This window comes from Ranitomeya variabilis, chromosome 2, assembly GCF_051348905.1.
Source record: "Ranitomeya variabilis isolate aRanVar5 chromosome 2, aRanVar5.hap1, whole genome shotgun sequence".
NCBI lineage: Eukaryota > Metazoa > Chordata > Amphibia > Anura > Dendrobatidae > Ranitomeya > Ranitomeya variabilis.
The window spans coordinates 578770202-579028189 of record NC_135233.1 but is presented as its reverse complement, the minus strand read 5'-3'; the positions used below and the strand labels follow the sequence as shown (position 1 = coordinate 579028189).

At 43.6% G+C, this 257988-nt stretch overlaps 1 protein-coding gene across 4 annotated transcripts; it reads right to left on the bottom strand.

Annotated features, from left to right (window-relative positions):
- Positions 1-91771: 91771 nt before the first annotated feature.
- On the bottom strand, positions 91772-245198 carry CMIP (c-Maf inducing protein). Of its 4 annotated transcripts, none has more exons than XM_077288350.1 (22): positions 244634-245198; positions 180139-180264; positions 169209-169259; positions 152456-152617; positions 149645-149686; positions 142433-142495; positions 142229-142309; positions 139429-139506; positions 136195-136298; positions 135354-135458; positions 133312-133665; positions 124051-124116; positions 119229-119255; positions 118913-118961; positions 113633-113758; positions 109792-109908; positions 106656-106796; positions 105588-105635; positions 103981-104127; positions 95590-95695; positions 95036-95106; positions 91772-92590 (listed from the first exon to the last, which is right to left on the bottom strand). In XM_077288350.1, the coding sequence occupies exons 1-22, from the start codon at positions 244928-244930 to the stop codon at positions 92537-92539; spliced, it is 2415 nt and encodes an 804-aa protein (XP_077144465.1). In that variant the 5' UTR covers positions 244931-245198; the 3' UTR covers positions 91772-92536. The 4 variants fall into 4 exon arrangements, with proteins under 4 accessions (XP_077144465.1, XP_077144466.1, XP_077144467.1 ...); XM_077288351.1 differs by having other exon boundaries at positions 113651-113758; XM_077288352.1 differs by lacking the exon at positions 139429-139506.
- Between the last annotated feature and the right edge of the window lie 12790 nt (positions 245199-257988).

Below are 257988 nucleotides of genomic sequence, written 5' to 3'. Positions count from 1 at the left end.
ATGCGACCGGTGAACACAATCTTTGAGCCCTATTCATCATTTGCCTTTTTTTCTGTCTTGTAATATTCATTAATGAGTTTTTCTTTTTGCCAAATTCTTCAAAAAATGGCTCACATGTTCCTAAATTTTGCTAAAAATCCAAAATTTGTTTTTTTTTTTTGTTTTGTTTTTTTGACCCCCCAAAAAAATCACATGTTCTACTAAGATGTTATTAAATTTGCACAAAAATAAAAGACAAAATTACTCCCCGGGGGGAGAGGGGATTCTGTATGTTTTGTGAAAAACTTTTTCAACTTTTTAAAAAAGCAGCAATTGATGAATCAACCAAAATCATCTGGGAATCCAAAATCTGGCCCACTGTGACGAATATAACAAAAATACTTTAGAACAGACTTCAAATTAGGAGTAAGTTAAAAGGAGAATAAGGTGCAAATGAAAAGGCCAAAAACTAGACAAAAAAAACCCTTCAAAAGTAATATTCAATTGTACAAAGTCAAATGCAATGACCTAAAATTACCACTAGATGTCGCAGTCTGACCACATGATCTGATCTGTGCGGTGCTGCACCGTGATTACGCACCCAACAAGGGCGGATCAATCCTCTCCTTGGCCAAACAGGTTTTGTTGCTTCCTCTGTTCACCTGTGTTTGCAGTACATGATTTATTCATATTGAGTCTCACCCTTGTAGCTCAGATTAACCACATTCTGTAAAAAACAAAAAAACTTCATCTAAGTTATAGGAAATCTCCCCAAAATGTGTTTTATTTTTTAACTTTTATAGCATTGTACAGTTTTTTTGTATTCTCAACTGTACCATTTAACGTATTGAACATTTTTTAGGTTTATTCTTTAGAGGATCGTCTCTGCCTCAAACCCTATCACTCAAATCCTTCCACTTTTTCCTGCTTTAAACCTCAGTTAGAACTCCATCTGGCCTTAAGAAGTTTGTTGTTTTTTTTTTGCTGTATGAGTTTTTAATGCCATTTTACCATATAGAAAGAGGAAAAAAATCCAGGTAAAAAAAAACTGATTTTTACTGTACTTAAAGTGCAATAAAAATGACCTGGTAAAATACTTTTTCAGGTCAGTATAATTAAAATTTTCCCACCTTCAAAGAATGGAGAGGTCTGTAATTTTTATTGTAGGTACAATTCACCTGTGAGAGACGGAATCTAAGAATAAAGAACAGAAAATCACATTGTATGATTTTTACATAATTTGCATTTTATTGCATGAAATAAGTATTTGATACAATAGAAAAACAGACCTTAATATTTGGTGCAGAAACCTTTGTTTGCAGTTACAGAGGTCAGACGTTTCCTGTAGTTCTTGACCAGGTTTGCACACACTGCAGCGGGGATTTTCCCCCCTCCTCCATACAGATCTTCTCCAGATCTTTCAGGTTTCGAGTCTGCCTCTGGGTAACATTGATTTTCAGCTCCCTCCAAAAATTTTCTATTGGGTTCAGGTCTGGAGACTGGCTAGGCCTCTCCAGGACCTTGTAATGCTTCTTATGGAGCCACTCCTTAGTTGCCCTGGCTGTGTTTTTTGGGTAGTTGTCATGCTGGAAGACACCCATCCACGAACTGTCTTCAATGCTCTTACTGAGGGAAGGAGGTTGTTGGCCAAAATCTCGCGATACATGAACCCATCCTCCTTTCAATACGGTGCAGTCGTCCTGTCCCCTTTGCAGAAAAGCACCCGCAAAGTATGATGTTTTCCCCCACCATGCTTCACGTATATAAAAATTGTGTGTGTGTGTGTGTGTTCCAGGAAATAAAGTAGTTCTCCCAGAAAATGTATTGCAATTGCACATGTTTTGTTATACACAGGTTTATTTCCTTTGTGTGTATTGGAACAACACAAAAACGGAGGAAAACATGCAAATTGGACATAATTTCACAAAAAAAAACAAAATTGGCCTGATGGAATTGATAGCACCTTTCCAAAATTGTGGGTAAGCAACTTTGTTTCAAGCATGTGATGCTCGATCAAACTCACCTGTGGCAAGTAACAGATGTGGGAAATATGAAAATCACAACTAAAACCAGATAAAAAGGGAGAAGTTGACTTGATCTTTGCATTGTGTTTCTGTGTCTGTGCCACACTAAGCACGGAGAACAGAAAGAGAAGAGAACCAAAATTTTTGAAAAACATCAACAATCTCAAGGTTAGAAGTCCATCTCCAGAGATCTTTTTGTTCCTTTGCACACGGTGCTCAACATAATCAAGAAGTTTACAACCCCTGGCACTGTTGCTATTCTCCCTGGACATGGACGGTAGAGGAAAATTTAGGGAAGGCTGCAACGCAGGATAGTCTGGATGGTAGATAAGTAACACCAATCAAAGTGCAAAGAAATTCAAGCTGTCCTGCAGGTTCAGGGTGACATAAAAAAGCTAGACTGCAGTTTGCCAAAATGTAGACGAGTTAGCCAAAATCCTTCTGGGAAAGTATCTCTTGGATAGATAAGACCAAGATAGATCTTTTTGGTAAAGCAAATCATTCTACAGTTTACTGAAAAAGGAATGCGCCCTACAAGGAAAAGAACACAGTATCTTTTATATTAGACGAAAATAAACACAAATTTTCTAAAAGTCTGTTGCCGCATAGCGAAAAAAACCCTTACTCATAGTTTTCAGTGTACTGTCGTGCAAACAAAGCCTTAATGTATGTGATGAGGACAGGAAGTGGTAGACCCTACACCACAAGCGCTGTTTTTAGCACCTGATCCGTCATTTCAGGTTTGCTCATTGACGTTTTTTACCGTTAAGCATCACCTACATTGATTCCGGTTTTTAAAAAGTGGCTGCAAAATTTTAGTTTTTACTAATAAATGATAGCATAAAGTGATTGCTTTTGAGCTTCTTATCTCCTTCCATGCTGTTATTATGTCATGCCTTAAAATATCTTTATGGTGGTTCAAAGCCCCGTCACAGACAAGGCGTAAATGTGCAGCATGTTATTACCCCTTTAAACTCTATGTGATGACTGTATGCATTGAGCCCCCTCTAGTGGTAGCTGTAGGCAGCCTGATATGTGTCCTCCTTAGAAATTGCTTCTTTCTACACTTAGGAGCCACTTTTCCCCCTGCCTTGTGAATGTACCATTCACTCTGAAAGAAAAACAGCTGAACTCTGTCTTCCTCATACAAAATGGATTGCCAGGACAGTGAGATGTCAAGCAATACCTCTCATTATACTCCATGGAGAAAGGAGGTAGAATGACAGGCGGTGGGACATACAGAAAGATTGAGTTGAGCTTTTGAACAAGTGTTTTACCTCTCCCCCAGAGGTGGATTCACATCTACAATGATCAGTACTCTTGTATAATGTCCTCAGTGCTGATACTTCTTCTATTTGTATGTGAAAAAGAAAAAAGCTACCTCCTATTGTAATTTACGGAGATGTGGAGTGAGATGTCAGGCAGCAGGAGGCACCGAAAGATCATGTTGAGCTTTCTAACAAGTCTTTGGCCTCAACTCCAGAACTGGATTCACATCTAAACTGATCAGTACTGATGTCTAATGTCCTCCATGTTGTTATTTATTCTGCTTGTATGTGAAAAAGAGAAAGGTTACCTCCTATTATACTTTAAGTAGAGTGAAGGTAAGATAACAGGTAGCAAAAGACGCAGAAAGATCCTGCTGAGCTTTTTAATATGTGTATTGCCTCATCTCAGAGCTGGATTCACATCCACACTCCTGTATAATGTCCTCCATGCTGCTGTTACTTCTGTCTATATGCAAAAAATGGAAAATATACCCCACATCATACTTTATGGAGAAGGGAAGTGAGAGACTGCGAAAGATAACAGGTGGCTGAAGACCCAAAGATAATAAGTCTTTACCTCACACCAGAGCTGGATTCACATTTACACTGATCAATACTGCTGTATAATATTCTCCATAATGCTGTTTTTGTCTGTATGTAGGGAAGGAATCTCTGTGCGCTGTGATGTGTATAGCAGACATTAGTGATGAGCGAGTATACTCGTTACTCGGGTTTCCAAGAGCATACTCGGGTGGTCTCCGAGTATTTTGTAGTGCTTGGAGATTTAGTTTTCATTGCTGCAGCTGCATGATTTGCTGCTGCTAGACAGGCTGAATACATGAGGGGATTTCCTAACAAACCGGCAACCCCCACATGTATTCAGGCTGTCCAGCAGCTGCAAATCATGCAGTTGAGGCGACGAAAACTAAATGTGCGAGCACTACAACATACTCAGACCACCTGTGCACTGGGAAACCTGAGTAACGTATACTCGCTCATCACTAGCAAACATCCTTAGCAGCTAGTCTCTTCCCACCAGCTCAGAGTCCATCGCAAATTAAGAAAGCGGAAAACACAGGATATAAGTCATCTAATGGGCCGATGTGTTATTCCTCAAGTATAGTTCTCCTCTAAGTTACTTTATCTCTGATATCAATATGGCAGTTATTAATGATGGCCATTAGTACATGACTACCCCTGTCTCCTTACCCCCACTAGTAATGGAAGAGATATGAGTTATATACAGTTGTGGCCAAAAGTATTGACACCCCTGCAATTCTGTCAGATAATACTCCGTTTCTTCCTGAAAATGATTGCAAACACAAATTCTTTGGTATTATTATCTTCATTTAATTTGTCTTAAATGAATAAACAAAAATAATTGTCCTAAAGCCAAATTGGATATAATTCCACGCCAACATAAAAAAGGGGGTGGACAAAAGTATTGGCACTGTTCGAAAAATCATGTGATGCTTCTCTAATTTGTGTAATTCACAGCACCTGTAACTTACCTGTGGCACCTAACAGGTGTTGGCAATAACTAAATCACACTTGCAGCCAGTTGACATGGATTAAAGTTGACTCAGCCTCTGTCCTGTGTCCTTGTGTGTACCACATTGAGCATGGAGAAAAGAAAGAAGACCAAAGAACTGTCTGAGGACTTGAGAAACCAAATTGTGAGGAAGCATGAGCAATCTCAAGGCTACAAGTACATCTCCAAAGACCTGAATGTTCCTGTGTCTACCGTGCGCAGTGTCATCAAGAAGTTTAAAGCCCAGGGCACTGTGGCTAACCTCCCTAGATGTGGACGGAAAATAAAAATTGACAAGAGATTTCAACGCAAGCTTGTGCGGATGTTGGATAAAGAACCTCGACTAACATCCAAACATGTTCAAGCTGCCCTGCAGTCCAAGGGTACAACAGTGTCAACCCGTACTATCCATCGACGTCTGAATGAAAATGGACTGTATGGTAGGAGACCCAGGAAGTCCCCATTTCTTACCCCGAGACATAAAAAAGCCAGGCTGGAGTTTGCCAAAACTTACCTGAAAAAGCCTAAAACAATTTGGAAGAATGTTCTCTGGTCAGATGAGACAAAAGTAGAGCTTTTTGGGCAAAGGCATCAACATAGAGTTTACAGGAGAAGAAAAGAGGCATTCAAATAAAAGAACACGGTCCCTACAGTCAAACATGGCGGAGGTTCCCTGTTTTGGGGTTGCTTTGCTGCCTCTGGTACTGGACTGCTTGACCGTGTGCATGGCATTATGAATTCTGAAGGCTACCAACAAATTTTGCAGCATAATGTAGGGCCCAGTGTGAGAAAGCTGGGTCTCCCTCAGAGGTCATGGATCTTCCAGCAGGACAATAACCCAAAACACACTTCAAAAAGCACTAGAAAATGGTTTGAGAGAAAGCACTGGAGACTTCTAAGGTGGCCAGCAATTATTCCAGACCTGAATCCCATAGAACACCTGTGGAGAGATCTAAAAATGGCAGTTTGGAGAAGGCACCCTTCAAATATCAGGGACCTGGAGCAGTTTGCCAAAGAAGAATGGTCTAAAATTCCAGCAGAGCATTGTAAGAAACTCATTGATGGTTACCGGAAGCGGTTGGTCGCAATTATTTTGGCTAAAGGTTGTGCAACCAAGTATTAGGCTGAGGGTGCCAATACTTTTGTCTGGCCCATTTTTGGAGTTTTGTGTGAAATGATCAATGTTTTGCTTCATTCTCTTTTGTGTTTTTTCATTTAAGACAAATTAGACAAAGACAGAATTTGTGTTTGCAATCATTTTCAGGAAGAAACTGAGTATTATCTGACAGAATTGCAGGGGTGTCAATACTTTTGGCCACAACTGTGTGTGTGTATATGTATCAGCAAGCTGTTGGTGATGAATGCTCTGAGGGTGGCTTATAAAACTTTCTGTAGTAGTCTGTTATGGAGCAGGGGCAATAGTCTGTATACAAACCTTCCCATTGCATAAACAATAGTACATACTCCTGATAATACCTGGATACCGTCACACTAATTAGATTGCTGATAGTTATATATAACTATATATCTCTAAATTACCAACGACCAATATTTGCCAACACATTAATCTCCGTGGCTTATCAAAACCTGTAATCAAGAGTCAAAACAAGTAAATGGACCCTAGGTGACTCGGGATCAGTGCAAGATATGAAATGTATTTAACCCCTTAACGACCACCGATACGCCTTTTAACGGCGGTAGTAAAGGGTACTTAAATCACAGTGCCGTTACCGTATATACTCGAGTATAAGCCGACCCCCCCTAATTTTGCCACAAAAAACTGGCAAAGCTTAATGACTCGAGTATAAGCCTAGGGTGGGAAATGCAGCAGCTACCGGTAAATGTCAAAAGTAAAAATAGATACCAATAAAAGTAAAATTAATTCAGACATAAGTAGGTTAAGTGTTTTTGAATATCCATATTGAATCAGGAGCCCCATATAATGCTCCATAAAGTATATGATGGCTCCATATGATGCTCCATATTAAAATACTAGACTGTGGCCCGATTCTAATGCATCGGGTATTCTAGAATATGCATGTCCCCGTAGTATATGGACAATGATGATTCCAGAATTTGCGGCAGACTGTGCCCGTCGCTGATTGGTCGAGGCAACCTTTATGACATCATCGTCGCCATGGCAACCATTATGACATCTGCGTCGATACTGTGCCCGTCGCTGATTGGTCGAGGCGAACTCGCGGCAGACTGTGCCCGTCGCTGATTGGTCGAGGCAACCTTTATGACATCATCGTCGCCATGCTGTGCCCATCGCTGATTGGTCGAGGCCTGGCGGCCTCGACCAATCAGAGACGCGGGATTTCCAGGACAGACAGACAGAAAGACAGACAGACAGACGGAAAAACCCTTAGACAATTATATATATAGATGCCCCATGTAATCCTGCATAAAGGTTAATAATGGCCCCATAAAATACTCCATAGACACATTTGCCCAATATAATTCTGCACAAATGTTGATTATGGCCCCATAAGATGCTCCATAAAGATATTTGCCCCATATAGTGCTGCACAAACGTTATGGCCCCATAAGATACTCCATACAGACATTTGCCCCATACAATACTGCACAAACGTTAATTATGGCCCCATAAGATGTTCCATACAGACACTTGCCCCATATAGTGCTGCACAAACGTTGATTATGGCCCCATACAGACACTTGCCCCATATAGTGCTGCACAAACGTTGATTATGGCCCCATACAGACACTTGCCCCATATAGTGCTGCACAAACCTTGATTATGGCCCCATACAGACACTTGCCCCATATAGTGCTGCACAAACATTGATTATGGCCCCATACAGACACTTGCCCCATATAATGCTGCACAAGCGTTATGGCCCCATAAGATGCTCCATACAGACACTTGCCCCATTTGCTGTTGCTGCAATAAAAAAATCACATACCTCTCCGTCGCTAAGTCCCCCAGCGCTTTCAATATTCACCTGACTTCGTTCCGGCGCCGCTCCATCTTCAGCGTCTTCTGCACTGACGTTCAGGCAGAGGGCGCGCACTAACCACGTCATCACGCCCTCTGACCTGAGCGTCACGGCTGAAGACGGAGCGCTGCCAGAACGGGGAGCAGGTGAATATCGCGCAGAGCTGCACTCCCCTCCCCGTTATACTCACCTGCTGCTGGCGCTGTGCAGTCCCCGGTTCCCGGCGCCGCAGCTTCTTCCTGTACTGAGCGGTCACATGGTACCGCTCATTACAGTAATGAATATGCGGCTCCACCCCTATGGGAGGTGGAGCCGCATATTCACTTCTGTAATGAGCAGTACCATGTGACCGCTCAGTACAGTAAAAAGCTGGGGTGCGGGGAGCCAGGGATGTGCAGGGACTGCGCCAGGAGCAGGTGCCTATAATCAGATGGCCCCCTCTCCCCCTCCCCTGCCGACCCCTGGGTATGACTCGAGTATAAGCCGAGAGGGGGACTTTCGGCCCAAAAAAATGGGCTGAAAATCTTGGCTTATACTCGAGTATATACAGTAATTAACGGCGCTGTGAAAACAGTGTATAGTGCCCCCCAGAGTTGGATTTTCTCCAGGGTCTCGGCTGCCGGGGTTGGCCGAGACCCCAGAGAACATGATTTGGGTTGCGATTGCCGGTATTAACCGTACACTGGCAACCACAATAAAAAGCGCAATTTGCCATTTAATTTCTCTGTCCTCCAATGTCATCGCACATCAGAGGAGAGATAAATGGGGTCCCCGATCCCTCCTCGGTACCGCCTGTGCTCCTCGGCCCTCTTACTTCCCCCCCCATGGGCGCCGCCATCTTCTCCCAGGATGAAAATGGTGGGCGCCGTCTGGCACCCGGCAGATCTCGGGGTCTCAGCTGCCGGGGTAGGAGAGACTCCAAAGAACATGATTCAGGATGGTTTTTATCGACCCCTGTTTTGCGATCTGCCAGCCGGCACCCGGCAACAATAGGAAGACTTTACCTATTGGTTCATTTTGGTCACCGTGATAGACCCTATCACAGTGATCAAAATAAAAAAAATAGCAAATAAACCCCTTTTTATCACCTCCTTAGTTAGGAAAAAATAATAAAATAAAGAAAATGTATTTATTTCCATTTTCCAATTAGAGTTACAGTTGGGCTAAAGTTAGGGTTGGGGCTAAAGTTAGGGTTAGGGTTGAGGCTAAAGTTAGAGTTGGGGCTAAAGTTAGGGTTAGAGTTGGGATTAGGGTTTGGATTAGGTTTAGGGTTGAGATTAGAGTTAGGTTTGGGATTAGGGTTGGGATTAGGGTTAGGTTTCTGGTTGGGATTAGGGTTGGGTGTGTTGAGGTTAGGGTTTTGATTAGGGTTATGATTAGGGTTAGGGGTATGTTGGGGTTTGGGTTGTGATTAGGGTTATGGTTATGGGTGTGTTGGGGTTAGGGTTGTGATTAGGATTATGGATAGGGTTGGGATTAGGGTTAGGGGAGTGTTGGGGTTAGGGGTGTGGTTAGGGTTGGGATTAGGGTTAGGAGTGTGTTAGGGTTGGAGTTAGAATTGGGGGATTTCCACTGTTTAGGTACATCAGGGGGTCTCCAAACGCGACATGGCTCCACCATTGATTCCAGACAATTTTGCGTTCAAAAAGTCAAATAGTGCTCCCTCCTTTCTGAGCTCTGCCGTGCACCCAAACAGTGGTTTACCCTCACATGTGGGGCATCAGTGTACTCAGGACAAATTTTACAATACATTTTGGGGTCCAGTTTCACCTGTTACTCTTCGGGAAAAAAATTGGGGGCTAAAAAATCAATTTTGTGAAAAAAAAAAGATTTTTTATTTTCACAGCTCTGCGTCATAAACTTCCGTGAAGCACTTGGGCTTTCAAAGTGCTCAGCATACATCTAGATAAGTTCCTTGAGGGGTCTAGTTTCCAAAATGGGGTCAATTGTGGGGGGTTTCTACTGTTTAGGGACATCAGGGGCTCTGCAAACGCAACATGACGCCCGCAGACCATTCCATCAAAGTCTGCATTCCAAAACAACACTACTTCTCTTCCGAGCCCCGACACGTGCCCAAACAGTAGTTTTCTCCTACATATGGGGCATCAGCATACTCAGGACAAATTCAACAACAAATTTTGGGGTCCTATTTCTCCTGTTACCCTTGGGAAAATAAATTTGGGGCTAAAAAATCATTTTTGTGGAAAAAAAAATATTTTTTATTTTCAAGGCTCTACATTATAATCTTCTGTAAAGCAATTAGGCATTCAAAGTGCTCACCACACATCTAGATAAGTTCCTTGAGGGGTCTAGTTTCCAAAATGGGGTCATTTGTGGGGGATTTCTACTGTTTAGGCACATCAGGGGCTCTGCAAACGCAACATGATGCCCGCAGACCATTCTATCAAAGTCTGCATTCCACAACGGCACTCCTTCCCTTCTTAGCTCTGCCATGCTCCCAAACAGTGGTCCCCCTACATAGGGGGTATCAGCGTACTGAGGACAAATTGCACAATAACTTTTTGGGTCCAATTTCTCCTGTTACCCTTGTGAAACTAAAAAATTGGGGGTGAAAAGATCATTTTTGTGGAAAAAATAAGATTTTTTTATTTTCACGTCTCTACGTTATAAACTTCTGTGAAGTACTTTGGTGTTCATAGTGCTCACCACACATGCAGATAAGCTCCTTGGGGGGTCTAGCTTCCAAAATGGGGTCACTTGTGGGGGTTTTCTACTGTTTAGGTACATTAGGGGCTCTGTAAATGCAGCATGACGCGGCAGACCATTCCATCAAAGTCTGCATTTTAAAACGTCACTACTTCCCTTCTGAGCCCCAATGTGTGCCCAAACAGTGGTCCCCCCCACATATGGGGTATTGGCATACTCAGGACATACTGGACAACAACTTTTGAGGTCCAATTTCTCCTGTTACCCTTGTGAAAATAAAAAATTGCAGGCTAAAAAATCATTTTTGAGGAAAAAAAATAATTTTTTATTTTCACGGCTCTGTGTTATAAACTTCTGTGAAGCACTTGGGGGTTCAAAGTGCTCACCTTACATCTAGAAAAGTTCATTAAGGGGTCTAGTTTCCAAAATGGTGTCATTTGTGGGGGTTTTCAACTGTTTAGGCACATCAGGGGCTCTCCAAACTCGACATGGCGTCCCATCTCAATTCCAGCCAATTCTGCATTGAAAAAGTCAAACGGTGCTGCTTCCCTTCCGAGCTCTGTTGTGCATCCAAACAGTGGTTTACCCCCACATATGGGGTATCAGCGTACTCAGGACAAATTGCACAACAACTTTCGTGGTCTAATTTCTCTTATTACCCTTGTGAAAATAAAAATTTGGGGGTAAAAATATATTTTTTGTGGAAAAAATATGATTTTTTATTTTCACGGCTCTACTTTATAAACTTCTATGAAGCACTTGGGGGTTCAAAGTGCTTACTACACATCTAGGTAAGTTTCTTAAGGGGTCTAGTTTCCGAAATGGTGTCATTTGTGGGGGGTTTCTACTGTTTAGGCACATCAGGGGCTCTCCAAATGCGACATGGTGTCCGATCTCAATTCCAGCCAATTCTGCATTGAAGCAGTCAACCGGCGCTCCTTCTCTTCCAAGCTCTGCCGTGCGACCAAACAGTGGTTTACCCCCACATATGGGATATCAGCGTATTCAGGAGAAATTGCACAACAAATTTTGTGATTCAGTTTCTCTTTTTACCCTTGTGAAAATAAAAAAATTGGTTCAGAAGTAAAATGTTTGTAAAATAGTTAAATGTAAATTTTTTCCTTCCACATTTCTTCAGTTCCTGTGAAGCACGTAAAGGGTTAATAAACTTATTGAATGTGGTTTTGAGCACCTTGAGGGGTGTAGTTTTTAGAATGGTGTCACTTTTGGGTATTTTCTGGCATGTACACCCCTCAAAGTGACTTTAAATGTGAGATGGTCCCAAAAATGGTTTTGTAAATTTTGTTGTAAAAATGAGAAATTGCTGGTCAACTTTTAACCCTTATAACTTCCTAACAAAAAAAAAATTGTTTCCAAAATTGTGCTGATGTAAAGTAGACATGTGGGAAATGTTATGTATTAACTATTTTGTGACATACAGTACAGACCAAAAGTTTGGACACAACTTTGAATTGAGCATGTTGTATTTCAACATGTTCGAACCTACAGTACAGAGCAAAAGTTTGGACACACCTTCTCATTTAAAGATGTTTCTGCATTTTCATGACTATAAAAATTGTACATTCACACTGATGGCATCAAAACTATGAATTAACACATGTGGAATTATATACTTAACAAAAAAGTGTGAAACAACTGAAAATATGTCTGATATTCTAGGTTCTTCAAAGTAGCCACCTTTTGCTTTGATGACTGCTTTGCACCCTCTTGGCATTCTCTTGATGAGCTTCAAGAGGTAGTCACCGGAAATGGTCTTCCAACAATCTTGAAGGAGTTCCCAGAGATGCTTAGCACTTGTTGGCCCTTTTGCCTTCACTCTGCGGTCCAGCTCACCCCAACCATCTCGATTGGGTTCCGGTCTGGTGACTGTGGAGGCCAGGTCATCTGGCATAGCACCCCATCACTCTCCTCCTTGGTCAAATAGCCCTTACACAGCCTGGAGGTGTGTTTGGGGTCATTGTCCTGTTGAAAAACAAAATGATGGTCCAACTAAACACAAACCAGATGGAATAGCATGCCGCTGCAAGATGCTGTGGTAGCCATGCTGGTTCAGTATGCCTTCAATTTTAAATAAATCCCCAACAGTGTCACCAGCAAAGCCCCCCCACACCATCACACCTCCTCCTCCATGTTTCACGGTGGGAACCAGGCATGTAGAGTCCATCCGTTCACCTTTTCTGCGTTGCACAAAGACACGGTGGTTGGAACCAAAGATATCAAATTTAGACTCATCAGACCAAAGCACAGATTTCCACTGGTCTAATGTCCATTTCTTGTGTTCTTTAGCCCAAACAAGTCTCTTCCGCTTGTTGACTGTCCTTAGCAGTGGTTTCCTAGCAGCTATTTTACCATGAAGGCCTGCTGCACAAAGTCTCCTCTTAACAGTTGTTGTAGAGATGTGTCTGCTGCTAAACTCTGTGTGGCATTGACCTGGTCTCTAATCTGAGCTGCTGTTAACCTGCGATTTCTGAGGCTGGTGACTCCGATAAACTTATCCTCAGAAGCAGAGGTGACTCTTGGTCTTCCTTTCCTTGGGCGGTCCTCATGTGAGACAGTTTCTTTATAGCGCTTGATGGTTTTTGCCACTGCACTTGGGGACACTTTCAAAGTTTTCCCAATTTTTCTGACTGACTGACCTTCATTTCTTAAAGTAATGATGGCCACTCGTTTTTCTTTACTTAGCTGCTTTTTTCTTGCCATAATACAAATTCTAACAGTCTATTCAGTAGGACTATCAGCTGTGTATCCACCAGACTTCTGCACAACACAACTGATGGTCCCAACTCCATTTATAAGGCAAGAAATCCCACTTATTAAACCTGACAGGGCACACCTGTGAAGTGAAAACCATTCCCGGTGACTACCTCTTGAAGCTCATCAAGAGAATGCCAAGAGTGTGCAAAGCAGTCATCAAAGCAAAAGGTGGCTACTTTGAAGAACCTAGAATATAAGACATATTTTCAGTTGTTTCACACTTTTTTGTTAAGTATATAATTCCACATGTGTTAATTCATAGTTTTGATGCCTTCAGTGTGAATGTACAATTTTCATAGTCTTGTAATAAAAAAAAAAATCTTTAAATGGGAAGGTGTGTCCAAACTTTTGCTCTGTACTGTATCTCTCTGATTAAAGGGCATAAAAATTCAAAGTTTGCAAATTGCAAAATTTTAAACTTTTTGGCCATACAGTGGTGTTCAAAAGTCCTGCATAGGATATATTGATTTTTCAAGTTTTAAACGTTTTCTGTCTAATATCTTCGATGCTAATACGACATGTTATATATGGTTTTGTTCAGAATACAATTTTGCATTCTCTCCCTGTAATATTTTTAGCTTTTGAAGCAGTTTTGCCTGAAATTATTGCAACAATATAGGAATTGAAAGCACAACTAAATATTGTACAGCTTCAGATCCAAAATTGGCCAATCACAGATGAGGTTCTTGTGACCAATCATAACCTGGATATGGCAGCCAATCACATTGCATCACATCTGCTGCTTTGTTTGTTTGTTTTATCTGTTGGTCTATCTAGTGAATCATACTGTAGAGTTTTATGATGGGAGCCTTCAGATTTTTGTCAACGGAGGATCGTGTGCGAGTTGTGGTGCTACATGAAAAGGGTTATACTGGCCCCCAGATCGCAAGGAAGGTCGGCTGTAATCAGAGTACAGTCGTAAGAATTTTGCAGAAACATAAGCAGCTTGGAATTACCCAGGACAGGCCCAGATCTGGTCGGCCCAGAAAGTCAACTAAAAGGGAGGATAGAGTACTGATAAGAACATCCCTTGCCAATCGAAAGCTCACCTCTCCTCAGCTTCTGCGAGAATGGCAAGAAAAGTGCAATATTGAGGTAGCAACATCAACTGTTAGGAAGAGATGTTTGGAAGCAGGATTGAGTGGGTGCAAAGCCCGAAAGAAGCCATTGATGACAGCCATACAAAGACAAAGGCGAAAACTGTGGGAATTGAAATATTTAAAATGGAGGAAGGAGGAGTGAGAAAAAGTGCTATTTAGTGATGAAAGCACTTTTTGCATTTTAGGAAATGATGGCAAGTGTTATGTGAGAAGGTTCCCACATGAAGAGTACAAGCCAGAGTGTTTGAGCTTCTCTGTGAAACATCCGATGAAAGTAATGGTCTGGGGCTGTATGGCAGCCAACGGTGTTGGAAGAACAAGGTGGCTACTATTGACTGGCCAGCTCAGTCCCCGGACCTCAATCCAATTGAAAATTTGTGGCACAAGGTATCATTAGAAATATCTAGAAAACAGCCGAGGACCAAGAGTGAGTTGATTGAGGCTCTGATACAGGCCTGGAACCACATCATCACTCGTGAACATCTGCAGAAGCTTGTTCACTCAATGCCACAGAGATGCAAGCTGGTGCTCAAGAGCAAAGGCTGGCCAATAAAGTATTAGAAGCTTAAGATGCACTCTAAAGGCCCTTTTCAGCACTCTGAATTAAATAAAAAATAATAAATCTTAAAAAGTAAAATTTAAGTCTGTGTGAACTTGCATTGGAAGTTAATGAACTTAGAAACCTGTTCACCATTCTACACACTGTACTGGTGTAGGTATGGTTATGCTGTAAAAAAAAATATCAAAAATGCGCATGCCATAACAATTTATACACTTGGGACATTGAAAAATGAGTATGGCATACAATGAGGAATTACAAAAACATATATGTGCCACCAGTTTCACTGTAGAGATTCAGAAGTATGAAACATAGTTTTCTTCACGCCTATGCAGGACTTTTGAACACCATTGTATTTCCATTTTTCTCATAAATAATTGCAAGTAATATCGAAGAAATGTTACCACTAACATGAAGTACAATATGTCACCAAAAAACAGTCTCAGAATCAGCGGGATCCATCAAAGCATTCTAGAGTTATAACCTCATAAAGTGACAGTGGTCAGAAATTTAAAAATTGGCCTGGTCATTAAGCTGCAAATTGGCTCCATCACTAAGGGGTTAAAGAGGACTTTTCACATGCCAATAACATGTTATTGTTTTGTACCTGGTGTAAATGCTACTTTTCTCCTAAATCCGACGTTGATTTTCTTTTTTTTCTGCACCTCTCCAGTCCTGAGAAATGTCCCCTGTTTCCCTATATGTAAATGTACTCTTGTTAACTAAAGGGGTGTGGTCCTCATAAAAGCGAGAATTATGGACCACGCCCACTTTGAAAAATGATTAGATTTACATACAAAGAAAATGGGGCCATGTCTCAGGAATGGAGAGGCGCAGGAGCAAGAGAGAAACATCGCTGGATTCAGGAGAACAGCGGAATTTAAACACAGTAAAAATATATATTTATGGAAAGTGATAGGTCTCTTTTAAGGCCAGTTTTCACAGGATGATGGTTGGGATGACGAAAGTTAGTATAATCATTCATTTTTTGGGAGCATGTAGCTTGTATAATCATGTATGTGCAGCTGATACTCATTTCTAGGACTCACACCAATAAAGGAATTCTAAAAAATACATGTGACACAAAAGCCTCATCTAAACAATAGGTAATTTTCTGATGATGGCTTCCCTTTAAGCTCACATTCACACATTCAGTATTTGGTCAGTATTTTACCCCAGTGTTTGTAAGCTAAAACCAGGAGTGGGTGATAAATATAGAAGTGGTGACGTCTTTTTATTATACTTTTCCTTTGATTGATCCACTCCTGATTTTGGCTTACAAATACTGATGTGAAATACTGACCAAATACTCATAGAGTGAACGTGGCCTAAAGCAACAGAGACTATACTCTTTCTATACTTTCTATAAAAAGCGAATCCCTCTGATATTATGTCCGCAGCACAAACAATAGTATTTAGTGCTTGTGCTCATGAGAATTCCTTGAGACGTTTCTATGTCACCAAATTTAGCTGTGTAATCTGAGAGCAGCATGATGTAGGGGCTGAGACCCTGATTCCAGTGATGTCACTGGGCTGCTTGCTGTCATTTTGATACAATCCCTGTTTTCTCTGCAGAGCTTGAATGCTGAGCTGTGTATAACTCCGCCCCCACCGCTGATTGGGCAGCTTTCTGTGTACACTGTAAAGCTACCAATCAGTGTTGGGGGGCATGGCTGGACCAGGAGGCACGAAACTCTTAGTCCTGTAGTGATATGCTGATAAAACACTGATTTTATTGAAACTACAGCACACAGCATAGTAACTGATGCATTGCTGGAATAAGGTTCTCTGCAACTACATAATGCTGCTCTCAGACTACATAACAAAGCCTGCTGATGGATTCCTGTTAAAGGAAATGCATAATAATAACCTCATTTTTAAATTAGCGTTTTATGTTAAATTTTTATTTTACATATCAATTTTTTTTGTGTGTGAGCAATTTTCACACTGGTCGCTAGGCATTATGCTATCACCTGAAAAATCTCCTTGTGTTGTATCAGACACGGCGCCACGTCTGTACATACAGAAGATGGGAATAGCCCTTTAACTGAGAATTCCCTTAAAGGGTATATAAAAACTGTTTTTCTAAAGTTGTACAAGGACGTCTGGCTCCGGCATATTGCTTTGCAGAAGGATAAACCAGCCACGTTCAGAATGCCGACGTAAAGACACTGTTGTCATGGCAACCATGAAGTCACCCGCTCTTTAGCTAAGTGTGACTTTTTTTTTTTTTTTTAATGAACGAGAATAGACATTTGAAGTGACAAGCTAATGGAGTCGTAGTGTTTGCTTCTTTCTCATACTCACGACTCCGTACTTAAAGGTGCTTCGATTAGCTGAAGGAGAATCTGGCAGCAGAATGCTCCGACATTAGTAAAAGGTTCTTTCTGCCTCCTATTTGTTGGAAGGCTGCAGCCGATCCTACTGTGATTGGAGGTCAAACAAGGACATTTTTGGCACTGAGGTCTCTGCATATTAGGAAGTATTGGGCTCTACGCATTACTTCAAACCAACGGCAGGGCAGTTAATTTTAGGTTGGCTGCCTCACCTAAATCACCTAATGAAGACAACGGAGGCAATTGTGGGAGAGGGGCGTCTCTAGGGTCCCTATAAAATAACTCCAGGCCTACCCCGTCATACGGGTGCGTCCTATCCATATCATCTGGGGGACGGAGAGAGAGAACAGAAACATACACGACAGTTGTGAGGACTATCCCGTGGTGCTCAGCAGGGAAGTACTACAACACCCAGGCGCTAGTAGGTAGGCTACTGATTTCCACCTGCAAAGGGAACTCTGGATGCGCCTTCGGACCGGCCGGTCTCAGCCAGCCCAGTTAGCAGTGCTCTGGATTGCGGATGCTGAAGACTTCAGTAAAGAGGTAAAGAGACTGCAACCCTGTGTCCTCGTCATTTGCTGCAACCTACACCACCACCTACACCTTTTATTGGGCGCCCCTTAGAAGGACCACGGACCTGGTCGGGCCACCGTGACAACCTCAGAACCGAGAGACCCGGATTCGAGTACCCCGTTGTCCTGCATCTGGGGGCCGCTCCAACTGCACGTCAGCAGAGTAACCCGCCTGTGAAACAAACTATACCGCCTGTGTATCTCTATTTTCACTGCATCTAATCCAGTTGATAGTTTTGGGCCTAGGAGCAGTGTCTGCACGTCAGCAGAGTAACCCGCCTGTGAAACAAACTATTCCGCCTGTGTATCTCTATTTTCACTGCATCTAATCCAGTTGATGGTTTTGGGCCTAGGAGCAGTGTCTGCACGCCAGCAGAGCAGCCCGCCTGTGAAACAAACTATACCGCCTGTGTATCTCTATTTTCACAGCATCTAATCCAGTTGATAGTTTTGGGCCTAGTAGCATTGTCTGCACGTCAGCAGAGTAGCCCGCCTGTGAAACAAACTATACCGCCTGTGTATCTCTATTTTCACTGCATCTAATCCAGTTGATAGTTTTGGGCCTAGTAGCTTTGTCTGCACGTCAGCAGAGTAGCCCACCTGTGAAGCTTCCCCTGATGAAGACGCTCGTGTAGCGTCGATACGCGTGGGGCTTCTTCTCCCCCCAGCACAAGCACCTTATCTTCTACTGCTGCACTTATGCTTAGTCCTCCCCTGATTTTGGGATTTTGGACTGCGGTACTTGCTAGGTTCCCTGGTCTTTGATGATACGTTTCACCATCTTGCAACCTTCATCCCTGTATGGTAATGCCTGGCAGACATGCCAGGGGTGAGGGTTTGATATTTGATCTGTGCTATTTGATATAATCTGCACGATACTTGTGGAAACATTGCCGATGGTGAACGGGTATTTATTATACATCTTCTCGAGGGTATACTTTTCCTCTTGTTGATATATTGGGTATTAAGGGATGTTTAGCAGGTGTCAAAACCGTTATTGGTGTCTATATACTCATACAGTATAATTGGTAGCAGATATATGTGTATTATTCTGTGCATATACAGTATATATTTTTGTACTTTTTCTATGGTTAACACACGTTATATATGTAAGATAAACTTGTTGTAAGGTGCTTGTGGGCATTTGGTTCCATTTTGTATGGGGGGTTGCACATAGCCTACTAGCTCTGTGTTTGCCTTTTGGTTTTTAAATGTTTTTAATGTATGTCTTACCTTGCTGTGTGTCTTAATAAAGTAAATATTTTTTCATGGTGATCCCATTGATATGCATATCTTTTTTCTTGTTCAGATTCAATTGCTTTTTATATGCATGTGGCTGATCCCTGACTAAAATTGTTTCTGTGGTGCCCGCCATTTTCTTTGTACATGTATCTCAATTTTTACGGCATCTAACCCAGTAAATCATTTTGGGGTTTGGGGCTTAGAAGCAGTGTTTGCACGTCAGCAGAGTAGCCCGCCTGTGAAACAAATTATACCACCTGTGTATCTCTATTTTCACTGCATCTAATCCAGTTGATAGTTTTGGGCCTAGTAGCATTGTCTGCACGTCAGCAGAGTAGCCCACCTGTAAAACAAACTATACCATCTGTGTATCTCTATTTTCACTGCATCTAATCCAGTTGATAGTTTTGGGCCTAGTAGCATTGTCTGCACGTCAGTAGAGTAGCCCGCCTGTGAAACAAACTATACCGCCTGTGTATCTCTATTTTCACTGCATCTAATCCAGTTGATAGTTTAGGGCCTAGTAGCATTGTCTGCACGTCAGCAGAGTAGCCCGCCTGTGAAACAAACTAAACCGCCTGTGTATCTCTTTTTTCACTGCATCTAATCCAGTTGATAGTTTTGGGCCTAGTAGCATTGTCTGCACGTCAGCAGAGTAGCCCGCCTGTGAAGCAAACTATACCGCCTGTGTATCTCTATTTTCACTGCATCTAATCCAGTTGATAGTTTAGGGCCTAGTAGCATTGTCTGCACGTCAGCAGAGTAGCCCGCCTGTGAAACAAACTAAACCGCCTGTGTATCTCTTTTTTCACTGCATCTAATCCAGTTGATAGTTTTGGGCCTGGTAGCATTGTCTGCACGTCAGCAGAGTAGCCCACCTGTAAAACAAACTATACCATCTGTGTATCTCTATTTTCACTGCATCTAATCCAGTTGATAGTTTTGGGCCTAGTAGCATTGTCTGCACGTCAGTAGAGTAGCCCGCCTGTGAAACAAACTATACCGCCTGTGTATCTCTATTTTCACTGCATCTAATCCAGTTGATAGTTTAGGGCCTAGTAGCATTGTCTGCACGTCAGCAGAGTAGCCCGCCTGTGAAGCAAACTACACCGCCTGTGTATCTCAATTTTTACGGCATCTAACCCAGTAAATCGTTTTGGGCTTAGTAGCAGTGTTTGCACGTCAGCAGAGTAGCCCGCCTATGAAACAAACTATACCGCCTGTGTATCTCTATTTTCACTGCATCTAATCCAGTTGATAGTTTTGGACCTAGTAGCATTGTCTGCACGTCAGCAGAGTAGCCCGCCTGTGAAACAAACTATACCGCCTGTGTATCTCTATTTTCACTGCATCTAATCCAGTTGATAGTTTTGGGCCTAGTAGCATTGTCTGCACGTCAGCAGAGTAGCCCGCCTGTGAAACAAACTAAACCGCCTGTGTATCTCTTTTTTCACTGCATCTAATCCAGTTGATAGTTTTGGGCCTAGTAGCATTGTCTGCACGTCAGCAGAGTAGCCCGCCTGTGAAGCAAACTATACCGCCTGTGTATCTCTATTTTCACTGCATCTAATCCAGTTGATAGTTTAGGGCCTAGTAGCATTGTCTGCACGTCAGCAGAGTAGCCCGCCTGTGAAACAAACTAAACCGCCTGTGTATCTCTTTTTTCACTGCATCTAATCCAGTTGATAGTTTTGGGCCTAGTAGCATTGTCTGCACGTCAGCAGAGTAGCCCACCTGTAAAACAAACTATACCATCTGTGTATCTCTATTTTCACTGCATCTAATCCAGTTGATAGTTTTGGGCCTAGTAGCATTGTCTGCACGTCAGTAGAGTAGCCCACCTGTGAAACAAACTATACCGCCTGTGTATCTCTATTTTCACTGCATCTAATCCAGTTGATAGTTTAGGGCCTAGTAGCATTGTCTGCACGTCAGCAGAGTAGCCCACCTGTAAAACAAACTATACCATCTGTGTATCTCTATTTTCACTGCATCTAATCCAGTTGATAGTTTTGGGCCTAGTAGCATTGTCTGCACGTCAGCAGAGTAGCCCGCCTGTGAAGCAAACTACACCGCCTGTGTATCTCAATTTTTACGGCATCTAACCCAGTAAATCGTTTTGGGCTTAGTAGCAGTGTTTGCACGTCAGCAGAGTAGCCCGCCTGTGAAACAAACTATACCGCCTGTGTATCTCTATTTTCACTGCATCTAATCCAGTTGATAGTTTTGGGCCTAGTAGCATTGTCTGCACGTCAGCAGAGTAGCCCGCCTGTGAAACAAACTATACCGCCTGTGTATCTCTATTTTCACTGCATCTAATCCAGTTGATAGTTTTGGGCCTAGTGGCATTGTCTGCACGTCAGCAGAGTAGCCCGCCTGTGAAACAAACCATACCGGCTGTGTATCTCTATTTTCACTGCATCTAATCCAGTTTATAGTTTTGGGCCTAGTAGCATTGTCTGCACGTCAGCAGAGTAGCCAGCCTGTGAAACAAACTATACCGCCTGTGCATCTCTATTTTCACTGCATCTAATCCAGTTGATAGTTTTGGGCCTAGTAGCATTGTCTGCACGTCAGCAGAGTAGCCCGCCTGTGAAACAAACTATACCGCCTGTGTATCTCTATTTTCACTGCATCTAATCCAGTTGATAGTTTTGGGCCTAGTAGCTTTGTCTGCACGCCAGCAGAGTAGCCCGCCTGTGAAACAAACTACACCGCCTGTGTATCTCTATTTTCACTGCATCTAATCCAGTTGATAGTTTTGGCCCTAGTAGCTTTGTCTGCACGTCAGCAGAGTAGCCCGCCTGTGAAACAAACTATACCGCCTGTGTATCTCTATTTTCTCTGCATCTAATCCAGTTGATAGTTTGGGGCCTATTAGCATTGTCTGCACGTTAGCAGAGTAGCCCGCCTGTGAAACAAACTATACTGCCTGTGTATCTCTATTTTCACAGCATCTAATTAAGTTGATAGTTTTGGGCCTAGTAGCATTGTCTGCACGTCAGCAGAGTAGCCTGCCTGTGAAGCTAGTGGAGCGCCCCCTACCACAGGGCCACCGAGTCCTAAGTACCGGGTCTCCCTTCTGGCTCTGGCGATGTCACGGTGGCTAGACCCCAGGCTGTGACCCTGTTAAGGGGGATCCAATAAAGGAATAACAGTTCGATGTGTGGGTGGTGGTGATGATGTGGTGCAGTGCCGGTCACAGTAATTAACGAGGACACCAGGTTGCAGTCTCTTTACCTCTTTACTGAAGGCTCAGGATCCTCAGTCTGGAATACGGTTAACCGGGCGGTGAGAGTCCGGCGGGTCCGATGGCACATCCAGGGTTCTCCTTGCAGGTGGAAATCAGTGCCTACCTCCTAGCGCCTATATGTTGTAGTCCTTCCCTGCTGAGCACCACGGGATAGTCCTCACAACCGCTGTGTCTGCGTTCGATGTTCTTCCTCTCTGTCCCCCAGATGATCTGGCTAGGACGCACCCGTATGACGGGGACGCCTGGAGCTATTCTGGGACCCTAGAGTCGCCCCTCTCCCACGATTGCCTCCTTGGTCTGCTTAGGCGATTTGGGTGAGACAACCAACCTATGATTAGCTGTCCTGCCGTGTTCAAAGTTGTACATAAAGTCTCTTACTTTCTCGGTGCCCCGGCCACCGGCTATGCGCCTCAGAAGGATGTTGCCTCGGTCCCACGGCACAACTCCTTCTGGTGCCTTCTCCTAAATGCTGTGATCACTCTTCTCACTTTTCCACAGTATCCTTCGCCTCGTGTCCTTTCTTAAGATGCCGCTGCAAGATAGTGCAGGCGCGACTCCGTAACAATCTCTCTCTTTTCAGGCCCGCTATCAGGATCCCCTCCTTGACAGATCCTCTCTCCTACTCTCCCAGGCTCTCTTCTCCCTGACTTCCTGTCCAACCCCCAGTTTTACCAGACTGTGAGGAGTGGCCTACTAGATAGAACCACTCCTCCTGGTGGCCGGAGTGTGAAGTGTACTGTGTGTGTGTGATACCTGGTCAGGTGAACTCCTTCAGTGCCATCAGACGTACCATCACTCCCCTTAGTGGCGGAGCATCAGTACTGCAACGACCAGGACTCTGGGGCGCTGCACGCCCCCCCGGTTAAATCCAGTACTCCCGGACTGGGAAAATAAGAACAACAATACATGTTAATAGAAAACACACGCAAAAATTTTGAAATGACATAAACAATTAAACATAACAGTGCTTCCCGTTACGGGAGGTGAGGATTCTTGAACGTTGCGAAAGTTAGGTCATGCACAGTTTATGACTCTCAGTTCTGTGTTTGAAACAGCGGGGACCCCGGGTAAACAAAGGGGTCCCTTTAGAAGTTTTTGGAGCAATTCACTGTCCATTACTCCGTTGTCCATTTTTAAAATCTATAACAAAAGATATGCACACAAACATTTTCAACCAAGTAGCAGCCCTCATTAATACCTCCACGTTTTGTAGCGGAGGGGAGTTTGATTCTGGGTGCTGCGTGTAGACCTTCGCAGCGCAGGGGCGGCTATCAGCCTAACAGGGCCCGCTATGCTTGCTACCACTGGTGTAGTGCACTGTCTTCTAGCTACGCTTCTAGTGAGTCTGGGTATCACTGGCATGTTGGGGCTCTCTGGGCTGCTGCCACCAGCAGTGGGTACGGCGGATTCGCCGATAGCGGAGGGAGGACTTGCCGGATCAACGGTGGGCATGGCATCTTCAGGCGGGAGTTGCGGAGATTGCAAACCTGGATGATCTGGCCCCACAATTAGTTCTGGCAGGTTCGGTTGACGGAACGTTAGGACGGGCACCACAATCGCCTGATCGATCTGAGTCCAAGACTGGGGAAAATCACCAAGAACAGTGTGCATCACCTTCTCCTCTTCCACAGGTGGGGAGGTCCCTGGAGCTGTTTCCCTCTCTCTCAACTTGTCAGGGCACACTTTAAGGTGGTCTCTTGATATTGCCGTCGAGGTTTCCCCTCCATCCTTGCTGATGAGGCAGACCTTCGTGTTGTCGAAATCGGATGGCAGGATGGTATATGGGTCCGTTTCCCACTGGTCATCAAGCTTGTGTAGCCTTCTCTTCCGTTTGAGTACTTGCTCCCCAGGCGACAAAGAAGTTGCAGGAGCATGCTGGTTGTAATCCCTCTCCTGTTTCTGTCTGGCTTGAGCGAGACTTCTTTCCACGCATTCCTGCACTCGGCGGTACTTTTGCTGCCTCTCTGTATCCCAATCCGCATCTGGCGAGATATCCTCAGGGGTCAGGACCCCCATGTCCAGGTCCACAGGTAACTTGCTGGACCTTCCTCGCATCAGGTATGCCGGCGTGCAGTTGGTGGAATTCACTGGGATGTGATTGTACATATCCACCAGGTCCGGCAACTTTGAGGGCCACAAGTTCCGTTCCTCTACCGGCAAGGTCTTCAGTAAGTCGATCACCACCTGGTTCATCTTCTCACACATCCCGTTGGTTTGTGGATGGTAGGGCGTGGTTCTGATCTTCTTACACCCATACAGGTTGCAGAATTCCTGAAACACTTCCGCTTCGAATGCTGGCCCCTGGTCAGTCAATACCCTCTCTGGGTACCCATGAGGTCTACAGAAGTACTGTTGGAAGGTTTTGGCAGCCGTCCTAGACGTTAGATCTTTGACCGGCACGACTACCAGGAATCTCGAGTAGTGGTCCACTATGGTGAGAGCATAGATATAGCCTGACCGGCTTGGGGTCAACTTCACGTGATCTAGCGCGACCAACTCGAGCGGTCGTTTGGTGATGATAGGCTGCAAGGGGGCCCGTTGGCTATCACGATCCTTCCTGCGCAGGCTACAGGGGCCACACTCTCGACACCACTTCTCGATGGCTCTCTTCATACCAATCCAGTAGAACCTCCCACGGAGTAGCCTCTCTAGCTTCTTCTATCCGAAGTGTCCGGACCCATCATGGTACGCCCCCAGGACCATTGGCACATCTTGTCTTGGGACCACGATCTGCCACACCAATTCATGAGTGCGGGGGTCGATGCTCCTCCGGCACAGCTTACCATCGTGAATAAACAGCTTGCCCCTCTCCTTCCACAACTGCAAAGCCTCTGGCGGATCATCCGGGCTAGGATGCAAACCTGCCTGCGTCAGGAGCTCTTTCACTCGACGGGCTGTAGGATCACCATCCTGATTCTCTGCCCACCCGTGATGGGGCAGGGGATTCAACGGGGTGCCTTGTCTATTCTTGCGCCGGTTCTCTACCTGATGGGAGCACTGGGTTGCCTTGGGGCAATGGAAAGCGGGCATCTCCACCTCCTCGAACGCTTCCAGATCTTCCTCCGTTTCTGACAAGTGAGGCATCCGGGACAATGCATTGGCATTCACATTCTTATGCCCTGCCCGGTACTTGAGGGTGAAATCGTAGTTAGACAATCGAGCCATCCACTGCTGCTCCAGGGCACCGAGTTTCGCTGTGTCCAAGTGCGTTAACGGATTATTGTCCGTGAAGACGGTGAATTTGGCCGAGGCCAGGTAGTGTTTGAACCTCTCCGTCACAGCCCAAACAACGGCAAGGAACTCCAGCTTGAAGGAACTGTAGTTGTCAGGGTTCCTCTCAGTGGGGCGAAGTTTCCTGCTGGCGTAAGCGATTACTCTTTCCTTGCCCTTCTGGAAGTGGGACAGCACGGCCCCCAGCCCCACGTTGCTGGCATCCGTATACAACACAAACGGTTGGTCATATTCAGGGTAAGCCAGTACCTCTTCTCCAGTCAGCGCCGACTTCAGGCATGTGAACGATTCTTCCAGTCCATCGTTCCAATCAAATGAGGCACTCTTACCCTTGGGCTTCTTGGATTGACCCACCAACAGGTCTTGCAGCGGTGCGGCCTTTTTGGTGAAGTCTTTGATAAACCTTCGGTAGTAGCCGACCAACCCGAGGAACTGCCGGACCTCATGGAGGTTATCGGGCTTTGGCCAGTCCTTGATCACCGTGACCTTATCGGGGTCTGGAGCTACTCCTTCAGCACTCACCACATGGCCCAGGTACTGCACTTTGGGCTTTAGCAGATGGCATTTGGACGGTTTCACCTTTAAGCCAAAGTTGGACAGAGCTTCAAACACCTCGGCCAGGTGCTTTAGGTGGTCTTCATAGGTTTTAGAGAAGACAATGACATCGTCCAGATAGAGCAGCACAGTTTCAAAGTTCTTGTGTCCCAGACAGCACTCCATCATCCTCTGGAACGTCCCCGGGGCATTACACAACCCGAAGGGCATATAGTTGAACTCGCAGAGACCCATTGGCATCGTGAAGGCCGTCTTTTCTTTGTCCGCCTCCGCCACGGGAACCTGCCAGTACCCACTGGTGAGATCTAAGGTAGAGAAGTAGTTAGCGGACTTCAGGGCAGCCAAGGACTCCTCTATCCTGGGCAGGGGATATGCATCCTTATGTGTAATGCGGTTTAATTGCCTGTAATCCACACACATCCTCATGGTGCCATCTTTCTTTCTAGCGAGAACTAATGGAGCTGCCCAGGGGCTACAACTGTCTCTTACTACCCCAGCCTCCTTCATCTCTCGCAACATGTCCTTGGCACACTGATACTGAGCTGGGGGTACAGGACGGTACCTCTCTTTTATGGGCGGGTGATCTCCCGTGGGGATGCTTACTAAATACCCACTCATACTCACAAACTACCCTGTAGGCCCCCTGTTTCTGGTGAGATGGGGTAGAGTCAATGCCCACATGTAATTCCTGACACCATTCTTTCAACTGCTCTGCAGCGCCATTGTCTCCCGCTGGACTGGGCGGAACCAAGGGCCCGGGTGTCTGTATCGCGTTGTTATTAACAGTTAACAGTTTAGCAAGTGTGACGTATTTGGTTAGGTGGACCTCTTCCTCCCCACAGTTGAGAATACGGACTGGCACCCTCCCCTTGCGGACGTCAACCACCCCTCTGGCTGTCAGGAGGGTAGGCCTGTTATCTGAATACACAGGTTCGACCAAGGCCTGATAGTCTTTACCTCTGAGGCCTTTAGCTGCCCGACACCATATTAACATTTCACTCCTGGGGGGTATCGCAATGGGGTTTGAATCACTCACCGTGACCCGGCCAATTTCACCACCAGTCAACTCCACCTGCTGTCTCTGCATCAGAGCTCTGATTTCTTTCTGTAAGGCACGTTGTTCACTGTAACCAGCTGTTTCGGCTACCTGCTGCAACAAGACAATAACTTCTGCAAGACAATTTTCTATGACATTAGTACCAATAGTCATCATGGGATTACATTCACGTCGATCGATATCAACAATGACCATCCCCTGGGCCTCCAACTCCACCCGCTCCACTTTAATGGTGACCTCTTTATACCCCACTTGTGGCAGTGGTTGACCATTACTAGCTATTATGGTGAAATCATCATCAGGGCCGCGGGTGATGTCAGTGTCCTCCCAATAGCGCTTATAAAGGACGTAGGGCATAGTCGTCACCTGGGAACCGGTGTCCAACAAAGCGTTCATGGGGATGCCGTCGACCACGATGGGGAGAACTGGTCGCCCCCCAATGTATTTGGCTCTCCAGTTCTGCGGGCCCGATCATCCTACTCCTGGGGGTTGGCCCTTGGCCCCAGGGGTTGCTCGTTTAAATGACAGTACCTTGCAAGGTGGCCCACTTGGTGGCAGCGGCAGGAAATGGGTCGTCCATCCCGATGAAAGCGGTCGTTGTCTCGGCCTCTGGCCGACGAAACCCTCCTCTGTCGCTGCCAGGGGACATCCTCCGGTATGGAAGCCAGCTGGATCTCTTCCTTGGGATCCTCCTGTAGGGACTGGACGGTCCGGGCTAGGGCAGCAACGCTCTTGGTCAGCTCCTGCATCTGGAGACGTAGTCCTGCGGGGGAATCGTTGTCCAGAATTTGGGCATCGGCCTCAGCGGAGACAGGTGCTTCCGGCGCCGCCTCCTGATGGTATGTAAGAGCTTGACGCCTGGGAAGGACAGCGCGGCTGGACTGTCGCTCCTGTAGCGCCTTGATGGCTTTATCTTTGAACTGCGCGAAGGTCAGGTCCGGATTCTGCATGGCTAGGAAGTGTAGCTGGGCTCTTTGGTGATTGCACAGGAGCCCCTCGACAAACCGTTCTTTCAGGAGTTTATCTTCATCCTGCATACTACCGGGGTCACTCTGCTTGATGGCCCGCAGTGCCTCCTGAAGATTAAGGGCATAGTCCCGTAAGCTATCCTGCGGCCTCTGTTTGCACCCATAGAACGTCAATTTAATTTCCGTAGCGGTGCGGGTGTCAAAGGTGGTTTTTAGCTTTGCAAAGACCTGCTGTGCAGTTTTCTTATCCGCGGCGGGCCAGGACTTCACTTCTCTTAAAGCTGCGCCGAAGAGTTGTCCGGTTATCATATGGACCTTCTGAGGCTCTGTCAGGGGATAGAACTCAAGCAGGCTGCAGATCCCTTCTTTAAAGTCAGTGAACGTATGGGATTCTCCAGAGTATCGCTGGAGCCAGGCGGCTCCTGGTAGGTACGGCATGGAGAAGGGCATTATGGCTGTTGTAGCTGTAGCAGTGTCCGGCTGGCCGATGGGAGCGGCAAGCCCCGCGGCTTCTGGCGGTGATACCGGACCTGCGGCTGCGGCTACTGCGGGGTCCGGAAGTGCCTCCGTGGCTGCGGCTGCGGCCGCCGCCTCCGCTTCTCCGGGGTCCGACATAGCTGTTCTTCTCCCTTGCTAGCCTTCCGGGGTCAGAGTTCCTTTTTCCGGAGTCAGCTCTTCACCGTGCCTTCTCGTTCCGCGCTCTTTTCGGCCGGCTCCGCCCATGAAGCTATGGCCCCTCCCCTCGGCGCGGCAATGGCGAATTTTTGGCGGCAATACACAGTCTTCTCAATAAAGCACAATTCAGTCACAGTTCCAAGGCACACATGACCCGAGCCTCGGGCTTAAGTAGAATCCTGTTCGTGACGCCAAATTGGAGCGCCCCCTACCACAGGGCCACCGAGTCCTAAGTACCGGGTCTCCCTTCTGGCTCTGGCGATGTCACGGTGGCTAGACCCCGGGCTGTGACCCTGTTAAGGGGGATCCAATAAAGGAATAACAGTTCGATGTGTGGGTGGTGGTGATGATGTGGTGCAGTGCCGGTCACAGTAATTAACGAGGACACCAGGTTGCAGTCTCTTTACCTCTTTACTGAAGGCTCAGGATCCTCAGTCTGGAATACGGTTAACCGGGCGGTGAGAGTCCGGCTGGTCCGATGGCACATCCAGGGTTCTCCTTGCAGGTGGAAATCAGTGCCTACCTCCTAGCGCCTATATGTTGTAGTCCTTCCCTGCTGAGCACCACGGGATAGTCCTCACAACCGCTGTGTCTGCGTTCGATGTTCTTCCTCTCTGTCCCCCAGATGATCTGGCTAGGACGCACCCGTATGACGGGGAGGCCTGGAGCTATTCTGGGACCCTAGAGTCGCCCCTCTCCCACGATTGCCTCCTTGTTCTGCTTAGGCGATTTGGGTGAGACAACCAACCTATGATTAGCTGTCCTGCCGTGTTCAAAGTTGTACATAAAGTCTCTTACTTTCTCGGTGCCCCGGCCACCGGCTATGCGCCTCAGAAGGATGTTGCCTCGGTCCCACGGCACGACTCCTTCTGGTGCCTTCTCCTAAATGCTGTGATCACTCTTCTCACTTTTCCACAGTATTCTTCGCCTCGTGTCCTTTCTTAAGATGCCTGTTGTGGATTCTGTTTTTGGGCTCCCTCTGGTGGTTACAACTGGTACTGGGTGACTTTGGTGGGTTGCGGTCTCTGGTTTCCACCTGTCCATCAGTGGCTGGGTGTTTCCTATTTAACCTGGCTTTCCTGTCATTCCCTTGCCGGCTATCAATGTATCAGTGTGTGTCTCTGTTACCTGCTCCTAGGCCTTCAAGACAAGCTAAGTCTGTATTTCCCTGTTTCATGATTGCTTTCATGTTTTTTAGTCCAGCTTGCAGATATGTAATTCTTTGCTGCTGGTTGCTCTAGTGGGCTGGAATTACCACTCATGTACCATGAGTTGGCACATGAGTTCAAGTAATTTCAGGATGGTATTTTGAAGGGTTTTTCAGCTGACCGCGCAGTTCACCTTTTGTATCCTCTGCTATCTAGCTTAAGCGGGCCTCATTTTGCTGAATCTGTTTTCATAACTACGTTTGTGCCTTCCTCTCATTTCACCGTCATTATATGTGGGAGGCTGCTATCTCTGTGGGAATATTTATCTGGAGGCAAATGAGGTCTGTTATTCTTCTGATAGGGGAAGCTAGATCTCCGGCTGGCGCGAGACGTCTAGGGGCGCCCCAGGAACGTCCCCCGGCTACTGTTAGTTGAGTGTTGAGGTTCAGGATCGCGGTCAGCTCAGGTTCCATCACCCTAGAGCTCGTCCTGTTTTTGCCCGTGTTATGTTGACCAATTCCCTGCCATTGGGAAACATGACAGTATAGCCGGCCCACAAAGTGTTAATTGTTTGGGCTGAAGCAGGAGAAAAAGAAGTGTTGAAGGGAAATTTTTTTTTTTTTCCCTCAGAGTTTTGCTGCCTAGCCCTTAATTGCTGTCTAGCTGCTTCTTACCTCCTCTTAACCCTTGAATGGCTCTGACCTTAGCTGATTAACATGGATGTCCAGAGTTTGGCTTCCAGCCTGAATAATCTTGCTGTAAAAGTTCAGAATATACAGGATTTTGTTGTTCACACTCCTATGTCTGAACCTAGAATTCCTATTCCAGAGTTTTTTTCTGGAGATAGATCTACCTTCCTGAATTTCAGGAACAATTGCAAATTGTTTCTTTCTTTGAAATCTCGCTCCTCTGGAGACCCTGCTCAGCAGGTCAAGATCGTAATATCTTTCCTGCGGGGCGACCCTCAGAATTGGGCATTTGCATTGGCACCAGGGGATCCTGCATTGCTCAGTGTGGATGCGTTTTTTCTGGCACTGGGATTGCTCTATGAGGAACCTAACCTGGAGATTCAGGCTGAAAAGGCTTTATTGGCCCTCTCTCAGGGGCATGATGAAGCGGAAGTATATTGTCAAAAATTTCGGAAATGGTCGGTGCTTACTCAGTGGAATGAGTGCGCCCTGGCTGCAAACTTCAGAGATGGTCTTTCTGAGGCCATTAAGGATATTATGGTGGGGTTCCCTGCGCCTACAGGTCTGAATGAGTCTATGACTATGGCCATTCAGATTGATCGGCGTTTACGGGAACGCAAACCTGTGCACCAGTTGGCGGTGTCTTCTGAACAGGCACCTGAGACTATGCAATGTGATAGAATTCAGTCCAGAAGTGAACGGCAAAATTATAGGCGGAAAAATGGATTGTGTTTTTATTGTGGTGATTCAGCTCATGTTATATCAGCATGCTCTAAACGCACAAAAAAGGTTGATAAATCTTTTGCCATTAGTACTCTGCAGTCTAAGTTCATTTTGTCTGTAACTCTGATTTGTTCACTGTCATCCATTTCCGTCGATGCCTATGTGGATTCGGGCGCTGCCCTGAGTCTTATGGATTGGTCTTTTGCCAAACGCTGCGGTTTTAGTCTGGAGCCTCTGGAAGTTCCTATTCCTTTGAAGGGAATTGACTCTACACCATTGGCTATGAATAAACCGCAGTACTGGACACAAGTGACCATGCGCATGACTCCCGTTCATCAGGAGGTGATTCGCTTCCTTGTACTGTATAATTTACATGATGTACTAGTGCTTGGTCTGCCATGGTTACAAACTCATAATCCAGTCCTGGATTGGAAAACAATGTCTGTGTTAAGCTGGGGATGTCAGGGGGGGTTCATGATGATGCACCTCTGATTTCAATTGCTTCATCTACTCCTTCTGAGGTCCCTGCGTTTTTGTCTGACTATTGGGATGTTTTTGAGGAGCCTAAGCTCAATTCGCTCCCTCCTCATAGGGATTGTGACTGTGCTATAGAATTAATTCCTGGCAGTAAGTTCCCTAAGGGTCGTTTATTTAATCTGTCAGTGCCAGAGCATACTGCTATACGGAATTATATTAAGGAGTCCTTGGAAAAGGGACATATTCGTCCATCTTCGTCCCCTCTGGGAGCAGGGTTTTTTTTCGTGGCTAAAAAAGATGGTTCCCTGAGGCCTTGTATAGATTATCGCCTTCTGAATAAGATTACAGTCAAATATCAGTATCCATTGCCATTATTGACTGATTTGTTTGCTCGCATTAAGGGGGCTAGGTGGTTCACTAAGATAGATCTTCGCGGTGCGTATAATCTTGTGCGGATAAAGCAGGGTGATGAGTGGAAAACCGCATTTAATACGCCTGAGGGCCATTTTGAGTATTTGGTAATGCCTTTTGGACTTTCTAATGCTCCTTCAGTCTTTCAGTCCTTTATGCACAATATTTTCCGTGAATATCTGGATAAGTTTATGATTGTGTATTTGGATGATATTTTGGTGTTTTCTGATGACTGGGAGTCTCATGTTCTACAGGTCAGGAAGGTGTTTCAAGTCCTGCGGGCCAATTCTCTGTTTGTGAAAGGCTCAAAGTGTCTCTTCGGAGTCCAGAAGATTTCTTTTTTGGGGTACATTTTTTCTCCTTCTACTATTGAGATGGATCCCGTCAAGGTTCAGGCGATTTGTGACTGGACACAACCTACATCTGTTAAGAGTCTTCAGAAGTTCTTGGGTTTTGCTAATTTTTATCGTCGGTTCATTTCTAATTTTTCCAGTGTTGTTAAACCTTTGACTGATTTGACTAAAAAGGGTGCTGATGTTGCTAATTGGTCTCCTGCGGCTGTGGAGGCCTTTCAGGAACTTAAGCGCCGGTTTTCTTCTGCTCCTGTGTTATGTCAACCAGATGTTTCACTTCCTTTTCAGGTTGAGGTTGATGCTTCCGAGATTGGAGCGGGGGCGGTTTTGTCACAGAGAAGTTCCGATGGCTCGGTGATGAAGCCATGTGCGTTCTTTTCTAGAAAATTCTCGCCCGCCGAGCGCAATTATGATGTGGGTAATCGGGAGCTTTTGGCCATGAAGTGGGCATTTGAGGAGTGGCGTCATTGGCTTGAGGGTGCTAGACATCGTGTGGTGGTCTTGACTGATCACAAAAATCTGATTTACCTTGAGTCTGCCAGGCGTTTGAATCCTAGACAGGCTCGTTGGTCGTTGTTTTTTTCTCGTTTCAATTTTGTGGTTTCATACCTGCCAGGTTCAAAGAATGTGAAGGCAGATGCTCTTTCCAGGAGTTTTGTGCCTGACTCTCCTGGAGACTCTGGGCCTACTGGCATCCTTAGGGATGGGGTAATATTGTCCGCCGTCTCCCCAGACTTGCGACGTGCATTGCAGGAGTTTCAGGCGGATAAACCTGATCGGTGTCCACCAGAAAGACTGTTTGTTCCGGATGATTGGACCAGTAGAGTCATCTCCGAGGTCCATTCTTCTGTGTTGGCTGGTCATCCTGGAATATTTGGTACTAGAGACTTGGTGGCCAGGTCTTTTTGGTGGCCTTCCTTGTCAAGGGATGTGCGCACCTTTGTGCAGTCTTGTGAAGTGTGTGCTCGGGCTAAGCCTTGCTGTTCTCGGGCCAGTGGGTTGTTGTTATCCTTGCCTATCCCGAAGAGGCCTTGGACGCACATTTCCATGGATTTTATTTCAGATCTCCCTGTCTCACAGAAAATGTCCGTTATCTGGGTTGTGTGTGACCGCTTTTCTAAGATGGTTCATTTGGTACCCTTGCCTAAGTTGCCTTCCTCCTCTGAGTTGGTCCCTTTGTTTTTTCAGAACGTGGTTCGTTTGCATGGGATTCCGGAGAATATCGTTTCGGACAGGGGATCCCAGTTTGTGTCTAGATTTTGGCGGACCTTTTGTGCTAAGATGGGCATTAATTTGTCTTTCTCGTCTGCATTCCATCCTCAGACGAATGGCCAGACGGAGCGAACTAATCAGACCTTGGAAACTTATTTAAGGTGTTTTGTTTCTGCTGATCAAGATGACTGGGTTGCCTTTTTGCCACTGGCCGAATTTGCCCTTAATAATCGGGCTAGTTCTGCTACTTTGGTTTCTCCTTTCTTTTGTAATTCGGGGTTTCATCCTCGTTTTTCCTCTGGTCAGGTGGAGCCTTCGGATTGTCCTGGAGTGGACGTGGTGGTGGATAGGCTACATCAGATTTGGAATCAGGTGGTGGACAATTTGAAGTTGTCTCAGGAGAAGGCTCAGCAGTTTGCTAATCGTCGTCGCCGCATGGGTCCCCGACTTCGTGTTGGGGACTTGGTGTGGTTGTTTTCTCGTTTTGTCCCTATGAAGGTCTCTTCTCCCAAGTTTAAGCCTCGGTTCATCGGTCCTTATAAGATCTTGGAGATTCTTAACCCTGTATCTTTTCGTTTGGATCTCCCAGCATCGTTTGCTATTCATAATGTGTTCCATCGGTCGTTATTGCGGAGGTATGAGGTGCCCGTTGTTCCTTCGGTTGAGCCTCCTGCTCCGGTGCTGGTGGAGGGAGACTTGGAGTATGTTGTTGAGAAGATCTTGGATTCTCGTGTTTCCAGACATAAACTCCAGTATTTGGTTAAGTGGAAGGGTTATGGTCAGGAGGATAATTCCTGGGTGGTCGCCTCTGATGTTCATGCGACTGATTTGGTCCGCGCCTTCCATAGAGCTCATCCTGATCGCCCTGGGGGTTCTCGTGAGGGTTCGGTGACCCCTCCTCAAGGGGGGGGGTACTGTTGTGGATTCTGTTTTTGGGCTCCCTCTGGTGGTTACAACTGGTACTGGGTGACTTTGGTGGGTTGCGGTCTCTGGTTTCCACCTGTCCATCAGTGGCTGGGTGTTTCCTATTTAACCTGGCTTTCCTGTCATTCCCTTGCCGGCTATCAATGTATCAGTGTGTGTCTCTGTTACCTGCTCCTAGGCCTTCAAGACAAGCTAAGTCTGTATTTCCCTGTTTCATGATTGCTTTCATGTTTTTTAGTCCAGCTTGCAGATATGTAATTCTTTGCTGCTGGTTGCTCTAGTGGGCTGGAATTACCACTCATGTACCATGAGTTGGCACATGAGTTCAAGTAATTTCAGGATGGTATTTTGAAGGGTTTTTCAGCTGACCGCGCAGTTCACCTTTTGTATCCTCTGCTATCTAGCTTAAGCGGGCCTCATTTTGCTGAATCTGTTTTCATAACTACGTTTGTGCCTTCCTCTCATTTCACCGTCATTATATGTGGGAGGCTGCTATCTCTGTGGGAATATTTCTCTGGAGGCAAGTGAGGTCTGTTATTCTTCTGATAGGGGAAGCTAGATCTCCGGCTGGCGCGAGATGTCTAGGGGCCCCCCAGGGACATCCCCCGGCTACTGTTAGTTGAGTGTTGAGGTTCAGGATCGCGGTCAGCTCAGGTTCCATCACCCTAGAGCTTGTCCTGTTTTTGCCCGTGTTATGTTGACAAATTCCCTGCCATTGGGAAACATGACAGATGCCGCCGCAAGATAGTGCAGGCGCGACTCCGTAACAATCTCTCTCTTTTCAGGCCCGCTATCAGGATCCCCTCCTTGACAGATCCTCTCTCCTACTCTCCCGGGCTCTCTTCTCCCTGACTTCCTGTCCAACCCCCAGTTTTACCAGACTGTGAGGAGTGGCCTACTAGATAGAACCACTCCTCCTGGTGGCCGGAGTGTGAAGTGTACTGTGTGTGTGTGATACCTGGTCAGGTGAACTCCTTCAGTGCCATCAGACGTACCATCACTCCCCTTAGTGGCGGAGCATCAGTACTGCAACGACCAGGACTCTGGGGCGCTGCACTAGCTACACCGCCTGTGTATCTCAATTTTTACGGCATCTAACCCAGTAAATCGTTTTGGGGTTTTGGGCTTAGTACCAGTGTCTGCACGTCAGCAAAGTAGCCCGCCTGTGAAACAAACTATACCGGCTGGGTATCTCTATTTTCACTGCATCTAATCCAGTTGATAGTTTTGGGCCTAGTAGCATTGTCTGCACGTCAGCAGAGTAGCCCGCCTGTGAAGCTAGCTACACCGCCTGTGTATCTCTATTTTCACTGCATCTAATCCAGGTGATAGTTTTGGGCCTAGTACCACAATTTGGCCACTCAGTTCTGCTCGGTTTTCATCCATCGGTTTTTGTGCCAACAACTTCAGATACAGAGTTGCCAATTAAGCACTAAAATGAGTGGCAAAAGGCCTGCTGCTGGTGGAAAGGGGAATAGGCATGTTGGAAAGGGCATAAAAGGTTGTGTCCGTTGGGTAAGTGGTAAAGCAACAGTAACATCTGCAGAAGAAAGACCATCTTCCAGCCAAAGTAAGATGTCTACTTCTTTTCGTGGACAATCTGATATGATCCCTTTCTTACGACCATCGCTACAAGCATTGCCAAAAATTCCAGATGAGGCACAAAATCAGCAGGTGCTTGAACGGATATCAAGTGCTCGTTCAAGTGGGCTCTCCTCCATGTCAACTTCAACATCACAACTACTCCAGTCCTCAGAGTTGTCACCCCAATCGCACTTGCTTCCTCACAGCTCCCAAGTCTCCAGCTGCTCGTCTGAGCATGGGGTAGCACACATGATTGAGTCTGTAGAGCTGTTTACGCATACTATAGCCTGGGAATCAGAGGTCTGCTCCAGAGCTTCTGTGAATCCAGACGAGGAAATGATCTGCACTGATGCCCAGAATCTTAGTGAGTCGGATCCAGGCCCAGATGAAGAAGGTTCTGAGTATAATGTAGACCCTCGTTCCCAAACTGTAACTCCTGTTGGTGGAGACAATGAGGAAGATGATGATGTGACTGAGATACCTGATTGGAACGAAAACTTGACTTTTCGGTCGGGGCAGGAAGAGGTTGGCTCTGAGGACGACGGGTGTGAGAACACACAGAATGATGATGACGAGGTTGTAGACCCCACTTACTGTCAACCCCCAGTCCGCCAGTCCATGAGGTCAGCAGAGGAGGTGAAGGAGGATGCTAGTGACGAGTCTGAAGACGAGGTAACGGTGCGCCTTCCTGGACAGAGACGGAGTACTGGCAGCACGTCAACAACTGCATCCTCAACCCCAATTGTGCCTCAGACCAGAAGTCGTGGTGGCTCTTCAGGTCGCACGGGCTCTAAGCCTTGCATAGCCTGGGCATTTTTTGACATCGCAAAGGATGACCCAACTCATGTTGTCTGTAAGATTTGTCAACAAAATCTCAGTAGAGGCCAAAAAATCACTAGCTTGAGTACTTCATGCATGAACAGTCACATGGATATGAGGCATAAGTTGCAGTGGGAAGCTCACTGTGCTACAATGCGGCCTAGTGGGCCGGGTCAACCACCGTCTGCCCTGTTATGACCCCAATGGCAGAGGGTCTCTGCAATAAATACCAAGTCTGCAAACACAAAAAACCAGCTCATAGGGCAGTGGTAACTGGGCTGACCGTATAGCTAATCCTAGCACCACAAATAGCAGCAGCCGGGGAACGTGCCTACGTTGGTTCTAGACGTCTCGCGCCAGCCGGAGAACTAACTAACCCTAGAAGGGAAAAGATAGACCTTTCTTGCCTCCAGAGAAAAGACCCCAAAAGTTGGATACAAGCCCCCAACAAATAATAACGGTGAGGTAAGAAGAAAAGACAAACGTAAGACTGAACTAGGTATTTAGCAAAGAGAGGCCCACTGACTAATAGCAGAATGTAGTAAGATGACTTATACGGTCAGCAAAAACCCTATCAAAAATATCCACGCTGGATATTCAAGAACCCCCGAACCGTCTAACGGCCCGGGGGGAGAATACCAGCCCCCTAGAGCTTCCAGCAAAATCAGGAATCACATTTAGTACAAGCTGGACAAAAAATAAGAGCAATACAAATAACCAAAAAACAAGGAAGCAGGACTTAGCTTAATTTTGCATGAACCAGGACCAGAAGACAGGAGCAAACAGAAAGGACTGATTACAACGATGCCAGGCACCAGACTAAGAATTCAGGAAGTTAATATAGCAACACCCCTGGACTAACGACCCAGGTGGGTGCCAAACTAGGGAAAGACAATCTCAGAGTCATACCACTAGTGACCACAAGAGGGAGCCAAAAAAGTCTAATTCACAACAGTACCCCCCCTTTAAGGAGGGGTCACCGAACCCTCACCAAGACCACCAGGGCGATCAGGATGTGCAGCGTGAAAGGCACGAACTAAATCGGCCGCATGCACATCAGAGGCAACCACCCAGGAATTATCCTCCTGACCATAGCCCTTCCACTTGACCAGATACTGAAGCCTCCGTCTGGAGAGACGAGAATCCAAGATTTTCTCCACCACGTACTCCAACTCGCCCTCAACCAACACCGGAGCAGGAGGCTCAACAGAAGGAACCACAGGTACAACGTACCGCCGCAACAAAGACCTATGGAACACGTTGTGAATGGCAAACGACACCGGAAGATCCAAGCGAAAGGACACAGGATTAAGGATTTCCAATATCTTGTAAGGACCGATGAAGCGAGGCTTGAATTTAGGAGAGGAGACCTTCATAGGAACAAATCGAGAAGACAGCCATACCAAATCCCCAACACGGAGTCGGGGACCCACACCGCGGCGGCGGTTGGCAAAACGCTGAGCCTTCTCCTGTGACAACTTCAAGTTGTCCACCACATGATTCCAAATCTGCTGCAACCTATCCACCACAGAATCTACCCCAGGACAGTCAGAAGGCTCCACATGTCCCGAGGAAAAACGAGGATGGAAACCAGAGTTGCAGAAAAATGGCGAGACCAAAGTAGCGGAACTAGCCCGATTATTAAGGGCAAACTCAGCCAATGGCAAGAAGGTCACCCAATCATCCTGATCCGCAGAAACAAAACACCTCAAATAAGCCTCCAAAGTTTGATTAGTTCGCTCCGTTTGTCCATTAGTCTGAGGATGAAAGGCAGACGAAAACGACAAATCAATGCCCATCTTAGCACAAAAGGATCGCCAGAACCTGGAAACAAACTGGGATCCTCTGTCAGACACGATATTCTCAGGAATGCCGTGTAAACGAACCACATTCTGAAAGAACAAAGGAACCAGATCGGAAGAGGAAGGCAGCTTAGGCAAAGATACCAAATGGACCATCTTGGAAAAGCGATCACATACCACCCAGATGACAGACATGCCCTGAGACACCGGAAGATCTGAAATGAAATCCATGGAAATGTGTGTCCAAGGCCTCTGCAGGACAGGCAAGGGCAAGAGCAACCCGCTGGCACGAGAACAGCAAGGCTTAGCTCGAGCACAAGTCCCACAGGACTGCACAAATGACCGCACATCCCGCAACAAGGAAGGCCACCAAAAGGACCTAGCCACCAAATCTCTGGTGCCAAAAATTCCCGGATGCCCTGCCAACACCGAGGAATGAACCTCGGAAATGACTCTGCTGGTCCATTTAACAGGAACAAACAGTCTGTCAGGTGGACAAGAGTCAGGTCTACCAGCCTGAAATCTCTGCAACATACGTCGCAAATCCGGAGAAATGGCTGACAAGATTACTCCCTCTTTAAGAATACCAACTGGTTCTGCGACTCCAGGAGAGTCAGGCACAAAGCTCCTTGAAAGAGCATCAGCCTTCACATTCTTTGAACCTGGTAAATACGAGACCACAAAGTCAAAACGGGAGAAAAACAATGACCAACGGGCCTGTCTAGGATTCAGGCGTTTAGCAGACTCGAGATACATCAAATTTTTGTGATCAGTCAAGACCACCACACGATGCTTAGCACCCTCGAGCCAATGACGCCACTCCTCAAATGCCCACTTCATGGCCAGCAACTCCCAATTGCCAACATCATAATTCCGCTCAGCAGGCGAAAACTTCCTAGAGAAAAAAGCACATGGTCTCATTACAGAGCAACCAGGGCCTCTCTGCGACAAAACGGCCCCTGCTCCAATCTCAGAAGCATCCACTTCAACCTGAAAGGGAAGTGAGACATCAGGCTGGCACAAAACAGGTGCTGAAGTAAACCGGCGCTTCAACTCTTGGAAAGCCTCCACGGCTCCAGTAGCCCAGTTAGCAACATCAGAACCTTTCTTGGTCATATCCGTCAAAGGTTTAACAACGCCAGAAAAATTAGCGATAAAACGACGGTAGACGTTAGCAAAGCCCAAGAACTTCTGAAGACTCTTAACTGACGTGGGTTGAGTCCAATCATGAATAGCTCGGACCTTGACTGGGTCCATCTCCACCGCAGAAGGGGAGAAAATAAAACCCAAAAAGGGAACCTTCTGTACTCCAAAGAGACACTTTGAGCCCTTAACAAACAAAGCATTCTCACGCAAAACCTGAAACACCATCCTGACCTGCTCTACATGCGAGTCCCAATCATCAGAAAAAAACAGAATATCATCCAGATAAACAATCATAAATTTATCCAGATACTTCCGGAAAATATCATGCATAAAGGACTGAAAAACTGAAGGAGCATTAGAGAGCCCAAAAGGCATCACCAAGTACTCAAAATGACCTTCGGGCGTATTAAATGCAGTTTTCCATTCATCTCCTTGCTTAATGCGCACAAGGTTGTACGCACCACGAAGATCTATCTTTGTGAACCACTTGGCACCTTTAATCCGGGCAAACAAGTCCGACAACAGAGGCAAAGGATACTGAAATTTAACAGTGATTTTATTCAGAAGCCGATAGTCAATACAAGGTCTCAAAGATCCGTCCTTCTTGGCCACAAAAAAGAATCCCGCACCAAGAGGGGAAGAGGATGGACGGATATGCCCCTTCTCCAGAGATTCCTTGATATACGAACGCATTGCGGTATGCTCAGGTACAGACAGATTAAATAATCTTCCCTTAGGAAATTTACTACCCGGAATCAAATCTATAGCGCAGTCACAGTCCCTATGAGGAGGCAGAGCACTGGACCTGGACTCGCTGAATACATCCTGATAATCAGACAAATACTCAGGAACTTCCGAAGGAGTAGAGGAAGCAATAGACACCGGTGGGGAATCACCATGAATTCCCTGACAGCCCCAACTTGACACAGACATTGCCTTCCAATCCAAGACTGGATTATGGGTCTGTAACCATGGCAGACCCAAAACGACCAAATCATGCATTTTATGCAGAACAAGAAAACGAATCACCTCCCGATGTTCAGGAGTCATGCACATGGTTACCTGTGTCCAAAACTGCGGTTTATTTTCCGCCAATGGCGTAGCATCAATACCTCTAAGAGGGATAGGATTTACCAATGGCTCAAGAACAAAACCACAGCGCTTGGCAAACGACAGATCCATAAGACTCAGGGCAGCACCTGAATCCACAAATGCCATAACAGGGTAGGAAGACAATGAGCAAATTAAAGTCACAGACAAAATAAATTTAGGTTGCAAATTACCAATGGCGACAGGGCTAACAACCCTTGTAAGGCGTTTAGAGCATGCTGATATAACATGTGTAGAATCACCACAGTAAAAACACAACCCATTCTGCCGTCTATGATTTTTCCGTTCATTTCTAGTCTGAATTCTATCACATTGCATTAAATCAGGTGTCTGTTCAGACAACACCACCAGAGGATTATGTTATGGTTCTCAATGGCAAGAGAACATAGCCCAGCAAACATACGAACTAGCTCTTGGAAGGATGGAAACTAAACTGACCATGAACTAAACCTGCCGCACAACTAACAGTAGCCGGGTAGCGTAGCCTGCGTTTTATCCCTAGACGCCCAGCGCCGGCCGGAGGACTAACTAATCCTGGCAGAGGAAAATATAGTCCTGGCTCACCTCTAGAGAAATTTCCCCGAAAGGCAGACAGAGGCCCCCACAAATATTGGCGGTGATTTTAGATGAAATGACAAACGTAGTATGAAAATAGGTTTAGCAAAATTGAGGTCCGCTTACTAGATAGCAGGAAGACAGAAAGGGCACTTTCATGGTCAGCTGAAAACCCTATCAAAATACCATCCTGAAATTACTTTAAGACTCTAGTATTAACTCATAACATCAGAGTGGCAATTTCAGATCACAAGAGCTTTCCAGACACAGAAACGAAACTACAGCTGTGAACTGGAACAAAATGCAAAAACAAACAAGGACTAAGTCCAACTTAGCTGGGAGTTGTCTAGCAGCAGGAACATGCACAGAAAGGCTTCTGATTACAATGTTGACCGGCATGGAAGTGACAGAGGAGCAAGGCTAAATAGCGACTCCCACATCCTGATGGAAACAGGTGAACAGAGAGGATGATGCACACCAGTTCAATTCCACCAGTGGCCACCGGGGGAACCCAAAATCCAATTTCACAACAGTACCCCCCCCTCAAGGAGGGGGCACCGAACCCTCACCAGAACCACCAGGGCGATCAGGATGAGCCCTATGAAAGGCACGGACCAAATCGGAGGCATGAACATCAGAGGCAGTCACCCAAGAATTATCCTCCTGACCGTATCCCTTCCATTTGACCAGATACTGGAGTTTCCGTCTGGAAACACGGGAGTCCAAGATTTTTTCCACAACGTACTCCAACTCGCCCTCAACCAACACCGGAGCAGGAGGCTCAACGGAAGGCACAACCGGTACCTCATACCTGCGCAATAATGACCGATGAAAAACATTATGAATAGAAAAAGATGCAGGGAGGTCCAAACGGAAGGACACAGGGTTAAGAATCTCCAATATCTTGTACGGGCCGATGAACCGAGGCTTAAACTTGGGAGAAGAAACCCTCATAGGGACAAAACGAGAAGACAACCACACCAAGTCCCCAACACAAAGCCGAGGACCAACCCGACGCCGGCGGTTGGCAAAAAGCTGAGTCTTCTCCTGGGACAACTTCAAATTGTCCACTACCTGCCCCCAAATCTGATGCAACCTCTCCACCACAGCATCCACTCCAGGACAATCCGAAGATTCCACCTGACCAGAAGAAAATCGAGGATGAAACCCCGAATTACAGAAAAAGGGAGACACCAAGGTGGCAGAACTGGCCCGATTATTGAGGGCAAACTCCGCTAAAGGCAAAAAAGCAACCCAATCATCCTGATCTGCAGACACAAAACACCTCAAATATGTCTCCAAGGTCTGATTCGTCCGCTCGGTCTGGCCATTAGTCTGAGGATGGAAAGCAGACGAGAAAGACAAATCTATGCCCATCCTAGCACAGAATGCTCGCCAAAATCTAGACAAGAATTGGGTACCTCTGTCAGAAACGATATTCTCCGGAATACCATGCAAACGGACCACATTTTGAAAAAACAGAGGAACCAACTCGGAAGAAGAAGGCAACTTAGGCAGGGGAACCAAATGGACCATCTTAGAGAAACGATCACACACCACCCAGATGACAGACATCTTCTGAGAAACAGGAAGATCCGAAATAAAATCCATCGAGATGTGCGTCCAGGGCCTCTTCGAGATAGGCAAGGGCAACAACAATCCACTAGCCCGAGAACAACAAGGCTTGGCCCGAGCACAAACGTCACAAGACTGCACGAAGCCTCGCACATCTCGAGACAGGGAAGGCCACCAGAAGGACCTTGCCACCAAATCCCTGGTACCAAAGATTCCAGGATGACCTGCCAACGCAGAAGAATGAACCTCAGAAATGACTTTACTGGTCCAATCATCAGGAACAAACAGTCTACCAGGTGGGCAACGATCAGGTCTATCCGCCTGAAACTCCTGCAAGGCCCGCCGCAGGTCTGGAGAAACGGCAGACAATATCACTCCATCCTTAAGGATACCTGTAGGTTCAGAATTACCAGGGGAGTCAGGCTCAAAACTCCTAGAAAGGGCATCCGCCTTAACATTCTTAGAACCCGGCAGGTAGGACACCACAAAATTAAACCGAGAGAAAAACAACGACCAGCGCGCCTGTCTAGGATTCAGGCGTCTGGCGGACTCAAGATAAATTAGATTTTTGTGGTCAGTCAATACCACCACCTGATGTCTAGCCCCCTCAAGCCAATGACGCCACTCCTCAAAAGCCCACTTCATGGCCAAAAGCTCCCGATTCCCAACATCATAATTCCGCTCGGCGGGCGAAAATTTACGCGAGAATAAAGCACAAGGTCTCATCACGGAGCAATCGGAACTTCTCTGCAACAAAACCGCCCCAGCTCCGATTTCAGAAGCGTCGACCTCAACCTGAAAAGGAAGAGCAACATCAGGCTGACGCAACACAGGGGCGGAAGAAAAGCGGCGCTTAAGCTCCCGAAAGGCCTCCACAGCAGCAGGGGACCAATCAGCAACATCAGCACCCTTCTTAGTCAAATCAGTCAATGGTTTAACAACATCAGAAAAACCAGCAATAAATCGACGATAAAAGTTAGCAAAGCCCAAAAATTTCTGAAGACTCTTAAGAGAAGAGGGTTGCGTCCAATCACAAATAGCCTGAACCTTGACAGGATCCATCTCGATGGAAGAGGGGGAAAAAATATATCCCAAAAATGAAATCTTTTGAACCCCAAAAACGCACTTAGAACCCTTCACACACAAGGAATTAGACCGCAAAACCTGAAAAACCCTCCTGACCTGCTGGACATGAGAGTCCCAGTCATCCGAAAAAATCAAAATATCATCCAGATACACAATCATAAATTTATCCAAATAATCACGGAAAATGTCATGCATAAAGGACTGAAAGACTGAAGGGGCATTTGAAAGACCAAAAGGCATCACCAAATACTCAAAGTGGCCCTCGGGCGTATTAAATGCGGTTTTCCACTCATCCCCCTGCTTAATTCGCACCAAATTATACGCCCCACGAAGATCTATCTTAGAGAACCACTTGGCCCCCTTTATGCGAGCAAACAAATCAGTCAGCAGTGGCAACGGATATTGATATTTAACCGTGATTTTATTCAAAAGCCGATAATCAATGCACGGCCTCAAAGAGCCATCTTTCTTAGCCACAAAGAAAAAACCGGCTCCTAAAGGAGATGACGAAGGACGAATATGTCCCTTTTCCAAGGACTCCTTTATATATTCTCGCATAGCAGCATGTTCAGGCACAGACAGATTAAATAAACGACCCTTAGGGTATTTACTACCCGGAATCAAATCTATGGCACAATTGCACTCCCGGTGCGGAGGTAATGAACCAAGCTTAGGTTCTTCAAAAACGTCACGATATTCAGTCAAGAATTCAGGAATCTCAGAGGGAATAGATGATGAAATGGAAACCACAGGTACGTCCCCATGCATCCCCTTACATCCCCAGCTTAACACAGACATAGCTTTCCAGTCAAGGACTGGGTTATGAGATTGCAGCCATGGCAATCCAAGCACCAACACATCATGTAGGTTATACAGCACAAGAAAGCGAATAATCTCCTGGTGATCCGGATTAATCCGCATAGTTACTTGTGTCCAGTATTGTGGTTTATTGCTAGCCAATGGGGTGGAGTCAATCCCCTTCAGGGGTATAGGAGTTTCAAGAGGCTCCAAATCATACCCACAGCGTTTGGCAAAGGACCAATCCATAAGACTCAAAGCGGCGCCAGAGTCGACATAGGCATCCGCGGTAATAGATGATAAAGAACAAATCAGGGTCACAGATAGAATAAACTTAGACTGTAAAGTGCCAATTGAAACAGACTTATCAAGCTTCTTAGTACGCTTAGAGCATGCTGATATAACATGAGTTGAATCACCGCAATAGAAGCACAACCCATTTTTTCGTCTAAAATTCTGCCGTTCACTTCTGGACAGAATTCTATCACATTGCATATTCTCTGGCGTCTTCTCAGTAGACACCGCCAAATGGTGCACAGGTTTGCGCTCCCGCAGACGCCTATCGATCTGGATAGCCATTGTCATGGACTCATTCAGACCCGCAGGCACAGGGAACCCCACCATAACATCCTTAATGGCATCAGAGAGACCCTCTCTGAAATTCGCCGCCAGGGCGCACTCATTCCACTGAGTAAGCACAGCCCATTTACGGAATTTCTGGCAGTATATTTCAGCTTCGTCTTGCCCCTGAGATAGGGACATCAAGGCCTTTTCCGCCTGAAGTTCTAACTGAGGTTCCTCATAAAGCAACCCCAAGGCCAGAAAAAACGCATCCACATTGAGCAACGCAGGATCCCCTGGAGCCAATGCAAAAGCCCAATCCTGAGGGTCGCCCCGGAGCAAAGAAATCACAATCCTGACCTGCTGAGCAGGATCTCCAGCAGAGCGAGATTTCAGGGACAAAAACAACTTGCAATTATTTTTGAAATTTTGAAAGCAAGATCTATTCCCCGAGAAAAATTCAGGCAAAGGAATTCTAGGTTCAGATATAGGAACATGAACAACAAAATCTTGTAAGTTTTGAACTTTCGTGGTGAGATTATTCAAACCTGCAGCTAAACTCTGAATATCCATTTTAAACAGGTGAACACAGAGCCATTCCAGGATTAGAAGGAGAGAGAGAGAGAAAGGCTGCAATATAGGCAGACTTGCAAGAGATTCAATTACAAGCACACTCAGAACTGAGAAAAAAAAAAAAAAAAAATCTTCAGCAGACTTCTCTTTTCTCTCCTTTCTCTGTCAATTAATTTAACCCTTTTGGGCCGGTCAAACTGTTATGGTTCTCAATGGCAAGAGAACATAGCCCAGCAAACATACGAACTAGCTCTTGGAAGGATGGAAACTAAACTGACCATGAACTAAACCTGCCGCACAACTAACAGTAGCCGGGTAGCGTAGCCTGCGTTTTATCCCTAGACGCCCAGCGCCGGCCGGAGGACTAACTAATCCTGGCAGAGGAAAATATAGTCCTGGCTCACCTCTAGAGAAATTTCCCCGAAAGGCAGACAGAGGCCCCCACAAATATTGGCGGTGATTTTAGATGAAATGACAAACGTAGTATGAAAATAGGTTTAGCAAAATTGAGGTCCGCTTACTAGATAGCAGGAAGACAGAAAGGGCACTTTCATGGTCAGCTGAAAACCCTATCAAAATACCATCCTGAAATTACTTTAAGACTCTAGTATTAACTCATAACATCAGAGTGGCAATTTCAGATCACAAGAGCTTTCCAGACACAGAAACGAAACTACAGCTGTGAACTGGAACAAAATGCAAAAACAAACAAGGACTAAGTCCAACTTAGCTGGGAGTTGTCTAGCAGCAGGAACATGCACAGAAAGGCTTCTGATTACAATGTTGACCGGCATGGAAGTGACAGAGGAGCAAGGCTAAATAGCGACTCCCACATCCTGATGGAAACAGGTGAACAGAGAGGATGATGCACACCAGTTCAATTCCACCAGTGGCCACCGGGGGAGCCCAAAATCCAATTTCACAACAGGATTAGCAGTTTTGCGCTCCCGCAAACGCCGGTCAATTTGAATAGCCAGCGCCATGGAATCATTCAGACTTGTAGGAATGGAGAAACCCACCATCACATTCTTAATGGCTTCAGAAAGGCCATTTCTGAAATTTGCGGCCAGAGCACACTCATTCCACTGAGTAAGCACGGACCATTTCCGAAATTTTTGGCAATACACTTCAGCTTCATCCTGGCCCTGAGAAATAGCCAGCAAGGCTTTTTCTGCCTGAATTTCAAGATTGGGTTCCTCGTAAAGCAATCCGAGCGCCAGAAAAAACGCATCAATATTCGCCAATGCCGGATCTCCTGGCGCTAGCGAGAAAGCCCAATCCTGAGGGTCGCCCCGCAAGAAAGAGATAACAATTTTAACTTGCTGAGCTGAGTCTCCAGACGAACGGGGTCTCAGAGAAAGAAACAATTTACAATTATTCCTGAAATTCCTAAACTTAAATCGATCTCCAGAGAACAGTTCAGGAATAGGTATTTTAGGTTCAGACATAGGACTACTGGTAACAAAATCTTGTATGCTCTGCACACGAGCAGCAAGCTGATCCACACTTGTAATCAGAGTCTGGACATTCATGTCTGCAGCAAGCTTAAGCCACTCAGAGGTAAAGGGGAGGAAGAAAGAGAGGAAAAAAAACTCAGAATTTCCTTTCTTTCCCACTTCTGCAATGCATTAAACATTCAACTTGGGCCTGGCATACTGTTATAACCCCAATGGCAGAGGGTCTCTGCAATAAATACCAAGTCTGCAAACACAAAAAACCAGCTCATAGGGCAGTGGTAGCTGGGCTGACCGTATAGCTAATCCTAGCACCACAAATAGCAGCAGCCGGGGAACGTGCCTACGTTGGTTCTAGACGTCTCGCGCCAGCCGGAGAACTAACTAACCCTAGAAGGGAAAAGATAGACCTTTCTTGCCTCCAGAGAAAAGACCCCAAAAGTTGGATACAAGCCCCCAACAAATAATAACGGTGAGGTAAGAAGAAAAGACAAACGTAAGAATGAACTAGGTATTTAGCAAAGAGAGGCCCACTGACTAATAGCAGAATATAGTAAGATGACTTATACGGTCAGCAAAAACCCTATCAAAAATATCCACGCTGGATATTCAAGAACCCCCGAACCGTCTAACGGCCCGGGGGGAGAATACCAGCCCCCTAGAGCTTCCAGCAAAATCAGGAATCACATTTAGTACAAGCTGGACAAAAAATAAGAGCAATACAAATAACCAAAAAACAAGGAAGCAGGACTTAGCTTAATTTTGCATGAACCAGGACCAGCAGACAGGAGCAAACAGAAAGGACTGATTACAACGATGCCAGGCACCAGACTAAGAATTCAGGAAGTTAATATAGCAACACCCCTGGACTAACGACCCAGGTGGGTGCCAAACTAGGGAAAGACAATCTCAGAGTCATACCACTAGTGACCACAAGAGGGAGCCAAAAAAGTCTAATTTACAACACTGCCCCATCAAGTGCATCCACGTCCTCTTCATCCTGTGACTGTGGGGACAGCAGTCGCACATGGTTTTGGAAGCAGACCTTCCACCTCTTTACCCGCAACAGCCAGTGTGATTGGCAGGTCGTCAGGACCCTGCTGGTGTTGAGCGCTCTCTGACATCGACACCACATTTTGATCAAGGCAACATAACATCTCCGCCTGCACCTTCCTCACAGACCAGCAGTTTGCCGGGGACACCCTACTCAACTCCGTCTAAGCACGGCAGCCAGCCCTCAGTCCCTCAGATGTGGACAAGTAAAAGACCATTTCCTCCTAGCCATGACAAAGCTAAGAGGTTGAATTTCTCCATCTGCAAGCTGTTGGTTACAGAAATGCAGCCTTTCCGCCTGGTGGACACAGAGGATTTTCGAGACCTTATGTCCATCGCAGTGCCCCAGTACCAGATGCCCAGTCGCCACTACTTCTCAAAAAAAGCTGTGCCTGCGCTACACCAGCATGTCGCACACAACATCACCGCTTCCTTGAGAAACCCTGTGTGTGACAGGGTGCATTTCACCACAGACACTTGGACGAGTAGACATGGACAGGGGCGTTACATGTCGGTGACTGGGCACTGGGTAACTACGGCGACATCAGGAGAAGGGGCTGCTGTCCAAGTCTTGCCGTCCACATAAGTTGCTCGTCGATCCTCTGTATCTAGATGTACCTCCACTGCTTCTGCCTCCTCAACCTCCTCTCAGTCCTCCACCTGCACCCAAAGCCTGTCTGGTAATGCCACCCGCGTTGTAACTGCGCAGAAGGAATCCTGCACACCTCCTCACCATGCTGTTACCAGGGCTCAAGGGCATCAGGCAGTGTTTACATTGAAATGTCTGGGAAATGTGAGTCACACAGCTGAGGAGTTGTGGTCAGCTCTGGAGACCGAGTTCCATCAATGGTTGTCTCCACTCAACCTGCAGCCAGGTAAGGCCGTGTGCGACAATGCTGCAAACCTGGGTGCGGCCCTTCGCCGGGGCAATGTCACACACGTGCCTTGTATGGCTCACGTTTTGAACCTGGTTGTCCAGCAATTTTTATCCCACTATCCCGGACTAGATGGGCTTCTGCAGAGGACACGTTCACTGTGTGCTCACTTTCGCCATTCGCATCCCGCAGCTCGACGACTTGCATCTCTACAGAATTCGTTGGGCCTGCCAGTTCACCGGCTGAAATGCGATGTGCCCACACGGTGGAATTCAACTCTGCACATGCTGCAGCGACTGTGGCAGCACCGATGAGCCCTGGTGCAATACGTTATGACGTATAGCCTGGGCCAGCGAGATCAAGAGGTGGGGCAAATCACGCTGCAGAAGTGGTCTCAGATCAGGGATCTATGCACCCTTCTGTACAGTTTTGAAATAGCAACGAAGATGTTTAGTGCTGGCGATGCCATTAACAGCATGACCATTCTGGTGATTTACATGCTGGAGCACACCTTACACAGTGTTCGGAGTCAGGTGGTGGAACAAGAGGAAGAGGAGGAACAAGAGGAGTCGTATGCGGAAGGGATCATATCTCCAAGGTCAAGAAGGTTGGCAGCACCAAGGCGGCTGGCATTGGAGGCTGGGGGAGAGGGATTACCGAGGGGGCATGGTAGCAGCCAAACTGTTGAGGAAGGTGCAGGAGGAGAGGAAGAAGTGGAGGACGAACTGGCGCTGGGCATGGAAGACTCATCAGATGAGGGAGACCTTGATCAAATTTCTGTTGTGCGAAGTTGGGGGGGGAGAGGGCAGACGATGGAAGCATGATTCTCACCTCGCCACCACCAAGACGAGGACTTGGTCCTCCTGGATCCGCAAGACACATGAGTGCCTTCTTGCTGCACTACCTGCAACATGACCCTCGGATTGTCAGAGTAATGCCGACTACTGAGTTGCCACACTCTTAGATCCCCGGTACAAAAGCAAATTTGGCGAAATAATTCCTGCCACAGAAAGGGATTCACGCATGCAGGAGTATCAGCAGAGACTGTTACAGAATCTAACATCTGCTTTTCCACAAAACACCAGTGGTGCATGTAGTGAATCTCTGAGTTCTAACTTGCCAACCGTGGGACTATCAAGTCATCACTCAAACCGTAACAGTAACATCGTATCTGGTGGTAACAGCAATTTTTTCCAATCGTTTCAAGATTTTTTTAGACCATCCTTTGCAAGGCCACAGGAGACAAGAAGTCTGACGCACAGCCAACGCCTAGAGAGGATCGTACAAGAGTATCTCCAAGTTAACATTGATGCCATGACTGTGGAACTGGACCCTTGCTCATTTTGGGCTTCCAATCTTGAAAAATGGCCTGAGTTTGCCACTCACGCCTTGGAGATCTTGTCGTGCCCCGCAGCCAGCGTTCTCTCTGAACGTGTGTTCAGCGCTGCTGGTGGTGTGCTGACAGATAAGCGCACGCGGCTGTCCAGTGACAATGTAGACAGACTAACATTCATCAAGATGAACAAATCCTGGATCCGCAAGGACTTTTCTACCCCTGTGTCATGTTGGTGAGACTAAAAGCTTGATGATTTTTGAAAATCACCTCACCAACCGTTTTAAAAACCTCTGGCGAAATTGATGCCAATTAAGTGGTGTCTGTGGCCGAATTTTTGGAAAAAATGGAGACTCTTTGATTTAGTCTCCTTGCTGAGTTTTACATGACGTTGCCATCGTCAATTCCAGGTGGGTGGGGTCGTCTGCAGAGTTATTTACTCATACTATGGCCTGGGATTCAGAGGTCTGCTCCAAAGCTTCAGTGTCTGCTAGTCAGCAGAGTAGCCCAGCCACCCACCACCTGTTTACCAAAGTACTATTTTTAACGGCATCTGGCCCAGGAAATCCTTTGGGTCCTAGTAGAATTTGGTGCTACTCAGCAGCGTACTTCACCCATGAAGCAAGCTACACCACCTGTTTACCTAACTACTATTTTGTAACAGCATCTAGCCCTGGAAATCCTTTTGGGCCTAGTAGAATTTAGTGCTACTCAGCAGCGTACCCCACCCATGAAGCAAGCTACACCGCCTGTTTACCTAACTACTATTTTGTAATGGCATCTAGCCCAGGAAATCCTTTTGGGTCTAGTAGAATTTGGTGCAACTCAGCAGCGTACCCCACCCATGAAGCAAGCTACACCGCCTGTTTACCTAACTACTATTTTGTAACGGCATCTAGCCCAGGAAATTCTTTTGGGCCTAGTAGAATTTGGTGCTACTCAGCAGCGTACCCCACCCATGAAGCAAGCTACACCACCTGTTTACCTAACTTCTATTTTGTAACGGCATCAAGCCCAGGAAATCCTTTTGGACCTAGTAGAATTTAGTGCTACTCAGCAGCGTACCCCACCCATGAAGCAAGCTACACCGCCTGTTTACCTAACTACTATTTTGTAACGGCATCTAGCCCAGGAAATCCTTTTGGGCCTAGTAGAATTTAGTGCTACTCAGCAGCGTACCCCACCCATGAAGCAAGCTACACCACCTGTTTACCTAACTACTATTTTGTAACGGCATCTAGCCCAGGAAATCCTTTTGGCCTAGTAGAATTTGGTGCAACTGAGCAGCGTACCCCACCCATGAAGAAAGCTACACCACCTGTTTACCTAACTACTATTTTGTAACGGCATCTAGCCCAGGAAATCCTTTTGGGCCTAGTAGAATTTGGTGCAACTCAGCAGCATACCCCACCCATGAAGCAAGCTACACCGCCTGTTTACCTAACTACTATTTTGTAACGGCATCTAGCCCAGGAAATCCTTTTGGGCCTAGTAGAATTTAGTGCTACTCAGCAGCGTACCCCACCCATGAAGCAAGCTACATCGCTTGTTGATCTAATTACTAATTTTTGACTGATCTAGCCCAGGAAATCGTTTTGTACCTAATAGCATTTTGTGCTACTCAGCAGAGTACCCCACCCATGAAGCAAGCTACACCACCTGTTTACATAACTTCTATTTTGTAACGGCATCTAGCCCAGGAAATCCTTTTGGGCCTAGTAGAATTTAGTGCTACTCAGCAGCGTACCCCACCCATGAAGCAAGCTACATCGCTTGTTGATCTAATTACTAATTTTTGACTGATCTAGCCCAGGAAATCGTTTTGTACCTAATAGCATTTTGTGCTACTCAGCAGCGTACCCCACCCATGAAGCAAGCTACACCACCTGTTTACCTAACTTCTATTTTGTAACGGCATCTAGCCCAGGAAATCCTTTTGGGCCTAGTAGAATTTAGGGACTAAAGCAGGTCCATTTGCAATTTCTAAAGTACAACTGAGGGGTAGAATTTCTCCAACCTTAGCCAGAATTAAACTAAAGACGCAAGCGTTGAAAGGTAATTGAGCTAACCACTGAGCCACCATAGAATTACCTTATGGCTAGGTCATCAATATGCCTATCAGTACCGACCGAAAGGTCATGAAAAGGAAGAGCAGGTTCCCTTGTGGTCACTGATTTCATTTTCTGAGATGTGTCTGAGAGGAGGAATCCCTTGTTGTTCTTGGTCAGAGCTGAACCAATGAAAACAGCAACAATAAAAATAATTCAGCAGTGTTACCATGCTGCCCTATGGGTGCTTAACCACCAGCAACAACAGGCTGTGCATTGATCTATGAGATGGGAACAAAAGGCTTTTAGTCTCTGTGTTCTCAGACAAGAGATCGGCAAGGGCGGCCGTTCACTGTGGGACATTTCTGACACGTCCACATACTAGAAAACATCACGTAATAATTTCCATGATACAGTCTCCAGAGCTCGGTGCACAAGTGTCCTAGATCCATCCCATTCTTGAATGGAGCAGAGATGTGCAGGCTTATCCTCCACTGCATTCATTGTGTACGAGTCTATCTGGAAATAATGGAGCTCTGCTTTCTCAGGTGGTCCCATAAACAATGAATGGAGCAGAGTATGAGCAGCTCCACTTCCAAAGACATACTGATAGGATGTGAGTCCTGATGGCGCAATAATGTCTGCAAAGTGAGACCGTTGTTGTGAAGCATAATAAATAAGCATATTGATTGTACAGTGTAATAGAATGCAGGTACTGAGTATGTCACCACGGAACAGACAGACCAACAGTTGAGGGGTTTAATAACAGGGATATGGTTCTCCTCGCAGGGAGGAAGCAATGCAAAATAACTAACAATAAAACAATGCAAAAATACGGGAGTTAAACAATATAACAGAATTAAGCAGGATTCCTTGAGAAAAGAACACTTATCAGTCTGAAGATGACTTGCTTGGAGGGTCGTCTTCTCCAACGTAGGCGCCGAGAAACAGTGGCACTTGACGTCCCTCTGTTGTCCGTGGGCAGAGTAGTCTCTGAGAGCCTGCTGCCTGGGGTTTCGGGAGTTAATGTGGTATGCACAGGCTCTGAGTCTTTAACTTTTACAGCACAACCTGGAAATCGGGGCTCCGCACTGTAGTCTCTATACCAGGAAAACAGGGGCTCCGCAATGTTAAGTCTCTGTACCAGGAAAACAGGGGCTCCGCAATGTTAAGTCTCTGTACCAGGAGTCAGGGGCTCTGTACTGTTACCACGGGGACCAGGGTGTCATAGTCTCTAAAACGGGTCTCAAAGTGCCCCTCTCCAGTCACAGCAGAGTCCGCTTTATCTACTCACGAGATACAGTCTTTCTGGGCAGTCTCTCTCTATTTGTCCTCAGACCGGGAGCTCTCTCTCTCTCTTCTGAAGCGCAGCTGCACCCTGCTCTGCACGCTGCTCTGTCTCCTTTCCCGCCCTGTGGCTGCTTCCTTTCTGTCCCAGTCTATCAGTCTCTCCCTAGGGAACCCGCAGCACAGCTCAATGGTTCCGGGCACAGAGCCAAGAAGGTAACCGCCCCCAGACTCTTCTTGTGCTTTTAACTCCTTACAACAGCACTTTACAGACATCACTGCACCCATCAGGGGTCATATCTCCTACAGGTCTGTCTTCAGAACATGGGAGGAAACCCACACAGTCACACAAAATCAGGGCTGTGGAGTCGGTAAGCCAAACCTCCTACTCCAACTCACGCTCCTCAATTTCCATGACACCGACTCCAACTCCCTCATACATGGCTCATGTTTGAGTTTATGTGATAAATTTACAGTAGTAAAATGGTAACATCAGGCTTTTAATCATTATTTGATACAATAATCAAGCCATTTATTTAGAACATAAAATATATTTATTGGAAAACAACTTTAGAACAAAAAAACTTTTGCGTATTTACAATTTATTATACAATATGCAGTATGTGGGAAAAAAAACAGTTTTCAACAAAAACGCACTGAATAACATTTGTGCAGTCTATGAATTTGTTTTGAGAAATAGTATCGCCTCCATCAGATCCTCCTTCATAGATGACCTCAAATCTGATCTAATTATTTTAAGGCTAGAGAACAACCTCTCTACACTAACTTGGGTTGATGGCAAAGCAGTAACCACATGGGCAACATCTCTAAGGCTGGGTGCACACGTTGCAGATTTTGATGCATTTCCGCAGCGTTTTTGGACACGTGGAATTGCATCAAACTCACAGTGTAGTACAGTAACAATGATAGTCAAAGGGAATTTGAGAATTGCTGTGCACATGCTGCGGAAAGATCCGCGCGGATTCCCTGCGGTTTTTTTTCCACAGCATGTCAATTCTTTGTGCGGAAACGCAGCGTTTCTGCACCCATTGACTATACATTGAGTAAGGCAAATCTGCACATCAAAAAACGCATGACAATCCGCAACAAATCCGCAAGTAATCCGCATCAATTACGCATTAAATCCACAAGCATTTTGGCCTGCGTTTTCTGCCAAGAGATGCAGATTCTGTGCGGAAAATTCCACAGGCCAATCCGTAACGTGTGCACATACCCTAATATTTCCAGGATATAAAGGAATTGCCTCGTGCACAGTCAGTTTTGATAAACGATTGAACTCTTCTACTTCTTTGAGAGCAAGTGAAAAATTTTGCTGAAATATGGTCAATCTGTTTTCTATGGGAGTGGAATCTTTTTCCCTGCGGCAAAACTTTGCCTGCTCCATGTCATCCAAATATTTTTAGAAATCAAACTCCTCATCTGATGAGGATGAAGAAACGGCAGAAGCAGCACTGGCAGGACCCGAGCCCTCTTGCTCTTGGCCGTCCTGTAGCCCACTCATCCTAACTGCTACCTCAATCAGAGTTTCTTTTCCTTTAGTAAGCTGTTGATCATCCACTAATATACAATGACTCGGGTCCACATAAACAGCTGCCAGAAGAATTAAATTTTCTAATGGCAATGTATCTCTCCATTTCATTGAAGCAGCAATGCCATCTGCAATTAAACCTCCTCTTTGGGACAGGCAAAACAAAAAGTTCTTCCACTCATTTATAAAAATGCCAAGAGTTAAAACGGCTTGTAACTTTTAGGTCACTGTAAATGGGTGATGAAGCAATTCCTTCAATTCAGCCACCTGTGTCCATTGACCTTCATGTAGTGTTACCTGAGGGTCGGCCATATCTACAAGGAAGGTTTCAGCTCAAGTAATCGCTCAATAATTAAATAGGTGCTGTCCCAACGAGTGGCTTGATCCACAATTGCCCCTTTTCCAGCACATCTCTTCAATTTTAGGGGCTCTGGCAGCAATAGCCAATTTCCTCATTTTACTAATCAGAGTTCCAGCATGTCCCTCTTGCAGACTATCTCTTATTGCCAGCTGCAGCGTGTGCACAACACAGCGCATGTGATGAATAGGAAAGAGGTGTGAAGCAGCTTCAATAAGATCATCTCCATCAGTCGTGTTCATGCCCAGTGGTGCCAAGAGAAGCAGGGAGAAACTGGTATAAATGTATGTGGGAGAAAGAGGGATGAAACAGGCCCCGAGAGACGACAGTCAGGTCCTCTACAGCCGCACTGTGCTCTGTAAGATTGATGGATGATAGATGATGTAGATGGGTGATGGAAGCATTATGGATAGATAGGATTGAAGCAGAGATTATATAAGAAAACTACAGAACTTTTGATATCACAATAATTTAATGATTAAATGGGTATTCCTTCCCAGTTTACAATTTTTGTCAATCCCGTCCTGCAAATGCATATGTATGATGCCATATACAAAGCGCTGTGCCCGGCGGCCTCCTGTCTCGATATGTAGTGACCCCACAGGGGATAGCTCAGCGGACTGCACGACACACACACACAACGGGATGTAAATGGGGAGAGGAAGGCCCTACTGATAGGGAAATGAGGGATGGTCACCTCCTGCTCAAACCTGAGACTGACCCTGCACTACCCTAACCCCTAAGTGGGTCCTTCCCTCCACCATCATCAGGAACCTCGTCCCTCGCTGTCACCTAGCACTGCCCTGGCTAGTGCACTGGCCGGCAAGGGCGCTAGCCTCACCACTGCAAATGGAACAACACAGGAGACAGTGACAAACAGGAGTAATAAGGTGACGTGTACACAACTATATAGAGGGTGCCAGAGTAGGTTCTGACACCATAAATATGCATCAAAAAACTCAGCACTCAACTTGATATGATTGATGGCAAAATTTAATGTAATTCACGAGGTAGTAAACAGAAAACGTTTCGGACAAAATTAGACCGTCATCAGTTACTACAAAATAAAAATAAAAATCAAACAGAAATTTACATCAAAATACAAAGTAAAGTATATACAATGAAAATGGTCAATCAGATTTTGAGAAATCATGAAAAAGCAGACAAAAGCAATTTAGTCCAGTGTTACACGTTGCAGTGCAAGGGATAAATATCCCTAGAGAAGGAAGGAGAGTGGACCAAGATAGTTTTGTTGTGAAACAGTGAGAAAGGAAATTCATACCCATTCACTTTACTTCAAAATGTCCAAATGACAACAGTTCTAACTCAGTAGCCAACTAAATCTAGAAGGAAAAAAAAGAAAGTGGTGCATATTCCTACATAAGAGTAAGACATGAGGCCACAAGTAAGTGTAATAGGTAACATACCAAAAATATGCCAGTGGGTAATATCCCTTTAATTGGGGGTGGTAGTGCCTGCGTCAAATGCGGCTGATCTGGAAGCAGATTCCGGAACATACTCTAGTTAAAATGACACTATGTAGAGAAAGGAGGGGTAATAGCCCAATACAGATCTTAAGTTGTGGTGCACAGCGTGTGGTGCCAGACGCGGTATCCACCACTCATCCTGCATGTGGGGTTAAAGGGATAAGGGGTGGGATCCAGTGGTGGCATAGAGCCACTCAGCTTCTGGTATAGACCTGACGTCACCGGAAGAAAATGGCCGTGTGTGCCGGAAATAGATTGTGCACTCAACAAGGTAAATATGCGTTCCAAGAGCCAGAAGTAAATGGTAAAGCGTGTTTCTACGATGCAGGAGAGCAATGACATGTGAGATAGCAGCAGAATAGTAATCAGGGTGAAGTCCAGGGTGAGGATGAATCACTGGCTGTTAATACAAGCATCATTACTCCCTATTCAAGGTATCAGTGTCATTACCCTGTACCCAAAGTGTTAATGTCACTATGCTGTAACCTAAGTGTCAGTGTCATTATATCCTGATTGGAGAAGGGAAAATGAAGCATACACTGAACGGAACACCCTGCCTACAGTGAAGCATGGCGGAGGGGCTTGGAGATGTCTACAGTGAAGCATAGTGGGAGCTGATGTGTATCCGCTTTTTGGGCTCCCCTGGTGGTTGCTGGTGGTACTGGTGACTTGTTTGCACTTTGCTTCTTCTGTTCACCTGCTTCCATCAGTGTTTGGGAGTTTCCTATTTAGCCTTGCTCTCCAGTCATTTCCTTGCCGGTCATCATTGTAACCAGAGCCTTCGGTTGCATGTTCCTGCTACTAGTCTGCTGATCAGCTAAGTGGACTTTGTCCTTTTGTTTTGTACCTTTTGTCCAGTTTGCAGTTTTTGTAATTCTCTGTAGCTGGAAGCTCTTGCGGGCTGAAATTGCCACTCCTGTGTCATGAGTTGACACAGGAGTCTTAAAGTAATTTCAGGATGGTTTTTGAAAGGGTTTTCAGTTGACCGTGAAGTCCTCTTTTGTATCCTTCTCCTATCTAGTAAGTGGACCTCTCTTTGCTAAATCTACTTTCATACTGTGTATGTCTTTTCCTCTTAATTCACCGTTATTACATGTGGGGGGCTGCTATCATCTTTTGGGGTATTTCCCTAGAGGTAAGCCAGGTCTGTTTCTTCCTCTACCAGGCGTAGTTAGTCCTCCGGCTGGCGCGTGGCATATAGGAAGCCGTAGGTATGCTCCCTGGCTACTGTTAGTTGTGTGGTAGATTTAGCTCACGGTCAACTCGAGTTTCCATCACCCGAGAGCTCGTTCGTTACTTATGTGTTTTTTATGTTCCCTTGCCATTGGGAACCATGACAGTATGACCGGCCCACAAAGTGTTAATTGTTTGGGCTGAAGCAGGAGAAAAAGAAGTGTTGAAGGGAAATTTTTTTTTTTTTTCTTTCCCTCAGAGTTTTGCTGCCTAGCCCTTAATTGCTGTCTAGCTACTTCTTACCTCCTCTTAACCCTTGAATGGCTCTGACCTTAGCTGTTTAACATGGATGTCCAGAGTTTGGCTGCAGGTTTAAATAATCTTGCTACGAACGTTCAAAATTTACAAGATTTTGTTATACAGTACATGCTCCTATTTCTGAACCTAAAATCCCTACACCAGAGGTGTTTTCCGGAGATAGATCTCGGTTTTTGAATTTCAAATATAATTGTAAATTATTCCTTTCTCTCAGACCTCACTCCTCAGGAGATCCTGTCCAGCAGGTTAAGATTGTAATCTCTTTGCTGCGAGGTGACCCTCAAAATTGGGCATTTTCATTGGCACCAGGGGATCCTGCGTTGCTCAATGTGGATGCGTTTTTCCTGGCTTTAGGGTTGCTTTATGAGGAACCTAATTTGGAGATTCAAGCTGAAAAAGCTTTGATAGCCCTATCTCAAGGGCAAGATGAAGCGGAGATATACTGCCAAAAATTTCGTAGGTGGTCTGTGCTTACTCAGTGGAATGAGTGCGCCTTAGCGGCAAATTTCAGAGAGGGCCTTTCTGATGCCGTTAAAGATGTTATGGTCGGGTTCCCTGCGCCTACAGGTCTGAATGAGTCCATGACAATGGCAATTCAGATTGATCGGCGTTTGCGGGAGCGCAAACCCGTGCACCATTTGGCGGTATCTTCTGAAGAGACGCCAGAGAAAATGCAATGTGACAGAGTTATGTCCAGAAGCGAGCGGCAGAATTGTAGGCGTAAAAATGGGTTATGCTTCTATTGTGGTGATTCTGCTCATGTTATATCGGCATGCTCTAAGCGTACTAGGAAGGTTGACAAGTCCATTTCAATTGGCACTTTACGGTCCAAATTTATTTTGTCTGTAACCTTGATTTGTTCATTATCAGTTATTACCGTGGATGCCTATGTGGACTCGGGCGCCGCTCTGAGTCTTATGGACTGGTCCTTTGCCAGGCGCTGTGGGTTTGATTTAGAGCCTCTGGAAGTCCCTATACCTCTGAAGGGTATTGATTCTACACCTTTGGCTTGTAATAAACCACAGTTCTGGACGCAAGTGACTATGCGTATGACTCCAGACCATCAGGAGGTGATTCGCTTCCTTGTGTTGTACAATTTACATGATGTTTTGGTGCTTGGATTACCATGGTTACAGTCTCATAACCCAGTCCTTGACTGGAAGGCTATGTCTGTGTTAAGCTGGGGATGTCGGGGGGCTCATGGGGACACTCCTATGGTGTCCATTTCGTCATCTATTCCATCTGAGATTCCGGCATTTTTGTCTGATTATCGTGATATTTTTGAAGAGCCTAAGATTGGTTCACTCCCTCCTCACAGGGATTGTGATTGCGCCATAGATCTGATTCCTGGCAGTAAATTTCCAAAGGGTCGTTTGTTTAACCTATCTGTACCTGAACATGCTGCTATGCGCGAGTATATTAAGGAGTCCCTGGAAAAGGGACATATTCGTCCTTCTTCATCACCTTTAGGAGCCGGTTTTTTCTTTGTCTCTAAAAAGGATGGCTCTCTGAGGCCTTGTATTGATTATCGTCTCCTGAATAAAATTACAGTCAAATATCAGTATCCGTTGCCTTTGCTGACTGATTTGTTTGCTCGCATAAGGGGGGCTAAGTGGTTCTCTAAGATTGATCTTCGTGGGGCGTATAATTTGGTGCGAATTAAGCAGGGGGATGAGTGGAAGACCGCATTTAATACGCCTGAGGGCCATTTTGAGTATTTGGTAATGCCTTTCGGCCTTTCTAATGCACCTTCTGTCTTTCAGTCCTTAATGCATGATATTTTCCGGGAATATTTGGATAAATTTATGATTGTGTACTTGGATGATATTTTGATTTTTTCTGATGACTGGGAGTCTCATGTTCAGCAGGTCAGGAGGGTTTTTCAGGTTTTGCGGGAGAATTCTTTGTGTGTAAAGGGTTCAAAGTGTGTTTTTGGGGTTCCAAAAATTTCATTTTTGGGGTATATTTTTTCCCCTTCTTCTATTGAGATGGACCCTGTCAAGGTTCGGGCTATTTACGACTGGACGCAGCCTACTTCTCTGAAGAGTCTCCAGAAATTCTTGGGCTTTGCTAATTTTTATCGTCGATTTATAGCTGGTTTTTCTGGCGTTGCTAAACCTCTTACGGATTTGACTAAAAAGGGTGCTGATGTTGCCAATTGGTCCCCTGCTGCCGTGGGGGCCTTTCGGGAGCTTAAGCGCCGCTTTTTGTCTGCCCCTGTGTTGCGCCAGCCTGATGTCTCTCTTCCCTTTCAGGTTGAGGTCGATGCTTCCGAGATCGGAGCGGGGGCGGTTTTGTCGCAGAAAAGTTCCGACTGCTCAGTGATGAGACCTTGTGCGTTCTTTTCGCGAAAATTTTCGGCCGCCGAGCGAAACTATGATGTTGGTAATCGGGAGCTTTTGGCCATGAAGTGGGCATTTGAGGAGTGGCGTCATTGGCTTGAGGGTGCCAGACATCAGGTGGTAGTTTTGACTGATCACAAGAATTTAATTTATTTGGAGTCTGCCAGGCGCCTGAATCCTAGACAGGCACGTTGGTCGTTGTTCTTTTCCCGGTTTAATTTTGTGGTCTCGTACTTACCGGGTTCTAGGAATGTGAAAGCAGATGCTCTTTCTAGGAGTTTTGAGCCTGACTCTCCTGGGAATTCTGAACCTGCTGGTGTCCTTAAGGATGGAGTGGTTTTGTCTGCTGTCTCTCCAGATTTGCGACGTGCTTTGCAAGAATTTCAGGCGGATAGACCTGATCGTTGTCCGTCTGGTAGACTGTTTGTTCCTGACGAGTGGACCACTAGAGTCATCTCGGAAGTTCATTCTTCTACTCTGGCAGGTCATCCGGGAATTTTTGGCACCAGAGATTTGGTGGCTAGATCCTTCTGGTGGCCTTCCCTGTCTCGAGATGTGCGTGTTTTTGTGCAGTCTTGCGATGTGTGTGCTCGGGCCAAGCCTTGTTGTTCTAGGGCTAGTGGGTTGTTGTTGCCCTTGCCTATTCCGAAGAGGCCTTGGATGCACATCTCTATGGACTTTATCTCGGATCTCCCTGTTTCTCAGAAGATGTCTGTCATCTGGGTGGTGTGTGACCGTTTTTCTAAAATGGTTCATTTGGTGCCATTGCCTAAGTTGCCTTCCTCATCTGAGTTGGTCCCTCTGTTTTTTCAAAATGTGGTTCGCTTGCATGGTATTCCGGAAAACATCGTTTCTGACAGGGGTACCCAGTTCGTGTCTAGATTTTGGCGGGCAGTCTGTGCCAGGTTGGGCATTGATTTGTCCTTTTCGTCTGCATTCCATCCTCAGACCAATGGCCAGACGGAGCGAACTAATCAAACTTTGGAGACTTATTTGAGGTGTTTTGTGTCTGCGGATCAGGATGATTGGGTTGCCTTTCTGCCGTTGGCGGAGTTTGCTCTTAATAATCGGGCTAGTTCTGCCACTTTGGTTTCTCCTTTCTTTTGCAATTCAGGGTTTCATCCGCGTTTTTCATCTGGTCAGGTTGAATCTTCGGATTGTCCTGGAGTGGATGCGGTGGTGGATCGGTTGCATCGGATTTGGGGACAAGTGGTGGATAATTTGGAATTGTCCCAGGAGAGGACTCAGCAGTTTGCTAACCGTCGTCGTCGTGTTGGTCCCCACCTTCGCGTTGGGGACTTGGTGTGGTCGTCTTCCCGTTTTGTCCCTATGAGAGTTTCTTCTCCCAAATTTAAGCCTCGGTTCATCGGTCCTTATAGGATTTTGGAGATTCTTAACCCTGTTTCCTTTCGTTTGGACCTCCCGGCATCTTTCGCTATCCATAATGTGTTCCATCGGTCGTTGTTGCGGAGATATGAGGTACCGGTGGTTCCTTCTACTGAACCTCCTGCTCCTGTGCTGGTGGAGGGTGAATTGGAGTACGTCGTGGAGAAGATCTTGGACTCCCGTATTTCCAGACGGAGACTTCAATATCTGGTTAAATGGAAGGGCTATGGTCAGGAAGATAATTCTTGGGTAACTGCCTCTGATGTTCATGCCTCGGATTTGGTTCGTGCCTTTCATAGGGCTCATCCAGATCGCCCTGGCGGTTCTTGTGAGGGTTTGGTGCCCCCTCCTTAAGGGGAGGGTACTGTTGTGTATCCGCTTTTTGGGCTCCCCTGGTGGTTGCTGGTGGTACTGGTGACTTGTTTGCACTTTGCTTCTTCTGTTCACCTGCTTCCATCAGTGTTTGGGAGTTTCCTATTTAGCCTTGCTCTCCAGTCATTTCCTTGCCGGTCATCATTGTAACCAGAGCCTTCGGTTGCATGTTCCTGCTACTAGTCTGCTGATCAGCTAAGTGGACTTTGTCCTTTTGTTTTGTACCTTTTGTCCAGTTTGCAGTTTTTGTAATTCTCTGTAGCTGGAAGCTCTTGCGGGCTGAAATTGCCACTCCTGTGTCATGAGTTGACACAGGAGTCTTAAAGTAATTTCAGGATGGTTTTTGAAAGGGTTTTCAGTTGACAGTGAAGTCCTCTTTTGTATCCTTCTCCTATCTAGTAAGTGGACCTCTCTTTGCTAAATCTACTTTCATACTGTGTATGTCTTTTCCTCTTAATTCACCGTTATTACATGTGGGGGGCTGCTATCATCTTTTGGGGTATTTCCCTAGAGGTAAGCCAGGTCTGTTTCTTCCTCTACCAGGCGTAGTTAGTCCTCCGGCTGGCGCGTGGCATACAGGAAGCCGTAGGTATGCTCCCTGGCTACTGTTAGTTGTGTGGTAGATTTAGCTCACGGTCAACTCGGGTTTCCATCACCCGAGAACTCGTTCGTTACTTATGTGTTTTTTACGTTCCCTTGCCATTGGGAACCATGACAGGGAGCTTATTGATTCCTACACTTATAGTGTAGCACAGTGGCAGCTGCTGGGTAATGCAGTGGATGTTGCCAGTTAGTACAGTGGCTCATTGGTTAGCACTGGGGTGATTGGTTCAACCCTGACCAACAATAATGAGATTCCACCTCTCAGGTACACTTCAGAAATTAAAATCAATTAACTGATTTGATGTCTTGGGCATCTAGCTTTCTCTTTCATGATCTTGCCATTGCTGCTGGTAGTCATATTGATAACCTACCAATAAATAATCTCCTGGGCAGCACGGTGGCTCAATGGTTAGTAATGTTGTTGAAGTCATGGGTTCAACTCGGACAGAGCACGCTGAGATCCCACCTCTCAGGTACACTTTAGAAACTGAAGTGAGTGGCTGCAATGGGAACTGGTTTCTATTTTCACAACCTTCTCATACGTGTTGGAAGTCATTTTCATGACTTAGCCAGTAAACAGCTCTTGGACAGCACGGTGGCTGGGTGGTTATGTTGGCAGTGGATTAATCTGTGCACAGTCCAGCTGTTCAACAGTGAAAATATATTTATTCATGAACAAAGATAACGCAGCTTACAACCGGTATTTCTTACAGCTTGGGATCTTAGCATCTCATCTGCCAGCTTGTAAAGTGAAAGCAGAATGTGCTCCAGCTACACACAGTGTGAACAGTGAGCGGGAACGTCCTGGCACTCTTTTTTTTTTAGACAATGTAGTTTTGACAATATAACACTATTGTTGGAGACAGACTCATGCACCAATAAACAGTAGAACATAGTAGTTGTAATATATGCAATAATAAACATTATTCTGACAGGTTAGCATTGTAGGTTTCCATTGCTCGGGTTATTGGTTCAAACCAAGGATAATCATTTTCTACAAGGTACAAACAGGGGCTGAAATTCAGTTCTGGCATTTGAAATCACACAGGCCCATATTGTCCCCGTCCCCATGAACCAGACAGGATATATTACTAATATTACCCTGGATGGAGGAAATGAAGATTTTCTACAAGACCAAGTTTTCTAATGATACCCGTGGCCTGCTGGGGTATGTGACGGAGTCAGCAACTTTGTGCTCCATCCCAACTCTTAACAGTATGAGAGTTTGAGAACACGGATTCTGTTAACAACGTAGCAGACAAGGCAGCCCATAACCAGACAGGCCCTTCTGGTAGGTAGCATTGAATTTGCTTGGTTTCTATTGGCACAAACCAAGTCCAGTGGTCCTACGTACCAAGCGTCATATCAGGCTGTAGATCTTGTGAGTACCACAAATGACCTGGTCAAATAGGCTTCATAAACCAGTTAGACCGAAAGAAAATTGTTAATTTAAATTGTTTTCCTTTCTGTGTAATTGTTCATTTGTGGGTTACTCGTGCTAATCGTTATGTAGGAGTTAATTCCGTGTATGTGGCCATGTATTTCTTGTCGTCCATAATTTAAAAAAAAAAAAGGCATTCCCATTATGCTTTTTTTTGTTAGTGCTACATTCCGACAATGAGTTTTTGGTGTGTTTTTGGCGCTGTCTGGCATCAAAGCAGGGGTACTGACATCGGACGTACTATTCCATCCGATGGCAGTAAGGGGTTAAAGAAGAAGTTACATGTGTGTGAAAGCCAGAAATCTTGCATGTTTTTACGTGACCAAATACTTATTTTACACCATAATTTGAAAAATTATGGATTTGTTTTCTCATTTTCACTCTCATAATTGTGGTCTACCTATGATGTCAATTACCGGCCTCTCTCATCTTTTTAAGTGGGAGAACTTGCACAATTGGTGGCTGACTAAATACTTTTTTTCCCTACTGCACGTCTAAATTGGCTGGAAGGAATGTTACATTTCCATTTGGGCTAAGGCGTGCTGTAAAAATCTAGATATCCATTTGTATCCACTGGTTTAAACTGGGTTTCACTAGTAACGGTCTGTTGATTACTTGTAATTTCTAGGTCTAAAAACACTATCTTCTCCTTCGATATGTTTGAGGTGAAGGAGAGTCACCATAAATTCTGGTTTAATTCGTGAACAAATAAAACCACCTCTTCTGTGCTGCCCCTTCATATGATGAACAGGTCATCTATATAGCGGCAGTAATAATAAATGTGCTTGACATATTTAGGAGACGTTAAGGGTGACAGGGACTCAAATCGCCCCATGAAAAGATTTGCAAAACTTGGGGCTACCCGAGTCCACATAGTAGTGCCGAAGAAAGGAGAATAAATTCTGCTCAAATATGAATTTTAAACCTTTCAAAACAAAGTTTTTTTGTTACAATTTCATATCTGGATTTTCGGTCAGAAAATTATCTACCGCCTCCAACCCTAGATTGTGTTCAATATTGCAATATAGTGCAGCTAAGTCGAGAGTTAGAAATAAGAAGTCTTCCTTCCAAACTATATTCCTTATGTCAAGAAGTGGAGATGAATCAGATAAGGTGGTAATTCGAGGATGTATTTCTGTAAAGAAAATGATCTATATAATGAGATAGAGAACTGGAGAGGGACCCAATCTCAGATATGATGGGTCTACCTGAGGGAGTACTACTATCCATGTGCATTTTTAGTAGGTGGTATTTATTATTATTATTTATACAGAGTTATAGATATCATTTACGGTAAACGAATTTACAATGACAGACTGGTACAGAGGGGAGAGGACACTGTCCTTGCGGACTTACATTCTACGGGATAATGGGAAAGAGACAGAAGGTCGGGGGTGCAGCAGCTCCGGTGTTGGTGAGGCGGCTGCTCTGGCGATGGCGAGGCAGCAGGATGAATATTGCAGGCTGTAGGCTTTCCTGAAGAGATGGGTTTTCAGGCTCCGTCTAAAGGTTCCAGGGGGTGGATAATTGGACGTGTTGAGGCGTGGAATTCCTGGAAATCTTGGAGGCAGTTGTGTGAGGAACAAATAAGTGTGGTGGAGAGTGGGAGGTCTTGGGAGGATCGAAGATTGCGTGAGGGAAGATATTGGGAGATTAGTTCAGAGATATAGGGAGGGTACAGGTTGTGGATGGCTTTGTAGATCAGTTTTAGTAGTTTGAACTGGATTTGTTGGGGAATTGGGAGCCAGTGGAGGGATTTGCAGAGGGGGGAAGCAGAGGAGTAGCGAGGAGAGAGGTGGATTAGGAAGGCAGCAGAGTTGAGGACAGACAGGAGTGGTGCAAGAGTTAGCGGGGAGGCCACAGAGGAAGGTGTTGCAGTAGTCAAGGCGGGAGATGATGAGGGTATGCACAAGAGTTTTAGTAGATTGAGGGCTAAGGAAGGGATGGATTCTGGCAATATTTTTGAGTTGGAGGCGACAGGAGGTGGCAAGAGTTTGCGGTTTAAAGGACAGGGCAGAGTCGAGAGCTACTCAGAGGCAGCGGATTATAGGTGCGGGAGAGAGCGTGATGCCATTTACCATAATAGATAGCTCGGGTAGGGGAGATACGCGAGATGGAGGAAAGATGATGAGTTCGGTTTTGTCTACATTGAGTTTTAGGAAGCGAGAGGTGAAGAAGGATGATATGGCTGATAGACACTCCAGAATTCTGGACAGCAGGGAGCTGACATCTGGACCAGAGAGGTAGATCTGAGTGTCGTCCGCATACAGTTGGTACTGGAAGCCAAAGGACTGATATGAGTTGTTCTAGGCCAAGGGTATAGATGGAAAAAAAGTAGGCGCCCCAGGACAGAGCCTTGAGGGACACCAACAGAGAGAGGGCAGGATGAGGAGGTAGTGTGGAGTGGGAAACGCTATTTGTGTGGTCGGAAAGGTATGAGGCAATCCAGGACAGGGCAAGGTCTTTGATGCCAAGGGAAGAAAGAATCTGTAGCAGTAGACAGTGGTCGACTGTGTCGAAGGTAGAGGACAGGTCGAGAAGGAGGATGGAGAACTGTCTGTTGGCTTTGGCTGTGAGTAAGTCATTAGTAATTTTGGTCAGGGCAGTTTCCATGAAGTGGTGGGGGCAGAAACCAGATTTGAGATTGTCAAGGAGAGAGTTAGATGAGAGGTGGGAGGAAAGTTGAGCATGGACATGCTACTCAAGGAGTTTTGCCTTGTTTGGTCAGTCTTATTTTTGAAGTAGGTGGCGAAGTACTCGGAAGAGATCAGGGGAGTTGGAGGTGGCAGTGGTGGGCGGAGGAGAGAGTTGAATGTGCTGAACAGTTGTTTTGGGTTGTAGGATAATGAAGATACAAGGTTTGTGAAATAGGTCTGTTTAGCAGAGGTGAGGGCTAATTTGAAGGCAAGTGTAGCTTGTTTGAAAGCAGTGAAGTCGTCTGGCAGGCGTGTTTTCTTCCAACGCCGCTCGACACCCCTAGATGCTTGTCGAAGTTTTTTGGTGAGATTGTTGTGCTTGGGTTGCCTATTGATTCGTCGCACTTTGCCATGCATGAGAGGGGCGACTGAGTCTATGGCTGATGTGAGTGTGGCGTTATAGAAAGCGTTGGCGCTGTCTATGTTGTGGAGTGAAGATATGGAGGACCTTTGCCATTCGATTGTTTTGGTCATACCTGGGTCTGAGGGCCTTCCGTAAGTTGAGTGCAGAGCAGTAAGGGGAATGTGGTTTTAAGGCTGAACTTAGATGAGTATTATAAAAATCAGGACGTCACTAACTCTGGTTAGCGTCCTTTCTATGCGTATCCGTTGCCCCTGAGGAACCTGGTTGGTATTAGCGATACGCGTGAGGATTCTCTATCCCTCTTGGGCTTTATTCTCTTTATTTTGAAGCCTTGAATATGGCATTATTAATCTTAATACCACATCTGCTTGCAATATCAATTGGTCTATGTAGATTTTATTTATGTTCTATGTTCTTTTATGCAATGTTTCCATAGGATTATGTTTTATTGTTGGTGATTTCTATAGAACATTGATAGATTGCCTTATCAGTATTCATTATTGCTCCAATACATCATACTAATCCATGTGGTGAATTGTTAGTCTTTTTTCAGGTTTGGCTATGTTCTTCCATATGTAAATTTTTGTACTTTTTAGAGGTTTTTAAAAAAATTTCATTTTTACTTTGTATTTACACTAAAGATTTTTTTTATAATTGTTGATATTCTATTCATAATCATTTTTAGGATAGGATTTATTTTACTGGTGCACCTATTTTTTTTGTAATGGGTACTCCGACAACCCGCTGACCAAAAATACCTCCACCTCAGCGCTATGCAGGAGTGATTACATCTTATGGGACAACCCGTCCCATTATTGAAATAACCAATTTGGAAAACGAACATAATGGGGCATCTAGGTGACAAATGTATGTAGAGAGGCACCATTCAAAATAAAGACAAATATTGCATTTTATTTTACAGAAATATTTTTTATTTCATTGTTTTTATATCACAGTATTAACGTTACAATAAGGTAATGAAGATTCTAATACTGTAGCATGGAAAAAATGCAACAATTTTATCAATGCCTTGCACCATGTTTCTAACCAAGCTTGGTGTTTTGAGAGCTGTGACATGTCAATGGCAAAGTAGCAATTGATTACACCTATGTAAAGCTATAGCCTTTACTATATTAAGAGGAGCATTTTATAATTGAAGAAGTGTTACGATTCCTCTGCTCAGTGTGTCTTGGATGCAGTGAGTGACAGCTACGTCATCCAATAGTGTCAGGGTGTCCTGAGCTGTCAGTATTTTGATTGACAAGTCAGCTGTCCAATATGAGAATGGGAGGTGCTGGGCTGCCTTCAGGTGTTCCCTGTTGTTAGTGATTACCCAGCTACTTAGCTAAGCTGTCAGTCCCAGATGTCTGCCAGACATAGCATCTGCTCGGTGGTTTGCATTGTTTTCCTATGCTCTATTTGTTGATCTATTGCTGCCTGACCTTGGACCTCATTCTGACCATCCGTTTGCCTAACCCCTTTCCACTGATTCGCTATCTTCCTGGTATTCTGACCTCGGACTATGATCTAACTAATCCTTTGTCTTTCTCCTTTAGTTTACAATGTGCTCTCTTGGTATGTTACCCAGGAACTTGTGACTACTCTGCCTCACGGCTTGTCAGTGAGTAGTGACTAGAGTCACAAAGAGCTCATGAGTCCAAGTTTATCCACCCAGCCTTACCGAAAGCTGCAGTGTGTACTGAGTGGTGTGAGATCTCATCAGCAGGGGGGAGGGACACTGAAGAGCTGTCAATCAAGTTAAAGGGGAGGAGATTAAGTTAAACTTTCATAACAAATTATACAGCCTCTCTTGCACAGATTTTCAAAGTAAATATGCCAGCCTCATCAGGTCTAAGAGATCTATTTGGTAATTTATGCAGTTTGTATTGTGAAATCTGGTAACATATCCACTCTAAAGTTAAAATGTGTAAAGTTCACAATTTACCCCCTCCCCCTTGCTCAAATGTCAACTCTATTAGCATTTACCTTTAACTATCTGAGGTGTGTAAACTATATTTCAGTCACTGGAATTTGAAGTTGCTTTCAAGGTTATATATTAATAAAAGACTTTTATAACAGTGATCAAGTTATAAATAGTTTTATGAGTTTTTTCCGCAGATAATTATCTATTTTAGGACTTGTTCTTTTAAAACTTAGTTTTGTGCTTATACCTCTGTAGTTTATATGGTTGCATATTATTGCGTACGGCACATTGGAGATTTTCGTGTTGTTCTTTCATAGTTGTAGTTTTAAAGAGTTGCAAGCTTTTTGTTTTGCTACTTTTATCCAACAGCTCGTTTTATGTATTTTATACTTTTTTATGTTTCTCAACCACACCATTCCTTAATGGGAACCTCCACAAGTTTTACTCAAGACATAAATGTTATTTTATTAATTGAAATGATCACAGAACTTTCACACAACTTGATCTCGTTTGATAGATTATGGGATAACTCGGGAATCTGCAAATCATTTTATTTGAAAAATTGCTTTCTTACCCCAGAAAAATTGCTCCAAAGAACCCACCTAGTCCAGACTATGTGCCCAATTCATCATTGAAGTCACTTTTCCTTTTTTCGTCTTGACGTCTTTTGCATCAAATTCTTCAAAATGGTGCACGCGGTTCATGAATATTTTACAAAATTAAAAAATACCCTTCTTTTAACTAGTTTTTATGACTTTTTAGCACCAAAGGTCACACATTCTTTAAATAGTTACTAAATTGAAGACTACTTCAGAAACCTTACTCCCAGGGGGAAACGGAGTGAGATGCCTCCCAAAAATGTGCCATTTCGGAAGAAAAAAAAAATCTTTCACACCGGTCACTGGGGTTTTTTTAGGTTCTAATTTCCTATTGTTTCAGGAATCAGTACATGTACATTAACAGCAAAGAACAGACCAACCCAATCATTTGTATTGAAGTGTCTAATGTGCGTGTGCAATGGTCACTGTAAAGTGACACTGGGGCCTAAGGTGTTGTGGATTCTGTTTTTGGGCTCCCTCTGGTGGTTACAACTGGTACTGGGTGACTTTGGTGGGTTGCGGTCTCTGGTTTCCACCTGTCCATCTGAGGCTGGGTGTTTCCTATTTAACCTGGCTTTCCTGTCATTCCCTTGCCGGCTATCAATGTATTCAGATGTGCTCAGTTTGGTTCTGACTACCTGCTTCCAGATCTCTCAGGATAAGCTAAGTTATGCTTTTCAGTTGTTTTGTTTTTTGTCCAGCTTGCTAAATATTACTCTATGCTAGTTGGAAGCTCTAGTGGGCTGAGGTGCTCCCCATGTGCCATGAGTTGGCACATGGGTGCTTGTAATCTCAGGATGATTTTTGATTAGGGTTTTTTGCTGACCGCTCAGACCCCTTTTGTATCCTTCTGCTTTCTAGTTATAGCGGGCCTCGTTTTGCTAACTCTATTTTCATATCTATGTGCGTGCCTTCCTCTCATTTTCACCGTCAATACATGTGGGGGGCAACTATACCTTTGGGGTTTATTTCTCTGGAGGCAAGTTAGGTCTTTATTTTCTCTGCAGTGCTAGTTAGCTCTTAGGCTGGCGCGAGGCGTCTAGAATCAACGTAGGCACGCTCCCTGGCTATTTCTAGTTGTGTTTGTCAGGAGTAGGGCAGCGGTCAGCCCAGGTTCCATCACCCTAGAGCTCGTCCGTTATTTGAGTTATTTTTTGCTTGTCCAGTGCGCTCCCCTAGCCATTGGGATCCATAACAGTATAGCCGGCCTGAAAAGTGTTAATTGTTTGGGCTGAAGCAGGAGAAAAAGAAGTGTTGAAGGGAAATTTTTATTTTATTTTTTTTTTTTTTTCCCTCAGAGTTTTGCTGCCTAGCCTTTAATTGCTGTCTAGCTGCTTCTTACCTCCTCTTAACCCTTGAATGGCTCTGACCTTAGCTGTTTAATATGGATGTCCAGAGTTTGGCTTCCAGCCTGAATAATCTCGCTGCAAAAGTTCAAAACATATAGGATTTTGTTGTTCACACTCCTATGTCTGAACCTAGAATTCCTATTCCAGAGTTTTTTTCTGGAGATAGATCTACCTTCCTGAATTTCAGGAACAATTGCAAATTGTTTCTTTCTTTGAAATCTCGCTCCTCTGGAGACCCTGCTCAGCAGGTCAAGATTGTAATATCTTTCCTGCGGGGCGACCCTCAGAATTGGGCATTTGCATTGGCACCAGGGGATCCTGCATTGCTCAGTGTGGATACGTTTTTTCTGGCACTGGGATTGCTCTATGAGGAACCTAACCTGGAGATTCAGGCTGAAAAGGCTTTATTAGCCCTCTCTCAGGGGCATGATGAAGCGGAAGTATATTGTCAAAAATTTCGGAAATGGTCGGTACTTACTCAGTGGAATGAGTGCGCCCTGGCTGCAAACTTCAGAGATGGTCTTTCTGAGGCCATTAAGGATATTATGGTGGGGTTCCCTGCGCCTACAGGTCTGAATGAGTCTATGACTATGGCCATTCAGATTGATCGGCGTTTGCCGGAGCGCAAACCTGTGCACCAGTTGGCGGTGTCTTCTGAACAGGCACCTGAGACTATGCAATGTGATAGAATTCAGTCCAGAAGTGAACGGCAAAATTATAGGCGGAAAAACGGATTGTGTTTTTATTGTGGTGATTCAGCTCATGTTATATCAGCATGCTCTAAACGCACAAAAAAGGTTGATAAATCTTTTGCCATTAGTACTCTGCAGTCTAAGTTCATTTTGTCTGTAACTCTGATTTGTTCACTGTCATCCATTTCCGTCGATGCTTATGTGGATTCGGGCGCTGCCCTGAGTCTTATGGATTGGTCATTTGCCAAAAGCTGCGGTTTTAGTCTGGAGCCTCTGGAAGTTCCTATTCCTTTGAAGGGAATTGACTCTACACCACTGGCTATGAATAAACCGCAGTACTGGACACAAGTGACCATGCGCATGACTCCCGTTCATCAGGAGGTGATTCGCTTCCTTGTACTGTATAATTTACATGATGTACTAGTGCTTGGTCTGCCATGGTTACAAACTCATAATCTAGTCCTGGATTGGAAAACAATGTCTGTGTTAAGCTGGGGATGTCAGGGGGTTCATGATTATGCACCTCTGATTTCAATCGCTTCATCTACTCCTTCTGAGGTCCCTGCGTTTTTGTCTGACTATCGGGATGTTTTTGAGGAGCCTAAGCTCAATTCGCTCCCTCCTCATAGGGATTGTGACTGTGCTATAGAATTAATTTCTGGCAGTAAGTTCCCTAAGGGTAGTTTATTTAATCTGTCAGTGCCAGAGCATACTGCTATGCGGAATTATATTAAGGAGTCCTTGGAAAAGGGACATATTCGTCCATCTTTGTCCCCTCTGGGAGCAGGTTTTTTTTTCGTGGCTAAAAAAGATGGTTCCCTGAGGCCTTGTATAGATTATCGCCTTCTGAATAAGATTACAGTCAAATATCAGTATCCATTGCCATTATTGACTGATTTGTTTGCTCGCATTAAGGGGGCTAGGTGGTTCACTAAGATAGATCTTCGCGGTGCGTATAATCTTGTGCGGATAAAGCAGGGTGATGAGTGGAAAACCGCATTTAATACGCCTGAGGGCCATTTTGAGTATTTGGTAATGCCTTTTGGACTTTCTAATGCTCCTTCAGTCTTTCAGTCCTTTATGCACAATATTTTCCGTGAATATCTGGATAAGTTTATGATTGTGTATTTGGATGATATTTTGGTGTTTTCTGATGACTGGGAGTCTCATGTTCTACAGGTCAGGAAGGTGTTTCAAGTCCTGCGGGCCAATTCTCTGTTTGTGAAGGGCTCGAAATGTCTCTTCGGAGTCCAGAAGATTTCTTTTTTGGGGTACATTTTTTCTCCTTCTACTATTGAGATGGATCCCGTCAAGGTTCAGGCGATTTGTGACTGGACACAACCTACATCTGTTAAGAGTCTTCAGAGGTTCTTGGGTTTTGCTAATTTTTATCGTCGGTTCATTGCTAATTTTTCCAGTGTTGTTAAACCTTTGACTGATTTGACTAAAAAGGGTGCTGATGTTGCTAATTGGTCTCCTACGGCTGTGGAGGCCTTTCAGGAACTTAAGCGCCGGTTTTCTTCTGCTCCTGTGTTATGTCAACCAGATGTTTCACTTCCTTTTCAGGTTGAGGTTGATGCTTCCGAGATTGGAGCGGGGGCGGTTTTGTCACAGAGAAGTTCCGATGGCTCGGTGATGAAGCCATGTGCGTTCTTTTCTAGAAAATTCTCGCCCGCCGAGCGCAATTATGATGTGGGTAATCGGGAGCTTTTGGCCATGAAGTGGGCATTTGAGGAGTGGCGTCATTGGCTTGAGGGTGCTAGACATCGTGTGGTGGTCTTGACTGATCACAAAAATCTGATTTACCTTGAGTCTGCCAGGCGTCTGAATCCTAGACAGGCTCGTTGGTCGTTGTTTTTTTCTCGTTTCAATTTTGTGGTTTCATACCTGCCAGGTTCAAAGAATGTGAAGGCAGATGCTCTTTCCAGGAGTTTTGTGCCTGACTCTCCTGGAGACTCTGGGCCTACTGGTATCCTTAGGGATGGGGTAATATTGTCCGCCGTCTCCCCAGACTTGCGTCGTGCATTGCAGGAGTTTCAGGCGGATAAACCTGATCGTTGTCCACCAGAAAGACTGTTTGTTCCGGATGATTGGACCAGTAGAGTCATCTCCGAGGTCCATTCTTCTGTGTTGGCTGGTCATCCGGGAATATTTGGTACTAGAGACTTGGTGGCCAGGTCTTTTTGGTGGCCTTCCTTGTCAAGGGATGTGCGCACCTTCGTGCAGTCTTGTGAAGTGTGTGCTCGGGCTAAGCCTTGCTGTTCTCGGGCCAGTGGGTTGTTGTTATCCTTGCCTATCCCGAAGAGGCCTTGGACGCACATTTCCATGGATTTTATTTCAGATCTCCCTGTCTCACAGAAAATGTCCGTTATCTGGGTTGTGTGTGACCGCTTTTCTAAGATGGTTCATTTGGTGCCCTTGCCTAAGTTGCCCTCCTCCTCTGAGTTGGTCCCTTTATTTTTTCAGAACGTGGTTCGTTTGCATGGGATTCCGGAGAATATCGTTTCTGACAGGGGATCCCAGTTTGTGTCTAGATTTTGGCGGACGTTTTGTGCTAAGATGGGCATTAATTTGTCTTTCTCGTCTGCATTCCATCCTCAGACGAATGGCCAGACGGAGCGAACTAATCAGACCTTGGAAACTTATTTAAGGTGTTTTGTTTCTGCTGATCAAGATGACTGGGTTGCCTTTTTGCCACTGGCCGAATTTGCCCTTAATAATCGGGCTAGTTCTGCTACTTTGGTTTCTCCTTTCTTTTGTAATTCGGGGTTTCATCCTCGTTTTTCCTCTGGTCAGGTGGAGCCTTCGGATTGTCCTGGAGTGGACGTGGTGGTGGACAGGCTACATCAGATTTGGAATCAGGTGGTGGACAATTTGAAGTTGTCTCAGGAGAAGGCTCAGCAGTTTGCTAATCGCCGTCGCCGCGTGGGTCCCCGACTTCGTGTTGGGGACTTGGTGTGGTTGTCTTCTCGTTTTGTTCCTATGAAGGTCTCTTCTCCCAAGTTCAAGCCTCGGTTCATCGGTCCTTATAAGATCTTGGAGATTCTTAACCCTGTATCTTTTCGTTTGGATCTCCCAGCATCGTTTGCTATTCATAACGTGTTCCATCGGTCGTTATTGCGGAGGTATGAGGTGCCCGTTGTTCCTTCGGTTGAGCCTCCTGCTCCGGTGCTGGTGGAGGGAGAATTGGAGTATGTTGTTGAGAAGATCTTGGATTCTCGTGTTTCCAGACGTAAACTCCAGTATTTGGTTAAGTGGAAGGGTTATGGTCAGGAGGATAATTCCTGGGTGGTCGCCTCTGATGTTCATGCGACTGATTTGGTCCGCGCCTTCCATAGAGCTCATCCTGATCGCCCTGGGGGTTCTCGTGAGGGTTCGGTGACCCCTCCTCAAGGGGGGGGTACTGTTGTGGATTCTGTTTTTGGGCTCCCTCTGGTGGTTACAACTGGTACTGGGTGACTTTGGTGGGTTGCGGTCTCTGGTTTCCACCTGTCCATCTGAGGCTGGGTGTTTCCTATTTAACCTGGCTTTCCTGTCATTCCCTTGCCGGCTATCAATGTATTCAGATGTGCTCAGTTTGGTTCTGACTACCTGCTTCCAGATCTCTCAGGATAAGCTAAGTTATGCTTTTCAGTTGTTTTGTTTTTTGTCCAGCTTGCTAAATATTACTCTATGCTAGTTGGAAGCTCTAGTGGGCTGAGGTGCTCCCCATGTGCCATGAGTTGGCACATGGGTGCTTGTAATCTCAGGATGGTTTTTGATTAGGGTTTTTTGCTGACCGCTCAGACCCCTTTTGTATCCTTCTGCTTTCTAGTTATAGCGGGCCTCGTTTTGCTAACTCTATTTTCATATCTATGTGCGTGCCTTCCTCTCATTTTCACCGTCAATACATGTGGGGGGCAACTATACCTTTGGGGTTTATTTCTCTGGAGGCAAGTTAGGTCTTTATTTTCTCTGCAGTGCTAGTTAGCTCTTAGGCTGGCGCGAGGCGTCTAGAATCAACGTAGGCACGCTCCCTGGCTATTTCTAGTTCTGTTTGTCAGGAGTAGGGCAGCGGTCAGCCCAGGTTCCATCACCCTAGAGCTCGTCCGTTATTTGAGTTATTTTTTGCTTGTCCAGTGCGATCCCCTAGCCATTGGGATCCATAACACTAAGGGTTCTTTTAATCGAATGTGTACTTCCAACTTTGTATTAAAAAGGTTAGCAGAGACTAATTTATTCTTTGGCATGACAATATCCCTATATATACACCATGGAAAGACACGTAGATCTTTATGTACACTGCTTTTTACAGGAAGAGACACACTAATTTTTTAGGATAAATTGGTTAATATCTTATCTTCTTTAATGCTAAAGTTTAGGAATATAAAATCCCTTGCTCTTAAATGACAGTTTTTAGTTAGCTTTACCGCAGCTTCCTGGCATTGGGTGCAGCACCATTACTAATAGACTTCTTCTTTCTTTTGATTCATCTATATCTCCGATTCCCAGTCATGGATATAGGATGTCTATATATTTTTTCTTAGGCTGTACTTGTTTTTCTGAGAAAAATCTATTTACCAGAATGGCAGGTGGTGACACCAAATTTAAAGGGAACCCGTCACGAGTTTTTTCTGATAGAACATACGGCCACCACCTTTCATCCCTATGTGACAGAATTCTATAAGGCTGTACATATTACTCCAATTCGCCCTGCAAGGCAAAAAAAAAGATCTCTTATTACACTTGCCTACGGGGCGGTCCGGTCTGAGGGAAATCGCTGGTCGCTGGTACCTCTTCTTTTCTGGTAATGCTGCCTTTTTCTGTGCTTTGTGTGGCTCTGCCCTCAGCAGGTTAGAGAGAGGTAGAAGTGCGAAGGGAGACACTGTATGGATGATGTAGGACCCATCATCCACATGAAGCACAGAAGGATGGCATCACAAGAAGAGAGGAGGCGCCGGTCCAAGACCAGCAACGTCCATCGGAACGGACCGCCCGGTAGGGGAGTATAATAAAAGGTCTTCTTTTTTGCCTTGCGGGGCGAATTGGAGTCATATGCGCAGCATTATAGAACGCTGTTGGAATGTGGTGGAATGTGGTGGCCATAGGTTATATCGACAAAAATTGGTGACAGGTTCCCTTTCAGCATCATCAGATGTTTTTTAAATGAGGTTAAAGTTATCAATCCCCACCTCTTCCTACCAGAATTATTGTTTTCAATGTTCAGTACATGACTCAAACCACCAGCCGAGCTCTGAGGCTGTTTCACTATTGGATGCCAAGATACTCATGTCAAGCGGAAAACTCGGCGGTTAGAGGAAAGTCCAACCACAACCTTGATTAGCAGTTATCTGATTACAATGTGCTTCTCCTCTACAGCCGACTAGGTGGTCTGCAAAAGCCACGCTGAATGCAGACCACACTTTTCCCTTCTACTTTTGCCAAAGTTAGCAGAATGGATCCAAAATAAAGAGGATACGAATGAATATAATGCTCAAAAACCAACATAAACGCCTGCTGATTTATGATTGTGTGCTCCTCTAAGTTAATAATAAACCCGTGTTCCTGTTTTGCAATGCTCCTTCTTAGGAGATCTCGTTCATGATACGTCTTCGTGGTGACATGGTGCACACCTTTTTTGATGGTCTGCCTAGACATGTGTATAAATTCTTGTGGTGACCAGTGAAAAACGCGAAGAGTAGAGATGAGTAAGTAGAAGGTATTCTTGCTATGTATTAGGCCAGCAAATTTCCATAAAGAGAATTTCTACTTTCAGAAGATTTGATAGTTGAATGACTGGTTACTAAGTCTCCACCAATTGCTGAAATGAAGATCCAGAATCACTGAAGGCCTTCAGATGTGGGCAGCTCTATTTGCCAGATCCTCCAAGACGTGAATGAAAGCTGAAGTTTGATTCAAGCTGGCCGTACACATTATTTCTTGGCTATCATTTGGTTTACGACTTTCTCTCCCGATTTCCTCCATGCAGAGGAACGCTCGTTGCTATGTTCTTCATGATAAAGCCACTTGCAAATTGCCTCCCGACGAATAAATGGGACAATCGAGTGGCCCTCAAACACGTGAGATTACCTGCCAATCAGGTCGAAATTGGTGGATTTGGACGACTTTCTTCTAATCTGTATGGAGTCCTTTAGTATAACTCAACTTAGAAGATTGATCAGGAGAGCAGAGATAAGAGTTGTAGCCAAGCTTATTGATGTGTATAACTTGTAAATGATTCTGAAGTCTGCAATGTACTCTAATAAACAGAGGCTGTAGAATCGAGACGGGCCAACATTTCCAATAAAACCCTGTAGCAAAAATGCTTTAAAACAAAAAATACATGCATTTAAGAATAAAGTTGTCCTTATCCTTTAAAGAGAATTTGTCACCAGGTTTTTGCTACCCCATCTGAGAACGGCATAATGTACGGGCAGAAGTAGTGGTGGCGGAATTATACAGAGCTCATGAATATGGAGGACTACATGACAGCAGATTTACTAGTCCTCTAATAATAATCTCCTGCTGATAAAACACTAATTTTATCAAAACTACAGTAAGCGACACATGAATCCAGGACGTTAGGTACCTGAAAGTGGGAATATCCCACCAATAACTTCTTGACCTGAAACGCTGCCCAGTAATGTACTAATGCTGTTTGCGTGAAGTCAACAAAATGGCAAATTCTTGAAGGTTATAAAAGAAAAATTTTTCGTCTTAGGTGTTGATTATGATCATCTAGAAGAAAGACAACCAGAAAATGAGCTGTTTACATTGGTGGTTCATCTGTGCTAAAGTTGAAGGCTATGTTCACAGCACGTTTACCCCAACGTTCTGTCGGGGTTTATGTTCAAATCCTTGCAAACTTGGATTCGGCATACGGGATTCAGGGCCACTGTAGGCAAAGGCCCGGTCAGCACATACACTCAAATCCTGTTTTGTTGGGTTCGGATGTAAACCCTGATGGAGCCACTAAACGTTGGGGCAAACGTGACCTTATACTATCAAAACCCTCAGTATATAAGGAGATCTTAGCCTGCTTTTGGGTGAAGTAACACAGTAAAACTCCAAAAAGTTGAAGATCTCATTACTCTTCCCATGGCCAACGTCACAATGGGACACCATTGATCCAAATTCTTAGAAATGTAATGTTACTGATGGTGATGAAGCTCGTCTTATGGGTCAACCGCAGGATATCCATGACTAAATGTAAAAGATGAATTCGTTCATGTTTTTTTTTTTCATGTATTGGGACAGTGTGACCTACTAGAATTGTGACCGAGGTTCTCATAGAATTTTCTCTAAGGAATTATAAGAATTTGTAAGCTCTTCTAGGAAATAAAATCCAAACCAATAAAAACATGAAAAATAAAGTAATTTGCAATGTTTGTGAAGTTTGTGAAGTTGTGAGATTATTAAGAAAGAAAACGCTGTAATCTGCGGACAACTTTTTGGCCTCTGTAGTTTCTCAAAAATGTTGTTTTTCGTCATCACTAACATGTCAACTAAATTATGTCTATTGAGAAAAAAAAAAATCAGCTTGTTTCCCAGCTTTCCAAAAACGAAAACACCAAAATAAATTATTCCTTAAGTTTTAGATTTGGCATACGTACATGGTAGAAAAGCATTTTTACTAGTCAATGGACAATAAGCAAACCAAGATAACATAAAACCTTATACTGTTGTTGGGAAACTATAAATTACCATCAAATTAGGGAAAAAAATTATTGGAAAGAGAAATGTCATTGAATTATTCAACATTGATCTACTGCAGCTAAGCAAAACTTACAAAAATGATCATCACATTAGGATCTTATTTAACGTTTTGATCAAAATGTATAAAGCCCACTGCCATGTATCTATGAACTTTTTAAGTGGGTCCCTAAAACTGCCAGGCTTAAGCTCTGTGTGGCGACCACCAACACACCAGGATGATTAGAGACCCAGGTCCCCCACTACACGCATGCTGATAGGCTACACCCTCACTGCTCCGGGCCACACCACAACACAGACACAGCAAATATGACCACCACACAGCACCAGGGGAAGCAGTCCTAAAAAACTCACCCTCCATGTGGTCTGATGAGAAAAATAGGCTGAACCATTTTTCCAGTCTCCTGCTAATTTAAAAACACCAGGGCCCATGGGATCTGCAATAGATCAATATATATATAGTTTGGATTTTTAGTCTGCTTTTGCCTACATTTATTTATTATTTGATTAGGCTTGGTTTTTAATGGGATGTGTATTACATGCTCACATGATTGTGATCTGAAAAAAAAAAGAGCTGAACACTGTTCCAGTCTACTTTTCTTGACCACAAAGAACTTGATATTCATCAAACTTTTCCATAGATACTAATGAATCACTACAAATAGAAGCTGAGTACCTGAGGAAGGCTAGTTGTAGTCGAAACGCGTTATTTTATTCTTGGTTTTAGTAAACTAAATGTTGCTTGAGCACACTCGCTCTGCACTTCTATTTTTTAGTCTTAATCAATAGTTGGTACCTCCAGAACAAAAATATTCTTCTCGTTAATCTATTGCTGATTTTTTTTTTCATTGTGGTGGGAGCGCTATCATCTGGCATTCACATTTGACAAACAGAAGATGTATTCTGAGAAAAAGATTGGGCCACATATCAGAGCATTCTGCTATGTATCATGTTTACAATAAGCTCTGGAGGCAGATTCTCTGGGAGATCTATGTCCGGCCTATAGATCTTAACAGATCATTTACATATTAAGAAAAATATGTATTTCTCTGGAATAAAACATCAGATCGCAGATATCATGGTATCATTTTATTCAGCTTCCTATGTTCTGCATGCTCATATAGATGGCTTAGAAGGGTTGATCCTACTGACAGATTCTATTTAAATAAATCTACAGGTCTTTAATATCCCATCTGTGATGATAATGTGACTGCTGAAATGATCTGAACAGGAACTATGAGCCTCGTATTAGGCTTGGTGGCAAGTGTATCCTATGTGGTGTATATACAGCAGTTGGCGTGTATCCTATGTGATGTATTCAGCAGTCCAGTGTGTCCTATATATTGTATACAACTAAGACTTTGTGTATCCTATGTGATATATACAGCAGTCTCATTGTATCCTATGTGATGCATTCAGCAAAATCTCACTGTATCCTATATAATGTATATACAGCAGTTTTAGTGTATTCTTCGTTATGTTTACAGAACATTAATTCTATTCTTGTGTGATGTATACAGCAGTCTGTGTATTTTATGTGATGTATACAGCAGTATGTGTATCCTTTGTGATGCATATACAGCAGTCTGTGTATCATAAGTAATGTATATATGGAAGGCTGTGTATCCTGTGTGTATACAGCAGTCTGTGTATTTTATGTGATGTATACTGCAGTATGTGTATCCTTTGTGATGCATATACAACAGTCTGTGTATCATATAAGTAATGTATATATGGCAGTCTTAGTGTATCCTATGTTAAAACTCATAAACCACAACAGATAAAAAAAAGTCTAACTTTAGTTTTATCGGTTTTTACATCCACTTTTCCCATTATTACTTTATTTCATGACCTTTTTATTAACTTGTAGAAAGATTCTTCTCTGTTTTTATTTTTTATTTGTCTTTTCACATTCCAACCTAATGGAAAAAGCTGTCTATTGTGCATGGCACAATCACAGTGGTGATTACGTAGGATCTATTTTTAACAGGCAAAATAACTATTACAATCCAAGATATATAGTGATGGAGCGGCAAAGAGCGTTCCAGGCATCTCTTGTGTACATCTGGAGGTCTTCAGAAGTCCTGAAAGAGGCCAAGACTCCTCCGTCCTAAGAGGAGAAGAACGTCAGTCTGGATTATGTGCTGACTTATAAATCACACTCGGCTGTGTGAACCCATATTTGTTTAATCATAAAGCATTAATTTCAGCTCCAGATCAATGTACATCTAATTCTAGAAGACGGGAAAGTGTTGCAGCGTCTTTGAAAGCAGAATTCAGCATTTTAGGAAAACTGTCCAAGTATCTACAAACCAACCTCCTCACGGGATAGTGGAAACCCGTTGTCCGCACGCAATTAAAATGTCAACACTCACGGGTAAAAGGCAGGTCACAATTTTATAAGAACAATATGCTTGCCAACTATAAAATAGCCTTAAAACACTATTAATTGACTACAGAGCTCAGTCCCAGGTTAATCCCTGAGGATTATGTATTCTTCCATTATGTTCTGTGAAGCAAGACAAACAGATAACGCTCCACCGCAATGTCTTGTAAAGCTCGCCATACACCTATAGTACATTTAGCCAGTAGTTATCTCTCCTGACTCCCCCCAATACACATGTATGCTCATTTAGTTAAGTGTGCATGTGTTCTAAACACCTCGGACAGCGGCTTTTTCTTCCCTTAGAACCAAGAGATTCAACATACTGCAAACACCAGCAGAGCCCTATACACATTATATAAAATCACTTGACTATTAATTTCCCCTCCAAATTAATAACTAATCACTGGCTACAAGTGCTGATGGTCGGCGATTTTTTTTGCAGGAACATATCTTAGTCTATCCTATGTGATGTATACATCAGTCTATGTATCCTACCTATGTGATGTATATAGCAGTCACAGTGTATCCTATGTGTTGTATACAGCACTTTCCGTGTATCCCATGTGATTTATACTGCAGTTTGTGCATCCTATGTGATGTATACTGCAGTTTTGGTGTATCTCAAGTGATACAGTGGGGCAAAAAAGTATTTAGTCAGTCAGCAATAGTGCAAGTTCCACCACTTAAAAAGATGAGAGGCGTCTGTAATTTACATCATAGGTAGACCTCAACTATGGGAGACAAACTGAGAAAAAAAAATCCAGAAAATCACATTGTCTGTTTTTTTAACATTTAATTTGCATATTATGGTGGAAAATAAGTATTTGGTCAGAAACAAACAATCAAGATTTCTGGCTCTCACAGACCTGTAACTTCTTCTTATGAGTCTCCTCTTTCCTCCCCTCATTACCTGTAGTAATGGCAACTGTTTAAACTTGTTATCAGTATAAAAAGACACCTGTGCACACCCTCAAACAGTCTGACTCCAAACTCCACTATGGTGAAGACCAAAGAGCTGTCAAAGGACACCAGAAACAAAATTGTAGCCCTGCACCAGGCTGGGAAGACTGAATCTGCAATAGCCAACCAGCTTGGAGTGAAGAAATCAACAGTGGGAGCAATAATTAGAAAATGGAAGACATACAAGACCACTGATAATCTCCCTCGATCTGGGGCTCCACACAAAATCCCACCCCGTGGGGTCAGAATGATCACAAGAACGGTGAGCAAAAATCCCAGAACCACGCGGGGGACCTAGTGAATGAACTGCAGAGAGCTGGGACCAATGTAACAAGGCCTACCATAAGCAACACACTACGCCACCATGGACTCAGATCCTGCAGTGCCAGACGTGTCCCACTGCTTAAGCCAGTACATGTCCGGGCCCGTCTGAAGTTTGCTAGAGAGCATTTGGATGATCCAGAGGAGTTTTGGGAGAATGTCCTATGGTCTGATGAAACCAAACTGGAACTGTTTGGTAGAAACACAACTTGTCGTGTTTGGAGGAAAAAGAATACTGAGTTGCATCCATCAAACACCATACCTACTGTAAAGCATGGTGGTGGAAACATCATGCTTTGGGGCTGTTTCTCTGCAAAGGGGCCAGGACGACTGATCCGGGTACATGAAAGAATGAATGGGGCCATGTATCGTGAGATTTTGAGTGCAAACCTCCTTCCATCAGCAAGGGCATTGAAGATGAAACGTGGCTGGGTCTTTCAACATGACAATGATCCAAAACACACCGCCAGGGCAACGAAGGAGTGGCTTCGTAAGAAGCATTTCAAGGTCCTGGAGTGGCCTAGCCAGTCTCCAGATCTCAACCCTATAGAAAACCTTTGGAGGGAGTTGAAAGTCCGTGTTGCCAAGCGAAAAGCCAAAAACATCACTGCTCTAGAGGAGATCTGCATGGAGGAATGGGCCAACATACCAACAACAGTGTGTGGCAACCTTGTGAAGACTTACAGAAAACGTTTGACCCCTGTCATTGCCAACAAAAGATATTTTACAAAGTATTGAGATGAAATTTTGTTTCTGACCAAATACTTATTTTCCACCATAATATGCAAATTAAATGTTAAAAAAACAGACAATGTGATTTTCTGGATTTTTTTTTCTCAGTTTGTCTCCCATAGTTGAGGTCTACCTATGATGTAAATTACAGACGCCTCTCATCTTTTTAAGTGGTGGAACTTGCACTATTGCTGACTGACTAAATACTTTTTTGCCCCACTGTATATACTGCAGTTTGTGCATACCATGTGATGTATACAGCAGTTTGTGTATCCCAAGTGATGTATACTGCAGTTTGTGTATCCCATGTTATATTGCAGTTTTGGTGTATCCCTAGTGATGTATATTGCAGTTTGTCTATCCCATGTGATGGATACAGCAGTTTCGGTGTATCCCATATTTTGTATACAGCAGTTTCGGTGTATTCCATGTGATAGGATACACTGAGGCTCTAATGTATATATGTTCCTCACCCCAAGTTTAGAAGAACAAATGGAATGCATATGTAAAAGTATCCATTTGCATAACTGACGTAAATGAAAGCAGCCCCATTAATTGTTTTGGGGTTCATTTGTTTCATTTTGTGCTGGTTTTTAGTCACTTCCGGTACGTCACTTCTGTCATTAGCCGCACACTCCAGAGGCTGCTTGGGATATAAAAGGTCTGTCGACATGCAGGTTAAGCTATAGCTCTTCCTGCTACCTCCATTTTGTGTGGGAATAGTGAGTGTAAAAGACTCACTCATCATTCCTGAAAAACGGCCCCTATTACGACACAAGAGATGGGTGGAGTTCACCATCCCTTATGCTCTAGGTCTCTACTAATACACCACCCACAGGGAGGTCCAGGTTAACATTGGGGTATAAATGACTGGGTCTTTATCAGCACCATGCAACATCAATTTATCCTACCTCGTGATGAGCCATATGTGGTGAAACGCACGGAGGCTTAAAGCAACTAACATGATACCTTTTTATGCGGTTTGCTCAATATCAGTTATCCAATAGACTGTTTCCAGATCTTTTGGCCCTGTTTGTGAGAGCTTTTTGAGGATGGCTGTGATCAAAGCATGTTTGAAGCATGAGGGGAAAACACCAGTTGTGATAGGTTGAGGAGATGGGTTAAGGTTGAGATGAAGACTGTGGTAAGGTTTTAGATGAGGTGGGAAGGGATCTCGTCAAGTTCACAGGGGGTGAGAAGTCATTTGGGGAGCAAAGGGGAAAGTTGATCTTCTGTAATGGCGGAGAAGCTGGTTTTGGAGGAGGGTTGAGTAGTTATGAGGAAGGACTGTGGGGGCTTTAGGCAAAAGCTTAACCTGATGTCAATCTTCTGTTTGAAGAATGAGGCAAAGTCTTCAGCTAAGATGAAAGTAGAGGAAGGAGGTGCTAGGGGACAGAGGAGAGAATTGAAAGTGTTGAATTGCTGTTTAGGGTTGTGAGACGGAGGATATGAGAGATACGTATGTTTGTTTTACTGCGATGAAGTGCTCATTGGAATGGGACCTTTTCCATCTCCACTCAGCAACTTGAAGCACGCCTCAGTTCTTTTGTCAGGCTGGTGTGCCAGGGTTGCCTGTTGATTGTGCAAACTTTGGTATGTGTGTGGGAGGGTGACAGGTTCAAGAGCTGCTGCTGTTGTGGTGTTATATAAAGCGGCAACAGAAGCATCTGCTTCGTGTAAGGAACTTATGTCTGCAAGAGGGAATCAGAGAGTGAGTGTAAGTCGAGGTGTTTGGGATTTCTGCAAGGGTGTGCAAGTTTTTGGAGTGGGGATTGTGCACCTGAAGAGGAGAGGGAAGAGAAATTTAAGTAGGTTGTAATCAGAGAGAGGGAGCAGCGATATGAGAGGTTAAATAAGGAACAGAGGCAGGTGAAGATGAGGTCCAGTGTGTGCCCATCTTTGTGAGTGCATGCAGAAGACCAATGATCAAGGCCGAAGGAGGAAGTGAGAGATAGAAACTTAGAGACATCTGAGTGGGAAGTGTCAACAATGGTGATGTTGAAGTCACCCATGATGATAGTGGGGATGTCTGTGGAAAGGAAATGAAGTAGCCATGTGGCGAAGTGGTCAAAGAGTGTAGTGGCTGGCCCTGGGGGGCTATAAATGAGAACCAGATGGAGGTTTGAGGGGAGTAGATGTGCACACAGTGAACCTCAAAAGAGGGGAGTGTGATGGAGGATGGAAGTGGGATTTGGGTGAAGGAACAGCTGACAGGAGAAAACCAACTCATCTACCATGCTTGCTGCTGGGACAGGAGGTGTGAGAAAGGTGGAATCCACCACACGAAAGCGCAGCTGGTTGTGTCTGAGGGGGTGAGCCAGGTTTCAGAGATAACGAGGAAGGAAAGTTTGTTAGTGATGAAAAGATCATGGATGAAGGAAAGTTTGCTGCAGGCAGAGCGAGCGTTCCATAGAGCTCCTGTTAGATGGACTGGGGAAGTGGGGACTGAGGACACGGGTATACGGTCAGAAAGGTTGCAAAAATTTGTGATGGATCGTGGATGGGAGGTAGGAGTGACTGTGAGGATGTGGTGTGGAGGGCCAGGATTTGGAAAGATATTGCCTGCAGTGAGGAGGAACAGAGAAAGTGTTAGTAGGTGGAAGCAGGAGAGGGCGTGAGGTGGCTGACTGTTTTTGGAAACAGAGAATTGTATGTTGAGGAACAGATGATCTTTTATAGATGTTGTCAGGATCTAGAAGTTTGTAGCTGATGATGAAGACGATGATGATGATGTTTATGGTTGGCTTTTCTGATTGCTTTTTTTTCATATATTTGTGAAGGAGATGTCTACAGGTTGTGGACTTGCCAGGATCTAGGAATCTGCAGATAATGAAAATGCTCATGGCTTTTTTTTTTTATTTTGTGGGGGTGATAACTGAAGAATGAACAACTTTTCACTAGATGTCTTTATGACTCTGGTCAACTGTCTTTAATTTGAAGTTTTAATTTTACAAATTTTTTTGCAATGTAACATTGCCTATTTTACATCAGTATAGTAAAACCCTGCCCCTGCTTAGAAGAATTCTATAGCTTCCAGATATGTCCTTGGTAGAGTTTCTAAAAGCTGTTGGTGGTAGGTATGTCTTGTGTCACCATGCGACAAGACTAACAACCATATTTAGTTACTCTTTTTATCTAAACCAATAATTAGTATATTGACTTGGTTGATGTCACAAGACTCACAACCAAAAAGGACAAAACCTGACGAGAGACAAAAAAGGACAAAACCTGACGAGAGGCAAAAAGGACAAAACCTGATGAGAGGCAAAAAGGACAAAACCTGATGAGAGGCACTGCTGACATGGTGTCGACGACTGAAGTCTTGCCAAGCGGCCGTTCAGCGTAAGATCGGCAGCACCTCTCACTTCCTGACTCGGAAGTCCAAAACACTGGATAACCCTTTGAATTGGCTTCCTATGAGACTGGTATAGTGTGTGGTACAAAGCCTCAAAATAAATTGGTGCTTTACACAATCAGGGAGGGTTGCCATCAGAAATTTATGGACTCTATGCAATCAAGTTTCTAGGGCCTGGTGGGACCCTACACCATTTTCAGTAAATAAAATCTAAAAATTGTATTTCTGAAGCTTAACATGGACAATCCCTATGTGTGTGTAAATATATATATCAGCAGAAAATAAACTTCATACATAAATATATACCAACAGTGGGGGCTAGTCAAAAATCTCACCTAAATTGTGACAGATGTGGGGTCCCTTAATTTTTGGCAGCATAATGAAGTACCAACTGTACAGCCCTTATGCCATAGTTCATAAATTGTTAAAGAGAACATGTCACATAGTAAAAAGTGGTCAGTTTTTGCTCTTACTTTTTTCCTTCTGCTCCCCAGAGTATTCCGGTTTTTATATTTTTTTATTCCATCATATGGTTCCAGAGATATGGGTCTTTTTAGTAAGTGTTGATTTTTTTATGGTCTTTACAAGAGGGTGTGGCTCACATTAGTTAGGGGTGTGTCTTTAGGCTGCTCTGCATAATTACCCTGTGGACTACGCCCTCTTACTAAAGACCATAAAAATTTGTACTAAATTAAAAGCCCCATATCTTTGGAATCATATGACGGAATTAAAAAAAACAAAAACCGGATTACTCCTGGGAGAAGCAGGAATAAAATAAGATAAAAAACTGGCTACTTTTTACCAGATGTCAAATCTCCTTTAAGTCTATATTTTTTTTTATAATGAATGCTGCGATTCAGCAGTAAACTACAGACAGCTATAATGCAATTTATCTAAGCTCAGTCGCCACAATTGCACTCCAGCACCATACGAAATTAGACATAACATACAAATGATACTCCCGGTGTGAAAACAAAGGCAACAGTTTCATTTTATTTAAAAAGAAAGCACACTTTGGCGATATTCTTTAGCCAGGGAGAAGGCAGCACTCATATCTATCACTGATATATTCCATGTCTTTTTTTTTTTTTTTTTTTGAAACCTTGATAAGAGACTTGCAATTGTACATGCATGATTAAGATCCTCACATTTGTATAGGACTAAAACATCAGTAGCCATTGATAGCTCGTATTTTTGTTACTTTTTTTTTCTCCAAAAACTTCCAAAAAAAATTCTTCTCAAGAACAAAATTATGCAAAATAATGAATAGATAATTAAGAACAATTCTGTAAGCCCGATAGGAGGTTGAAATATACATGCCGTAGTAGCCTCAGCCAATTAATTGTAAATCCAGGTTTCTAGAAGTCAGTGTTGGAAAATATAAAAACGCCTTCTATATATTCCTTTACAAGCGGAGATAATTACAATGGATTACATAAACTCTACTGAATATTATAAGGATATTACAAGTCAACCCGGGAGTTCTGTTAACATAAATATACCTTTTTTGAGGCTCCTTTAAGACAGGTCACTACACAATGACGTGACTTGCCGTGACCGTATCTACAGTAAGAGGCAAAAAAAAAAAGTGATGTCACGTGTGATGACACCATAAATTCCAATAGAACAACATAATTTACAAGAATTATCACAGTATAAACATTACCCATGAATTTGATAGATAGAAAATCAGACAGTGGATAGATATTCTGTATGCAAGATGTGCCCTGTTACCACAACATATGTGTACGGATATATGCATTTTTATTACACACATGGAGCAACCGGTATGGAAACTTGCAGCATGTTTAAAGGGAGGTGATAAAAAAGGTCCTTTTTTCTTTTTAATGAGGATATAAATAAATAAATATATATATATATTATATATATATATATATATATATATATATATATATATATATATATATATATATATATATATATATATATATATATATATATACACACATACATACACAGGGTGCGTTTTAAGTCCGAAACCACTCGTTTATAGACATTTTATATAGCAAGTCCTTAATCTCTGATAACTAGCTGATTATTAAAAAAAGTATGGTATTAGACCAGTTCCTTACTCAACACCAAGCCATGTTGAAAACCAACAAACAAACTGATCGATAGTATTATGCCTAGCGGAGAACCTAAGCGGGTGGTGCATGACACAAAGATAGAAGTAAGGACTATTGCACAAAAGTATAGAACGGCCCTATTTTTTCTTTTGTATTAAAGGGCATGAGCATCGGATTCCAGTGCTGTATCACTTACTGGACACACTTTTAATAGAATCCCTGTAGATGGAGCAGTGACCAAATCCTGAGCTGTGTATAACGCCGCCCACACCTCTGATTGGAAGCTACCTGTGTACGCTATCAGCAAGCTGCCAATCAGAGGTGAGGGCGGGGTTACACAGATTAGCTGGACTGCCTAGCACATGAGACCTAGTTGCAGTGAATCTCCTGCCGATAAAACGCTGATTGTATTGAAACTACAACACACAGCGTAGTCAAGTGATGCCTCCTCGGAATCGGGCTCACTTGCTCTGTATTATGCTGTGCTCAGATTAACTAACAAAAACCTACTGGCAGATTTCTTTTAAAGGGAATGTGGCGGCACAAAATGACTGTTAAAACTAAACATGGGTACTCCATACAGTTCAGTTCACCTGCTCACTTACTTGTTTCACAGGCTCTTATAAAGCCAGAGCTATCAATAGACAAGTAGGTGGTAAGGTGCACTGATCTGGTTGAGCCTGAGCTTGTTTTGAACAGTCATTTCTACTGACAGACTCTCTTTAAAGGCTACTAGTCCCAACCTGACTGCAGGTCTTGTGAACTGAACGACTGACTCATATATATGTCTCTGATCATATTCATCAGGTCATCAGATCAGCATTTGTGATGGGATTTGGGCTTTAATAATGGGCTTCTCCATGTTACTCTGCACTTAGATACAACACAGGGGATCACTTTGTTCTGGCAATGTCTCTTTCTAAATTTTGCAGAATTTTGAGTGGTCCTGGACCCTTATCCCACCTTGCATATATATATGCATTTGTATATAGTTATATGTGTGCGTATATATATATATATCTCCTCATTAAAAGTAATTAAAAATTGAAGTAAAAAGATAGCAAAAATAAAGATGATGTAGCAGGGCACAGATGCATGAACACGGGCCACAATGTTAAATGATTATAGCCAATGACCAAGAAGTGCAATGATTTTTTTTTTCCTGTATCCCAAGCTATCGTCACAGCATATAGCTTAAAGGGATAATATATATATATTTATATCAAATACACAGTACATTAACCATGGTATTTATTCAAGAAAGCTTCCTCTTCTGAAATCAAAAGCAAAAAAAAAAACAATACACATACGTTAATAACACAGTCAACAAGACAGCGACAAAGTACTTTGTACAGTTCTATCTGCAAAAAAAAAAATTAACATTTTTTATAAATAAAAAGCAGGTCCCAGACCTGCTGAGTGTCAACCATTTTCTTTTTAAATAGGTGAATGACGTAAATCCTATTTACAACAATATGAATTAGCAGGGCAAAAAAAGAAAAAGGTGCAAAGATAATGACAATCATTCTTGTTGCGCTTCGGAACTTGCTCGTTCTTGTTACGCAGCGCAAAAATAAAAAAAAAAAGCAAGATTTTTTTTAAATGAGTCCATCAGATCAAACTGAATAATAATAATAAAAAAAATACATAAAACGTTCTTAATGCTTCCCCCAAACAGCATGAACACGTATGCAAATAAAATTAAAAAAAGAAAAATCCACAAAGATTTTCTTTTAGTTTCCTCTGTATAATCTTCTCGCAACTACAAAGTCTCGTTATCCCTTAAATTAAGGTTACTCTTGAAATTCTTTTTTTTCTTAAGCTGTAAGTATCTGTATGAGTCCATCCTCCCCTACATTAAAAATGACCTCTAAACTTAAAAAGACACAATTGTAGTCCAAGACGTCTCTTGCTCTACAGTTAAGTTTTTCATTCCCCCCCCCCCCACCCCGACTGGTAGCCAAAAATGAAAACATCCTTCTTCAAGGCTAGCAGGGAATCACCAGGCTTCTGTATAGCGGACGTCCACTTCTTTAAGGTTTGGCAATTTTGCCTGTAGAGAGGAAAAATAAAAGGGCATTCGATATGGTGCCACATAAAAGGTTGGTATGCAAAATGATAACAATGGGACTAGAGGAAATAGGGTTAACTGGGTTAACAACAGGCTCAGTGGTAGGAAACAGAGATGGATCATTAATTGGACACACTCTGATTGGGTCACAGTTAACATAAGGAACCACAGGGGTTAGTATTGGGCCCTCTTCTTTTTAATATAGTTATTAATGACCTTATGAAGGACATACAGAGTAGAATTTCAATATTGGCAGATGATACTAAACCTATGCAAGGTAATCAATATAGAGGAAGATAATTTAATATTAGGGACTTGTATAAAGGGAACCGGTCACATAAAAAAACACTATTAAATAACAGATATGGGGTTAATCTGCAGATTAATAGCATTCTGAAGCTGCCTGATGCCGACACTTAGACCCAGGTTTAAATGACCTTCATGGGGGAAGGGGGGAGCCGATGCGAGTTCAGAACTAGGTCCCTCGTCCTGACTGACAGCCAGCTCTAATGTGAGCTGCTGTTAGTCAGCGCCATAGGCGTGGTTACAGCCACCACTCTCTATACAAAGAAATGGTAATTGAAGTTCATTCACTTGGGCAGAGGAAATAAAATGTATAATTATGTACTAAATGGTAAAGCACTGGGTAAAACGGTCACGGAAAAAAAATTAGGTGTATAGGCGAGATTATGGATTCTTTACTGTAAGAGCTGTGAGATTATGGATTCTTTAAAGTAAGAGCAGTGAGATTATGGATTCTTTACTGTAAGAGCAGTGAGATTATTGATTCTTTACTGTAAGAGCAGTGAGACTATGGATTATTTACTGTAAGAGCAGTGAGACTATGGATTCTTTACTGTAAGAGCAGTGAGACTATGGATTCTTTGCTGTAAGAGCAGTGAGAATATTATGGATTCTTTACTGTACGAGCAGTGAGATTATGGATTCCTTACTGTAAGAGCAGTGAGACTATGAATTCTTTACTGTAATAGCAGTGAGACTATGGATTATTTACTGTGAGAGCAGTGAGAATATGGATTCTTTACTGTACGAGCAGTGAGACTATGTATTCTTTACTGAAAGAGCAGTGAGACTATGGATTCTTTACTGTTAGAACAGTGAGACTATGGATTCTTTGCTGTAAGAGCAGTGAGATTATGGATTCTTTACTGTAAGAGCAGTGAGACTATGGATTATTTACTGTAAGAGCAGTGAGACTATGGATTCTTTACTGTAAGAGCAGTGGGGCTATGGAACTCTTTCCCACATGATATAGCAATGGTGTATTCACTAAATAACCTCAAGAAGGGCCTAACCCCCGCCAATCGGTTCCTCAGCAGCCCGTTTACAGTGTCCGATTATCGGAACAATGCAAACCTTGAGGCAGGAAATTCTGGGCGATTTTAACTGTGAAGCCTGCAAAAATGTGTATGCAGTTCTGGAGTATAATGCATACAGTAGATCAGAATTTCACCTATTTACTAAAATGGCAACCTTATTTCACCAGGTAAGTTACATTTTACTCGTCCTTTAAAACAAGGAAAGTGAAAAGCAGGGACCAGTAAAAATACCGTCCACAAGGCAGTAAAGTCACCGCTATGCTGCATGTTATACTGGGGTGTGGGGATTTTGATTCTATTCTTAATGATACATGACGAGCCTAAAGATACTTAACTCCCGGGAAATGTTAAATATAGAACAGGATCCCGAACGAAAATAAAATGTGGGTCACATCTCTGGGTGTGCTGACGACCGGAGAAGAACAGTGGGTGTGCTTGGATAATTAGCGTCTGGAGAAGATTAAGGTCACACCAGACCTCCGCTCATTAATGGAAGTCTTGACAATTAAAGGTCTCCATGTTTTCATTAGCTAGATGATAAATTGGCCAACATCGCCTGCCTTGTACGTAACGCTGGTCAGACCGGTTTGGGATCATAATACCCAGTAGATGGACCACTCCTCTGTAGACTTTGGATCTGCAAGGAATGCTGGGAGATTTCTGCTCTGAAGCCTGTACTTTGTAATTGTAGCTCTGGGCCATATAATCTAGACTGTAGTATGTATGCAAAATGACAACTTTTTTTTTATAACTTTTGATATTCACACTGTAAAATGGTTTTCAAAAGGTGAAACTACTTTCAAATAACTAAACTTGGACCGACCACTCAGTTAAAGGGGTTGACCCATCATAAGAACATATCACCTATCCACAGGATAGGCAACAGAGGGCTGATCCCAACAACAGAGTGTTGAACAAGCATGAGCAAGATCAAGCACGAGCACGATCAAGCATAAGCATGCACATGACCGCTCCATTCATGGTCTATGGGACTGACATAGATAGCTGAGCGCTGTAGTATGTTTTCTTTTAAAAATGAACACTGGGTGAAAGTAACGTGATGTGACGTTACGTCTTGAGTGTTTACCTTCAGATCCTCGTAAGTGTCCGCTGACAGTTTGGTGCTGTTCATATTTAAGCTGCAGAGACTCTTCATAGCTGTGATACAAAACAAAAACAGATGTTTTATTCATTTTCTTTCCTGCTGAAGAGGAGTATCAGAGAGTAATGGGTCTGGATTAAGATGGCTTCACAGTCCGAGTATGGGCGGCAATGTCCGGATCGGCCACAAGTCTCCTGACCCAAACTCGACAGCTTCATGTATGCCGATGAGGCTGTTGAGTTCCGGTCAGGAGACCCATGGCCGATCTTGACGTCCGTGGATGGCTAATCCCACCACTGGAAATTAGGACTTGACCACCTATTACAGAGATATGGCCCTCTCCACTGAAGAATTGGGAGTTATTAACATCCCAAGCAAGCAACTTCATCCGACTCCCAAAAATGAGAGTGTCATTTGAGGCCACCTCTTCTGGGTTGGATAGGATTACCTAGTGGTGGAGGCCATATAATCTGGCTCTACAGTCGAGAAAGAACACAAAGGCCCCTTAGAAGAGAATAAGGGATAGATAAGATCCTTACAGCTCAGTGCCAGCAGCCCAGCATCCGTAACAGGGGTTTCACACAGGTTGAGAACTTGCAGCGCAGTGAGATGCTCGGACAAAACCCGCAGCCCGGCATCTCCGAACTGTAGAAGAAGAAGAGAAGGTGTTAGTTGATGCAGTTTTCCTTGGTTATCTTAATTATAAGTCTGGGTAAAGAGGAACTAGATGTAAAGTACAGACAAAAAGTTTGGACACACCTTCTCATTAAAATATTTTTCTGTATTTTCATGACTATGAAAATTGTACATTCACACTGAAGGCATCAAAACTATGAATTAACACATGTGGAATTATATACTTAACAAAAAAGTGTGAAAAAAATGAAATTATGTCTGATATTCTAGATTCTTCAAAGTAGCCACCTTTTGCTTTGATGACTGCTTTGCACACTCTTGGCGTTCTCTTGATGAGCTTCAAGAGGTAGTCACCGGGAATGGTTTTCACTTCACAGGTGTGCCCTCTCAGGTTTAATAAGTGGGATTTCTTGCCTTATAAATGGGGTTGGGACCATCAGTAGTGTTGTGTAGAAGTCTGGTGGATACACAGCTGAGAGTCCTACTGAATAGACTGTTAGAATTTGTATTATGGCAAGAAAAAAGCAGCTAAGTAAAGAAAAACGAGTGGCCATCATTACTTTAAGAAATGAAGGTCAGTCAGTCCGAAAAATTGGGAAAACTTTGAAAGTGTCCCCAAGTGCAGTGGCAAAAACCATCAAGCCCTACAAAGAAACTGGCTCACATGAGGACTGCCCCAGGAAAGGAAGACCAAGAGTCACCTCTGCTTCTGAGGATAAGTTTATCCGAGTCACCAGCCTCAGAAATCGCAGGTTAACAGCAGCTCACATTAGAGACCAGGTCAATGCCACACAGAGTTCTAGCAGCAGACACATCTCTACAAACAACTGTTAAGAGGAGACTTTGTGCAGCAGGCCTTCATGGCAAAATAGCTGCTAGGAAACCACTGCTAAGGACAGACAACAAGCAGAAGAGACTTGTTTGGGCTAAAGAACACAAGGAATGGACATTAGACCAGGGGAAATCTGTGCTTTGGTCTGATGAGTCCAAATTTGAGATCTTTGGTTCCAACCACCGTGTCTTTGTGTGACGCAGAAAAGGTGAACAGGTGGACTCTACATGCCTGGTTCCCACCGTGAAGCATGGAGGAGGAGGTGTGATGGTGTAGGGGTGCTTTGCTGGTGACACTGTGGGGGATTTATTCAAAATTTAAGGCATACTGAACCAGCATGGCTACCACAGCATCTTGCAGCGGCATGTTATTCCATCTGGTTTGCGTTTAGTTGGACCATCATTTATTTTTCAACAGGACAATGACTCCAAACACACCTCCAGGCCGTGTAAGGGCTATTTGACCAAGAAGGAGAGTGATGGGGTGCTATGCCAGATGACCTGGCCTCCAGAGTAACCAGACCAGAACCCAATCGAGATGGTTTGGGGTGAGCTGGACCGCAAAGTGAAGGCAAAAGGGTCAAAAAGTGCTAAGCATCTCTGGGAACTCCTCCAAGATTGCTGGAAGACCATTCCCGGTGACTACCTCTTGAAGCTCATCAAGAGAATGCCAAGAGTGTGCAAAGCAGTCATCAAAGCAAAAGGTGGCTACTTTGAAGAACCTAGAATATAAGACATGATTTCAGCTGTTTCACACTTGTTTGTTAAGTATATAATTGCACATGTGTCAATTCATATTCATAGTTTTGATGCATTCAGTGTGAATGTACAATTTTCATAGTCATTAAAATACAGAAAAATCTTTAAATGAGAAGGTGTGTCCAAACTTTTGGTCTGTACTGTACATATATATATATATATATATATATAGCAATTCCAGGCGCTATAGGTATCAGCTCTAAAGGTGAGCTTAACTGTTGTTTTACATTTTTTCAAGAAACGTTGTAATATCTTAAATGAGAAATCTGTGTCTTTCTCAGATCCGGGGTAAGTTGGGATTTTTGTGTACTCACCGTAAAATCCTTTTCTCCGAGCCACTCACTGGGGGACACAGGACCATGGGTGTTATGCTGCTGTCACTAGGAGGCTGACACTAAGTTGAGACAAAAAGAGTTAGCTCCTCCCCTGCAGTATACACCCTCATGCTGGCTTCCAGAGACCCAGTTCATTGCAAAAGCAGTAGGAGATTAATAACAGTACATTACATAACATTAGAGTATAACATGTCAGAGAAAGTCAAGAACCAATAGGGTAACGAGCAGTAAGGCTAACAGGGTGGGTGCTGTGTCCCCCAATGAGTGGCCCGGAGAAAAGGATTTTACGGTGAGTACACAAAAATCCCTATTTCTCCTTCGCCACATTGGGGGACACAGGACCATGGGACGTCCCAAAGCAGTCCCTGGGTGGGAAACAATATAACCAAATAAACTCCGTGTACCAACTGACTATAAATGCGCGACGGCCGCTTGCAGAATATGTCTGCCGAGGGCCGCATCCGCAGAAGATTGAATGTGGACATTGTAGTGTCTTGTGAAAGTATGCAGGCTCGACCACGTTGCGGCTTTGCAAACCTGCTCCGCCGTTGCCTGGTGCCGGATGGCCCAGGAAGCACCCATCGACCGAGTGGAGTGTGCTCTATTCCTTGCCGGGATAGGAATGCCCCTGACCCGATAGGATTCTTGAATCGCAGAACGGATCCATCTGGCTATCGTGGCCTTAGACGCGGCTAAACCCTTTCTGTGACCCTCCGGGAGCACAAAGAGGGAGTCCGATTTGCGGAAATGAGCAGTTCTGGAAATGTAACTCCTAAGGGCCTGTACCACGTCCAGGGTGTGAAGGCCCTTTTCGACTCTGTGTTTTGGCTGTGGGCAGAAGGAGGGAAGAATTATATCTTCGTTAAGGTGAAAAGATGAAACTACCTTAGGGAGAAAATCCGGAGATGGGCATAGGACTACCTTGTCCTGGTGAAAGGCGAGGAAAGGGGCCCGGCAAGATAGAGCGGCCAGCTCTGAGACCCATCTGATAGATGTAACTGCCACAAGGACGGCAACCTTCCAGGAAAGGAGAGTTAGCGGGATGTCCTGCAGAGGTTCAAACGGAGATTCCTGAAGAACACTCAGAACCAAATTAAGATCCCAGGTCTCTAACGGCATTCGGTAGGGGGGTACCACATGGGAGACCCCTTGAATGAAGGTCCTGACTTGCAAGTTGGCAGCGATCTTACGTTGAAACAACACAGATAACACTGAGATCTGACCTTTGATGGAACTGAGCGCCAGGCCGGAATCCAGGCCGGATTGTAGAAAATCCAAAATGGTAGGGATTGAGAAAACAAGCGGAGGGCGACCTCGGAGCCTGCACCATGAGAAGGTTTTCCAGGTGCGGTGATAGATGCAAGAGGAAGACGCTTTGCAAGCGCTTATCATGGTGGGAATGACCTGCTGGGAGAAACCAGCTTGAGTTAGAATCCAGGTTTCAACAGCCACGCCGTTAAACGTAGGGCCCCTGAGCTCTGGTGGTAAATCGGCCCTTGGTGAAGCAGATCTGGACGGTCTGGTAACCGCCAGGGGACGTCGGATACGAGATGAATGAGCTCCGCGTACCATGCGCGACGTGGCCAGTCCGGGGCGACAAGGATCACCAGAACCCCCTCCGTCTTGATTTTTCGGATCACCTTCGGTAGTAAGGGAAGCGGAGGAAACACATACGGGAGTTGGAACCGATGCCACGGGGACACCAGTGCATCCACTCCGATGGCCTGGGGATCCGGGGACGTGCTATGAAGTTGGGAACTTTAGCGTTCAATCTGGACGCCATCAGATCCACGTCCGGAGTCCCCCAGCGAAGACAAATCTGTTGGAAAACTTCCGGATGGAGTTCCCACTCCCCTGAGGCGAGACCCTGACGGCTGAGAAAATCCGCCACCCAGTTCTCGACTCCTGGAATGTGTACTGCGGAAATGGTGGAGTGGTTGGCCTCGGCCCAACGGAGAATGTGGGAGACCTCCTGCAAGGCCGCCCTGCTGCGGGTACCCCCCTGATGGTTTATGTACGCCACCGCTGTGATGTTGTCCAATTGGATTCGAACTGGGTGACCCGCGAGCAGGAAGTGAAAGCGTCTCCGAGCAAGTCTGATCGCTCGAATCTCCAAAATGTTTATGGGAAGTCTCGACTCCCAAATTGACCAAATCCCCTGGGCAGTGTGGTGGCGAAACACCGCTCCCCAACCAAGGAGACTGGCGTCGGTGGAGACCTCCAGCCTGCGGATTGGGAGAAAAGACCTCCCGTGGAGGAGAGATGATCTTAGAGTCCACCATGTGAGGGCTTGCCTGATCCATGGGGACAGAGGACATGGCCGATCGAGGGATAAGGGACTCCTGTCCCGATTGCCCAGCAGCGCCTGTTGTAAAGGGCAGAGATGGAGCTGAGCGAAAGGAACCGCTTCTATTGCGGCCACCATTTTCCCCAGGATCCTCATGGCAAACCGAATGGACCGCGGGTGCGGATGACAGAGCATCCGAACTCCCTGCTGAAGCTCTTGGGCCTTGGACCGAGGTAGCAAGACCAGTCCCTTTGACGTGTCCAGGATCATGCCTAGGAAGGAGGTCCATTGGGCAGGAATGAGGGAGGACTTGTCCAAGTTGATTAACCAGCCCAGGCGCGAAAGAGAATCCAGGGTAATGCGTATGCTTGCTTCGCAGGCCTGATAAGACGAAGCCTTTATCAGGAGATTGTCCAAGTATGGCAAAACGACCACTCCTCGGGAGTGAAGAATGGCCATGACCGCCGCCATGACCTTTGTGAATACCATGGGCGCCGTGGCAAGGCCTAAGGGTAAGGCCGTGAATTGAAAGTGGTCCTCTTGGATGGCGAAGCGGAGGAACTTTTGATGTGGTGGGAAAATTGGGATATGGAGATAAGCATCTTTGATGTCTACTGATGCTAGGAATTCGCCTGTCTCCAATGAAGAGATGACTGACCGGAGTGGCTCCATCCTGAAGTGCCGAACCCTTACGTACTTGTTTAGGAGCTTTAGATCCAAAATAGGGCGCACTGTTCCGTCCTTTTTAGGAACGATGAAGAGGTTTGAGTAAAAACCTCTGAATCTCTGGTGTTCTGGGACCGGAACAATGACCCCGTTTTGGCGGAGGGATTTGATGGCGCGATGAAGTGCGCGAGATTGAGCCCCCGAACTTGGAAAAAACCTTGCTGGAGGAGAGGCGGAGAATTCTATTTTGTAACCAGAAGACACCAAATCTCTGACCCATTTGTCGTGGACGACGGAAAGCCAGACTTGTTGAAAGAGAAGCAGACATCCGCCTACTTTGGAAGTGTCGACTGGAAGAGTCCCCGAGTCATTTTGAAGGGAATCTGGCAGGCCTGGACCCTCTGGTTCTGGGTTGTCTAGGTTTTCCTCGCCAGGACTGATTCGGCCGGTATGAAGGCCGGGAGTCTCGGTCTGTGCGTGTAGATCGTTCTGATCTGTACGAGGCTGCGGAGTTGGACCAGAATGGGCTGCTGCGAAAGGGCCGAAAGCTAAAATATTGTTGGCGCTGAAAAGCAATTTTTGGCCTGTGTTGTGGGAGGAACTTGCTCTTCCCACCTGTAGCGTCGGAAATAAGCTGGTCTAATTTTTCTCCAAAGAGGCGTCCGCTCTGAAAAGGAAGGGAAATCAGAGACTTCTTTGAGGAAGAATCTGGGCGCCACTCTCTAAGCCAAATAGCTCTCCTTATGGTGATGGCATTTGAAGCCGCAGTTGCTGCACAGTCCGCTGCATCTAGAGACGCGTACATTACATAATCTCCAGCCATGGCAATTTGTTTGGCAAGATCCGCCGCCTCAGACATTCCTGAATGGATTTTGCCCGGGCATCTGCCCAGAAAACCATTGCTTTGGCGACCCAAGCCGCCGCGAAGGAAGGAGATAGAGAGGAACCTGAGGCCTCGTACACTGAGCGAGCTAGGGAATCTAGCTGGCGTTCTGTGGGATTTTTAATAGAAGCACCGTCAGGTACGGATAAGAGCGTCTTGGTGGCCAAGCGCGATACCGGAGAATCTACTAGTGGAGATTCCGTCCAATCTTTAACAAGATCTGCGGAAAAGGGATACTTCGATTCCATGGCCTTTTTGCCCGTAAAACGCTTATCCGGATGGTCCCTGTGTCGCCGGACTATATCCAGGAAATCTGGGTGAGAGGCGAACACCTTATGGGGACGCTTGGTTCTAGTAAAGGAGACTGAATGGTCCGGTGCAGAATTAGGGTCATCGTCCACTTTTAGCGCATGATTGACTGCCTCGATGAGGGAGTCAACAGTAGATCTAAATTCCAGAGCATCCGGATCTAGGGATGCGTCGGACTCATACTCAAGAGTCGTGATCACTACGAGCCCCTGGAGAGGGTGAGCGAGAAGTGGAGCTACCAGAGGCTGAATGGCGTGGTGAATGCTCAGGAGAGATAGTGCGGATCCGTTTTTTGGATGACCGTGCCTCCTTGCGGTGAGAGCGGCCCCTGCTGGCCGACGCTTCCCCTGATATAGAGGGATCTCTTAACCCATGAAAAGGAGTGCCCCGCTCCCCAGAGGGGTCATGGAGGGATTCAATCACTTTGGCCAATGAAGCCATGGATTGAGACAGTGACTCGGCCCACTCAGGGGGGCTAGATACATTGGGGTCGGTAGTGGCGGAGGGCTCCTGGGCACATTGGGTATCACAGGCAGGGCAGAGAGGGGAACTCTGAGGCCGAGGGTGAGGAGCCTGGCAGGTGGTACACACAGTAAAAAAGGTGGTATGCACCTTAGAGGACTTTTTACCCCTTGACTGGGACATGTTGTACCCCAAAGTGATAAAGGAAGCTGCTAGTGGAAGCTGAGGGGTAACTGCTGCAGGGAAGCGCTAAGCATCGTCTCCTTACCCAGGTCCTGTGCCCCGCAAGTCAGATGGGTGGTGTGGAAAAGAGCCTCCAGAGCTGCAGGCGTGTGGAAGAAGCCGGCCAGCGCTGCTGTGCAGAGGTGAAAGATGGCTGCCGAGAGTTCGTGGGTAGTCTCGCAGGGAGCGAGAAGTGCCAGAACCGGGGGCGGAGCCACAAGTATGACGCGAGCATGGGCGGGGCTTATCGGGATGGGGCTTATCGGGATGCGGCCTGTACTAGGCCGAAGCCGGGGACTAAATTTTCGGCTTCGGCCGGCGCGGACCGCCGGAAAAAAGCCGCGGAGCCCTTACCGCCATGGAGCCCTCCCAAAGCGCCAGAAAACGCGACCCCTTATCACCACTTACCCCTGTTTGAGGGGGGGAAGCCTGAAAACGTCGGATCTCCTGCCAGCCTGATCCTCCAGGTAGAAAAGATAGACGGTGCAGGGTTAGGGGAGCCTCTATCCACCATCCCCTTAAAGGGGGGTGGAGAGGAACCGTCTGCCTCCTTCCATCATCCGCTCTTTCAGTGGTGATGCAGTGGGGGGCTGCACGGACGCCACAGTGGGAAGGGTGCCTCTGAACAGCCGAGGGTGAGACCTGGTGGGCAGGGCAGATGTCCGGCAATAAGGCCTGGCTGCAGAAGAGGATACTGGAGGTGACACTCCAGTGCTCGTCTGTAAAGCAGGGGGGAGATCGGTGCCCTTGAAGGGGCCCGTCGCCCCAAAAATCAGCTCAGGCAGTGGCATCCCAAGTCGCAGGAGAGGATACGGAGAGGTAAAACTCCCGTGCTCACCTGTTGTTGGTTCGGGGAGATCGGAACATGAAATAATCCGTCGCCCCTTCTCCAGAAAAGAAGTTTAAATCCAGTGTGCCTCCTACGGACACTAAGCTTGAACTGGGTCTCTGGAAGCCAGCATGAGGGTGTATACTGCAGGGGAGGAGCTAACTCTTGTTGTCTCAACTTAGTGTCAGCCTCCTAGTGACAGCAGCATAACACCCATGGTCCTGTGTCCCCCAATGTGGCGAAGGAGAAAAGCTGTGTTCAATGAATACAGACTTTCCCATTACAGAGATAGAAAAGGACAGATGGTGCTCGTAAAGTTTTATGGAGGGGGGAGGAGTTAGAGGCAGAGACGTATGTTCTGCTGCAAGGTCTCCTAAAACGGCAGTTACATTTTAACCCTGAAAATCCAGTGCACCCGACTAAACTGGAGATGTTCGCTAAGACAAGACTGCAAATGATCGAACATGACAGAATACAACTTTCCGAAAGCTGAGGAATCATTTTCCCAATTTTTCTATAAATTACAAAGTGAGTAATTACTTATTCCACCTATGAGATGATTGCTGTGCAAATGTCAGGTGGCGACACAATACATTTCTCGGGTTGAGCTTAGTAATAAGTATGTGACACAAGATATGACTCGTTTCTAGAACTTGGTTGGGTTCCCACAACCTTAAGTGCAACCTGAGCCTCGTCATGAGAGTCACCCACCTGAGTTGACCACAGGTTGAGCTGTTTGAGAGAAGGCAGCTTGATAAGTTGTTCAGCGCAGGCACTCGTTACATTGGTGAAGGCCAGACTGAGGTTTTCTAGGTTTCCAAAAGAGCCAGAGCTGAGTAGTCTGGCCAGGTCGGCATCCTGCAGATAAGATATATATATTTCATGTTTGGACAGATTGGTTGCCTAAATAGTAAAATAACTTATAAAACACTATTTTACCATTAAATCTGTTCCATAACTTTATTAGATATTCCAATAGAGCAGAAATATAGGTCAGGTCCAACCTTAAGCAACAAGATTTGCAGGACCCTGGTGCAGAAGACACGTTGGTAGTCCATGGTTGATGGACCAGAGCCTTGCAAAACTCCTCTTAATGACGGCATCCCTGGTGCCTTCTGATTAGTAAGGTCAGTGGGATGTCATCAGTCATGATGTCGCTCCAGACCTATGGGAATGCCAGCAGGTAGGAGGAGATTGGCAGAGTTCTGGTCCAGCAGTCAAGGACTACCCAAGAGGACTGAGCTTATCCAGGAGGACACATGGCCTAGCGCAGCCAACAAATTATCCTTATTTATGTCACAAAAGTGGTGTAAAGTATGAGGAAAACGTTCCATAATGGTGGAAAAAAAGGACACGGACCACACATCCAGATATTACACATTAATTTACTGAGGCTAAGCAAATTTTTCAAAACGTAACCAAAGGTTCTTAGATAATATTTGATCGGAATGTATAAGTACACTGCCATAGCACCGCGAACCTCTTAGTGGGTCCCAAACCTGGGGCTTGTCGCACAGCGCTACATCTACCACTGCCACGACACCACATCAGCAGGTGGACAGATCCAGGTGCTCCATAACACCCATTCACAGCCCCCGCGGCATCAGGACACAACACCCCTCATGTGTAGAGCGACTCTCTCCTAACAGATGATGTTGAGGATGGATGAATTGGAAAATTTCAATTTAAAAGGGGTTGTCCACTACATGACACATCAGGACCCCATCTCCCAGTGATGTCGACTCTACTACTCCCAGTAGACCCTACTATTCCCAGTGGAGCCCATAACATTGTTGGGTCATGTGACTGCTGCAGCCAATCAGTAGCTGCTAATCAGCTGAAGCTCATCATTATACACTCTGGTGAAAGAGTAATCAAGAGCCACCGATTGGCTAAACCGATCAAATAACCCAACAATGTCATGGAATCCCATTGGATTGTTGGAACGCTGCAGGAGGGGAGTACAGATTGTTTTTTATTTACTACGGGGTCCTTAAATGATTGAGCAGAGGTTCTCTAGCATTGGACAACCCTTTTAAATGTCCGATTCTTGTCTGAGAGTCTGAAAAAAGATAAGGGGTGTCTGGCAGCGGCTTTCATCCCTCTTCCTATTGAAAACGCAACACACTCAGCCACTAATGTGTATGGAGGAGTTGAGAGAAACAGCATTCTTAGGTAATGACCCGATCTCCGAAACCTTCTTGTTGGCCAGAGGAGAGGATATTTGTCTTTTGGATTTATTAGGTTATTACAGGGTAAGGCGTGCTTTGTGATAAGAGATGAACTATGGACCCAACAACGTCTTGGCAGGCACTCACCGTAGACTTGGACGGCAGTGTTAGGCGGGTGGGTCCTCCTTTTCTTTGCTGAAATCAAAGCAAACACAAGACTTAATACAACAGAGTTTACACTATAATCATGTAGCTATGTACTGCAAGAAAATGTATCCAGAGCCGCCATAACTATTCCAATCGACCCTTCATAGAGCCGATAATACTGTGCGGTTCTCCGGGAATTAATTGAATACCACAAATATATAATCCAGATGTAGTGATCAAATATATTTGGAGATTTTAGGTCCAGTTCAGTAACCTATAAAAGGCATAAAAATTCTGTACATTCAAACCCTGGGTCCCTTTTCCGTAAAGTGAGTCTGGGTCAGTGTCTCGGTGCACCGTTACGCCTTCTAATCTAGAACTGTCCCTGATCTTGATTGACAGTGAGCTCTAAACTCAATCCCTATTCTTGTGCTTGCGCACTGAAACTGGTGGAGCCCAGCAGCACGCTCGCAGAGTCAGGTGAATGTGCGCACTCAGTGTGGATGCGGGCACACTTTGATCTCTCATGTATCCTTTGCAATGGGTGGATGGAAGGTCCTAGTTCTCCATATTCATCAATGTCATTGCAATAAAGGATTGATGTGTATAGTACAGTCTTGAGTCGTGAACAATTAAGGGCATGTTCACACTTTGCAGATTTTGCTGCGGATTTTTCCGCAGCGGATTTGGAAAAACTGCATTGAAAAACCGATGCGGTTTTCGCTGCGGATTTACCTGCGGGTTTCCAACTGCACTTTCCTATTGGTGCATGTTGAAAACCGCTGCGGAATCCGCAGAAAGAAGTGACATGCTCCTTCTTTTTTTCCGCAGCAATTCCGCGCGGTTTTTAAAGGGATTTTCCGCAAAGTGGGAACAGCGGTTTTTGTTTTCCATAGGGTAACATTGTACTGTACCCTGCATGGAAAACTGCTGCGGATCCGCAGCGGATCCGCAGCAAAAACCGCAAAGTGTGAACATAGCCTAAACTTTCTGTTTTTGCAATAACATTCTAGGCCTGACGATTTTGCTTATTCCATACTCCTCCATTACGTAGAGAATGAAACTTACCAACTCCTTTAGTTCCCGCTGTCGGTCACACAGCTGCTCGTACATCTTCTTCCCTACGTCTGTGCTCTCCAGGGTAGAGATGATCTGCAGCTGGGTGTCATTGTTTTCTATGATGTTGTATTCCAACATCAGACAAAGAATCTATGAAAATTACAAAAAGAGAATTTCAGAAAAGTAATTCCTTCCCCCCCCAAAAAAAGGGTCATCCAACAGTACCAAATGAAAATTAGTTTAAATTAAAAATATACTTTGACTATAAAAGTTCCACCAATGTCACACTTTCTATAAAACTCCCAGGGTCCAAGAATCTCCAGGTCCAATCTTCGTTTCGACACAGCAGGCAGCCTCAACTTTCTTTTCAGCACATTATGAGGATGACTGTTTATCAAGTTGAGTTTGTAGGCTAAGCCAGCCCCTTTGTCTGTCATCACTGATACAGAATTAGGAAAGGGGGCTGGCTTAGTGCATCACAACAACATTTTATGTTTTTAAATCCTATAGATAATTAAAAAGATTCACAGGACCCTGGTCCAGCAGCCACAACAGTAGTCCATGACCAGCATCCAAAACCATGTGAACCTCCTCCTACCTGCAGGCGTCATTGATGCCTCTTCTGATTAGTAGGCACTGCAATGTCATGCATGTGTTGTGCTGCAACAATGACATTGTGCCAGGCCTAATAATCAGAAGAGGCGCCAAGCATTCTGAGAGCAAGGAGAAGGTTAGTAGGCCTCTGGTTGAAGGCCATGGTATGAGCAGGTTGGCAGGCTTTTGGTTGGAAGCCAAGGTATGAGCAGGCTGGCAAGCTTCGGGTTGGATGCAAAGGTATGAACAGGTTGGAAGTCAAGGTATGAGCATCTTGGAAGCCAAGGCATGAGCAGTTGGTAGGCCTCTGGTTGGAAGCCAAGGAATGAGCAGGTTGGAAGCCAAGGTATGAGTATGTTGGCAAACTTCTGGTTGGAAGCCAAGGTATGAGCAGGTTGGAAGTCAAGGAACAAGCATGTTGGTAGGCCTCTGATTGGAAGCCAATGTATAAGCATGTTGGAAGCCATGGTATGAGCAGGTTGGAAGCCAAGGTGTGACAAGGTTGTCAGGCATCTGGTTGGAAGCTGATGTGGCTGCTAGGATCAGGGTCCTTCAAATCTTTTTGATCATCTCTACTTAATAAATTTATATGAACATCTCCATGTCCATTTCTTTTGAAGTACTCAAAAAAAACCACTTGTGCGTTTTAACTGGTTTTGGGGAAGCTGGAGGGAGAACCACCAAGAATGCCTCCATTAGAGGGAATGTCTCGACTAGTGTAACTTGAAGCTTGTAGACCTCAATGCAAATTTTCCAACAAAACCCCAACTATCATGGATCTTTTATAGTACTGGTCTTCTCATACTGGTGCAGGGGACCATATTGGACCCATCTTGGCTCTAGTACCCAGGTTCAACTACAACCCCTGTACCCACTATAGTTACCCAACTAGATGTCACACAGTTTTTGAAACCGTGAAATAGAATTGGCTCTATAATGAGGTAAATTAGCCAGTGTGCACTGTAGAAGAAGCAGAGTCGCAACCTCTATGGGATCTGTCATGGCAGCCATATTAAAAGAGTTGTACCTAAGTTGTGGCAAAAAGCATTTTTAGTAATTAGACAGAGGAGGGCTGAAACATAAAACTATGGTCTCATCATTTACATGTAGATGAATCTATTGCTCTCGGTTCTCACCCATTGCACACTAGGGAGAGGCTGACAGCGTTGTAGGCCGGAATAATCCCAGGCTCCATGATGGCAACTTAATTTCACATACCGTATCTCCAGTTCTGACAAATTTCAGGTACATATACATTATTACGCGAAAGTTTTAGGCATGTGTTGAAAAATTGCCGCAAAGAAAGAATGGTTTAAAAAATAGAAGTGTTAAAAATTGCTAAAAATATACAAAATGCAAAAAAAATGAACAAAAGAAAAATCAAATCATTATTTGCTGTGATCACGCCTTGCCTTCAAAACAGCATCACTTCTTCTTGGTCCCTTCATCACAGTTTTTGAAGGAACTTGGCAGGGAGGATGTTCCAAACATCTTGGAGACCTGACCACAGATCTTCTGTGGATGTCACTTGTGGAAATCCTTCTGTCTCTTCCTGTAATCCCAGACAGACTGGATGATGTGAGATCAGAACTCAGTATCATCACTTCCAGGACTCCTTGTTCTTCTTACACTGAAGATAATTTTTAATGACACTGACTGGATGTTTGGGGTCGTTGTCCAGAAGCGGAATAAAGTTGAAGCCAATCAGATGCCTCCCTGATTATATTGCAGGACGGTCAAGTATCTTCCGGTTTTTCTCACAATGAAATAGGCAACATTGAGGACTGTAGACACAGTGGTCATCAAAAGAAACTTAGTGCAGCAGATGAAAGGCACATTATGCTTAATGTCTTTCAAAATCAGAAGATGTCCAGCAGTGCCATCAGCTCAGAACTGGCAAGAGGGGCTTGGGCAAGCCGACATCCACAGAAGATCTGTGGTTAGATCTCCAAGATGTTTGGAACAACCTCCCTGCTGAGGTCCTTCAAACCTAGAAGAATTGGTGCTGCTTTGAAGTTAGAGAAAGGTTACCAAATATTGATCCGATTTACATTTTTCTTTTTGCATTTTGTTAACTGAAAAAAATAAAACTATTGACACGTCTATAGTTGAAAACATTCTTACGTTGCAGCATTTTTTCAAATTTTGGTAAAACCTTTTGCACGGTTCTGTATGTGATTGATAACACCAATGCTCCATATAGGCTGCACTTTACAGGCCGTGGACATTAAGACTTAGTGCAGCAGATAATCTGAGCCTGTAAATTACAGTATCTCGATGTGTTTGCCTTGTGAAGTATAACGCCTATTGTACGTCACCCTTCTGCCATTATGTCTCTGCTTCCCGAGTCCGCTCTTTGTAATCGTGTCCACCCTTTCTCCGTATCCTTTATCTGTCCCCCCTCCTTCCTATTCTACAGCACAGCCGAGATATAATGGGGGGATACAGGAAACGTTGCCAGATATGCAACGAACGTGGCCATCTGTGCTCTGTTTGCTGCAAATCATTAACGTGGCGTGTGCTGAGATACACAGTCCTCGGGTTCTCCTACCTCCACCATGGTCTGGTTTCCACGCAGGGCGAGTAACATGCACGGCCCCAGCTTGTTTTCAGCCAGCGACAGAAGGAATTTCTTAGTCTTATAGCATGAGCCCATTAAAATGTGAACCTAAAAATAAAATAAAATTAATTAATTAAAACACCTACAAACAAGACTAGATTTAAAAAATATTGTTATTAATTTTTCTAAGGCAAGTTACATTATTTTTTTAACCAGATAGAGCCTTAGAGGGGAGTCCAGTTGGGTAACTTTTATCCTTGTCATAATGGCGTGGCAGTGGGTATGCTCGACTGCCGGTCTAGTCATTCCTTAAGGGGCTGATCTTGACTTTTTCTGGCAGTCCTATAGACAAGGAATAGAGTGGTCTGACCTGCTGCTCCATTTTGTAACAGGGATAAAAGTTCCCCGTTGTATGGCTCCCCGCGGTTGGACCTCCACCGATCAGCAAGTTATCACCGGACTGGTCAGTAGTAAGACTATGGAGTCCGTCCTTTACTTGAGTGGAAGTGAATGTACAGCTCATACAATGCTGGGGGCAAACGGCTCATGAATGCTGCAGCCATTCAGTTGCTGCTGACTGGAAGCAGCGCTCACGAGCCACTCCTATCGGATGTTGGCTGATGCCAAGAAGCCGGCCGTCAAGCAACGTCAGTTGATTTTTCGATTTTATTTTCGTCACCTCCCTGGAACCATTGATTAGGGATGTCCAGTGGTAGATAACCCCTTTATCTTCTGAGATATCAGTGCAGAATAGTTCTTTTTTGTTTTGTCATTTTGCTACAGATACTAAATACATTTACACAACCATTTGTGAACATTTTTCGAATTGTTCTATCTTTAAAAATGCGCAACCTAGAAAATAAAAACCATTGTTATCTAAAAGTATCACACTGAGGCTGCGTTCAGAAGACTGTATATTTGGTTGGTTTTAATGCTGTTGAAAACTCGAATCAATGTTATGCAATTGGGCTCTTGGTTTTTTTGGATTTTTTTCATAGACCGTGTGAACAAAAAAAATGCAGCATACACTAGTGTCTTCCTCATTTCGGATGAGACTTGCCTATTCAATCGCTCCCCAGGTTCCTGTTTCTCAACTTCACAGAAATGAGATCTCGGGGCTTTGGACACTGAACTCGGAAGTCTCGATAAAGACCACCTCTAAATGACCCTCATAGTGGGCAGGACCATGTGAGAGGTTTGATCTTGTGTGCCGAGCCTGGACCTCACCCCGATCGGCTGAATATAAGTAATAGAGCACAAGGATCACTCTCATATCCTTCCTGGCAGCACGATTATGTACATTCTGCCAGTCCTTATAGATAAGATGCATGGGAAACAATCATGGTGTTATGGTTACTGTGGATGTGCTGCCAGCACAGGTGAGAGGTTATTGTAAAAATTGGTTAATCAGGATACTGGTTAATCAGGATATTGGTTAATCACCATATTGGCTAAAATGCTGAACAAATACAGGCAATTTTATTTTTCTTTTTAGAACTTTTGTTAGATATGTGCTGAAATCGACACCAATTTTTATTAATACTAACATGAAGGATACAGTCATGGCCAAAAGAGTTGGCATCCTTGAAATTGGACAAAGGAACACCAAAATCTCTGGAGATGGACTTTTAACCATAAGATTGTTGATATTGTTCAACAATTTTGGTTTTCAAGTCCTCAGACTGTTCTCGTCTCCTCTTTCTGTTCTCCATGCTTAGTGTGGCACACACAGACACACAATGCAAAGAGTGAGTCAACTTATCCCCTTTTTATCTGGTTTCAGGTGTTATTTTCATATTGCCCACACATGTTACTTGCCATAGGTGAGTTTGGTATAAGGTTATGTTCACATCTGTTTTATTCAATTTGGCTGGTAGCAGAACAACAAAACTAACGGCAGTGCCAGATATATCACATGACAACACTGGCAGCATCTGATAGACCCCACTGACAAGAGTTGTGTCAGTTGGATTTTTAATAATGATGCTATAATTTTACTGTCAAAAAATTCTGCATGTTGCGCTATTTTTTTCCACTAAACACGAGTAAATTGGCGTTGCAGGCTCCAAAGCAAAACTTACAAGATTGGGGGTTTTATTATTATCAATGTCTAACGTTCTTTGATCTTGACACTTAGATGCACATCACAGAGGTAGCCAAGCTGTGGACTAAGCCCACTTACACCTTGGATAGGTGTCGCCTGACCACCTTTTGGCCAAGAGCCATCTCACCCACCTCTCAATTCGGCCAAGCGCTCCTGTGTTTTCAATGGGGAGGAAGGAGAATGCCATTTACAGACACTTCTGTCCAGTGGAAACAAAAGGATTGGGTGGGGAACTCCCGATGTGCATGAGGGTCACCCAACTCTCCTCCGACTAATATTAGAAGGTCGGTTAATCCCATGGATTTGGACGACAAATCAAATTTTCGGTATCTGTTCACACAGTGAATATGCTCTGATGACAACTATAAAATCCAGATTGGAAATTTCATCCCAATGACCAATATTTCCCTTTTGGTTGCTAAACATTTTACTTTTTATTCTCCACGACATATATTGTCTACAAAGGGAAAGCAGATTTCTGCTACTCAGTATGACTAGCTGTGACCGGGATTTACACCTGTGTCATCCACAGGATATAAATTGAGATGGAAACTCTGGTGGGTGTTGCATTTCAGGTTGTAGTCCGACAAGCTAACATCCATGGTATACGGTAACCAGCCATGAATTCTAATTGCAAACATTTACCAACATTCCTTCCAAATCCTGGGCTGCTGGAGATGATGTACAGAGGCTGTTTTGGCTAAGGGGACTATGGACAAATTTTATAAATGTCTGGAAACATTGAGGCCTCCATACATTTTTCACTTTTACCAAGAATTTTTCAAATTTTTGTTTTAGTTTTGCAACCGAGAAATTGCTTGTTTTTCATATATGTACTGAGGTCATGTTCTGTACATCCTGGATGACCCAACATGGACCTGAATTTCACGAACGGCACACTAATTTCTAGAAGACTTAACGTCTTCCATGCCGATCATTAAAGTTGTCTATAAAGCTGCCGGTTGAACATTCATTTGGCAGACCAGTAACTCTCCAGACTTCCCGATACGTAGGAGATTTTGGGGAGAGAGGAGTTAAAATTTCAACTTCCCCAACATCATCATGTCAGGGGAGAGTTGAGAAGCCCCTCGTACAGATCAAATGGAAGGGTGGTCTCACCAAAATAGATGGCTTTCATCAAATCTGTATGGCGGCTCTAAGGGTCACCACTTCTCAACAAGTCAACTTTTTAACAAACAGGACCCTTGATGCCAATTATTGTGGTAGAACGTGTCAAGATCTTCCTAAATTTTTTGCAATTTGGTGGTTGCCATTTCCTGTGTTCCAGAAGCCCTAATAAATATTACACCCCATAACAGCAGGATTGACCAACAGTCTAATGTGCACCAACTCTCCTCCCAAAGATGATGTCGTGGGAATGAAGGACCCAACGTTCTGGACTGCCGATCCTTTTGTTCTTCCTAGATAAGCCACCGCTACAAGAGTCTGGCAGAGTCACCTATTTACACTGGACGATGTGCTGCCGAGTAGGATGATTTTAATGTCGGCATAAACTATCCAATCACCCAACAAACAAGCGTTTGTTTGTTTTTTTAGTTGGGCGATTGACAGCAAATTTTCATAAGGTGGTAATGGGCATACGGGAAGCGATTGTGGGCTAATCTAAATAAGCCTCCCACAAATTCCAAAATGTGAGATCCATGTGTCATGACCAATGAATGGATACTTCCCCAACATCTCATCAAATCCTTAAAAGATCAAACTCACATTATTGCAGACACGTACCATACTGGCAAAAAGTTCACCATCGTCATCGCAGGCAACCCCTCCGGGGCTGTACAGCTGGAACCAGCCATCTTTCCCAGCTCTGACGCTTAAGAGACATGAATGGACCTGCGGGAGGAGGAAAGTGATATTTTTCAGACATTGGATATTACTTTAGACAATGAAGAGATTTAGAATGAGAATGTATTTTGGTGGCAGACTTCCAGAATTATTTTCTCTAGCACCTTTTCTTCGGAGAAAAATCTCCTGCTGGCATCTAAATGCTATTTTGCATACACAAGCCCCAATGTGAACAATAACTTCAATATTCTTGCAGATATCTCCCCCAAACGTCAGGATGAGTAAGTCTTAAATGGAATCTGTCAGCAGGTTTTTGCCATGCAATCAGAGAGCAGCATGATGTAGTGGCAGAAATCCTGATTCCAGTGATGTATCACTTCCTAAGCCATGTTTTTCAGTTTCAATAAATCAGTGTTTTATCAGCAGGAGATTATCACTACACAACTAAGTGTTTAGTGCCTCCTGGTCCAACCATGCCCCCGCCAACAATTATCAACTTTCTGACTATGCACAGTGTACACAGAAAACTGCCAATCAGGGAAGTGGGCGGAGTTATACAGAGCTCAGCATTCAGAGCTCTGCTAGAGCTGCAGCAGAGAAAACTGTGATTGTGTCACAACTGCTGCACTAAGCAAACTAAGTGACACATCGCTGGATTCAGGGTCTCTGAATCTACATAGCACAAACTTGCTGACAGATTCCCTTTAAGGTCCATTTACACTGCAATCATTCTTAGGAACACTCAATCCTGATAATATTGCAGTCTAAACAGGTTTCTAATCACATGACAAAAAAGCAAAACACTCGTTCGAAGGGTGAAACGATCTTTAGGTTTAGATAAAAGCTCATCGTTCTCGGCAGCACATGTATGAAGAGGACTCGCGCTGCACAGAATAATGGCAGTCTATGCGCACAGAACGATCTATTGAAGATCATTCAGTACGCATCTGTAGACGGGCATCTTGTGTAAACATGCTATTAAACGACCGCTGCACAACGTGCAGTGTAAATGGACCTTTACATGTGCCACATTATTTGCTTTGAATGTATATAAAATGAGAACGCTGGTAGGAAATCCTAATTTTTGTTTCTATCTCTAAAAAAGCCCCAGGATAACACAAATGACAAAAACGTGTAAAGCTTCCAAAAAAAGAACATCACTCCAAACATGTTTTCCATTACATTTGGAGAAGAATCCCCAGTATAGTCATTAAAATAATACCCCACCGAGTCATTCTGTAATGGTAATTATAGTTTCAAAAAATGCACTTATTAAAAGTCATCCAACTACAACACAACAATATTTTTTTCAAAAACAGATGTAAAAAATAACATTTCTGCTGTGGGAAAAAAATAATATTGTTTATAAAGAAAACAGAAAATGCAAAACCTCAACGTATTTAGGTTCTGCCTATAAGAAAAAAATCCAAAGAGGCAAAATTATGACGCCAATCGTGGCTTATGTGTGAGATTTTAGAGAGGAAATTATTATTATTATTTATCATTGCACCATTTATTCCATGGTGCTTTACATGTGAGATAAACACATACGGATAGCACTTCGTAGTGGCGTCTGTCGAGAACTACAGCTCAGATCCTAATCAATTGTATACAAAAGCTGCAATATCCGGGAGTTGCCAGTACAGTTTATGGGGCTGTGCTGTTCCAGCCGATACACTGGTTACGGACCTGTGCTGTTCCAGTCCATGCACAGGTTACGAAGCTGTGCTTTTCCAGCCCATACACTTGTTACTGAGCTGTGCTGTTCCAGCCCATACGCTGGTTACCGATGTGCTGTACCAGCCCATACACTGGTTACAGAGCTAATAACAGCTGATCAGTGGGGGCGTCGGGTGTATTAATAGTGATCACCTCATTTAAAGTGATGGATTTTTATTTTTACATCACCCTGGAGCTGTTTTTATCATACAAATTAATAGTGGTCAACCCATTTAAAGTGATGTATATAAAAAGCTCACACTTGAAGGACAACTGGAGTCAAATATATGGATAGTAGTAAGAATACACAAGCTGAAGCACAAATAAATCGATTGTAGATATATGGGGGCCAACTGGACCCCTGTCACTTGTAGACCACAAATGTTAAAGGAGGAAAAACACTTTTAGGATAGACTAAAAAATAAAAAATACATACATGTACTTAATATATGGCATTCAAAAAGGTAACATTTTAAGCATTTTTCTCCTTGGCCCCTCTTTAACAAAAAAAGTGTAAATGTTCCCGTAATTGCTGGGGATGGGGGCTGACAATTCAGACTTTCTTTTAACAAATATGTTCTTTGTGCATAAACATCTGACCCAGTTTACAGGAAACGAGAAGTATTTCTTAATGACGGTGGTAAGGCTATGAGATCATCCGCTAACCTCAGACTACCATTGCACATCGTCTCACATGCTGTAAGAGAACGGTCACAAGTCACACAGAGCTTGCTGGAAGTTTCTTAATGTAAAGGTGAAATATACCCGAAATTGCTGACACCAGACATATCATTGGTTCCTGAAGCTCAATGCAGACTTTGCACAGGAAATTTAAAGGGGCCTTTCCTACGTCATAGAATGTCACTGGGACTCCAAAGACATAGTGATAGAGAACTTAGATTGTGAGTCCAGATGGGGACAGTGATGATACCATCTGTAAAGCGCTGCGGAATATGATGGCACTATGTAAAATAATTAAATATGCAACCACTTTTTGATCAATAAGGATCTGACTGGTACGACCCCCACCAATCCTAAAAATGAAGGGCAGTGGTGCCCCCAGCCACCCACTCACTTCATCAGAGCCATGTTACAGTCCACGCATAGCAAGTGGAGGAACAGTGACATTCATGTCATCTCCTCCTCCTGCAGAGCTCCTGTGACCCCAGAAGGAGAAAGTGATAAAGGAACGTCTATCCAGGTTTTCACCCCTTATCTTTTTAGAAAGGATATGTGTCCTCTAATTGTGCCAATTGGGCAGACCTCCCTAAGCCATGTCTTGACTACTGGACCTTCGCCTTGTGGATATTGCAGAAGTAAGAAGAGGCTGCTTACATTGTTGTCCACCCTGTCTATCTGATCTAATACTGGAGATGCCAGGAGGGCTGAGGTAAGAAGAGGCTGCTCACACTGCAGTCCACCATGTCTATCTGATCTAATACTAGAGATACCAGTGGTGCTAATGTAAGAGGTCACTCACACTGCTGACCATCCTGTTTGTCTCATCTAATACTGGCGATATCAGGGGTGCTGAAGTAAGAAGAGGCAGCTCACACTGCTGTTCTCCCTGTCTATCTGATCTACTACTGGAGATATCAGAGATGCTGAAGTAAAAGAAGCACACACTGCTGTCCTCCCTGTCTAGCTAATCTAATATTAGAGATACCAGTGGTGCTGAGGTAAGAAGAGGCTGCTGACATTGCTATCCATCCTGTCTATCTGATCTAATACTGGAGATACAAGGGATGCTGAGATAAGAAGAGTCTGCTCACACTGCTATCCACCCTGTCTGTCGGATCTTACCTTAGCAACTCTAGTATTTCCAGTATTAGAAAAGATAAATAGGGTGGACAGCAGTGTGAGCAGCCTCTTTTTACCTCAACATCCCTTATTAGAAAAGGCTGCTCACCCTGCTGTCAATCCTGTGTTATCGTATCTAATACTGGAAATACCAGGAGTGTTGAGGTAAAAAGAGGAGGCAGGTCGCACTGCTGTCTATCTGATTTAAGATCTAATACTGGAGGTACCAGGTTCTGAGGTAAGAAGAGGCTACTAACACTGCTGTCCTCCCTATCTATCTATTACTGGAGATACAAGTGGTGCCAAAATAATGCAGAGGCTGCTCACAAGGCTGTCCACCCTGTCTATCTGATCTAATACTGGAGATACAAGTGGTGCTGAGATAAGTAGAGGCTGCTCACACTGCTGTCCATCCTGTGTTATCTGATCTAATACTGGAGATAGCAAGGATGCCGAGGTAAGAAGAGGCTGCTTACACTGCTGTCCTCCCTGTCTATCTGATCTAATACTGGAGATACCAGTGATGCTGAGGTAAGATAAGACTGCTCACACTGCTGTCCACCCTGTCTATCTGATCTAATACTGGAGATACAAGTGGTGCTGAGATAAGTAGAGGCTGCTCACACTGCTGTCAATCCTGTGTTATCTGATCTAATACTGGAGATAGCAAGGATGCTGAGGTAAGAAGAGGCAGCTCACACCGCTGTCCTCCCTGTCTATCTGATCTAATACTGGAGATACCAGTGGTGCTGAGGTAAGAAGAGGCAGCTCACACTGCTGTCCTCCCTGTCTATCTGATCTAATACTGGAGATACCAGTGGTGCTGAGGTAAGAAGAGGCTGCTCACACTGCTGTCCACCCGGTCTATCTGATCTAATACTGGAGATACCAGTGGTGCTGAAGTAAGAAGAGGCTGCTCACACTGCTGTCCTCCCTGTCTATCTGATCTAATACTGGAGATACCAGGGGTGCTGAGGTAAGAAGATGCTGCTCACACTGCTGTCCACCCTGTCTATCTGATCTAATACTGGAGATACCAAGGGTGCTGAGGTAAGAAGAGACTGCTCACACTGCTGTCCACCCTGTCTATCTGATCTAATACTGGAGATACCAGTGGTGCTGAGGTAAGAAGAGGCTGCTCACACTGCTGTCCACCCTGTCTATCTGATCTAATACTGGAGATACCAGGGGTGCTGAATTAAGAAGAGGCTGCTCACACTGCTGTCCACCCCGTCTTTCTAAATGCTGAGTGTCTGCCGTGACCTGGAGATAAGATACTACAATAATATGTCAGGCTATCTCCAGGTCACAGTATCGGAGCTTCCCACTACATATACTGATAGGCAACTATTTATAATGGTTTTTTTTTCCATTTCAGAAAATCCCCTTTATTGAAATGAATGGCAACCTGGTTTTCCCATTGAAAACAATAGACTATAGGCACATAAAAAAAACTTCTGCGTGAACATGCTCTTAGCCTACCAGAATATCTTTATGCAAATTAGAAAGGTTAGTGGCAAATGTTCTTTAACAGCCATTATGGCAGATTTAGACAATGAGGTTACCTCCATAATTTAATATAAGGCGAGAACATGCTTTTATCATAGCTGCCCTGCAATAACCCACAATAATACAAAGGATCCATCTCTTCTCACCATTATTGGCCCCACGGGAAACTCTTACCTCTTGCCTGGGGTCCTCTGCAAATCTCTGAATGACGTATTTCAGTTCTCTACATGGGCAGGACAAGAAAACACGGGTTACTTGGCTCAGCTGGGAAGTTCTACCTTCATTAGATATACATAATAACAGGTAATTTACCAAGAGCGTGTTTTCCTATAGACTCATTTCTACTGATAAAACACAATGGTTGCATTGTACGAGAGGAAAAGAATGTCACATCCAAAGTAACAGAGGAAATATTTCAGATTTTTTTTTACTAAATTGAAGTATTACGCAGCTCTTGGCGTTTTTAAAACCGGCAGTAATTAATACTTACTTTGTAAAGGTTTCATGGGCAAGAGCTCTGTAACAAAAAGAAATGTATATTACTTATAAAGGTGATTTTATCCATATTAAACCCATATTATAACTCGGGGAACAAGTTTTTTCAGATATTGATGAACTTGGATGGACCCCCACTTTCAAATATTTCTTAAAACTCAGCAAGCATTTTATACAGAAGTATTATTCATAAAAATTGGTTCCCAATGTCAGGCAGAAGCAGCAAAAGCTACTAGAAAAAAATGATATAAATTTATTGAGCTATTATCCAGGCATAATTATGCCCCAGTAAAGGAAACTATTCAAGAAGAAATCCACCAGCATCCGAATTATTGAGTTAATATATTTTTAAAGGGAATCTGTTGACGACTGGAAGTAGTGATCCGGATATGTGGGCCTTAATGTGATAATAAAAATGATACCTGTTTTGTAGTAGTTCAGTGTGTTAGTGCTTCAAAATTAAGCTTTGAAGCCACATGCAAATTAGCCAGGAAGTGCTTTGGGGTGTGTCAATACACTCTGAGAAGACTGACACGCCCCCAATGTACTTCCTGGTTAATTTGCAAATGGCTTCAAAGCTTAGTTTCACAGGGCAGGCATATCGGATTACTACAAGAGTGGTGTTGTTTTTATTGTTATACTATGCCCTGTCTAATAATTTCAGTAGTAAAATAGTCCTGACAGGTCCCCTTAAAAAAAAAGTATGGTGGGCAAGGCTTACTCATTTCAGACTATTATAGCCCTTAGCATTAACAAGGTTTGTAGAAACCCAACAAAAAGGTATGCAAATTGCCTCTTCTGAGAAAAAGAGGACTTAACCCTATAGCGCCACCTGTTGGAAGTAGCGATCCTACAAGTCACAATCAACCCTCTAACGAGTCGTGCAATATGACTTAGGATAAAAGCCAAATCAGTATCTCAATTCGCAGACATGGTGTTTCGGGCTGTTGGCCCTCGTCAGTGCGAAGCATGAGAACTGATTTGGCTAGGTGAGAGGCTCTGGACTGGGGTCTAAGGGGTAACGTTTCTCCTTATGGAGAATTTTTGTTACAAAAAGGTAAAAATCCAGACAGGTGTCTACCCTAAACAGTTCAGGACATCTGGTTATTGCTTCCTAATTGGTGCCAGTATGGTAAATACACTTTTGTGAAGTTCTATATACAATCACACATAATTAACCAATGCCATAGCTCTCCAGCATTTGCAAACTGATAAATAACTTTTTTTTTTTTTTATGTATGGGGACTTAATTTTACCCAGCTAATGTTCTTAAAAGGGAATGTATCATCATACTTTACAAAATTTTTGATTAAAAAAATAATTGCAGACTGAATCAAGAAGAAATGAACATGCACATTAGCAGCAATACCCTGAAGCATCTAATGAGCGTGTGAAAGGTGACTTTAGATGTGCCATCGCCTATTGTAAACTCTGCCGTTGGGTTATCGACTGTGTAGAGAAGTGTTATCAGTCATTGTAGTCCTGACTGTGAAGATAATGAGACTTCTGAAAAATCTTTTATAAAGAACAAGAGGCCTTGATTCATCAGAGCAATTTCACCAGAATTCTGGTGTAAATTGCTTTGAAAAGTTTCAAAATTTCAGCCCAACTCAAAGTCTTATGACTTTTTGACATCTTCACATCAGTTTCGCCCACGAGTTTAAAATGGCCAGTGTGAAAATTACAAGATTTATCTATTTTTTTAAATACAAATTGTGATATAAAAAAAATAAATTTCCAAACATTAAAAAAATATATATATTGGACGACTCGTGTGACTCAATCCTTATGTTAATGATGTTGGAACATTATAGGAAGGGCTCGTATTGTAACAAGACCGTCACGAGAGTGGAAACTTTTTTTTCCGGGTTCGACTGTTTCCATTTCAGCATCTTTCTTTCCCTTGCCACGAGCTCATAAACTTTATTCTGTGACTACTTTTATTTTGTCGGAGAGCCCAAGTGACTTCATTAAACCTCGGTCACATCTCCATTAATGAGAATGACAAAGCAATTATAGGTGACATTGCGGAGCGCGTTGCATCACTTACAGTGGAATAATGCAGTCCCCTGTGCATCGCGGGAAGACAAATTCGGCCAAATGACGCCAGTGTGTTTTTTTGCTGCCTATCACTTTAATACCTGCAGTCACTTTGCTGTGCCCGATCCACATGCAAAGTAACTGTGACCCTTGGGTGCAGTTGGTTGGTAAATGGGACAATTACCGCCGTTAATAGCCGTTCTCCATGGAGAAGATTTTTTCTTTCAAACACAAATGCTCATTAGTCCAATCCTGGAGGAGTCCTGTTGTTTCAGAGGCAAATCTACCACTTCAATTCCATCAAAACAAGAATTGACTCTACTCTTCCGATGCCTATACCAAAGGACCCGAACGGAGACTCTCAGGCCTGCACCTCTTAATCAGTAGGGCCAAGCAGAGTCTACAATCCATGTCCTCTACTCTTCCCAAATTTAAGAAGGTCTAAGTTATTGACACCTCCTCAGTAACTGATCACATTGTAAGCCAAGGAACCAAGTTTTGCAAGAGTAGAAAACAAACTGTGCTCAACCTACATGGGTCCAGTGTTGAGTCTCCACCACTACTCCTGTAAAGCCGGCCATAGATTGCTGTCGGCCGAACAATGCTTTGGCCAACAGCCATCTCAGCCGACTCTCCCATACACAGGAGTGTTCTATGACAAAGCCACCAAATGATACTTCCGATGGCGGCTTATCTCAAGGAGAACAATGCAACAGGAAATCGCACATGTCTGATAGACATCTCTCTCGACCAACATACACATCAGACCATCTGCGAAACCCATAAGTAAAGAACAGTCTGACATGTAAAATCCCCGCATGTCAGTGTTACCTCTCTGGAGACTCCTGCCCGGTTTTGTTTTCTTTGCTGCAGTTAACTCTTGTCGTACATCTACATGACCACTACAGTCAATCATTGATTTCAACAGTCATGTGCCGGGGAGGTCACTGATTGGGTGCAGCCATCACATGGATTTCTGGCACATGATTGCCGCACCGAAAAATCAGGACAGATCTGGCAGGTTTCCACCTCTGATTTCTACATTGAGGCATGAAGAAACTACAACTAAAGAACCAATTACAAAGCAGTTTCCTGGATTGTCCTGTCCACACTTCTGGCCTTTAACAAGACGGAAACAGAATACATTACTGCTTTTGCTTGACGCCCGCTGCTCCTGCTCCGCTTTACTTCTGCATTATTGTAGGTCACTTTCCGACGAGATCATTTTACAATTATAATTGGTTCCTTACTTGTCTACATTTCATGAAAAGTAACGAGTAATTAAACCTACATGTACATTGGTGTACGGTCCTTCACAATGACAAAGGATATTTTATGGCTCGACATCCCGATCTGTATCACAGAGTATACTTTTTTATGCATTTGCGATGGCCATGCTCTTTTGTGACTCCATCCGATAAACATTGGGAACGATGAGAGAATATATTGTATCACAGGGAATGGTTGAAATGACAGTTGTCCAGTTCAGAAACACATTTTCATGTAGATTATTCTGAGCTAACAGAATAAATGCAGCTTAAAAAAGGAACTCTTCATCTAACTATACCGACCCCAAATTCTTTATAAGGAAGAGTAATGGCCTTAACAGGGGTTTTCTGGGCAAAAGCGAGAGAGAAGGACAAAAATCTGGTTGGCACGTGGCTGCACACTCACACAGAGAATATGGGGGAATCATGACAGTGTACGAATTGCACACTGTCATGATTCAGCAGTCTGTAGTCACATAGTACATGTCATGTGTCTGAGTTCGAAACCTTGAGCCTGTGATTTGTGGTCGGCTTCTCTGTACGACCGAGCCACAGCAGTTACACCTTTTCTCTGGGTCTTTAGTTTCTGCTATCCTTGCTTTAGTGTTTTTAGGGTAACAGGTGTTTTAATTTACTCATTGTTCTGCCCTATCGCCTTTTGGGTGCGGCTTTACACACTTTCCCCCTGCTGGTATTTCCTGCTGGTGATAGTCACATTTGGATGTACAGCCATTCTGCTGTAGTTTCAGTCAGTCAGTGAAAGACCAGCAAGGGTTTATCTCTTTTCTGTTTTTGGTCTTTACCCTGCACCTATCTGTTGTTTCTTTTTAGGAAGTAGGTGGCACAGTCTCTAACAGTAGATACTTAATCCTTTATTTTAAAATTCATGGTTTGTTTTACTCACTGTGAGATTTCTTTCTATTTCAGCACACTTTCCCTTCTGAAGGTAATTTGCACTCAACTTAACAAAAATGTTCCTGACCCTGGAAAACCCCTTTACAATTTTTTTTAATGAATTTCACCTGTAAAGGGTCAAAGGAGCAGTCTTTGCCTCCTCCGGAGTCACACAGTCCTTAATTTACAAGCCGGCATCCTTCACACTTCGCTTGCAGCTTGATTATAATGCCAGGACTCCATCACCTGGAGGAGGCTGGAATCGCCAGATGTTGATGCCAGAGGAGTGGTGGGGGAGGCTGCAATGATTACGGGGGAGTGGTGCCAGTTTGGGAGAGTTCGGGTTTTTTTTGTTAGCTCTCTGTGCCCATTAATAAGAGATTGTCCTATTGTAACTGTCTTGTAGAACTTGGAAGCTAGCTTTTATCTGATAGGGCATCTGCTACATGTGCATGAGACTTTTTGGATACTCTAACTTCAGACTAAAAAAAAAAACAGTAAAAAAAACAAAACAAAATAAAGCTAAACGAAGCATGAAATAATGATCACAGGTTTCTCTCTATATACTGTTCTCGCATTAAGGCAGATAATGGGAAGTCACAAGGCTTTACTCACTCCTTTGGAAATGGGATGGGTTGCAGCAAACTCGCCAGGGCTGGCCGCCAATCGTCATAGTCTGACCTGCAAGACAAATATTATTTCATTGCGAACCCTTCTACCAAGCAATATTTAAACACTAAGAAAACACCATAAAATACATATGTGCAATTCAAGACCAATCATGAAGCAAATAAAATGGATTAGCCTTTTTATTATTGAACCAACATGGGTTATTCATGGAAACATTGGGACCGGTGCTACGGAGTGAGCCCGGATGGAATTATCGATGATTATCTGTAGGTTGGGGTAGTGTCACGGACCCTTCGGGCACTTTAAGAAAGACATTGGCGTTCCTGTCCTTGGGCCACAGCACATGAAGGCTAGAGAAAAATCTCAGGAAACCCCTTTAAATTGCATCTGTCACAAGATTTCATAATACAAACTGCATACACTCGGAACTTGGTCTCTTGAAACCAATGAAGCTCATGTACTTACTTTGAAAATCCCTGCCAGAATGGCTGTATTAGTTTCAACGTCAGTAAATCTTCCATGTCAGTACACAATGGCAGTCGGACCAGGACCGTGTGAACTTCCTAGTCCAGCACTCGAATACTGGCAACTTGGCTACCATGATGTAGCGTCAAGGATGCCGGCATTTTAGGTCTAACTGAGGAAGGTTACACTGCCCTGGTCTCACTGCCATGGAGTAACGACGCGGATGCAGGAGCAGGGTTCCTGCAAACCTTTGTGTGATTGTTAAATATTTCTACCAAACAGCAATGGGTTACCTATATGGGAATGCTAGGATTTCCCCTGAAGTCCCCCACCAGTCAATGGGAGAGACTGTGGCCACCATTATGGCACCATGCCTTCATGTCTCATACTGGCCTCTCTCCACTTCATATAAGACAGTTGTCATGGACAGTAATGCAAGGTTATGTCCCTTCTTCATCACAATAAGGCCAAGGGCACATGGCACTTGAATGAGTAGCTGCAGGCTCTCCTTGGGGACACAGCAGACTGACCCAGAGGGATCAGCGGGGTCACACAAGTCTGACCCAGGGGGATCAGTGAGGTCACAGAAGACAGACCCAGGGGGATCAGTGGGGTCACAGAAGACAGACCCAGGGGGGATCAGTGGGGTCACAGAAAACTGACCCAGGGGATAAGTGTGGTGACAGAAAACTGACCCAGGGAGGTCACTGAGGTCACAGCAGATTGTCCCGGGAAATCAGCGGGGTCACAGCAGACTGACCCAGGGGGATCAGTGGGGTCACAACAGACTGACCCAGAGGGATAAGTGGGGTCACAGAGAACTTACCCAAGGGGATCGTGGTCTCACAGCAGACCGACTCTGCTGGTGTCAGTGGGGTCATACACTGACCCACGGGCATCAGTGGGAAGAAAGCAGACTGACCCAGGGGGATAAGTGGGGTCACAGCAGACTGACCCAGGGGGATCAGTGGGGTCACAGAAGACTGACCCAGGGGGGGATCAGTGGGGTCACAGAAAACAGACCCAGGGGTGATTAGTGGGGTCACAGAAAACTGACCCAGGGGATAAGTGTGGTGACAGAAAACTGACCCAGGAAGGTCAGTGAGGTCACAGCAGATTGTCCCGGGGGGTCAGTGAGGTCACAGCAGATTGTCCCGGGGGGTCAGCGGGGTCACAGCAGACTGACCCAGAGGGATCAGCGGGGTCACACAAGTCTGACCCAGGGGGATCAGTGAGGTCACAGAAGACAGACCCAGGGGGATCAGTGGGGTCACAGAAGACAGACCCAGGGGGGGATCAGTGGGGTCACAGAAAACTGACCCAGGGGATAAGTGTGGTGACAGAAAACTGACCCAGGGAGGTCACTGAGGTCACAGCAGATTGTCCCGGGAAATCAGCGGGGTCACAGCAGACTGACCCAGGGGGATCAGTGGGGTCACAGAAGACTTACCCAAGGGGATCGTGGTCTCACAGCAGACCGACTCTGCTGGTGTCAGTGGGGTCATACACGGGTGATACCCATACGTGGGTGATACCCATACGTGGGTGATACCCACGGGCATCAGTGGGAAGAAAGCAGACTGACCCAGGGGAATAAGTGGGGTCACAGCAGACTGACACTAGGGGATCAGGGGGTTCACAGCAGACTGACCCACATGAACTGGAGCATTTGATGCATCTCTATGACGGAGATTCCCCACCAGTGATCCAGGAAGCTCTGATGTCCCTTGGAAGACACCAGAAGCAAATGCTGGGAAATGTTCCTGTTCATTTACTTTTACACTTTTACACAAGGACTGACGGAAAGCAGAGCCTGGAATAATGTCACCGGAGAGTGCGAGATACCATAACTGCGCCTTGATTCTTGTAAATGACTGCCACAGCAGGTGACCACTGTGCAGATAAAGGAATCGCCTGATACTGTATCTCATGGAGAACTTTTCACTACTACTGTGCCCAACACATGAGATTTGTGTTTACGATGGGCATTAGGGAATGTAAAGCAGCTGTTCCCTCCGAGAATAGATTTACTGTAGCCTTATTCTGTGAGGCCGGGCTCACATGTGGCAGAGCCGCACCACCAACCTGATGGGTCCGATGGCCCTGTATCATATGAGAGGAGAGCAGAGGTATACTAGCAATGTCATGGGGGGCGTCCTGGAAATAAAATAAGGATTTATTTCCCTCTACTCGTCTTGATGATACGGTACACCCTGTTCTCAGTCCATGCGCTTCTTTATATGAAATTGTGACCCCTCTGCAATGCTGACCCCATTTCCTCTGCTGCTGAAAGATCTGACAGCTTCAAACCAAAATCCCATAGACTTGCGCAATTTCCTTTTTAAGAACTGGTTTCCCAGAAAGTGCATAGTGCGTATGTATTTCCCTATCTCAAAAATGGGCACAACCAAGCTACTGATGGAGAACAAAAATCCTTAAAGGGAATCTATCAGCAAGATTTTGCTATGTAATCTGAGAGCAGCATGATGTAGGGGCCGAGATCCTGATTCCAGCGATATATCACTTACTGGGCTGTGTGTTGTTGTTTTAATAAAATCAATCTTTCATCAGCAGGAGATTATCACTATAGGACTAGGTGTCTCCTGCCTCCTGGTCCAACCACGCCACCAGCACTGATTGGCAGCTTTCTGTCACTGTTCAGTAAACAAAGAAAGCGACCAGTCAGTGGTGTGGGCAGGGTTATATGCAGCTCAGCATTCAAGCTCTGCTAGATCTGCAGCAGAGACAACACTGATTTTATCAGCAGCCCAGTAAGTGATACATTGCTGGAATCAGGGTCTCAGTCTCTACATCATGCTGCTCTAAGATAACACATTAAAAATCTACTGAAATATTCCCTTTAAAGCCACGGAGACCAACCTGGAAGAGCAAATGGCCGAATATACACTCACCGGCCACTTTATTAGGTACACCTGTCCAACTTCTTGTTAACACTTAATTTCTAATCAGCCAATCACATGGCGGCAACTCAGTGCATTTAGGCATGTAGACATGGTCAAGACAATCTCCTGCAGTTCAAACCGAGCATCAGTATGTGGAAGAAAGGTGATTTGAGTGCCTTTGAACGTGGCATGGTTGTTGGTGCCAGAAGGGCTGGTCTGAGTATTTCAGAAACTGCTGATCTACTGGGATTTTCACGCACAACCATCTCTAGGGTTTACAGAGAATGGTCCGAAAAAGAAAAAAAATCCAGTGAGCGGCAGTTCTGTGGGCGGAAATGCCTTGTTGATGCCAGAGGTCAGAGGAGAATGGGCAGACTGGTTCGAGCTGATAGAAAGGCAACAGTGACTCAAATCGCCACCCGTTACAACCAAGGTAGGCCTAAGAGCATCTCTGAACGCACAGTGCGTCGAACTTTGAGGCAGATGGGCTACAGCAGCAGAAGACCACACCGGGTACCACTCCTTTCAGCTAAGAACAGGAAACTGAGGCTACAATTTGTACAAGCTCATCGAAATTGGACAGTAGAAGATTGGAAAAACGTTGCTTGGTCTGATGAGTCTCGATTTCTGCTGCGACATTCGGATGGTAGGGTCAGAATTTGGCGTAAACAACATGAAAGCATGGATCCATCCTGCCTTGTATGGAGCATCTTTGGGATGTGCAGCCGACAAATCTGCGGCAACTGTGTGATGCCATCATGTCAATATGGACCAAAATCTCTGAGGAATGCTTCCAGCACCTTGTTGAATCTATGCCACGAAGAATTGAGGCAGTTCTGAAGGCAAAAGGGGGTCCAACCCGTTACTAGCATGGTGTACCTAATAAAGTGGCCGGTGAGTGTACACATAGGAGTCTATGAGTATGTGGTTAGTATTAGTCTGCGCGATTGGGGAATAGATTAGGAAATTATACTGTTGCAACTAAGAAACCTTATGCTCCGACAGAGCTCTGCCTGTTAAAATATTCCCCTCTATGACCATTAATTTATCTCTTGGGATCTATGCAGTAGAGCCATCTTGTTGGAAATGACTGATGTTAAGAGGTTGTTCAGGATTAGAAAATACATGGATGCTTTTCTTAAAAAAAAAATAAAAAAGTCTCAAACCCAAACTGTGTGCAGCTTTGCATGAGCGTAGGTGCGATGAAGCTGGACAGATCCATCAATCCGTCCTGCTTTACTTGCAAGTTCTCTATCAAGGAGCTTGTTAGCACTGCTCTTCTCGGAGATTGGTCACCGCTGATAATATTGCAGAGGTGGCTGGTAACCTAGGCAATGAGCAGTAAACTATGCAATTTCTTGATAATGGTGGGAATTTTGAATAAACCGTAAATTGTTCTTACAAGCATTTTTCCATTTTAACCCTTTCTAGTGATGATGAAAATCCTTTGATGCTGGGGGGCTTCACCAGACAAGTGGGCGGATCCCAGTTCTCCACATATGTCCCACCCCCGAGGGCTGCAGCTACCAGACATTTACAGAATATGGAATACCCCTTTATTAAGAATGTGACTCGAGCAGGAAATGGTTGGACAACTCATCCTGCACAACTTAAGTCGCGCCGCTTGCTGCAATAATTCAACTTCATTTGACCATAGAGATCAGCGCTCACAACGTCTGGTATACACAGGGTCAAAATGTCACTGCCGTCATTGACCCTTAGGAACTGTCAGCTGGAAAGCATTCAGAAACAGCGCCGATTCTTTTTCATGGTTGAGTCAGGTACTGCAGCTTTGTTCTAGTCAAATGACGGTAGCTAAACAGCAATACCAGACACAACCAATAGACAAGGGTGGCGCTATTTCTTGTCGGAAAACTGACCTTTTTCCCCCATGAAGATATTGATATAACATTTATATTGTTCTATAAGAGCAAGGCGTGTAACACCGGTTATAACTGGAACACTCCCAGACATAACACCTGATAGGGGTTACAGCTAGGGAGATGGTGATTCACTGTGACTGTTTCTGCCAACCAAAGCAAGGCTGAATATTCAACCAGCGCTCGTCTCTATCACGCAGGGTCACGGTCAGCTAGACCTTCTTTTTGGGACGCACATTTCCTGGCAATATAACGAAACGCAGCATTTTCCCAACAATGAGACGCACATCAACAAAAAAAAAAAAATCTGATTTCCTAAAATAAGTGAGATGTTACCAGACAGGAAAAAAGCAGAACTGTCCTTAAAGGGCCACTGTCACCCCCTCCAGCCGTTATAAACTAAAAGAGCCACCTTGTGCAGCAGTAATGCTACATTCTAACAAGGTGGCTCTTTTAGTTTTTGGTGCATGTATTCCCAAAATAAAGCGTTTTATAACTTCTCCAAAATACCTGTCTTTCGCCAGGGAGGCAGGTCCTCACCCCCCTGCTTGAAACGCCACACTGCCGTCACTCACATCTTCAGGGGCGCCGAGCGCCGCCCCCTCCGCGCTGTTTTCGCATGAAATCCGGCGCCTGCGCTGTGTAGTACTGTCTGGTGCAGGCGCAGTGAGCTCTGGCCGTCTGACCCCCGATGCAGTCTTGCAGACTGCGCCTGTGCGGCCGCCCTGCTTGTGAATCCCAGTCCCACACTCTGCATAATGCATAACACACTGCGGGGCTGGGATTCACAAGGTGGGTGGCCGCACTGCCCACACAGGCGCAGTCTGCAAGTCTGGCTGTGACGTCAGAGGGCCAGAGCTTACTGCGCCTGCACCAGACAGTACTACACAGCGCAGGCGCCGGATTTCATGCGAAAACAGCGCGATGGGGGCGGCGCCCGGCGGCCCCTGAAGATTTGAGTGACGGCAGTGTGGCGTTTCAAGCAGGGGGGTGAGGACCTGCCTCCCTGGCGAAAGACAGGTATTTTGGAGAAGTTATAAAAAGCTTTATTTTGGGAATACATGCACCAAAAACTATTACAGAGCCACCTTGTTAGAATGTAGCATTACTGCTGCAGAAGGTGGCTCTTTTAGTTTATAACGGCTGGAGGGGGTGACAGTGGCCCTTTAAAGCGGCCACCCAAAATTAAGAAAAAAACACCAGTAAGTCTAGGTTGTTTCCATTCAGAAGTTTATGACAAAAGTTGGGTGGCATCTAATGGTCACAATTATGACTCCTTCAAACTTTCTTGGCAAATCCTCCTGGTTTTGAGCAGTACAGAAATATGACCAGGTATGTTTTGCAGAAAACCTGCAGCAAAATGTGTAGATTAGATATTTGGCTTCAGAATGAATGCAGATTTTATCCTTCAACCCCCTACTTTTTGCGACAAAAGGGGGTCATGCCCATAGTCGTTAAGTTACCTCTACGGTTAACTATGACATGGAAAAAATGAAAGTCATTGTTACATAAGTTAGTGGTTACTTTCGGTTAATAAAATTGCACTAAGTTTCAGACCCCCTGATATGCAGTTCACAGTCTGATTCAAATTTCATTTTTCTGGTGGGAGCGTCCTTTTCAGTAATACATGCTGGATGCGGATAGTTGCTGTTTTCACTTGCTTTCAGGTATCAGCACAGCTCCAGAACTGCACTTTATTCCTATCTTTGCTTATAGACTGTACTTTCTGCTCTCCATAAAACTTTACATCCTTTCTCCCCTCTCTCCATAACATTTTTTACATCCTTTCTCCCCCCTCTCCATAACATTTTTTTTACATCCTTTCTCCCCTCTCTCTATAAAACTTTACACCCTTTCTCCCCTCTCTCCATAAAACTTTACACACTTTGTTCCTCTCTTCATAAAACTTTGCATACTTTATTCCCCTCTCTCCATAAAAGTTTATATACTTTCTTCCCCTCTTGTCATAAAACTTTGCATACTTTATTCCCCTCTCTCCATAAAAGTTTACATCCTTTTTCCCCTCTCTCCATAAAACTTTACGTAGTTTCTCTCCACTCTCCAGCGAAGAACTGTGTATAATCCCATCCCTCTGCTATCTCTAACATTGAGAAAAGGATAAAACCAGAGAGCCATTATTAACAGGAGCTGATGGATTTGCATTTTTTTTGCAGATCCCTCAGCTTGGATAAAGAACATACAGACACTTTGCAGCATCAAAATGGTATAAAAAATATTGAATTGAAGACTATTTAGAAATGTGCTTAACTTTCCATTTTAGAAGCAAATGAACAAAAAAAATAATTTGATGAACATATCTTTTAAAGTTCTACGACCCATTCAAAAAAGGAAGTAAAAACAAAACAAAACAGGGACTCAATTACCTATGGAACTGGAGTCAAAGGGGCAAAGGGCTTTGTGGGCAATAACAGTGCTTAGGTACGAATGCAATCTCTGCACCCACTATAGTGGTCGTCCATGGATGATGACGTTCAGCCTGCACTCCCGTATCTGCTATATCTATATATAACCTATGTATTTTATTTATAAGTGTCAATCTGTAGGCGTACAAAACGGATTAATGGCCGGGTGTTGTCATCCCTATAAAATGAAGGAAAGACGTCAGCGAGGTAATGAAACTAACACTTCCTTCATAGTGAGAGATGACCGGTGGCACTGGATTAACCAGTGCAGAGAGTGCAAGGGCTCCATCCCAACCACTCCCTCCATCCTCTCTTATCACGAGGACACATTCCTTTTCATTAAACCGAGTTTACAACCTTGGTCCAAAAATATTTACGCCCTCGCAAAGCACAAAAACTAGGGCAATGTGGCAACATAGTAACGATGCCACCATATTGAGGCAATGGTTCAGGATACAAATTATCTTTACTTTCAGCAGCAAATGGTATAAATCAAAAAATAAAAATAGACAATACTCATCTGTTAAAGAGAAAAAAATAAATTTCCTAACCATAGTATAGGGGATAACTTGCAGATTGCTGGGGGTCTTACCACTGGGAGCCCTGTCTTGAATGGTACGGAGGTGCGTATTGCTTGATCTCCGCTCCAACAATTGCCAGTAGTACTGTAGAAGAAAGCTGGGTGGTGCACTCGGCTATTTCCAGCAATCCCATAGACAATGAATGGAGGTCGAGCATACGCACTTTCACTCCATTCAAGACGAGGGTTTTCCAACACCGATTTGAGGATCGGTAGGGGTTCCAGTGGTCGAAACCCCAGCGATCAGCACGATATCCCCTAACCTATGGATAAGGGATAATATGCTTTATGAGAATAACCATTTAGTTAAATTAAGCCACTCTAACTATATTTTTGGGGGGCATAAATTGGGAATTTGGTGGTTTTTGGAAGGGGGGGAGATTTGTGGTGCATAACATATCACAAGTAAAAAGGGAGCTACACAGGTCACCAGCTTGGGAGCTACACTGGTGGTTATAACAGTGGTCAACCACATTTGGAGTTAAACTGGTGGTCACCTAGTTTGGGAGTTATACGGGTCACTCAGATTGGCAGCTAGCTACACTGGTGGTAATACTGGTGGTAACCCACTTGGTGGTCACCAAGCTTGTAAGCTACACTGGGGGTCATACCAGTGGTTACCCAGCTTGGGAGATATGCTAGTGGTCATACCGATTACCACCCACTCTGGCGGGAACACTGGGGGTCATATCAGTGGTCACCCACTTGGGAGCTACACTGGTGGTCACCAAGCTTGGGAGTTCTACTGGTTGTCATACCGGGTCACTCAGACTGGTGGAAATACTGGTTGTAACTCACCTGGGAGCTACACTGGTGGTTACCCAGCTTGGGGGCTATACTAGTGGTCATACCGATTATCACCCACTTTGGGGTGTACACTGGGAGTCATACTGATGGTCATCCAGCTTGAGAGCTACATTGGTGGTCACCCAGTTTTTTTTTTTTACAAATAGATGAGCATTAAACAATAACATAATATACAGATGTCTACTTACAGCATTTTCAGGATTTCCACGTAGCACCCCAGCACACGTTCAGCCTGTGGGCTCAGTTCTATACTCATGGTGCTACAAGCTGGACTGATGAGTAGACAGTCAATCAAGTTGGGCTCGCTGTCATTGCCGGTATTGGCCTTTAGCTTCTGATTAACAGTGTTGTTGCGCTCAACCTCCACGTGGATCTCGTTTGATGTTACGATGACAGACTTGTGTCGAGATTCTGCTGTCGTCACCTCTTGAGAGACAAGGTCCGGGTTGGTATGAAGAAGCCGTAGGGGAATATTGGGTTTACGATCACACTGCTGCTGGCACCCGTTCCGGATTTCTTTCAGACTCGGAGAATTGTCCCGGCTTTAAAATAAATATGGATATATTTTATTTGATGGGTTTCTATAGAATTTCAATATTGTGGGTTTGCAGTATTAATTTATATAGCCAACTCATCTTTTAAATATTTACCTAGGTCTTCCCAAAATTATCTTCTCTAGATCAACGTAGATCTATTGCTGGTAGAACCACCAGAAACATTAATTTGCTGTTAGGTGGAGACATTCAACAGTCATTTTGGCTTTTCCAACCTTTAACCTAAGGTGCATGAGATGGCCTTCAACACATGTCTGTAGGGTGTCTCCATGCTCTGGCTATAGGAAGCAGGAACCATGTTTGACATGGATGTCACTGGCTATAGAGGTCAACGCCAGATCTCCAAGCACCTGGATCTCAATTTTCTGGCTATGGTCCACAAAAATTGCATGTTTTTTGAGAGCCTGGCCAGTGATAGTATAAAGCCAACCAAAACAGATATTTTTCGCAATGTTACTGTAAGAGGATTTTACTGTATGCACAGGCATGTACTGAACAGCACTACTTACTAGTAAGACATTCAAAGGTATCATAACTACAAGATTATCTTGTGTTTCCCACTGAGAGCATTCTATTAAAGGCCCCATGCACACTAGACTAATTACAAGTTGGGCAAACCCGCCGATATCAAAGTTTAGTCTATTGTGTATGGGGGCCTGACTCTCTCTCTCTCTCTCTCTCTCTCTCTCTCTCTCTCTCTCTCTCTCTCTCTCTCTCTCTCTCTCTCTCGACAGATGAGAGATAAGGATAAGGATCCCTCATGTCCAATTTTGGACTGATGAACCTTCTATTCTTTAAGATACAACCTGCTGCCCAAGGAGTCTGGCAGCGGCTATCTCCTAGAGAACACAGGAGCACTCCTGTGTATGGAAGATTCAGGCGAGATAGTATATGACGGCTGAACCATGTTAGTGTACTGGGTTCAGTGTACAGGGGTGGCTTTTATACTTTTCCTCAATTATCAATTTTAAGACACTTGACCTTTCATAAAGGCCTATATGCATTAGATGAAAGTTGGCCAAACCTGCCAGTTTTGGTGGGACTCTCCAAGCATCAGATTTTATGGGAACTCCCAACTTTATCGGTGGAACAGAAGGAATTTCAATGCTTAATCATTTTGTCTTCAAGGTTGACAAGCCTTCACCCGAGGTGTCAAACAATGGCTTTCTCCACTCTTCACATTGAAAACCACAAGAACACTTGGCTGAGCCAAGCAAACGTGTAAATGGGGAGTCAGGAGAGATAGCTGTCTGCGAAAGTGGGCCAAAGCCAGTTTTGGTGGGACTCTACAACCATGTGACTTTATGGGAACCCCAACTTTCCCCAGACAGAGGTTAATTTCTAATCCTTGAATTTCAATGTTCAATCAGGGAAATAAGTCCCCATCAGAGGTGTCCAACAACAGCTTCCTCCTCTCTTCACATTGAAAAAAAAAGAATGCTTGGCTGAGCCAAACAAACCTTTATAAGTGGAGTGAGGAGATATAACGGTCTGCGAAACAAACAAATTTGTGGCCGACAGCCATTTCATGTGTATGGGCAACTTAAGGGCTTTGTCCTACCACACTTAGGAAAGATGACCCAAAACTTGCCCAATTTTAGGAGGTCTAAGAATCCAAGCCCGTAATGATCAGAATTTTATCATAGTTTTAACAGAAGAGCATAATAAATACTAACCTGTTAATAAATTCTTCATAGCAAGAGTAAATGGCAGCCAGGCAAACGGCGACCAGATTTGGTAGGACTCTAGGGTGTGGACAGTTTGCGGTGGGTCCGTGCATGCTATGGAAAGAAACAACAGAGATTGGAATTCACCACCCGTAAACATCCCTGATGATATTCGTTTGTCACCATTTTAAAAAATTTGAATGTGAACAAAGTGACTGAATCCATTGTGTCTATAATTACATTCCGACATCGCGATGGTCGGATTAAGGCCAAAATCTATACATGTTGTCCCCTAATCCTAGCAGGCAGAGCAAACAGCCACACAAGGCCATTGTGCAGTATTGATTGGTAAGGGTGCACTTTTTATATTTAATGAGCAGTGTCAGGCCAAAAAAAGCAGAGTTCAAACCTTCCAGGAATTTAAAGCATTTCATGAAAACAATAAGAAGACATTTTCGCTTTACTCGTATTGTTCTTAAGTGAATTAGGGCAGTAGGGTTATAGAACTGGATAATGACGAGTTTGGGGGTAAATGTGAGGGAAATGTGAACAGCGGAAAAAATGACGGATGACAGAATAAGCACCCAGATAACTGTATAAATAGCTATTCCCCGACATATTCCATTTAGAAATGGAAGCAAAGTATGAAAACCTTTAGGATGTCAACTTTGTCCAGGTGGAGATCCAAAAATGGCAGCCTATAATCTGTCATGGCGCTACAGGCCGATAGAATCTGTTGTCAGAATACAGGCTGCCCTATACTTTCCAATATGGAGGTTGAGGAATTTCTATCTATTAGATACTCTGAATTAAGTCATGATAAACCGAATCGTGCCGAGCTGCCACTGACCTGTGTATAAATTTCTTCACCACCTCCATTCCCGCATTCAGCTCGTTCAGTGCCAGAATATACTCCTGAGTGAACAGCCGTAACCGAGGACACTTCCCAAAGTCCTGCACAAGAACAAGGAGAAGAAAACAAAAAAGTCTGTTTGAAAGATTGGTGGCACCAGAGTCCCAGAGAAGCGTCCACTCTTCTGTGTCCGGCCAACGTCTCCACACAATGTGTCGTACCTATGTCCAGTTATCCCGTTAGCGCTATTTTGGATGAGTACAGCAAAAAAAATGAATCATGTGAACCCACCCTTAAAGCTTTTCTTTCCCTATTAATGACATGTATCACATATCTACATAATGGATGATAAATTTCTGATCACTGGGGGGTCCCCCTCGTTGACACCACCCTGATCGGTAGAACCTTTCTTCCTCACTGTATTTGGAGATTGGATGGAGTGCAATGGTGGCGCATACATACAGTACAGACCAAAAGTTTGGACACACCTTCTCATTTAAAGATTTTTCTGTATTATCATGACTATGAAAATTGTACATTCACACTGAAGGCATCAAAACTATTAACACATGTGGAATTACATACTTAACAAAAAAAGTGTGAAACAACTGAAATTATGTCTTATATTTTAGGTTCTTCAGAGTAGCCAACTTTTGCTTTGATGACTGCTTTGCACACTCTTGGCATTCTCTTGATGAGCTTCTAGAGGTAGTCACCGGAAATGGTTTTCACTTCACAGGTGTGCCCTGTCAGGTTTAATAAGTGGGATTTCTTGCCTTATAAATGGGGTTGGAACCATCAGTTGTGTTGTGCAGAAGTCTGGTGGATACACAGCTGATAGTCCTACTGAATAGACTGTTGGAATTTGTATTATGGTAAGAAAAAAGCAGCTAAGTAAAGAAAAACAAGTGGCCATCATTACTTTAAGAAATGAAGGTCAGTCATGATCTGATGAGTCCAAATTTGAGATCTTTGGTTTCAACCACCGTGTCTTTGTGCGACACAGAAAAGGTGAACGGATGAACTCTACATGCCTGGTTCCCACCGTGAAGCATGGAGGAGGTGTGATGGTGTGGGGGTGCTTTGCTGGTGACACTGTTGGGGATTTATCCAAAACTGAAGGCATACTGAACCAGCATGGCTACCACAGCATCTTGCAGCGGCATGCTATTCCATCCGGTTTGCGTTTAGTTGGACCATCCTTTATTTTTCAACAGGACAATGACCCCAAACACACCTCCAGGCCATGTAAGGGCTATTTGACCAAGAAGGAGAGTGATGGGGTGCTACGCCAGATGACCTGGCCTCCACAGTCACCAGACCTAAACCCAATCGAGATAATTTGGGGTGAGCTGGACCGCAGAGTGAAGGCAAAAGGGCCAACAAGTGCTAAGCATCTCTGGGAACTCCTTCAAGATTGTTGGAAGACCATTCCCGGTGACTACCTCTTGAAGCTCATCAAGAGAATGCCAAGAGTGTGCAAAGCAGTCATTAAAGCAAAAGGTGGCTACTTTGAAGAACCTAGAATATAAGACATAATTTCAGTTGTTTCACACTTTTTTGTTAAGTATATAATTCCACATGTGTCAATTCATAGTTTTGATGCCTTCAGTGTGAATGTACAATTTTCATAGTCATGAAAATACAGAAAAATCTTTAAATGAGAAGGTGTGTCCAAACTTTTGGTCTGTACTGTACATGTTTCCTTGTATATGGGACTGATGGGAACTGTTGAGCACTGTATTTAGCCGTTTCCCTTAAAAGGGTTTTCCTGTTTCGCAAAATCCTTATCCACAAAAAAAATAAAAAACGAGCCTTACTCACCCTTCCCCAGTCCAGTACGGAGTCTCCACTGCCGCTCCCGATGTCACATTGAACAGTGAGCTCATCGTCTATGAGCGGCTTGTGCAGTGTACTTGCGCACAGCCACTGAAGCTCACTGATGAGCTGCAGTGCTATTGACGTGATATCAGACACTGGGAGCAGCGGTGGGGTCTCAATGCTGGACCTATGGAGGGTGAATGAAGCACAGAACTGCATGTAAGAGCTCCTATGTTCTCTGTGAGAAAGTCGCTGACTGACACGTCGGCCTATGGCTTCTCTCTGGGAGAACAATGCAATTGACAGTCCAAAATCTCAACATCTCTCCCAACCATCGGTTGGCTGGCGCCCCCCTACACATATGACTGATGGCCCAACTCATTGATATTCAGATGACATCAGTCTAGTTTGTAAAGGGGACTTTAGTTTTTACCCAACGAAAAAAACGTTTTGGTTAAAACAGTTTTACTTGGCTTATTGCTGTAGTTTTTCTGAAATCACTGTGTATTACGTGCTGCAGCTCTGCTAGTCTTCTCACTGCTGAGCTCTGTATAACCCCGCCCAGACCACTGATTGACAGCTTTCTGTCTACACTGACTGTGCATAGGCAGAAAGCTGCAAAACGCTGGATAGCCTGAGCTCATGAATATCATAGATTAGATTGCAAGAGTTAATAATTGAGAAGGATAGCAAAGCTCCAGCAGATAAAGTTATAAACCACTCGAATCAAGGTCCCTTTCAAAACTTCATGCAACTCTTTAGATGCCAAAAATCTGATTACAGATTATTTTTAATGCTGTTCCACAGAATTTCTGAATGTAGAGAGGAAGAATGGGGGTTTTGTCCCAGCAATCAAACACCTATCCAATGGATTTAGAAAAAAAAACTTAGGAAATTGGAGAAGAGAAGAAAATTGGATGAAAAGTTAAATTTCACAAGATCAGGAAATTCTCTGCAGCCCTAAGGGGTAAAAAATGGAAGGCAAACTTTTGGGAAGGTGTGAAATAAATTCCAAAATTCAGATCAACAAATAGCCTTAAGACACTTCAAGATATGTGATAAGTTTCTACACCAAGGTTTAGATTTTTGGGAAAATTTTTATCAGTCCGCTGGGGCCGCCATTTTTGAAGCCTGTAAGTGCACAAAAAGGCCAAAAAAGTTGAACTTTACTATAAAATCAAAAGTAAAGTAAAATTCTCCAACAATCTAAACAGACTATTATGTTTGGTAACATTTTGCAGTTAGGTTTAGATTTCACAATAGTAAAGGACGATGTAACCGAAAATACATTTTCAAAAAAATTTCACAAGAGCCTGATTTTCTCACATGTACATATAATAAATATCCACCTGACACATAACTAAATATCTATTACATGTGACATAACAGATATTTGACACACAATATTACCTGCAAATGCAGGTGTTTTCCAACCTCCACCAGCAGATAGAGAGAGGTATCCAAGCCGGTAAAACAGATCCAGTACATCTGCAATTCATTTGATACCCTTCAATTATTGGAATTGGGCAAATAGATATTCATTTTAAAACAGCAGTTCGTATCATTTGGAGAGTGGCTCTCCTTTCATTTTTGCATATGAGTCCGCTGTTCTTTGCATACAGGTTATGTCATAGCCGTGCACCAGCAAAGCTTTTATCGCCAGCTAGTGCTACACTACAACCGTTACCATTTTCGAGCTTGGGCAGAAAATGTTGCAAGTTGTAGACTGAGCCCAGTTGGAGATCCCTCTATAAAGAAATGATGGTTTGTCCAGCTCCTCCATACATCCTGCGTTCTCTAAGAGAGAGACGATGCCATACATCTCTGGCAGCAGCTTAGTGCTTTGAGAAGAAAAGTCCTGGCAGCCAGATCCTTCTGACCCCGACATCATTTATCAGGGGAGACAGTTGGGAGGTCCTTATTCACAATAGTTGGCCACACTCTGCATATTGGGCCAACACTGGTGTCACGTGTATGAGGGCTTTTAAAGTTATGTAGAAATAAGAGTCTGTGTAGACCTACATATAGGTAGCGACGAGAAGATGATGTCCATTGTCCAAAAACTTGACCATGAAGAACAAATCAATTAGCAGAACCATTGTTCAGCAGAAAATGTCAGTATTCCATGGCTGCTGGACAGGAGAGCCCTACAAATGCCCTACTACCAGGGTCCACTTTTGATTAGCCGGCATAGTGTAACATGATCATTGAAGCGTGAAGAACATACAATGTTGTGCCAGGCCGGCTACTCAAAACAAGAGCCCAGGATGCCAGTAGTTAGCTCACAGGATCCTATTCAGCTCCCATGGATTACTGACCTCACCGCTAGACCAGGGTCCGGTGAATTTATTAACTCATCTCTACTGTACAGACATAGTCATCTATATATGTAAAAACATTCACTCGCCTCACCCAATAGCTTTCTCTAAATCAGGGATTTTTTACCTTTTTCCTCTGGGGCCTTGACAAATAGACCTGGGCCTCATTTACCTGTCCAATAACCAGTAGCTCATACGAGATCAAAGATCAACCCTGTTCAATAAAAGCTAAGTATGTTTTAACTTTACATAAGTTGTGATTAAGAAAGACCTCTACACTACTGAAATGTTAGCGGGACTGGCTGACCATCTAAAGCCCATTAGATGCTTCCACCTTGAACATCTTCCCAAGCTGCATTGATTTTTCAAGGTTGTATCAATAAGAAAAAATATTTGCGGAGAAGCTGAGCTGGTGCCATTCAGGGCATAAGTTCTTTAACCATCCATGGAAGTCATCTAGTACGTTGCGTCCACATTTCTTACATTCCAAGCGGTTTTGCAATATGTTATAGAGATTCCTCTTGAATACCATTCACTTGAGCGCAAGTGGATTAATCAGTAAGGATGCAGCCATCTACTTTGTACAGATCTTAGACTTTTAGATGGTACTCGAGAGCAGAAATAAGTAGACCCGTACCATAGAAGTAGCCTGGCACTTGTTCCAGGATGAATCACGAATACTACTTTAGATTGAGGTGGACAACCCAAAGGCCAGGATGGGTCATGTGGACGTGTCCAACAGTCCAGGTGTTGGATGTTCTTTTAAAGAGAGGAACACCTTGGCTCTATCACAGTTATAACGTTGGGGTGTGAAGAGGTCACGGAAACATATACAAGCATGATCTGCGTTCCTTAGATGGCCTCCTTGGTATAGAACACCCCCCGTTCTACAACGTTAAATTAAAAAAAATATAAATGCAATGGGCACCTTTCTGCATCCCTAGACTCCTTAAAATTTACGAATAAAAAGTAAAAATAAAAAAATAAAAATTTACAAGTTTTATTTAGTTGAAGCCAAAATGAGGCTCATTCATCCCGGTTAGAAGAAAACTTGAGTTTATACACCAGAAGTAGCAGATAAACCTAAATAACTTAGAAAGCCTTTGTTGGCTCTAGAGTTTAAGGGAAAAACAGAGTTGGCAGACTCAAGATTCTGCAGCTGTTCTGTGTTGTTTTTTTTTTTTTTTAGAAAGCCAACAAGCGATTTATGCCAAGATCTTACAAACTACATTGGAGAATCAAGTATCACACCAGTTCCATGGATGACCAATAGAGTTTGACTCTGTGTGGCCAATTTCATCAGAGCTGGGCACAAGTCATCTGTGTGGGGAACCAGTGGCTTTTTTGGAACAAAATATTCTAAATCAGATGTGGAACTTCGGACTGTATCTCATGTCTATGGCTTAAAGCCTTAGATTTATTCCTGCCAACCCAACATAAACATGCTGGTTCGGCTTGGCCAAGGACATCTGTTCTCGAAAGAGAGCAAAGTGAGCTGATGTCAAACATCTCTGGTGGCAGCTTATCATGTAAAGAAGAAAAGGATGGGGTGAGTAGAAACTCAAGATGTGCAATCCTTCTTTTCCCTGCCATCAGGGGAGAGTTAAGACATCATAACACACCTTCCTCAGCAGCTAAAATCGAAGAATTGGCCTGACATTCATCTATTGTGTTTGGATACCTTAGGTCAAACTTAGCTTATCAAAACGATGGTGATCTAAGAAATGCCGATTTTCCAGATAGCAATCTCTGCCTGTACGAGAAATATTATTGGGGGGGGGGGGGGATCACCTGGGACCTTGGAAGAAACAAGAATTAAGCCATGGTGAAAGTTTGGGGGTCAACGGTCATGTATAAATCAATATAAACATGTATTAAAAGGAAATACTGACCATGTTGTGTTTGAGGATTCTTTGAACAACTGGAGTAAAGACCTCAATGACCACCATGGAACGGGGGCGCTCTCTACAGTGCTGCAAGGAGAGAATATTCACAATTATTAGCGTAGGTGGTGACCATCAATCAACAATCAATCATATTGCATATTTCAGTTTTACGTACACCCGTTGTCCACCATGGTCATGTAAATGTCATACCTTGCAAAAGAATTCACAGAGATCAGGAGGAGGGTGGTTGTTTTCCAAGAGAGGAGCAATAGCCTAAAAGAAATAAAAACAGAAACATATTATACAACAAAGCAACAAACTGTGGATTACATAAAAATGTTGATATTATACTCCTACGTCATCTGACCTGACACCTACTTAAGGTGGAGGCAGCCATCTACTTGTTTGATTTAATTAAAAGTTGTCTCTGGAAGTAGAAGAGCTGTTTTCTTACCCATGTCATTTACCCATTACTGACATGTAGATAAAAGATGAAGGAGACAGCAAGTATATGTACAGTTTCTCTATCACTGCAGCAGCAGCAGCTCCACTTTTGCAGCTGCACATCCACCTCTACCAGAATTCAAAAATACAATTTTAGAAAAAATCCATAAGTAGCGTTGGAATTGTTGATCTCTAAAAAAAAATGAAAAAAAAATCTCAAACTTTTCTTAGTAATCCTAAGTACCGTTAGGACTCCCATTCACCTGATGGCCTTGAAGTCCACCACAAGGTCTGTAATTCGGGCTAAATTGATATATCCCGGTGAACTTCTTTAAGGCAACAAGATGCTGGTAAATATTCCTATACATCCTGGAAAGCGGCCTTTATATGAGCACTGAAGACATCGACATTATCGATGTTACATAGGACTCTTGACGCAGAGCAAATCATGAGATTTTATAGACAGAATAATCACGTTGATGGTTGGAGCAATGTTTAACGTTGTCACTTCAGTCTTCGCACCAGACTAACAGAGCTCTCTAAAAATTATGGTGTTTTTCCATTTTCCATTACTAGTCCAACAACAGACGATACTTTACAAGCGCAGAGGGTTTGTTTATTTCTTGTTTCTTTTAAACAACTGTCAAACTTTCAGAAAGCTCAGGTCACCTAATTATCCCATAACCAAGCAACCAAATGTGGTTTTGTAAATATAAGGCAAGGTCTCGGCTACTCTTCTCGCCTCCATTGTAATGCTATCATATTACTAGATGCAACAATTCATTCTCGCTGGAGGAAGGTGCTGCACGGAAGCCTATTCTGGAATCTAGTTGTCCATGATGCAAAACTAAAAAATTATTTGATAACAAATCAAAAGTTTAGCTGGCATTTTTTTTGACCAGGATATTGAAGAAGTTCTCTGAGACATTAATGGCTCATCCTTAGGAGAAGCCATCAATCTTTGATCGGTAGGGATTTGACATCTGTAATCCCAGCTGATCAGGGATCGAAACGCAACTTCTTTCACAATAGTTAGGCCCATCATCATACCGATCGGCAGAGGTTGAAGATTGAGGACATGACTAGAGATAGGTTATCAATTCACTCAATATCTAAGCAACATGACCAAAAAAGAATATGGCTGCCTGTTTCTACTATTTTTTATTAAAACACAGCTTTGAAGCACATAGCCACACCAGGTAATAATAAAATAAATATCTTTATTTGTAATTCTTATAAAAATACACAGGCACAGTGCCAAGTCACATATTGACTAACAGTAATTTGTAGCATAACCAGAGTATAAGAAATGAGAAGAAATGGATGCACCCACTAAATGTGCTGCACCATGGAGGCAGTATGGGTCTCTAATTAGGGGATATCATGGAGACACAGGTACTAAGTAGTTGCTAAAGTGCTTAGTGCATAAAGTGCCCATAAATCAGGCTATCACATAGCAGAGTCAATATACCAATGTCCCATCACAAACGGTAAAATACCCATCAGAGTTCCTTACCCATACTGAGGTCCACGAGCACGCACCCGCGCCCCTACGCGCGTTTCGCCCACGGCTTCCTCGGGGGGCGACGCGATAAAACTGTCCCATTACCCGGCTTTTGTAGATCCTCATTACCGCCATTAACAAATGCGGCGCATGCGCACAACGCTACAGGCGCCGTTACTAACATCACATCCGGCGTCGGCATAGGACCAGGGTGAGGGGAAATCCCCATTGACGTCATTTACCCATGATCCTTGCCTGAAGACGCCGAATGCGATGCGCGGTGATGCCTGGGTCATGATCATGCGCACTCAGCGGTACCATGCACAGCGGCCTCCATCTTTGATTCGGGAGTTGCCACTGTATTGTGAGATATATCACTACACAGTATATCTATAGCCTATTATTCAGGCAAAAGAGGAACCACATATACATGAACCGGTGCGCAGAAAAGTCCTATATATGTTAGAAAAAAAACACCCCATAAATAATACATCCCTTAATGAAATGACTGTGGAACACTTCCCCTGGAGCCTCATATCAATCACAATGTGCACTAATACAGAAATCTAAAATAATGTGATTAAGTGAAAAAATAGTAGAAAATATATATACATGAATATATAGTTATATAAAAATATACATAAACTCTAAGTGTATGGCAATATGTACAGTATCACTTTGTTACAATATATTAAAATCACATAAATACATATAAGTTCAATTGCATAAATGTGCAATAAATAAATAATTAAATGCGTGGAATGTGATACCAAAAATATAAATAGTGAAACAGTAATGCATGTGAATATAAGAAATATGGTGAGTAACCAAACAACAAAATCAGAATTGGTATTCCAGGGTTTCATGTCCATGGTAGCTCATATGTCATTACATAAAGTCCTCAGATGTATCAGCAATATACTTTCTGGATGAGAGTGTCAATCACAAATACTTGAAAGTCATAGCACTGAATAAAAAAGAGACAAAGACAATTAAAATCACGTTAAAAAATGATCCCGAAGTCCAGAGACAATGAAGGTCTAAAGGAAAGAAGCGAAACTCAGCTGTTCGTTTAAGCCACGGGGGGACATTGTGTCCACATTAATTATCCATCTGCACTCTTTCTGCGTAAGAATGCGCAGATAGTCTCCACCACGAGTGCCCATGTGAACACAGTCAATTCCCCAAACCCGCAATTCTTTGGAGTTGCAGTCATGTTTTAGACGGAAGTGTCTGGGTAACGTTTTTAAATTAGCCACTTCCTCAACATCACGTGCTGCCTCGATTTCTCGGACATGCTCACGAGTTCTCACTCGTAATTCACGAGATGTAAGGCCAATGTATATTAAATCACAACCACACACCGCGTAGTACACACAATGTGTGGTCGTACATGTAATGTATTGCCTGATGTCAAATATTTTCCTGCCGTCCGATGATTTGAAGGTTTTAGATCTTATATGATTTTTACAGGCAAGACATTTACCACAGGGAAAGAACCCTCTGTTATCCCTACGACTATTAAAAAGGGCGGGTACTCTCGGAACATAGTGACTAGATACCAAATTATCACGCAAATTGCGTCCTCGCCGTGCTGTCATTTGTGGGTCAGGGGATAGATGTTTACTCAATGTAGAGTCCGTCAACAAAATGGGCCAATGCTTTTTAAGTATCGTTCTCATTGTATTCCACTGTTGGTTATATGTAGATATAAAGCGTGTCCCTATATCTTTTTTCTTATTTTTATTCACTAGATTTTGAGGGGCCAATAAATCACTTCTCCTTGCGTTTTTAGCTCGCCAGTAACCTTGCTTTATATTTCTGTTACTGTATCCCCGATCTCTAAATCTCTGCCCAAGGTCCCTTGCCTGTCCCTCAAAAAGTTCATCTGAAGTACAAATTCTCCGTGCCCGAAGGAACTGGCCTATAGGGATGGCCCTGATAGTGGAGTCCAGATGTGCGGAGGATGCATGCAGTAAGGAATTCACAGATGTTTCTTTACGGAACATGTCCGTATGTATGGACCCATCCTCCTGCACTCTCAACTCCACATCAAGGAATGATACCACCCTAGAGCTGTAATTATAAGTGAGTCTGATGTTGGAGTCGTTGCGATTCAGACCCACCATAAACGTATCCAGATCCTCAGATGTACCCTGCCACACAAACAATATGTCGTCAATGAAACGATACCATCCAAGGATCTGGGGAGCGGCCTGTGCGCCATCCGAAAACAAACCCCTCTCCCAGAAACCGAGAAAGAGGTTCGCATAGGAGGGCGCACAAGCCGCTCCCATCGCGGTACCCCGCTTCTGTAAGAAGAAGCGGTCCTTAAAGGTAAAGAAGTTATGGGTGAGAATGAATCGCAACAAATCCAACACCAATTCCCTCACATCCGCATCCAGATTACTAGCCTCCAGAAAGAACTGTACTGCCTGCATACCATCCTCATGTCGTATGCTCGTGTAGAGTGCTTCTACATCTGCAACAACGATGAGGGTATCTGGATCAAGGGACAAGCCATCAAGTCTCCGCAGGACGTCCGTAGTGTCCCTGACATAGGAGGGCAGCGTCTCCACATGAGGGTGAAGATAATGTTCAATAAATTTACAGACTGGATCGCAGAGCCCTCCTATGCCAGAGACAATCGGACGCCCCGGGGGGTTGATGGAATCCTTGTGGACCTTGGGCAGAAGGTAAAAAGTTGGTATAATGGGACATTTCACTATCAACCCATCCATTGCTTTTTTAGATATTATACCTCTCTCATATGCTATCTCAAGGATACAGAGGAGTTCATCTCTAAATTTAGGGAGAGGATAATTACAGCTCTAGGGTGGTATCATTCCTTGATGTGGAGTTGAGAGTGCAGGAGGATGGGTCCATACATACGGACATGTTCCGTAAAGAAACATCTGTGAATTCCTTACTGCATGCATCCTCCGCACATCTGGACTCCACTATCAGGGCCATCCCTATAGGCCAGTTCCTTCGGGCACGGAGAATTTGTACTTCAGATGAACTTTTTGAGGGACAGGCAAGGGACCTTGGGCAGAGATTTAGAGATCGGGGATACAGTAACAGAAATATAAAGCAAGGTTACTGGCGAGCTAAAAACGCAAGGAGAAGTGATTTATTGGCCCCTCAAAATCTAGTGAATAAAAATAAGAAAAAAGATATAGGGACACGCTTTATATCTACATATAACCAACAGTGGAATACAATGAGAACGATACTTAAAAAGCATTGGCCCATTTTGTTGACGGACTCTACATTGAGTAAACATCTATCCCCTGACCCACAAATGACAGCACGGCGAGGACGCAATTTGCGTGATAATTTGGTATCTAGTCACTATGTTCCGAGAGTACCCGCCCTTTTTAATAGTCGTAGGGATAACAGAGGGTTCTTTCCCTGTGGTAAATGTCTTGCCTGTAAAAATCATATAAGATCTAAAACCTTCAAATCATCGGACGGCAGGAAAATATTTGACATCAGGCAATACATTACATGTACGACCACACATTGTGTGTACTACGCGGTGTGTGGTTGTGATTTAATATACATTGGCCTTACATCTCGTGAATTACGAGTGAGAACTCGTGAGCATGTCCGAGAAATCGAGGCAGCACGTGATGTTGAGGAAGTGGCTAATTTAAAAACGTTACCCAGACACTTCCGTCTAAAACATGACTGCAACTCCAAAGAATTGCGGGTTTGGGGAATTGACTGTGTTCACATGGGCACTCGTGGTGGAGACTATCTGCGCATTCTTACGCAGAAAGAGTGCAGATGGATAATTAATGTGGACACAATGTCCCCCCGTGGCTTAAACGAACAGCTGAGTTTCGCTTCTTTCCTTTAGACCTTCATTGTCTCTGGACTTCGGGATCATTTTTTAACGTGATTTTAATTGTCTTTGTCTCTTTTTTATTCAGTGCTATGACTTTCAAGTATTTGTGATTGACACTCTCATCCAGAAAGTATATTGCTGATACATCTGAGGACTTTATGTAATGACATATGAGCTACCATGGACATGAAACCCTGGAATACCAATTCTGATTTTGTTGTTTGGTTACTCACCATATTTCTTATATTCACATGCATTACTGTTTCACTATTTATATTTTTGGTATCACATTCCACGCATTTAATTATTTATTTATTGCACATTTATGCAATTGAACTTATATGTATTTATGTGATTTTAATATATTGTAACAAAGTGATACTGTACATATTGCCATACACTTAGAGTTTATGTATATTTTTATATAACTATATATTCATGTATATATATTTTCTACTATTTTTTCACTTAATCACATTATTTTAGATTTCTGTATTAGTGCACATTGTGATTGATATGAGGCTCCAGGGGAAGTGTTCCACAGTCATTTCATTAAGGGATGTATTATTTATGGGGTGTTTTTTTTCTAACATATATAGGACTTTTCTGCGCACCGGTTCATGTATATGTGGTTCCTCTTTTGCCTGAATAATAGGCTATAGATATACTGTGTAGTGATATATCTCACAATACAGTGGCAACTCCCGAATCAAAGATGGAGGCCGCTGTGCATGGTACCGCTGAGTGCGCATGATCATGACCCAGGCATCACCGCGCATCGCATTCGGCGTCTTCAGGCAAGGATCATGGGTAAATGACGTCAATGGGGATTTCCCCTCACCCTGGTCCTATGCCGACGCCGGATGTGATGTTAGTAACGGCGCCTGTAGCGTTGTGCGCATGCGCCGCATTTGTTAATGGCGGTAATGAGGATCTACAAAAGCCGGGTAATGGGACAGTTTTATCGCGTCGCCCCCCGAGGAAGCCGTGGGCGAAACGCGCGTAGGGGCGCGGGTGCGTGCTCGTGGACCTCAGTATGGGTAAGGAACTCTGATGGGTATTTTACCGTTTGTGATGGGACATTGGTATATTGACTCTGCTATGTGATAGCCTGATTTATGGGCACTTTATGCACTAAGCACTTTAGCAACTACTTAGTACCTGTGTCTCCATGATATCCCCTAATTAGAGACCCATACTGCCTCCATGGTGCAGCACATTTAGTGGGTGCATCCATTTCTTCTCATTTCTTATACTCTGGTTATGCTACAAATTACTGTTAGTCAATATGTGACTTGGCACTGTGCCTGTGTATTTTTATAAGAATTACAAATAAAGATATTTATTTTATTATTACCTGGTGTGGCTATGTGCTTCAAAGCTGTGTTTTAATGAGTTATTCGGAAGCATCACCCTTATAGTCTGTGTAGTAGCTTGAAGGGGTGATCCCAAAAGTTTACTATGGTACTAGTGGTTTTTGAGATCGTGTATCTATCTGTTTCTACTATTGGAGTAAAGTGTCAAAACAGATCTACCCATCAACCAATCGTATGTAAAGTGGAACCCTACAAACCCCAACCCATGAAAGTACTAATATTAATACTGAAATATCTTGACTCACCACAATGATGCTCTCGTGCTCCTGAGTGGTTAGGTTAATGTTCTGTAGGAATAAATCACCAACAATTATCTTCCCTGCACATCTGAGACATTATAGATCAAAAACACAGGACACCTGGTAAAACGAGCAATTTCACCATAAATATACATTTACTGGATTAAAAGTCTGGGGTCCTATTTGTAACGATGACGATAGAGGCTCACCCAATTTTCAGGTGGAAAGTGGCTTTAGAACATTAGCAAGTGCTTTTAACTATGATAATGTATAAGAAAAAAAACAAAGCTATTTAGTTCATGAGCCTAGATCACACAATGTCCAGTCATGGCAATCCACAGAATACAATGTATCAAATGTAGTAAGATCTCAAAGTGCAACCCAAGATGCAGACAAATGTCAATGTAAGGTCTCAGTCATGGCCAAGAGGCCTTCTGTATTTCAGAGTACCGTGTGGCACGTGCTCCAGCAGAAGACACCAAGATGGGGCAATACATCAACAATTATGTAGGATGCTGATTTTTACACTTTATCTTCAAAAGAAGAGTTGACCAATGTGGCAGAGTAAATACATCCTCTTATGGAGTCGATGGCCTCCTCCTTAACACGGAGGTTGACCACAACTGGCATACAGGTTTTGTCTATATGACAACTTGTGGGTCATCAAAATGACAAATAAAGTTGGACTTCACGTTTCTAACCTACTGACTCTAACTTGTCAAGATGAAAAGATTGTTATTATCCATCCAAAACAATTTTTTTTGATGACCACGTGGTGCTAAAGACGATCTGTTCCTTCTGACTAATAGAAATCTTCTCCATCTGAAAGAACATTAACATGTGGCCTTTTCCAAAACTAGGTTCTAAATGCAAGAAACTGAACTACAACTGAAAAGAAAGAGTTGTCTAGTGAAAACACTAGTAGTCATCATCTAACCACTTTGGTAATCAGTGGAGGTCCGATCGCTGGGATTCGCACCAAATCGGCAGACCAGGAAACCTTTATCTCCATTGGAATTAAACGGAAGTGCATATACTCGACCAATGCTCCACTGTGCTTGGATTTTTCATAAATAATGAAAGGAGCAGGATTGGGTGTCTGATCTGTCATTAAATTTGTATTGGATATAAAAAAATTCTGTTCTGCTGATCGGGGGCAGGTCTCAGTGGTTGGACTGCCACCGATCAGTTAGTTATCACCTAACCTGTGGAAAGATGAAAAAGAGGTTGTCCAATAAAAGCAAGTTAAAGACATAAAAACCAATACAGGGTGCAAGTTGAAGAACTTTTTAGTTGGTCAATGGAGCAAAAATTTGACGAGAAAACGTCTTATCTTCTCCACACAAGTCTTAAAAGCAAACAATGGGAAAGCTACATATCTGAAATCTATACCTATTGTCACACTTCTGTTACGAAAGAGACAACCAATACCATTACATTTTAGGAAATTGCATTTCCCATTCAATATTTTCAAAAAAAGATTCACAAAATGCCCCAAACACCTAAACTAACCTTCTGTTATCAATAACTGTACCATGACAAGTCTCCAAAATGTGAACAATCTCTACATTTCTAAAAAAAAAAAAAAAATCTGATAGGAATTGTTTTTCCAGCCTTCTGCCACAGAGTGTGAACGGAAGAGACTAAAGTGTTTTCAGTTAACATGAAAATCGTTGGATTCTCAACCGGTCCCAGATGGAGAACTGAAAAACAAATTGTTCCTTTCTTTGGACACATCATTGTGTACACAATTAATTGTGCCAAGCATATTAAAAGGCTTCTTCCTCGATAGGGCAAACTTTTTTTGTGTGTGTGTGTTTTACATACAATGAACTAAGGACATTTATTTTACTGACAGATTAATAGGAATGAGTCACGATATTATTTGCGGATAATGCGGTCACCGGTGGATGACTGGTGACACTGCCGGTTATCGAGAAGAACACAAGATCATATCAAGCGCTCTTCACAATTTGGGCTGATTTGTACTCGATAAATTTCAGATCTTGAATGGGTTTACAAGCGGACAGTGATCAAAACATTTCCATTTTGAGTATTCAATCTTAAACACTGTTTCTCAATCCTTACATTTACGTTCTTTGGAAACCTCTTAGTCTGGTCTTGTGCCAAGAACTTGAATCTTAGAGGAACGTCATATTCATCTGGATGGAAACCAAGGTCTTTAGGGGGGCACTTAGATCCCCAGCAAGGCATAGATTGAAAAGTTTGGAATTACTCCACAGCTTCTTTAAAGGGAATCTGTCACCAAGTTTTTGCTATGAAATCTGAAAGCAGCATGATTTAGGGACACAGAAACAGATTCTGATGATTCCCATGATGGTCTTACAACACTGATTGGTGGCTTACAATGCATAGGCAGAAAGTAGACAGCCCTGCCCACTACACTGATTGGCGGCTGTCTGTGTACACTGTGCATATGCAGAAAGTAGATAATCAGTGGTGGTGGGAGGGTCAGACTAGGAGGCAAGAGACACCTAGTCCTCTAGTGGTAATCTCCTGCTAATTAATCAGTGGTTTTATTGAAACAGAAACAAGTAGCCCAGTAAGTGATATTTTGCTGGAATCAGGGTCTTTCCTCCTAAATAATGTTGCTCTTATATTACATAGAAAAAAATAAAGTTATGTAAAAAAAAACAACAACAAAAAACAACTTTAAATTCCTCTTAGTTGCCCCAAGTGTCCATCAACAGATAACTGTGAATGGGAGGCAAACAACAGGCTGACACAGTCTGCCATCTGCTAGCACATAGAATAAATGGCCACCAGTCTGAGTAAAGCAACGGGGTAACGGCTTACCTCTGATAGTAACTTGGAGACAATTTCTAGTGGTGCCTGGTGGATGGAGTCATCTTGCAGTGGGGATGTCAGTGCCATATCCACCAAGGATCTAATCTCCTTCAGCACAACCTCCCAACGATTCGGGTTACTCAGGACCTTTTTGTACTTGTAGATCTTTTTCTAGAAGATAAAATTGCACATTTGTCATAAATCACCTAATATTCCACATTTTTCATATCCAATGCTTATTTCACTTTATACATATAGTTTCTAATAATTCCGAGACCATGATGGTCCTTCGAAAATCTTCAGAAGGCATAAAATATGTGCACACTTCGTACTAAAGAGGACTTTTCACTGGATTTTTGTTTTTATTTAAACAGGGTATCTCTTCCAAAAGGTATCAATCCACTGATTCTGGAACAGTTTTTCTTTTTTTTTCTGTGCCCCTTTGTTCCAAAGTTATGCCTCCAGCAAATGTTTCCCTTAACCAACTGGGCGTGTGCCATAGACATTTTCTGTGGGCGTTTGCCGTTTTCTCCCCTGACGCTGGCCAATCAAAACACAGCCATGCCCATGGAGAAGTTTTGCGTTATACACCCAGTTGGTTGAAGGGAAAATTTTAATCTTTACTTTCAGTGGGCATAACGTTGGAACGGAGAGGCCCAGAAAAAAAAAAAAAAAAAACTATTCCAGAATCAGTGGAGCAGACCCAATTAGAGGAGATACTCAGCTTAAGTTAAAACACCCTGGAAAATCTAGAGAAAGTGCTAAGAGTTCATGGGTGAGATGTATAATTGGAGCTCAATTGCCTTGAAGTGAATGGGGTTGAGCTGCAATACCACAAATAACCAGTGGACTGGTGTGGAGCTGTTCTTTTGTAGGACAGTATCTAGAACAACCTTGTCATTGTGCTTCATGCCAACTTTCACTTTTTTCAGCTAATGGATTATCCAGCAGTTGTATGCCAGGAACAAAGGATTAAAGAAACAGATCTTCGTGAAAAAAAAGTAGCTATTTTGGAGCAATGAAATTAAGTGAACCCGGATGAGCAATAAAAGGCATACTACATGTCTCTATGGGAGCTTACTTGGCACTCGATGACTATTCATCAGACGTGCTGGCACATACATCACATGAAAAATAAGCCTGGTACAACATAATTAAATGATACAGAGACATGAGCACCCAAGCCGTTTATTTTTCTACTGTCACTTTGCATGTTTTATGAGTCCATTTACATTACTTTTTTATCGTTATTTATGTTACTTTGAAAATTTTAGATTATTTTTGGCCCAAAAACAAGATTTCCACCAAGTTCGCTGCCAGAATCATTTTATGTTAGTCAACGGCATTTTGACATATAGCTAAATAAACGCATGCCATTATCAATCATCGGAGGGTTTCCATATTTTAGTCTTTGGACTGCAGGGCACAGTCTTAATTAATATAGGCGGAATAAGAAACTCTCCTAAAATAGATGATAATGTGGCGGACAAGTAACATTAGTCCACTTTTGTCATCTGCAGCCATATCCCATATTGTCTAGGTGGTACTAGTGTCTTGAAATTAAAGGACCCAAGGATATACTTAGACACCCTAAAGGCCAGAGTCAACCATCTCAATTGGGAATGTAAGAAAAGTCTACACAAGAGCAGTCGTGATGATAATCGTGAAGTCTAGGGTTGTTAGTAAAATCAGTTCTAGACTTCTGGCGGCCATACTGTATATTTGTTTTCCTTGCAGAAGAATATTTACTCTGCTACGATACCCGAGTGATCTGCTAACTACAGGGAGACCAATATAAGGAGTTGCCCAATGAGGCAGCCGATTCTGCCCTCAATTACGCTGCAAAAATCAAGCTTATCAAGAGTTAAACAATTAATTAATCTCTGCGACATCCGTCTTACTGCTGACGATGACCACCTTTGTGTTTGATATCTACGCTCTTTGTATTGCATGCGTCAATAACTGCAATATCTATGAGCTAGATCAAATTAAAAGAAAAGGAGAATGGAAACTTTGGCTAACAAGATCACAAGTCGATGCCAAATATGATGCCAAGAATTCAAATGTGTGCCCCTCATATGCGAAAAAAATCACTTCCCATTGCAGTGAACTGGTTAAAATGCCCACCAGAAATTCCTTTCTTACCAGACAGGTTGCGGATGCGTTCTCTGGATTTTCTCTTTTTTCAGGCAATGCACAAGGCTCCCGTTCACTGATTAGCAAGACAAAAAAAATGCCGCTCTCCGCCGTCACCCTAAAATGTTTGATCAGCGTTGAAAGATCTGCATCTTATAAAATGGCTCTGCTGGTTTCATTGGTTGCTGTGGTCCCTGCTGTCACATGCCGAATCGCGTGATGAAGAGAAAAAAAAAATCTTATCTGTATAATTTCCTAGCTTAAGAGTCGTTCATTCTAGAGAAGCGATCACCTTGCAACAGAGCAGGCAAACATCGTGCATCCAGACATTGCAGGAATAGATTTTATTCTGTTCCCAGGTAGAACAACGTTATTCACTGTTGGCTCTAAAGAGCAATGATCTGCTTCACTGAGTGCCACTCCACCTGTTATTTATAGAGCAGTGCCTCCTACAACCAAAAAGAACTGGCATTTTCTCCTTTAGTCATTGTAAAGAAAAAAAAACAACAACAACATAAAACTATTGTAAAAGTTTCTTACACTTTTGGGGGGGAAAACGCCATTAAAGCTACCAGCAGCTCTCCTAGAGTCCTGAATGGCAAATCTGTCTAGTAATGCAGTACCATAGCAGTGGGAATATTTAACAGTTGGTGAGCCAAGAAAGCTGGATGCCCATCCAGGAAGATAGAATGGCACTCAGATGTTGCGGGGCAACAAGAAATCTCCTGGAAAATGGGAGGACCTCTTGAAACAGCAAACAAATCTCCCAGGTATTGTATGTCCTAACAAAGTACTCACCGCTCCTCGTTCCCAAGTCCTTTTCACTCCATGTACTGTCACAACCAACATCCCAACTCTAGAACCAGCAAAAATTGGAAGACCTACTGGAAGAGCAAGCTAATCTCTGAGGTATAGCATGCCCTGACAAAATACCGCTCCTCGTTCCCAAGTCCTCTTCACTCCGGGTACTGTCACAACCAACATCCCAACTCTAGGACCAGCAAAAACTGGAACACCTACTGGAAGAGCAAGCTAATTTCCCAGGACCAACAAAAATTGGAAGACCTACTGGTAGAGCCAGCAAATCTCCCAGGTGCAGCACACCTTGACAAAATACTCACCTCTAATTTTCACTACTGGGCACCGCTATGGCCAACATCCCGAAACTGGGACCAGCAAAAAAATAGAAGACCTCCTGGTGGAGCAAGAAAATCTCCCTAGTCTAGCATGTCCTGGCAAAATATTCACCTCACATTGTTCCCAAGTCTTCTTCATACTTGGGTACTGCCACAGCTAACATCCCAACTCTATGACCAGCAGAAATTGGAAAGCCTCCTGGAAGAGCAAGCAAATCTCCCATGTGCTACATATCCTAACAAAACACTCGCCTCTCCTCATTCTCAATCCTCTTAACTCCTGGGCACTGCCACAGCCAACATTCCAACTCTAGGACCAACAAAACTTGGAAGACCTATTGGAAGAGCAAGAAAGTCTCACAGGTGCAGTACACCCAGACAAAATACTTATCTCTACTTTTTATTCCTGTTTCCTGCTATGGCCAACATCTTCACTCTGGGACCAGAAAAAAAACACAGAAAACCTCCTGGAAGCGCAAGCAAATCTCCCAGTTCCAGCTTTCCTGAAAAATATTGTCACCGCTCCTCGTTTCCAAGTCCTCTCCACTCTTGGGCATTGCCATAGCAAATATCCTGACTCAAGTACTGGCAAAAATTGGAAAACCTCATGGAAGAGCAAGCAAACATCGGAGGTGCAGAGTGCCCTGACAAAATACTCACCTTTCCTCATTGCCAGAGTCCTCTCCAAAGGGTACTGCGACAACCAACATACCGACTTCGAGACCAGCATCAAAACATTGTGGTGCTGCCCAAAAGCAAAGACGTTTACAAGATGCTAGAAGTGGGGAAGAGGAAAATCGGCTGCATGTGGCCTGGAAGTTGTATTTTTCTTTAAGATGTGACGAATGGGCTCACATTTTCTACCTGTAATTAAGCAGCATGTCGTGTAAATGGGCAGGGCTGAAAAGAAAATATTTTGTGAGGCTCTGTGTTACTTCTCAAGAGTTTCCACGTATGGTCACCCATGTTTTCCAGGAAAAGATGAATAAGTATCCTTAAAGGTAAGCTGTCAGCACAAACTAACTGTCCTTACCAAGCACAGACACCTGGTGCACCCTTGGTGTGGCCAAGAGTTGAATGAACCTTCCCGCCTACTTGTTTTCCATTTTAACTCCGATTTTCTAAGGCTCCTGTAAAGTCAGAACCATCAATCAAGGAAGAGGCAATAAATGGAACACAATTGGGTGAAAAGTTGCACTGAACTGTTTGGCCACTCTGATGGTGCACCAAACGCATGTGCTTGATTTGGACATTCATTTTCTGCTGACTGTTTCTTTATTGAGCTGCTAGTACAACTCAAGACTTCTAGTTTCTGGTGATTTCAGGACATACCTGATTTCATGCACGTATGCCTACAAGATTTTCTAGAAAGATAGTAGGAAACATGATTAAGATTGGAATAAATGTACAACACTTGTTGCCATGCCAGAGAATTAATGTACTGAACACAAGCCTGGTTGTGTCATGGATGCCTTCCCAGATACCTATCTACAGTATAATACCGAGAACACCCTCAGATAATAAGTTATTTATTCATTGACCAACCATGTCCATCCACACTTATAGGAAATGCACATGACTGAACTAATCTGGCATCAAAACAAGATGAATGGTTATTACTGTGCCGGTATAGATATAGGCATCACATATCATATATTCTTAAAGTCACTGTTTTTGACGCATCATAGATAGTTGAGTTATGTCAGGAGATGGTATCAGTAGAGAAAAGGACTGTTACAATACACACCAGTCCTAGGTCAGGGCTCTACTCCCTTCACCCCGATCTGCTAGATACTCTTGTGCTCCACTGTCAGACCTTGCACGTAGCCCAACATGCTCCCATGTAATTATCTACATAGGCCTATATAAGGCCCACCAAGAAACACACCTGTGTCCTTATATAAAGATTTTAGCTTGTACCTGTTCCTGGTCTCCAAGACTTCTGCTGCCTGGCCATCTGAGGCCTCTAGTACATCTGCTACCAGCTTCCCTTTATCCTGTCCAGTTGTGGTCTCCAGGACCTCTACCAGATTCCTGGTATCCTGTCCAGCTGCGGTCTCCAGTACCCCTGCTACCAGCTCCCGTTATCCTGTCTAGCTGCAGTCTCCAGTACCTCTGCTACCAACTTCCCTGTATTCTGTTTGAGACCTCCAATACCCCTGCTACCAGCTTCCCGGTATCCTGTCTGCCTGCGGCCTCCAGTACCCCTGCTACCAGCTTCCCGGTATACTGTCTGCCTGTGGCCTCCAGTACTCCTGCTACCAGCTTGCTGGTATACTGTCTGCCTGCGGCCTCCAGTAACCCTGCTACCAGCTTCCCGGTATCTTGTCTGCCTGCGGCCTCCAGTACCGCTGCCACCGGCTTCCTGTTATCCTGTCTGCCTGCAGCCTCCAGTACCGCTGCTACCAGCTTCCCAGTATCCTGTCTCCGTGCGGCCTCCAGTACCCCTGCTACCAGCTTCCCTTTATCCTGTCCAGTTGTGGTCTCCAGGACCTCTACCAGATTCCTGGTATCCTGTCCAGCTGCGGTCTCCAGTACCCCTGCTACCAGCTCCCGTTATCCTGTCTAGCTGCAGTCTCCAGTACCCCTGCTACCAGCTTCCCGGTATACTGTCTGCCTGTGGCCTCCAGTACTCCTGCTACCAGCTTGCTGGTATACTGTCTGCCTACGGCCTCCAGTAACTCTGCTACGAGCTTCCCGGTATCTTGTCTGCCTGAAGTCTCCAGTACCCCTTCTACCAGCTTCCCGGCATCCTGTCTGCCTGCGGTATCCAGTACATCTGCTACCAGCATCCTAGTGTCCCATCTGCCTGAGGTCTCCAGTACCCCTGCTACCAGCTTCCCAGTATACTGTCTGTCTGCAGCCTCCAGTATCCCTGCCACCGGCTTCCCGGTATCCTGCCTTCCTGCGGCCTCCAGTACTCCTGATATCAACTTCCCGGTATCCTGCCTTCCTGCGGCCTCCAGTACCCCTGCTACCAGCTTCCCAGTATCATGTTTGCCTGCGGCCTCCAGTACCCCTGCCACCGGCTTCCCGGTATCCTGCCTTCCTGCGGCCTCCAGTACCCCTGCTACCAGCTTCCCGGTATCCGGTTTGCCTGCAGTCTCCAGTACCTCTGCTACCTGTATAATGCATGCCTCATCTGCCTGCTGCACTGACACCCGTGGCCCATGTGCCCAACCGGACCTTGAGCCTAACAAGGTGTATTGGGACCACCAATGTTTAAATTAAGTGACAGAGTGAAACACAACGATATGAGGTAGCCCCTTTAGTTTAGTGATGAGTGAGGGTCGCATTGCTCCTTATTGGTCCATGTCCACACAAGCCAACTTCCATAAAGTGTCTAGAATATGCACTATGCAACACTTGTAGTGGCCAGTGATGTTCGTCTTGCCAGATCCCCACTAATAAATAGCATCTTCTAGCTCGTGCATATTTACTTTGCTTTTCAGATAAAAGCAATGGATCGGAAGTGGTCACAAACACATGATCACAAACGTCCTTCCACCCAAATCCAGACAAGCAATAGCCTTATTATTATTATTTAATACGCTCACTATAACACCATTAATTCCACAGCACTTTACAAACATCATCGCTGTCCCCATTGGGGCTCACAATGTAAATTCACTATCAGTATATCTTTGGGTGTAAACAGAGGAAACCCACACAAACACGGGGAGAAAATATTGAACCTTTGGAGATGTTGTCCTTGGTGGGATATGAACCAGGACCCCAGAGCTACAAAGCCACTGTACTAACAACTGAGCCACCCTACTGCCCCACCCTAGACCCTTTTTGCACCAATCTGACCAGCCTTCTAATATGTTTTGCTAGTATTTTTTTAAGTCTATAACTATGGACAGAGGTCCTAGGACAATTGATTCTCTGCAGAATACTAGGGGGACCTGGTGGGTAATGTGTTGTCTGGTCCCATTCATATACAATTGAAAAAGTACATAATTGTTTTGTTTCCTTCCTCATCTAGTACATGTCTTCCATCCCTTTGTGTTTGAGGCCTTCAGCACATGCACGTAGCCATTAGTTACAGAGATTAATGCGTGGTCTGGCGCATGACCAGAGGCCTTGGATCTAGAATTACAATAGCTTGAAAAGCACATGCAGCTGGGAGTGATTTGTGCATGAAGAAGAACAGCCGCGAAATAGTGATGGAGGTTGGAACCAATTCAGTGTTGCTTCTAAACCTCAGTTTGTTCGGTGATTCAGTTCTGCATCAGGAAGTATCTCAGTGTTTGGTTTGGGTGTTACGGTATAAGGAACATTTCCGAGTCTTCGTGTTTGCAAAGCTACAAAAGACCTTAAAGATACATGCGTACAGGAATTACAATTCTAAAGGGGCCAAGTGTATTTTCCACCCGTGCACACATGAACAAAGCATAACATTTACTCCAACGACCAGCCAGAAATATAAAACCAGCTGCCCCTTTATGGTGACAAAACAGCTCGGCATGGACTCTACAAGACCTCTCAGGGCATCTTATGACATCAACTACGAACACCAGCATATAGACTCATAGAAAAGGATTGAAAGCCCCTTTAGACTTCCTTGAGAACAGAACGATCATTAATATGTTCTGTGCGCACAGATCATCACTGTCCTCGGCAGCACATGTTATGTTTTCATAAGACAAAGTGATGCCGAGAACAATGATAAGAAATGTATGGACTAAATCTGCCCCAACTTGGATATTGATCATCCAATCTGAGATTAATTTTCTGTATAATTTTGGGAGTCCTTTATGCTCTATTGATAAGAAATAATTGGGATAGTCTCTGCGACACATTAAAAGACACCTTTCCAGGAGATTCCAAAATACATTCCCATTCTTCAGGGGAAATGTACCCTATATCCCTTTACCATTAAGACCTGATCAAAACCATAGGGTCAGCTAAAATATTAAATCGCAAACATAGGCCTCTAGCTACTTTTGCTTGTACAACATAGTCCAGAAGCCCGTTGGAAGAAATAGTGAGATGGGACATACTTTCCTGGGTCAATATGGCGTGCCTTAACTGTAGATAATTGTAGAAGTCAGAGATCTGTAACTGGAACGTCTGTTTTAGGGGATCAAATGTACAGAAGTGTCCATCCAAAAATAACTTCTAGATGATGACAAAGCTCCCTCAAGCCTAGATTATTCGATAAAGGAGTAGATTTATAGTAGGCCCCCACAACTTTTTACAGGTCCATCACACTTTATGTATAAGAGCCAGGGTTGGGGCGTTACTGGATTTGGCTTTGAGCTTATTTAACTCTAGGAGTTCCAAAATATTACCCCCTCTTCCAAAGCATTTTGGTACCACATCCCCGGCGTCCATAGTCTTCTTCAATGCCCAGCCCCTGAAATGTTGGAACTGGAAGGCTACAAAATACTCCCATGCATTAGGAAGGGCTAAGCCACCCTGACCCTTGGGCAACCGTAATTTTTCCAGCTATATTCTAGGGACACCCTTTTTTCCAGACCAAGTCCCGGAAGATATTATGCATTTATTTAATTCAATACTTTGGGATCCAAAGGGGAAAATTATGTAGAGCATAGACTACAGAGGGAGTGAGGCACATTTTAATGAGTTTTGTTCGCCTAAGGGCGGAGAGAGGTACTTTACTCCATGCTCCAACTTTATTTCTTGACTTCACTACCAGAGGATTAAAGTTTAAAGGAATGCAGTCATTAACTTCACTGGTAACATGAATGCCTAGGTCTTTGAACTTTTGCACCACCGGGATTTCGAAAAGATGAATTTGGTTGAAGATGTACATTATTATCCAGCAGGAGCAAAGGCGACTTCAACCAATTAATGTTTAGACCATAAAACACCCCAAATTTAGAAATTGTATCCATTATTACTGGGAGAGAGATGTTCAAATTATCAACAAATAACAAGTCATCTGCATTCAGGGTGGTCTGTTCCTCTTTGTCATCATATTTAAAGCCCCTAATACCGGGTGTTGTCTAATTATGCAGGATAAAGGTTCTATTGCAATATTGAAAAGTAGGGGAGCAGAGGGCAGCCTTGCCTTGTTCCTCTAAAAAGATCAAAACTCGACCAAGATCGTCACCCCAGACAAATACAAATTGGTATAAAAACTTGGGCCATTTTGGCTACTAAGCATCCAGTAGATTCTCCTACCTCATAAAACTGCTGTTTGGAGGCCTCTTCCCAAAGCTTTTTATTCTCCCGGTTGAACAATGTTTTGGTTTCTCATACCTTACTTTCCAATTCAACACCTCATTTCTGAGAATTATCTTTTACCAGTTTCATCTCTCTGATCAGTACCCCCCTTAAAAAGAACTTCAAAGCATCCCAGACCACATTATTGGGGGCCGAGCCAGAATTGATTTAAAAGAATTCCCCAAGTTTCTCCCTAATAATAGTGCAATTAATAAATTTAAGCCAGAATGGATTAAGTTTCCAACTTATTGAATACCTGGATCTTAAAGAGCCACTTGCACTTGTAACGAGAGGTGAGAGTGATCCGGTAGAGATATAGGAAGATATTCAACTTTAGAAATTAACGGAGTCATTTGAGAATTACATAAGGCAAGATAAAGATCGATAGGTTGATGAGGAACAAGAAAAGACCTTTAAGTTTGGGAATGTCAAACAGGCAATCCCTGTCGAACAGCCATGAGAAATGCAGCCACGGGGACTCGAACATATGTTTTTCGAGCACTCCAGAGTCACTCGGTTAGCACCCGAGCATGCTCCGATAACACCTTATCCCAGCACATTCGCTTATCACTACTAATAAACAGTAACTGTTTCATTGGGAAGAGATCCATTGCTTAGAGGGAAGCCACCATCAAAAATGACCTACTGTTTAAATTAAGTCTTTAAGAGGAATCTGTCCAGAATCATTGGTGCTGGAGGGTTTTCTTGATGTGATGGGCATAACCTAAGTAAACGCATATGAGAAGCAGTTTCTTCTTTTAATGTTTTCATTAATAGTGCATTTGGTAAAGCAATGAAACGCTCGGTGCACTATGAATCGTATACAAATCCTTACCAATTGCTCTTATAACATCAAGGATACCCTACAGCACGGATGATCCAAGGTCCTACACCCTGGATTACATGACAAAACGTAGCCCCATAATGCATGTGACTGAATATATCCATAACATGATGGCCATCAGAAGATGTCTTGACTTCAATTTTTGTGTGATCGAATAAAGTGGCACAGACACAAATTCTTCTGACATTCACAAAAGATTCTGAGCTCAGAGTATCTCCCTCTCTCCATGTGCTTCCTCCAGCTATTGTAATTCCAAGACCGAGGTTCCTGGTCACACGCCAGACCAAACTTTAATCTGTGTAACTAAACCTTTATTCTGAAACTGCAAGAAAAACAAATTTGTTCCAAGTGTGGTCACTGAAGAAGCAATTGCTAATTCACTTGCGATAATAATTAGTGAGGCCTACTGTGGAATAGATGGCTGGCAATAAGTAAGTAACACTTGTCCAAGGATCTTCATGTATCGGTGAAGGTTTCTAGCGCTCAAGGAACAAGCAGAAGTTATTGATTTTACATTTATGGTAGGTGAAGACCAACTTGGTCAGAAGAACATGTATAATAAACAATGGAGAACTATCTACCAAGAAACTGCGAAAATGGGCAATAGTTATGGAGGCCCTAAACTAGAAAGTCAAACAAGGCATCTGGCCAGAAGAAAATGTACCTGGCTTATAAAAACAATAGAAATGTTAAAGAAAATTAAAAAAAAAAAAAAAACTTATTACATTGTTAATTCTAGGAATACTTCTACAAAACACTCATGAGGCCCACCAATTCTACGTAATAATGGTCACAATCCTCACTTTGGTTGATATTACCTTTATACTAGCATCGTAATGACTTTCCCATCAATATCCCCATATTTTTGGTTATTCCATATCAGTGGATCATTTATATACTGGATCCATGTGACAGATTTAGAGATACTTCTTCATCTGATGGCTCTTTAGAAATTTAGAGATCTTGTTAGATGACCGTTATCTGAACCAGCCTATTTTAGTGTTAGTTGGGGAAGAATTGAGCATGTTGTATTTCAACATGTTCGAACCTATAGTCTTGTTGCCAGAAAGATCTTCCCGTTCTCCAAAAAAACATGCAAGCTATTATTTTGAACCGATTGTACATGTTTATAGTGGAGCTGGGAGGAATAGAGGTCAGTCGACAGAGTCCGTTTTTCTTCCTAGCAATAAATCAGAAGAAATGAATGGCACTCTTGGATAATAAGTCCAGTATCTAATTGACTTTTGAAGGAGTACAAGAAGATCATCTAAAAGAGAGTGGCCATCTTCATGAGGTCATAGCACACAATACCTCAAAGCCAGGCGTCACTGCCAAATTATCTGGCAAACCAAGGTAGCCAGCTCACACTGACACCTCCTCTACTTCTTTGAACTTGCTTCAGAACTCCAGATTGATTGTGATCACAATGCACAAGTTTTCTGGCGCTTGTGTAAAAGTTCCTATTTATATTCTCAAGCAGCAAATGTCTAGGTGCATTGTCTACCTGAGCTCAAAGATTTATCCAGCATTGCATCAGCCTAGATTAAAGGAGCAGACACACATGAAACTGGTCAATTTCAACTAGAAAATTCATTCATGGTCTCATGGAGTAAAATTTAACCATTCTTTCAGCCAACTGATTTCAGGCCATCATCATATGGTAATATTTAAAAAATAAAATTGTACAACAGTACCTGTCCGCAAAAGTTTTCTTTCGGAAAGGAGATTCCCAGAACTTTTCGAAGATTGTTTATCACTTCGTGTCATCAGTGTGGTCAGTTTGAAAAACTGTAATGGCCAATATGGAGGAAAGGTTTACGGATAAGTCTGTCTCCTTCTCATTCATTGGATTCCACGCTTCAATCTTCTTCCATCCAATATGTATGGCTACACTAGAGTTGGTGTACGATACACACGGCCCATTCCATCAGAAAGTGGTCTGTGGCCATTACAAAGGAGAGTGTATCCCGCCATTTACCTGGCGGTGTGTGTGTGTATAGGCTGTCATTGTTCTCAACAGCTTTTCACAGGACTATGTGCTGCCGAGAATGATACTCTTTTTACCAAAGCAAAATAAAATTCCGCTAAAAGAGAGATCATCTTCTATGTTGGGTGATTGGCGGCCTATTTATACTAATTTATTATCGGAAGATCCAAGGAAAGCTCGCTGTCGACAATAGTGTAAAGTTAAAGCACCTTGTGGCTTAAGGCCTCATACATCTTAGGTGAAAATGGGCCACTTTCCAAGCCACCTTGGTCAATATTGGATTTTTTTTCGATGATGCAGTCACGGCAGATCAGACCAAGGCCTTTTCTTTTTTGTTTTGAACGATAACAAATATTCGATCAGTTGAAAGGAACAAATGTTCTGAGCATTCTCGTGTTCTGAGTGACTTCGGCGTGCTCGAAACATACGGTATGTTCAAGTCCCCGCGGCTGCATGTCTCGTGGTTGTTAAACAACCACGAGACATGCAGCCTCGGAGACTCCAACATATTTTTTGAGCACACCGATGATATGACAAGGCTCAGATAACACCTTATCCCAGCACGTTTTCTCATTACCATTCCCCAAACCAGACAACAATCATTCGTTAGGTTAAACTGCCCATTTCATACCACTTTCATCTAACAGGTATGGGCTCCTTTAGACAAGAAGGGGTAGGAAGCTGACAAACACCTTGCTCCCCTCCTCAAATAAAGAAATAATTTGGGGATTGACATGGTAAAAAGAAATTGGACACAGTTGTAATTCTCATCCCTTTCATATTCAAAATAGCTGCCACCAGTGTTGACTGGTGGGCTCTTATTTTACATTATTGGCAAATTCACCTTAAAAAAAAATAAATAAAAAAGTCTGTATGATCAATCAGCAAAACTCTAGTCAAAGGAATCCCAATGATCAGCCAATAAACCCCACAACCCCTTTCCTGCAGTACAAGACAAAACACTGCTATCGCTCCTGCCACCATGCTTGATGCTACAGCTCAACTCCATCAAACAAATTGACTTTCCCAAGGCCCAGTTTGTGGAAGACAATATTTTCTGTAGAAATTATATATATTTATATATATATATATATATATATATATATATATATATATATATATATATAACTACAAACTGAGCGACAGGTAAAGGCAAACAATAGAGTTACATAGTAATTCCTAGCAGAGAAAGAGTTACTGTTTAATTCAGGAGGGCGAGATGACAATTTTAGAATGTGTTTAGGACACAGTGACGTCAGATCTTGGCTTCTCGGAATCCAGAAATTGCTGATAATTACAGAGTGGAGGTGCAAAGGTTCATTAGACTGTTGATAACACCCATTTGAAAAGAAATTTAGATAATTACCTTACTAAATGATTCCTTGTTTTAGCGACTACCTTACTGGAGATGGTACACAGCTTCCTGTTTGCGCGCTGCCGGGGACCTAAAGCTGTCGGCAGCCTCCAGTTTGGCAAAATAATGAAAATTTACAGATACACAAGAGCTGAGCTGCTCATTTTACTACAATATACAGATTTAAACCTTTTTCGTCACTCATCCCAAGCTTGCCATAATCAGTCATTAGTAAAAGGGAATATGCCATCAGGAAATTACCAACTATTTAAATCATGATAAATGTATTTTTTATTTTTTTTTCATATCACCATGAGTATTAAAAATTATATAATAAAAATAATAATGAATGAGTCTCTTGCTGTTAATGTACATGTGTTATTTCCTGAAACAACAGGAAGTAGGAGTCTAAAGTAGCCCCAGTGGCCAGTTTGAAAATTGCAAGAGAGATATAATCTATGTGCATGTGTTATATCCTTAAAACAACAGGAAGTAGGAATCTAGAGTAGCCTCGGTGGTAAGTGTGGAAATTGCAAGAGAGATGTAATATATGTATATGTGTTATTTTCTGAAACAATAATCTAAATAATAATAATCTTTATATTTATATAGCGCTAACATATTTTGCAGCACTTTACAGTTTGCACACATTATCATCGCTGTCCCCAATGGGGCTCACAAGCTAAATTCCCTATCAGTATGTCTTTGGAAACTGGAAGGAAACCGGAGTACCTGGAGGAAACCCATGCAAACACGGGGAGAACATACAAACTCCTTGCAGATGTTGTCCAAGGAGGGATTAGAACCCAGGACTCCAGCGCTGCAAGGCTGCAGTGCTATCCACTGAGCCACCATGCTGCCCACAAGAATATATATTGTAGACTGTGAACCCTTGCGGGTAGGGTAATCTTTCCTCCTGTACCAGTTGTGACTTGTATTGTTTAAGATTATAGTACTTGTTTTTTGTTATGTATACCCCTCCTCACATGTAAAGCGCCATGGAATAAATGGTGCTATAATAATAAATAATACATCTCTCTTGCAATTTTCACACTGGCCACCGGGGATATTCTAGAATCCTGCTTCCTGTTGTTTCAGGAAATAACACATGTATGTTAGCACCAATAGACTGACTCAAACCCTATATTTAAAAAGCTTCTGCAAAGGTGCAAAGGTCATTGTGAAGGGAGAAGGAGGGTGAGCTCTTCCCTTATTGTGATTGGTGGATCCTATGTCATCAGTTGTGTATAGAGGTGTTATCTGTCATTGTAATCCTGCCTCCGATGATAGTGAGGCTGCTGAAAAGTTTTTGTGAAGAACAGCAACTATAAGTTTAACATAGCCTGTGGCCAGTATGAAAATTGTAAGATTACTAATTATTATTTTTTTACTAATTATTATTTTTTTATACAGATTGTTATATCTAGTATTATACCTACTGTTTAAATCAGTTTTTTAAAGTTTGTTTTATGGCTATTTTTTCACATATCACAGTCTGTATTAAAAATAAACATTTGAAATCTTCCAATTTTCACATTGGTCACTAAGGCCACTTTTAGACTCTAACTTCATATTTCAGGAAATTCACATGTACATTAGCTGAAATAAACAGATTCAGACCTTATCTTTTGTATTGACGCATCTAATAAGCGTGTGCAAAGGTCAATGTGAAGGGAGGAGGAGCTGTGACATAGCCTATTGAGGTTGGTGTCATTGTAATCCTGTCTGTGATTACAAGAAAACTGCTGGAAACTCTCTTTCTGAAAGAACAGCAAGTCCTAGCCCCAGGGGTCAGTGTGAAAATTGCGAGATTATTAATTTTTCTTAAGAAAGATTGAGCTATGAAAAAAATAAATTGTCAACATTTTTATGAAAAAAAAACATATAACACAAGAAAAAGAAAATTATGACAACACATTCCCTTTAAGAACCCAAAATGCAATACTCTATCTTTTCGGAAACATATACAACTCTGAAATTAGCTTTGTGAGCGGAAATTATTATTTACAAATGTATGGAGAGTTGAACTGTGAAACTTTAGAAGGATGTTGTTTAGAAGTGGAGTTCCCCTTTAAATATGTCAAACTAATCACAAACTATATTGCCAGGAATCAGAATCTCTGACTCTAAGCCATATTTCAATCACGCTCGTATCTACAGCTGGGCATGAAGATTTCCATCACTCAAGATGTTACAAGAACCCTAAAGCTACAGAAAATTCAGCAGTTAGGTTATTTAAAGGGATCATTTAAAGGGGTTGTCCAGTTGTCCGCTGGAATCCCACATCAATCCCCAGATCAGGAATTTTTACCAAAAACAGAGAACTTTTATACCCATTACAAGATGGCACACCCTAACCATCGCTCCATTCATTCTACATGGGGCTCTAGGAAAGAGCTGAGGACAGTCCCATAGGCAATGAATGGAGAGCAGGGTGGGCATACGCACCTTTGCTCAATGCTTACAGCTCTCCAATATATATATGGGCAGCTTAAAGTGGTTATTAAAGACTTTTTTTTAATACGGGCCTAAGAACTAGCAGGACTGTCATCGTTAACCATTGCCTGTTGTGCCCGATGCCGATCTCTGCCAGCACAGAGTGGCCACAGACCGCTCATGTCGGCGATTCAGCTGCTTCTGCTAACGTCACGTCAACAGAGCAGCACTTTTTCTTCCACTGTGCTCTCTTGATTGGGATGTCATGCTGATTGACGACTGGCTCCCCACTGCCTAACTGCGGGGAGCTGGCAGTCAATCTGCATGACATCTGCAGTCAACAGAGAAGAGCGATAAAAGAGCTTCTCTGTTGATATGGAGCAGCTGAATCTCCGGCAAGAGAGGTCGGTGACCGCTCTGTGCTGGTGCCGGGTAGAACAGGCAGGTAGTTGCCTCTGTTAGCAACTACCTTCCTGCAAGTTTTTAGACCCATAGTAAAAGAAAAGAAAATAGCCCTGGACAATCCCTTTAAATGAAGATCAAAATTACTTACCATGACATAAAGTATTAGAATGACACTAATTAACCATGGTATAAACTTTTCACTATAAATAAGCATTAAATATATTTGTGTACATTTAACCAGGTATTTGAGAGAACGGAGCGTTACTCACCTTCCATTGCAGAGAATGGAACCACTGGTCTCTCAGATAGCTGTTTGCAGCCTGGAAAAGAAAGAACAAGGCGGTAAGTACAAAATTAGGCAACACTCAACAAAAAAAACAAAAAACTGTGCGTACCCATCCTTAAGGGTCTGATGGAATGGAGTACGACTACGCAAAATAGGTTTGCAGTCTGTTACCATGGAGACACAAGGGTTCTGCATCTCCCTGAGCTTATTGTAAATGAAAGGAGACCTTACCAATGTGAGACATGTAATGACTGGCAGTCTGCTCTCCTCATCTACATGACTCACACTGGTAATGTTCCCTTTCCTTTAAAATAATCTCTGGAGGCAGAATCTCGGGGAGATCTACAGTCATGGCCAAAAGTATTGACCCCCTGCAATTCTGTCAGATAATACTCAGTTTCTTCCTGAAAATGATTGCAAACACAAATTCTTTGGTATTATTATCTTCATTTAATTTGTCTTAAATTAAAAAACACAAAAATAATTGTCCTAAAGCCAAATTGGACATAATTTCACACCAAACATAAAAAAGGGGGTGGACAAAAGTATTGGCACCGTTCGAAAAATCATGTGATGCTTCTCTAATTTGTGTAATTAACAGCACCTGTAACTTACTTGTGGCACCTAACAGGTGTTGGCAATAACTAAATCACACTTGCAGCCAGTTGTCATGGAATAAAGTTGACTCAACCTCTGTCCTGTGTCCTTGTGTGTACCACATTGAGCATGGAGAAAAGAAAGAAGACCAAAGAACTGTCTGAGGACTTGAGAAACCAAATTGTGAGGAAGCATGAGCAATCTCAAGGCTACAAGTCCATCTCCAAAGACCTGAATGTTCATGTGTCTACCGTGCGCAGTGTCATCAAGAAGTTTAAAGCCCATGGCACTGTGGCTAACCTCCCTAGATGTGGACGGAAAAGAAAAATTGACAAGAGATTTCAATGCAAGATTGTGCGGATGTTGGACAAAGAACCTCGACTAACATCCAAACAAGTTCAAGCTGCCCTGCAGTCCGAGGGTACAACAGTGTCAACCCGTACTATCCGTCGGCATCTGAATGAAAAGGGACTGCATGGTAGGAGACCCAGGAAGACCCCACTTCTTACCCCGAGACATAAAAAAGCCAGGCTGGAGTTTGCCAAAACTTACCTGAAAAAGCCTAAAACGTTTTGGAAGAATGTTCTCTGGTCAGATGAGACAAAAGTAGAGCTTTTTGGGCAAAGGCATCAACATAGAGTTTACAGGAGAAAAAAAGAGGCATTCAAAGAAAAGAACACGGTCCCTACAGTCAAACATGGTGGAGGTTCCCTGATGTTTTGGGGTTGCTTTGCTGCCTCTGGCTCTGGACTGCTTGACTGTGTGCATGGCATTATGAAGTCTGAAGACTACCAACAAATTTTGCAGCATAATGTAGGGCCCAGTGTGAGAAAGCTGGGTCTCCCTCAGAGGTCATGGATGGGTCTTCCAGCAGGACAATGACCCAAAACACACTTCAAAAAGCACTAGAAAATGGTTTGAGAGAAAGCACTGGAGACTTCTAAGGTGGCCAGCAATGAGTCCAGACCTGAATCCCATAGAACACCTGTGGAGAGATCTAAAAATGGCAGTTTGGAGAAGGCACCCTTCAAATATCAGGGACCTGGAGCAGTTTGCCAAAGAAGAATGGTCTAAAATTCCAGCAGAGCATTGTAAGAAACTCATTGATGGTTACCGGAAGCGGTTGGTCGCAGTTATTTTGGCTAAGGGTCCCTTTCCACTTGCGAGATAAAAAACGGTCCGCAATCTGGACCGAAAAAACGGATGGAACGTATGCGATTTTCATGCGAGTGTCATGCGAGTACAATGCGATTTTTAATCGCATCATCCGTTTTTTATAATCGCATCATCCGTATGACATCCGTATTACTGTCCGATTTGTACGCACCGGTGTCCTTTGAAAAGCCGGCAATTCAGCGCAGTATACAGTAAAATCACACTGACAGGTTAGAATAGACTAGATATATACACATAGAATAGGTATATATACATATATATATGTCAGTGAGACACCTATATATGTATATTTATATTTAATGCAGCGCTAGATAGCATAAAAGCCGCTAATTCAATTGCCGGCTTTTAATTTCACCTTCACAAACCCGACATGATATGAGACATGGTTTACATACAGTAAACCATCTCATATCCCTTTTTTTTGCATATTCCACACTACTAATGTTAGTAGGGTGTATGTGCAAAATTTCAGCGCTGTAGCTATTAAATTTAAGGGTTAACTCGCGGAAAAAATTGGCGTGGGCTCCCGCGCAATTTTCTCCGCCAGAGTGGTAAAGCCAGTGACTGAGGGCAGATATTAATAGCCAGGAGAGGGTCCATGGTTATTGGCCCCCCCTGGCTACAAACATCTGCCCCCAGCCACCCCAGAAAAGGCACATCTGGAAGATGCGCCTATTCTGGCACTTGGCCACTCTCTTCCCACTCCCTGTAGTGGTGGGATATGGGGTAATGAAGGTAATGAATCACCTTGCTATTGTAAGGTGACATTAAGCCAGATTAATAATGGAGAGGCGTCAATTATGACACCTATCCATTATTAATCCAATTGTAGGAAAGGGTTAAAAACACACACACACACATGATTACAAAGTAGTTTAATGAAATAAACACAGCGGTTGTTGTAATAATTTATTGCTCTCTCAATCCATCAGGAACACCCTCGCTTGGCAACATAATAAACGCACAAGATACATACCCTCAGATGTCAGATCACGTCCCACGATGTAATCCATCTGAAGGGGTTAACTAATATTACAGGCAGGAGCCCTGCTAATGCAGCGGTGTGCTCGTGCCTGTAATTCCCCGGCGAATGAATGAAATGTAGGTCATTGACCTACATTTCCTTCAGTCGCGGTGATGCGCCCCCTGGTGGATGTCCTCATATGACCTGGAGCGTGGGAAAAAGTTCCCAGGCTGCAGTTCATGAGAACATCCACCAGGGGCGCCTCACCGCGACTCAATGTAAGTACAGATCCTGCTTTCCTTTCAGCACCCGGGGATTACAGGCACGAGTGAGTGGTTTATTGCAGCTCTGCCTGTAATATTAGTTAACCCCTTCAGATGGATTACTTCGTGGGACGAGACGGTTCACCAGAAGGTATGTATCTTGTGCGGTTATTATTTTGCCAAGCGAGGGCCTGGAAATGGATTGAGAGAGCAATAAATTATTACAACAACCGCTGTGTTTATTTCATTAAACTACTTTTAAATCATGTGTGTGTGTGTTTTTTAACCCTTTCAAACAATTGGATTAATAATGGATAGGTGTCATAATTGACGCCTCTCCATTATTAATCTGGCTTAATGTCACCTTACAATAGCAAGGTGGCATTAACCCTTCATTACCCCATATCCCACCGCTACAGGGAGTGGGAAGAGAGTGGCCAAGTGCCAGAATAGGCGCATCTTCCAGATGTGCCTTTTCTGGGGTGGCTGGGGGCAGATGTTTTTAGCCACGGGGGGGCCAATAACCATGGACCCTCTCCTGGCTATTAATATCTGCCCTCAGTCACTGGCTTTACCGCTCTGGCGGAGAAAATTGCGCGGGAGCCCACGCCAATTTTTTCCGCCATTTAACCCTTTATTTCAGCAGCTACAGCGCTGAAATTTTGCACATACACACTACTAACATTAGTAGTGTGGAATATGCAAAAAAAAAAAGGGATATGAGATGGTTTACTGTATTTAACCATGTCTCATATCCTGTCGGGTTTGTGAAGGAGAGAGCAAAAGCCGGCAATTGAATTAGCGGCTTTAATGCTATCTAGTGCTGCATTAAATATAAATATACATATATAGATGTCTCACTGACATATATATATGTATATAGACACATTCTATGTGTATATATCTAGTCTATTCTAACCTGTCAGTGTGATTTTACTGTACACCGCGCTGAATTACCGGCTTTTCAAAGGACACCGGTGCGTAAAAATCGGACAGAACTCGCATGGTGCGAGTGCTGTGCGATTTTTTTCTCGCACCCATTGACTTGCATTGGCGAGTCTCGTCCGAGAATCGCAGCAATACGCAGCATGCTGCGATTTTTTTCTCAGCCGATCCAGATTTTTCTCAGTCCGATTTCGGCTGAGAAAAAAATCGCAAATCAAAAGACACCTATTAACTAACATTGGTCCGAGTGCAATCCGATTTTTTATCGGATTGCACGCGTCCGTTTTCCTCGCAAGTGGAAAGGGACCCTAAAGGTTGTGCAACCAAGTATTAGGCTGAGGGTGCCAATACTTTCTGGACCATTTTTGGAGTTTTGTGTGAAATGATCAATGTTTTGCTTTTTGCTTCATTCTCTTTTGTGTTTTTTCATTTAAGACAAATTAAATGAAGATAATAATACCAAAGAATTTGTGATTGCAATCATTTTCAGGAAGAAACTGAGTATTATCTGACAGAATTGCAGGGGTGTCAATACTTTTGGCCATGACTGTATGTCCGGTCCATAGATCTTAGCAGCTCATTTACATATTAAGAAAAATGTAGATTTCTCTGGAATAAGACATCAGATCGCAGATATCAAGGTATCATTTTGTTCAGCTTCCTATGACCTACATGCCCATATAGACGGCTTAGAGGGTTGATCCTACTGACAGATTCCTTTTAAGTAAAATGTTTATAGCTACTGATTTCTCCTTGATTAGTCAGCTTTGATATGAAGGCAAAAGCAAAAAAATTGAAATAAATTGAGAACCATCAATGACTGCTTTCTATTAAAAAAATGAAATGAAAACAGCGCCACACCTGGTTATGTGTGGTATTGCACGTCAGCCAATTCAATATTGAATGTTAAGAAGAAAGCAGCCATTTCTTCTAATTATTGAACAAGACTTGATTTTCCAGAATAAGCGAATATAAATTAGTTGCTATCATTTGTTGTAGGCTAGAACCTCCTTTGAATGGCTGTGAACGCGGGCCACCTCCATAATCACAATCAGTTCATATTTATTTCCTGGAATCACCCGTCAGATAAATATCACCTCTTCCTGCCATGGACACATTAGTGGCCGCCAGGCAGAATTGGTGTGGTGCACAAATAACAATGGCTCTTTAGTATCTGCTTCCTGCAGTGCATGTCAATATTTGCTCCGTGCTGGGTACACATTTAATCAGGGCAGCAAAGTCTCTTATAGAAAAATGAACAATACGGCCTTTTTTTTTATTTTTTTTTTATTTTCAGTGACAACAATTGATGAGGGAACAGAAACCGATCACAGGTTCACATTATGGACCCGGTGTCCAACTGAGAAGTAAACCTGACGGTTTGCCAAGAGCAAGTTTGTTTTGCCTTTCATTTCATACCTCGAGTGTCCATCAAGGTAAGAGTCTGGCCCTGAAAGGGAATCTGTAACCAGTTTTTTAATGCCCCATCTGACAGCAGCACGATGTAGGGGCAGAGACCCTGATTCCAACGATATATCACTTACTGGGCTGCTTGCTGCAGTTTTGATAAAAATCCCTGTTTTATCTGCTGTTGATCTAGCAGTTCTCTCAATGCTGAGCTCTGTATAGCCCCACCCACACCACTGATTGGTACACAGAAAGCTGGGGGCGTGGCTGGACTACATGGCAGCAGGTTTACTAGTCCTCTAGTGATAATTTATTATTAATTAACTTTGATTTTATCAAAATTACAACGAGCAGCCCGGTAAGTGAGACATTGCTGGAATCAGGGTCTCTGCCCCTACATCATGCTGTGCTCAGGTCGCAAAAACCTGGTGAGCAGTCAATATAACCACACCTAGCTAGCGGCCCATACAGGAATCACAGACTCCAGATTTATGAGGACCCTCTTGCGACTTGAGTTTCAGTGGGCCTCTCTTTGCTATTGATTATTTTCCTCCTTGACTATCAATTTTTAATATTTTGGTTGATACAGTTGCATGAGGGATTACTTTTTGGGGTTCAAGCTGTCATTTTTATTATTACCAATTTGGGGTCCGTATGATTTTCTGATCTCTTTCTATTAAATTTTTAAGAAGTGAACCAGAAAACGGCAATTCTTTCAATATTTTGTTTCGTTGTCTACCGTAGGGAATAAATATTTTGATTTTTTTTTTTAAGTTCTTAGAGTTACACTTGGTGATACCAAATATTGAACTACTGCTTATATTGTATTTACGTTCCAGAAAAAGTTGAGGGTCTTTTAATGGTTTTTTCTTATAATATATATATAATTATATATATATATATATATACACACACACACAAACATACATATTTTTTTTTTTCTTATCTACGACAAATTACTTACTTCATCATCATTACTGTTTCCATTGGGGCTCACAATCTATATTCCCTATCTGTACGTCTTTGGAGTGTGGGAAGAAGCCGGAGAACCTCTTAAATGCCACTGTCATGATGGACTGTGGCATCTAAAGAGCTAAACTGCTGCGATCGGTAAAATTAGGTTGGATTGCAGCAATTAGACTAAGGTGTTGGCTGTGTAACACAACCTGCACCCACACTGTAAGCAGGCAGTGTGCGCTATAAGTATGGCTGATGGAAAACTGAGCCGAATTAACTTCCCTAGTGGGATCCTGGCACTTGGTTAAGTCATTACCAGCCATGAATACATCTTCAATAGCTGCCATTCCTCTCAACCCCTTTCATACACGTGCAAATGTGTTGACATTGGCGGGGGAGGAGAGAGTTCTAGCAGTGGCTTGTCGCCTCCGAGAACAAAATGGTCAGGTATAGAAATCCAACATGTCCAATCCTGGTTCCCCCCAACATCATGGCCAGTGGAAAGTTGCCTATAAGGTATAAAAGCTCTCTAAGTGTTGCTTTCTATCCCCTCTTTTTAGAGCACCATCCCATTACAATTAGCATGGTAAAACCTGATCAGGTAGCCACACTGAAAGCCGATGCCGCGTGGACTGTCCATAATGATGCGGTGCGTGTCACACAAGACATAGATTACCTCAGCTATAACACCCTGACAATAGCCGCCGAGGCCGCTTCTCCATTACATGCCGAGCACACCTCACCCCCTAGCCATTAATAGTGTACAAGGCCAGTTCTTCCATTACAGGGAGCACATGATAAATTAACGCTGGGAGGCGCGTGTACAAATGGCTCTTTACGTGTAAACTAAACAACATAGCAGGCAATTAGGAGGCTTTAATGCTCCCGGAAAGATTTATCACCTGGGCGGCCAAGGAGTATTGTAATTTTTAACCAGCTTGAAGAAGCGCCGCTCATTAGGCGTCAATTCTGCTGATCGAGGCAGAAATTTCGGGAGTATTCTGCTCCGTCCTGGTCGTTCCTTTAGAAAGGTTCACAATTCAGAGGATTTCTGGAGCTCTGTCACCGAGGCGTTAATGCGGGGCCCCCATAAATCCTCGCTTCATGCTGAATTTGCATGCATCAAAGCACAATGGCTTCCGTCCAAAAACAGGCAGTGAGGGGAATCTCACTGTAACAAAGTACACACAGATAGTACAGAAAAAACGTTCCGGACCGGTGACCCGTTTGTGTATTTTCAGTATCTCGTTACTTCGAGGGCCGGCATAAGCTTAAATATAGAACGCGGCACTCAGCATTGCCTGGACCCCATCGTCACCTGAGTCCAATATTAGGGATTTGTAAACTCAGAAAGTCCAGAAAAATATAGGCTAAATCTTGGGATACAACTTGAAGGCCTACTGATCATAAACCACCATTGGGTTCTGTCTTCTCGGGCCACCACCAAGTACAGTCATCTTAACTTTAGTCCAAAAAAAATCTGAGGGTAAAGGTGCTGGACTGGCCAAGCATGTCTTCAGACCTAAACCCTATAAAGCATCCTCAAACGGAAGTGGAGGAGCTCAAAGTCTCAACATCCACCATCTCAGTGATGTCGTCATGGAGGAGAGGAATGGGATTCCAGTAGCAACCTGCAAAGCTCTAGTGAACTCTATGCCCAAGAGACCTAAGGCAGTGCTTGAAAATAATGGCAGCCACACAAAATATTGGGCACAAATTGGCCATTTTCACTTAGGGGTGTACTCACTTTTCTTGTCAGCGGATTAGACATCAATGGCTTTGTGTTGAGTTAATTAGAGTGCACGCCAAATTTTACAATGCTATACAAGTTGTACACTGACTACTGTACATTATATCAAAGGGTCAGATCTTCTGTGTTGTTCCATGAAAATATATATAAAAAATATTTACAAAAATGTGAGGGGTGTACTAACTTCTGTGGTATATACCGTGTATATATATTCACACGCCTCCTGATGATGAGTTAACGAAACGTGCGTTGGGGGCAGCAGGTGATATCTGCATGTAAGCCTTAATATGGCTATTTAAGTCTCCCCTTCGCTGTATACATGCTATGTAATGTTAACCATGTGATTCCAGCTTCTCCCTGGGGATTACTATATATCTATACTACATTATGAATACTGTTGCTGTTTTTTCACCTCCTGCATTTGCCTATGTTCCCCTGCATGTGCATTTAGTAGCATCCATTTTTTAGATTTCTTTTTTCTCGTATATCTTAAATTTCAATAGTAAAAATGTTTTTTTGTTCTTTTTTTAATGGGCATATATATTCTCTAGGATCTCCTACTTTCTGTGTGTAGCTCTAAAGGTTATGGAGTTCAGCCCTTCAATACTTTTGACCGTGGGTTTTGTATAGCTAATATATACACTCACCGGCCACTTTATTAGGTACACCTGTCCAACTTCTTGTTAACACTTAATTTCTAATCAGCCAATCACATGGCGGCAACTCAGTGCATTTAGGCATGTAGACATGGTCAAGACAATCTCCTGCAGTTCAAACCGAGCATCAGTATGGGGAAGAAAGGTGATTTGAGTGCCTTTGAACGTGGCATGGTTGTTGGTGCCAGAAGGGCTGGTCTGAGTATTTCAGAAACTGCTGATCTACTGGGATTTTCACGCACAACCATCTCTAGGGTTTACAGAGAATGGTCCGAAAAAGAAAAAAAATCCAGTGAGCGGCAGTTCTGTGGGCGGAAATGCCTTGTTGATGCCAGAGGTCAGAGGAGAATGGGCAGACTGGTTCGAGCTGATAGAAAGGCAACAGTGACTCAAATCGCCACCCGTTACAACCAAGGTAGGCCTAAGAGCATCTCTGAACGCACAGTGCGTCGAACTTTGAGGCAGATGGGCTACAGCAGCAGAAGACCACACCGGGTACCACTCCTTTCAGCTAAGAACAGGAAACTGAGGCTACAATTTGTACAAGCTCATCGAAATTGGACAGTAGAAGATTGGAAAAATGTTGCTTGGTCTGATGAGTCTCGATTTCTGCTGCGACATTCGGATGGTAGGGTCAGAATTTGGCGTAAACAACATGAAAGCATGGATCCATCCTGCCTTGTATGGAGCATCTTTGGGATGTGCAGCCGACAAATCTGCGGCAACTGTGTGATGCCATCATGTCAATATGGACCAAAATCTCTGAGGAATGCTTCCAGCACCTTGTTGAATCTATGCCACGAAGAATTGAGGCAGTTCTGAAGGCAAAAGGGGGTCCAACCCGTTACTAGCATGGTGTACCTAATAAAGTGGCCGGTGAGTGTATATATATATATATATATATATATATATATATATATATATATATATATATATATATATATATATATATATATATATATATATATATGTGTATGTATATATGTATGTGTGTATATATATATATATATATATATATATATATATATATATATATCACAGATTATTATTATTTTGACATTTGCATTTATTTATTTTCATTTTCAGTGTATTTATTTTTATGTTTTGGCTTTTTTTGCCTCATCATCATTTGGCTTTTTTTGTCAACATAAACAGCTGAATTCATCACATACAAAGAAAACTGGTAAAGCCGGAGACAAGCAGAAGCCGGCCCTGTCCACCTGAAGCACACGACTGCATCTCCCATGACCCGTAGCCAAGCTGCCGAACAAGCTCCTGTGTCTCCTCATTGTGCTTTCCAAGGGCTTCTCCCCTGTTTATTTTTCCATCTGGTTACCTGCTGATTATTAAGAGGAGGGGAGGGGGGTGAGAGGCCCCACGTGTCTGCGCAAAACATTTACTCAGGGAAAATGAACTATGAATAATACCTTCTGGACAGAGAATCAGATTAACTCCTTACTTTCTGGAGTTATATGCAGGGTATTATTTCCTTAGAAGAAACTGTTATGTGCTAACAGAAAAACAATAGCAATTAAGAAGCCGCTCCAGTAACAACCAATATTCCCTAAATAAAACGAACAACTATCATTTACAATTTTTGTAGAATGACAGCCGGCAAATCGCTGGAGCTCCGATTCCCAAGTCTAAAAGTCTAAGACCGATAGCTCAAAAAACTGCTTTCATGAGCGTGTACACACAGCGCAATACAGATCCATACAGAGCTGTGGGGGGGGGGGGTTGTAGGGATCAGCGGCAGTTTTCAAGATCCGGACCGCCACCAAGTTGGAAATGGGGTAGAACAGGACGTGAAAATTTAAATAACAGAATAATAAAACATTCCAAAACTCTCGTTTTTGTGTCTGTTCTTTTAACATTTTTATGGGGTTTTTTGTTCGATTGAGGAAAACCAGGTAAGACGAAAAAGGCTAATCTTCTCCAGCGCTCAATCTCCAAGCTTCCAAGTAAAAAAAAAAAACCATTAGTGATCCATTAAAAAGATATGAAAAACACACACATTTTGAAAAAAGGACAAACCCTATGCGGAGTACATCCGGTTCTTAGTCATGGCACAATAGTAAGTTAGTTCCTTTTTTCAGGAATTTGATCTAAATCGCACAATAGGCACAAAATGCTAAACCCGAAATCTACACGGAGCTTAAAGATGAATAATCAAATCAAAATCCAAAAGTTCACCGTACCTGAAGCAGAACAGTCCCCCCAGGAAACGTTAGTTGTAAACAGTATTTTGGGGCGTTCTCCCAGGACAGCAGCTGGACATCCTCAATGGCGCTGTATGGCATGCTATTTTCCATGTACCCTGTAGGCTGGAAAGAGAAAAACAGAAATTATTATCTCTCTGAAGTCACAATAGAGCGACATGAATAAATCACAGTAGACTGCGGTAGCCATTTAATCCACTCTAAGATCCAATATGTCCTGTTACGGGTGAACTGTTAACAAGATGGCGCAAAGAGGAAGTAGGGCATAAGTGAGGCTGGGGATACTAGAGCCATAAGGGGAACCAAAAAGATCCATTTTGCCCATATGAAAAGACAAAGAGAAGCTTTTTCGGACCTGTGATAGCTGGGGCCATGATGGAGACCTTTCATTGGGGTCCACAAACATCAACTTAAGCCAATGACCATCGCAATACAAAAACGTTTAGTAGTACTTTACGGGCACATTACAAGTTGAGTTGTCGAACTTTGTACATGGCAAAACTTTTTTTTTTTACAGTAGCACTTTTATAACAACCATAAAAATCAACACATGATACTACTCATTAAAAAAAAAAAATTCATATCACTAGAAGATGCATGATAATTGCTCGGATTAATGATTCAGTGCTGGGTCTCATTCACAGTGCCTCTCCTGGCCACCCACTGCATCACAGCTCCACTCAAGTTCAATACTGGGTGTTCAGGAGTGCAGCTGCAGAGGTAAAAAGTGTGATGGGTACACACTGAAGATCCCTTCTTTCTCAGGGGTCCCACAGATCATTAAGTGATGGCATAACCGAGGAATATTGAAACATCTCTTTAAATGTTAAAAATACATATTTCTCTTAGACACCACTAGAGGGAGCTTAGGAGCTTACTGTATACTGTTCATGCATTTAAAAGGGCTATCATCAGGTAGTGCTAGTAAATACAAGCAATTTTGCAATTTACTGCTTATTAAAATTTTCAACCGTTCTTGAGATATTAATACCGTACTTTTCTTTTGTTTATAGCTCATTGCCTTGGAAACCAACCACCAGCAGCAGTGCTGGTCGGTCTCCTAGGCAACGAGCCTCAGACAAAAGAAAAGTGTTAATATCTCGAGAACGGCTGCAAATTTTAACAAGCAGTAAATTGCAAAAGTGCTTGATTTTACAAGCACTATCCGACAATTTCCATCTCAAGGGGATCGGAATAACCCTTTAGCGCAGTAACAGGACAATATAGGCAGTCAGCTCTTAAAGCTCCCCCTAGAGGTGAAGGCAAGTAATCAGAATTTACAATATTTCTGAATCGGACCTGAATAGGACAGTATATCTATACTATATGATGATAACCACTATAGTTGTTGGCAGCTGCTGGCCTTGGTTCTGGATTTCCACAGGTTTCATACGCAGAAGAGACAAAAGTCGCCGGCGTAACTCCACTCACAGTGCACTCGAGCTATGCAGGGATCTTCAAAGGCAGCTGCCCCGTGTGTGTGGAGCGGATCCCAGCACAAAGTTACAAGACGGTAATATAATCCACCCTTACGCAAACGCTGCCGTCCAGCACAATCCGGGGCTTGGCGCGGACTTAGGCTCTGGAACTCGCAGGAGTCAAGCAGAGGACGTATGGCTGTTTACGATGATTTACTAAGCACATGTTTGTGTGAAAGGGGGTCTGTGTAATACATTTTTTCCTTGGCACTGTTGCCTGGTGACATCAAAACAACGTTCTTGCGACGAGCGAGGGCCTCACACATCTCACACATACGCTCAGAAAGAAAACGTGCAAGGAAATTCACATTTAGATTGGAAAAATGGCAACGGATACAATGAAAGATGGGCAAAAATGGCACTTTACACTATACACTTATAGGAACTTTTGGCAAAAAAAAAATTACTTGTGCTATTTATGGTCAAATAAGTGGCAACATCTTTCAGGGCGGAAATGGCAGCCATATTGGTGGTGAAGAAAACGTTTCAAACAGAGATAAAACTTTCTTTTTTCCAGATATTTTTTAGTAATTTAGCTGAATAAGTGGCTGTCACTTTCGAAACGGCTTTTCTTTGTAAGGCCAAATTTAGAAATTTGCAAAACACAGTCCGAGTAAGGACCAAGGTGTCCAGACCGGCCATAGGTCACCTACCCAAATTCGACAACGTCGTAGGGATATATGAGTCTGTTGAGTTTGGATCAAGAGACCCATGGTCCGTCAGGGCATTGCGGTCTGTATACGGACTGTGAAATATTGCAATATGAACCCAGCCTCAAATGTATTGTCTGCACTGAGCACCAAAATTGCATTTTCCATTGGGATCCACCAACTCTGTAAAATCTACGGCTGGATTTAGTCTTGGAGTCAAGATGAGATATCCCCTTTACAAATGTTACATTAAGATCTATGGACAACAAGGGGAAAAAATAGAGAGCCGCTAACAAGACCCAGCACCCCAGATCCAGTCTATCCATGTACTACATACAGGGTCATTTATTTCAATGGATGCATGCAATACTACACTTCCCCTGTAGAGGCGGTGTAGGTACACTGTATAGCAAGCAGGCCGCATCTTTCCTAAGCAGCCGGACCCTCAATATTTGGCTAGTTACAGTGATGGCTGTCCTACCAAAAAGGGTTATCTATTGCAACACAAAAAATATTTAAAGTCTGCCATTTTTGCCCTCCAGACACTAGCGTTTTGATATCTGGTTTAAAGGGAATGTGTAGGATCAGAAAAAGCAGAACTCTTTCAAAGGAGGGTGTCTGGTGCTCCAGTTAGACCCCGAAGTAGGCCAAACTGCAATACCTGACATAACCTGTAGGAAAAAAGTGGCGTTGTTTCTAAGGGGGTGAAAAAACCCTCTTTCTCAAACCACATATAGCCAACCTGTGCTATTTACAATGGTAGTTAAGACATAAGGTAAGAAGGGGGGGTTCCTATAATCACATTTCACTTAAAGAAGACGTGTCAAGAAGTCAAAAGTGACCAGTTTTTGCTCTTATTTTATTCACGCTGCTTCCCTGAATATTGTTCTTTTTACAAATCCACCCTATGGTTCCTGAGATAAGGACCTTTTTAATTAGTGCTAATTTTATTGTCTTTTCCTAGGGGGCGTGTCTTATGGGGGGTAATAAGACAGGAGGGGCCTAAAAACACGCCCTAGAGGATCCTGTGAGCCACGCCCCCTTGTAAAGACCATGAAGAAAATAGCACAAAAAAAATAAAAAGGCTCATATCTCCGGAACCGTATGGCGGATTTAAGGGAAAACAAACAACATAATGATAAGGGGAGTAGCGAGAATAAAATAAAAAATAAAAAAACTGCCCTGATGACAAGTCCTTTTTAATCATACGTCACTTTTTTTTCTTCTTCATCTTGTTATTAAATAAATTGCCAGCGAAATGAATTTCATTAATGCAAGATGACACCGCTCACTTCCGCAGTGAAAATAATTCACACTCTTCATCTTGTCGCTCCGAAAGCAGATTATTTGGAATGAATCACCGCTGACTGCACAGGTCCGAGGAGTCAGGGCTCAGCGATGACACCCACATAAACCAAGATCATGTGTTTGCATCATCGCGGTGTGGGCACGGTACGAGAATCTCATGTGTGGCACAGGAAATTTACACCGACGGCTGAAACAGACGTCTGATTCGTGTTAGTCACGATACATTGTATTATCTGTGATTACAGGGCTCCTGTGCATGAGACTTGGTATATACCCTAGGTGTGACATATATATATATATATATATATATATATATATTTATTTAGTTAGTTAGTTATTTTCAGCAGATGTTTATTTTTCTGTATTGGCAGGGAAAATGCTGCGTAAAATAATGCGTTTTCGAAGGGTTTTTTTACGCGCATTTTTTTATACTTTTTTTTTTTTTCACCCCCAGTCATTTAAATGGGTGAAAGACCAGATATGATAAAAAGAAAAAAACAAAACAAAAAAAAAACACTTTGATGGTTCAAATCCACAAGAAGAAAATAAGCAACGTGTGCATGAGATCTTAAAAAAATCTTATTTACTCTGTAGTAAAACGCTGCGCTTTTTTTTTTCCTTGAAATGTCTAAACAAGCCTTTACAAACCTTTATTAAAGGAAAAAAAATCTACCAAAAGGGGGACTCATAAGTGAATTATAAGGCCATGATCACACATAGCGCAAGTACTACATTTCCTCCGGCTGCAGTTTTATTGTGCACTTATCTGTCCAAGCAAAGCAGATGTGATATTATGAAAACTTCTGCCTATTACGGTGTTTTTCTTTTTTTTGTGGGGAGCTAAAAATGCTAAAGAAAAAAAAAAAACTTTTCTGTACTTAAAGAGAAAAAAAAACACATTGAAATAAAGGTGAAAATGCATCAATTAATATTGTTATTGTCATATTTTGGTGCAGAAAACACGCCAGAAAAACAAAATGCATCGTTTACTCCACATCTGAATGTGGTGAAGTGGTGAAGCTATACAGGACTAATCTGTACTAAATCATGAGGGTTTTGGTGCACAAATTCTGCAGTTTCGACCGTTGCCGTTCACGCAGTTTTGAATGCAGCGTATGAATGAGATTTACTAAAATGTCATCCAGAATGTTGGTGGCCAGCGTTAGGGGAGAACAGACTGGGCAATTGCCCAAAGCACCCACATCCTTGTTTGGCCCCCAGCCTGTACAGAAAGAGCTACCATGATATGTTGGCATTGGGGGCCCCACTTTAAACTTTTGCCCAGGGCCCTGTATTAGCGGTCACCCGATAGGACAGTCAATAGCTGCTGATCCAAGGCACCAGGGCAATTCCTTAGTTGTTTTCTTCAGCAATGGCCTTTGTCATGCCAAAAAATATAGTGTCAGCGAGAAGGTGCACAAGGAGGTGACGACATCGTACTGGGGTGACGACAGGACACAAATTCAGACATTATATTTCCATACCAAATGGTTGTTCTAATATTTCTCCTGATTTCCCCAAAATTCAACCCTATGAAAAGCAGAGGTCCAGACATGAGCCCAAAGTGCCGAAAGCCAAATTATTTGCCTGTAACTTAACATCCCGTATGAAAAGAGATCTGCCCGCTATCCCATCTAATAAGCAAAATAGGATTTTATGTCCACGGCTGCAGTGGCGATGTAGGAATAAACCACAGCATTTTCTTCGCAAATTCTTATCAAATTATACACAGAGATAATGACGCACGGAAATCAATAGGATGTAAATCTGAAGTGTTATTCTAATCCCTGGCAACCCCTTTAAGGTGAAGGAGAGGAAATTGCTCCAAAAATCATACATGGATTTATATTTTGCAAATCTATGACCCCGCTGGATGCAAAATATAACCGACCACATCATTTCTCACACTTCACATCGCAAGCAAATGATACACAAACGACTCCAGGTCCAGCCGCCATATTGTACAGCATGAGACGTGACAGGCAAATTAAACAAATATGTTCCACCACACTCAGCCCCCTCCTCTGCGGTATTCTCTGCGAACGTCTGCAGTCACAAGAAACCACTTTTTACGTACTGAGGTTAGGAAACACAGGCGATCCACCCTCTGCACAATCCTTAGTCTAGATGTGAACCATTAAGCAAAGAGCAAGAATCCCCCTATCACCCAAAATCGCAGAGGGGCAACTTTGGGAGCGACACAGGTCATGGGGGCATAGCATAATCGAAATTGAATGAGGCGACGTTGCCATCAGCAAATTACTGCAACCGAGATACAAAAAGTCAGATCCAGTTGGATCCTCGTGGGTGGCGTCTGCTGCTGATGTAGCCACACCCCCTAATACTGATTGGATTTAGATCTCGGTTTCATTCAATCACATTTTTTTTCCCACGCCTGCTTAAAACTTTTGCACATTACTGGATCATGTCCAGTAATAAAGTCCCTGAAAGCAGAACTGAGAATATCATCGGTTCCTGTTTGTTACATCCAGTAAGTGAAGATCAATCAAATGTATCTATAGTAGCATGGAACTCCCCCCCCCCCTTCCCTTCCCATTAAGGGCTCAGGGATTTTTACTGTAGGTTGAAAAAATAAAAAGACTGATTTTCATCAAAGTTTCACCATCCGTTATTTTCTTGTATGCAAAAAAACACAAAACTTATCTTACCCGCTTACAAACTGATAGTATAGTTACCAAAAAATAAATATATAAAAACCCAGAGCTAATGGGCAAGGGTGGTCTTTCCTAAAATGAACCCAAACCCTCTATAATATAGTAGTATCAGAGACCTTTAGCAAAATGGGTATTCATGGTGGTCCAATCCCTTTAAGAAGGGACACCCAGTAGTGAGCATCTCTCCCCCGCTCGGTGTTACCCATGTACACGTCATATGAGGTAGGTGATTGGATGTTACCGACTCATCCCTGAGCCGTCTGCTTAGTATAATGATTCTGGTGTTGCTTGCTTCATGCTGTCCTACTTCTGAAGAAGCATGACTCACATCCCTACTAACAATGATGAGACTTTTATCATCATCATCATCATCATCATCCTCGTCCTCCTTTATGTACCTATATATAAACTTCCTGTACAGGGAATGTATTCATTCACACCGGCCGCTGCCTGTAGTGACGCTTACTATTTAATTTCCCTTTCTCACATACGGACAATGGACTAGTTTATATAAAACTAATTAAAGGAATAGTTCATGCAGAGCTGTTATACCTCCTCCAGGCTAGAGGGGGGTGGCACATGACAAAAAGAATAAACGAGAATCAAGAAAGTATCTCTAACTCTTTATCCACCCCCGCAGTATCACTATCCACATTAACAAAGGCAAGCTCCACCCCTGCTAAGTCATGCCCCACCTCCACAGAGTCAAGCTTCACCCCCACAGATTCCGCACTGAGTATAACCCCCACCTGTACACATAGGATAGCAGGCAGATGAACAATCGCTCACCCGAAGGTTCACAACTTGTCACAGACCGCTCCTGCCGGCAAGTCAGCAGCTTGCGCTGACGTCACGTTGACAGAATGGCAGGATCTCTTCCTCTCAGCTCTGTTGAGCCTTGCCTGTCAATCAGCACGACTTTGGAGGTCAGTCCTCATCGACGGAGCCGCCAGTAAGAGGAAGAGCTGCTCTGTTGATGTGGTGCAGCTGAATCGCCTACAGGAGCGGTCTGTGATGACTCTGAGCCGGGGCCTGGTAGAACCGGAAGCTAGAGAATGGTTTTTAGGCCCATAGTTTATTAAAAAATAATCCTGAATTTGAAGAGTCTCCACTCAGTTAATGTTCCAAAAACACCTCCAAAGACTCAGTGTGAACATACCCCTAAGGTTTAATGCCTGAAATCACCTCAAGATAGATTTTCCATACATATTTATATTTTTTACCACGGGTTACTATGATTTTGAGTTTTTGTATGCCCTAAAGTTTAGGGCCTAAACCCAGAGTGAAGAACTTTCCCTACTGCTTCAAGGCGCAGTCATTATACGATTTTGCTCTTTTTTGGGGGGGCAGACCTCACCCGTCAATCACTTATAACCCACTGTCTCCTGGCTATATCTTGGCAATGTCTTGCCCGCTGTATAAAAGCACAAATAAACAGACATGCTTTTATCAGAAAAGTTACCACACTGAAAATAATTTGGATACCCACTTCCTCCATGTCAAACACTGGATCAACAATGGGCTCAACCCCAGCAAAGATTAACACACCACTTCCTTTATTTTACGTCTTTGTTCAACAGTTCCACATTGAAAACAAGCGAGAAGGCAGAACAGGAAGAAGTAAGATCAACTTGGCCTACGAGAATGGAGTGAAGGTGCACGTTCTGTGCCCCCCCCAAGTCTCCTCCCAAACTCTGCAAACTCCAGCCTTGGCCACTCACCAAGACAAGACCCAAGAGACCTTCGGGAAGAGATGTTGTATTTGGAATGACACTTCGGACAAGAGAACATTTTATGGTCCACTACTTAAATAAACTCGAATGTGTGAAAACGTGGAGAGTATAGAAAAATGTATCCGTGTAGATGAGCAAAAATGATCCAATTACAAACTTGTCAAAACCGTGGCACGAGAGAAGACAAAGCTGGGTTTACAGGTGTAGATTTCTGCCCATATCGAGGCCAATCAGAGCTCAATTTTAAGTGGTCTCATCTTCTTAAATAAGTAAAATTGGAAAGTGTGAAAACATCTTATTTTTCAATTCTGAAAAACGGAGATACTTTAAATGTTATCTCCTGAAGAGCTTACAAGCTCATTGCTATAGAGCTTGTAAATGCTGCTCCGAAACTGGCCAGACAGCTGGATCCGGGTAGTCTCAATGCACCTGCACTCCTCCAGGCAAAGATACCTATGTTTGCAGCATCCGTGGGCAGGCGGTTGGGGTCAGTCAATCATCAGGAGCACATTGCTCCCTGCAAGAAGGAAGGAGGGAGGCTGGGGCTGGGGAGTGGTGTGCTCCTAATCACTGAATTTAAGACAATCCCTTAAAAGCCTGATGCAAATTTTATGACGACAAATGATCATTAATTGGACATGTGCTGTTGACAACATCTGCATCAGATCAGCCAATAAACAAGCAAACCCCAAGTGATCGTTGAAGGATTGCGGCCATGTTGACATGGGCCAAAGATCAGGAATGCTTATTAGTCTATGAAAAGGCGCCTGAAAGGGTTGTTCTCACTTGTCACATCTGCCTCAAGGCTTCTCGGTTGCTAGAGGTGTTACACTCCTCGAGATTGTCAGATTGGACCAGAGGTATGGTTGAGCTGCTGGTAGGAACGGTGCGCTCTCCGATGCTGCAGCCGTAACGGAGAAGCACACCGACACTAAAGCTAGATCAGCGCTTACAAGCTCTATTGAAAAGCGCCTGTAAACACTGTATATGCTCGGCCATGCTGCGGCGATGTCAAAAAGAGACTTAAAACAATGAAATTAAAAATATCTCCAATATCGATAATGGAGATCATTTTTAATAAGTTTAAAATTTCCGAGTTGCTGACAGTTTTAGCCATTAATGATGAAATGACAATTGTCTGAAGGGTGATTGTGAAATTATGTGTTGGATTTACTATTTTTTTGGGGAGGGCTAATACTGGTTGGAAAAATACTGGTTCTATTGCCGCCATTGTCCTCAAAAGGGGGATTATTCAGGAATTATTTCTACATTTAGATTTTGTTTTAACACAATTTATTTGACCTTTTCTTTAGGATTAATTGATAATTTTCACTTTAAAAAAAATCTAAAAAAAAAACAGCTCTGTAGCTCAAGCCTGCGGTTCATGGATAGGATTACCACCAGTTTACCTTAAGTATTTTGAGGCCATCTACTTTAGATATTAGCCATGTTAACGAAATATAATTTGCCATAATGTAAAGTTTGCGATCTGATTCAAGACAATCGTATGACTAGAGCAAGAAATGACCCAACTGGTTGGCACCAGAGACCAAAGGCTCCCGATACATATTAGACTAGCGTTGGCTGAACCAGCCAGTATCTATGGGTTTGGAAGACATGTATGGTGGCATTGGCCGTCTGATGGTTGGAGAAGATGTCAATCAAACATATCTAATTCCGGACTGCCAATCTCTTTGTTCTCCCCCAGATAAGCCACTGGCCAACAAATTAGTCATTGGGAACACAGGAGCACACGGCCGAGCGAGCACTCTTGTGTATGGGAAAGACGTCTGAGATGGCTGTTGGCCAACCGATCTGCCGGGGCATCATTCAGCCGTCAACTGTAATGTGTATGGCCTACTTTAGAAACAGGTCCTTCATAAATAGCCCATCATCGTGTATTGCTCAATCTCCTCAAGGAGAGTCATGCCTTTTTGCAACTCTTTTTTTACTGTCTTTTTCTCAACCTTTACATAATTCCGAAACATCGTTGACTCAATTCCAGACAAGATAATAAAAATGAATTACAAAACACTCCTACTTTGCAAACATGTACCCAACTATTAACTATTTTCCGCAGCCACATTTTATTTTACTTTTTTCCATAGTAAACGGCTGGCAGAATTCTCTACTAAATGAACCACAAAGTCCATCCAACAGAAAGAGTTACCAAGACACCAGGTCCAAATATGCCTCAATGTCCTTTATAGGCTACGGTTGGAATAAAGTCAGGCGCATTTGGTTCCGGGAGCATTGGTAACATTTTTGTGGTCATGGCATGAGCAATATATTTATTTTGTAACCAAAGGATCGTTCCCACAGTGGGTTAAGACTTCGGAACACAGTAGAAAGACTCCTCCACATGGCCTTCAAGAGCTGGTAAGTATCATCAGAGCAATGTTTCTCAGCACAGTATCCTCCCTAATTGCCGAGGAAGGATCCTATGACGTAGACAAGTCGGATAATCCCATGATCTTGGGAGAACCGCGTCACTGTGTAACAGTTACTCCTCTGGGGAAATCCTTCAGAACTTTCCTTTCTTTAGGTGAAGACGTTAACATGTAATTGGTGCCAAACACAAAAGTCGTAACACTGAGAATCTGATTATTTTCCGATAAGCTGCTTCATTCTTATCAGTTTCTTGGGCATTTATTATGTTGCTTCACTCTTTACTATGTAGATTGAAAACGAATTGTCCAACACCTCATGTTCCGTAGAGGAACATCAAGAACTAAAAGGGATTGTCTAATTTCTAATAATATCCTACGATGATCTGAGATATAATATAAGGGGTTCCCGGTCAACCCAGATCGGCCCCAATTAACATCTTTCCTTTGGGATGACCCAGCACATTCATGCATTTTTATGAGAAATGTGTAATACTTAATATCTCCTGCTGTGGCACTGTGGGGAAATCTACTACTTATGGCTGAGATTCCCCAAGGATCGCCGGTGATCATCAAGGATTTCCCTTATAGTTTCAAACTGGTAGAACATAGATATCACTTCATTGTGTAAAAAAAAAAAAAAAATCTGAAGATCCAAGGATGCTCTTGGACTTTGGTGCCTGGGTTTACAGTGGCTACAACATCTACATGTATGTTACTCATCATCCCAGAACCCGACAGCTCTTTTTGTTCCGAAGGTCATTCACTACTGAAGTGATTAGCAGCCAGGACTAAAACTGGCCCATACTTATTACCATATCGGTCCCAGCAGCCAAAAACCACTAAAAATTTTTTTAAGACAAATCATATCACTTCGTCGAATTGAAGGTAATACCCCTTTAAAATCATAGCCAGTTTCTTCCAAAAACACGGCGCCACACCATTCCACAGGCTATGTGTGGTATTGCAGGTCAGTTCTACATAAATGGAGCTGAGCTATACTATCATTAAAAAAATGGACAGGTGAGGTTTGGCAATGCTGGATAAAAGGAGACATTGTTTCTAATTCTGTACAGTCTCTTTAAAGGGGTTGTCCAGGCCTATAATATTGATGACCTACACCGTATCAAATTGGTGGAGGTCCGACAACAGGGAGACAACCCCACCAATTAGTTCCTGTGGCGACTGTATGTAAACACTGACCTATCCATATTATATGCCAGGACAACTCCTTTAATTTCATTAGTTATTCCCAGACCTGCAGGCCTCAGACCTGTTTTGTATTCAATTTACGACTTTCCCAGGGTGACATATTGAATAATATAGCAGATTTATAAGGACAGAGATTGTCTTATGATTCATCCCCGATGCAATGCATTGTTGTCCATCGCCGGCATGTGTAGGGTTAAGCACAGGATACTCCACCCCGTGTACATACATGGCGAACGCTCGGTGGCAGCTGACTGCAGCATTTAACAGCTTGTACCGATACTGTTTTGTACAGGAAGAGAAATCATGCAGCCACTATCCTCCCCCTCAATAATTACCAGTGAGAAAACAGCTTTAAGAGAAATAACATAGAATAAAAAAGCAGAAACTGCCATTGAGCGCAGAAGATTTCTAACCGCCGAGACCTCACGTGACGCACAGGAGTAAAGAGTCACTAAACGTACCGATGAAGAAGCCACGTGTCCAGTTTTTCTGGAGTCCCAAAAAGCATAGATGGAAAGAAATAAAAAGGGATGGCGGCTCATGGCATGATGCGGCGGCTCATGACATAATGCAGCAGCTTGTTGGGATGGCGGCTCATGGCAAGATGCGGCGGCTCATGGCATAATGCAGCAGCTTGTTGGGATGGCGGCTCATGGCATAATGCAGCAGCTTGTTGGGATGGCGGCTCATGGCATAATGCAGCGGCTTGTTGGGATGGCAGTTCATGGCATTATGCAGCAGCTTGTTGGGATGGCGGCTCATGGCATAATGCAGCAGCTTGTTGGGATGGCGGCTCATGGCAAGATGCAGCGGCTTGTTGGGATGGCAGTTCATGGCATTATGCAGCAGCTTGTTGGGATGGCAGCTCATGGCAAGATGCAGCAGCTTGTTGGGATGGCAGCTCACGGCATGATGCAGCAGCTTGTTGGGATGGCAGCTCATGGCAAGATGCAGCAGCTTGTTGGGATGGCAGCTCATGGCAAGATGCAGCGGCTTGTTGGGATGGCAGTTCATGGCAAGATGCAGCAGCTTGTTGGGATGGCAGTTCACGGCATGATGCAGCAGCTTGTTGGGATGGCAGCTCATGGCAAGATGCAGCAGCTTGTTGGGATGGCGGCTCAAGGCAAGATGCAGCAGCTTGTTGGGATGGCGGCTCATGGCAAGATGCAGCAGCTTGTTGGGATGGCGGCTCATGGCAAGATGCAGCGGCTTGTTGGGATGGCAGTTCATGGCATGATGCAGCAGCTTGTTGGGATGGCGGCTCATGGCAAGATGCAGCAGCTTGTTGGGATGGCGGCTCATGGCATGATGCAGCAGCTTGTTGCGATGGCGGCTCATTGCATGATGCAGCAGCTTGTTGGGATGGCGGCTCATGGCATGATGCAGCGGCTTGTTGCAATGGCGGCTCATTGCATGATGCAGCGGCTTGTTGGGATGGCGGCTCATGGCATGATGCAGCGGCTTGTTGGGATGGCAGTTCATGGCATGATGCAGCGACTTGTTGGGATGGCAGTTCATGGCATGATGCAGCAGCTTGTTGGGATGGCGGCTCATGGCAAGATGCAGCAGCTTGTTGGGATGGCAGCTCACGGCAAGATGCAGCAGCTTGTTGGGATGGAGGCTCATGGCATGATGCAGCAGCTTGTTGGAATGGCGGCTCATGGCAAGATGCAGCAGCTTGTTGGGATGGTAGTTAATGGCATGATGCAGCAGCTTGTTGGGATGGCGACTCATGGCATGATGCAGCAGCTTGTTGCGATGGCGGCTCATTGCATGATGCAGCAGCTTGTTGCGATGGTGGCTCATGGCATGATGCAGCGGCTTGTTGGGATGGCAGCTTACGGCATGATGCAGTGGCCTGCTGTGGTGGCATTGATGGCGTACTGCTCATCAGTCACCTTTATGCCTCAGTCAGACGGCCGTATAAATCAGACCGAGGTCGGATCGTAATGCTCGGACTGGCAGGCGGCTCTCCCGATTTGAGCGTCACAGCTGCATAGAAATAAATGAAGCTGCCACACTTGGATAGGTAGGACCACCGGTCAGTCCGAGCATCATGGTCCAATTTCGGTCCAAATTCTATGGCTGTCTTACTTTGGCCTTACAAGGAAAACATAGCCGATTTCTCACATTTGACTTTTACAATCTAAGTACAAACAGCAATGTCTGGATAGCCGAAGGTTTCCTAACCTAAATTCATCAGATATGGCCGATCAGCTTTGGTTAGGAGTCCAACAGTTCGGACATAGAAGCTCATCAGGGCTGTAGAAATCAAATGTGGGTCCCAGCACTGAGAACTGTATGCATCCCAAGGATGACCCCCAATCTGCGTGGTTAGAAATGGTGAGGCGGTTCTCTTACATTTCTATGGTAGCTTTGAAAATTGTCAAGAGCACTTGGGACAACCCCTTTAAGCACACAGCTCTTTAATTGAGGATCAAAAGTGATATAATAGTGCTAATCCTGTCTAGGATGATGTGCTGCAGTAGATGATGATCTTTGAACAAGCTAAAAGATAACTTTGCCAGACAAACAAGAGTTTTTATGGTTTGAAGGGTGATCATCAACCGGTTTACAAAGCACGGTTATTGGGAACCAAACTTTCCTAGGAATGGTCGCTCACAAAAATCGTGCTGGGTTTACAGCAGAGCGAATCCCTAAAGTTCTAAAATAGCAAACACAGTAAGTACTCACCCTCTGTGGGACAAGCGCTGGCTCTCCGTTGCTGCTCAGGTCTCGATGTTTTGGCTGCAATGGTGACTTATTGTCGACAGCGCACATGACCGCTATAGAAAAATCACTGAGTTTGGTGGCTCGTACAATCTAGCTCAGTACAGCCAAGCTCAACGAATGGCTAAGGCCGTGACGCACGCTGCTATGTTGTCACCAATGAAGCCAAAACACCAAGACACGAGCACTGGAGGATCCTTTGTCAAGGGTCAAAATATGATAACTAAACAACTGGGTCAGAGCATCTCCGAGGAGCGCACATACAATACCGCCGTTATCGGGGCGCAGATACCGAGAGACAGGCAAATTATTCACAAACAGGACCTCAAAGTCCACTTGGATATTTGCTCAGCTCTCTCATCTAATGCAATATGTTTCTCATTTTGTTGGTTCATTTTTTCCCTTTTAACCCTATAAGTGCACAGATGGTCTACAAGAGTTTTTTTTACCTGTACACAGAGGCTGCACCCTTCAAATTTCTAAGCGGTAAAGCCTGGACCCTATAATTCAGGCTTTAGTTGGCCAGTATGACCGTACCGATGAAATGCAGCATCGGATACCCGATCAGGAGTTCTAGGACCTAGATTCTTTTCACTTTGATTTTATAAATTAAAGGAATTGTCTTGTTTGGATAATTCCACTTTACAATGGGAAAATCTGATTGCAGCCGGATGGCGTCACAATATTACAATTATCACACGGCACCGGCTGTCACCAAGGGGCGTCCATGGTAGTGGTCAGTTCTTTTTAGTGGACTCCTCTAGAAAAAGATGCTTGTTCACACCACAAAATCGTCTCCAAACCATATACCTAAGGCTTTTCGTGAGAGATTGGGATTGACAAGAATATATTATTTTTTTATGGAAAAACACAAAAAAATGAGAAAATTTATCCCACAGTGATCTTGTCCCATTGCTCCCCAATGATCTCCATTTACTAGTCAGGTTTTGACGCACTGGAAATGCCCGCTCAGTAAAAAGAATCGGACTACCCTGTTGTGGTGTCCAGTTCGGACCTCCATGGCTGCTGGACCACTTGTACATGACCGATCTTGTGCCGCTTCCTATGTCCTCAGGACGACAAGATGTTGCAGGGGCATAGTAAATGGCGGAGGCGCCCATGATTGGGGTACAGGATTGCCAACATCTGGTCCAGAAGCCACAGTGGACTGAATTGGATGCCGGACCACGGCAGTGTGAAGCTTTTTGCTCAACTTTCCCACTAAGTCAACAGACCCTCTGAGCCAGTGATTGACATAGAGGCATTTTCACTGAATGTTATGGGCAAGGATGGGATCTGCGGAGAATTAGTGTGGGCGAGTATCATTTCTTCTCATTTTTTTAAACATATGTCCCCACTGACAATCTCTTCAGCCACTAGTTCTCTTGCTGACTGGCACAGAGTGTTTAAGGATCCTTTGGTAATGGACCGGCTTCATATAGACTTTATGCTCTGTCATACAGGACCCATTTAATTTTTTTCCCTAGCTGCAATTCTATGGATCCCATCTTCACCCTCCACGACTCACGAAGATGATGCAGGGCTGAATACGACATTGGACACAACCAGAAACTTGCCGGAGTAGTTGAAGGCGGCATGGCTGACTCATCATGGGCTCATAATTTCCAGTAGGAAATCGTGTTCACAATTAAAAGGCATTTCCCAAAAGTGACATGGAAATATAAATCTATTGTGTATAGCCCATTTATGTAGCTTATCTCCTATGTGGATATTAGATGGCGGGTGACAACATGCATGGAATGGCAGCCATCACAAAGCCCCTAGGAGCAGAGAAAAAAACGTTTTTGATAAACCTGAAAGTGACTATAACAACATCTACATTACTGCTACAGTCACATTTCATCGCCTGCCTCTCTCCTGCGTCAGTCTTCACAGTACTGCTGCCATTCTATTCATGAACCATGAAGATCAGAATGATCAAAGCTAAATGCGCTTAACACTACAATATTATTTGTCACAATAGTACTGATAGCCTTGGCAATTTTTTTTATTTTTTCTACAATAACCAGGAAGCCCAGGATGAACAAGGGCACAGCAGAAAAAAAATACAGGGGCACAAGTGTAATTACTTGGACCCAAGAGTTTCAGGTTTTATCGTAACACAAACAAAACTTATCACAAGGTAAACCCTGCGGGCCAATGTTAATGTCTGGGAATGGATTCCTAGATCGACCCCCTCGCAAAGTTCGGGAGACTGATCCAGACCATGGCGTCAGCCTTGACATCCTGCCTACATTAAACACAGCTGTTTGAAAGCGCAAGAGAGTCAAGTCTACTGGCAACCTGCCCTCCTTACTACTTAAGAAACCTTGCCAAACTCAAGATTGCGAGGTCCCTTGCCCTATCCTGCAGGGCATTGTGCCCTGTGAGCAGCGCTGGCCATCACTCATCGGTAAACTGGGCCCTAACATACCGGCGGCAAACCAAGAGAAGAAAGAAAAGGCTGAAGAAAATAACACTAATTAGAAATTATAAAGTATCTAGCGATATAAAAGAAAAGCAAAAAAGTCTAGACTCTTACAAACGAATAACTCCTCTTCTCCGATGCCCAAATATATCAGATATATGTAGACTAGATGGATTTAAATAATGGCAATAATTAATTTCCAGGAAGAAAAGTGGCACCAGATAGACAGACAGATTTCCACGGTCCGTGAAAAATCACTTGGATGACACACGGATGGCGTTCTGTGTGTGGTACATTTTAGAATGGGTGCATTTTGAACTCTCGGTGCACAAAAGACATAAAACTTATGAAGAGCTCCATAGGCTAAAATGGGTGACAATCATGTTTTTGAAAAAGTGATGTCTGTATGAGGTACAGTTTGGGAATTAACATCTGTTCAGGAATTCCTAATCTTACTACGACTTAACTTGATCAACCCATTCAAACTTGCACAGACAAGATCTTCCTACTGCTCGCATTTCTCGGATACATCATATAATATGCGAGGGAAGCTGCAGGGGAAATTAAACTCCCTGCAGCTTCTCTCCCTAAAGGTATCACTAGATTAAAAAGTTTACAGTAAATGAAGAGAATATACGCGGGCTGTCAATCAGATTTTTCGAGCACGCCCACCCGAGCATGCTCAGATAACATCTTATCCCAGCACACTCCCTCATCACTAGTCTTTCATGACAATTGTGGAATACACAAACCCATGTAGGGGTAAGAAAGTGGACATACAAGGAATAAAAGTCCTAACAATATCTATACAAAGGATGCAAAAAAGTAGTAAATTCCGAAACGGTGACTACATAAGAACTTATGTTCCAAGATCAGAAAGTTCTCATGATTTATATTTCTGTCGTGCCGCGCCCCAGTCACCGTTTGCCTTCCAAGTAGGAACTTTCACGCTTCAGTAAAACCTTCTTTCCATGGAAATTCCTATAATCCCCTGTCCTCTTAACCTGGGCAAATAAGAGGTTTATGTGTTTGGTAATAAGCTTAATAAACTGCTTTGTCATCTGTTGCCAAAATTCTGAGTGAAACATCAAAACGTTTCTCTAAAATAAATAGAAACTAAATACAGTAGTAAAATAATACCGCCATACAGTGCCCAAGTAGGAGTGCTGCACAATACAAAACAGTGGCAAACAGCTCATTCGTGCATCCAACTTTTCCACGTACGAGAAAAAAGGACCAATAACTTTGATCAGAGTGCGGTCCGATTGTCATCCGTTATTCGCATATGTGGAGAAATTTAAAAAAGTTCTCCCCCTCCCCCTTTTCCATTATAACCATCCGTAAAAATTGGACCCCACTTTGATGTCATCCAAGGGTGATCCGATTTTTTTCACAGACCCATTAACTAGCATTACCGATTTTGATCCGAACAAAAAAAAACAAAAAAAAACAGACATGTCCCCTATATTTTCCCATCTACCACTCGGTCCAAAATCAGACATGTCCCCTATATTTTCCGCCAACCTTCAGATTAAAATTAGACATGTCCCCTATATTTTCCGTCAACCACTCGGTCCAAAATCAGACATGTCCCCTATATTTTCCACCGACCATCAGATTAAAATCAGACATGTCCCCTATATTTTCCCGTCGACCACTCGGTCCAAAATTAGACATGTCCCCTATATTTTCTGCCGACCACTTGGTCCAAAATCAGACAAGTCCCCTATATTTTCTGACGACCATTCGGTCCAAAATCAGACATATCCCCTATATTTTCTGCCAACCACTTGGTCCAAAATTAGACATGTCCCCTATATTTTCTGACGACCATTCGGTCCAAAATCAGACATGTCCCCTATAATTTTTTACGCCAACCACTCGGTCCAAAATCAGACATGTCCCCTATATTTTCCGTCGACCACTCGGTCCAAAATCAGACTTGTCCCCTATATTTTCTGCTGACCTTCAGATTAAAATCAGACATGTCTCCTATATTTTCCATCGACCACTCAGTCCAAAATCAGACGTCTCCTATATTTTCCGCCAACCACTCGGACCAAAATCGGAGATGTACACAGCCCCATAGAATATCACAGGTACGAGTGCTATCCATAAAAACCACAGACATGAAAATCGGAAGTGTGAACGAGCCCTAAACCCGATGGGAATCTGTGGATCTTGTTGAGCGGCGTAGTTTTAAGAGTTGAGTTGTCAGGCGGAGTTTTTGCTTTGAGACTATCGGAGAGTCACAAGTATCAGAAAACTACTATAAACCAATGGGCACAGAGAAGAAAAAGTATAAGAAATATTTGGATAAAGAAATAGCGCACCACAACTTCTAATATTGGGGTTTGCGTTATGATGCGGGTCATATTCACATCGAATCTCTATACTGTCTATCCTCATCCTCAGCCAAAATCCCAGACTGTACACAAAATGCAGACTATTCCGAGGCTAGTAGCTCACAATGATGGCATGACTGGTTAGGAATGGCAGAATATGCCATGTGATCACTTAACAAGAGGTCGAGCAAACAAAGGCAAATATGTAGCGAGATATAAAGAGATGCTTTATGGAGTGTCGGGTATTATTTTAACTGGGGAGTGAAAATCATCCCAACTTATCATATGATTCTTGGCCGGCCTGCGAAATATGCAAAATAAAAATAACAAGTTAAATATTTAACGTGATCAGGCAGGGTGCGACTGTGGCTGTTCGGTGACCTCCTCCGGGGTTCGGGGCGCTAACGCTAGAGACTGGAGGATCCTGCTGAGTGATACATTATCTGCTCATCACGGGTTCCTCCAAAATCAGCTTCACTCACTACAATATACCACAATTGTAGAAAGTTTTAAAAAAGGCGCTCCCTGTATAAAACCGTGGGCAACAGGTGAAGGCAGGTCGGAGGGTTGGTTGGTCACTCGCCTGATCAGGTTGTGAGCAGCACAAGTACATGAAGAGTGATGTATGATCCAATAGCAGCTGCTTCTCTGGCCACTGTACTCACACCAAATTGACATAAGAAGTAAAGGAGAGAGGAGTACGGTGGATCCGGGGCGATGCCGCTGACAAAGTATAAAAAAAACTTTCAATTTATTGCAACGTGTTTCAAAGTAGAACCTACTGAGGATGGAGTAGGTTATACTCCGAAATGCGTTGTAATAAATTGGAAGTTTTTCATACTTGCTGTCTGCATCAATCTGTCAGCGGCAGCTCCCAGGATTCACCGCACTCTTCTCTCCTTTACCCATTCTTTCCTTCAGCATCTTCCGAAATGGAATGGTCTTCTGAAGTCACAATGTGCTTAGTCCAAAGTTTAAATCAGCACCTCGCTTGACCCACAACGTAACTTAAGAGGTCTAAACGGAGGATTTCAGACTGAGCTTCGAGGAGGACTGGACAGTGGTGGAATTGGTTAAGGGCAAGGCATTTTTTTTTTAACCTCTTTCCTGGCTATTTTGGTGATTTGCTCATCTCTAACATTCAGCCAACCTATGGCACTACTATTTGGGCACCATCGCGTATACTGTAAATAATTAGCCACATACTCATAAGTTACTTTCTTCCTGCATAAGGTACTAAAGTATAATCTTACGGTCCTTCATGCCCATTCACACCAAAACGGAGAAGAAAGCTCAACTATGGCTGACTGTGGCATTTGGTGCAATACTCCGGCACCGGCATGTGATTTCATGTCCTCGCATAGCCTCAGCCTAAACCTGCAGTTTTAGGCTATGTTCATTGCCACAGTTTTACATTATGTATTTGGAGCCAAAACCAGAATGAAAGACCAGCCTGATGCGCCCATCATACAGCAGTGATTATCGCAGACTCCCAACCCCCCACAACCAATCTGACGGTTCTACTTAACACAACACTACTGGAAGAAATGAACATTTCAGATTTACGAGATTAATTTGATCTGAAGATTGTAGTTTTATAAAACCCCACAAGCCAGGTGTGCGCTGTCAAAGTTCACTGCACAATACTTACGCCAATTACAGCTCGATCATCGCACCGCTCCGAGCCTCACCCTGGCAATAAAACATTGACACACTTTGTACTTTCATGTATATTAAATACAGCACACATAACGTGACCTTTGTGCCTTCGTGTTTAGCACATTAAGTACAGTGCGGAGTCAATGCTTAGGAAGAAAGGGGTTTATATGGTGCCCTACAAGCCCAGGACTAAGAGAGAATTTCCATCCTAAAATTAAAAAAATAGGTTTCCAGTTCATAGAATCCCCTATGCTGCTCTCCTGCAGCCCACCAACACACAAACAAAAAGAAATCAGACATGCTGGAACCTTATCTTCTCCGACATCATCTCTCAGGGGCCTCCAAATCATTAGACTGTCGGCCCATCCCACTATCACCAGTCTAATGTGTATGGGGGCCTTCAGAAGGATTATCCTTGAACAACAAACCAATCACAGGGTGTCTAGATGCTGTGAACTCCAGTAATGAGCTGCAAGGGGAAGTAGTAAGTATTCAATTTTACAGCACTGCCTCTACAGGTTAAAGGAAGGATTACACTTGATCTAGTACAAATGTAATGCCCAGATATTTCAGGGCCTCCAAAGCAAAGATCTCATTATTCATCTTAACCTATTAGCCACTCTCCACTCTGGCTAATGAATGACGATCTATTAAAGCTCCTCATACACCTTAGATGACTGATGATTTGGCAGGCAGCAATCTCACCCGAAACCCATACAGGAGCTGTGTGATCCTATCTTCTCTTTGAGAGAGAACCTTAGGCCTCATTCACAAGTCAGTATTTTTGCATCAGTGGCAATATGCCAAAGCCAGGATTGAAACTTATGGAGAAAAAGTATAATTGAAAGACTGACACCTGTTCTGTGTTTTGGAGACACTCTTGGTTTTGGCATAAAAACACTGATGTGTGAATGGGGTCTTAGAAAACTAAAAGGACAAGCCAGATCCTTAACTCCTCCAACACATTAGACTGTCAGCAGAACCCTTCCATATTGGTTAATGTTAGTCTATTGACTCCGGTCCTCAAGAGCCACCAACAGGTCATGTATTCTGAATTTGCTTATTATTGCACAGGTGATGGAACTCTTGCCTTTCCAGGTAATGCAGTGATCACCTGGGCAATACTATGGAAATCCTGAAAACATGACCTGTTGGTGGCTCTTGAGGACCGGAGTTGGGGGAACACTGGTCTAATGTGTATGGAGGGGCTTAACAGAGAACTTCCTTTTAAGTGACTCAGAATTCACTTAAAGGGTATCATAAATTAGGATTCCTAAATTCGACAAACTCCATTCATTCGATGACTCCCAATATAGGTCCAATAGCATTTGCTAGCCAAACTTTCTAAACTATTGGAGGAAACTGAACCGGTCATATAGTTATATTGGAAATCAGGATGTATTGCTATAATTCTAGTAGTTGGGGAAAACTGGCTACCAATCTGTATGGAGGCAGTGATGACGGCCATCTTGGTGGTCACCCCAGCTTTCCAATATATACATAGACCTAAGAAGGTTATATATGATAAAGGAGGACAAGTCTGATTTATTTATCGTCCTTTGTTTCAGGTCAAACTGTCGTCTAACAAGAAAGGGAAATTTCATGCGATTGTACGGAGTAGGGAAAGATGCATTTGTTATAGTGCCACCATTCTTGTGGTCACAGCCGCCCCAGGATATTCTGCGGAGTCAGCCCTTTACAAACCAATAATAACAGCAATAACAACAGCCGTGGACTAGATAAAGGAGGGCCGCATGTTCCAGGGTTTTCAGCCATTTGTGACACACAGTATCTGAGCACATTCTAGGTTCAACTCGAAAATGAAGAATATAAAGACCTTGCTAAACCAGCAATTCCTATGCATAAAAAAATGCAAAAATTAGAAGCTTTTAGAGTTAATGCACACAACAGTATGACAAATTGGTACCAATTTGTAGCAGTTTTTATATATTTTTTGAAGGATTTTTTTTTAAAGTTCCCTTTTTACTGAGCGATCATGTCTGACAGTTTCTAGGAGCGCTCGTTCCCCAATAATTGTGCAGGATAAACAGGTTGTTGATCATCTGACGAACGAGCAAAAATTCTCGTTCGTTCGGTGAAATGATCACCGTTCTCGGCAGCACATCGCTGTCGAAGGGCAATGGCAGCCTATGAGCGCTGAACGATTAATTACAGCGCGGTCTCCCTGGGTAAAACCGACACTATTAATCAGAAGAGTCATGCTGCAGGTCATAGGAGGTTCGCCAGGATCTGATCCTGAAGTCATGGACTACCACAGCGGCCAATGGAACAAGGTTCTGCTCAACTCATCAACACAAAGTGGTGCCAGCTCTAGAAGTAACTTCTAAATTCAACTAAGGGACCTAAAAATGGAAAAATAGCTTATTTCAAGTAAAAGATTAGGCATACCGAAATTCAACATGCCCGCCCCATATGTGCCACATGGGTAAGTGAGTCAGGAGTCCCTTTTTTACATAAAACCAACTGCATATCTGGTTTTTAAGCGGATAAAGCTCTTTACTTAGAAACCATTCCTCTGGATAAATGTTTTTACATCGCTAACGAGACATTTCCATGCATAAACCTACGACATGAATGTTATGTTCCGCAGGATGGCGTTTCCTTGGTCCACTTAATAGCGATATATACATGTGACATCACGGGATGTGGTATGGCATCAAGACCAGGTCTGGAAAGTAACAAGCCGTAACAGCGGACAGGAAGAAGTGGCAGACTCAACAAGAAATAAAACAGTGGGCAATATACATCTGGTATATACATTCCTCCACGCTGGGCACCTACAGAGCACTTTACTTAAGGGTAAGAACCTTTTTCAGAACAAAGCCTCATTCAGAGACATCCATGCTTCACCCAAGAGTTCTCTCCCTAGAATTCGTACCCAATATACTTTATGGGGCTATTCCCATCCCCATTTTTTTTTGAAGAGCCACCGTAAAAAAAAATTAAAAAAAAACCTCAAAAAACAGACTTGTCCTCTTGATTCGGGTCTATGAGCAAACTTGTCAATGCCAGAATATGGGTCTGATTCTGTACAGAGGATGGGTGCAGGGGCGGCCTCGTCCGTATCTACGACCAAAGTCGTTCATGCTGCAATTTTGCAATTTTTTAGATGCAATCCAGTTGGTCCGTGTAGAAAATCAGCCATGTGCACTGGCACATTCGCTATAATGGGACATGGAGTTCACAGACCATACACGTCTGTATAAGGTGCTCACCGGAACGTGCCCTAATGGGAGCCCACCAAGTCCCCCGATTCACTGGCGGACACAGACAAAAAAGGGCCACTGTGCAAGAACAGTAAATGACCCCTCTATAGTCCAATAGCTCATTATAATTCACAATTTCTCCTGTTTTGGAAGTGGATGTGGCCCCCTTACTTCTTGCGCCCCTGTGCGGTCACACAGATTACACCAATGGAATGTTTGCCCCTGCCCTGACTGTCCCCAACCACCATGATAGTGGCATGAATTATGAATCCATATTCTGTTAAGGTATGAGTCATGATGGGCTCAGCGGGGACGTCTCTTCCCCCAGATTACTTCCCACTTAGGTTCCTCTGACCGTACCTCCCTAGGCATGGCTGACATTCTCCAAACACTCCACATGTATGGTAGGACACAAGCATGCGTGAGATTTCCAAGGATCATTCAATGACAAGGATTCTATGGAGAATCCTAATACTGTTGTGAGAGGAGATCTGGAAATGTTTGTAATCACACTCAGATCTGCTGTATTCCCCTCCCACCACACTAAAACTGTTGTGAGAGAAGATCTGGCAGTGTTTGTAATTACACTCAGCTCTGCTGTATCCCCTCCCACCACACTAATACTGTTGTGAGAGAAGATCTGGCAGTGTTTGTAATCACACTCAGCTCTACTGTATCCCCTCCCACCATACTAATACTGTTGTGAGAGGAGATCTGGCAGTGTTTGTAATCACACTCAGCTTTGCTGTATCACCTCCCACCATACTAATACTGTTGTGAGAGAAGATCTGGCAGTGTTTGTAATCACACTCAGTTCTGCTGTATCCCCTCCCACCACACTAATACTGTTGTGAGAGAAGATCTGGCAGTGTTTGTAATCACACTCAGTTCTGCTGTATCCCCTCCCACCACACTAATACTGTTGTGAGAGAAGATCTGGCAGTGTTTGTAATTACAATCAGCTCTGCTGTATTCCCTCCCACCACACTAATACTGTTGTGAGAGAAGATCTGGCAGTGTTTGTAATCACACTCAGCTCTGCAGTATCTCTGTCCCACCACACTAATACTGTTGTGAGAGAAGATCTGGCAGTGTTTGCAATTACACTCCGCTCTGCTGTATTCATAGAATCAAAGAATGTTAGAGTTGGAAGGGACCTCCAGGGTCATCGTGTCCAATCCCCTCTCCACACTGACTGCAGTGATAAGGAGATCCAGAAGTGTTTAAATTCACATTCACTGTATCATCCCCCCCAAAACTCAGACTACCATGAGAGGAGATCTGGAAGTGTTTGCAATCACGCTTATCACAAATTATAACCTAAACTTTACAATCTTGTATCTTTGCAACGGAGAGGAGAATTTTTTTAAAAATATAGCTTTTATACACCTCTGCAGCCATTATTCCATGATATGGCCCATTAAACATGCTCAAACTGGTGAAAGATCCCTTTTAGCTTAGTTTTCCTGGCACATACAGCATATGTAAACTCCTAATGGCATGTGGGAAGAGACTTGTGCTGCATTCACTGTCCATGTAGGATTTGTGTGTCAACCTAGGCAGGAGATCCCACCCATCAGGGTTATTATGGGATATTATTATTATTATTATTATTATTATTATTAATAACAAAAAAAAAAAGTTACTGATAAAGCAAAGAAGGGGTTAAATTGAGGGGCAGTATCAAATTTTCCATACGTCCCCTGCGCCTCATTCATCACATAGAGGAATCTTGTCCAACAAATGTAAACCAACACTTAAGCAACCACACAATCAAAGCAAGGGAAAGAAGAAAAAAAAAAAACGAAGATTAAACAAAGTCTGAAGGTATCCGTGGAGCGTGTTCTCTAATTTACTGTTCCTATTCCGCTCCTGCAGTTCCTCTATATGGTTTCGAATGTTTCAGAGCGACGCACAACTATAATTTATAGAAGGCTTTAATAACAGGCATTAAGGAACAAAGGCAGGAGAACCCGATAGTACACGGCGCGGTCATCTGCGCTGGTCACAGGTCATCTTGTATGGTGACACAAACATATGTAGAGAATGCACCTAACATTGGAAGATAGTCCAGAATGGAAAAAAAAAATCTACTTAAAGGGGTTGTCCACTTTATTTTTATTTTAATAGATGTACTGGGGACATGATGTTGTGGCACTTACTAATATGTAAGTATTACAGGTTCTGCTCCTACTCGTTAGTACAGTCTTCCATATTGGCATAGAGTCTGAAGGGCCCAGTGCAAAATTTGGACCTGGGCCCCCACCTACATGTTGGTCAGATGTATGGGCTCTTGTAGAGTTCTAAACCCTATAAAGACTTAAGTGTTATCTCCCCATACATAATGTAATAATGTCACCTACCCTGTACTAATGTCAGCCATACTGGGCCTCATCCAGGTATAATGTCCTTCATCTTGGACCTCTTCCAGTAATAATGTCCCCCATGCTGGGCTTCTTGCAGTAATAATGTCCAACATCATGGGCCCCCTTCCTGCTTTAATGTCCGCCATTATGAGCCACTTCCTACTATAATGTCACATATCATGTGTCTCTTCTTATAATAATGTCCCCATCCTGGGCCCCTTCCAGTACTAAATGTCCAACATCCTGGGCACCCTGCTTGCTTTACTCTTCCCTATCGTGAGCCACTTCCTACTATAATGTCCCCCATTCCTGTGTCCCTTCTTATAATAATGTCCCTATTCTGGTGTAATGTCCTCATCCTGGGCATCCTTCCTTATATAATGCCCCCATCCTTGCCCCCTCCCTGCTTTAATGTCCCCCATCCTGAGCCCCTTCCTACTATAATGTTCTCCATCCTGAGCCCTTCCTGTAAAAATGTTCCTATTCTGGTTTAAGGTCCCCATCCTTAGCCCCTTCCTACTTTAATGTTCTCCACCTTGAGCCCCTTTCTACTATAATGTTCTCCATCTTGAGCCCCTTCCTGTAATAATGTCTCTATAGTAGGAAGGGGCTCAGGATGGGGACCTTACACCAGAATACTGTCCTCCATCATGAGCACCTTCCTGTAATAATGTCTCTTCTAGTGTAAGGTCCCCATCCTGAGCCCTTTCCTACTATAATGTCCTCCATCATGAGCCCCTTCCTGTAATAATGTCTCTATTCTGGTGAAAGGTCCCCATCCTGAGCCCTTTCCTGGTATAATGCCTCCCCTCCTCCTGAGTCCTGTCCTACTATAATGACCCATCTCCTCATCCCATTCCTTGGACGCACATCCAGCTGAAATAGGTGTCGTCAGGCCCACGTCCTGCATGGGCCCAGTTGTGTTTGCACCTTATGTGACCACTATTGTTATGTCCCTGGCCTTCCATACAGATTACACAGCTCTCCTGTCCTCATGATGTCTAGTAATGGGGGAGCATGTGACCAGACCTGCCCATCAGCCTCCTCCAATAGAAAAGCAGCTTTCCCACATGCAGTGTTTTTCAATTGGAGGAGGCTGATGACATGCTTGGTCACATGCCCCTCCATCAGTAGCCATTTTGAGAACAGTGAGGAAGTTGACGCTAACAAGGAGGCTGTGCTTTATAAACAAGGAAAACCTTTAATACTTATCAAGAGTTACAAAATCGCGTCCCTAACATATCTGTGAAAAGAAATGGAAAATCCCTTTAAGCAATTGTATATCAAGCTATAACTAGACAGGAAAAGTGGCCATATTAGTTGCCAATCATGGGAAACCTTTCCCTGAGTTCAATGGCATCTATTGTTCTCCGTTATCCGCTTTTTCTGGCTGGCGAGTGGTTGTTGACCTAAAACAGGGTTTTGCAGTTTCTGTAAATTGTCCAATGAGAAGCTATGCAATTCCTTAATATTCTTGTATGTATAAATTCGTCAAGGCTTTCAAGATCTCCGCTTGCTGTAATTTAAAGAGACATTCAGCGGTTATTCCCTCGGGCCACATAACTGTCAGCTCAAGCAACAGACAGTTACTGTAAATCAATGGAGGTTCCCTGTGAATTATGGCAAGCACAGATCTATCCGATACATAAGTGTATTAGAAATGTGCGGAACCTTTTAGTACACAATGACTAAGCTTTATTTTCGGGAAATGGAATATCCCTTTAAAAGGATGGAAATATCGGAAGTCCTAAAAAATGTCCCCCAAACCTATCCCTGTAAGCTACTAATATCCCTGATGGATCATGTTGATGTGCAACCAAAACTCTATGTATGTATGTATAAAATGGGGTTGGACATGGCTTTCTTCAAAACAGCGCCCTCATCTGTCCTCAGGTCGGGTGTGGTATTGCAGCATAGCTCCACTAAAGCAAATGGAGCTGAGTCGCAATATCTAACACAATCCATGAACAAATTCTAGAAGAAAGCAGCCATTTTTTTTATTTTTTTTTTATTCTACACATCAGAATGATTAATTGGTTTGGATCAACTAAGTATTTTTTGCCTTTTTATACAATGGAAGGGAAACTGAAGGAAAGAGCAGATCAGATTAGTCAGATTGACCTTCCTTGTACTTACTTCGATATCGAGACATGGGAAATATGGAACATGACAAGAGACTAGAAAGGAAAAACACGTACAAACAATAAGAAAAATAGTTTGGGACCTCAGCAGTTACTTTCTACATTTTTTTTGTACAAGGAAATGCCTGGAAAATCGTTGCCATTTCAAGATCCATTTACGCACATTTAGCTCTGCTTTACAGATCTAACCACATGGATTCATCAACAGGGAAAAACATTTTTAGAACATTCAAGCATCTTCTTTTCGGCAATTATCTACATGAGTCGAAAAGAAAAATGGCAAAAATGTATTGGTTTCCCGCTCACATATTTTCCCAATTATCCCAGCACGATTGTTTCAAAAGGAATTGTGTAATGCTTAATTTCCCCTCTAGAGGTGCTGTAGGGAAATTAAACACTTGCTCTAACTAACTTAGCTTGATTTCTGAAAGAGTCAGAGGCAGAACATCCTATGATCCACCCCTCATTGGATCCTTATGAAAAAAAATGTAAAAATGTTAAATTTTACATAAACCACCACAAGAGCTACCACATCCAAAAGTAACTTTAAAATTGTTCTATGGGTCAAAGCCGCCACTCTAGGGAGGATAGCAGTATGTGCAGCCTCTTCTTACTTCAGCACTCCTGGTATCTCCAGTATTAGATCAGATAGACAGGGTGGACAGCAGTGTGAGCAGCCTCTTCTTACCTTAGCACCCCTGGTATCTCCAGTATTCAATTAGACAGGGTGGACAGCAGTGTGAGCAGCCTCTTCTTACTTCAGCATCCCTGGTATCTTCAGTATTAGATCAGATAGACAGGGAGGACAGCAGTGTGAGCAGCCTCTTCTTACCTCAGCACCCCTGGCATCTCCAGTATTAGATCAGATAGACAGGGAGGACAGCAGTGTGAGCAGTCTCTTCTTACCTCAGCACCCTTGGTATCTCCAGTATTAGATCAGATAGACAGGTTGGACAGCAGTGTGAGCAGCCTCTTCTTACCTCAGCACCCCTGGTATCTCCAGTATTAGATCAGATAGACAGGAAAGGACAGCAGTGCGAGCAGCCTCTTGTTATCTCAGCACCCCTGGTATCTCCAGTATTAGATCATATAGACAGGGAGGACAGCAGTGTAAGCAGCATCTTCTTACCTCAGCACCCCTGGTATCTCCAGTATTAGATCAGATAGGCAGGGTGGACAGCAGTGTGAGCAGCCTCTTCTTACCTCAGCACCCCGGGTATCTCCAGTATTAGATCAGATAGACAGGTTGGACAGCAGTGTGAGCAGTCTCTTCTTACCTCAGCACCCCTGGTATCTCCAGTATTAGATCAGATAGACAGGGAGGACAGCAGTGTGAGCAGCCTCTTCTTACCTCAGCACCCCTGGTATCTCCAGTATTAGATCAGATAGACAGGTTGGACAGCAGTGTGAGCAGCCTCTTCTTACCTCAGCACCCCTAGTATCTCCAGTATTAGATCAGATAGGCAGGTTTGACAGCAGTGTGAGCAGCCTCTTCTTACCTCAGCACTCCTGCTATCTCCAGTAATAGACAAAAAATAAATGGGTGGCGCTGCACATGCTCACAAACACTTATGTTATTAGCAATCTAGGACAGGTTTCTATCAGTGCAAAAGACTGAGGCCATTTAATGTAGTATAGTGATCACTTTCCTAATACAAGGTATTTATAATTACATTTTCTTTCCTTATTTTTTTTCCACTTTTCATATAGCCACTTTAAGAAGTTCTGTGTGGTCCTGAGAGAAAAGCCTGGCTTGATCCTCATCTGATACTTGGCATAGCCAATATGTCATACTTTGTTAGGACACATAGCTCCAAGTGGTTGACCCATAAAGTCTTGTCACAAAGTAACACATACTTTCTATGAATACAGATGTGGTTGAAGTGGTCAGTAAGGCAATCATCATCAAATTCTACCTACGGTTCCCACAATCCAAAAAGTTCCATTCTAAGTGATGATGGGGTTGTATAAAATAAAATAAAAAACTAAATAAGTGTGTTACATAAAATAAAAAAAATAAATAAGGGTGTTATATAAAAAAATAAGGAGTATATACAATAAAAAATATACAAATAAGGTGGTTGTATAAAATAAAAATAAATTAAGGAGGTTATATAAAATAGAAAATAAGGGGGCTATATACAATACAAATATATAAATCAGGGGGTTATGTAAAATAAAAAAATAAAGGGGGTTATATTAAAAAAAATAAGGGAGTTATATAAAAATAAAAAAATAGCAGGGTTAAGGTACACATATAAAAAAAAATAATGGGGTTATAAAAAAATAAATAAATAAATAAAAGTTGTTTCCTTTGCTGAAATAGCACCACCCTTGTCCAATGGCTCTGCTTGGTATTGCAGGTTACCCCATTCACTTCCAAGGGCTAGGCATTGTCAGAACTGACTGGACTGAAGCTGTTAATAAGGGGCAATAAGAAGCCCCTCTGTTTTGATCTCACATAACCCCTTTAATATTTCCCTCCTTGGCTCCGGAGCCGGCGTCCCACTATTTGCGACCTACAAGTGCCATTTATAGGACACTCGAGTCAAAATGATCCCCCAGATCACTGGGCGCCGCCGTACATGACACCACGAGAGGTTGCTGCAGGTCCGTGCTGGCTGCAAACGTAGATACAGCAGCAACAGTGATACATTCCCTGGTCTTCACTGCGCTATCCGTTTCCATAGAAACTACATCTTCCATCGTCGCCATGGAAACAAAGCCGCACAGCTCATCTTATTTTTTTTCTAGCAACGAGACACACATTTCCAGCTTATTTTTAGGCCAAAATCCAGGGCCTTCTTTTTCAAGAAGATTCACACTTGTATGATATTTTGAAAATAAAAATAAATAAGTTTTGCACAATAAACTAAATTAATCCATAGAGATGTGGTCTAAAAAAAAATTACTAAAAAGTAACAGTTTTTTATGTTATAAATCAATAGTACACATGAAAATAAGAAAATGTATAATATATCTTATCAGAGAAATCTGCTTCGTTCTCCTCCTGGACTGATCTTTAGATCTCAATTCATAGGTAAAATCTATATTCAGTCAAGACAGACCTCCCCGTTACTGAGAAAGGAGATGACAGTTGGTGCTTAGAACATTCTATGGAGGTAGGAGGAGCTAGAGGCGGAGACAGATCTCCATAGAACGTTATGAGCACCAACTGCCATCTCCTTAGTAATAGGAAAATCCATATTCATTGAAGACATATTTTACCTGTGACTTCACAATTTCTAAAATGAAAACGGATTTCTGTATTTAGGTAAATACAAACTTTCTTATTTTCATGTGTGCTATAGGATTTATGGGGGGGGGAATGATAGTAACTCATCTGGTAAATATTAGCAAATAAAATTCTGGGGCATCTTTTCTTAGAATGCAGTGATGTTTTATTACTCTGTTATTCCTCCTGAAAATGTATGAATTTGTGTTATTGTGAGTGCGGTCACACGTAATAGCTGTCCGAACAGTTAAAAGGGAATCTGTCATCAGGTTTTTGCCACGTAATCTGAGAGCAGCATGGTGTAGGGGCAGGGACCCTGATTCCCGCAATGTGTCACTTACTGGGCTGCATGCTGTAGTTTTGATAAAATCCCTATTTTATCAGCAGGAGATTATCACTAGAGGACTAGGTAGTCCTCCATATTCATGAGCTCTGTATGACACCACACATACCACTGATCGGCAGCCTTCTGTGTACACTGTTACTGCTACATCTAGCAGTTCTCTGAATGCTGAGCTCTGTATAACCCCGCCCACACCACTGATTGGAGGCTGCCAATCAGAGGCGTGGGCGGGGTAATACAGAGCTCAGCATTTAGAGAACTGTAAAATCTGCAGCAGAGAAAACAAGGATTTTATCAAAATTACAGCAAGTATTTGACATCGCTGGAATCAGGGTCCCTATTTCTCTTGGATTGGGAAGCAAAAAACTGGCGACACATTCCCTTTAAAGAGGACCTGTCACTTCCCATAAAAAGTTTTTTTTTTTCCCCTAGTGTAAATGCCACTGTTCTCCTGAATTTGGCGTGGTTTTTCTTTTGTTCCTGCGCCTCTCCATTCCTGAGATATGGCCTCCTCTACCCAGTATCAAAATTTAGACGTTTTAGCCAAGAGGGATTGGCCCTCAACTATTCTCTGTGGGAACCTACCCGAGAACCATGCCCACTTGGCTAAAAGTCAAGATTTATATACAGGGAATAAAATGTCATATCTCAGAAAAGGAAAGGCGTAGGAACAAAAGAAAAATATCGCCGGATTCAGGAGAACAGTCGCATTTACAACAGCCAAAAAAGTTCTTCACGACTATTGAAGTGATGTCCATCCGCCACTTGTCAGGTCTTGTGCAGGTATTGTAACAACCCTGCCGGCATCACTGCATGGCCTTCCATTCCCCACCTGCCTGTTACATCAACTCACTCACCCAGTGCCATGCTGTGAGATCTGTCTGCTGCCGCCTCCATGCCATGGCCGCTTACTCTGTGTACACTTCCTGGCTGTGTGCATAGGGGGGCGGCGCCAGCCACTCCGGATTCTTATTGAGACTGTGTGCACCTCCCTGGGGTGTTCCTGGCCAATAGCCTAGAGGCCTCTGATACTTAAGGCATCCTCACCCATTGGAGGATGCCTGAGCAAACTATTCCCCTCAGTTAGCATTTGCTACTGAGCTGCCAGGTCGTGTCTCTTTCCTGTCTCCGAGGGCTGCAATTCGCAGGCCTTTATCTGTGTTCTCTTACTTCTGTGTCTGAACTCTGGCCTATGTCCGTTCCTGTTCCTTCTTTGTTTGTTTACCATTCTCACTCTGCTGTGTTTACCTCTGCGTTACCTCTCTGCTCTGCTTACCACTATCAGTGGCTCTGCAGCTCTCTGCTCAGTTCTGCCACAACCTGTGGTTCTGCACCCTCTGGCTCTTGGCTTTGCCTCCTGCGGTTCTGGCTCTTGGCTCTGCCCCCAGCGGCTCCATCCTTAGTTCTGCCTCCTGCTCTGCCTTCTCCTTCTCTGCTCTTAGCTCTGCCTTCTCCTTCTCTGCTCTTAGCTCTGCCTTCTTCTCTGCTCTTAGCTCTGCCTCCTTCTCTGCTCTTAGCTCTGCCTTCTCCTTCTCTGCTCTTAGCTCTGCCTTCTCCTTCTCTGCTCTTAGCTCTGCCTTCTCCTTCTCTGCTCTTAGCTCTGCCTTCTCCTTCTCTGCTCTTAGCTCTGCCTTCTCCTTCTCTGCTCTTAGCTCTGCCTTCTCCTTCTCTGCTCTTAGCTCTGCCTTCTCCTTCTCTGCTCTTAGCTCTGCCTTCTCCTTCTCTGCTCTTAGCTCTGCCTTCTCCTTCTCTGCTCTTAGCTCTGCCTTCTCCTTCTCTGCTCTTAGCTCTGCCTTCTCCTTCTCTGCTCTTAGCTCTGCCTTCTCCTTCTCTGCTCTTAGCTCTGCCTTCTCCTTCTCTGCTCTTAGCTCTGCCTTCTCCTTCTCTGCTCTTAGCTCTGCCTTCTCCTTCTCTGCTCTTAGCTCTGCCTTCTCCTTCTCTGCTCTTAGCTCTGCCTTCTCCTTCTCTGCTCTTAGCTCTGCCTTCTCCTTCTCTGCTCTTAGCTCTGCCTTCTCCTTCTCTGCTCTTAGCTCTGCCTTCTCCTTCTCTGCTCTTAGCTCTGCCTTCTCCTTCTCTGCTCTTAGCTCTGCCTTCTCCTTCTCTGCTCTTAGCTCTGCCTTCTCCTTCTCTGCTCTTAGCTCTGCCTTCTCCTTCTCTGCTCTTAGCTCTGCCTTCTCCTTCTCTGCTCTTAGCTCTGCCTTCTCCTTCTCTGCTCTTAGCTCTGCCTTCTCCTTCTCTGCTCTTAGCTCTGCCTTCTCCTTCTCTGCTCTTAGCTCTGCCTTCTCCTTCTCTGCTCTTAGCTCTGCCTTCTCCTTCTCTGCTCTTAGCTCTGCCTTCTCCTTCTCTGCTCTTAGCTCTGCCTTGTCCTTCTCTGCTCTTAGCTCTGCCTTCTCCTTCTCTGCTCTTAGCTCTGCCTTGTCCTTCTCTGCTCTTAGCTCTGCCTTCTCCTTCTCTGCTCTTAGCTCTGCCTTGTCCTTCTGTGCTCTTAGCTCTGCCTTCTCCTTCTCTGCTCTTAGCTCTGCCTTCTTCTCCTTCTCTGCTCTTAGGCTACGTTCACATTTGCGTTCGGCGCCGCAGCGTCGCCGCATGCGTCCCTATATTTAACATGGGGGCGCATGGACATGCGTTGTGATGCGTTTTTTGACACATGCGTCTTTTTGGGCGCACGCGTCAGGACGCAGCAAGTTGCATTTTTTGTGCGTCCTTTTTCATACAAAAAAAGGACGCATGCGTCAAAAAACAATGCGTTTTGCATGCGTTGTGCGTTGCGTCGCCGATGCGTCGCCGACGCAACACACAACAACGCAAATGTGAACGTAGCCTTAGCTCTGCCATCTCCTTCTCGGCTCTTAGCTCTGCCTTCTCCTTCTCTGCTCTTAGCTCTGCCTTCTCCTTCTCTGCTCTTAGCTCTGCCTCCTCCTCTTCCTTCTCTGCTCTTAGCTCTACCTTCTCCTTCTCTGCTCTTAGTTCTGCCTTCTCCTTCTCTGCTCTTAGCTCTGCCTTCTCCTTCTCTGCTCTTAGCTCTGCCTTCTCCTTCTCTGCTCTTAGCTCTGCCTCCTCCTCTGCCTTCTCCTTCTCTGCTCTTAGCTCTGCCTTCTCCTTCTCTGCTCTTAGCTCAGCCTTCTCCTTCTCTGCTCTTAGCTCTGCCTTCTCCTTCTCTGCTCTTAGCTCTGCCTCCTCCTCTTCCTTCTCTGCTCTTAGCTCTACCTTCTCCTTCTCTGCTCTTAGTTCTGCCTTCTCCTTCTCTGCTCTTAGCTCTGCCTTCTCCTTCTCTGCTCTTAGCTCTGCCTTCTCCTTCTCTGCTCTTAGCTCTGCCTCCTCCTCTGCCTTCTCCTTCTCTGCTCTTAGCTCTGCCTTCTCCTTCTCTGCTCTTAGCTCTGCCTTCTCCTTCTCTGCTCTTAGCTCTGCCTTCTCCTTCTCTGCTCTTAGCTCTGCCTTCTCCTTCTCTGCTCTTAGCTCTGCCTTCTCCTTCTCTGCTCTTAGCTCTGCTCTTAGCTCTGCCTCCTCCTCTGCCTTCTCCTTCTCTGCTCTTAGCTCTGCTTTCTCCTTCTCTGCTCTTAGCTCTGCCTTCTCCTTCTCTGCTCTTAGCTCTGCCTTCTCCTTCTCTGCTCTTAGCTCTGCCTTCTCTTTCTCTGCTCTTAGCTCTGCCTTCTCCTTCTCTGCCCTTAGCTCTGCCATCTCCTTCTCTGCTCTTAGCTCTGTCTTCTCCTTCTCTGCCTTCTTCTTCTCTGCCATTAGCTCTGCCTTCTCCTTCTCTGCCCTTAGCTCTGCCTTCTCCTTCTCTGCTCTTAGCTCTGCCTTCTCCTTCTCTGCTCTTAGCTCTGCCTTCTCCTTCTCTGCTCTTAGCTCTGCCTTTTCCTTCTCTGCTCTTAGCTCCACCTCCTTCTCTTACTCTGCCTCCTGTGATTCTGCTACTTAGTTACGCCCCTTCCAGGAAAGTCTGATCTGTGGTCCAGTGGGGCCGCACCCCCGCACCAACCGGTCTGTGCACGAGCGTTACAGGTATCATGCACCTGTCCTACTCTTCAGAACAGAACAGGAGTATGATACTAGCGTAGCAACTGGCCAAAAGACATCGCTCATTTGTCTGATGCCCCTTTAAGAGCAGCTCCCAAAAAAAACCCTGACAACTGGTCTGAGGTCTATTATGCTCCCATAGCGGTTGTCAGGCTCACTTTCCTCCATTAAGAAGTCCTACAGCCAACTTATACTTTTATTGTATCGATATAAAGTATATTATCATTAACCTGGTGTGATACTTTATACCAGCACCAGCTACAAGCACAACGGGTGATACAAAAGTGCCACTTTAGCTCATCCACCTGTTGTCACCCATTTCCCTTCCTCCTTCCTATAACCTTTGTTACCGACCCCTTTGCACAGCTATATTCAGCATGGCTTTATGCCTCCCATTTCCCAGCAAGTATCTGAAATAAACAAACCCTCCATATAAACTAGGTAATCTCTCTCCACTATAGATGACATTTAGCTCACTTACGTCAATTCTCAAGGTGATATTTACTTTACTATTTTCTTTACGCTCTAGTGTGAGTTTCCCCATAAAGGATTCACTTTCTTGCAAACCATTCTTAGCACTAGCGTCATTACAGGAACGATGGGGTCCAATAAAAGGTATCCATACACCGATAGCGGCCGGCCAACAACTCTCCCTCAAGACACTCCCATACACGTGCACACTTGTTCAGCTGAGCGTGCATGTGCGGAGGCGTTCTCTGATAAAAGAAGAAAGGGGTATCTCCTCGTGGAGAAGAATAGAAAGGATTCCCTGCATGTAACAGTTATCCCGTGACGCCAAAATTGGGATCCTTTAAATAACTTTTCATAGTCCTACATTAGGATCTATTCAAACTTTTAACATCTTAAAGGGAATCTGTCAGTAGGATCAATCCTCCTAAGCTTGATATCTGCGATCTGATGTCTTATTCTCGAGAAATACACATATTTTTTAATATGTAAATGTGCTGTTGAGATCTATGGATCACACACATAGATCTACTTGAAAATCTGTCTCCAGAGCTTATTGTAAATGAAAGGAGGAGTTACCAGTGTGAGCCATGTAATGACTGACAGATCTACATGTCTCACACTAGTAATAAGTTCTGGAGGCAGATTGTTAGGGAGATCTATGACTGGCCCATAGATCTTAACAGCTCATTTACATATTAAGAAAAATGTGGATTTTCCCGTCTCCCATGACAGCACACCTGAGAGAGGGATCCGCCCAGTCAGGACAGGAAACCTACTGAAATAAAAGGGCGGTACCTCTCCCTCGCTTCAGTTGGGTTTCCTGTCCTGATGGGAACCCCTTGTGCTGAAGAACGGCGGTTCGATTTTATTAATAGAAGATCTTCTTACCCGCTCCTGTCCCGGCACTGGAAGCACAGGCAGGGCGCCTGTATGTCGGCCTTCAGGAAGCGGTAGCGCCGTTCGCAGATCCCATAGGGCTCTTGCGCACGTGCGGGCGTCGGTCCGGCACAGTCCGGACTCCTGGGGCCGGTCTCTGTCCGCCACGCCGCTCTCTCCCCCTCAGCTGGGCCACTTCCGGGTGCGCGGCTGACGTTTCGCGCAAGGTACGCTGGGAGTGGGCGTGCCCGCGTGACGTCAGACCGGCGCGCCGGATCCAAGATGGCGGCGCCCATGCAAAGAACGCCGGTAACGCCACAGGCTACCCGGCGGTATCCAGGGGGAGGAAAAAGAGCGCAACGGTCACCGGAAGAGGTGGGAGCACGAGTACCCTTTATTAAGGGAGAAATAACGCTGGAACAACGCTCATTTCCATGCAGCTATCCAGACATGGAGGATCGTATGGAACTCCAGCAGCAGCAGCAGCCTTTACAGCAGCAGCAGCAGCAGCAGCGTGAGCCCCTTTCAAGTGATACGCCTGCTCACCAGCGTACCAAAAAAGATAGCCGCTCGAGTGCAAGGAGTGGCAAACGCCCTGGTCGGTCGTCTCAGGATTCTACCCCCAGGAGAATCGTCCAACGTGCTCCTAGTCCGCCTCAGATTCCGGTACCGTTTGTGGTCAGCGGGTGGTGAGTGATCTACGTGAATGTCACCCTGGTGGTAATAGGCTACATTTTCTGTTTACTTGGCAGGCGCCGAGGAAGGCTAGCTCCAAGACCAGGAATAAGGAATGTGCCCTCTGTAGAGCTCCGTTGGCAGTCCAGTGGCAAAAAAGTCTTTGCATAGATTGTATTCAAAAAACCATCCAGGAAGAAACCCCTGACTTTGCCTCTAGTCTTAGGGCAATTATTAGAGCTGAAGTAGAAGGCTCTGTTAAAGCGGCCCTTAAGAAAAAGGGTAGTAGAGACCCAGAACCGGTTTCCGCGTCGGAGGTTTCTCATTCTGAAGAGGAATATCAGGAGGATCCGTTGTCTCCCTGCTCCTCCGCCTCTAAGTCCCCTGGCTCTTCCTCAGACAGTGATATTGGGGGGCGTCCATGCTTTCTTACCGAGAACATGGACAAACTGGTTAAAGCCGTTAGAACTTCTATGGGCCTAAAAGACGAGAAAACAACCAAATCCCTGGAGGACATTATGTTCGGAGGGTTGGAGGAAAAAAGAAAACGTACGTTTCCCGTTAACTCCAAAATAAAAGCCCTTATTGAAAAGGAATGGAAAAAGCCGGAAAAATCGGGTAATCTGCCCTCGGCTTCTAAAAGACGTTACCCCTTTGAGGAAAAAGATTCAGAGACTTGGGATAAAGTACCTAAGATAGATGGCGCAGTAGCAAAATCCTCTAAAAAACTATCCCTTCCTTTAGAGGACTCTGGGGTATTAAGGGACCCCTTAGATAAAAAGGCGGACGGTTTCTTAAGACACACCTGGGAAGCAACCGCAGGCGCACTGAAACCGGCAATTGCAGGAACCTGTGTGTCTCGTTCCCTTATTGTCTGGTTACAGCAAATAGAGGAGCAGTTGACATCTAAAGCCCCAAGAGACGAAATTTTATCTAATGTGACTATGGCTAAAGGGGCAGCCGCCTTTATAGCAGATTCATCAGCAGATTCCGTAAGGCTGGCGGCCAGAGCTGCAGGTTTATCCAATGCAGCTAGGCGTGCTCTCTGGTTAAAGGGGTGCCCGGGAGACCTGCCCTCAAAAAATAGACTCTGTTCTATACCATGTGATGGCCATTTCCTCTTCGGTAAAAAGTTGGAGGACATTCTGGAAAAAGCCGGTGACAGGAAAAAAGGTTTTCCTCGCTTTCCAGTGGACTTTAGAAGGCCTTATTTTCGGAGGGGCAAATTTAGTAGGGGCCGCCCCCCGGGAGACAGAAGGGGCTGGGACTCCAGAGACAAAAGGGGATCTGGATATATGTTTAAAGGTCCCTCAACTTCAACTAAAAAGCCCTCCCAATGACGCCAGGCCAGTAGGGGGGAGGCTTTCATCTTTTTTCCCAGCATGGGTAAACATCTCCCCCTCTCATTGGGCTCTGATGGTGGTCAAAGACGGCCTAAAAATAGATTTTGTTTATCCACCGCGACGGACTTTTATTTCAACACCCCAAAGAAAAACCCCGGAAGAGCAGCTAGCCTTGGAAACAGAGGTACTAGAGCTGGTTTCAAAACGTGTTCTGGTAGAAGTCCCGCGGGAGGAACAGGGAAAAGGTTTTTATTCCCCTCTTTTTTTGATAAAAAAACCAGACGGGTCTTTAAGAACTATCGTCAATCTAAAAAACCTCAATCAATCGGTAAAAAACTGTTCCTTCAAAATGGAGTCTATAAATACAGCGATAAAACTCCTGTTCCCACAGTGCTTCATGGCAGCTATCGATTTAAAAGACGCCTATTATCACGTCCCAATTCATCAAGATTTTCAAAAATTCCTAAGGGTAGCGGTTTATGTCCAAGGTTGTCTCAGGCACTATCAGTACGCTGCCCTCCCGTTCGGCCTGTCAATAGCGCCAAGAATTTTTACCAAGCTGATGTCAGAGGTCATGTCCTTCCTCCGCTCACGGGACGTGGTAATTGTTCCATATCTGGACGACTTCCTGATAATAGGGAACTCAGCGGCGCACTGCCGGTCACAAATAGAAGAGGTTACGACGACACTAGAATTGCTGGGGTGGAAAATAAATCTTGCCAAATCAAGGTTGACGCCGGAGCCGGTTCAGTCCTTTTTAGGCCTGGTTCTGGACTCCGAGCGTCAGCTTTGTCTTCTACCAGAAAACAAGTTGGTCAAAATCCAAAATCTGGTGGAATCAGCAATTCAACACCCTGTAATGACTTTGAGAAAAGCAATGTCCTTGCTGGGCTCTCTGACGTCCTGTATACCCGCAGTAAGATGGGCTCAATTCCATCTAAGATTATTACAGTGGGAGGTCCTGTCGGCGCAAAAACTGTTAAAAGGGCGTTTAGAGGGCAAACTGTGTCTTTCATTGGGGGTAACGGATTCCCTAAAATGGTGGACCATAAGAAATCATTTAACATCTGGGGTCCAGTGGGTAACTCCGATAGAACAGGTCATCACCACAGACGCAAGACGCAAGCGGTACAGGTTGGGGAGCTCATTTAGGGACTCTTTCAGTTCAGGGATCTTGGTCCCATCTAGAGTCTCAACAGGCGTCAAATTTAAGGGAATTAGGGGCCGTAGAAAGAGCTGTGAAACACTTCCTTCCCATCATTCAGGGCCACCATACCAGGGTCATGTCGGACAATCGCGCAGTGGTGGCATATATCAACCACCAAGGGGGGACGAGATCCCCTTCCCTAATGAAGTCAGCGTCTGTCCTCCTACAAATAGCAGAGCACCACCTGCTATCCCTCTCTGCTCTTCACATAAGGGGAATCGAGAATTCGAGAGCAGACTACCTAAGTCGCAAGACACTGAGGCAGGGGGAGTGGTCTTTAAATCCCCGGGTCTTTCAAGAGATAGTGCAGGCCTGGGGCTTACCTGTGATAGATTTGTTTGCCACCCTAATCAACAGGAAGGTAGACAGGTTCTGTTCACTAGACCCGAGGGAGAATCCCTTCGCAGTAGATGCCCTGCAGATTCAATGGGATTTCAGTCTCGCGTATGTGTTTCCACCAATAGCAATGATACCAGCAGTAGTGAGGAAAATCAGGATGGAGCAAGCGAGAGTAATATTGATTGCTCCATTTTGGCCGAAAAGACCTTGGTTCTCCCTCCTGAGACAAATGTCTATAACCGATCCGTGGATCCTACCAGAGATTCCGGACCTTCTAACCCAGGGCCCAATATGCCACTCTCAGGTGAAGGGCTTCCATCTTGCAGCCTGGAATTTGAGAGGGCATTACTGAGTAGGCGGGGGTTTTCGCCAGGGTTAGTTTCCACCTTATTAAAAAGTAGAAAACCAGTAACATCTAGAATTTACGGTAGAACGTGGAAAAAGTTTCTGGATTTTTCGGGGCAACCTTTGGGGGACAAGGCTCCTGTGGGTACCATCTTAGAATTTTTTACAAGCGGGTTTACAACTGGGGTTGGCAACCAATACACTCAAGGTCCAGGTGTCGGCATTAGGTGCCTTATACAATTGCAATCTTGCCTCCAATAGATGGGTGTCCCGCTTTATTAAATCCTGTAGTAGGTCTAGACCGATAAAAATTCAGAGACTTCCCCCGTGGGATTTAAATCTGGTATTAAATGCTCTAACCAATAGTCCATTTGAACCCCTGCAGGAATCATCATTAAAGATACTCACTCTTAAAACGGTACTCCTGGTTGCGTTAACATCAGCCCGTAGGGTGAGTGATTTACAGGCCCTGTCCGTCTCCCCTCCTTACACGCAAATTTTTGATGACAGGGTAGTACTCAGACCAGATCCGGCATACCTTCCAAAGGTCGTACTTAAATTTCATAGAAGTCAAGAGATTGTGTTGCCCTCCTTTTGTAATAATCCTAGGAACCCAGGGGAGGCAAAATTTCATACACTGGATGTGAGGAGGGCTATTGTGCAGTACATATCCTTGACAAATCAGTGGAGAAAAGATCAATCCCTTTTCATAGCCTTCCAGGGTAGTAGGAAAGGATATGGGGTATCCAAGTGTACTATTGCCAGGTGGATTAGGGAGGCTATTTCCTTATCCTATGCTTCCTGTGGCGCCCCGATCCCTGATGGCATCAAGGCTCACTCCACCAGGGCCGTGTCTACTTCCTGGGCTGAAAAAGCAGAGGTATCGATAGATCAAATTTGTAAAGCCGCTACCTGGTCCTCTCCGTCTACCTTCTTTAGACACTACCGGCTAGATCTATCCTCCTCGTCTGACCTTACCTTTGGTAGAAGGGTGCTGCAAGCGGTGGTCCCTCCCTAAGGTGTTCTTTCTCCAAAAATCTCTCAGGTGTGCTGTCATGGGAGACGGGAAAACACCAAGGTTACTTACCGGTAGCCGGTTTTTCCGGAGCCCATGACAGCACCTGTATATTCCCTCCCTTCTTTTCACCCTTTGGTGCGCACTTTTTAGCTGGGTGTATTTTGTTATATTTATAATGTGGTGATGGATTACCATGTACTAACCAAAAGGGCCTCTCATGCTCTGGAAAACCAACTGAAGCGAGGGAGAGGTACCGCCCTTTTATTTCAGTAGGTTTCCTGTCCTGACTGGGCGGATCCCTCTCTCAGGTGTGCTGTCATGGGCTCCGGAAAAACCGGCTACCGGTAAGTAACCTTGGTGTTTCTCTGGAATAATACATCAGACCACAGATATGAAGGTATCCTTTTATTCAGCTTCATAAGACCTACAAGCCCATGTAGATGGCTTAGGAGGGTTAATCCTACAGATTCACTTTTAAGCCTTGGCGGGTCGAATACCCAGTCATAGAGATATTTGCCTTACAGGCTATTAGGGTAAAGGAGAGACACCTCCTGAGTTATGTTGGATTGGACTATCTTGGGCCAACAGTGGAGAAACTCAAGCAAACATCTGCACAAGAAACTGGTGTATTCACTATACACAACAGATTCACTTGTTCAGTACATGATATTTGTTGAAATAAGTTAAAAGTAGAGTTGTCATCTTCATAGACATTGGCATGATAGCAGAACCTGGAACCACCACTGGTGGAGAAATAAGTCAAAAGAAGAGTTGTCATCTTCATAAACATTGGAATTATAGAAGAATCTGGAACCACCACTGGTGGAGAAAAGTCAAAAGTAGAGTTGTCATCTCCATAGACATTGGCATGATAGAAGAACCTGGAATATCTACTGGTGGAGCACCTGACCATGCTATGGAGCTTCTTGTAACGTCAAAATGAGCAAAACTTTTGCTAAGAAATTCCACGAATGCTAGAGAAAAAGGTCAAATGAGTAATCTTGGTCTAAACAGAAGACGTCGGTCACCAGCTGAAGTGAGAACGTTATGCGTAAACCTTACACACCCTAAAGGACAACAGGTTAAAGGAAATTCAAACAAAATCCTCCAGTCACTACACAACCGATCTGCCACAGGGGTTTTGGAAGCTCTAGACATGGAGTTTATGGAATCCTCTATTCAAACCTCTGGAGTTTAACCAATGGCACAGATAAAGCAGAGGGCAGAGTGAAGGGTTATGCGAGCAGCTTCGACTGCCAAATTAGAATACTTCCAACAGACGTCACCAGGACATGGGGGGGGAGACGAGAGCGTAATCACTCTCTACAGGCCTCGGATAAATACAGCAGAGTTAAATATGTATTTTTAGCAAGTTCATGTGTCCCCTGTGTGTTCACATAGGCAAGCGTTCAGATTTTAAAAGAATTTTCAATGCACAGATGAATAAATATATGGTATTTTAGCTATTTTAGTTAAAGGCTATAAATACATGGCGTTACACAAAGAAGCTATTAATACAATCTCCAACATACGTGTAAAAAAATCCTCCAACTTTGAATTGTGCAACAATATATGGTTTCATCTATGAAGAAATATTCTATTGATCTGACAACCCTGGGATTAAAGTATGGCTGTGACTAAAGCCTCAGCAGCCACTGTACAGCATGGAGGTGCAGAGGACTATTATATTCAAGGTTGTTCATCTTTCTGAAGACAAACTAAAAAAAAAAAAAAAGAAGTCCTTTCTCTGGTGCCAGTCTAATTAAAAGTAGTTCTGCTAACAATCCATTTTTATATCAAGGGCGAGGTGCCAACAGGCTTATAGTTCTGATTTTAAAGGCTAACAGTTGGTGTGAGAAGATGTCAACAACCATACATTTTCCCTTGAGATGCACTGTAAGCGGGAAGGTCAGCTGTCCTTTATGATCTTCTCTCCACTCGCAATGTCCAAAGTAAGAACTTCTCCTCTCTAGGATGTCTATATACCCTAATAGGGTAAGGGGAGGACCCCAAGGACTCTAGTTATGAGAGGAATGGAGAGAAATTATTCATAGGAACTTGGTCCAACAACCATGTAGATAGTCCATGACCACCGGACGAGAGCCCTGTGAACGTCCTCCTATCTGTCGACATCCGCAACTCCTGTTTTGATTAGTTGACCCCTTTGTGACTTCATGCCTGCGTCACCCTGCAATGTTAATGTTGCAGTGGACCTAGAAAACAGAAGAGGAACCGTAGATGTCGGAATGTAGAGGGTTTGTATGGCTTTGGCCGGAGGTCAATGGAGATCTCTAGGTTCATGTGACTCATTTTGCTCAACATCTGTTATGAACTGGGACCCTAACGATGTTAGAATAATGAATATGTTGGAAACATGGACTTTTGAGGTCCCTTAAGGGTTCCTTTTATAGGCAATATTATATATCCCTGTAGGAACTGTGTGTTTAGTTACATGGATGGGATTGGGTCCAGTCCAGAAAAGCCTTAAAGGAAAGGCCAAACTTTACGGAACTTTTAGTAGAGTTTCAGAAATGAAGAACATACTTTAGGAACTCAATATGGCTTCCCAAAATCTAAAAATGTCTGGATCAGATTGAAATGGTTTCAGATAATTGAATAAACATTTTAAAATATAAAAATCACCCACAAGCCAACAACGACCTTTATCTAACAGTGATGGAGGCTTCTATATATACTCCGAATTTCACATGAGGCAAACATTAAAATAGAATATAGAAGTGAAGTCCAGAAAAAGCCAAAAGTAGGGTCATAAATATTTTTATTATTAATGCTATTGAGGGCTCTCCATTACTGGTACTCAGAGAGATTTTGGGGGAAAAAAAAAGCTTGACCTACAGTGACTTTAAGGAATGGAATAAGGAAAAATTTTACGGCACAGTCGTGAGGTTGTCACTTATGCTTTATTTGGGTTTGGATTAAGATGAAATGTCTTAAGATCAGCTTTAAAAAAACACTTTATTTCTAGACTTGGCACGTGTGCTACAACTTAAGACCAAATATCTTGTGGGGAGAACATTTTGAAGGAATGCTAAAGATGAAGAACATCTGGTTTGCGTTAGTCTCCACCATGGAACCATCTCCTGACTCTTCTTTATGATGCAAAACAGCTTCAGATTTAGGCTCATTCAAGTTCTGTACCCGAACAAAAAGTCTTCATATATAAAATTAGGTTCCATGTAATCCTACACTTTCCTTGTTTTCCACCAGACGTACGTACAAAACAACCAACACCACTAAATGCGGACCGTGTCAACCCAAGGAATAACTAACGAGTGGCCAACATCATCTGTGAGCTCGAGCACGGTCTACAAAAAAAAACAGTACCTTGTCCATGTGATGCCAGCTAGAAGGCATTCGAAACATGACTGAAGATAGACGTCAAAGATGGTATCGAGGGGCACAGGGACTTATAAATTTTAGACAAGCATTCTTTTAGCCAATGGCTTTCCTCACGATAAAGCTCCTGTAAGATGCCTTATCTAAGGGTGCTACCAATTTCAGAAAAACCTTGTCTGACTGCATTTTATAAAAAAAAAAAAAAAAAAGCCCTTCACTGACCACAGTGCTGAGTCTCCCAGCATCTATTCCTGTCTTTAGCACTAACGTCACACTCAACGGCTCTGCCCAAGATGATGGCAGAAGTTCAGTTATTAGCTGTAGTGCTGTCGAAGTGACATCAGTGCTGCAGATAATAAAAGACACCGAGAGCAGCAGTGGAGACTCGGCATTTGGACTCGTGGTGGGTGAATAACGCTCAATTTGTTCATTTTTAAGAAAGAAATTGCAGTCGAAGGGACAAGGCTTTGCCGAAATCAGAAAACGTCTTTTTAGGTTCATGCTTCAGAATTTTAAAGAAAAAAATAATACTGTTATAAGGTAATGATTACCTACAGCTCAGAAAAAGTCTAATAACCCTTATACAACTGTTCTGGAGACCCGCTGATAGCAGAAGTCTGTGAGTAGGCCATGACTTGACCAATGTGTGTGCATACGGAAAGACCTGTCAAAGGGATCGGAGAAGAGAGAAGCCACCATGTTCCTTCCTTGGAATAATCAGCCGAGACACATTGTCCATGGCCGACTTTTCGCTCCAGTAAAACATACCGAGCCAGTGTCCGACTCATGTCACCCGTATTTTGAGCAACGTGAATGAGATGACAGGTTCCCGTTAAGATTTATCTTTTTCAACTTTCACAGCAAACACTCGAGTTGATCCCATTACTTTCCAGTTTTCACTTGTGAGACAATAATTTCACAGACTCGTGTCAAGACGTCCATGTCCAACTTCACTGGTTAACTTCTAAAGACAACAACTGCTGCACAAATCTCTCATCATCTGGTTAAACATGTATCACCTATTTGTCAAAGTTGGTAGCTCCATGTCTTGGCCTCCAAAAGACCAATCCGATATATCCTATCTATACCCGGGGACCCTCAGATAGTTCCACACACAAGACAATGGGGTCAGAGAACTCGAACATTCTATTAGAAAAGCCAATGTCCGGGACAAAACCACTGACGCTACAGTATCACTCTGGGTCATGGGTACCAAAACAATCGGCGCTCTTGTCCAATATCGTAGCCTCGCTCCTGTCCAAGACTGGTTCTTACAGTGCATCATGTTAGGAAAATAAATATCTAACCGCAAATCTGGAGCACCCAGTTAGCAATGATTGAATAAAATCTAAGCAGGGCTGGAAACTCAGGAAGCTGATAAGTAAACTGGTTCCTTGCCAGGTATTTTAACATCTAACACCTTCCAAAATCCTCTTTTACTGCCAAGGAAAAAGTCCTAGGCTGAACTGTTTATAAGACCTGCGAGTGATGTGAAATGATCTCGTACTACAGGGCAGGATTCGCCAACCATTGTCTCTAAATGGGCAGGGGATACTGGGAACAGTCAGTGCTGCCCTACCCGATGGAGGACAAACATAGAAGAACAGCCATTACTGCGTCTTCTGTCCTGCCAAATTAAGCTGAATTCCATTAAAAATAGTTTCCGCGTGCCATAAGCTTTCAACAGCGCCCCACGAACATGGATGGATGTGGTTTGTGTGGGTTTCCTCCGGGTTCTCCAGTTGCCTCCCACACCTGAAAGACTGATTGGGGATTTTGATTGTGAGCCCGAATAGGAATTAATGGTGATATATAGGCAAGTACAATAAATAACGAAGCTCAGGACGGGAGACCCTTGGTCGGTCCAGGCTTTGGGGTCCGGACTCTAGGCTAAAGGCCTCAATAGACACTACACTAATGTCAACAGGTTCGGGAGAGAAGTCAATCACGCATGTCTGATGTTGGACTCCTGATCTCATTCTTCTCCCTGGGCTAAGCCGCCGGCTGACGTGTCAGTCGGAGGCTTTCTCATCGAGAACACAGGCATGCTCAGCCAAATGAGCGCTTTTGGGTATGGGAGAGTCAACCGAGATGGCTGTCGGCCAAACGATTGGCTGAAGCATCATTCGACCAACGATCACCTAATGTGTATGGCCAACCTAGGTCAACACACGTCAGATTTTCTTTACGATATTTTCACAGCAAATCAACATAAATCCACAAACGAAATCGGAATCGAAATGTGCGGATTTCCTGCGCAGATTTTCCTGAGTGGGTAATCCACAGAAAAATCCACACTCAACCCACAACAAAATTGACATGCTATGGATTTAAAAATCTGCCTCGCAGGTCAACTTCTACGTTAAAAAAGTAGTATGGACGAGATTTATATAATCCCAATGGGAAAAAATTCACAGCATTTTGATCACTGTGTATAGCTACCCTAAGGCCGGAGACACACTGGTGCGAGATACGGCCGAGTCTCGCTGGTTAAAAGCAAGCTGTGGCACCGGTACTCTGGAGCGGAGCGTGCAGCTGCATAGCAATACATGGAGCCGCATGCTCCGCTCCGGAGTGCCGGTGCCACAGCTTGCTTTTAACCAGCGAGACTCGGCCGTATCTCGCACCAGTGTGTCTCCGGCCTAAGGCCATGATCAGTCGATCATTTTTTTTTTATGGCAGCCTATGGGTTAGTATACATGAGTGATTTTCTACACAGGCCTAAAAAAAGTTTCAGTATGCAGAAATCCAGTTTTTTAATTATTGCATGTAATGGCAAGCAGCTCCTTCACGCAATAAGCTGCACATGATATGGCCCGATTGTAATGGCCATAACTGAAAGAAAATTGAGACGCTATATAAAATTTAAGTGTTATTTAGCCACTTTCATAGATGGGTATTGTTGGATAGTACTTGTAAAAATGAGCACTTTAACAATTTAATCTTTATTAAAATTTGCAGCCGTTCTTGAGAGATTAACACTTTTCTTTTGTTTACCGCTCGTTGACAAGGAGACCGACCACCGCTGCTGTCTAGCTTGTAAGCACAGCAGTGAAGATGGCTGAGACCTGAGACTAAGAGGTAACCGTGCGCTCCAAAGATCATGCCCAGCTTCAATATAGTTTACAAGCTCCATAGAAAAGAGCTTGTAGGCACTGCAAATATTCTGCTGTCTAGCAGCGGTGGTCGGTCTCCAAGACAATAGGTTGTAAACAAAAGAAAACTGTTAATATCTTAAGAACGGCTGAAAATTTTAAAAAGCAGTAAATTGCAAAAGTGCTTGTTTTTACAAGAACTATCTGACAAAACCCTTTTATGAAGATGGCAACAATCGCTTTAAAAATAATAGAAGCCACTGTGGTCCGTGTAATGAGCTAAAAAAGTGTATTCACTAACGATTTGCTACTAATTGTAATGATGAGATGATGATATAACAGGACTCACAAACAACGCAGATTTTATGGAGGAAATTGGATAGGAGAAAATAAAGTCAAAGCGAGATAGCGACAGAATGCGTCAGATACAATCCTACGATGCACAACTTCCCCAGGAGCCAGCGATTTGTAACACTTCCCCTCTTATAGGAGTTCTGCTTCCATGCTTTCTTATCACCAGCAGAAAAAACAACGGTGATATGAACCATAAAATAAAAGATTGGGAATGACTTTAACGCATACTACAATGGAGGGAGGCAGCTTTGTATTTTCTGCCTATGGTTTGATCAAATGCATTCATATAGAACAGTTCCCCTTAAAGGGTTTGCCCACCTTTGGGAAAAATTTGTAATTTTTTTTTCCCTTAAAGAATGTATTTGGTGCTAAAAATCATTTTTGCAGTTGGGTTCCATTAAAAATGTTGCACTGTTTGGCTTTTAAAAGGCTTTCTTTCCTGCACGATTAACTTTAATGTTGTCTGTGGCCATAAATCAGCTAGGAGGAGCTCAGAAAGACATAAATGAGTTTCAAACTTGTGGTCAGACCATTGTAGGGAGCTCACTGATGGGTTCTCAGTTAACTCATTCTGCAGCCAGCAACGGACAGTGTAACACAGAGGTGATAGAAAGCAAAAAGTACATTTTTAATGAAATTCAATTGCAAATAATAGTTTGTTTAGTCCAAAATACATGCACTAAGAACAGAGACCCCTTAATATCTATTCCTGACCCTGTATGGGCGCCGCAGAAATGTACGTGACTGTGTAATCTACTTACATGTGAATAATTTCAGCAGCATATGCATGGATTTCTGCAAAACCAAATCAAATTAATAGGACAGGTGCTAAGACGTGTGCATCAAATCTGACGCATGTGAATACAGAAGTTATTTTCTAGAGTGGTCTAAAGATATTGTCCGAACCATCAGCCGACCACCTAACATGTACAGGACAGCGTCCAAGCTGAAAGAAGAAGGATCGGGCATGTTAGATTTCAACATGCCCAATCCTTTGTTCACAAAGGAGATAAGCTCCTTTCCCTATACAGAACACGTCTCTGTCAAGCGTACTTGTGTTTGGGGGTAGGAGAAACAGATGTCGGCTGAACGAGCTTTCTAAAGGCGACTATAAGCCTGAGCACACACTGATCAGCATAATCAGACCGATTTTCTCGAATGAGAGAAAATACAGTGGTGCGACCCAATCCTGATATGTATTGGGGCCCCCAACAGATGATGTTTACAAGGATCCAGCATGTCCAATTTTTGGGCTGCCAATCCTGCTTTACTACTAGGTTTAGTTCTACACACATCCATTGACATAAAGGTGCTTTAACACCAGCTGCAAAAGGGGAGAGCATTGCAAGACTTTCACGCCATTAATAATTTGACATCACGGTAAAGGCACACGGATACAAGTTCATACAAGAGCTCAAAGTTATGACAGTATCTTAACGCTTCAAAGAAGACCACCATTTTACAGAGTACTAAATGAGCAGCACGGTCCTACAGATTTCATGGAAGGTATTTATTGATAGGGACATGACATTTTTACTCGACATAAACATATCATTAAAATGTTCACTGCCTAGAAACCAGCTTCTGAGCACGGACACCGTACCAGAGCACAAACATATAAATTATACTCGGGAAGACCAACCCAGCTCGACACTAACAACTATCCAAAGTCTAAATGACTGGACTCAGTGACTGAGAGTTCGGCCGGGTGCTCCCATGTTGTCCATGAGAGAGCCGCTGCCAGATTCCTCTGGCAATGGCTTTTCACCCAGGAGGACAAAAGGATCGGGCGCTCAAATTGACAGGTCGGATCCTTCTCTTTAATGAGGAGTGGAATCAGGATGCCATGAAACACGAAAGACTACTGACTGATCCCACTGACACCAAGACCACTCAGAGGAAAATTGGTCCAGTTCTTTGAGTAAAAGAAAAATGACTGACATCTGAATGAGGCGTAGGAAATACGCAAAAGAGAAAGCCAAAAACATATTGCTAATGGCAATCATCTTCTTATTATGATCAGCTTTACCCTGTGAGCTTGAGCCTAGGAAGTCATGGCCATAGTACAGGTCCATTTTCACCAAAACCATAATCGGGCTTACATGGTGGTGTACCATGCCTCTACTGTACCTTTGTTTGACACCATTGTCCAACATAAAATCAATTATGGCATGACTCATCGAAGTACGTATATATAGGAGCATTCTTCCCCATTTGTGCCAACCATCCTGCAATGTTTAGGAGGCTTCCAAAAGAGTTGCCAAATCCTTCCAAAACCACCCAGACAAAGGAATTCAGGAGGACTTAGTGGTCCTCAAATGCACTCTCATGGGTCAATTACGACCAAGGTATGGAAGTTTGGCCAGAAAAGGCTGTGGTGATATTGAAACATTTTTCGAGAGCAAACTTCATGATCTCTTTCCTCCAGAATTCTGAACATTGATAAGTAAGTCTTACTCTAGTCTAGAAGTATTACTTCCAAGGAGGACTATCATCCATCCACACATAAGTCCTACTTGTATGGCTGTGAGCCTGTGAAGCTTTGTACTGAGGAGGTGGTACAGGTTCTGGTTCAGCTGAAATCTTTAAAAAAAAAAAAATGATCAGGAATGCATTCAGCCCAACTACTCGTCAGGTACGGGAATTTATAAGGTTCCCAAGTGGTGCACAGTTCATAGTAGATATGTAACTGGAGTACAGGGGAAAATGCTTTAATACAGATCTACACTATGCAACTTCCTCTTGGACAGGAGAAGAAAACGTGTCTCCAGGATGCAGCTGTTATAGTCTGCTCTCTAACATGAAACCTCAAACCATAGTGCTACATCAAAACAGCTCTTGTCTTATCATAACTCAAGTGCAGAGAGAACCAAGGACTTCTGCTTCTCCATGGATAATTCTGTACTGACGCAACTCGAGGACTTCAAACACCAAAATGATGCCTCCTCTGACATCAACAAGTCTGGTTGTTATCTACTAGTTTTTGGAGGCAAGTCAGGTTCCATATCACCAAAAAATGATACCAAAATGGTTATTCTTTCAGTTCCAGGTCCTCTTTTCTAAACATGTATTATAGTACTTTTCCAACCATCTTTCTTTTCCTCTACATGGTGTGAGACTTAAAGGCGATGTCCTCTTTTAGTTAATCTTCATTTTGATATATATATACGCTGTACTCATTGTCCCGGGGTCCACTGGCGAGTCTCCGCCACCTCTCTCGGTGAGAGCTCAATGGCACTTAATGGGTCCCCGTCACCTCTTCGTAAGCTCAGTGGCTCTAAACATGTTCAATCTACACTTGTAGAGCTGCTGAGCTCACCGATTGGCGGCAGCGTTGTCAACGTGCCATTGCCAGGCACCAGGAGCTGCAGCAGAGACTAGACGGTGGACCAAGGGATGGTGAATAGAGACTGTTTGGAGTTTTGTTTAAATTCCAAATTGTACCTGGGGACGAAGAATAACTGAAAGAGGATAACCCACTATGCCGTTTCACTGACACCACCATGATCTTCTGATGTATCCCACCACCCGTTTTTGCCTAATGAAGGGTTTGTGTTCCAAAATGTTGCGCTGACAAAAAAAAAGTATATTGATATGAAAAGATGAATAAGGATGTTTTGAGGAAAACCTGCTAATCACGGAGTGCTGTTCTATCACTTTCTAAAAGGTCTGAAGATTCCTGAGCAAGTGGTCAGCTCAACTGGAACATGCACCACGGCTCTACCTATAGGAATTGGGCTGCCTGGACTAGTCCATACAACGTATTCCCTTGTTTTAGTACCAGGTCCTCTTTTCTATACATGTGAGTATCTGTAGGGTTGGTCAACTTAAGATCCATAGGGTTGTCCAACTTTAGATGCTTTTATTGCTGCGTTGGAAACTAGGAAACTTACAGTAGTTCCTGAAGATAGTATCCGTAGGGTTGGCCAACTTTAGATCCGTAGGGTTGGCCAACTTTAGATCCGTAGGGTTGGCCAACTTTAGATCCGTAGGGTTGGCCAACTTTAGATGTTTTTAACGCTGCATTGGAGACTAGGAAGCTTACAGTTTCATCTGAAGATGAACAAGGGGAACAGTTACTTTCCATATTTTAAAGTTTTACCTACTCTGGAATATTCTTGTCAATCTCAATAGAAAATCATGACTATGTACTGTATGTTTGGCCTCTATGTGTCTGGTGTTCGAAATACATTCTCAACACAGGGGAACCCGCTTCTCCTTGATCACAAACTATCAGACATGTCTTCTGTGGGGACAACATACCATCTTTTGGCTTTACCCTAGGCAGATAAAAAGCTAAAAAAAGCAGAGTCAAGGACATTTTTACAGTTTTGGAATCGTAGACTAATAATTCAGAAATACCAATGTGACCTTTCTCCTAAGAGCAAATGCCATTCTGCCGAAAATATGAACTCTTCAGATGATGCAAATTGCCAAGTCCAGTGCACGATTCTTTACCCACTTCATATCCAAACTGTGTTAAAAATAATCTATTCCAAAAATATCACACTCACAATTGTTAAAAGTAAAAACATGGAAGCCTTCCTGTTCAGCAGGATGGGCTGAGTCATCTATGCATAAGGGGCTCCTTAGTAATCCCAAAAGACAGATTAGGCATATTGGGTTTTAGTATGTCCAATTATTTAGATCCTAGAGGAGATAAGTTGCCACCAGAGGTGTTCTGCAATGGCTTGCTCTCCTCTGCATGAAAGAATGAGAAGAAATAGTAATTAGCAAAATTATAAAAATGCAAAAGCTAGCCAATTTAAAAACGGCAACTAATGTGGCTTCATCCTAATAAAGTCTGTACTAAGGACCCTTTATATATTAGACTAAAGTCGGCTGAAGCCATCGATACAGTATCGGCCAACAGTCTAATGTCTACGGGGCGCCACCCTATTCTCTCCGAACAGATGATATCAGGGAGAGAAGGATCCCGTCTATGGAATTTCAGTGTCCAATCCTTTTGTTCTCCCTTGACATAAGCCTCAGCTAGAGGAGTCTGGCAGCGGCTCTTTCATACAGAACACAGAAATGCCCCGCTGTCTATGGCAAAACCAAGAGAGTTTTTTTTTTTTCTTCAAAGTGGATTTTAAAGATGGTCCGCTTCAGAATCCATATCAGAGTATCCAAGGAGCATTTGAAACACGTTTTTAATGTGGATTTTGAAGAGAATAAGCTTCAAAATCCATTTTAAAAAAAAATTCTGTGCGAGTATAAGTATTCTTCTATTGACTTCGGTCACATGAGGCTTGAGCTTTTATGCATGTACACATACGGTAGCTTAAAGGTGTAGGTGAGATATACAATGAGCCTCATGTATGTAAACCGATGCAAAAGTCAACCAATTACCGTAGATCAAACCTGCTCTGAAAACAAAAATGCTGCAATCTGATTGGTCGCTGGGTGCGGCAGTTCCAGCAGACATTCGTTTTCATAATGAAGACCCATTAATCTACATTTTTTATTAAAACCAAAAAACAAACAGTATTTAATGACGGCGGATGCTGAACTGATATTACTTTAACTGCTGTAACAGTTTTAACTGTGTTGACATAACAAACATCCCATTCTCCCTAAGGGAGTGGATCAGGTTTTGTCCCCAAGAGAGCAGTTATCTGGCAAATGGAGTTTGCAAATATTAAAAGGCACCATTGGGACAGTGGCCCTGACAGAGCCTGGAGCCTGAGTGTTATCTGCAGGGCAGAACAGAGGACTTGCTGTAATTGCAGGGACAATGAAAACAGGATGTGAGAGAGCCTGTAAAGATAACTTTGTGGTTTAACCCCTCCACGGCCAGAATGAGTTATAGGCAAAGCTGAGAGTATCAGACACAAGCATATGTCATGGGGGAGTCTGCGACATAGTGGGGTCAGAGGATTGCAGAGTCTGGTGACACATTCACCTGCGGCTTCACTGTCATATTAGCCGTTCTAATTAAGTTCTAAGTGTTAAACTGCTTAGTTGCAATTCTCTGTGTTGGGTTGTATCAGCTGTTCTGAGTTGGTTACTCCCAGCAGGTATAAGAATCCTCCTCCTTTTTTCTGACTTTGCCACTGATAGTTCATTCTGCCTGGTTTGGTGTTGGAGGAGCAGTTTGTGTTTGGGGAGTTGTTCTGGAGACTGCTGAGTGGGGTTGGTTTGAGGGTTCATCCTTATTCTCACCTATTTGGTTTTTCCTACTTATCCCTCCCCCGTGTTCCACTCTGTTGTTCTGTGAGTATATTTGTATGATTGTAGTTTTCTCTTATCCCGGTATGTCTGGTTAGAGTTTTCCTATACACTTAGGCCTCACACCTCCCTCGGTGGGGAGGGAACAGGTAAGGGCTAAGATAGGAGCATAGCAAGATATGTGACCCCCATCTGCGGGAATCCAGGGGACAGGGATAGACTAGGGCACCCCCTAGTTCAAGGGATCAGACAAGCGCCTACAGACCCTAGTCACTGGTAGATCCCAGGCAGGATTTAAAGGGACAACCACAAAAATACAGTTGCTAAATCTTTGTCTAGTAGTTACTATGTCCGAGTATCCACCTCTAGTAGGAGAACACGACCGAAAATTATGGGGGCACGTTCGCTTTAATCGGAACCATTATAATCTATGGCCATGTCAGGGAGGGTTGACGTAAGTGTCGACAGGGCCACTAAACGGGTGCCTAAACGCAATGTGGAAGCAACCATTTCTGCAGGTTACACCATGGTGCTTGAGGTGCCCCCCGCAGCTCCTCCAGACCACAGGCGTGTAACCCTACAGCTCTGGTGGGCCACATGCATGACTCCTATAGCTCTGGTGGGCTATAGGCATGCCCCCAACAGCTTTGGTGGGCCACAGGTGTGTCCCCTACAGCCCTGGTGGGCCACAGGAGTGCCCCCTACAGCTTTGGTGGACAACAGGTGTGTCCCCTACAGCTGTGGTTGGCTACAGGCATGCTTCTTACAGCCGTGGTGGGCCACAGGTGTGTGCCTTACAGCTCTGGTGGGCCCCAGGCGTGCCCCTCCCAGTATCAAGTGTCTATCTCTATGAAAGGCACCTCTGGCTTAAATAAATGGGACATAAAGAAGTTGATTTCCCCTCCATAAAAGGGTCTCCCTTGCACTACGAGGGCCAGTGGGGTTATTATGGTATTCTTTTGCTATGGGCTTTTGCTTGTGGTAGCAAAAGGGTTAAAGATTTCATTTACTTCCACAAACAAATGCAAATATGGTCTCTGGCTCTCTTATAAAAGAAGGCCTGAAAAGGCCTACACAGAAATCCTGCATCGCTATAGTGACGGTGGATATTGTCCTAACAATTGCTGCGCTCCGCTCGTCCTCTCAGACTCATTTTAATTTCTGCAGTAATCAATGTTCAAGGGGAGAAAAAATAAATAAAAACATTAAACGTGACAGATAGTGATCACGTGTGTACCACAGCCAAAATGGGGGTGCAAATGAGAATCTTTACAGGAAAAAAAACTGACCCTAGGACATAACAGTGCCCACCATGGTGCCAAGCATTGGACTGTAATGGCCCCATGTGCCCCTAACCCATGCAGGCTCTGTCTGCCATCCAATGGACCAAGAGTGGTCACATGACAATTCCTTATAGCTTTCCAGGCATTCAATAGGCCGAGACTGATCATGTGACACCTCCTTTTAGGTCTCCAGCTATTCATTGTAACTCCACAGTCATTCAATGGGCCAAGAGTGGTCACATGACACTTCCCTGCAGCGCTCCAGCCATTCAATAGAATGAGAGTGGTCACATGACACTTCCTTGTAGCTCTCCAGCCATTCAATAGGCCGAGAGTGGTCACATGACACTTCCTTGTAGCTCTCCAGCCATTCAATAGGCCGAGAGTGGTCACATGACACTTCCTTGAAGCTCTCCAGCCATTAAGTAGGCTGAGAGTGGTCACGTGACCATTCCTTGTAGCTCTCCAACCATTCAAAAGACTGAATGGTCATGTGACACTTCCTTCTAGCTCTATTGCCATTCAATAGGCTGAGTTGTCACATGACACTTCCATGTAGCTCACCAGTCAGTCAATGAGCTGAGAGGTCACATGACACTGTCTTGTAGCTCTGCAACCAGTCAACAAGGCACAGAGAGGTCAAATGATCCTAAATTATTTCTTCCTAAAGGGTCCAGGGGAGGAGCTTAATTCTTCTAGACACTTCTTGGGTCCATTTAGTGATAGCTGTTCTCTGACTGATGAGACATGGTAGAGACGGTCTGAATCTAAATTGAAGCAGCACTTTCCATTGCTATAATAATCACTGCTATTGCCCCTTGGGCTTCATATGTAAAAAAAAAGATAAATATGGCCAGTGTTGAAATGAGTGCCATAAACCATGAGCAATGATGGCTTTATTACTGCCATTTCAGTATATCACAGTGTTCGCCATCTGCGCTCGTAGCACCTTGGTTAAAAATTAATTTTACAACAGATGTCCCTGTGTGACATGTCATCGCCGGGTGCTAAAGAATAAAAATAAAAAATCTAAGACTTGATTATATTGGAACCAATGGGTATCAAGTATGAAGGGAACACAGGATCACAAAGAACTGGCCCGAATTTAGCCAGAATTGTGGCCACATCCGTTCTATCGCTTCAGCGGTGTGTCAGTGTCTTAAGGGACCCTACATAATGCCAATATCACGGGTCACTCGGAGCGTCTTGGTTCACGATAAGACCACGATCATTTGAGAGACAGAAAGGGTTAATGTAATGAATTTCTATATTAAAAGGATAGCCCTGTTTTAGAAAACTTTACCTGCTGCGATAGTTAATAAATAAAACCTCCCCAGGTCCGGCATCAACTTTCTCCCGCAGTGCCGTTGCCTTTTGTTTGGCTGCAGCGGTAACTTCCCGTCAAAAGTGCTGCAGCTCCTACCGAATAGTGATTGGCTGCAGTGCTGTCCATGTGATTTCACCACTGCAGACAGACACACCAGGAGAGTCGGCACAGGATTCGGGAAGGGTAAGTATATAGTTTATTTTTAAGAAGTATGGTAGCATATAGAAAAAAGTAAGTAAGTTTCAAAAAATAAAAAAAAAAGGACACCCCTTAAATTTCTGAGTCTCTCAATGGAATGGTTGTCACCCGGCATCAAGGTGTAAACGGAGGATTTAGGACTTCAAAGAAACAAGTGGCGCAGGCCATCAATGCTGATACATAACTGATGATGAGTAGATGGGTTACCATATTTAGCCTTATTTCTCCAGTCACCGCACACTGGAACCTAAAGTGTCAAACCAAGATGAAGAATTATCAACAAGATACACAGATAATCTTTTGTAGCATCAGTGAGACACACACAGCAAGAGGGAAACGGAGAAGAAGTCGCAGATTTTATTGAAGGAAGTGTAAAGTGTAAGGCGAATATACATTGTGGGGGTAAAAAAAAGGCAAAAGTTGGGGTAGGACTCCAAAAGATTGAATGTTTCCCCCCATCATAGGCAAAGCCGTGCTATTGAGGAGCATTAGCCTTGGGCCTCAAGCACTGGGAAAATTAGACGAAGCTTTAATTGGGAACCCAAGGACTTCAATGAACTTTTATTGTACCCTGATATAATGGCTATGCAGAGAGGGATGTAGAGAAGCCATACATTTCTGTCTGACCACCTACGATGTCAAATATAGTGGGGAAAATAAGTATTCGGAGAGGTCTGTAATTTTTATCGTAGGTACACTTCAACTGTGAGAGACAGAATTAAAAAAAAAAAAAAAAAAAATTAAGAAACTCACATTGTATGATTTTTACATAATTAATTTGCATTTTATTGCATAAAATAAGTATTTGATCACCGACCAACCGGCAAGAATTCTGGCTCTCACAGACCTGTTAGTTTTTCTTTAAGAAGCCTCCTACTCCGCACTCATTACCTGTATTAATTGCACCTGTTTGAACTTGTTACCTGTATAAAATACACCTGTCCACACAATCAATCACACTCCAACCTCTCCACCATGGCCAAGACAAAAGAGCTGTCTGAGGACACCAGGGACAAAAGTATAGACCTGCACAAGACTGGGCTACAGGACAATAGGCAAGCAGTTTGGTGAGAAGGCAACAACTGTTGTCACAATTATTATAAAATGGAAGAAACTCAAGATAACTGTCAAACTTTCTCGGTCTGGGGCTCGTGGGGTAAGGATGATTCTGAGAAAGGACAGGAATCATCCCAGAACTACATGGGAGGACCTGGTCAATGACCTGAAGAAAGCTGGGACCACAGGTGCAAACATTATCGTCAGTAACACACTACGCTGTCATGGATTAAAATCCTGCAGAGCACACAAGGTTCCCCTGTTCACACCAGCACATGTCCCGGCCCGTTTGAAGTTCGCCAATAACCATCTGGATGATCCTAAGGAGGCATGGGATTTCATGTGGTCAGATGAGACCAAAACAGAACTTTTTGGTACCAACTCCACTTGCCGAGTTTGGAGGGAGATGAAGGAGGAGCACAACATGAGTACAACCCCAAGAACACCATCCCAACCGTGAAAGCATGGTGGGGGAAACATCTTTTGGGGGTGCTTTTCTTTAAAGGGGAAGGACGACTACACCATATTGAAGGGGGCATCTATTGCAAGATTTTGGCCAATAACCTTCCTCCCTCTGTAAGAGCATTGAAGATGGGTCATGGCTGGGTCTTCTAGCATGACAATGACCCGAAAAACACAGTTAGGGCAACTAAGGAGTGGCTCCATAAGAAGCATTTCAAGGTCCCGGAGTGGCCTAGCCAGTCTCCAGACCTGAACCTAATAGAAAATCTTTGGAGGGAGCTGAAACTCAATGTTGTCCAGCAACAGCCCCCAAACCTGAAAGATCTGGAGAAGATCTGTATGGAGGAGTGGGCCAAAATCCCCGCTGCAGTGTGTGCAAACCTGGTCAAGAACTACAGGAAAAGTCTGACCTCTGTAATTGCAAACAAAGGTTTCTTTGTTTGTTAAATTCTGTTTTTCTATTGTATCAAATACTTATTTAATGCAATAAAATGCAAATTAATTATGTAAAATCATACAATGTGATTTTATTTTTTTATCTGTAGATTCTGTCTCTCACAGGTGAAGTGTACCTATGATAAACATTACAGACCTCTCCATTCTTTGTAGGTGGGAAAAGTTGCAAAATCGGTAGTGTATAAAATACTTATTTTCCCCACTGTGTATATTATGCCAGACATTGAATTGTACACAGTACAGTTATAAAGTGGCTTGATACTACCAAAATAACAGCGTAGAAGACCCTGGTGGACCTATCTAGGTTTGCACAAGATCAATCTTCATACAGATCATTCACCCATCAATTCGCTATGGCTTGAGATCCAGCTGAAGGCTGTTATAAAAAACAAAATCTCTGTTATAAAGGTGGCCAGAAGCTTTGGCTGCAATCCATCTTTTCCAATCCTTCTTTCACCAGACATCTGCCATTGGGGTAATAGTCGAAATAGTCAAGACACACGCATACAAATTAGACTGTCGTGCCAAGTCATGCCAAAATTGTTGGGTTAGGCCAACGCCAATCCAATGTGTGCAGTCAACTTAACATTTATCCCCAATGTGACATACAAGGAGTTTTTATGAGATTCACTAGATCATAGCTTCTCAAACTTTTCCTTCTGAGGCTTCATCAGACCAAGGTAATGCCTCCAACGTTCCTTATATACCGACATCATGTTCTACAGAAAACATCCAAAAGAAGAGTATAAGAATTGTCCATATTACACTGGGACTCGATTTTATAGGCAGGCAACTGACCATCACTGGTTGTCTACCGATTGCCGGTGGTGACCCAATGGGCCGGAATAGAACTTGTGGTCCAAGCAAGAAGTCCATATCGCTGAGACATCAATGGCATGGGATGTAATATGGTCTATGTGATGGTAAAAAGGATTTGTATCATGGAAGGGCCTCTAACTGACAAGAGTTTAACAGTGAAGATGTCGCTAATTTTGAGGAGGACGTGCAGTACGTTATGTAACTTTGTTCTACGGAACATCTTATCACGAAACGCAACTGACTTTCTGTTGTTTCCATCAAAATTTCAGATGTGAACAAACCAAGTAACGAACGTCAACGTTGGTTTCATTGTGTAAACAATTAGCAATTTCCTACTACCCTGGTCCTTCATCATAGGGACAACCTGCCAGTACAGAAGACAGCGGAGGACGAGCGGACAACACACTGACCTATGCAAATCAATGGTGTAATTCAAATAGAAAAAAATAATTAAAATATTGCCCCGCTCATTAGTCTGATCTGTTTTTTCAGATCAAACTCACTAATTAAAATTCAAAGGGTGTTTTTAAAAAAAGGATATAATAGGGACAACATGTTTTTTTTTTTACAGATCCATGTGTCATGGTCAAATTCAACGCATAGCCCCAACCATGTGCGTACAGACCGAAAACACGCATGTGCGAGTCCGGCCTTACGTTATGTTTGTGCCTTACAGAAATTCTCCTAGAATAAACATCATGGCGTTAATGAAACACTAATGCCGCTACAAATCCATTGGAGCAACTGGCAGCACTATATAGTGCATGCAATGTAGGCCAGGTATTGTATAATTACCATAAACCAGAATATATTATAGTCTCACATGTGGCATTTTTTGTCAGTTATTAATTAAACCTCTATATTATGTTCATTTACATTTATTTGCGTGCATTGGATAGTGGTATATATACACCCACACATTCATATATTATATACACACATACACATTATATACACACACACACACACACATATATTATACCCACACATACATATTATATACACACATATTATATATTATGCCCACACATACATATTATATACACACACACACATTATATATTATACCCACACAAACATATTATATACACACACACACACACACACATTATATATTATACCAACACATACATATTATATACACATATTATACCCACACATACATATTATATACACACACATTATATATTATACCCACACATACATATTATATATTATGCCCACACACACACATTATATATTATACCTACACATACATACTATATATTATGCCCACACATACATATTATATATGCACATATTATATATTATGCCCACACATGCATATTATATACACACACATTATATATTATACCCACACATACATATTATATACACACAAACACATTATATATTATGCCCACACATACATACTATATATTATGCCCACACATACATATTATATACACACATATTATATATTATGCCCACATATTATGCCCACACATACATATTATATATACACACACACACACACACACACATTATATACACACATACATACTATATGTACACACACATACATATTATACACACACACAAACATTATATACACATCCATATATTAAACACACACATACATTACATACACACACACACACACACACACACACACACACACACACACACACATTATATGCACACATTTTTTTGGGGGGGATTTTTTTTTTATGGTGAGAATTTTAAAAAAATAAATTAAATAGATAAATACATTCATCCTGCCCAATAAATATAAGATAATTCTAAAACACTAACAATAAAATAATGTTGTATATTCCATTTTTTTCATGCATGTATTATTGTAGTAATATAGTAAATATACTATAACTGCTCCTACGACAAGAATCAATGTGAACAATGGCCATTTTAACACTACATACGGTATGTATAACTATTGTAAAGTACCTTATGTAGCATAATTGCATCCTTTATGCTTTTCTTTTAGATGGATCCACATTGTTCATTATATATGCGTATACCTAATAATACCTTAATCACATATATATATTTAATATATTTTTTTCCAACTTTTCTGGCCATTGGGGCTGCCATCATATACCTTCCTGACATATGCAAGGAGGTCACCGCAAACAATTGGCTAGTAAATTCTAGAGCTGGGCCGGCGCATGTGATGAATATGAACTACGTTATGTGGTGTGAATTTAGACTACAAAGCCTAATCATTTTCATTTTTCTTTCTCTATTTCTTTTACAATGTTAGTGAAATTTTCACAACAAAATGTCCCCATCTGTTTTTTGCAGAGGAATAGGCGCAATTCCTAAAAATTGAGTTTCCATATTTCCCTTGTTCAGTCCTGAGTGACACGCTGCCATCATGTGTGACACGCTGCCATCATGTATACAACAAGTGCAATGGAGAAAATGCAACAGATGGACTCATTCTTCGCAAAGACGCCTATAGATGGAGATGCAGGTGAACAGGATGAGGGCCCTTAGATGATTATCAGAGGCATTTTTTTTTTTTACATCCTTCCTCATATGTTCAATAACTTGAAATCCGTTAAAGACGAGTCGTGAATGACAATCACTGACAGAACACGGACCCTGCTGGTCGGAGGGGATCAGGTCTATATGGAGTCCATCACATCTGTGTAGTGACAATCAAAAGGATATTACATTTTGCTAATAATCCTTTTAAGAAAAAAAAAAAAAATCTCTGGACGTATTACTATCTTGAAAATAAAAATCTATTTGTAAATCATCCGCCTCATATCAATAGGCAGAAACGTAATCATTCAAGCAAAGCCACGCACTGTATATTATAATATATATATCATATCTAATAATCCACCAGAACAGGACGTCTCTACAGAATAATTACATTTTATCCTATCTGGTCCATGTAACCGTCATACAACATCCACCACCATGGCTTATAATGTGCTGTACCCAGAATCCTTTGTGGATGTATTATACTGGGGCTCCTGTAATGTGCTGCAGTGAACGATCCATACAGCACATACAGGCGGCGTGGGGGAATCTCACCAGACGATGGGCTTCATCACACATATAATATACACATCATAAATACACATATTATATGCACCGTATATACACACGTACATTATATATATATACACACACACACACACACACACACACACACACACAGATAGTATATACACATCCCCAAAAAAACAACAACACATCATTGATAATCCACCATTAACCATAAAAATGAAGAGAGATACAGAAATAGGCCCGCCGGCCACATAAAATAAATCTGTAATCAGTCTCTGAGGCCTATTGCAGTATACGAAAACCCACCATATATACTGGGACAATACACAGCACAGATACAGTATACATTTCACCATAGTGCCAAAAAATACACAAAAAAACCCACAGGATTGATCAGGCTTTTCTTATACAGTATGAGGATTTCATGGTGTAAAGGGTTGGCCACTGATGCGGAACATCTTAGGAAGCCATAGTGTCAATCATCCCATTGATTGACAGCTGTATTTTAGAGAGGTTCTGGGGGTGATTAGTAATAATAAAGCCTGGATATTCTTACGATTCCATAGCTGGATACAATGTATCACACTAGTGTAAATATTTACAAATAAACCTTAGACAATGGTGAGTGTGAGGCAGCAGCAGCAGCAGCAGCAGCCCCAGCACTTACTGTAGCAGAGGTCAGGCTGTTGTCTGCCAGGGTCAGGTGGTGGGGTTCCCATCTTCTCAGGAACTTGGAGGTGAGGATCTTGCTGAGGAAGGTCCTGGGGTGTCTGATCACACAGACCTGAATGTCTCCTTCTTGCAGCAGTTTGTACCTCATCCCATTGAAGTGCACCATGGCTCTCCTGCAGGGCACAGCACCCATCTTGCCCCCCTCTGGAGCAGACATCTCCCCCAGCAGTGGCTTGTTCTCCTCTATCTGTCTGTGATCACTCTCCCCACATGAGCTGGTAGTAAAATCCATAGCAACTCAGTGAAGAGGAGACAAATTCAGCTCTGGATTCTATAGAAAAAGGCAACAGAATCCAAGCAGGAAGGAAATTGCAACAAGAAAAAAAAAAAAAAGTATCAAGATTCCAGATCTTACAAGATCCTGGGCATTTCCAGTGGTTTTTACTTGATTAAATCCATTATTTTGTCCAAAAGGAGGGGAAATCAGGCAGAAGCCCCCTGGATCCAGGCAGGGCTGGGGGTGCAGCATGTATCTGGGTGATGTGTCTGATCTGTGTGTGCTACAGAATAGCAATCACTAAAAGATTGCAGCAGCTTCTGTGCACTGATTGGCTCGGCCAGGGTCATGTGACTGCTGAATGACGTCAATGGCAGAGGCAAGCAGCAGATCAGGATGCATAGTCTGTGTGTGTGCTGCAGGGGAGGGGAGGCTGTCATTACTGGGAGGAGAGGGGGAGCTGGGGACAGGAGCAGGGCACAGCTTGGCCTCCATCTTTAAAACACCTGAGTGCTCCCAGGTCCCTGGCAAAGCATGGAGACCATGCAGACACACAGGTATACAGTGTGCACAGCTCCCTATATATATGTGTGTGTGCATTCCATAGCCATCATGCACTATGACTCATAGGGATTGCAGCTTTACTCGTTTAACAGCATCTCCTGCACAGACTATGGTAGAACTACAATAGCAGCACCTCCCCCAGCCCATCATTCCCAGTAAGCACCCCCATAAGGCTATGTGAGCGAATCTGCTCCAAAATCCTTCTCAAAAACCAATCCGAAAACTCTCCCTATTCATTCCTATAGGAAGTCCACTTTGTTGTCCACAGGAGGATTTTTTCAGCAGTTTTTTTCTTCCCCTTAGAAGAGGTTCCCCCAATTATTCCCAGTTATGTGAGTTTTTTTTGGGGGAGAGAGTGAATCTGCTCCAAAATCCTTCTCAAAAACCAATCTGAAAACTCTCTCTATTCATTCCTAAAGGAAGTCCACTTTGTTGTCCACAGGAGGATCTTCTCAGCATTCTTTTTTTCCCCTTGGAAGAGGTTACCCAAATTATTCCCATTTATTTAATTTTTTATTTTTTTGGGGGGGAGGGAGGGGGGGGGCGGAGAGAGTGGAATCTGCTCCAAAATCCTTCTCAAAAACCAATCCGAAAACTCTTCCTATTCAGTTCTATAGGAAGTCCACTTTGATGTCCGTAGGAGGATTTTTTTCAGCACTTTTTTTGTCTTCCCCTTGGAAGAGGTTTTAAAAAAACGCCCAGTGAGGAAAAAGAAAAAGCGCATGTCACTTGTTTGATGGAAATCAGTAGTTGTCCAATCAAAAGGCTGTAAAAAAAATGCTTCAGTGAAGAAGCTTTAAATACTGTTTGAAAATCTCTTAAAGGGTTTTTCGGATTCAGACTCAGGTCGTGGCTTCAGTAATCTGACAAAACATCAGATGAATGATAGTCTATAGGGCCGTGCAGATGTCCCATTCTTCCGGCATTCGCCCATTCATTTCTATGGGTCCATGGAGAACATTGGGCTGCACTCGGATGACATCTGAGTGCGGTCTGATTTTCACAGACTGACAGAATGGAGAAGATGGAGCAAACTTATTTTTTTGTAATTCTCTATATCTGACAAAACCGGATCTCTCTCTGATCAAACTGTGATTAGCATGATCGGAACTTTATTTTTTGGATGGAGAACATATGGTCATCTGCAGCTGACCTTAAAAAAGCTGTCCTCCTCCCATTGAAATGTTTATCCTCGTAATATATTGCAGTCACCATATTATATAGCACTGTGTACTTATAATTGCTCATGTTGCCTTTCTACCCAGCAATTCTTCTCTTTTTTCCATTAGGTCTATGAAATCAGTGATTATAAACAGACTGAGTCCTACTAAGCTCTATGTAGAAACAGGAGGTCAATTTTCCCTGTGTGAGTCATCATTGTGAAAGTCCCTGGCAGGAGGGAGGAAGAGAGCTGCTGGATAGTTGAAGAGGGGAATGATAAATGCAGGGACAAGAGACTTCCTGTTTTTACATAGAGCATACAAAAGAGAAGAATTACTGGGTAGAAAGGGAAAATGAGCAATTGTAAGTACACAGTGCCATATAATATGATGATTACAACATATAAGGAGGATACAAACTTTGATGGGAGGAGGAGGGGTTTCTTTAAAAACAAACAAACTGAGCTTTACTTACCCTCCTCACTGAGTCTGCCTGTGGCCCCTTTGTCCGTTATTGTCTGCAGTGCTGATGTCACGTCGACAGCACTGCAGCCAATCGATGAGCTCAGATATTCGTTGCAATGCTGTCAACGTTACATAATCACTGCACACAATAAAAGACACCAGGAGCAGTGTTGGACCTGGGGATGGGGAGTAAGGCAAAATATATATTAAAAAAAAAAAAAACTGACTGCAGCCGTTGGTGAGGGGCTTTCCATAACATGTCACTTTCTTTTGCAGGTTTTTGGTGCTGATTTTACACGTAGACTTGTATTAGATGTGGAAAATCCACAAGTAAAAAAAACGCACGGAATCCGCACATGACTGTATCAATACCATTTTGTCAAGGCCGCCTATCTACCAGAGACCGCTGTTGCCCACCATTTTCTTGCCTCTACATAGCTCACACTGCTCCTTTCGAACACTTGGGGCCTGTGAGCCGTGAAACGCGTTGTAGGAGACATTTGCGATTGAAGGGTTATCCTCCTTGGGCCGGTATATCTGCGCCTTGATATTGAGATATTGAGATTCTCTACTAATCCACTTCTATTATTTAAAAACATGACATATCAAAAAGAGAGAAAAATCGCAGCATCAAAAAAATGCAATAAAAAAAACAAAAACAAGCAACCTAATATAACTAATAAGTGCAAAAAATGTGCAACATCAAAAACTCAGCAAATACTCACTATGGGAATGTAGCCTTGGGGAAATATTTCAGCTCTTTTAACGAGCAACCATTGAAGTTCACGGTGCAGGGGTGTAACTAAACACAGAAACCCTGGAGCCTAGGAGGCCACCAAAAGGTCCCTTTGGGCCATGTGTGATGAAGACCTGTGATAGTTTGGGGGGACGTCCTGCTAGAAAAGTTTCAATGGGACCCACGCGCTTCAAGTTACGTCACTGATCCTGATCCATGTGCTTTAGCCCATTTCATCATTTGCGACTGTTTAAAATGTGAAAAATAAAATTTGCGCAATTTTATTTTTTGAGGCGCAGTGGAAGAAGAAACATTTTAAAGGATCGTGCAAGGCTTGATTTGCCCTAAAAAGTGGGAAAAAAGGTAACAGAGCATGTTTAATTTTGCGCAAAATTAATCAACCTGCAGAAAACAGAAGCAAATTCCGCAAGACAATTGAGAAAAATCAAATAGAACCCGCAAATGATGAATTGGGGCCATAAAGTCTGACAACAGACGACACACTGGCAGCCTATATCAGTTGTCAGACTCATGAGATCTGACATTTTGCGCTGCTCCAGCCAATAAAATAGCATTCTGTTATGGAATTGTTACTTAAGCTTTTCCTAAATATTTTCCGATCCACTTGTACAAATCAGCAGAGGCCAAGAGTGACCAGATAGTGGAAACGCTTCGTCTGTGTGACAGTGATGGTGGGTTGGTTTGTGCCGCAGTGACGGTGGGTTGGTCTGTGCCGCAGTAACGGTGGGTTAGTCTGCCGCAGTGACGGTGGGATAGTCTGTGCCGCAGTGACGGTGGGTTGGTCTGTGCCGCAGTAACGGTGGGTTAGTCTGCCGCAGTGACGGTGGGATAGTCTGTGCCGCAGTGACGATGGATTAGTCTCTGCCGCAGTGACGGTGGGTTGGTCTGTGCCGCAGTGACGTGGGTTAGTCTGTGCCACAGTGACGGTGGGTTGGTCTGTGCCGCAGTGACGGTGTGTTGGTCTGTGCCGCAGTGACGGTGGGTTGGTCTGTGCCGCAGTGACGGTGGGTTGGTCTGTGCCGCAGTGACGGTGGGTTGGTCTGTGCCGCAGTGACGGTGGGTTGGTCTGTGCCGCAGTGACGGTGGGTTAGTCTGTGCCGCAGTGACGGTGGGTTAGTCTGTGCCGCAGTGACGGTGGGTTGGTCTGTGCCGCAGTGACGGTGGGTTGGTCTGTGCCGCGGTGGGTTGGTTTGTGCCGCAGTGACGGTGGGTTAGCCTGTGCCGCAGTGACGGTGGGTTAGCCTGTGCCGCAGTGACGGTGGGTTGGTCTGTGTCGCAGTGACGGTGGGTTGGTCTGTGCCGCAGTGACGGTGGGTTGGTCTGTGCCGCAGTGACGGTGGGTTAGTCTGTGCCGCAGTGACGGTGGGTTAGTCTGTGCCGCAGTGACGGTGGGTTGGTCTGTGCCGCAGTGACGGTGGGTTAGTCTGTGCCGCAGTGACGGTGGGTTAGTCTGTGCCACAGTGACGGTGGGTTAGTCTGTGCCGCAGTGACGGTGGGTTGGTCTTTGCCGCAGTGACGGTGGGTTAGTCTGTGCCGCAGTGACGGTGGGTTGGTCTGTGCCGCGGTGGGTTGGTTTGTGCCGCAGTGACGGTGGGTTAGTCTGTGCCGCAGTGACGGTGGGTTAGTCTGTGCCGCAGTGACGGTGGGTTAGTCTATGCCGCAGTGACGGTGGGTTGGTCTGTGCCGCAGTGACGGTGGGTTAGTCTGTGCCGCAGTGACGGTGGGTTAATCTGTGCCGCAGTGACGGTGGGTTGGTCTGTGCCGCAGTGATGGTGGGTTAGGATTGATACAAAGCGACTTTTGTGTCAGTGATGATCTTAGCCGTGATCAGTGAGGATTTGGGATCGCCGCTGCATTGTTATTACAGACGGGCACCACTCCTTAACCAGACGGGTGTTTGCAGAATGCAAAATTTTAGCAAATGCTGCTTTCAGAAAACCCCCGTCCCCTAGCTTTACTCACCCTCACCAGGTCTAACACTGCTCCCAGTGTCTGTTATTGTCTGCAGCTAGTCAGGGAGCTCAGCAGCGTTGTGCAGAGTTGCTGAGCTCACTGATTGACTGCAATGGAGGGAGGTAAAATTGGAAAACCCCTTTAAATCCAGATGAAAATCTTCATGTATCACAGATTGTTCAAATGAGTCTATAATTGGTGTTTGTGCACCACGGACCACATATGGATCCATTATGCCCTTGGCTGATTTTCCATGTTTATGAAATTTGACAAAATTTTGCAAAGTTTTACGAAATTTTACAAAACTTCACACACACCGCAGAGAAAATCCACAGAAGAAACTGGATTTTCACCATGGATTTTACACCCTGTGAAATCTGCATAATTTAGTGCAGATTTTACCACTGTGGCCCGACGTTGCCTTACGCTGGCTAGCAGTGGTGTCCGGACAGCTTTAGTGCCACCTCTCTCGCCCAGTTTGGGCAGCAAATGTTTAACACTTTGCATGTCCATCTCCATATGTTCCGAGACTGCACAAGTTTAGAAAAACATAGCTGCTTTTTAGAAATAGCGCCACCACTGTCTATAGGTTAAGTGTGGTATTGCAGGTCAATCTTATTGGAATCAATGGGGTCGAGATGTAACGCCGCAACAACAAAAAACAACTTTTGACAGTTTCTAGAATAAAGCAACCATGTTTTTCTAATCCATTTAAAAGTGAGACTTCTTTGAGACGTGAGAAATAATAATATCTGCGTTCGCTTTTCGCTACATAGAGGTAAAGTGTAACCCAGCATATTCAGGGTTAAGCCAAGCCGCTCTTAGGAATAGACATAGATCCATCCATGTGACTTCCGGGTGTGTGACCTATGTTTTGACTGAATGGCATCTGGAGCTTGCAGAGCCTAAAATACTCCGGGCGGTGCGACATATAAAGCCTGATCTTTGCTGTCCTGAATGGGTGCCGCGCTTTTCCCTGGAAATCGCTGACTCTTCGATGACCGCAATTTAGGATTTTGCTTCCCATAGACTCCATTCAAGATACTGGAAATTGCAACATTTCCCTTTATTTTATTTATTTACTTTTAGGAAAAGTTGTTTGTAAATAGCACCTAATCCACTATCCCCTCCTGTGCAGCGACCACCGTCATGGTCAATATAAAAGGAATCGATTCTATATTGACAAACAATCGTAGTTTATCCGTATTTTATTCGGATCGTGTGAATAATTTTATTTCTAAACAATTTGCTCGTTGTCTCTGAATCGTAGCGCTGACGTTTTGCATATCTTGTCTCTGCCCGACAGGAACATGACATCAGCATGGGCAGTTTAGATGTCTATCACATACAGTGTGTGTTTTGTTTAGTAAATTTTAGATAACCTTTGATTTGATTTTGGCTGTGTTCTTTTTCTCGACAGACTGGGAGAGTGCCAACAGATCCAACGAGCTTTTCCTAAAAGAGCCACTTACATAATTACATGAAGCAATTGCTTAATTAACAATCCCTTACTGAATGTTAATATTGACAGCACAACCCTTGTAGGGTTTTTTTTTGGATAGTGCATGGAAAAACAAGCACTTTTGCAATTTACAGTTTATTAAAAAGTGCAGCCTTTTTTTTAGATATTTACACTTTTCTTTTGTTTTTAGCTCGTTGCTTCGGAGTCCGACCACCACTGCTGTCTAGCTTGTAAGCACTGCACTAAAGCAAGCTAAGATTAGGAGGTGACAGTGCACTCCAAATGTGACAGTGACAGTGCAATCCAAATGTTACAGTGCAAGACCTCTGACAGAGGTAATTTCCTCACGAAGTTACAACCTTAATGATTTGTTGATCAATATTTGAGTTTTGAAATCTTTAGTATACAGCTATCCATTTTTGTATCAATCTCACAATCCTGTATGTGCCTATAACTGCATTTAAACATCTGATTACAACTGTGTTATTCAATAAACTTGATTTACACAAATGTTACAGTGCACTCTAAATGCGACAGTGCACTCCAAATATGACAGTAACAGTGCACCACAAATGTGACAGTAAGAGTGCACTCCAAATGTGGCAGCACTCCAAATGTGACAGTGCACTCCAAATGTGAGTGACAGTGCACTCCAAAGATCCTTTCCAGCTTCAAAAGAGTGTTTATAAACTCAAAGAAATGATTTTGTAAGTATTCTGCCTTTTCGGCCACTGCTGTTATGCAGCAGTAGCGGTCAGTCTTCTAAACAACCAGCTGTAAACAAAAGAAAATGTGAATAAAAAAGGCTGTTTTTACACGTACCTATCTATGGAGATAGAAATCATCCTAACAGAAATATTGTATTCTGTTAATAGTTTCGGGCTGTATAGAACATGTTACTATTTAAAAAAAAAAATAAAATATATATATATATATATATATATATATATATATATATATATATAATTTTTTTTTTAATGCATTTCCCTTTTAAGGAAAATACAATGGGAGGGGTGAATAGTGTCCTAATTATATTTTTTTAGTTCTTTTGAATATTTTCTGATATTTTTGGATGAGTTTTTCTTTTCCTGAAGCGTTTTTGAATATTTTAGAAGAGGTTTTTTTGCAGCCTTGGTGCCTAGTTTGGAACCTTTTGCATCAGAATCCGATCCAAGGAACTAAAATGCACTTTTTTTCCCCTCCAAGCGTGGATTTTGATTGGAATTCCTGAAATGGAAAAAAATACTTAAAAAATATCTCTACATATGAACAGCAAAGAGGATTAACAGTGAAATGAAAGAGATTTGCAAGTGTTTTTTGACCGAGTCTCCTGACCTGAATTTACAGCCTCACAAGGATACATATTTTTTGGTGCGTTTTTCCTTAAAGATGTCTATGTAGAGCCTGGTCATAAATCAGCTATAAAAGAACACAGATAAAGACAGATAAAGGAGTTAGACCGTCCTAGGGAGCTCACTGATGGATTCTCAGTTCACTCATTCTGCAGTCAGCCATAGCTTTCTCTGCTGCAGATCCAGCAGAGCTTGGAATGCTGAGCCCTGTATAACCCACCCACGCCACTGATTGGCTGCTTTTTGTGTACGCAGGCAGAAGGCTGCCAATCAGCAGTGGGGGCGGAGTTGCAGCAGTTTTACTAGTCTTCTAGTGATAATCTCCTGCTGATAAAACTATGATTGTGTCAAAACTACAGCAAACAGCCCAGTAAATGATGCATCACTGGAATCAGGGTCTCTGACTCTACATTGTGCTGCATTCAGATTAGCTGGCATAAAAACTGCTGTCACATTCCCTTTGACTCTGACTCATGGTGTGAACCCTTGTCCTTATATTCTGCACCGTTAGCTTGGGGTCTCCCTATGTCAGCTAAGCCTATCCATACGGTACATGGTTCACTGTACATGGTCAGTGCATAGCCAGGTACGAAATCTCCTAGTAATAGCAGCTGATTGCAGGGGATATAGCAGCTTTTATTTGTTTATCCCTTTAATAATCTGCCACTTTAACATTTGCAGCTGTTTACTGACCTCTGGAAGTGACTACAATTTCAGTATTTGCTATTATTGGGTGCGGTGAAGCTATCAGCAAGTCTATACCTTTAATGTACAAATGGATTTTATACTTGTGCAGCCACCCTATATTATGGTGTTGGTCTGCAGTGACTGATACTAAGCAAAACCACTGCCCTCTGCTGGTAATTCTACCGTATTGCACCTTGAACAGCAACATATCTCCTAATTATTCTGCGCACTTCTTAGTGTCGGCTTTGGATATACACCAAATCCAATGTGCAGATCAGTCCAATGGAATATCATAACCACAGATAGCACTTGTCCAATTTTTACTGTCCCCTTAGGGCTCATTCACACTGCCGTATAACATAGCTGAGTGATAGGCAATGTTTTATCGGATTGCACTCAGCCCAGTGTTACTCTATGGGGCAGTACACATCAGCAATTATGTTCTCATGCCAAAAACGGCATGAGAAAATAATCTGAGAGTGCATCTGAGAATTGGATTGCACGCACCCATACAAGTCTATAGGTGCAGGTGAGACATCGGACTGCACTCGGATGTCACCTAAATGCAGTGCGATTTCCTGCAGACGCCGGCAATGGGGGAGATGGAGAAATTACTTTCTCTGTCTCCTCCGCACCTGTGCTGCCATTCTCTCGTAAGAGAGGATCGGAGCACAGAGTGCTGACAACTCAGCTCTCACTTGCAGCAGAGATTGAGCTAAGTGTTATTTGCATAATTGGCCCCAATTTTCTCGCATGGGAGAGCATATGCTTGTGTGACTCCAGCCTGAGTGTACACTCACACTTACGTATAAAAAAATCAGTCCCGTTCTCATGTGTGGTATTTTTTTTTTTTTGCTCCCCCCAATTTGTAATAACCAGCCAGGGTAAAGCAGACAGCTGGGAGCTGATATCAGGCTGGGAAGGTCAATGGATATTTCTGGACTACTTCGGATTCGGTGGATTATTTCAGACCAGCATGTTTTTTTTTTTTATGTTTTTCAATAAAGTGGTGAACGAGGGATAGTGTGGGGGAGTCTTTATTCTAATAAAGGATTTTTTTTCTGTGTTATTATTTTTAATTACTGGGTTAGTAATGGGGGTGTCTGACAGACACCTCTCTATTTCTAACCTCAGGACTTGATGGCAGTTATGATTTTTGATAAAACATAGCTGTCATCAACCCCAGCTCCCATTACCCCAATTGCCACCGCACCAGGGCAATCGTAAAGAGTCGGGCAAAGCACCCAAATTGGTACATCTAATGTGATGGGCCACTTCTGGGGCGGCTGGTGTTTTTAGGCTGGGAAGGACCCAATAACCATTGACCTTCCGAGCCTGATAATATCAGCCTTTACCTTTGCTGGTTATCAAAAATAGGGCTGGTCCCACGTCATTTTTTTATATTATTTCTTTAATAGGTTATATAAGGCTACACATCCCCGCTACATGAAAGGCAGTAAAGGGTGCAAGTTTACTATATGTAAGTGCTTGTGACACTAAATAACTACAGGACATCTATATATCTATTCTGAGGATTCAGGCTGTGAAGTTACTGCACTTGGCTGATGAAATCTCGGATTTCCTTTGAGATGCGTGTGTAATAATTGGGCGACACATGCATGGTCCGTGTGCTGTTGATTTTTTTTTACTTACACCCATAGACTTGGATTGGCAAACCCCATCCGATATATGCGGCCACTCGCAGCATGCTGTGATTTTTTTTCTCAGGCCAATTAGAGCAGAGGAAAAACTCGAAGATGAGCATTGACTCATTGAATAATATTGGTCAGAGTGCAATGCGATGTATTTCCGCATTGCACTCCTCCGTATTCTACGCCAGTGTGAGCGAACTCTTAAACTAAGAAAAGTTTTTTTTTAATGTGCACAACACATCTGTACATCAACACACGGTCGACTTAGTACTACAAAGCCATAGGTCCTCTGTGCACAGGCTCCGTAAGGCGACAGTCACATGACAGTATAGGAAAGGCAAAGGCATCTGCTGAAGATTTTTTTAGTTGTATTTTTATTATTTTTATTGTATTTTATTGTATTTGTTAATAAAACAAATTAATGAAAAATGACGTGAGGTCCCCCTTATTTTTAATAACTGGCAAGGAAAAGCAGACAGCTGCAAACTGTTCTTATTATGCTGGGAAGGAGCCAGTATCAAAGGACCTTCCCAGCCTATTAATATAAACTCACAGCTGTGTGCTTTTCCTTTGCTGGTTATTAAAAATGGGAGGACACCAAAACATGATGTGGAGTCCTTATTTTTAATAACCAGCTAAGGCAAAGCAGACAGCTAAGGACTGATATTAACCCCATTCACCGCTGGAGCTTTTTTCAGTTTTGCATTTTCGTTTTTTGCTCCCCTCCTTCCCAGAGCCATAACTTTTTTGTTTTCCGTCAATATGGCCATGTGAGGGCTTATTTTTTGCGGGAAGAGTTGTACTTTTGAACGACACCATTGGTTTTATCATGTCGTGTACTAGAAAACTGAAAAAGTGCAAGTTTTTTGTTTGGCTTTTTTGCTAGGTTCCTTAAATGCTGAAACTGACCTGCCATTATGATTCTCCAGGTCATTATGAGTTCATAGACACCAATCATGTCTAGGCTCTTTTTTATCTAAGTGGTAAAAAAAATTTCCAAACTTTGCTAAAAAACAAACAAACAAAAAATTTGCGCAATTTTTCCAATACCCGTAGCGTCTCCATTTTTCGTGATCTAGGGTTGGGTGAGGGCTTATTTTTTGCACTCCGAGATGGTGTTTTTAATTATACCATTTTGGTGCAGATACCATCTTTTGATTTCCCATTATTGCATTTTAATGCAATGTGCGGGCGACCAAAAAAGCGTATGTTTTGACTTTTTTTCTCGCTATTTTTCACGCCATTTAGTGATCAGGAAATATTTTTTTTTATTGATCGATTGGGTGATTCTGAACGCGGCGATATCAAATATTTGATTTTATTTTTATTTTATTTTGAATGGGGTAATTTGAACTTTAAGATTTTTTTTACATTTTTTTATATTTTTAAACAATTTTTTTTTCTTACTTTTGGCATACTTCAATAGCCTCCATAGGAGTCTAGAAGATGCCATAACCCGATCGGCCCTGCTACATAGAGGCGATGTTCAGATCGCCTCTATGTAGTAGAATTGCTGAGTTGCTATGCGCACTGACCACTGCGTGGCACTCACAGCAATCCAGCACAGACAAAGATAGAGGTCTCAAGGAGACCTCTGGTTGTCATGCTGACGAACCGATGACCCCCGATCACGGTGCACGTATTTCCAGCCCGATGGCCGGAAATGCACTTTAAATGCTGCTGTCAGAGTTGACAGCGGAATTTAGTTAATTTCTGCAGGTGGATCGTGATTCCACCCGCAGCTATTGCGGGCACATGTCAGCTGTTCAAAACAGCTGACATGTCCCAGAAAAGATGTGGGCTCACCGCCGGAGCCCACATCAAAGCAGGGGATACCGACATCGGCGTACTATTACGCCGGATGTCGGTAAGAGGTTAATAGGCTGGGAAGGGCCATGGCTATTGGCCCCCTCCCAACCTAATAAGACCAGACCTCAGCTGCCCCAGAAATGTCGCATCCATTAGATACGCCAATTCTGGTTCTTAGCCTCAGCTCTTCCCGATTGTCCTGGTGCTGTGGAAATCAGAGTAATGAGATTATGGGGTTCATGTCAGCTGTGTAATTTCCACTGGCATCAAGCCCACACGTTACTAATGGAGAGGCATCTATTAGACACCCCCATTACTAACCCAGTAAGTAAAAAGAGAAAAAGACACAGAAAATAATCTTTACTTGAAAAAAAACTCCAACAATTTCTCTCTTTCACCCATTGATTAAAACAACAACCCCACTCCGGTCCGCCTAGTCCAAATGAAGGTCCCACAACAATCCCAGCCTCTATCCTCCAGTGTATGGAGCCCCTTTTAGAGAATGGGGCTCCATAGACTGGTACAGCAGCCACTGCCGGGTCTCACGTTGTAATCAGCTGGGTCTCGCCAGTAATGTAATCACCCGTGAGATATGACCGCGAGTGACCTATGCAGCCTCAAGAACAAGATTGCATACGTCACTCGCGGTCATGTCACTGCCATCATTCCGGCTAACAAGCTTTACTCCATCAGTTCTCACAGAGTCCCGGCAGTGGCTGCTGCTCAATACACTGGAAGACAGAGACTAGGATCGTTTTGGGACCTCCACTTGGACTACGATGGTCCGGTGTTTGACCTCCTTTTGGATTACGGCGGACAGGTGTGGGTATTTCTTTTTTTATAAATGGGTGAAGAGAGGGAAATTATTGCAGAGTTTTTATTTGTTTGGTTTTTTTTAAAATAAAATGTTTTTTTTCTCTTTTTACATCGCTAATATCAACACAATCCCATTACACTGATTACCACCGCCCCAAGGCAATCAGAAAGAGCCAAGGCTAAGTGCCAGAATTTATGCACAATTTCTCTTACCCAGCTATCTGCTTTACCTTAGCTGGTTATAAAAAATAGAGGGGACCCCATGTCATTTTAGTGTCACCGTATTTTTCATAACCAGCAAAGCAGACAGCTGGGGGCTGATATTAATAGGGAAGTTCCATGAATATTGGCCCCTTTCCAGCATAAGACCAGCTCACAGCTGTATACTTTCCCTTG

Bases quoted from the DNA above. Each gene is read 5' to 3' on its own strand.
- CMIP (XM_077288350.1), bottom strand. From the start codon at position 244,930: ATGGATTTTACTACCAGCTCATGTGGGGAGAGTGATCACAGACAGATA. The intron at 169,260-180,138 runs GTACGGTGAACT...TTTCTTTTCCAG, and splicing joins GGGGGACTGTTCTGCTTCAG to GCTGCAAACAGCTATCTGAG. The intron at 95,696-103,980 runs GTGGGTGACTCT...CTTCTTCTACAG, and splicing joins TCAACCTGTGGTCAACTCAG to TTCGGAGATGCCGGGCTGCG.